Source organism: Bos indicus x Bos taurus, chromosome 8 (genome assembly GCF_003369695.1).
Source record: "Bos indicus x Bos taurus breed Angus x Brahman F1 hybrid chromosome 8, Bos_hybrid_MaternalHap_v2.0, whole genome shotgun sequence".
In the NCBI taxonomy this organism is placed as follows: Eukaryota; Metazoa; Chordata; class Mammalia; order Artiodactyla; family Bovidae; genus Bos; species Bos indicus x Bos taurus.
In genome coordinates this window covers 86458244-86746601 of record NC_040083.1, presented here as the reverse complement: position 1 = coordinate 86746601, position 288358 = coordinate 86458244, and the positions used below count along the sequence as shown (strand labels likewise).

Below are 288358 nucleotides of genomic sequence, written 5' to 3'. Positions count from 1 at the left end.
TCATATCTTTGCTGCTCCAAGTGTGGTCCATGGACCAGTAGCAGCAGTATCACCTGGAAGCCCACTAAAAATGCTGAATATCAGGCCCATTCCCCAGACCCACCGTCAGCTTTGGCATTTGTACAAGATCCAGAAGAGATGCACAAATACATTAAAATCTAAGATGCTCTGATGTCAAAGAATTCCACAATCAGATTGCATTTATTGTCTTAACATTTCTTCTTCTGTATTTTAAAAAATTGAAACTGGAAATTGTTGACACAGAAGTGCAAGTGTGGTTTATGTAAGAAAGAGAATGTCTATTTTCACTCAGCGATTTGTTTTCAAAGAAAAGACCATGACCCTACATTAAAAGACTGGTAAGTGAATATATGTTTTTATGTTTTCAGTTACAGTAAAATATTTGCAGTTTGACATTTTTTAATGATTTCTCCCTTCAGCACACTTTTTTACTTAATCAACTGACTACAGGTCTGGACTGTGATGGATGGTTCAGTTCAGTTCAGTCTCTCAGTCGTGTCTGACTCTTTGCGACCCCATGAATCGCAGCACGCCAGCCCTCCCTGTCCATCACCAACTCCCGGAGTTTACCCAAACTCATGTCCATCGAGTCAGTGATGCCATCCAGCCATCTCATCCTCTGTTGTCCCCTTCTCCTCCTGCCCCAATCCCTCCCAGCATGAGTCTTTTCCAATGATGGATAAGAGGGATTCTAATATAATTCATGCTTTCCTAGATTATCATGGCTTTCCTCTAGAGTCCCAAAAGTGTTGGCATAGAGTTTTATTCAATTATAATCTTTTTCATCAGCGCAGTTGTGGAAACTTCTCTACTTCTATTTGTGTGTGTCCAGTTTTTGCCGTTTTGGGTTTTTTTGTTTGTTCTGTTTTGGTTTTTACTTGTTCAGAATGGCCAGAAATCTATTTAAATTATCTTTTATTTTTGAAGGCCTGTCTTTTATTATTTTTGTTTGACTTTATTATTCTCTTTCTGTCTCTTCTATTTTCTAATGCCAGGACTGAAGACTATAAATTTTCCTCTGACAATCGCTTTGTCTGTATCACTTCTAAACCCATAGCTTATAAATTTAGCTTTTATTTTCTCTTTATTTGAAGGGTGTTTTTAAATCTGAAAAAAAAAAGAACTATTTTGCAAGTTTTTTATATCAAAGCCTAATTTTTTTTTTATTTTTTGTAGCTTCTTCAGAAAATGTGGCCTATATAATTTCCACATTCTGGAATTTATTGAGATTTTCTGTTTATTCTACTTTAGAAACAATTTTTGTGAATATTCCATTCATATTTGAAAAGAAGGTATGGTCTCTGTTGGTATAAATGAAATGTGTCTGAGTGCATAGATTTGTATACACTGCTAATCAAGCTTGTTAATTAGGCTATTTTGATCTTCTATTTTTGTCTACATGTCAAACACAATTAGCTGCTCATGTAGCCATTCCACTCCACTTCTATTTGCCACACACTCTGATTTTGAAGTGAGGGGTAATAATATGCCCAGAATAGGAGATGAGTCAAAATTAAGTCTAAGTTAGAATTTCTCAACAGATGCTTTGCTGACATCTTTGTTCCTGCTTTGGATGCTAGTGTAAGAACATAAGATCTAGAGCAATGGCCATCGTTTCGTGTATTTTGTGACCAGTAAGCTTTTTTACTCAATAAACAAATCCCTTTTCTCACTACTCCTTGTATATTCTTCATGTTTCTCTTGTGTTTATTTTTATTTGTGCTGGTATGAGATTAAATTGCCAACTTCATGGATCATAGAGAAAGCAAGGAAATTTTTTTTTAAAAATGTATTTCTGCTTCATTGACTACAAAAGCCTTTAACTGTGTGAATCACAACAAACTATGGAAAATTCTTAAAGAGATGGAAATATCAGACCACCTTATTTGTCTCCTGAGAAACATGTATGTGGGTCAAGAAGCAATAGTTAAAAGAGACATGGAACAACCGACTGGTTCAAAATAGGGAAAGGAGTACGATAAGACTGTATATTGTCACCTTGCTTATTTAACTTATACACAGAGTACATCATGCGAAATAAGCAGCTGGGTGAAGCACAAGCTGGAATCAAGATTGCCAGAAGAAACATCAACAACTTCAGAATACACAGATGATAGCACTCTAATGGCAGAAAGTGAAGGGGAACTAATAAACAACTTGATAAGGGTCAAAGAGGAGAGTGCAAAAGCTGGCTTAAAACTCAACATTCAAAAAACGAAGATCATGATGTCTGATCCCATCTCTTCATGGAAAACATAAAAAGTGGACACAGTGACAGATATTCTTTTCTTGGGCTCCAGAATCACTGCGGATGGTGACTGCAGCCACGAAATTCAAAGACGTTTCCTCCTTGGAGAGAAAACTACGACAAACCTGCTGCTGCTGCTGCTGCTGCTAAGTTGCTTCAGTCGTGTCCGACTCTGTGCGACCCCAGAGACGGCAGCCCACCAGGCTCCCCCGTCCCTGGGATTCTCCAGGCAAGAACACTGGAGTGGGTTGCCATTTCCTTCTCCGTGACAAACCTAGGCAGTGCATTAAAAAGCAAAGACATCACTTCGCCAACAAAGATCCATATAATCAAAGCTATAGTTCTTCCAGTAGTCATGTATGGATGTGAAAGTTAGACCATAAAGAAGGCTGAGCACCAAAGAACTGATGCTTTCAAATTGTGTTTCTGGAGAAGACTTTTGTGAGTCCCTTGGACTGCAAGGAGATCAAACCAGTCAATCTTAAAGGAAATCAGTCCTGAATATTCATTGGAAGGACTGATGCTGAAGTTGAACCTCCAATACTTTGGCCACCTGATGCGAAGTGCTGGATCATTGGAAAAGACCCTGATTCTGGGAAAGATTGAAGGCAAAAGGAGAAGAGGGCAATAGAGGATGAGATGATTAGATAGAGCTACCAACTCAGTGGACACTAATCTGAACAAACTCTGGAAGATAATGAAGGACAGAGAAGCCTGGTGTGCTGCAGTCCATGGGGTCACAAAGAGTCAGACACAAGACTGAACAACAAAAATGTTCCTTTTTCGAAGAATCCCTCATATATTGTTTATGGGTGGTTTATTTCCTGAGTCCTTGGTGCCTAATGGTGTCTATTGTTTGCCTTCTGTTTCACATTATGTTGACTTTGGGCATGAGTTACCTAAACCCTCCTGCTCTCATAGTATCTTATGTATTTGTTTTGCTTCAATTTTGTTTTTTTCCTAGGATCTGATACTGTCTGCCTGTATCTGTCTTTCAGAATTATTCCAAAACTCTTACATGCATGGCATTCTTTTGTTTCCTTGCATTATTAAGGATCAGATTTGGGGGGAAGGGTTGGCCATTTTGTGGGAATTGAAGCTGAAATGAGGGTAGATGTGTGAGCTCAGTCAGTCATATTTCAGTATCAAAATTTTGTTACAGAAAAATCAATAATTCATTCTTTAGAAATGTGTATGGGGATAATGGTCTCCAAATGATACCATCTGGGCTCAGGGGTATACTGATGGCAATTCTGAATTTTTTTTCCTCCCTTTCAGCTATGCTTTACATTCCTTGTTCTGTGGGCTCTCTTTTGGTACCGCTGAAAGTATATGCTTTCTTCTAAGCAGATTCTCAGCCTAAACAAAGGGTTAAAACACAAATACATATCACACCTGAGGATGGGCCAGGTGTGGTGCCCAGAAACACATCATACAGATTTGCACAGCTGTTCACTGGACAACTTGTCCCAATTCCCAGGCAATATTTTCTTCAATGTAAAATTTGATCTCACAGGTACATTCTAGGCAGCTCTTGTTCAGAGAGCTGGATATTTTGAAAGTAAATTATAGAGTCACCGTGTAGCTCTCAGATCTGTTCCCGGCTCTAAGCAGAAAGCCCCAGACTCTAAGGTTAGGGTTTGGAAGCAGCTGAAATAAGCAGGTTAGGGGCTCAGAGCCCACATCCCTGCTCCCTGTGTGACTCAGAATACACTGCGGAGCCTCACTAGACCTCATGGCCATAACAGTGAGATGATGATGTAGCAGTCTACTTCATGGAGCCACTGTGATGACTAAATTGTACACACAGCACTCAGAGCTGTGACTGCAATCACACCCTGTCCTGTGACCAGCCTCAAACTCCAAGCTAAAGCCTAGAAGCTTCCACCTTCAGTATGTGCCAGGATGAACATAGTCCTTAGGTAAATTTAAATCTTAAATACAGCTGTCTATAGGTACACAAAACAAGCACACACACTCCTCAAACTACACAATGGTATGTGTGTATTCGTGTCTTACATGTGCATATGTTTATATACATGCATTTGTGTTTATATGTGTGCATGCTCATGTAATATGTGTATATGTGCTTATGTATGTGCATTTGTTTGTGTACATGAGTGTATGTGGATAAATGTGTAATGTGCGTGTATGTTTGTATCTCATTTGTATATGTGCTTATGTATGGGTACTTGTGTGTGCCCATAGATGTGTGTGTACATGCATATGTAAGTATGTAAATGTGTATGTGGGCATATATGTCTGTCCATATAATCATGTGTGTGTTTATATATGTCTGGAGGGATAATCCATGGCATAGAGCATCTCTTTCCTACAGCCCAACCTGGGTCTCATGAATTTTTATGCTTTACAAGCATCACTAAAACTTTGTCAAGTGCAACTATGCTGATGCTCACTCTCAGTGTCCAAAGTGATGTTCCTGCTATCATTACAGGGTTTGCATTAGAATAAATATTACATTAGTGGGACTGTTTAGACTGTGCTTATGTCTCAAGAGACTCCCCAGCACGATCTTGAAACACTTAAATCTGACATATGTGTTTCCCTTTTAAATAAAATACCAAGATAACTCCATTATGTGATTGACAGCAGGGAAACAAGAGGCACAAATTATCATTTCACCTAAAAGGAAAAATTTATTCCTGAAATATGTATGGATCAGTTTCCTAAATTGCTTTATAATTTATAGAAAAAAATTGTCCTTTAAGCATCTTCCACAATATTAATGCCCTTCTAAATCCATAATCAACTTTCTTTCCATCTATTTCATCAATTTTCCAAGTTGGCATGACTTAGACTCTCGCCAAAGCTCTTCTCTCTCCCCAGTTTATTATAAAATTCAATTATGATCTAGTATTAACCATGTGTAATTGAAGAAGCTGCCCATAGAAAGTGAGACAGAAGTTTGAGTATTAGGTTTATCATCTATTTAGTGACACAAGCTTCCTCAGCAAAATAGGCATATTTTAATACTAAGTACAACCCAGATCATCATACAAAGCAGGCAAGTGTATGTGAGATGCCATAGTCTTGTCAGTATTTTGATGAAGCTGTCCACCTCCTGTGCAGATATGTAACTTCAAGCCTGGAGAAGGTACTGTCTTCATTTGTTTGGGCTGCTGTAACAAATCCTCGAAGACTGGGTGCTTATCAACAGCAGAAATTTACTTCTCACAGTTCTGGAGGCTGGAAGTCTGAGATCAGGCAGAAAGGAGAAGCACACTCTCTCGTGACTCTTATAAAGGCAGTAATCCCACAGGGGTGCGGGTAGAGGTCCACCTCTGTGACCTCAGCTAACCCAAATTACCTCCCAATATCATTACATTGTGGAGAAGGAAATGGAAACCCACTCTAGTATTCTTGCCTGGAGAATTCCATGGACAGAGGAACCTGGTGGGCCGCAATCCATGGGGTCACAAGGAGTTGGACATGACTGAGTGACTATCACACACATACACATCATTACATCAGGGAGTAGGGTTTCAATATGTGAATTTCAGTGATATTCAGCCCGTAACAGGTGTCTCTCTGCCTTGCAAAGTTCTCTCAAACCACCTGAGGTTGACATGGATGTATAACAGAGTTGGTGGGATGGCGTCCAGAAGCATGCTGCCTAACCTAGCCTGGCAAGGGAGCTGATGGCCCCTCGACAGTAAGAGCCAAAGCACACTGCCTCACCTGGAAGCCTCAACAAAGGCTGCCAGGGCCCAGACACACTGCACGTACCATTGTCTGCACTCACAAGATGGGCAGCACCCTGCCTGTGACCCCAGGGAGCCAGTGCCAGACAAGATGACCTTCACCATGATTGCCACAGAAAACCAACTCCTTCCTGTTGGCCAGCAAAAATGACGGCCCATTTCATTTCTGCCTCTAATGCTGCAAGAGCTCCTCTGGAAGCCTGGGTGCATGAGCACCTAAGCAATGCAGATGTTAACCTCTCAGCCCCTGCCTTCTGGGGAGGAGCGTGGAGGCTCATGTGGATCCATCCTATTCGCCTTCTCTGAATTCTAGAAGCCATGCAGAGGTGCTGCCCAACTGGAGAGCGCACCCTCCTATGTGGATCCCAGTGTCATTTCCAAGAGGGAGTGCTCAGTCGAGAGCATCTAGAACAAGAGTGCCTGTGCAGTAGTCACTGGCCACATGTGACTCTGTGTACCCGAATGAGGATGTGCTCCAGATGTACAATACACGTCGGACCCCAAAGACTTTTGTACAAAACAATGTGAAAAATCTCACCAATAATATTTACATTGATTATGTGAACGATTTTGTTGCTGTTGTTCAGTCCCTGAGTCATGTCCGATTCTTTGCGATCCCATGGATTGCACCACACAGACTGGAAGGCTGCAGTCCATGGGGTCGAGAAGAGTCGGACACGACTGAGCGACTTCACTTTCATTTTTCCCTTTCATGCATTGGAGAAGGAAATGGCAACCAACTCCAGTGTTCTTGCCTCGAGAATCCCAGGGACGGAGGCACCTGGTGGGCTGCCGTCTATGGGGTCACACAGAGTCGGACATGACTGAAGTGACTTAGCAGCAGCAGCAGCAACAACAGGCTTCCCTGTCCTTCAGGATCTCCCAGAGTTTGCTCAAACTCATGTCCATTGAGTTAGTAATGCCATCCAACCATCTCATGCTCTGTCATCCCCTTCTCTTCCTGTCCTCAATCTTTCCCAACATCAGGGTCTTTTCCAGTGAGTCAGCTGTTCACATCAGGTGGCCAAAATTTTGGAGCTTCAGCTTCAGTATTAGTCCTTCCCATGAATATTCAGGGTTGATTTCCTTTAAGATTGGCTGATTTGATCTCCTTGCTGTCCAAATGACTCTCAAGAGTCTTCTCCAGCACCACAGTTTGAAAGCATGAATTCTTTGGTGCTCCAGCCTTCTTTATGGTCCAACTCTCACATCAGTACATGATTACTGGAAAAAGCATAACTTCAGCTATACAGTCTTTTGTTGGCAGAGTGATGTCTCTGCTTTTTAATACATTGTCTAGATTGTCATAGCTTTTCTTCCAAAAAGCAAGAACCTTTTAATTTCGTGGCTGTAGTCACCATCCACAGTGATTTTGGAGCCCAAGAAAATATCTGTCACTGTTTCTATTTTTCTCCACCTATTTGCTGTGAAGTGATGGGACCAGATGCCATGATCTTTGTTTCATGAATGTAGAGTTTTAAGCCAGGTTTTTTCTCTCCTCTTTCACCTTCATCAAGAGGCTTTTTAGTTCCTCTTCACTTTCTGCCATTAGGGTGGTATCATCTGTATATCTGAGGTTATTGGTATTTCTCCTGGCAATCTTGATCTGGCTTGTGATTCATCTAGCCTGGCATTTTGCATGATGTACTCTGCATATAAGTTAAATAAGCAGGGTGACAACATACAGCCTTGACATATTCCTTTCCCAATTTTGAACCAGTCAGTTGTTCCATGTCCAATTCTGTTTCTTCTTGACCTGCATTCAGGTTTCTCAGGATACATGGGGTTTAATAAAATGTATTATTAAAATCAATTTCACATCAAAGGATGAATGGATGAAGAAAATGTAGAATATCCAGACAATGGAATATTAATCCGTCTTAAAAAAGATGGACATTTTGGCACGTGTTCCCCACCTGGATGTACCTTGAGGACAATATGTTAATGAAAGAAGCCAGAAGCAGAAGGATAAATACTATATTATTCTGCTTAGATGAAGCAACTAAAGTAGTCAAATTCATAGAGACAGACAATAGAATAGAGGTTAGTAGTTAAAGAGGACATGAGTGAGGTACAGCGTTTCAGTTGGGGAAGATGAAAGAAGTTCTACAGAAGGATGGTGTTGTTGGTTGCAACAGTATGAATGTATTTAATGCCACAGAGCCATACACTTTAAAAAAGGACTAAAATGGCACATTTTATGTTATGCTTATTTTATTGCAACAAAAGAATCCATTTCACTGGCTTCTTTTTTTACTTGTATATTTTTCTATTAAAATGTTCACATATTTAAATTGAATTTTAGATATTATTTGCATATATATGAACATTTTTATAAACTTTCCAGTAGAACATTTAAAATTACCTAGGTAGTTTACTTCTTTCCATTGGACAGCCTAGGCCATCCAGGCTGAGACACTTCCTTAACCAAATGACCAAGGTTAACACCACAAATAATACGACACGGCAACATTATGTACCCCTGACATGCTGCCCAGACAAAGACAAGATATCATCTCTCTATCAAATCATAGGAAATGACCAACAAATCCAAACTGAGGGACATCCTACAAAATAACTGGCTGGCGCTCTTCAAAAGCGTCAGGAAGTGAAAGACAAGGAAACAATGAGGAATGTCACAGACTGGAGGGAATGGAGGAGAAAGAGCTAAGCACCATATGGGTAAATGGGGAGGGCTGAATAAAGTCTGTGGTTTAGTTCATAGCGTGGTGCCCGTTGATCTTAGGAGAAATTGGGTGAAGAATATACAGTTACTCTGATCTATTTTTGCTACATTTCTATAAATCTAAAATTATATCAGATTTTAAAAGTTAATACAAATGAAGTCAATTGTGTCATACAGTGGTAATGTAATGTATGTAAAATATATATTATATTATTTACAAATCTGTCTTTCTCACATTTTTTTGTATCCGTTCATTCACTGATGGACACTTAAATTGTTTTCACAACTTGGCTATTGTAATTGCCACAGTGAATATGGGTGAATATATCTTTTCAGATTAGTATTTTCATACTTTTTGGATAAATACTCAGAAAAGAGACACAGAATCATAGGTAGTTTTATTTTTAATTTTCTGAGGAAACTTCATATGTTCCCACAGTCGTTAACACCAATTTATATTCCCTCCAACAGTATACGAGGGGACCCTTCCACATCCTCATCAGAACTTTGTATTTCTTGGCTTTTTGATAATAGCCATTCTAACAGGTGTGAGGTGATATCTCAGCCAAGTTTTCATTTTTTCTAACAATTAGTGTTGCTGGACATCTTTCTCATGGCCTTTTTTATCTGTAAATCTTCTTTGGAAAAATGTCTATTCAGCTATTCTGTCCATTTTTTAATCAAGTTGTTTATATGTTGTTGAGTTGTACAAGTTTTTATATATTTTAGCTGCTGCTGCTGCTGCTACTGCTAAGTCATTTCAGTAGTGTCCAACTCTGTGCGACCCCATGGACTACAGCCTACCAGGCTTCTCCGTTCGTGGGATTCTCCAGGCAAGAACACTGGAGTGGGTTGCCATTTCCTTCTCCAATGCATGAAAGTGGAAAGTGAAAGTGAAGTTGCTCAGTCGTGTCTGACTCTTAGCGACCCCATATTTTAGCTACTAACCCCTTATTATCAATAACCTCAGATATGCAGATGACACCACCCTTATGGCAGAAAGTGAAGACAAACTAAAGAGCCTCTTGATGAAAGTGAAAGAGGAGAGTGAAAAAGTTGGCTTAAAGCTCAACATTCAGAGACCTAAGATCATGGCATTCGGTCCCATCACTTCATGGCAAATAGATAGGGAAACAGTGGCTGACTTTATTTTCTGGTTTCCAAAATCACTGCAGATGGTGACTGCAGCCATAAAATTAAAAGATGCTTACTCCTTGGAAGGAAAGTTACGACCAACCTAGATAGCATATTGAAAAGCAGAGACATTACTTTGCCAACAAAGATCCGTCTAGTCAAGGCTATGGTTTTTCCTGTGGTCATGTATGGATGTGAGAGTTGGACTGTGAAGAAGGCTAAGCACGAAGAATTGATATTTTTGAACTGTGGTGTTGGAGAAGACTCTTGAGAGTCCCTTGGACTGCAAGGAGATCCAACCAGTCCATTCTGAAGGACATCAGCCATGGGATTTCTTTGGAGGGAATGATGCTAAAGCTGAAACTCCAGTACTTTGGCCACCTCATGCGAAGAGTTGACTCACTGGAAGACTCTGATGCTGGGAGGGATTGGGGGCAGGAGGAGAAGGGGACGACAGAGGATGAGATGGCTGGATGGCATCACTGACTCGATGGACGTGAGTTTGAGTGAACTCTGGGAGTTGGTGATGGACAGGGAGGCCTGGTGTGCTGCGATCCATGGGGTCACAAAGAGTCGGACACAACTGAGCAACTGAACTGAACTGAACCCCTTATTGGATATATCATTTGCAAATATACTCTTCCATTTGATAGGCTGACTTTTCATTTTGTTTATGATTTCCTTTGCTGTGCAGAAGCTTTTTAGTTTGATATAGTCCCATTTGTTGTTGTTGTTGTTGTTGTTTTTGCTTTTATTTCCCTTGACTGAGGACACATATCTTGAAAAATATTGTTGAGATCAAAGTCAAAGAATGTACTGCTTATGCTTTCTTCTAGAAGTTTTATGGTTTCAGGTCTTCCTTTCAAGCTTTTAATGTAAAATTTTAGTTGATTTTTGTGTATAGTGTGAGTTAGCAGTCTATTTTGATTTTTTTAAACATGGCTGTCTAGTTTTCCAAAAAATTAACTGAGACTATCCTTTCACAATTTTATATTGTTTGGTCCTTTGTCCATGTATGCATGGTTTATTTCTAGGTTCATAGTCTGTTCCATTGATTTATAAATCTGTATTTCTGCCAATTCCATGCTGTTTTGATTACTATAGCTTTGTAATATAGTTTGAAATCAGGGAGAATGATACCTCCAGGTTTGTTACTTTTTCTCAGGATTGATTTCACTCACTATTATGGGCCTTTTGTGGGTCTGTTAACTTTCCGAAATTTTCGTTCTATTTTTCTGAAAAATGATCTTGATGTTTTCATAGGGATTGTATCTTGTCTTTATCTGGTTTCCCTCACTGCTTTGTTCATAATATGGCCAAAGGGCTCTGGAGCTACAAGTGGTGCTTTTGCTGCAGTTTTCACTTCTAATTATAGGATTCTTACAGAAACCTTGTTAAAAACACCCAGAAAATTAGCTAAAACCAACTCTGGAAATGAGGATCAGAAGGGCATCTCCTCCAATTGAAAAGCAAAGTACACAATGAATAGATAAAAAAGATGTGGTGTCTACACACACACACACACACACACACACACACACACACACACACACACACATACACAATGGACTATTACTCAGCCATAAAAAAGAACAAAACAATGATTTTGCCAGAACATGGACAGACCTAGAGATTATCATATTATGTGAAGTCAGACAGACACAGAAAGACAAATATCATATGATATCACTTATAAGTGGAATCTAAAAAAGATACAAATGAATATTTACAAAACAGAAATAAACTCACAGACATAGGAAAAACAATTATGGTTTCCAAAGTGAATGGGGGGAAGAGGCATAAATTAGGAATTTGGGATTAACATATACACATTACTATAAATAAGATAGGTAAAGAAGAAGGAACTATAGCACACTGAACTATACTCAATATCATATAATAACCTATAATGGAAAATTATTTAAAAAGAATATACACACACATATATGAATCACTTTGTACACTTGAAACTAACACAACATTATAAATTAACTGTATTTCAATTTTAAAATATTGATATAAAAATAAAAAAGAAAGCAAAACAAAATGCACAGACTTCAGAATGTGCATTTTAGTGACACTGATTTGGTGGCTCAGAAGTTCTTTTTGAATTTTAATTTCCTTTTAGATAATTAATTTTATTCCTAAGTGAATCTGGATGAGTAAATCATTTACTATTTGCTTAAAGAGTCCTGGTTCATTGCCATATCTTTGAAGTTCTAAAATTACTCATAAAATTTATATTTAAAGTTTATATTATTTTTTCCAAAGACCATTTCTCGGCCCCTCTAACACTTTTCCAGTTGGATCTCTTTGTTGCTTTCCATTAACTGTCAGCAGATCCCAGCTATTTTTCCCAAGGGGCTGTTTTGTTTCTATATGTTTGCTTATTTTTTTATTTAAAAATAACCAAGTGCTGAAAAATCACCTCAGGATAGGAGGGAAGCATCATTATATTAAGCGTGGTTTTAATTTTCATTTCTGTTTTTATATATTTTCGTTTTTTAAATGTATTGATTATTTACATGACAGAAGAGCAGTAGATACAATGCCATAGTCACGGCTCTTAGGGTCAGCTTTCATTTTGATTCCTGTGTAGTGTAAGTATGCAGTGCTTGCTCTTTTACCACTCCTCTACGATTTTCAGATCTCCATTTATTCCAGACACTGGGGAGCTTGAAGAAATGAAGCAGAGCTCAGCTGACAACAGGACAAGTCCCTCAGCAGAGTTGTTACTCAGATAGATCATGAAGCCAGCAAGCACTGAATTGAGGCCCTGCTCTGCAACGTGTCCACAGAGCCACACACAGAACTGTGGGCCAACAGTTTTGAGAAGATATATACATGCTGACATGCGTGAAGGGCAGAGGAGAGGATACATGCAAAGTGCTTATGAAGCAATTCAGCGCTCTTGTTCAGGTAACACACTGAGCTTCTTATCAGGGGCACCTGGAAGTCATCTTGCTGAGAAAATGCTCTCACACTGGAAATGGGCTTTCTTCTGATACCTTAGGCATGGAGCTAAGCTAAAGACACTTTAGCTTAGACACATGGTCTCTATTCCTGGCATCACACAGGCCAAGAACTTACCTGTTGACTTGCAGTCCTTTCCATCCTCCTGTGCTCCTTTCTTATTCCTAATGGGAATAAGTCTGCAGATGACCTGTTCTGACACCCTGCCCGCTGGCTTCCTGATGAACCATTTGTGGGAGATCACAAGGAAAGGGGAAGCAAAAGGCCCTTTTGTTCTGCTCCTGAAAAAAACCTTTATTTGGGTTGAAGAGTGTCCCCTTCAAAATTAATGTCCAGCCAGAACCTGTGTATATGCCCTTACTTGGCAATAGGGTCTTTAGATATATTCAAGTTAAGACAAGGTCATGCTCAACTAGGGTTGGCCCTAAATCCACTAGGATCAGTGTCCTTATGTGAAGAGGCAAATTTGGACCCAGAACTACAAGGAGACACCGTGTGACTGTGAAGACAGGGATTGGAGTGATGCCAAGGAGTGCCAAGGATTTTCAGCAGCAATCACAAACTGGAAGAGGCAAGAAAGGTCCCTTACCTTCCCTGAGCCTTCAGAGAGTGCATGGCCTTGCCGACACCTTGATTTCTGACTTCTGGTCTCCAGAACTGCAGGAGAAGAAATGTCTGTGGTTTTAAGTTGCCCCATTTATGGTACTTTGTTCTGGCCACCTCGGAAAACTCATACAGCATCTCACAGCAGCATCTGCAGAAGCACAACTCCAGCTGTAACTTCAGGCAGGTGCAGTCCACAGCACTGGGGAGCTCTTGATGGCAGTTGCAGGCGCGTGGATCACTGGGCCCCTGAGCAGTAGTAATGGCTTCAGGACAGCTTCCAGCCCATCAGTGACCAGCCCAGAAGTGTCACATTGGGAACACCCTTCCTTATGGTTGATGACTGAAGTTCAAGCAGCTAAGCAGTGAGCAACAGCTCCCAGGTAGAAAGAGTAGAAGTGTGATGGAAAGCTCCAACTCTCTCCACTTCACCATGCTCTGAAAACACCGATGCAAATTAGGCTCACTCGCAGTATAGACCCTCAACAGTCACTTACGTCTCAGAAACCCATGATGTAGCCAAGAGGTTCGTTAAGTCCTTTTTACCATTTAGTTAGTTAACAATTGATGGAGGGCTTATGAAGTGACATTTTGCTAGATGTTCTGGGCTACACAGATGAGTCATTTCAGTTTCTGCTTTTGAGATGGTCATGGATGAATTTAGTTAAGAATTGCAGGTACTACACTAGTCCCTAGAATCAAACCAAGTAGGAAGGGATGAATGCTGGTCATCAAATATCCTCAGCTCTCCCCTGAGCACATACCAGGATGGCACTTCCTGATCCTTCCTCACCTCTCCCTGGTGACAGCATCACTGAAACAGTAGCTGTCCCATCAGCCTAAGTGACTGAGTGACTATCACAATGAACAAAGTACCCTGTTAACCCATGGTGGATATGCGGCATGAGCCATCTGAAGCAGCTAAGAACCTTGGGGCTACTTGTCACTATAGCATAAAAAGCATATTTGACTGGCTCAACAAGTGAGATCAATTTCTACTTTTTAAATGTGTATTGTCTGTGAAGGAAAATGTACTCCTTTATTCAAAGGGTGTCAGTAGATATTGCAGTCTCTGGCATAGAAGTGTGCTAGAGAGAATGGGAAGGCGTTGTGGAATCAGTCAGGAAACTTCTAGAGGAAGTTCTAAACTTCTAAACTCAGTGGAGCTGAGGATGAGGGAGACACATGAACCACCAGCTGTAATACATGGTAATGGGTGCCAGAACAGGACAGGCAGGGGGCTGGGCTGCCACAGATGGAGCGTGGCAGTCAAGGGATGAGGAAAAGTCTCCTGGGGACCAGCACTGGAACTGGGCCTCAATAAGCAAGCTAAGAGGTCCGGGCAAGGGGAAAGGACACTACACTGTGCCTTTTAACTGAAATCTCTCCACTCTGGAGCATGGCATCGTAATGCAGAAAGAGCTCACTGGCTGATCACAAGGTGCAGGAGGCAAATTGCAAAGAGAAGGCATGTGTGAAGGGTTGGGGCCAAGAAAGGGTATGTCTGTTCAGGGAAAGAGACTGTTTTCTCTGCTGCTGCTGCTGCTGCTAAGTCACTTCAGTCGTGTCCGACTCTGTGCAACCCCATAGACGGCAGCCCACCAGGCTCCCCCGTTCCTGGGATTCTCCAGGCAAGAACACTGGAGTGGGTTGCCATTTCCTTCTCCAATGCAGGAAAGTGAAAAGTGAAAATGAAGTCGCTCAGTCGTGTCCGACTCTTAGCGACCCCATGGACTATAGCTTACCGGGCCCCTCCACCCATGAGATTTTCCAGGCAAGAGTACTGGACCTCTCAAATTCAGACCATTCTTTAGTGTGTTCTGGGTACCACTTCCTCTTTGATCCTCACTCTCTCTCCAATCAGTGTGGGTGCTTCACAGAAACAAAGTAAATAGGAGATCTATACATGCATTTACGTCTGGATCTACTTCTAAATCGTTTATATCTACAGATATATATGGGGCTTTCCAGGTGCCACTAGTGGTAAAGAACCCGTCTGCCAATGCAGACTTGAGACGCAGGTACAATTCCTCGGTCAGGAAAATCCCCTGGAGAAGCAAATGGCAACTCACTCCAGTATTCTTGCCTGAGAAATCCCATGAACAGAAGAGTCTGGTGGGCCATAGTCCATGGAATCACAAGAGGAGTCAGATACTTGGCAACTAAACCACCACCACCACCATAGATATATAGAGCCATACACACACACACACACACACACACACACACACACACACACACACACACACAGAGATTTTTTATATATGAGCATGTGAAGAGATTTATTTCAAGGAATTAGTTCACAGGCTTGTGGGGGCTGGCAAGTCTTCAATCTGTTAGGCAGGCGAGAGGCTGGAAACTCAATCAGGAGATGAGACTGCAATCATGAAACAGAATTTCTTCTTCTTTGGGAAATCTCAATTTTTAAGGCCCATTTCAATGGATTGGATGAGGCCCATCCACACTATCAAGGACAATCTTCTTAAAGTCGACTGACAATTGACATTAATTTCGTCTACCCAATATCTCCACAGCAGCACCTAGGTTAATTGAGTAGCTGGTACTTTAGCCAACTGACATAGAAAACTAACTATACACCCTCCAGACCATTTCTCCTGCTTCCTGCCTAAAACCCTGGCTCCCTGGACATCCACATCATCCTTTCCTTCTGAACCATCCTCTTTTCCTCTTCCAGTCCACGGCCTCCTGTTTCCAGGCTCCATCCCACGCCACGTAGGAGACCATGGAATCAGACTCACTTCTTTATTCCTGGGCCTATAGCTGGATATTTCCCATCAGTTATTTGTCAGTGTACCTGTATAAGCCACAGGTGGTGAGCAAAGATATCCTAGGATCCCTAACTTTCAGCCCCACAAACCTAACCACTCACATTTCAGAAACCAAGCCAACGGTAAACACAGTCTCAATACAATGACTACATCCTTGACCTGCCTAAACACCAAAAGGGGAACTCTTGCAATATGCCTGCACTTATTCCATCATGAAATGGAATCGTAACAAAATAATTACCTTTGGAAAACTAAGCTTGGGCACTTGCCTCCAGGGTGACACTCAGCAGGCTGAACCCTGAATGTGTCACAGGGTGAATATTTCTGGCAAAAAAATTAGAGTTGATTTTCAGGCCCTTGGACATTTGAAGGACTGGAATACAAGTCAGTAGGTAAGATATCCTCTCTCATTTTATAGGAACCAAAATATCTAGATACAGCTAGATCTACGTATATCCACCCACCCATCCATCCATCTTCCATCCATCCATCTATGTACAAACATGTCCTTCGGCTCCAGTACAGTCCTACCTACTTGCCAATAAAAACAAAGTCTTCAAGTTTCCCCTTGTTGACACACCACAAAAAAATTGTCTTTTACTCAGCAATACAAATAAAGCCCCATAGTCATATCAAGCCTTAAGGCGGTCCCCACCCCTCAAACTCAGAATGGTGAGAGGTATCTGAAAGCTTTTCTGTTACTCTTCCCAGTCCAGACTTGTTTTACCCAACTCAGGGGAAAACTGGGGCCCTAAATCACTTCCAGAAGATTCTGGATGCTTATCTCTCCCAGCTCCAGAGGCCTTGGCAGCACCTCACTGCTATCCCAGAGCCAGCCCGGCTTTTCAGAATACCCAGGAAAGCAGATTCTTGAGTCTAGTCATGTATTTCCCTAGACCACAGCCAAGTGCAAAGTAGTGTTTCATTCCTGCCGCAAGCACGTTGAGCACCTGCTCTAGACCACACATGTGCTGGGCACTGGAGACATAATACAGGCCTCCCAAAAGTTTCCAGTCTATGGAACCAAATGTCTAACCTTTTCTGAGAAGTAAATCCTTTGGGGGTCAATGTGAGGGCACCTCACCCGAGTATGATTGAAGATGGGCACTCAAGGCCGAGAAAACGGTGCAGACAAAGGCCTGGCAGAAATAGCAGCCTTGTGATTTCAGGCCCAAGGGAGGGGCAGGGCGCAGCAGACCCGAGGGGCAGAAAGGTGAGGCCATCTGCAGGGCCGGCCGGGCCAGCTCAGGCTAAGGCGTTAGAACCTTAAGGTCTCTCTCTGGAGGTCTTCAGTTCTAGGATCAGTAGATTTAGTTTGCATTTTATTTTTCCTTCAATATTGTATTATTTTACAATTTCAGAGAGAAAAGTGGAAAAATCATACCCAAAGACTATGTGAGCCTAGATTCAACAACAGCTTGCATTTGCCTGTATTTATTTTTATGGGCGTGATATGAGGACTGTGTTTGTTTACCAAGTCATTTGCAAGTAAGCAGCAGATATCATGACCATTTACTTCTGTTTTTTTTAACTCTTCTCTTGAAATATAGTTGCCTTGAGGCATTCTGCAGTGCTGCTGGGGGATGAAACTGGAGGAAAGGAGGCCAGTGTGGCAGCCCGCATCCTGCATCAGAGAAATGATCTTGGTCTAAGCCAAGGCCGGGCTGGAGCAGAGTGACGAGGATGTACTCCATGAGGGACCCGAAGAAGTGAAAGAATATTTGGTGAGGATTCAGTGGAGATGGAGAAGTCTAGGTTTAGGTGTGGGCAACTTGATGGATATTGTGGACCACTCACCAAGCAAGAGAAGGCAAGGTGGGCAAGCAGGGTGACCATAAAGAAGTGATGCTCAGGTGCAGACCCCTGCGGCGTATCCAAGGGGCAGGCGTGAGGCAGATGGACACACGGGGCTGGCCTCCCAGTAAGGGTGGGACTGGGGGATCTGCAGGTGAAGAGCAGAAGTAGAATGGGGAAGACAGCTCTGGAAGGAGCCCTGAGCACAGCATGGAAGGAGAGAGTCAGAGGTCCAAGTTTGCCCATTCTAGGAACTAGAGGGGAGGGAACCCGAGAGAGAAGAGATATCAGACAAAGTGAGAGAAGCAAGCGTCTCGAGGTACACAGTCTAAGACTACCTCCTTTCCAGACAGATATTCTGATATCATACAATAGGGATAATGATGGAGAAAGTGTTAAGACAAAATGTTAAGACAAAAAGCTTACCATTAGGCAGTCTATTTTTCGAATTTGCTTCATTTGTCCCCCATTTCATTGAGATATAATTGACATACATCACTGTAGAAGTTTAAGAGATACAATGTAATGTTTTGACTTGCCTATGTTGTGAAATGGTTACTATAATACCTTTATCTAGCCTCCGTCACCTCATAAAGATACAAGAAAAAGGAAAAAACAAATGTTTTGCCCTTGTGATGAGAACTCTCAGGACGGACTCCTTAACTTTCCTGTATATCATACAGCAGCGTTAACTATATCCACTATGTTGTACATTACATCCCTAATACTTACTTATCTTGTAAATAGAAATCTCTACCTTCTACCACCTTGCTTCAATTCCCCCTCCCCCAACTACCTGCCTCTGGAAACCACAAATCTGATCTCTTTTCCTGAGTTTGGGTTTTTGGGTTTTTTTTTTTACTTTTAGATTCCATATATAAGTGAGATCATACAATATCTGTCTTTCTCTGTCTGACTTATTTCACTTAGCATAATGCCATCAAGGTCTAGCCATGTCGTAGCATAGGGCAGGACTTCCTTTTTTATGACTAATACTCCTCTGTGTGTTTTAGGTATGTATACATATATATATAAATACCATGATGTCTTTATCCACTCATCCACCAGTGGGTATTTAGGATGTTTCAATGTCTTGACTTTTGTACATAATGATCCTATGAACATAGGAGTGCAGATATCTTAAGTTAGTGTTTTTGTTTCCTTTGGATATATTCTCAGAAGTGCAACTGCTAGATCATGTAGTAGTTCTATTTTTAATTTTTCAGTGACTCTCTGGTTTCCATAGTGGCTGCACCAATTTACAAACCCACCAACAGTGCACGAGGGTTTCCTTTTCCCCACATCCTTACCAATATTTGTTCTGGCTTGTCTTGCTAATGATGGTTGTTCTAATAAGCATGAGGTGTTATCTCATTGTGGTTTTGATTTGCATTTCCCTAATGACTTGTGATGTTGCGTATTTTATCATGTACTTCTTGGCCATTTGTATATATTCTTTGGGAAAAATATCTATTCGGTTCACTTGCCCAATTTTTAAAAAATCAAACACACTCCACAAATCAATTTCATGGCCCATTCACGGATTCCAATTCACGTTTTGAAAAAAACCACTATGATAGGTCCTCAGAGCATCAGTAAAGTTTGTCCCCAACCTGAAGCTCTCCTGTGAACGCCATCCTTCCACTTGGGTAAATCTGAAGAAGCATGCGAGTCCTCTGGCTGAGTCAGGTGGGCACAGGGAGGGGAGATGCAGAGAATGCAGGGCATACCAGCGGGGTGGGAGGGTGATCTGGAGAAGGATGTGGGTCCAGGCTGATCCCTTGGTCTCAGGACCCCGTTGTGCTGTTGTTTTACCTGAGATCACCAGGCCATCCTATATCATGTTTACCAGTGTCCCACGAGTGTGGGAAGTCCCTCCCCCCCGTCACCCTGAGAGCTTGTCCTCACTCCAAACACTAGGCAGCAGGGACTCTGCCTTCCACTAGAGCCTGACTCCCGTCTCTGCCTCCACCTGACTCACAGCAGGAGGGGCAGCCATCTGCCCAAACCTCTGTATACAGAAAGCAAAAACAGGAGCTTATGTACTCCCTAACCCCAGGCCAAGAGGCCTTCTTAACCGTATTTTATAGCTACAAGGAAAGCAAAATGGCTCCTTTGCTAGACAAAAGAGATCCATCTGCCTTTCTGGTTTGTTTGTTTGTTTGTTTTAAAAAAGCTTAATGTTGATCAATAAGAAAGTTTGGGGAAATTAAAGAGCAGCATGGAATTTAGATGCTTGATCGTCAGTGACAATCAGCAACTTGGGAACCCACTTCAGAAACTCTTCTGCTAGACACAAAATTGCTCACCAGGCAAGAGATGAATCATTAAGCTTCAGAAATTATTACTTTAGGATTTTGGGGTATGCTTTCTTGCACTCCTTGAAGGTAAATGAGTTCAAGTAAGTTTTTGTGTGAACGTACTCATGGAGCGTCCAGGATATGTTTCAGTAAAATATCTAGGATCTGCTTTTCCTTTTTCTTTCTCTCTTTCTTTCTTCTTTGTGCTAGGGTTCTTTCAGAAAGGAGCATTTGATCCAACTAGGGAGGACTTCCTGGAAGAAGGGGCATTTAGGTTGGGATTTGGAGACTCATCTTCAGATGATGAAGTGACTCAGACTTGAGGTAAATGTGGAAAGGCAGGAGGGTCCAGGGCTTCTTGGGAAGTGCTGAAGAGTCCAGGGCAGCGACAATGTGCACTGGAAGGATGGAAAGGTGGGTGAAGTGGGGATGCGAGGGCCTGGACCACCAGCCTCAGACAGAGGCTGTGTTCAGGGAGTGAGGAGCAGTTAGACATTGATGCTGCTATATGATCCATATATTATAAAGCCAAGTGTTTTGACAGCTCTGCAGTGGAGGGACAGCTGGAAGCAGACTAGGTGACACTTAAGAAACAGTCTGGGCAAGAGTCAGGGGCTTCCCTCCCCAATCTCCAGCAACTGGCATACCCCATGAGCCTAGAGACCCTCAGCACTCTAAGAGCTATGCTGCAGACACCCTGTAATCCACACGCTAGCTCGTGGCACCTGAGTAACAGAGGCAAAACAGGAGGAGGCAGAACACAGGTGAGGTCCATCTGGACCCCAACAAAATGCGATTGTCAGGGTGGCCTGGATGGCTGCAACCTCTGCACATAACTGTCACCTGGTGTTTATATTTCCTGTATCCAAGTACAAAAGTAATCAGCTAGAGGAAGGGGCAGAGATGACAGCATTCTCACCACAAACCAGGTGACCTAAGGTTCTTTGCTTTATCTTGGTGGGGTAGCGTTTACCAGAGAATCATCAGCCCTGGAGTTTTCATTCTAGTAGCTCACAGTAAGCAACACACACCACAGGCCCAGGAAATGTTCATTCAAAAGGTGAATTCTGTTCCTTGGCTTAAATATGAGGACTGCACATACCACTGTTTCTTTATAATCAGTCACCAAAGTGGACCCTTGCATCTCCCTGCCCCTGTGAGAGTATGCCTCCGAGTGATGCCTGGGAACCCTACCCCCCTCACCTCTGCAGTACCCCCACGTCTAGGCAAGCTGTTTCAGAGCTGGGGCCAAGCCTAATCAGGCCCATTGGCGTCTTCTTTTGTGTTCTCAGGAGTCCCGGGTGACCATGTAACAAAGCAGGCAGCGAACTATGGCCCCCACTAAACCCGCACTCCCCATCTGTTTTTGTAAATGAAGTTTTATTGTAACAAACCACGCCTATTCATTTATGCATTGTCTGTAGCTGCTTCTGCTACAGAGTACTGGTGATAGAGGCCATATGGCCACAAGGCCTAAAATATTTACTACCTGACCCTCAAAAGAAAATTTGCCAAAGCTCGATTTAAGAAATCCACCTACCCCAGTACTCTTGCCTGGAAAATCTCATGGAAGGAGGAGCCTGGTGGGCTGCAGTCCATGGGGCCGCTAAGAGTCGGACACGACTGAGTGACTTCACTTTCACTTCACTTTCCTACCCACTGGAGAGACCCCAAAGAGGGGCCCTGAAGCCACAGGAGAAAGAAAGGACTATATGTCCTAGTCATGTGATTGGCCGAGTGATTTGACCATGAACTTCTAGCATGGGGGTCCCAAGGGAAGCAGCAGGAAGACCCCACTCCCCACTCCTCCCCCGGCTGGGCCTGGGGAACTCTCAGAATTGGTTTAAAATGATGGTGGTTTTAAGTCACCAAGTTGGAAGTGGGGGCATTGTCACACAACAATGGATAACTGGGATCTGCTCCCCTCATACCTCCAGAAATTGTTGGACTGTGACCATGAGGGTGGAACAGAAAGACAGAGCACCACCAAAATCAGACATGAAACCACGGCTGAATTAGTTCCTGAAGCTGCCCAATAGCAAACTGTAACTGATCGCACAGCTTTTCTGGAGAAATACATAACTCATCATGAAACCAACTACCAAACCACAGACTTCTGTTTCCTTCACCTTGGACGTCACCTCTACTTTCGGCAACAGTTTGACCGCATTTGAGTTTGTGGGTTTCTGCCTTTTAAATGAATTTTATCATTATGAAATCAACGCGAACCAGAATGGTCCCCTAGGACAGGAATTTTTCATCCCTCTAATGCACACTGTCCACGTGTGTGTTCTTTTAGATGCAGAGCCACCTTGCACTGAATTCTAGTCTCTTTTTAAAGAAGCAAGCCTGACGTTTCACAATAGCTCAGGCTCTAAACAGATAAGACATACTATGAACCCAGCCATGGTTTTCATAATTTGCTCATTGAAAATCCATCCGTTATATTTGTATTTTAGGGAAAGTGAAAATCAAAACACATTTTGCTTGTTACAGTCCCTCAACTGCATCTTCAGAGAAAGCTCAGAGCCCTTCCTCCTTCTAATAGAAGCTGCAATTTACAAGGCTAATGGCAGGTTCGTGGTGGGTGGTGCAGGAAATTCCTTTGTAAAGGCCATAGCCTGTGGGGCTGCCTCCCAGACCAGCAGATGGAGGAGGGGGATGGGGCGCAGATGGATGTCTGGATGTCTTGGATGTCTGGCAATATGTTGCAATGCATGGTGAAAGGGACCCTGTAGAGGTGACTATGGTTATAGATTTTAAAAGACATCAGATCAGATAAGAGATTGTCCTAGGTTATCCAGGCAGGCCCAATCTAATCACATGTACCCTGAAAAGCAGAGAGCTCTCTGGAGGCAAGAAGAGATGTGGCTGAAGATGGCTTAAGAGAGATGGGAAGTGTGGAAGGACTTGGTTTGAAGATGCAGAAGCAACATGAAGAAGCAGGTGACAAGCCTTCAGGCACCAAGATAGGCTCCAGCCAGCAGTGGACAAGGAAGAACTGGACTGGGCTGGGCCGGGGGCTCCCAGGGGCAGTGTGCCCCAAGCAAGTTTCGATCAGCTCTGCTTCAGGGAAGTGATGTCTCACCACCCTTTCGTCAGGCTGGAGCAAAAGCTTCAGCATTTGGAACATTCTCCTTTCCTTCCAAGGAAATATAACCTATCCTTGTGACTGCAAGCACTATTGCTTCCAGTTCTCAAGAATCTGTCTTGAAGGAACGAGTTAGTTCTTCTAAGGGAAAAAAAAAAAAGAATGCCAGCCCTGTCTCTTGCTGCTGCACACCCACCCACTGAAGCTTCTGCTACCCACATTCATGTGCTATCCAAGGTGTTTCCTCTTCTAGAAGTTTCCATCTTACATTGAATATAAAAGTCTCTGCTTTCACTCAGCAGGTGGTGCCGGAACCATAGCTTGAGGGAATCAGTCCTTTTCCAGGGTCCAGGAGTGCTGTTGCCATGGCAACCAAGAGGGACTCTAGAATGACTCAGGTCCTACCTGTGCTTCTCCAACCACACAGAGGGCATCCAGCTCTATTTACTCTTCTCAACCTGTTGTCTTTGTCTTTTTCCACTCCAGTCTGCCCCACACACCCAGCTGTCCCCTCCCTGTCATTCCAACCCTTTGCTGGGGCCTCTGTCCTCATGATGCCTCTTCCTCCCTCCCTCCTCCCCACTGTAAGCCCCAGAACCAGGCAGAGCAGACAGGAGTTGGAGTGAAAGTAGCAAAGGGCTCAGGGAAGCAGCCTGGATGAGCCTGCCCTAACAGCTGCTCCCCAGTCTTATGTCTGCACACATTTACCCAGGCTTTGCCCAGGTCTGCATTAAGCTCCAAGTTGTAGGTACATTGTCTAATCCTTACAGTGGCCCAGCAAGAGGTTCCTGAGTCCCCTAGGAGGCAACTGAGGCAGCAGGGGGTGATGAGAGAGATGCAAGGGACTGCATAAGCTAGTTCTTGGAGCCACACAGCTGATGGATCCAGTTAACTGGGTTTTACTGTTGTAAAAAATGCTATTATTTTACTTAAAAGTACTTGCTTATAAAAAAAAAAATCAATTCATGCAGTAAAGTACTGATGAGAAAGAACAATTAACTACCTAAAGCTGTAGTATCTCAAAATGCATCCAATCAAAGAAAGTCTGGCAGACACCCTGCAGAGCTGCATAGCAGCCAGCGAACCTTGGCTCTGCACCACCCACAGCATCAGGGCACCTAGAAGACCTGGCTCTGATTCTCCAGGCTACCCTGTTCTTCCCACTGTGGGAGGAGCTGGGCAAGAACCACCTGATGCTGTAGCAGCCCAAGGGCCTGGCAGGGAGGGGCAGCCAGTAGGAACCCACTCCAGTACTCTTGCCTGGAAAATCCCACGGACAGAGGAGCCTGGTAGGCTGCAGTCCATGGGGTCGCTAAAAGTTGGACACAACTGAGCAACTTCACTTTCACTTTTCATTTTCATGCATTGGAGAAGGAAATGGCAACCCATTCCAGTGTTCTTGCCTGGAGAATCCCAGGGACGGAGGAGCCTGGTGGGCTGCCGTCTATGGGATCGCACAGAGTCGGACACAACTGAAGCCGACTTAGCAGCAGCAGAGGATATAAGCCTGGGCACCTGAAGGGTCTCCCACCTCCCTGAGTGACACAGGATTGTCTGCAGGAGAGCTAGGAGAGGACAGAGTCTGGGATCTCCCCAGACCTGAGAGCTTCAGCCAGACAGGTTTGAAGGACGCCAGTCATGTGGGGCACCCATGCCCAGCTGTACCATCACTGCACACTCAGCAAGGCCAGTCTTCGGGCTGGAGTTATCAGGTCTGCGAAAGTACAAGCATCTCCAGCCCCAGAGGCTGGCCCACCACAGTCCCCCCACAGACACAAGGGGACAAGAGGCTCCTCTGGCATGAGCCTCCACCATCTGCAGCAGAGAGAAGAGAGACGGGGGTATCACAACTGGCCCTGACAGCTGGAGCGGGAGATGTTGCTTCCCCACATTGGGTGGGTCAGTCACATTCCACATCACACCTTTCAGAAGCTTCACCAGAGGTGCAGAGAACCCAAAGAGGGCGGGTCTCCCACACTTGGTGGGAGGGGAACCTTGTTGGTTGGGCAACGAAACCAACAGTGGGCTCCAAGCCATATGAATCAAGCGCAAATTCCTTGATGACTCCAGCCAGGCCATATAGAGCACAAGTTGGGGTAGTGAAATTCAGGGAAAAAAGAACCACTGTAGACTGCTGTCCTCACCTTCCACTGCACACTCACCCCACACGGGGGCCCTAAAAGTCTCCCTGCCCAGCCCTGGCCCCAGACCATGACATCAGAAGCTCTATAGCAGGGACCCAGCTTCAGAATTTTAACACCTCCCCTGGTGATTTCAAGATGTCCCAAAGTTGAAGAACAACCAAAGAGTGATAAGTTTCAAATGCTCTGTACCTATCCCTCCCTCAAGATCTTGTTTAATGTAGTTTTTGAACTGGGGGTCTAGGGACCATTAAGTTTCTGCATTTCTTTCTAACCCTCAGCCTGCTGCTGGTCTGTGGACCACACTGTAAGTAGCAGGAAAATAGAACCATAATTCTCAGTCTTATCTTTTCCTTTTTGTCTAACTCCTTCCACTTATTAACATAAAAATCTCATATCTTCCTTTAATATGATTTAAAACTGGCACAGGAAATCAGTGCTAAACCCAAACCAAGTCTCAGTACTTGAGGATAAGGCCCTGCTATGTCTTCGCATCACACGTCTGTGGCCAGCCTGGGGTGGAGCCCCCACGCCCAGGATCTGGGGAAACAGCCTGGTGCAAAAACAACACAGAGGCCCCAGCAGCTGGGTGGCCCACAGCTCACGCCCCATCGTGAGGCCTTGTTCCCCCATCACCAGATGCGAGAGTGGGCAGGTGACCTTGAAGGGCCTTTCCAATATGACTGGAAATTTTTATTTTAAATCATCTTTTAATCTTTTCCGTTACATCGCCAAAGGATCTTTGGCTTGCTCTATGACTTCCAGGAAAGAGGCAGGCTTCCAGGGGTACTTTGCACCAGGGAACCCCTGCCAAGGGACTTTCCTGACAAGAGCGGGAACAGGCACACTGGGTTGGAGACCATGCCACAGATACTGGAAGGATTAAAGGCCCAGACCAGGGGTCAGAAACTCTATTGTTCGCTTCCCTGGTGGCTCAGAGAGTAATGTGTTTGCCTGCAATGCGGGAGACCTGAGTTTGATCCCTGGGTTGGGAAGATCCCTGGAGAAGGAAATGGCAACCCACTGCAGTACTCTTGCCTGGAAAATCCCATAGACAGAGGAGCCTGGTAGGCTACAGTCCATGGGGTCGCAAAGAGTCAGACACAACTGAGCGACTTCACTTTCAAGCCTAAAGTGCTTCATGAAAGAGCCATGGGAAGAGCCATAGATAATATGTAACAAATGGGTTTGGTCATGATTCAATAAAACTTTATTCAAAAACCCAGCAGTAGGCAGGATTTGGCTCACAAGCTGTAGTTTGTTGACCCCTTGCCTAGAGCAGTGCTCCTCAAACTTTCATGGCTGAAGATCACCTGGGGAACTTGCTAAAATTAAGATTCTAAATCAGCAGGTATGCATACAGTGCTGTCCAGTAGAAGTACCATGTGAGTCACATGTGTAATTTAAAATTTCCTGATGACAACATATTTTTAAGTTAAAAGAAGCAGGGGAAATTCATCTTAACAGGATATTTTATTTAACCTAGAATGTTTCAAATATTATTTTTCCCTTCTGTGGCACGAGACACATTTCAAGTGCCCATGAGCCATGTGTGACTGGTGACTGGGTTCATAAATGGCAGAGTTCAGTTCAAGGCCTAAAAATCTGCATTTATGACAAGCTCCCAGGTAATGTTGACATTGGTGCCTAAGAGCACCATCCTCTTCCTGGGCAGCCCTGCCACAATTTTCTGCAGAAGATTTGGCAAATTTTGTACCTATTCTGAGGGCTTCCCAGGTGGCTCAGTGGTAAAGAATCTGCCTGCCAAGCAGGAGATGCGAGTTTGATCCCTGGGTTAGGAAAATCCCGTGCAGGAGGAGATATTTATATTAATAGGAACCCACTCCAGTATTCTTGTCAGGTGAACCCTTGAGGGATTCACAGCCTATAGACAGCCTATAGGAAGGTTACAGTCCATAGGGTCACCAAGGGTGGGACATGACTGAGCCACTGAACATGTACCTATTCTAAATGCTTGAAGTCATATCTTAAGGACTATCCAGCTCCAAGTTTATTAATACTATTATTGTGTGTTATTCCAAGCAGCATTTTCAAATGCTGTCCTCTGTTGGTTTTATGCAAAGGCCAATTAAACAGAGACCTGGACTCTTCCACATCCTACAGAGGAGAAAATGTGTGTTGATAGAGACTGCAGAACACAAAGATTATAGTCATCCATGTGGAAAGCCCTATATCAGGCCCTTTACATCATATATTTGTCAGGATTCTGTAGAGAAACAGAACCCACAAGAGAAAGATGGTAGATAGATAGATAGATATAGATAGATAGCCATATGATTTATTATGAGGAATTGGCCCATATGATTATAGAGGCTCAGAAGTCCCCAGTTCTGCTGTCTGCATGCTGGAGACCCAGGAAAGCTGGTGGTGTGCTTCTAAAAATGGAAGGGCTGAGGGTTCAGGTTCCAGTGGGAAGGCAGGAAACTGATGTCAAAGCTCAAGCAGCCAGGCAGAGAAAGGGGCACATTCTCCCTTCCTCCACATTTTGTTCTATTCGAGCCTTCAACTGATTAGATGAGGCCCACCACACTGAGGGGGCTTCCCCAGTAGCTCAAATGATAAAGAATCTGCCTGCAATGCAGGAGACCTGGGTTCAATCCCTGGGTCAGGAAGATTCCCCTAGAGAAGGGCATGGCAACTCACTCCAATATTCTTGCCTGGAGAATTCCATTGACAGAGGAGCCTGGAACTCTTCAGTCCATGGGGGTTGCAAAGAGTCAGACACGACTAAGCGACTACTACTACCACACTGGGGATGAAAATCTGCTTTACTCCATCCACCAATTCAAATGCTAATCTCATCTGGAAATCACCCCCACAGACACACCCAGAATCAAGTTTACCAAATATCTGGACACTTGGCGACCCAGGTAAGTTGACAAAATTAGCCATCACTCATGGTTATCTCTATGAAGTTCCCAGCTCTGTGAAGGAGTGCTATGATTCCCATTTCACTGAGTAGAAACCCAACATTCAAGATTAAGAAGCTGCAGCTGACAACCGGCAAAGCTGTGCCTGGGATCCATTTCCGTTTTGAGGTCATACTCAAAGGGTGGGGTTCAAAACAACTTTTAGGTATCAACACACAGAGGTTGATATTTCAATAATTTTAACAATACATCTCCAGCTTGGCTATCTCCATCATTTCAGACTTGAGATATTTCACAGATAGCATGCATAGGAAAAGCTGAGGGTTATTTCAAGGGTTTTTTTTTTTTTTTTTTTAAGTTATTTTTCAAGAAAACAAACTGTGATCTAATCCTGTGGCAAAATGTGTAAAAATGATACTCAGAAGAAAGAAAGAGCCAGGAAACAGCCAGTGGATGTTCCTTGGTCATTTCAGCCTTTTGGAGCCTTGCTATAAAGATCATAGTACCCCCAGATTCACATTCACATGCCACTGTCCACTGAGAGTCCTCCCTGATTTTCACTCAGGCATTTCAAATTTGCCCATCCCAAAGTAAACTCTAGGAGCCTCTTCTGGTCTCAACAATCCACCTACATCCTAGCCTTAACCCAGTTTCTCAAACCAGAAGCAGTGGCCTTCCCAGCCTTCACCTTCTTCCTTGCACCCTCACATCCAAGTCTGCTCTTGCTGCCTCGGACAGGAAGCCCCCTTTGCCTACCCTTCTCACCCCAGACACCCCGCTGCTCCTGTCTCCCGTCCAGGTTCTCAGAGACTTCCTTATAGATAGATGGGACCTACGTTATATACTGCCTGCCCCTCACATAGCTCCCCTGTAACTCAAATGATAAAGAATCTGCCCGCCATGTAGGAGACCAGGGTTCGATCCTTGGGTTGGGAAGTTCTTCTAGAGAAGGGAATGGCAATCCACTCCAGTATTCTTGCCTGGAGAATTCCGTGGACAGGGAAGCCTGGCGGGTTACAGTCTATGGGGTCGCAGAGTCGGACACGACTGAGTGACTAACACACAGTCCTCACATCCAAAATAAGGGTATGTCCTGTGTCCTGCTTCCCTCTCTGACATCATCTAGCCCCACCCCCACCAGGGTCACCTTATTTCCAGCTGGCTCCCTGGCACTGTCTTTGCACATCTGTCATCTGTCCACCAGGGAACCGCTACTCGGTCTGCTGTCTGCCTTCCCTTCTTTGGGGAGGAGCCCAAGCAGACCCCACTGAGCTCTGCACCACGCCTCCCCCATCACTGCTTTGCTCCTGCCCTCTAACCCTTCTTGCAGTCCATAATCACCTACTTACTAATGCATATCCTCCCTATGACTTCTCTCACCAGAGGGGATGTGGACCACGCTGTGGTCTCAGTGTTCACCCAGCCCAGCCTGGAGAGGGCTGAGTGCTCAGTGAACATTTGGAGACAAATCCAGGTATCAGGATAGGAGTAAACAAACAAAGATCCAAACCCTAGAAGCAACAGTGAAGGGCAGATGCATCCCATCCCAACCAACTCATAAAGGCCATTATCCTACTTTGAGAAGCTAGCAATCCATTTGGCAAGGTTTTATGCATAGGGATTCTGACATAAAGAAAAATACCTGAGAGTCTTTTTCCAGCCAGAGTTCTGCTCGAAGCAAGAGGCCTGAGAAATGATCCACGTCTCTATCCTGCCCACCTAGTAAATAACCCGTGAATCCCAGGTTCCCTGAGCCTCAGACCTAGAGCACCCCTCACCGCAGCACACACCTTCCTGAGGAAGGCCCGTCCCCCAGGGCCTGGTCAGGCTTGGCCTGTTTTCCTCCCACTAAATTCCTCTCACACTCAGCCCAGGCCCCACTCTGTGTCTGCAGGACCCCAGTGTTCATTCTCACACTTGAGCCTTTTGCATCCTGCCTTCCATGGACACGCTCGCTCAAAGCTCACTGTTCAAGGCTCTGCTTGGTTTCCCTAAAGGTGAGGAGCAGGACAGCCTGAGGTTCCCTAGAGGCAGGTCCTGAGATGAGGGTTTATGTAAGAGAGCGATGAGGCAGGACTCCCAGGAGAAACTGGGATGGGAGGGCACAGTAGGGCATAGACAGAGAAGAACCAAGCCAGGGGAAATCTGGGCCAGTCCCCAGGGAGTGGAGAAGCTTTCATCCTGACCTTTGGGAGACCCACAGCAGAAGTGGCACCCCACAAACTTCACTGGTCGAGGCCATGGGTCGGGGCGGGGAGGGGGGGCATGTAGGGGTTGAGACCTCAACTCCTGGGCCCTTTCAACAAAACAGCTCCAGCAGCCCAAGGGCAATTCAAGAACAGCCCAAGGGCAACCCCCTAAGGTAAGTGCTGGCCAGGAATACCAAAGCACACAGAAGCCCAGAGCGAGGTGTAGAAGCAGTAACCCAGCCAAAGGGGCCCTGGCTAGAGCCTCCACAGTCAAGAACCTCCCAAGACCCAGCTGATGGGGGAACCAGAAGAAGCTCTCCTGTGCTTTAATTTGCCCTTGGTCCCTGCAATTTGCCACCACCACATCTCCTCTGACCCACACTCAGATCCTAGGAGCTGGCAGCTCATCCACCTCTGTGAATATCTCTCTGTGAGGCCTGACATCCAAGCCTGCACCATGCCCCCCAGTCCATCAGCCCTCTGATGTCAATGTCACAATCCAGAGAATTCGGCTTCTTGTCATCAAACATCTTTATTTCAGCAGAGGGATCAAAACCTTTCCTCCTGGCAAAATGATTCATTGAAAATATCAGAGTCTTGTGACGTCACCTTGGGGGATGACCACCTGTGAGGCAATCAGTGCTCACGGCTGGGCTGCCCTTGCCTGGCTGTCCTCCCAGACAAGGCCAGAGCAGAAAGCCACCCTGTTCCAAGGTTTGGGGTCCCAGGTGTCCCCTGAAGCTTCTGGGTGCTGTACTGGGTTGAACCTCCAGGTACTCTCTGCTCTGCTAGGCAGCCTCTCTGTCCCTCCCATTATTGTTGAAGTTTGTTCATTTCTTTTTCTGCACTTTGGGTCTCTTCCTTCTCTATCTGCAGCCAGACTATGGGCCTCAGTTTGCCAGTGGGAACCCAGGGCAGGATGACAGTAGGAGTAGCCGGCAGGGGGGACAGGCATGGGCCTCCCAGTCACCTCCCAACATCAGCACACCAATGACTCTGCAGCCTGTGGACCCCAGTGCTTCAGGCCCAGGCATCTGGGGGCCTTGAGGCACTGCAAGACGGAGGTGGATGTCACACTATGGTTTCAGGGGAAGAGGCAATGGTGGGCACATGCAGCCAGTTCCCACTCAGAGGAGGTGCCCAGTGGGCTAGCTGCAGCCTAAGGAGCCTGACAAGGGCTGTGTGCTGCAGGCGCTACAGCACCTGAGGGCTGACTGAGGGAGTGAACTCAGTGTCTCTGAGAAACGTGGAGGAAAGGTGACAGATGAATGGCTCCCTCTGAATGTAACTCAGTGATCTAGAGACTTTTACCCGTCCCCCACTGACCTAGAAAAAGCAAAGATATCATTTTGCTGACAAAAGTCCAGATAGTCAAAACTATGGTCTTTCCAGTAGTCATGCATAGATGTGAGAGGTTGTACCATAAAGAAAGCTGAACACAGAAAATTTGATGCTTTTGAATTGTGGTGGTGGGGAAGACACTTAAGAGTCCCTTGGACAGCACGGAGATCAAATCAGTCAATCCTAAAGGAAATCAACCCTGAATATTCATTGGAGGACTGATGGTGAAGCTGAAGCTGAAGCTCCAATACTTTGGCCACCTGATGCAAAGAGCCAACTCTTTAGAAAAGACCCTGATGCTGGGAAAGATTGAGAGCAGGAGAAGGGGGCAACAGAAGATGAGATGGTTGGATGGTGTCATCTACTCAATGGACATGAGTTTGAGCAAAGACCAGGAGATAATGAAGGACAGGGAAGCCTAGTGTGCTGCAGTCCATGGGGTCACAGTCAGACGTGACTTAGCGACAGAACAACAAGGAGAATGTCACTAGGCACTGGGCTCTCATCGGGGGCTGCAGGGTCCAGCTTGGGCAGACTCCTTAAGCTCAGATGGCTGCTTGAGAACAAGACCTGCCCTACATGCCTGCCCCCTCAGCAAGAATTGGGAAGACACACCCATACCTAAAACCTTTGTTGAAAAATTGCGTTTCTTGCCATCCTTAACTGTGCCGGTAAACAGCTCTCTGAGAAAGGAAGAGGGTGGGGAACAATTTGATTCCTGGTGTTGGCTGATTTGCTTGGGGTAAATTTTGGCACCCTGACTGATCTCAAGCTTCCCCCTCAGAAAATTTTGAATATTCCTTCAGCTCCTGGCTCTCCTGAGCCTGAGGACAATGGCTCTGTGGTTTAGGGAAGGCATGCATCGTAGGTGTTACTGACTCATTTGCACCTCTTCTTAGGACAACCTGTGTTTCACAGACATTTACTGGATGTTAAAGAATTCTTTGTGGTCGATTTCCTCAAATACAGGAAGCTGACTTTTCTCAGCAGTGAACTTCACTTACCAACCTGCCAGAGAAAATCATCTTGGCAAATGAGAAGTTAACGTTACCCATCACCCTGAACGGCCAGCGACTCATTCTCTACTCTTAGGCAAAGAGAAGTTTCCTTTATTCTCTTTCCCAGTTACTAATTCTCAGTAAACAGTCATTTGGCATCCTAGCAGTGAAGGATGCAGATCCAAGATAACTCTATGTCTTAGAAACATTATGCGTCTGGAAAGGACGCTGGCATCGTGCTCACTGACTCTCAGCCGACAGCAGAAGTGGCCCCAGGTCTCTGTCCCCTCTGAAGGGGAGCCCCACCTCCACTTGCCAGAGTCCCTGTGAGACTTAGACTAACCTGAGAGAAAGCTAACATGTTAGCCACAAGGCTCTACACCACATACTATTGATTTTCTATTCTCAGGTAGAAATAGAGGGAAGTGCAGAACTATTTGCTGGTGCTGTTAGTTGCAAAAATCAAAGAGTAAAAAATACCAACTGCTATTGATCAAGCAGTTACTCTATGTTGGCACCATGCTACAGGCTTTATATATAACGTTACACATTTAACCCTCATAAAACCCCTGCAAGAGAGGTGTTAGAAGCCCATTTACAGATGTGACCACAGAGGCTGTGGGAGGTGACATATATGAGCTGAGGTGGCTCAGATCAGAGCAGCCTGCAGCCCCCAGCGTGGTTCTTACCTGTAAGGTGACCACACTCCTCTCTGACAGAAGAGAGGGACCAGGATAATGTTCTTCTTATTTCTGTCCAATATTTCATCTGCTCTAGCGTCTATCCTTGGCTTCCCTGGTAGCTCAGACGGTAAAGAAAATGCCTGCAATGCAGGAGACCTGGGTTCGATTACTGGGTTGGGAAGATCCTCTCGAGAAGGGAATGACAGGAGTATTCTTGCCTGGAGAACTCCATGGACAGAGGAGCCTGGTATGCTACAGTCCGTGGAGTCGCAAAGATTCGAACCCAACTGAGCGGCTAACACAAACATGCATATGGTGTTTATCCCACCATCTTCCCTCCCTGTCCCCAAATCCCCTTTCCTTCAGGATTCTTAGAGGTTAGCTGGGGTTGCCCAAGCTGACCCAGATCCTAGAGCTGACTCTTGTTTATTCAGTCCTTCTTCCCTTCCCGCCTTCCTACTGCTTCAGAAGAAACAAATGTATGATGGGATCCTCTCTCTTCTCACTTGCCCATCTTACTCTTCTGCCTAGCCCTTCCTAGCACCTCCTCTATAAGGATGATGATAGGGGCTTCACTGGCCACCTTCTGGAATCCAGGCTTGCTGTCCAGAGCAGCTTGTGGCCTTCTATCTCTGCTTCTGGAGGCTGTGGTCTTGCCAGGGTGGGATTTTCCCTTCTGATTAGAGTGCCTTCCCTTCTGATTCACCTCCGAGTCCTTCCTTCCATCACAGAGACCTGGCAGTGCAAATATATCTTGGGTGACCCCGTAAACCCTCTCAACCTATAAAAAGGGGAAAAGACTCAGTCAATGGGCCGTGGCTGGCAGTGGGCACAGACTTCCTGCAAATCCTCCCCGCAGCCAGGTGCCCCGGGAGAGATCCGTCAGACAAAGGCCTGTCTCCGGCAGTCCTCACATTGTGACTGGCCTGAGCTGGAGGACAGTGCAGGCTGAATTCCCACTTGCCTCCCATCGTGTGCAGGGACCCCCAAAGAGAGACCAAGACACAACCTGCCAGCATTCAGAAGGAAAGGCACAACCCAGACTCTGAAACCACAGCCCTGTTCTAGGAGCAGGGTAGTATATTTAGCAAAGCAGGATGTTTGTGGGTAAATCAACACTTCGCTGTAAATAAAATTCTGCAAACTATGGAGTTTAAGCTGAGGATGGCAGAAACTTACTTTACCACATTTTCCTAAAACAAGCTGAGTGAGACCCTTGTTTCAAAGACACCCTTCACACCGAGAGCTTGGGTGACTTAGGGATACTGTCAGGGGCTTGAACCAGAGCATGAAGAGCTGGGAGAAGCTTCTCCCTGGGTAGACCAGCCAAGCTGACCCTGTCCCTCTTCGAGCTCTTGTGGCATGTCCCCACTGACCCACCTGGACCCCAGCACCCTGGATGAAGTCTTTTTCTGCCAGGCTGTCACTCCAAACAGTTCCATTAAATGAGGCTCACAAGTTCTTGAAATCAAGAGCTCCCACAGATGGCTGACCTCATACTTTGAGGCTGACCAGTGAATGATTTATTTCAAGCCTTGTTACATACACAATACATACACATCACACGTAAGGTGCTTCTGTGTGTCTCCTAATCTACCTTTCCCCTGCTTTTGCTGAACTGTATTGACTCATTCCTTCAGTCAACGAACGTGTGTGAGCAGGTGCCGGGCACTGAGTTTGGAGGCAGCCCTGCAGAAGACGGCCCACCAGCCAGAGAGAATCCTTGGTGGAAAGACGGCTGTGCTGTGGTCACATGTGTGAGAGGAAATATGGCCGCACGTCCTCTGCTGCTTCCAGCACTGAAAGGTGGAGTCCAAGTCCCTTCCCCCTTGGATCTGGACTCCAAGCTCTTATTCCTCTGGTTCAAGCCCCTGTCTCTTTGAGTAACAGGGGTAAGGGTAGGTTTAGGGTTAGGACTAATAGAAATGAGATATACGTGATGTGTGGAAGTTCTAGACCAGGTAAGAAATAGCTTTGAGGCTTCTGCGTATGTCTCTCTGAACACTTGTTCTCAGACACCCTTCCTAGAATCCAGGTACCATGTGGGAGGAAGCCCCAACCATGGAGCAAGGCCAGCTGTGGGTTCTCCAATCAAAGCCTGGCATGAGTTTCCAGACTCCAGCCAGCAATGTGAGGGCACCCTTGTGGACAGACACCAAATGAATGCACCCAGCCCAGCCCTTCCCAAAGTCCTGACCTGAGGAATTGGGAGCAAAATAAAACGGTTGTTTTAAGACACCCAATTACTCACAAAACCAGTCTGAACGATAATCTGACTGGTTTTGTGCTGCAATAAATGACCAAAGTACTATAAAGCAAATATCAGGGACATCTCACTGGGAGGCTAGAAGGGGAAATTCCAGGAAGGCTTCCTGGAAGAAGCAGTATCTCAGGTGGTGAGATGGGAGAGTCTTCTTGGGAAGACATAACAGTGCCAGTGAACTGTCAGAGGCGAGAGGGGCTCCATTTCCCTAGGGATGTGCAGTCTATGGAAGGAGAGAGGAAAGACCGTGAAGATTTAGCAGAGATGAGCTTATACCAGAGATACTCTGACATACAGCCCTCAGAGTCCCAGCCTGTGGGTTCAAGTTCCGATCTAATGTACATGGTTTCAAAAGGTCTGTTATTCAAGAATCCAAGAATTCAGACCCTGTGACTGGAGAAGCACCACCATGGGTGGAGGGCACAGGGAAGTCTAGTTCCCAGACTTGGCCAACAAAGGTGCTAATTTGGTGTTTAGAATCTGTAAGAGCCACGCTGTGCAACTTCAGGACAGCTGCTTCTCAAACTTTAATAAGCGCCAACTCACCCAGGGATCAAACTGAAGTGTACATTCTGCAGTCGGAGGCCTGAGATGCAGCCTGAGATTCTGAGTTCCTAACAAGTTCCTAGGTGATGTCCACCCTGCTGCTGGTTTCTAGGAGCCACACTTTGAGCAGCAAGAATTTAGAGGCATTCTCCCAAGAAGATGGGTTCCCCGGTGGTTCATACTGTAAAGAATCTGCCTGCAATGCAGGAGACCAGGTTCAGTCCCTGTGTTTGGAAGATCCCCTGGAGAAGGGAATGGCCCCCCACTACAATATTCTTGCCTGAAGAATCCTATGGATAGAGGAGCCTGGCAGATTATAGTCCATGCAGTTGCAAAGAGTCAGATGTGAGACAAGACTGAGCAACTAACACTTTCTCTCAAGAAGATAGGCCATAATTTATTTGCATGCTAGCAATAGCTCAGAAAATGTAGACCTTGTCCACAATCAAAAAAAAAAAAAAAGAATCGCATTCATTATTCCATAAAATAGCAATAAAACTGGGAACACAATTATCAAATGGTTTATTACTATGACTGGGTTATCATCGATGTGTATTTGGGTTCTATTATTGCACAACAACTAACCATGAGCTTAGCAACTTCAGAATACACCCATTTATGATCTCTCAGCTCTACGGGTCAGAAGTCCAGGCAGGCTGTTGAGCATCTCAGCTTAGCATCTCTCAAGGGCAAGGGCGTGGTCAAGGATCTTGCCTGGAGGCTCTAAGAGGAATCATTGCCAGGCTTGTCCATTCCTTACAGCTGCAGGAGAGAACATCCTGTTTTCTCTAGAAACCATGCACAGGTCCTTTTCCCCTGCTGTGCCATCTCAAAGCCCTCAATAGGGAACCTCCTTCCTGTCAAATTCTTTAACTCACCTTCTTCCACCACATACCCACCCTCCCATTTCCGGGTGACCAAAGAAAATTTTCTGCTCTTCCAGGCTCTCGGATGAGTTGAGTCCCACCTTGATCATCTATTTTCAGGCCAACTGATGAGCACCTTTTACTATATCTGCTAGTTCCTTTTTGCTATGTAAAGAAACAACCCCAGGAATGCCACCAGGGGGCTCAGGTCCTGGGACCATCCTAGAATTCTGTAGCACAAACAGGAAATGGTGCCTCCAGCAAAATCTGTCCAACAGCAATGCAAAAGCAAAGGAAAGTGGCCAATCTTTCATTACGTGATCAGAAAAGACCCAGAGACAAATTTTCCACTCAACAAAAGGGAGCCAACAAAAGGTAGGATCTCATACTTCAGCAATCCAAACTAAAAAATCCAAGGTCAATTTGCAGGAACCCTAGAATATACTTACTTCCCTGGTGGCTCAGATGGTAAAGAATATGCCTGCAATGCAGGATACCTGGGTTTGATCCCTGGAACAGGAAGATCCCCTGGAGAAGGGAATGGCAACCTGATTCAGTATTCTTGCCTGGGAAATCCCATGGACAGAGGAGCTTGGCAGGCTACAGTCCATGGGATCACAAAGAGCTGGACACAACTGAGCGACCAACATTTCATTTTAGAATATACTAGCAACTATCCTGAGATACCAATTGAACCCTAAAGAGATGCAGATTTCATTGCTGTTGTTATTCATTGCTCAGTTGTGTCTCACTCTTTGTGACCCCATAGACTACAGCACCCCAGGCTTGCCTGTCCTTCACTATCTCCTGGAGTTTGCTCAAACTCATGTCCGTTGTATTGGTGATGCCATCCAACTATCTCATCCTCTGTCATCCCCTTCGCCTCATTCCTTCAATCTTTCCCAGCATCAGGGTCTTTTCCAATGAGTCTCAACTCTTTCACATCAGGTGGCCAAAGTATTGGAGCTTCAGCTTCAGCATCAGTCCTTCCAGACTTCATACCCTTTTATTGGGTTGTGCCATTACGAGCAAATCCAATGGATGAAAACTAATGCAAAAGAATACAAGTTTTCTTTACAGAAAAAAAAAAACTCTGTTGAAAACTTGTAGGAATTAACCTTGGCCTAAACAGTGTTCTTGCCCGGAGAATCCCAGGGACGGGGGAGCCTGGTGGGCTGCTGTCTATGGGGTCGTACAGAGTCGGACATGACTGAAGTGACTTAGCAGCAGCAGCAGCAGCAGCAAAACACTACTCAGTGTAGTTCATTTCTGTTGGTTAACAAGGACTTTTCCTTTTTTTAATTGAGGTATGAAATTTACATATTACAGTGAGTGAAATGCACTGACCGCAGGTTACACTCCAGTGAATCCATGTGTGCATGCGTACGTTTGTGTAGGTGACCATGCTGCCACCACCCAGCTTTTCCAGGGTTCTCGTTCTCCGTTCAAGTCCTTGGTCATCCCCCACCTCAGGTGGAGTACCTTTTTCAAAACTTGATTGAGGGTATGATTTATATCCAATAAAATGCACCCTTTTAAAATTTACAGTCTAAGGACTTCTGAGATGCACCCTCTCAGAATCAAGGCCACAGGCAGGATATAGGACATTCTCAGCATCTCCAGGAGAGTCCTAGAGCTTCTCTGAAGCCCCTCTGTTCACCCTCGGCTTTAGGCCACCACTGATCTGAGTTTTGTCACTGTAGATTAGTTTGCATTTTAAAATTTGTATATCAAAGAATCATAAAGTATATACAACCTGGCTTTGCTCACTCTGCATAATGAGTTTGAGATTCATTCATGTTGTGTCAAGAGTTCATTGCATTCTATTGCTGAATGGTTTCCCACTAAATGCATGTACCTTGTTTGTTTTACTATTCTTCAATTCATGGCACCTCTCCGATGTTGTGCTTCTTACAAATTGAAGGTTTGTGGCAACCTGGCATGCAGCAAGTCGATTGACACCATTTTTTCAACAGCTTTGGTTCTCTTCATGTGTCTCTGTGTTGGGGCTTCCTAGGTGGTTTAGTGGTAAAGAATCCGCCCGCCACCTCAGGAGAGAGACACAAACCACACAAGTTCAATAACTGGGTTGGGAAGATCTCCTGAGTGGAAACCCACTCCAGTATTCTTGCCTGGAAAATTCCATAGACAGAGGATCCTGGAGGGCTATAGGCTATGGGGTCCCAGAGAGGTGGACACAATTGATCAAAAATGTTGGTGATTCCTGTAACATTTCAAATTTTTTCATTATTACTCTATTTGTTATGGTAACTGTGATCCGTGATCTTTGATGTTACTATTATAAATGTTTTGTTTTGGTTTTTAAATTCAGGTATGCATATTGTGTACTTCCCTGATGGCTCGGACGGTAAAGCATCTGCCTATACTGCGGGAGACCTGGGTTCAATCCCTGGGTGGGGAAGATCTCCTGGAGAAGGAAATGGCAACCCATTCCAGTATTCTTGCCTGGAAAATCCCATGGATGGAGGAGCCAGGTGGGCTACAGCCCATGGGGTTGCAAAGAGTCGGACATGACTGAGCAACTTCACCTTCACTTTCACATGCATATTGTGCTTTGTAGAAATGACACTACTGTATGCTTAATAGACTTCAGCATAGGATAAACATAACTTTTATAGCAATACATGAACCATGAACTTCCAGATGTTCAAGCTGGTTTTAGAAAAGGCAGAAGAACCAGAGATCAAATTCCCACCATCCATGGATCATCGAAAAAGCAAGAGAGTTCCAGAAAGACATCTACTTCTGCTTTATTGACTATGCTAAAGCCTTTGACTGTGTGGATCACAATAAACTGTGGAAAATTCTGAAGGAGATGGGAATACCAGACCACCTGACCTGCCTCTTGAGAAACCTGTATGCAGATCAGGAAGCAATAGTTAGAACTGGACATGGAACAACAGACTGGTTCCAAATAGGAAAAGGAGTACATCAAGGCTGTATATTGTCACCCTGCTTATTTAACTTATATGCAGAGTACATCATGAGAAATGCTGGGGTGGAGGAAGCACAAGCTGGATCAAGATTGCCGGGAGAAATATCAATAACCTCAGATATGCAGATAACACCACCCTTATGGCAGAAAGTGAAGAAGAACTAAAGAGTCTCTTGATGAAAGTGAAAGAGGAGAGTGAAAAAGTTGGCTTAAAGCTCAAAATTCAGAGACCTAAGATCATAGCATCTGGTCCCATCACTTCACGGCTGGGGAAATAGATGGGGAAACAGTGGCTGACTTTATTCTTGGGTGCTCAAAAATCACTGCAGATGGTGACCGCATGCATGAAATTAAAAGACACTTACTCCTTGGAAGGAAAGTTATGACCAACCTAGACAGTATATTGAAAAGCAGAGACATTACTTTGTCGACAAAGGTCCGTCTAGTCAAGGCTATGGTTTTTCCAGTAGTCATGGATGTGAGAGTTGAACTATAAAGAAAGCTGAGCGCAAAAGAATTGATGCTTTTGAATTGTGGTGTTGGAGAAGACTTTTGAGAGTACCTTGGACTGCAAGGAGATCCAACCAGTCCATCCTAAAGCAGATCAGTCCTGGGTGTTCATTAGAAGGACTGATGCTGAAGCTGAAACTCCAATACTTTGGCCACCTGATGTGAAGAGCTGATTCATTTGAAAAGACCTTGATGCTGGGAAAGATTGAGGGCAGGAGGAGAAGGGGATGACAGAGGATGAGATGGTTGGATGGCATCACTGCCTCAATGGACATGGGTTTGGGTAGACTCCGGGAGTTGGTGATGGACAGGGAGGCCTGGCGTGCTGCAGTTCATGGGGTCGCAAAGAGTGGGACACAACTGAGTGACTGAACTGAACTTTTATATGCACTGGGAAACCAAAAAATTCATATGACTTGCTTTATGATTTTAATTGCTTTATCAACCTGGAACCAAGCCTGCAATATCTCCAAGGGGCCCTGTACTACAAAGTGATGATTCAAGCTGCTGTGGACAAGCTATTGTGAATGAAGCCACATTCACATACAGTTCTTTGTGTGGACATTCGTCTTCATTTATGTTGGATAAATATCTAGAAGTGGAAAAATTGGGCCATACGAGAGATATATTAAGAAACTGTCAGCAATGTTGGCACCATTTTGCATTCTGACCAAGACTGTCTTAATTTTATCCATCCTAGTGGGTGTGTCGGAGAAGGTGATGGCACCCCACCCCAGTACTCTTGCCTGGAAAACCCCATGGACGGAGGAGCCTGGTAGGCTGCAGTCCATGGGGTCGCTAAGAGTCAGACATGACTGAGCGACTTCACATTCACTTTTCACTTTCATGCATTGGAGAAGGAAATGGCAACCCATTCCAGCGTTCTTGCCTGGAGAATCCCAGGGACGGGGGAGCCTGGTGGGCTGCTGTCTATGGGGTCACACAGAGTTGGACACGACTGAAGCGATTTAGCAGCAGCAGCAGCAGCAGTGGGTGTGTAGTGGTATTGCCTTGTAGTTTTGTTTGCATTTCCCAGACTCTTAATGTTGAACATCTTTCTGTGTGTTTATCAGTCATTTATACGTCATTTTTGAAAAAGTGTTCAAATTATTTTCCCATTTATGATTGTACTGTTTGCCCCTTTACTATTGAAATTTATATTCTGTTTGCAAAATATGTTTACAAGTCATGTATTAGATATAGGCCTTGCTAATATTTTCTCCTTTTCTGGACTGGTATCTTCATTTTCTTAATGGTATATTTCAAAGAACAAAAGTTTTAAAATTTGACAAATCTGGCATATCATTTTTAATGGTATATGCTTTTTGTGTTCTATGAAAAATATTTGCTTTTATTGAATTGAGTGGGCATCATTGTTAAAAATTAACTGACCATCTTTGTTTGAGTCTCTGTTACATCCAGTTGGTGGGTATCTTCATTCTGGCTTTAATGCCATACCACTTGCTTACTGCAGCTTTGTAGGAATTCATAACTCAAATACTACCTTTCTTCCAACTTTGAAAAAAATTGCTTTGACCATTCTAGGTCCTCTGTATTTTCAAGGAAATTTTAGAATTAGCTTTGCTATATCTACACAAAACCCTGCAGCAATTTTGACTGGAGTCACATTGAGGTTGTAGATAACTTGAGGAGAATTGATGCCTCAGCATTACTGAGAATTCCAATCCATGAACATGGTACATCTCTCCATGAATTCAGATCATTTTAAATGTTCCTCTCAGCAATGTTCTGCTGCTTTCTATGAACAGGATCTGTATATCTTTTGTTAAATGCATTTTAAGTATTCTATTTGATATTACAAATGAAACTTTTAAATAAACATAATTTCCAGTTGCTTGCTGTTAATATATACATAGGCAATTAATTTTTTACATTAACATGTATCCTGCAACTAATACAAGTGGTTTTGTAGATTTATTGATATTTCTACATAAACAATCATGCCACATTCAAATACAGTTTTATTTCTTCCCTACCAATTTATGTCTTTCACATCTTCTTCTTGTTTTACTGCCATAGCTAGATTCTCAGTGCAATGTTGACCACAAATGATGAGAGAAAACATACTTCCTTATCTTGCTCCTGATCTTAGAGAGAAAGTATTCAGTATTTCAACAGTATAGACAGTACTGTGTTAACCCTAGGTTTCTCACAGATGTCCTTTATCAGATGAAAAGTCCCTTTCTCTGCTTAGTTTTCTGAAGAAAGAAGCAATCATAGTAAGAGATTTACCATTCATTTCTCAGCAATTTATTTTACTTATTTATGGCTGTGCTGGGTCTTCATTGCTTTGCATGGACTTCCTCTGGTTGCAGAGAGCAGGGGTTATTCTTTCTTGGAGTGTGCAGGCTTCTCACTGCGATGGCTTCTCTTATGGAGCACAGGCTTCAGTGGTTGCAGCATATGGACTCAGTGGTTGCAGTGTATGGGCTTACTTGCTCCATGGCATGTGGGATCTTCCCAGATCAGGGATTGAACTCATGTCTCCTGCATTGGCAGGCAGATCCTTTCCCACTGCACCACCAGGGAAGTCCTCTTGGCGACTTATTGATCAATTAGAAAAAACATCAGTAGATACAGAGAGGAGCTGAACATCATTATTTATTTTAACCTAATTTCTATTTATACATCATTAGATAGTCTTTTCAAATACACATAGAAAATTACACATAATGTAAATTTCAGAAAAAAAAATTAAAGGATCTGAAAATATACGAAGCAAATTCTCTTACTACAAAGTAATTAAATTAGAAATCAGAACCAATAAGATAAATAAGGAAACCTCTAATATTTAGAAATTAAACTACCCACTTCTAAATCATTCATGTTTCAAAAAAAGAAATCAGAAATAATTCAGAAAATATTTCAAACTGAATGATAGTGAAAAAACAGCATATTAAAAATGTACAGCATACAGCTCAAGCAGTGGCTAAAGGGAAGTTTCAGCTTTAAAATACATATGTTAGGAAAGAAGAAATGTCCACCCCAAGAAACTTAAAAAAAAAAAAAAAAAGGAAGAGCAAAGTAAACCCAAAGTAAGTGGAAGGAAAGAAGTAATAAAGAGCAGAAATCAACAAAATAGAAAATAAACACTGCCAAGAAATTGCAAAGCTAAATCCTAGTCTTTAAAAACAACAAAATAGATAAACTCAATTAAAAATTCATAACAGAACATCTCATCAATATCAAGAATGAAAGATTGGTAATCATTTTAGATATTCTAGATATTAGAAGGATAAGAAGCCAATTGTTTTTTTAACGTTTATGTATTTGGCTGCATCGGGTCTCAGTTGCAGTACACGGGATGTTTCGTTGCAGCGTGCGGCCTTCTCTAGCTGTGATACGTCCTAGTTTCTCTGCGGCATGCGGGATCTTTGTTTCCTGCCCAGGGAAACAATCCGCATCTCCTGCATTGGAAGACAGATTCTTAACCACTGACTATCAAGATGTCTCTAAGCCAATTTTGTAAACAACTGTATGCTATCACTTCAGCAACTGAATAAAATGGGCAAATTCCTTGAAAACTACAGCTTACCAAAATTTACACAAGGTGAAGGAGAAAATGGGAATCGCCCTATATTTACAAAAGAAGTTGAGTTTGTCATCACAAACCTCCCCACCAAGGAAACTCCAGACCCAGACTCCAAACAAAACCCACCAGGTTTCATAAGAGAACCCTGTCAAATATTCAAGAAAGTAACAACATCAATAGTGCACAAACTCTTTCAGGAAATAGGAGGCGGAAGGAACACTTCCCGACATGTTTTCTGAGTAAAGCATGACATCAGCACTGTAGCATAACAAAATATGACCTCTAAAAAAGGGCATTTTTTAAAGCATCAAGTTAACAAATTAACACTTGCGTGAGAATCTCAGAATTGAAGTCAGCTCCACTGTAACAGAAATGACTAATTCAAGCCACTAAGAACCAACTTCAATTCCCATTGTAATATTAAACTTCATTTCATGATGTCTTTTAAGATCTTGCAGTGTTTGGTAATAAATGATTGCTTCAAAAGAAAGCAAAATGAACTCTGGTCAAAGAAACCCAGAAAACCAAATTACTGGTTTAGCAGAAACCCAAATATAGTACTAGAACCCTGGAAAAACTGTGTGTTTTGAAGGGAATGATATAGAAAAATCCAGGAGGCAAATGGGCCTATGCTCCTTATAACTGGCATGTTCAGCAGAACTTATAAACGTGTAAATGTGAATTCTTTGAAGAAAGCATTGCAGTTTCTATTTTGACAGATGTTCTTGTGGTTTTTCACTGTGTATCTAAGTGACCTTCCTGCTCAGAAGATCTGTGATAATGAGAAGTGAGAACTTCTTTAGCTAGTTATTAAGAACCAGCATGCTACCTAGAGGATAAAACTGAGTTCAAACAGTGACTCTGACCAAGTGAACATGCCCTCGTGTCATTCAACATGGCCAAGCATCCCTCCACAGAATAATTTCATTAGGATTTCCCAGAGAGGGAAATACACACACCTATAGAAAACCAATAGTGACCATATTTCCCAGTTGAAAATTCGGGGTCTATGGTCTGACAAAAGATTTGTGGCTGGCAGCCTGACAGTCCTGGTGGTTTATAAGAACAATATAAAGCTTGTTCGTGATTGAAATAGGAACACAGAGAATCTGGGGCGTTGGGCTGCCAGCATGATTCCGGTGTGGTCTGCAGCCTTGGCCCATTAGCAAGCTGCTCATCTTGCTCCGTGACAGGGACGTTGAAAGCAAAGAGTGAGTGTTTAGAACTTTTACAGCAATCTGAACTCTGACCACATCCAATGTGTGCCCATTTTTCAGTAATTCATGCTTATTGCCTCTTACAAAAATGCTAGTCCAAAAGAGATTAAGAGATATATGGCAAAACCAATACAATATTGTAAAGTTAAATAAAATTTTAAAAAAAGAGAGATTGAGAACAACTAAAATGATGCAGTCCTTCACCAAAGATTGTGTGTGATGCACTGTCCTAGAAGAGTCTCTAGGAAGTGTGATTTTACAGCTGTCAGTTCTGGTGGGAATTGCAGGTAATTAGCTACTGATAAGTGGCTTTCCCAGTGGCGCATTGGTAAAGAATCCAGCTGCCAATGTAGAGGACACAAGAGATACTAGTTCAATCCCTGGGTCAGGAAGATCTCCTGGAGAAGGAAATGCCAACCCACTCCAGTATTCTTGCCTGGGAAATCCCATTTCAGAGGAGCCACAGCCCATGGGGTTGCAAAGAGTTGGACATGATTAAGCACAAGCATTAGCTACTGATGAAGGTAGTTCTGATGACACTCAGGGTGTCAAACTTCCTAGTTGATGTTTAAAATAGACATGAATGAGGAATTCCCTGGCAATCCATTTGTTAGACTCCCTTGCATTCACTGCCAAAGACTCAGGTTCAATCCCTGGTCAGGAAACTAAGATCCCGCAATCTGTGCTGCACAGCCTAAATAAATAAATGAATGGATAAGTAAGTAGACATGAATGAAGGCAAGATTATCTCTGCTGATCTAGTCACATCCCTCATCTTCCCCTGTGCTTCTGGAGAGAAAAGTGGGGATGGTGTCTCGGTCTTTGTGTCTAGAAATGCCAGGTCTGAGACGTGCCTGGCAGCCTGATCCGCATGTGAGATCATTCCTGGAGTGATGACAAAGTGGGAGAAGGATTCTGGCCCCAAACAAGGAGCAGGGACATTCCCACAACTCCCGGGCTGAGAAATTTCTTGCTTCAGAGCAGAAGTCCTGCCCCATAACCACTCCTGAATGTTTTCACAGGGCAGACAGCAGTGTCCTCAGCTGGATGCTGACAGCACAGAGGCTTGGGTCGCCTCACGTCTTACAAGAGTGCTTGAAGCTCCTCCGTTTTTCTGAGTCAGCCCCAAGCTTCACCTCAGTGTGGTTACTTCCAGATGCAAACTGGAAATGATGTGGCCATTTCTTCTTCTGCAACCTCCACAGTGAATGTGTATGAGTCACGTGTCCTGGGATCCCATCATCACTAGTGATCCCTTTATTTTCTTTTAAAAATTTTTATTGGAGTATAATCGCTTTACAGTGTTGTTATAGTTTTTACTGCACAACAAAGTGAATCAGCTATATGCATACATACATCCCCTCCCTCTGGAGCCTCCCTCCCACCCTCCATCCCACCCCTCCAGGTCACCACAGAACGCTGAACAGAGCTTCCTGTGCTGTACAGCGGCTTTCAACTAGCTATTCATTCTACGTATGGTGGTGTATATACGTCAATGCTACCATCCCAGTTCGTCCAACCCTCCTCCCTCTCCCACTGTGTCCACATGTCCGTTCTTTGTGTGCAGCTCCATTCCTGTCTTGCAAATAGGTTCATCTGCATCATTTTTGTAGATTCCATTCTATGAGTGCATGCTCAGTCGTGTCTGATTCTGTGCAGCCCCATGGACTGTAGCCCGCCAGGCTCTTCTATCCATGGAATTCTCGAAGCAAGAATACTGAAGTGGATTGCTATCTCCTACTCCAGGGGATCTTCCCGACCCAGAGGTCGAACTCCTGCATCTCCTGCAGTGGCAGGTGGATTCTTTACCACTGTGGCACCTGGGAAGCCCTAGATTCTGAATATATGCATTAATATTCAACATCTGTTTTTCACTTTCTCACTTCACTCTGTATGACAGATTCCTTTAATTTTCCATGTACCAGAGGTTTTATTTTACAAAGTTAACAGTCTGCAACCTGCTTACACTGCTCTGAAGGAGGCTGACCCCATTTACCCTCACATTTTAAGGACAATCAAAAAATTCCAGTGTGATATTTGATCTCATGATAAACCCATCTTGTGGCTCATCAAGTTTGCCTACAGAAGGTGTGTTTGCCAGGGAACAAGCCGAGTATTGTTTCTGTGGTTTGGCAGGGAAAATTTCTGAGGTGGATGGATTTGGGGATGCAGGGAACAGAGCTCAGGCCATGAGAGGGTCCAGTTGAATGTGAACGGGCACTGGGGAGGCGTCTGGAGCTCAGAGAGGCAAAGCAGCAGCCAGCAGAGGTTTGGACAGCAGCTGGGGCCTGGCCGGAGACTCTGAACATTACACACATGCTTCTCAGCAAGGCCCTGGCTACATGGCTCTGCCCCGCATTCCCATCAGCCTTGGGCTAAACATCCCCCCAGAAGAAGGGAGAGCTGAGCTATTCAGGGTGTGAAGTGGGTAGAGGAATGGAGGCAGCCACCTAACATTGGCCTGTGTCCCTGGGGGCCCACACCTGCTTCGTGCCCCACCTGACACCTGGGATTGACTTTTTACTGCTTCTTCACCTGGATGGGCCTCTCGGACCTGCCAGCATTCTCAGGGTGATGCATGGCCACACCGCAGGCCCATTTCAGGAGATGCAGGCAAGTTCCTGCCACTCTCCTTGGCAGAGGGCCAGATGTCAGGTCAGCCCATAGGGGACCTTGTTTATGACAACCAGTGAGGTACTGGGCAACAGCCCAAGGCTTACAGTTATCTAAGAGCAGTCAGGGATCACATGAGAGTTGCTTGAAATCAACATTATTTGTGTAATGCTATGCAGATAAAATGGGCTTTCCAGCTGGCACTAGTGGTAAAGAACCCACTTGCCAATGCAGGGAGTGCAAGAGACATGAGTTTGATCCCTGGGTCAGGAAGATCCCCTGGAGGAGGCCATGGCAATCCACTCCAGTATTCTTGCCTGGAGAATCCCATGGACAGAGGAGCCTAGCAGGCTACAGTCCAGGAGGGTGCAGAGAGTGAGACATGACTGAGCATGCCTGCACACATGCACATAAAGTGAGCCGCCAACTGGAGGACGAGGGTCGCTGGAAGTCTCCAGGGGGTCTCAGACCCTTCCCTGCCAACCATGCCATCTGAGGACAACTGTGAATTCTCCCACACAGGGGTGACTCTGTCCCTCACCCTGATCCCCAGCCAGCCGCTGGCCCATTCGCCACACAGGGTGGAACAAGCTTTCAGCAGTGGGTGTGCTGGGCTGGGTGGGAACTTTGAAGGTGACAGAGACATGGATTTGTTTAGATGTGGCCCTCAAGGAGCTCAGGGAAATCAATCACTACAGATGGTCACAAAACAAGGGGAGAGTAAGAAGGTCCAAACTAGCAGTCAGGCAGCCCGGGCTGGGCCTCCACGGCTTGTGAAGATCCACATGGGCAGTTTTCTATGGGTCCAGGGTCGGGTTGGTGAGTTTTATTCTCCCAGCATCTGTCCACTTGGCCCCTCTTTCCAATCATCCCAGCGCCCCCAAGTTCACTGTCCCCCATTAGGCATTTCTCCTCCAATCTCTCTGGCCCTGGACTCCTCACAGCTCCACCTAATCTCCCCAACTCTGCAGGATTTGGGGGAAAGGTCGAGGTAGACATGGCCCACTGCTCTGCACTCTTGCTGGCCCTGCATCCCTCACTCCAGCCTCCCTGGCTGGTATATGGTTCCCCATAAGGACCCACACTCTCTTCAGGGTGGCTGACACTTGTATGACTACTAACCAGTGCAGATCTGGCCTGGTCAGCAGTGGCTCTGCTTGGCTCACTCCTTGACTCACCGGGACTGGGCCATGGTGGTGTGCGCTGCCCTCGTTGTCTGGACGCCCCCTCCTACCACCCTAGCCCAGAGAATCAGTACATGTCCATTCAAGGGGTTCCTGCCTGTGGTCAGCTGAACAAGCCCCCAGAACCATCCACTTCTAATCCTGGAACCTGTGAAGTTCATCTCATATGACAAAAGGGACTTTGCTGGTGTGATTAAGGATTTGGGGGTGGGCCCAGTGTAATCATATAGGTCCTTACACAGGGGGAGACTGACAGCAGAAAGGAAGAGGGTGTGATGGTGGGAGAAAACCCTGGAGTGATGCATCCTGAAGATGGAGGAAGGAGCCAAGCGCCAAGGAACACAGGTGGCTTCTAGAAGCTGAAACAACCAAGGAAATGCATTCTTCCCCAGATACCGTGGCTTCAGCCTGGTGAAACTCTTCTGACCTCTAGAAGAGAAAGGGGATAGAACTGTGCTGTTTTAAGCCATACATTGGTGACAATTAGTTACAGCAGCCCAGGAAACTAACACACTGCCCAATCACTACCTTGAAAGGCCTTCCAGCACAGGCTCCGTCAAAGAAGGATGGGGCCTCTCACAACCCCCGTGTCAGTGGCTCCACAGCTCCCCGAAGGCCACAGTGACCACGGCAGTGCTGGGTTTTGCAGACATCTGTGAATTGTTCCCTGAGGATGTGGGGAATTGAATCCCAGCCACATGGTTCAGCAGCAACGCCATCTATAAACATGGCCCCACTTGTGACTGGCTGGCTTGGTGACAACTACCACCTCCTTGGTTGGACATAAGGACTGGCTGAGGAAAAGCCCCTGAAGTTCTTCTGGGGTGTTTCAACCTGGAGCTGAGGGTGCAGGGCCAGCCCTCACTGACTAGTGTGAGAGGCAGGCCGGAGAGCCAGGTGCAGGCTCAGGGCTGGTCCCTACAGGCCTCTGGGCAACCCAGACGCCTGGCTTGCCCTTGCCAGACCCAGTGAGTCCAGAGATGCTGGCTGTGTGTGTACACATTCAAAGCAGTGAGAGTGTGATTAGCCATACTTCCTCTTTGGAGCGTCCCTTGGAGAAAGGCAGGAAGGGTGGGCCAGCACCCAGGGGCTGGGCTTCATTCTCTCACCTGAATAGAAAAGAGTTCCAGTGCTTCAGAGGTGCCATCGGCCCATCCTGCCTTGTAGCCTCCAGGTCATCAGGAGGGAAGGACCATCTGTCCTCCTGCATACATGTTCTCCATCACAGCCTGGGGGTGGGGGTGGGGGTGTGGGCCATGAAGCAAGCTGGGGACCCCAACCCAAGACTCCACCCAGAGCAGCCACCTCCCGTCTTGGTGCCCACATCTCAGTTCCCACTTTATCTGGGATAGATCATAAATTCCACACAGCAGGCTCTTAAAAAAATTTGTTTACTGATGTAACCTAAATGCCTAAAAACATTATGACACACACACGGATAGGGACTTGGTGATCACTTTTTGGAGGAATGACACGCATGATGGATTTGGTTTGTAAGGATGAGCACTTCAAAAATATTACAATTGGAAACAATGTCAAAGTTCCAAATTTAGAACTCTTCTTTACCTAAATGTGCTAATTTGGCAAATTACAGGCTTGAGTAAATTGTGGATTGTCTGTACATGGGTTTTTGTTGTTGTTTGTAGAAAAAAGGATCAGCTATAAAACAGTGAAGGCCAAAGAATATATTGACACGGTTCAGAATAGTATTTGCACGTTGCACAAGACAAGTGAGAGGCCATCACACAAATAATGATTACAGAAATGCAAATTAAAATAAGGACAGTGCATTTCTCAGTGATTGGGTTGGCAGAGCCCAGGGCTCTGTCCACTCCCATGATGAAGTGGAGAGAGAGGCCTCCACCGTCAGCGGGAATCCAAACCGGCACAAATCTTGGTGAGTGATTAAAATTGTGTATCCCCAACCCAGGCCAAGCCTTGCATGTGTGACAGAGAAACCTCAGAACAACCACATGCCCACCAGGAGAGGAGTGGCAGCCCTGGAGGAAGGCAGACCTCCTGGGAAAAAATTCATGATTATTGTGAGGTGAAAATAAGAGCAAGCTGCAACCCCACATGGAGAGTGTGATGCTATCGCTTGTGGGAAAAAGTGTGTGTGTCCACAGGTCTGTGTGTGTGTCTGCGCATGTATGTGTGAGTGTTCGTGTGCATGTAATTGTGCATATGTATTTGTCACGTGTGTGTGCATGTGTCTACTTTTTTAACCATAGGGTGCAGTCAGGAATAATGGTAATCATCATAGTTAATTGATTTTCACCCGGTGCCAGGCAACTCTTCTAAGCACTTCACACATATTCATGCATTGAATCCTCCTAACAATCCTACAAGGGGTCTACAATTGTTACCTCCACTTTACAGGCTAGGAAACTGAGGTAGGGACTAGCCACATGACCTGCCTAAGGTCCCATGACCTTGTAGGTGGCAAATCTGAACCCAAGTGACCTGGTTCGAAAACCCAGACCAGAATCACTTTGTTCTGCTGCAAGCCCAAAATATGAAAGGCAGGGCAGGTTACTGAACATTTTAAGGACAATGGATGTTTTTCAGTTTCCTACTGTATTTTAAAATTATTTTTAGATCTAAAGTTATTCCTTTAAAAAAGGAAGAGAGTGACACCTTTTCCCTCGCAGTGCAAGAGTGCTGTGAGATTTCTCCTCCTCCTCCTGAGATGATGTAAGTGTGCTTGATGGAGAAACACGGGTAATATCATGCAGTTATGCAATCAGGTGTACATTTCACATGAATTACAGCGCACCTGGAGACACTGATGAAATGCTGGATGCCTAGAGCTGTCAAATGCGGTTTTTCAAAAAAAGGAATACACCAGCCCACACCCTGACTTCACAACCTATAATTAATTAGGGAAAGAAAGAGAGATCTGTCTGGTTTTGTGACTTCAACTTTCCACCTGAAATATAAAGTTCTAAGAATATCATTTGGCTCTGCTCCTTGCTGCCTTTGCTTCTTGCTCTAACTTCCAGACTTTTTTTACTTCTATTTTCAGTGCTGCTACCAAAATGAGAATGCAAATATATTCTGCATAATTCATAAGCTATACTATGAATGTTCAAGTGCTACTACTCGTGTCACAGCCACAACCGTAAGCACAAGTACGTCCAGACAGCTGCTCTGTCTCTCACTCTCGAGCCAGCCAATAGAGCCTGGAGTTAAACCCAAGACTTTTGTCCGCAATTCCGGTCTCAAGTTCTGTGTTTACTTAATTAACTAGAAAAGGCTAAGCTGTTCATCTCACGTGCTAAATAAGTGTGAACAACTTTGCTGGTGGAAAGCACAGGAATGTTTGTGCCAGGCTGGTACCCCACATACTGTACCCTTTCCCATTTCTGGTACCAAGTATCTTTCTTGTCTGTAGTTAGGTTTTAAACAAGTACACATTGATTGAAATTCTAGGCACATGTCCATTCATGAAATCAATGACTGCTCTTTGTGGCTTGACCAGGACAATAACTTGTATCCCACCTCCAGAGATCCTGGTCTAGTAGCCTAGGTGGGCTCAGGCATGTGGAGTTTAAAAACTTCCCAGGAGACCACAGTAGGGAGTCAAGTTTCGAGCTTCCACACAAAGGAGCTCCTTGAATAAATCCCATCCCCAGAAAGAGAAGCGCCAAGGATGTGTGGTTGTGTCCATCAAACACATGCGGCATACACCCCACATGCAAGCTCCCTAGGACAGAACGGACACAAGGGAACTACCATGAACACCAGCTGAGGACCAAAGCGGGTCACAGCAATGTAAACACCGCTGTGTAGGGAGTACTGATCAACATTGGCACGTGCTGCTCTTTGTCCAAATATAATCGCATTGAATTCCTGGTCTAGCTCACAGGCTTAGAGTCACTTCCTCTTCCCTTGAAACTGGACTGGCCAGTCTATTGCTCTGACCACAGACTGCAGCAGAAATGACTTGCCGAGATTTTTGCATCCAGTCCTTAAGAAGGTTTGGGCATCTACTTCCTCCCAAGTAGTGTCAGGTCACTGTGCTGCCAGGAGGTCCTGGCTGGAGAAATGAGTGACCAGAGGTCCCAGGAGAGGCTCTGGAGATGGGACACCATTTGGGACATTCCAGTTGGTAGAGCTCTCAGTTGAACACACCCACAGGAGACCACCCAGCTGATGCCAAGTGGAGAAGAGCTGGCCCTGCAGAGCCCTGTCCGAACACTGATCCACAGAATTCTGAGCAATAAAATATAGTGTAGTGCTGAGCACCAAATATGGAGAAGGTTTGTTACTTGGCAATAACTGAACCACACTAAATCTCCTCTGTATTACTGAGGCTCTGCTAACCTATAGTGCCCGGGACACAGACACACATGTCCCTTGAGGAGGCTTGCAAGGTGGAGGTGTTTGGTCGAGCCAGATGCTGGGACTTTATTCACTGAATGATCTTTTCATGAAATGTCTGCAGTGGTCTGAGGTGACCTGTTCTTACCCAGCCAAGGTGAGGGGCCCGTAGGGACCTAGGGGAAGAAGCTGATACTCCACACTGGATGTGAAGCTCTTTACTGATTACCTGGATCCCAGACCCATTTTCTGTCTTCAGAGGTTGCCCCTTGGAACTCTCATGCCTTGTGAGAGTCAGGTGTAGGTCGGTAAGTGCAGGAGACTGGAGGGCGCATCCTCAGGGCGTGCATGGCTTTCTCTGGTGCCACAATCGGGAGAGGCTAGGGCATCTGAGATGCAGTGATGCAGCTTCCTGCTTCTTTTCCAATCTGTGATATACCACCCAGATCCCCTTCAAGACAGCAAGGTCTATTCCCCTGTGTAGGGAGGTTTGCACAATTTCACTCACCTCACATGCTAGCAAAGTAATGCTCAAAATTCTCCAAGCGAGGCTTCAATAGAACGTGAACCAAGAACTTCCAGATGTTCAAGCTGGATTTAGAAAAGGCAGAGGAACCAGAGATCAGATTACCAACATCCGTTGGATCATAGAAAGAACAAGAGAATTCCAGAAAAATATCTACTTCTGCTTCATTGACTGCACTAAAGCCTTTGACTGTGTGGATGACAACAAAATGTGTAAAATTCTTAAAGAGATGGGAATACCAGACCACCTTACCTGCCTCCTGAGAAACCTGTATGCAGGTCAAGAATCAACAATTAGAACTAAACATGGAACAATGGGCTGGTTAAAAATTGGGAAAGGAGTACATTAAGGCTGTATATTGTCACCATGCTTATTTAGCTTCTATGAAGAGTACATTATATGAAATGAGAGCTGGATGCATCCCAAGCTCGAATCAAAATTGCCAGGAGCAATATCAATAACCTCAGATATGCAGATGACACCAGCCTAATGGCAGAAAGTGAAGAGAAACTGAAGAGCCTCTTTATGAAGGTGAAAGAGGAAAGTTTACAAGCTGGCTTTAAAACTCAGCATTCAGAAAATGAAGATCATGGCATCTGGTCCCATTCCTTCATAGCAAATAGATGGGGAAACAATGGAAACAGTGACAGACTTTATTTTCTTGGGCTCCAAAATCACTGCAGATGGTGACTGCAGCCATTAAGTTAATAGACATTTGCTTCTTGGAAGAAAAGCTATGACCAAACCTAGACAGCTTATTAAAAAGCAGAGACATTATTTTGCCAATAAAAGTCCATATAGTCAAACTTATGGTTTTTCCAGTAGTGAGAGTTGAACCATATAAAAAAGGTTGAGTGCCGAAGAACTGATGCTTTTGAACTGTGGTGCTGGAGAAGACTCTTGAGAGTCCCTTGGTCTGCAAGGAGATCAAACCAGTCAATCCTAAAGGAAATCAGTCCTGAATACTCATTGGCGGGACTGATGCTGAGGCTAAAGTTCCAAAACTTTGGCCACCTAATGCAAAGAATTGACTCACTGGAAAAAATCCTGATGCTGGGAGATATTGAAGGCAGGAAGAGTAGGGCCCAACAGAGGATGAGATGGTTGGATGGCATCACCTACTCAATGGACATGAGTTTGAGCAAGCTCCAGGAGATGGTGAAGGACAGGGAAGCCTGGCGTGCTGCAGTCCATGGGGTCACAAAGAGTCAGAGAAGACTGAGTGACTGAACAACAGGGAGGTCCCTGTCCCAAAACCACATCCCTCCAGGCAGCTTTCACCCAAAGACTGGTCAGCATAGAGTGGAAAGACTTGAGCCTCTGCCCAAAGTCAGGGACGCTTTGAAGGACCCTCCAACTGGGGGTCGGCTGAGGCCACTGTTGGCATCAGCTCTGTTCCGGCCTACCTCTGTCCCACACTGCTCCCTTCCACCAGCTGTCCCCTCCAAGCCCCCCTAATTCAGCTCTCCCCCCAACTCCTCCCTCCAGGCCCATCCCCTCCCTCACCACCTCCGTTCCTCTCTCAGGTGCGGATCCCCTGGATCCATCTGGGTGAGAGCCAGCTCCCGTACATTACAGTGTGTTGCCCCTGCAGTGTGAGGTCATGTTATTATCACCCCCTTTTTACAAGGACAGAAAGAAGGAAGGAAGGGGTGGAGGAGGAAGGAAAAAGAAAAGGAACTGGAGAATCAGAGAGACATGAAACTGACCAAGCCATCCACTGGTAGAAGAGGCAGGTTTAACTTCCATCCCTCTGGTTCCAAAATCCATGTGACCAAGGTGTTTATTTGATTGTAAAGAGAGTGGCTCTTCTTAGCCTGTCAACTGAGGAACAGAGTTGTAACTCTCTGAGGTGAATTTCATTTCTAAAAGTAGAGGAATAAGAAACTAATTTTTAAGTCTTCCTTTTAATGTGTGAGAAGTATGCCTTCTCTCACATGAGTGGAGGAAGCTGTAAGAACCAAGTGAACAGAGGCCCACCATGACGATGGAGTTATTGGGAAATGCAGAGAGAGAGAAATGAAACCTTGGGGACAAGCCTGTCACCCCACTCCTGACATCACTCCACAAAGGCTTCTGGATCAAAACCCTCCTCTGCCCCCGAATGATGGATCAGCTCTCTTCCAAAGTAGAAAGATGTATGCTGACAAAACCTTCTTCCCCTGAACCTCACAAAGTCAATTTCCACAGAAGAGCAACAGCAGAAAATAAAATACCACCTACACTCAAAGTAAGAAAGGGGAAACCACACATTAACTTAGAGATAGCCAGTCAGGGCATCTGGGCACAGTGCCCAGCTCTGACTCCTTTGCTTGTACACACAACACACACGCACACCCAATGCATACAACACACGCACAACACAAAACAGAAACAACACATAAAACATACAACAGACAATATACACAACCCATACAGCACACAACACACATACACCCCATCACACATACATAACACAACACATATACCCCACCGTACACAATCCACACAACACATGCAACAAACACACAACACACATAACCCACAAAACAGAGAAACACACCACACAAAGCATACACAACACAACACAAAATATACACAACACACACAAAATAACAGAGAACACACATACAATACACATACACACACTTTTGAGCAATCCAGTGGGAACAAGCAAAGCAGACATGCCCTGACCACCAGAAACGAGGAGATCCCAGGTGGACTGATGGGGCCTCCCAAGGGGCCAACTCAGTGGCCAGGTTGCCCCCCTGGGGTCCCTTTGGTGGGAGGGATGCTGGCAGGTAAAGGTCAACCACTTAGGGACTTATCCAAGGAGAAGATGAAGGAAAGGAAACACAACCAGAGCCCTGGATGGCCAAGGAGCTAATTCAAGTCAAACACCACATTCGAAGGGTCCCTTTGACCATGGAAGAGTCACAGCTGTAATCAACCTTCAGTGTCCTCTGCCCTTTCCTCCTCCGGCTGGGAAGGGAGTGAGAGTAGTGGGTGCAGCCCAGAAACCCACAGTGGACCAGCAAGCTCTCAAGAGGGAAGGCCTAGTCTCTCCCTAAAATGGTGTGCTTCTTTTTTTTTTAACTTTAGTCCGTGCTCTCCAGTATGTGGGATCTTAGTTCTCTGACTAGTGATCGAACCCATACTCCCTGAATCGGCAGCTCAGAGTCTTAATCACTAGACCACCACGGAAGTCCCGAGTGCATACTTTGGGTTTTTTAACTCAGCTCAGGTTTGAATGGGTGAAGACAGAGGAGATCCCAACAACAGACTATTGTGTTTTCTAGCGCAACACTGAGGAGCTTGTGATGACATCTACAGAACATTAGTCAGGGGGAATCTTAATAGCAGCATTTACTGCCACTAGCAAAAGGAAGTCTCCTGGGATACAAGAGGGAAATTGGTGAGCCCAGGGCTTCCCCAGTAGCTCAATGGTAAAGAATTTGCAAGCAATGCAGAAGCTGCAGGAGCTGCGGGTTCAATTCTTTGGTCTGGAAGATCTCCTGGAGGAAGGCATGGCAAATTCAGTTCAGTTCAGTTCAGTCACTCAGTTGTGTCCGAATCTTGGTGACCCCATGGACTGCAGTACACCAGGCTTCCCTGTCCATCACCAACTCCTGAAGCTTGCTCAAACTCATGTCCTTCAAGTCGGAGATGCCATCCAACCATCTCATTCTTTGTCATCCCTTTCTCCTCCCACCTTCAATCTTTCCCAGCATCAAGGTCTTTGCCAGTGAATCAGTTCTTCACATCAGGTGGTCAAAGTATTGCAGTTTCAGCTTCAGCATCAGTCCTTCCAATGAATATTCAGGACTGATTTCCTTTAGGATTCACTGGTTGGATCTCCTTGCAGTCCAAGGGACTCTCAAGAGTCTTCTCCAACACCACAGTTCAAAAATATCAATTCTTTAGTGCTCAGCTTTCTTTATAGTCCAACTCTCATATCCATACATGACTACTGGAAAAACCATTGCTTTGACTAGATGGACGTTTGTTGGCAAAGTAATGTCTCTGCTTTTTAATAAGCTGTCTAGGTTTGTCATAGCTTTTCTTCCAAGGAGCAAACATCTTTTCATTTCATGGCTGCAGTCACCATTTGCAGTGATTTTGGAGCCCCCCAAAATAAAGTCTGTCACTGTTTCCATTGTTTCCCCATCTATTTGCCATGAAGTGATGGGATCAGATGCCATGATCTTAGTTTTCTGAATGAAGAGTTTTAAGCCAATTTTTTCACTCTCCTCTTTCACTTTCATCAAGAGGTTCTTTAGTTCCTCTTGACTTTTTGCCATTAGGGTGGTGTCATCTGCATATCTGAGGTTATTAATATTTCTCCTGGCAATCTTGATTCCAGCTTGTGCTTCATCCAGCCCAGCATTTTGCATGAGGTACTCTGCATAGAAGTTAAATAAGCAGGGTGACAGCCTTGACGTACACCTTTCCTGATCTGGAACTAGTCTGTTGTTCCGTGTCCAGTTCTAACTGTTTCTTGACCTGCATACACATTTCTCAGGAGGCAGGCAAGGTGATCTGGTATTCCCATCTATTTCAGAATTTTCCACAGTTTGTTGTGATCCACATAGTCAAAGGCTTTGGCATAGTCAATAAAGCAGAAGTAGATGTTTTTCTGGAACTCTCTTGCTTTTTCTATGATCCAGTGGATGTTGGCAATTTGATCTCTGGTTCCTCTGCCTTTTCTAAATCCAGCTTGAACATCAGGAAGTTCGTGGTTCACATACTGTTGAAGCCTGGCTTAGAGAATTTTGAGCATTACTTTACTAGCATGTAAGATGAGTGCAATTGTGCAGTAGTTTGAGCATTCTTTGGCATTGCCTTTCTTTGGGATTGGAATGAAAACTGACCTTTTGCAGTCCTGTGGCCACTGCTGAGTTTTCCAAATCTGCTGGCATATTGAGTGCAGCACTTTCACAGCATCATCTTCTATGATTTGAAATAGCTCAACTGGAATTCCATCACCTCCACTAGCTTTGTTCATAGTGATGCTTCCTAAGGCCCGCTTGACTTCACATTCCAAGATGTCTGGCTCTAGGTGAGTCATCACACTATTGTGATTATCTGGGTCATGAAGATCTTTTTTGTGTAATTCTTTTGTTTATTCTTGCTACCTCTTCTAAATATCTTCTTCTTCTCTTAGGTCCATATTGTTTCTGTCCTTTATTGTGCCCATCTTTGCATGAACTATTCCCTTGGTATCTCTAATTTTCTTGAAGAGGTCTCTAGTCTTTCCCATTCTATTGTCTTCCTCTATTCCTTTGCACTGATCACTGAGAAAGGCTTTCTTATCTGGGCATGGCAACCCACTCCAGTATTCTCGCCTGGAGAATCCCATGGACAGAGGATCCTGGTGGGCTACAGTCCATGGGGTTGCAAAGAATAGGAAACAAGTGGAGTGACTTTTCACAGCACAGCATTGTGTTGTGGTGAGCAGAATACTGTCCCCCTCAAAGATGTCTGTGTCCTAAGCTCTGGAACCTATAAATACATTAGGCTACATGACAAAGGACGATTAGGGTAGAAGGTGAAATGCAGGAAATTAAAATGAAGGATGCTAAGCAGCTGACCTTAAAATAGGGAGATTTTCCTGGAGTGCATCCAACATGGTCTCAGGTCCCAGCTGTGGGTGAGGACACGAGAGACCAGAAGTGTGGGAAAAGAACTTGACAGCAACTTGCTGTTGCTACTCTGAGGGAGTGAGGACATGATCACAGGGATGCAAATGACCAGCAGCTGGAAAGGCTCCCCTGCAGCCTCTAGACAGAACCACCACACTGACTCCTTGCTCTGAGCCCCAAGAGACCCATGTCAACCTTCTGAACTACTGAAGTGTGAGATAACAGAAGAATGTTGTCTGAAGTCACCAGGTTTGTGATGATTTTCTACAGCCACAGTAGGAAACTAACGTGTGTATGTTAGTCGCTCAGGTGTGTCCGACTCTTTGCAATCCCATGGGCTGTAATCTGCCAGGCTCCCCTGTCTATGGCATTCTCCAGGCAAGAATACTGGAGTAGGTTGCCATTCCCTTCTCCAGGGGATCTTCCCAACCCAGGGATTGAACCTGGGTGTCGAGCACTGCAGGCAAATTCTTTACCATCTAAGCCACCAGGGAAGCCCTAGAAAACTAATACAATTGCAGAAAAATTAGGAAAGGTATTATATTGCATGAAAATTGAACCATATTACATGGACTGAATTGTAACCTTTTTTTTTTTCATATAACAGCACACAGAAAATGTTCTTCTTTGACAATCATATACACACTTCTACAAACAACACAGTCTCAGTACATGGAGTACATGTGTTAAAATGTATTTGTTCCACCCCTATTGTTATGGTTGTTTGTTTCAGAGGTTAACCGTCTGTGTGCACACCCTTGATTAGTATCTCAAGACAAATCCCTAGAACTTCAACTGCTTTGACAAAGAATGAGAACTTTCTTTTTAAATGTGTGGCTTTGGATTTCCAGCATCATTGCTATGACACACCACCCCTCCTTTGGCCCCAGATCCTTGCTGACACAGGGCATTGACCATATATCTTCTTGATCGTTTCTTCTGAGAGGTACTCCCTCCACCTCCTTCCTTTACTGCCAGACACTTTCTCTCGGGAATCACATCGCCAGAGGCTGTGACTGGGTGAGCTGGATGCATGGCTTTCTGGACTACAGGTAGCAGCCCAAGGGTAGGACGGACGTTCTTCCAAGGTTTAAAGACCATAAAGTTCCATTGATCTGCTCCACTTAATTTTTGAGGTACTTTGTCCTTTCTATTCCTCTTAAAACTTTATTTTTCTTTCAAGAAAATTTGGGACCTAGACCAGTCACTGGCAACCTTTCAAACTACTTTGAAATTGTCAAAATCCTTTGATTCTTCCATGTGCTTTTAGCTGGAAGAAAGACTGTTAAGAATTGTCATGCAGTGTCCAAAACACACATATATTCACCATGGTCTTTCTTAGTGTCACTCGCTAGAAGCCAGGCGTGCACAGAGCACCCTTTAGTGTCCATAGGAACCTGGAGCCTCTGGTTGGCAAATGGACTGATGCTCCCTCCGAAAAAGTCTGTGCATAGAGGGGAGGTGTGTGGGCTTCCAACCCAGCTCAGCCTGGGAAAATGGCTAGTGGTGAGTCTAGCTTCTCCAACTCAGCACACACAGGCTAAATTAACTCATGGTTAATGAGATCGTTCCATCAAAACAGTTCATCAAACAGAAACTGGCTGGGCAGATTCCCAGAGCCTCCAACACTGTCCAAGACTGACCATCACCTGAGCGCTCTTGGGTGGCCTAAGGGAGCCAGCCTGGAGGTTCTTAGAGCCCAGCAGCCCTCTGGCATTCGCCCAGCCCAGCCTCTTTTTCTCCATCCCTTTCACCACCAAGTATCTCCCTAGTCTAACTTTTTCTCCTCTGATATCCCACCTTCTCCATCCCAGGAAAAACTGCTCATCATCTCAGCAGTGTAGGTGTGTGTCTGTGGTTTGTGTGGGAGAGGGAGAGGTGTGGATTGTGTGCCCACGCAACCACGGTGAAGGCTCAGAAGGGTGTGCGGTCCCGAGAGCCTCAGGCCTAGACTGAGTGTGGGTATCACCAGCACAATTCTCCACAAGAAGAAGTGCTGTTTCCAGCTTCATTTTATTTCTCAAATTCAAGCCAGTCCTTTCCAGGATGAACAAGGGCTCCACCTGCCCTCGACTTCTCTAGGTTTTACCCACCCTGTTTAGTATGGGGGGAGCCTCATTTCACAGACAATAATACTGTACCAAATCCCCACAAGTCCAGCGCACATTGCCCACCAGGCAAGACAGCACCAGGTGCTTTGTGAAGAAGGTGAGTGCTTGGCCATCTCCTCAAAGTCCAGTGCTGGGGCCATCACTACCCAAGTCACGACAGGCATCGGACCGCCACCCCGGACCTCATGGCTACCCCATCTCCAAGCCGAGTGCCTTCACCGCACCAAGGGGACAACTGCTCCCAGCGTCAGGCTTCAGGGGGTCTGGCTGACCTTGAAATCCTGCAATAAGCCCCTCCAGGGGCACAGAGCTGGTCCCTCAGGCCCCGTTTTCCAGATGGGCAACCTGTCTCCAGCTTCAAGTGGGGAGGAGGACTCATCAGCTTGAGAGTCTCTAGAACAACAGATGGTAATTTGTTGACACTGAGAGATTTAAGGGGACTCAATTGCAGTCCTACTGAAAAAGCTTTCTCTAAAATAAGAAAGCACACAGATTCCTCAACGCACAGAAATTGCTGACAGCTTTGTTTTCAACCCAGAAGGAGTAAAAAGAAGCTGACAACTTATTTTTGCAGGTTAGGCTCATTCAAGTCTATTTTTAGATCTTTTTCCTAAGTGCGTGCACCAGAATAGCATTCAGTTTGAAAAATCACCATCTGTTCCCGAGCAGTAAGCCCTGTCTGGAGGGTTCTGGGGTAGGCATGCCCGGCTGATCAGAGCCGCTGTCCCTGCAGACTAGAACAAAGGGTATTTTGTGTCCCCAGAGTGGTGCGGAGAGAATACCCTGCAAGAGTCACTGCCGTTGTAAACGTCCATCAAACAACCCCTAATCTTTCTTATTTATAAATTGAGCACCACAAAAAATGCCCTCGTCTTTTAAAAAGAAGTTCAAATATTCCCTTGTATTTAAATAGATTTCTTATAAAAAGATCATTCAACCTTATCTTGGTTGTTAAGATAAAAATTAACCTACGGAAAAAGCCAACGCAGGATGCTATAAAAGGCCCCTTCCCCGCCTAGATTTCCGGCTTATGAGAGCCGCTCCCTCCTACCCTGGCCAAGTTCTTTCCCAAAGCCCCACTCAGGAGTGACTCACGCTTTTCTGTGAAAACGCAGTTGGTGCATGAAATAACATCACGACAGTGGGAATCTGACATATGAGTAACAGGCTCTGAGCACCTCCTGGAACTAGCGTCGGCATGTGGCACCCGGGGAGGGCCAGGGTGACGGCAGGCGGTCCCTAGGCCTGCAGACCTGACCAAGCTGGCTGGGCTCTGGCTATTTTTAGCCTCCAGTGGACTTAGTTCCCGCCACCCTTTGGAATAACCTAGCTCTACATGCCATTTTTCTCCTACAAGCCAGAAAAAGCCTGCAAGGAAGGCTGTAGATTTAGTTGGTCAGTACAGCGTGGAAGGTCTGACAACCAAGATGAGAAGCCCCTCCCAGCGAGCACAGGGAAGGGCGGGTTCGGGGACCCCATGGCCACCACACAGTGCCTGTTGCTGTTTCTCAGCACAGGGTGGGCTGGGGGGGTGTGTCTCTCTGCATAGAGACCCCCAAGACCCCAAGATCCGCTCATTATTTTTGGTCTCTCTGAACATTTTCCAAAATCATTATCAAAAGGAACTCATGCTTGCTCACATACACTCCCTTTCTCTCCGTCTCTCTCTCTCTCTCTCCTCCTCCCTGTCTCTTTCCCCTCTCTCTATATATACACAGAGTCCTTCTTGGGGAAGTCACTACTGAAAAATCCTATGTGCAGTAGTTATGACATAGGATTTTGTAACTCACAGTGAAGTTCAACGGAAACTCAAGCACAAGCCATCTCTTATCTACGCCTTGTTCCAGGAAGCAGCTCTGTCCTTGTTACCACCCTCTCCAGAGCCATCAGCACGTAGGCAGCATTGGACAGCCCAGAACTGCTTCCTGTACCTTTGCACCAGCTCTGGGATGACTCCAGAGTCAATGTTTACCCACCCTAGTGGCTTTCAATGAAGCCAGAGTGTGGGAAGTCACGGGGACAGGGACCTCTCCCAAGCTTGATGGTGGGCAAATGCGACCCTTTAGCAATGAACCTAGAACTACAGGCTCCCCTGCTGAAGTGGGAAGAAAGGGCCATCAGGGTAGGACTGTAGCCTGAATTCACACAGCTCAAGTCCCATCTCCATTAAAACACTTGCCTTCCACTGCTGTCCCCCAAAGCCAAGTGCACCAAGTTATTGTACAATCTGCTCTTCGAAGAGGAGGGGCTTGGGGCTTTGGAGAAGAGTATATAGGCAGAGGGGTGATGGCTGGATTCCTGCTTCACCACCTTTTCCCCTCTCTTATTTTTCTCATGAGCACATGTGGCTGCCCTGTAGGCTAACTAATCTTATATCCTTTCAAAGTGTCTCATCACACATGCAGGCATTGTGTAAGATGTTCAGGCAATAGAAAACCAAGCATTCTCTTCTTTAGAAGTTTTATTTAGGGAATAGGACATGCTATTTACTTATTTCTCTCTTTTTCTTTTTCTCTCTCTTTTTTAAAGTATAGTTGATTTAGAACTTCCCTGGTGGCTCAGTGGTAAAGAACCCGCCTGCCAATGCAGGAGACATAAGAGCTGCAGGTTCAGTCTCTGGATCAGGAGGATCCCCTGGAGAAGGAAATGGCAACACACTCCAGTATTCTTGCCTGGAGAATCCCAGGGACGGGGAGCCTGCTGGGCTGCCGTCTATGGGGTCGCACAGAGTCGGACACGACTGAAGTGACTTAGCAGCAGCAGCCAGTATTCTTGCCTGAGAAATCCCATGGACAGAGGAGCCTGGAGGGCTATGGTCCACGGAGCCGCAAAGAGTTGGACACAATTTAGTGACTGAGCACACACGTAGTTGATTTACAGCATGTTAGCTCCAGATGTAAAGTGATTCAGTTACATACATATTTCTATTCTTTTTCAAATTCCTTTCCCTTATAGGTTATTACAAAACATTGAGCACAGTTCCCAGTGCTGTACAGAATATATAGTAGTGTGTATTTGCCAGGATGTGTTATTTAGGAAAAGTCCACTGGTGTTGCCTAGTCATCTTGCAGAAGAAAACTGTAGAATTGCTCCAGACGCAATAAAAAACCAGGGCACCTGTGTTTCTGAGTGTGGACATCATCGTATTTTGAGGAGCCCTATCTGAAAGTGACTGGACATTTATCAATCTTAGAAAATGAATAAAATGACAGATAACAAACATAGACTGAGTGATGACTTAATATGAACCAACCTAAGATGAACCAGCACTTTAGTAAACACAGCAGCTCTTACAACACTGGGGAAGCATGGGCATACCTGTGCCAAGCTTGCTTACCCGGTTAGTGGCAACATGGATTTGTAGACCGTTACAATAACCACGTGGTTTCCTGAGTGTTCAACCATAGTGCAAGTGCAGAGGTGAACAAGAAAATGCATTAATAACTGAAGATATAGGCACATGGGCCTGCCCAGTGATATTCCACGTGTATATCTGCTGTCAAAACCAAGTGTGGTGGGGGTCTCCTGCATTGTACCCCCAACTCCAAGAATGGAGTCCTAATGAAGGCTCTCGATTACAGCACCTCGCCCTTGTCCCAGTCCTTCCCAAAATATAGAGGTAAGATCACTCTCCACTTTGGTTGAAAGACTGGGAAGACATGACCTGGGACCACCAGGGACATGTCCTGTTCTGTGCGCAGGGGAGAAGGAGAGCCAAGAAAAGATGCAGACAACACGCCGAGCTGTCCCGGAAGCTGGCTGGTCAGAGAATTCTTTCCCTGCCTAGTTTAGTTCAAGTTAGGTTTGTGTTTCTTGCTACCAAAAGAATTCCTGCATGGCCCTTGGTGACTTATCCTGACCATGCCCCCTCCATCACGTGACCCCTTTCCCTGACAGTGGATAGTGTCTCTTACATAGCTGGCTAATTTAGTTCCTCACTGATAGGGCCACACACTGGAGCACACTAGTAACCCCATCACCCTCTCCCAAGCCCTCAATATGCTATTCGTCTAAAGCAAATGCCTTTAAGCTGAGGTCTAGCACAAGCTGGAATCAAGACTGCTGGGAGAAATATCAATAACATCAGATATGCAGATGATGCTACCCTTATGGCAGAAAGTGAAGAGGAACTAAAAAGCCTCTTGATGAAAGTGAAAGAGGAGAGTGAAAAAGTTGGCTTAAAGCTCAACATTCAGAAAACTAAGATCATATATCTGGTCCCATCACTTCCTGGGAAATAGATGGGGAAACAGTGGAAACAGTGTGTAAGACTTTATTTTTGGGGGCTCCAAAATCACTGCAGATGGTAACTGCAGCCATGAAATTAAAAGACACTTATTCCTTGGAAGAAAAGTTATGACCAACCTAGATAGCATATTGAAAAGCAGAGACATTATTTTGCCAACAAAGGTCCATCTAGTCAAGGCTATGGTTTTTCCAGTGGTCATGTATGGATGTGAGAGTTGGACTGTGAAGAAAGCTGAGCGCTGAAGAATTGATGCTTTTGGACTGTGGTGTTGGAGAAGACTCTTGAGAGTCCCTTGGACTGCAAGGAGATCCAACCAGTCCATTCTGAAGGAGATCAGCCCTGGGTGTTCTTTGGAAGGAATGATGCTGAAGCTGAAACTCCAGTACTTTGGCCACCTCATGAGAAGAGTAGACTCACTGGAAAAGACTCTGATGCTGGGAGGGATTGAGGGCAGGAGGAGAAGGGGAGGACAGAGGATGAGACGGCTGGATGGCATCACCGACTCGATGGACGTGAGTTTGAGTAAACTCCGGGAGTTGGTGATGGACAGGGAGGCCTGGTGTGCTGCGATTCGTGGGGTTGCGAAAAGTCGGACGCGACTGAGCCACTGAACTGAACTGAACTGAACTGAGAGAGAGCAGAATTCCCCAAGCACAGGGCTTAGGAGGCAAAGCCCACAGATTCCAGCCAATCCAGGTCCCAGACTACTTATTTGACCAGAATCACTTTATCGGTTATTAGATAATGGACCGCCTCCCCTATATTAAATTTATGAAAAGCCAAATACAGTTTTTAGGGATTTATTACCCAGCTCATGAAAACCTCCAGAACCTTCTAACACTCACAAAAGTCAATCAATGAGGGATAAAGACCCCCATGAAGAGCTTCTCTCCAATCATCCTTCTGGGGAAAGCGTATTAGCAAGAACCTGGTGAGGAGATTACTAAGGGGCTTAATCTACTGTCAGGGAATGAGGTCAAACATGGACTTCTGAGACCTACTGGCCCTGTCATGCCCTCCTCCCGATGTGGATTTTGTGGGGACAGTGTGCTTTGTCCCCATTTATAAATGAGTTCCCTTCCTCGCTGCATACAGTGTGCTAAGGTGACTGACTAGCAAGGAGGCCACAGGCCCCTGGGTCTTGGGTGTGACCTAGAGGTATGGGGTTAGAGCTGGGTACAGTTGCTGGCAGGACCTGAGGTGGCCCTTAGCAAACACCTGCGTTTGTGGACGTAGAGAGAGGAATGCTTTAACATACGTCGTAGACACAAAAAGAGAAAATGCCTTTAGGGCAAGTTGTAGATGGACAAGGAGGGAATGCTTTAAGGTGATTTGGGGGCATCATGGGGAATGGATGACCAGTTGGGTCAAGGTTGGCCCTCAGGGGCTGCTGTGATTTTTCTGGCCAGAATAGCAGCCCTCCCTTCAGTTGGAGAGGCCTCCATCCCCAACTTGGGCCTTCCCTGGAGGCTTAGGCAGTAAAGAATCTCCCTGCAATGGAGGAGATCCAGGTTTGATCCCTGGGTTAAGAAGATCCTCTGGAGAAGGAAATGGCAACCCACTCCAGTATTCTCCAGTATTCTTGCCTGGAGAATTCCATGGACAGAGGAGCCTGGCGGGCTACAGCCGATGGGGTCGCAAAGAGTCGGACGCGGCTGAGCAACTAACACTTTCGCTTTCACTTTCTTTCACATCCCCCACTTATAATGTCCACTGCTGTGGCCACAAAGGGGACATGTGATCTACAAGGCCCACCAGAGGCCACTCCTGGGAGATTCTGAGTTAGACCTGAGTGAAGAGAGTCCCCCTTCTTCCCTGGTGGCGAGGCAGGCAGCGTGGAGCTGAGGCCAGCCAGAGGATGAAGCCACATGCCAGGGGACACGTGACAAGAAATGAAGAGCGTCCCTGAAGCCCTGAGAGCCTGGTTCCCCTGTCCTGTCAGAGTTCCATGCTGAGAATCACGAAACTCCTTTGCACCTAAGCCACTTTAGTTGATTTCCTGACATTCATATCAAAGAGTCCTTATACCCAAGCATGTCACACTGTACTCAATGAGGATTTAAAAATCTTTAACAAGATGCAAAATTTTAATTTACTATTTAATCATATGAAATCAATAACAAGCATCATATTAACTATCTGTCATGTTGGGGGATATGAGAGGCATAGCTTTGTGGCCGCAAAATGTTGAATAATAGCAACTGTATATTCACACTACTATACATAAAATGATCAACAGAACCTACTGTATAGGACAGGGAATGGTGCTAAATACTTTGTAATAACCTAAATGGGAAAAGAACTTAAGAAATAATAGATACAAAAATATGTGTTACTGAATCACTTTGCTGTAGACATGAAACTAACACAACATTGTAAATCAACTATACTCTAATACAAATAATAAAGAAAAAAAAGTAACCATATATTCAGTATTGAGCTCATAAGATGGAGCATTGCAAAACAGATCTGATGTTTTTCATAGCAAATTAGAATACAAAAGGCACAATTAAAATAAAATAGAGGCGTGTTCATGCAGGAACCAAGCTCATGAAACCCCCACTCTGGACAAAATTCCCAAATAGGTTTCTCTGTTTCTCTCAGTAGCTTTAAAGCAGTTGTTAATCACAGACCCATTAAGAAGCCAAAACACATCGGGTTACTTCTGAAGCACGTGATTTTGGAACTCTGTTTGAATCTTCCATAGTGGTGTGATGAGAGTTATGTCACAAAGTTAATCATTCCCAGTATGCTTGTATTCAGGGTAATGAAAACCTTGTGCAAGCAGCCATGAATCAGTGAGCGTCACATTGCATAATGGGTTCTGAAGCACGTGTCGGGGATCCAAGCCCACGTCTGCACAATGCAGGCCAGAGTTTGTGCTTCCTATTGACCTTTCCTGAAGCAGAACTGGAACCATGTGATGCATCCTTTCTGCCAACAGTCACTTATTGCCAATAATTAAGTTGGATGATATGGTGAAATAGATATTTTGGTTCCTTTGGAGTTCTAAAAAGAAGACTCTTTGAAGTGCCTGGTTTCTGGCAGAGAGCTGTGGCTGGCTGGGATGTGTTACACTTGGTCATTACAAAAACTATCCATTAAAATGAAAATCAAATATTTTGCTCAAATAGTTCCTGGCATTTGTGTTGGAAACAATAGACATAGCCCCACTGTAAGATTATTTTATACATAAGAAAAGTAAAAGCTCAAAGATGCCAGGAGCCAAAGACGTACGTGTAATACATCAAATCTCAATCCATCATGTTTGATATTCTTGAGCAATACTGTTAGCGAGAAACTATTACTTAATCTTGCCAGTATTATCCAAAGAGAACACTTGCGAAATAGGACAAACATGCTGTAATTACTACATGAATAGAGAGTCTGTGTAGCATAAACTGTTTCTGTAACATCAACACAGACTCTAGTGTAGCACACCAGCAATTAGCCATGTTAACAATGGCCAATATGTTTGAGGAGCTGTGAGAATTAACAGTGCCAGTGGAGGAGTGAGGACTCTGAAAAACTACCTGTTGTTCTCAATGACACTGTAACTAAAAAATTCTTCTGAAACTTAACCCAGGGACAATTATACATTCTAGGTACCAATTGGAATATAGCTGGTTTCCCAGCAGATATTAGAAATAATCAAATCAGTACGTGTTATTTTCATTATACTTTTTCTTGTAAGAAAAGAACTCTTGGATTCCATCATTAACAAACTCTTACTGTATTTGAAATCTTGCCCAAGATCTAACAAGTTCCAATTAATAAGCTGCTTTGTCATTATATTCTTCATGTTCAACAATGGAACGTGAATTTAACCACATAGAAGAAAAGCTTGTATTTCTCCTAAAACATAAAACACTTATAAATGCTGGAATTGCAATAATTAACTCTTGACTTTGATTATTTGAACTCTGCATTTATGGATTGACTTGCTTTAATCTGCAGCTATCAGTTTAGCCACTGGTGGTTGAATGAATACAAATTCTCAGCAGACCAAGCCAACTCATGACAAGGAGGGAGCAGTCTTAGCTGAAGCAGAAAATATCTGTTTCCTGAGTCCATCTTCAGAGCATACAATTAAAAGACAACACAGCAGTAAACCCTATCCTTTACTGACTGCAAATAAACTTTACATTTTGGCTGCAAATATTTGGGGCTGAAATGATAACAATAGTAAATATTATATTGGTGATAATTATTAATATATCATTAATACCAATATTAATAATGATTAATATATTGTTAGTGTTTTTCAACAAACATCAATTTATTCAATAGACATAAATTCTGATGTACCAGAGGTCAGACAGCTACTCTGAATATCTTGTTTATCAATAATATTGCTTGATACACACAGTTGCATTAGAATCAGCTAGATGAGTGACATCAGTGGGAATGGTATAATGAGAATCTCCAAAAATCTCCTCCTCTATGGGAGCAATAATTGTTAAAATCAAAGTTTACAGAACTTTGGAATTCAACCACAGGCTTGCAACAATCCAAAGAACATTTAATCATGAAAGATGACTGAATCTCAATGGGAACATTAAGCTCTGTGACTTTTTAAAGATTTATTTATCTTATTTTTTGGCTGTGGTGGGTCTTCACTGATGCACACGGGCTTTCTCTAGTTGTGGTGACTGTCGTATATCCAGCCTCCTTTCTAAATCCCTTGTATATCTTGAAAGCCAACAACCTCAAAATCAGCACAGCCGTGACCTGACTACCGCCATGTCTATAGCCTTCCCACAGCCCTCCTCCTAGAAATCTGTATTATCTGACCTGTCTGGCAGCTCCTTGGAAAATCAGTTAGTGGGAAAACCCCACTCATATCAAAAGGCTTGCTTTTATCTGACCTGACTCAGAGCTCCCTCACTGTGAACAGATTTTTCAGCAGAGTACTTGTGGAAAACAACCAGTGACAACTGTTTAGCATCCAAATTGTCTGAGGCAGTGATTACAGTTGACACAAACAAGAAACTGACCAAAACACTGAAAATGAGAAAAGGGAGAATGAGATGTAACAGGGGACTAGGTAAAGCTCTGACATATTCCTAGTAATGTAGAAAGCAATGGGCACATGCAGGGCTGTATGCACAATCAGGAGTGACTTGAGGAGGCCCTCTTACCTCTGGTTGACCTTGAGGCTCTGCACAAATAGGAAGTGAAGACCAAACCAAAGTTGCCAATTGCCTGACCAAGCATTCTTGACATGCACCAACATGCTAGTATTCTTGCCTGGGAAATCCCTGGACAGAGGAGCCTGGTAGGGTACAGTCCATGGGGTCGCAAAAGAGTCAGATATGACTTAGCAACTAAACAAGAAGAGGATAATTCAAATCCATGCAAAAAATTAGGTGTACTGACAAAACTATTATACACATATTAAAAACAGTAGAAATTATTTTTCAGTTTGTAACTTTATCCCTCCCACCAGAATTCAGACAACTGCATAAATTAATCTTTATAAAGCTATTCTTACAGATTTATAATGCATAAAGATTTAATTTATATGGTTATAGTAGTACAGAGGAAGGGAAGGGTACAAAGCTACATTAGAGCAGATGTTTTATGTACTATTGGAATTAAGTTGGTATTAATCCAAGATAGATTTGTAAGTTAAGGTTGTAATTTCCCAAAAAACTATTATGAAAACAAGTCCAAAGTTACAAACAGTAAATGAAATTACCAGGGAATTAAAATGGTACATTCGTAAGTATCTGCTGAACACAAAGAAAGCAGTAAAGCAATAAGAGAGGAACAAAAAGATGTGACATGTAGTAAACAAATGGCAAAATGGCAGATGTGAATATCACCTTATCAATAATCACATTAATTGTAAATGGTTAACCACTCCATCAAAAGGAAGAAGGAGCAGAGTGAATTAAAACAACATAATCCAACTTTGCGCTGTCTACACGAGACAGGCTTTAGATTCAAAGACATTAGTAGGTTGAAAGCAAAAGGATTGGAAAACTATACCATGTAAAGAGCAATCAAAAGAAAGCTGGAGTATCTATACTAATATTAGATAAAACAAACTTTAAGATAAAAACTCTGGGAGATAGTGAAGGACAGGGAAGCCTCGCATGCTGCATCCATGGGGTTGCAGAGAGTTGGACATGACTGAGCAACTGAACAAAGATAAAAACAGTTGGTATAGATAAAATAAAGGAGAACATTTTATAATAATAAAATTGTTAATCCACCAAGAAGACATAGTAATTATAAATATATATGCATAACAGCAAAGTTGAAAATTAATGAAGAAAAACTGACATAACTGAAGGGAGAAATACACAATTCAACAATAGTAATTGCAGACATCAATACCTCCCTTTCTATAATGGACAGACCAACTGGACAGATGATCAAGTAGGAAATAAAAGAACAAAGCAAAACTACAAACTAATGAGATTTAATAAAACACTTCATCCACCAACGGCAGAATACACATTCTTCTCATATACACGTGAAATCTTGTCCAGGATAGATTATATGTTAGGCCATAAGACAAGTCTCATTAAAATGCCAAGAACTGAAGTTATACAATGATGTGACTGAAGTGGATTCACCAAACAATATGGAATTAAATTTAAAATCAATATTATAAGGAATCTGAGATATTCACAAGGCTGTTAAAATTTAGGAACACAATCCTAAAACCCCCAAAGGGTCAAAAGACAAATAACACAAGGCAAATCATAAAATACACTGAGATGAATGAAAACAAAATTGCATGTCAGTGTCCCAGTACCGTCTTCAGATTCAGTAATTCACTGGAAGGAGTCACAGGATTCAGCAAATATTAACAGCTCTGGCATAGTACATAATCAAAAGGATACAAGCAACAGCAGCAAATGAAACAAGGCAGGGGCGAAGATCAGGGAAGACGGCCACATGCTTCTGAGGGTGTTCTCCAAGTGGAGTCACACAGGATACGTTCAACTCCTCTAGTAATAAATTATAACAATATGTGAAGTGTGTCCAACACCTCATTAGAGACTCAGAGACCAGGGTTTTTGCTGGGGAGTAATCATGTAGGCATACCCCAACTGGCAAATATCCAAACTCTGTAATCAAAAAAGGAAATCAGGTGTTTAGCATAAACCATATTGTTTGTACAAACAGTTTAGATATAACTTATCAGTTCTGCAAATGGTGGGAATTGTACATCATCTAAGTTCCCAAATGCAGACCAAGGGTCAACCTTGAATCAGTACTTCCCAAGAATAGCAGTTCAGACCTGTTATACTAACTTTTCCACAGACATATCACAATTTATGGGATATAACCAAAGCATTCTTAGAGATACCTGCATAGTTGTAAATGCCTACATTAAAAAGATCTCAATCAAATAACCTAACATTCTATCATAAAGAATTAGAAAAATATGAGCAAACTAGACCCAAACCAAGTAGAAGAAAGGATATAATAAATATTAGGGTCAAAACAAATGAAATAGAGAACAAGAAAACAATGAAGAAAAATCAACAAAATAAAAATCTGCCTCTTTAAAAGGCAACACAATTGACAAACCTAGACAGACTGACCATGAAAAAAAAAAGAGGACTAAGTACTAAAATCAGTAATGAAAAAGGGGGATGTAAAGGAATACTATAAACAACTGTGTGTGAACAAATTAGATAACCTAAGTGAAACAGAAAAAATCCAAAAAGACACAAACTATTGAAAGGACAACATATTTCCCAACAAATACTTGTACACCCGTGCTCACAGCAGCATTATTTATAACAACCAAAAAGTGGAAACAACTATAAAAAATTCGTCATCAGCTGATGAATGGATAAACAAAATGTGGTATATACATACAGTAGAATATTTCCAGCCATAAAAAGAAGTTAAGTACTGATACATGTTACACCATGGATATATCTTGAAAACATTATGTTGAGTGGAAAAAAAATCAGACAAAAAAGACTATATATTGTATAATTCTATTTATATGAAGTATTTAAAGTAGGCAAATCCAGAGACAGAAAGTAGATTAGTGATTACTAGGGGCTGCGGGGAAGGGCAATCAGGACTGACTGATAACGGGTACAGGGCTTCTTTTCAGGGTGATGAAAATATCTAGAATTAGACAGTGGTCATGGTTATACAACTGTGAACATACTAAAATCACAGACTTGTACACTTGAATGGGTGACCTTTATGGTGTGTGAATTACAGTTCAAAGGGAAGTTTACCAAGGTGACTTTTATCTCAATATCAATTTTAGGGCTCCAAACACAGAATCAACTCAGAAGATATGGAGTAGAGTCTCAAAAACACATCTTGGTGATGCCTTTTTCAGGTTCCAGCAGCTTTGGAAATCCCTGTCCTCAGGTCGAATGAATAGACAAGATAAAGTCTTTCGTTTTCCTCATAGATGTGGCCTCCATTCTGAATCTGCTGAAGACCTCAGTCAGGTAGGCCTGGTCCAGGCCAGGCCTTGGCTGGCTCCTTTCCCTGGTCCCTTTAACCACAATACTCCTCACATTCACTTTCCAAGACAAGCTTATGCTTGGGGGGAACTTAAAAATGCCAGGTCTGTCTAGGTTTTCAGGAAATTTGACATATATTTTCAGATCTACACAAGCAAACATTTTTTAATACCCATAGCAAATGAGAGATGACATACTCTACCTGAACTCAGGAGTACCAGCATCGTGGATGGGCTGGGATACACACCGTTAGTCTTTTTAGAAGAGTGGTTGGACAGTCACAAGTCACATACACATTCCCACAAAGACCATAGCAAAAACAGTACCTTTCATATTAGATGTTATATTAGATGAACACCTTTCTTTGTGTCCTGTAAGCATCTGAGTCACTGATAGGTAATATGCATAATTATACCAATCAAACCATTCCAATAATTACATTTCTTTCCACCAAGTCAGATGTGGGATGTCATTTCCTGTCTTTTATGGCACAAAACACATTTCTTGTATTTTTGAAATGCTCAAAATAAGCAAGTTCTTGAGCAAGTTCTAGGCTTCATAAAAAGTTTGTTTCAGAACTGTTAATAGACAACTCAAAAGAAATGTTACTCAATGTAGGAGAGGCGGTGAGGAGTTTGAACTTTTCTCAGTTGCCAAACTGCTCTTCACTTTCTGTAAACTGCACAAAGGATTCATTCAGAAAGGTTTAGAGGCTGAAAGTGAAAGTGACTCAGACTACTTTCAAAAAGGTCAAGAAGTGCATTTGCCCATCCCAGCGCCTCTGAAACCTCGGCCTGCGAACAGCACGACTAAAAGAACACAGTTCCTTCATGAGCCGTCACTCGATGCCACGGTAATTTTCACTCTTTCTCTTAGAATTCAGGCCCTGCTCTGTGAAATGGGTTCATAAGAGACTGCGTTTGCAGAACATGTGACAGTCTTTGAAAAGCCAATAGGACTGAACCTTGGCCGTGGGATGTGGGGAGTAGGCAGGGCAGGCACCCACCGTGCTCCCACGGCTCAGTGGCCACAGGGACCGAATCTCCTGGAGCCTCCTCCGGGCAGGGCGCCCACCAGGCAGCCACGTGAGAGCCAACAGGGTGATGAGAAAATGGATAATCCTCCCTCCCCGGCCCTCGAAACTGGTACTATCAGCATGGCATTCAGGCCCAAGGATGAAAGCAAAACTGGTAGGGGCTCAGTCGTGACTGACATTTTGCAACCCCGTAGACTGTGGCCCGCCAGGCTCCTCTGTCCATGGAATTCTCAAGGCAAGAGTACTGGAATGGGTTGCCATTTCCTTCTCCAGGGGATCTTCCCAACCCAGGCATCGAACTCAGCTCTCCTGCATTGCAGGTAGATTCTTTATTGTCCGAGCCACCAGGGAAGCCTAAGGATACTTTTCCTCAAAATATTAAAAGAACTACTGCTAAGTTATGGATTATCCCAAGGGCCAAAGTAGTTATTAAATACAGACCCACTTAGGCAGGTCACTGCTCTCGGTGCTTCTTTATGACCCAACTCGCTAGTGAGCTGTCCTTGCAGCCGCATATTTCCCTCTCTTCAGCCTGTGTTGGGATTGAAGGGGAGCCGTTGGATGACTTCCGGGACAGAGCTGAGTTGGAGCAGCTGTCCTCTGCCCCAACCCCTTGCCCACTTTCTTCTTCAACCTCAGTGGCAGGGAGCTGCTTCTGGGCCTGGGAGTAAGGAAGCAGCTTCCCCTATTGACCATAGCTTGTGTGTGGATAAACACAGAACAGAGCAGAAGAGGAGTGTTGGGGATGAGGACCTGTGTGGCTTCCTCTGGCCCCTTGCAGCCTCGAAGTTTCCAGTTTCACACTGTAGTTAAAAAAACAAGAACAGCCACCAGGTTTCCCCAACCTCGTTTCCTGGGTGAACATTCAGGTTCCTGAACATGACCCTGAACTGGGTGTGGTTGTGAGACCCGCCTACCTGTTCCAACAGGTCTCTTGAAACGTGGAAAAAATCAAACATCACCACCACTTCTGTAGAAGATGACCTTACTGATTCCACAGCCCTTCTGCACGGACACACCCAATCTGTCTTTGCAGGGATCACAAACGACTATGGGATTCCTTTATAGGTGAAGAAACAGGCTCAGAGGGAGGAGATGCTTTTACCAAATGGCCTCATCACTGGTTTCAGAAGAGTTGAAAGCTTGGGTGAAGAATGCCTGTGTGCTTTCCAGAAAAGCACAAAGTGAATCTACAAGCAACTGGAACTGTGACATTAAGAAGTGAATACAAGACTTCAGGTGGGCCTGACCAGTGCAGAATAGAGCAAGAGGCTCATCATTCTTCCCCAGAAGCAGCATGGGGGGCTCTTGACCCACATGCGCTTCTAATGGGTATTCTTATCAAACACGAGTCCTCAGACTTACTGTTCACAGCTGCCAAGACTGGCTCCATATCCTCCAGGTGTCATGATGAGCATTGGGGGCTCTGAATTCAGAATGCCCGCCACAGACATAGCTCTGGCTTCAGTTTCTTAAACGATAAAATGACAAACCCATTTCCTAAGGTTTTTAAGTATTGGATGTGACCAGGTAGCCAAAGGGCTTAGTTTAGAGACGCTGAGCAGGCATCGCTGTAACCGTCACACTGTCTCGTCTTCTGACCCCTCAATACGCACATCTAGTGTCTCGAGTCTCAAGAAAACTAGAACCACTTTGGGCAAAGGTTGACACACATCTATTGGCAGTCTTTGGTTGTGCTGTTCAGCTGTTTTCAGGCTTAACAGTATGACAAGTCAACAGTCTCAGGTTCAGTCTTGGACTCCACCACCCGTCATCAAACTGTGTTCGTTTCCTGCTCTGGATCCCAGGAATAACCAGCACCTCTCCTTTTCCGGATGCTATGAAAAGTAAACAACTGCGGATAGACACACCTGGAGGCATTTAGGGCTTCATAAGCTGTAGTCATTATTATCGTAACAATACCCAGCTCTAATTCTCTTGTCGCCTGCACATATCCTCAATGATATTGTCAAACTGTTCCCTTGAATCCAAACATGCAATACTGTGTTTTCTATACTTCAAAATGGGATTGACACCCTGGTGGCCATGAGCTCACTTTGCTGGCCCCAGGGAATTGTCAGCTCACTGTAGAAGGGTCACCTTCCTACTTTGAAGCTGGTGCTGCATGGATGAATGTCACAAAGGCTGGCCCTGACCACTTGAGAGGCGTGTGTCTTCGAGGGTCCTTGGGGTCTTTTATTCTCACCAGGTACCCAGCTCTCTTGTATTACCCTGGGGTTTGGTTTGAAAAACAAACACTGTGAACCAAACTGTTTGATGATTAGGAGCCAGCCCTCTGAGGGGTAGCTGAGTTTTGGGATGTTCCCCAAAAGACATCTCAAACAGTGAGTTTTCAGGGCTTGAGATCCACAAATATTTTGAGCAGTTTTTCATCCTCCTACCTGCCAAACATCCCCAACCACATCTCACAATCTGTAGCCTGTTTCGTCAACACAGAAGAATGGCTCTTCATTTTATCAAAATATTATCAAGTAACTTTGAAATGCTGTTATTTTTTCTTTTGTGATGCATGTACACGTCTTGTTTAAATGAGAAAATTTCTATTGTCTTCTGATAAAATCCAATAAATGTCGACATACACATTAGTTAATATTTAACTAGGTGAGTAGGCAAACAACAGAAGGATTAAACATTTAAAATGTTTGCCTACCTGTCAGGATTTTTGGACCCCAAATCAAAACAAATGTAGGGCCTCCCCTAACTAGAAGATGGAGTGGAGATCAAGTGAGGAATTGGACCAGCGGGTAGCCAGCTATGAGTCCATTTGAAAAACAAGCATTTTCTGTAATTACACTATCCACAAAATGACACCCAATTACTCTAGTCCGTATCCAGAGTGCTATTCTATGTACTGTCAGAAAAAGTATGACAAGCCAAGTTTTTTGACAGCCAGAAACGGAGGGAAAAAGCACAGGAAAGCCAGGTGTTTTTTACTGAAAACAACACAAACTTGAAATGACCCTTTAAATCACAGAAAACAAGTCACAGGAAACCCAAGTCTTCTCTCGGCCGTGATTACAAGTCCTCTCTTGACTCAGAACCTCTGTTAACTTGGATACCTCTTTTCCTTCCAGAGATAAGTTATACATTAACCAGCACTACATTACCTCAATACTAGTAGGTCTCCTGTTCTGAGATAACACGAAATGTTCTTGCCCTGAATTGTAAATGTGCCTGGTTAATCACCCTCCCTCCCTCTCAACCGCCTTTAGCTTCATCTGAATGTGTGGCTACATCCACTGTGTTTCCGGCTTGCTGCGTCGATTTGACGTGGTTTCAGTTTAAGGACTTGAAAACACTCAAGTTCTGGAGGAAAACAAAAGTTGGGGCTCACCTGTCAGAGCAGGCGCTCCCTCTAGAAAAAGCAGCTCTCCCACCTCCCGCAACTACCAGCCATTGGACCTCAACCTGGGTGGAGTGTTAGGACCACGCCCCAACAAGACTGCTTTGCTAAAGGGAAAACCAAGAGAAATGCAAATATCTGTAGAGACAGCTGAGCAGACACGTGGAAGTTACTACAGGAGGATGTCTTTGCTTTCAGACATACTCCAGTGACTTAATCAGAACTTGTTAGATTAAATGGTGTTCAATCAGTAGCAGACTACAAATCCAAGACAGGAGACACAAGTCACTCAGCACACTCAATTTCCCCGCGAACATAATTATTTCCTATTCAGAAAGGAAGTGGCCTTTGAAAATGTCATGGATAGAGAAAAATAGTCCTGAAACCTTTCAGTTTAGTTCAGTTGCTCAGTCGTGTCTGACTCTTTGCGACCCCATGGACTGCAGCATGCCAGGCCTCCCTGTCCATCACCAACTCCCAGAGTTTACTCAAACTCATGACCATTGAGTCGGTGATGCCTTTAAAGGACCATGAAAACAAGGACCAGCACTTTATTTGCAAATTATCCTGTAGGAAATGAATTAGGTACAACTTTGTCAGCAAAGTGTACACACCAGCAGATACAATCGCCAAAGCCGAACATGAATTTTAATAAGCTCCTTTCATACAACACTGATCAGCTGAGCAAACGTCATAGCCTGCATAGTGTCAGTGGCAAAGGTGACAGGGCACAGGGCTGGCCGTAGCACAAGGGTGTGAACAGTGTGAACAAGGGTGTGACCATCAGCCGAGGGTAAGTTCATGCTTCTCTCTCTCAAGGATTTTAGAATCGAGACTGAGAGTTCAATTTCTCAAATTAAAAACTAAGTTTCGATGATTTCAAAAATTCCAAGTCTATGCTTTCCAAGAACAAAGAAGCTGTGGAAATGCATGAAACAGGCAGTCACCCACGTGCTGAACTTGACTTCACTGCAGTGTTTGGGGACAGTGAGGCACCCCAGAGCTGGCAGATAACAGGAGCGGGTGGGTCCCAGAAAAGGGAGGCTTTGCTGGTGCTGCTGGACTCAGCCCTGGATGCAGCCCCAGAAAGCAGTGAGGTCTGATAAAATGAATACAAAATAAAGCTAGCTCAGATTCATTCAGGGAGCATACTGTTCGTCTCCCTTTTGCTGAATTACATAGCTAATTCCCACACACTTCCTATCTGCCTCCCAGGCAAGGCCAAATAAACTCACATGACCCTGGAGCCCCTCCATCTCTAGGTGCTTACCTGGACAGGGTTAGAAAGGTATGATGGTTGTTAGGTGGGGGAGAAAGGGTTACCATGTTCACCTTCCTTCCTTACTGAAATCAGGTGCAAATAGCTAGGGAGAGGAAGAGAAGAGCAAACTCCACTTCACCCTTAATCCGGGACCAAGGCACTTCAGTGGGCCAACCTTAGTACACCATTTTACTTCTGGGTTAGGGCAGGGAGCCAGGCCACTGGCTAGGAGGGCTTCAAGGTTGTACCAGACCTCCAGTTGGCTGCACGAGGCCTTTGGCCCCAGTCTCTGACTGGATTAATTCTCCACCATCCACACTGTATTCTAAGACTGACTACATAAAGAGGTCACCTGATAGAATCAGCAATAGATAGGTGGATTCTTCTAAAATCCAACATGCAATGACTTATTCAATACAAAAAGAATGGGGTAAGAGAAAAATTTCCAAGTTTTCTTTTCACTAATTTTATTCATATTTGGTAATTTTCACTCAGAATCCTATCAACTCCTTTTTCAGTATGAGATGTAAGTCTGTAGGTGCATGTATATACAATCCCTTAGAAACTTTATTTGGTATAACTTCGCATTTTTGGTGTATAGAAATAAAATTTATTTTCATACTATAGCACAGGAGACATACAATCAATATTTTTTCCTAGAGAGTATAATATATAAATTATTCACATTAAAAAAATTAAGAACAGAAAGCCTCATATGCAGGAGGTATTTAAAAATGTATACCTAATTTTGAATTGGTGTTTTTGACAGTATACACAACTAGCTTACAAATCTGAATGAGTATGATGATACATATTTGAACAAAGTACGCATATGGGCCCACTCCAGATACTTAATTCAGTACACAGATAACTCGTTCTTCACTTTGGTCACTGCAATTCCAGGTGCTGAGGCGTATGTGGATCTGAAAGGTACTTCCAGGAGTATTATTTATTACATTGGCATTTTAAAGATTTCTGTTTCTTCTATTCTCCTTTATAGCGAGGGGTCCTTTTCTCTTTAAAAGCAAGAAGACCTTCAAGTCTGTCTTTTGTTGGAATGGTCTAAGAGAAGCAAAACAGTACGTTATCTGTGCCCAAAATGAAAAACAGCTATAAAAGTTTAATGAGCTTTATCTAAGGAAACTCATTAAAAGACAATCTAAAAGTGTGAAATCATCTGAACAATTTAAATTACATGAGCAGATTTATCATTCTAACTCCAATATGCTTTTTTCTTCCATTTTACTAAACATACTTCAATACAATTAAGAGTTTATTTTTTAGACAATTTTAGGTCTATTAAAAACCTAAGCAGAAAGTTCAGAGTCCCATATACTGCCCTCAAGCCCCTCACTGTTTCCCCTATTATCAACATCCTTTATTAACGTGATATATTTGTTATGACTAATGAGCCTATACTGACACAGTATTATTAACCAGTCCATAGTAACACTAGGGATATTCTATGCGTTTTGACAAACACATAATGTCATGTATCCACCATTAATTACAGCATCATAGAAAACAAGCTGACTGGCTACACATCCCTAATGCTTTACCTAGTCATCCCTGACCACGCCCCCGCCCATGTCTTTTCCAGAATGTCACATAATCGGGAGTCATATAGTATGGACTTTTAAGATTAAAATTTGTTATTTAGCCATATGTGTTTAAGGTTCCTTCTTGTCTTTTCCTGGCAGAGTAGCTCATTTCCTTTCACTGCTGAGTAACAAACACCCCACTGAATGCACATATTAATACCACAGCTTTTATTCATTCACCTACTGAAGGTCATCTGGGTTGTTTCCAAGTTTTACAAAACTTAGGAATAGCAGCTTTGTAAAGCTGCTATAATAAACACCACTGTGTAGCTTTTGCGTGGACACAGGTTTTCAACTCATTTGGGTAAATGCAAAATTGCATGACCACTAGGTCATGTGGTAAAATTATATAAGAAATGGCTAAACTGGGAAATCCTGTTTTTATGTGCATTTCTTAATATCATATGATGCGGACCATATTTACTTATGCTTATCTGCCTTCTGTATACCTACTTTGGTGAGGTATCTCTTCAGACCTTATATCTTCTTTTTAATGAGCTATTTTCTTACTATTTCTTACTATAAAAGCTATTTGAGTTTTAAAAGTTTTTTTTGTACCTTGGATATAAGTCCTTTATCAGATATGTTTTGCAAATATATTTTTCCCAGTCTATGGCTTATCTTTCCATTCTCTTCACAGTGTCTTTTGCATAGTAGTAAGTTAATTTTAATAAACATAAATTCTTTTTCTTTCATGAATTACACTTTTGGCATTATATCTAAAAAGCCACTGCCAAACTTGAGGTCACCTAGAATTTCTACTATGCTAACTTCAAGAAGTTTTATAGTTTTTCATTTTACATTTAAAAATAAGTCTATAGGTCATTTTCAGTTAAGTTCTGTAAAAGGTATAAGGTTAATGACTAGATTCTTTCTTTTTTGGTAGTTCAATGTCCACATGCTTTTAGTACTATTGATTTTCAAGATTACTTTTCTTCATTGAATTGCCTTTGCTCTTCTGTCAAAGATCAGCTGACTACATTTATATGAATCTGAGTCCCCTATTCTGTTTCATTAGCCTATCTGTCTTTATTTTTGCCAGAACCACACTTTCTTGATTACTGCAGCTTTACTGTAAGTCTTAAAGATGAGTTGTGCCATTCCTCCAACCTTGCTCCTTACTAGTGTGGTGGCTAATCTATGTCTCTGGACTTTACATATAAACTTTAGAACTGGTTTGCCAGTATTAGGAAAATAGCTTTCTGGCATTTTTATTGGGATTGCACTACATGTATGATCAAGTTGGGAAGAAGTGATATCTTAAAATATTGAGTCTTGCTATCCATGAATATGAGCTATCTATTTATTTAAATAGTGATTTCTTTCACCAAAGTTCCTTCTTTAGCTTGGATTATATTGATTTCTGAATGCTGAACCAGCCTTGCATATCTGGGGAAAAAATATTACTTGGTTGTAGCATATAATTCCTTTTATAGATTGCTGGATTTAGTTTGCTATTATTTTGTTGAGGATTTCTATATCTATATTCATGAAAGATAGTGGTTTACAGTTTTCCTTTCTTGTAATATCTTTAGTTTTGTTATGAGGGTAATACTGTCCTTGGGCTTCCCAGAGGCACTGGTGGTAAAGAACCCACCTGCCAATGCAGGAGATGTAAGAGATGCAGGTTTGATCCCTGGGTTCAGAAGATCCCCTGGAGGAGGGTATGACAACCCACGCCAGTATTCCTGCATGGAGAAAGAGGAGCCTGGCAGGCTGCAGTCCACAGGGTTGCAAAGAATCGGACACGACTTAAGTGTCAGCACGCACACACGCACTGTCCTAATGGAATAAGTTAGGAAATATTCCCTCTGCTTCTATTTTCTGGAAAAGGCTGTAGATAATTGGCATAATTTCTTCATTAAATGTCTGGTAGAATTCACCAGTGAAAAATATCTGGGCCTGGTGCTATTTCAGAAGCTTATTAATTATTGATTTAATCTGTATTAAAAACATAGGACTATTCAGATTATCTGTTTTTCCTTGTATGAATTTTGGTGTATTTTGTCTTTCAAGGAATTGGTCTATTTCATCTAGGTTATCAGATTTGTGGTCATACATAGTTCACAGTATTCTTTTATCCTTTCAGTGTCAACAGGATCAGGAATAATAACCTTTCTTGCATTTCTGATAAATTGACTTCTTTTAGAATTAGAAAAGAACTTTCTTTTCTAATATACACATTTAATGCTATAAATTTCTCTCTAAACATTATTTTTGATGTATTTCCACAAATTTTGATAAGCTATATTTTCATTTTGATTTAGCTCAAAATATATCTTAATTCCTCTTGAAACTTTCTCTTTGACACATGTCATTTAGAAGCACACTGTTCAATCTTATTAAAAAGATTAAATCTCACCATTAATAGGTAGGGTTTCATCTGTCTTTCTTTAACTGAGTTTTAGTTTAATTCCCTTGTGGTCTGACTATTTTGTACAATTCCTATTCCTTTACATTTGATAAGGTGTGGCCAAATATGCTTTTAAAATTTTTCTTCAGACTCTGAGGTTGTCCATTTGTAAGAGGTTTGTAATTTAGTTCATTCATGGCATGTGTTCATCAATGACAGGTGGCAATTTATATATACAGACCACAGTTTACACTCTAGCTCTAGCTTCTAATTCATGATTCTACCATGCTTAAATGGGAGCTAACACAGTTTCCAATTCTCAGAAAAGGTGGAACAAAACTCTTAGGCCACTTTACATGCCCTAAAACAAAATGTTATCTTTCATTTAAAAAAGGACAGAAGAAAGGAAGGGAGGAAGGAAGATTTGTTCCTCTACAAAAAGCCCTATTAATTTGTGTATAAAAAAAGAAAACCATATGTAATTGAATTAGTGAACTTTCAGTGGGTAGGAGAAAAGGTTCAGAACATCAGGAAAAGTCAATGAGTCTCAAACTCTGATGTTCCCTAGAGGCACATGGTCACAGCTGCCTTCCTCCCATCTCTCTGCCCTGAAGTGAGGGTTCCAACCACACCCAGAAAACACAACATGAGCCAGAGAGACATCTACAGAACAAATGCTGCTAACAATTATTCCAATGGTTTTCTAAATTATGTAGACAGGAGTCATCATTAAGTGAAACAGAATCAGTCACAAGAGCTGGTGATAATTAAAGAAAAGAAACAAACAATTTCAACCCATTTGTATGATTCTGTAATAGGCATGAGTCAAATCTGCTCATGATATATAATTTAGTTGACTTATACAGAAGGTAAGGGGTGTATCTGCATTGAATTAAAGAGATTTTATCACATACCTGAGCATAACATGCTTCTTCTATGGCTAATCCTGTTACTAAATCGACCTGATAATAAAAATATAACTCATTTTAGCAAGAATTACTTTTAAAAAATATGGTATATCAATATAAATTCAAATTTAACAACCTTATTCCAAAAGAACAGAATTCTTTGATGTAATACAGCAAATCAGAAGTATGACCAGCATAAGAAACTTAGCTTGCCTGGGTTCAAATTCTGAGTCTACTATATGTGAGCTGTGTAACCTTGCTTACACAGGTTACTTAACCTCTTTTGCCTCAGAGAGGTGCATCTGAACCAGTAGCTAATTATAGTATCTACCAAATGGGGTTATTGGAAGATCAAATGAGTTAATGTAGGTGAAGTCTTTATAAAATACATAAGATATAAATATATATATTGCCTGGCAGCTCAGATAGCAAAGAATCTGCCTGCAATGAAAGAGACCCGGGTTCAATCCCTGGGTCAGAAATATCCCCTGGAGAAGGAAAGAATTTTTAAAACCCAATCAAATGCCTTTAAATTTTCTTTAAATGTGTTTACTGCTAACAAATTCAACCCTGTTTTACTGCTATGAAGCCCAGGAAAATATAGCACTTCTGGGTCTGTAAGGAAGAAGTGTCTTTCTTTAAAATTCCTATAATTTATCCAAAATACAACTGCTATAATGCAAAGCCCAAAGCAAATGGGTGCCTGCATGGATCCCTTGGCCTGCTTATCTCTCCACTGTCCTAAGGCCTCCGCTCCTTTGGACTATATCACCAGAGTAACCCCAGGGCTCCCTACAGGGTTTACTGTGTCTCACTGGAGAAAGCACATGGAGAAGTTAAAGATGGTCTCCATGCTTAGTAGGAGCTTTGCAACAGGAAGTTCTCCTTAGAACATTTTTTTTTTTTTTTTTGGTAATATGATAATGGTGCTGAGAATACACAGAATACTCTTTTGTTTTGGTTTTCTATGAACTACTAGCCAATAAGTCTATTAACTCAATGGCAAAAATAATGAACATGTCATATGCTTCAAGGCGCAAGTGAAATTACTGAATTCTGTGATTATGATACTGAATCAACTACAGCTATAAGCAGACTAAAATCACTCATGTAGCTAAAAAACACCTCAGTAGCTTTCGGTAATCACAGCAGTAAATATTTTAGAATATTAAAAAATAATGGTTCATTTAAATTAATTTCCACTACCTATTCCAACAAAAATCTTAGGACACTCACCTCCATTCCTTGATTAATTGCTAATTTTGCCACTCTCATTGCAACAGGTCCCTAAAATTCAAACAAAACATATTTTAACTATTATTAATGCAAATTATGTTGTACATCACAGTTAAATTCAGAAATTCCCTTTGCTGGATCCATAGTATAGAAGCAACAATGGCTGTAAGATAACTGACGGAAAATTCATTTTAGGAGATTTGCAAGGCCTTTGGGCTTCCCTGATGGCTCAGAGAGTAAAGAATCACCTGCAGTGCAGGAGACGCAGGAGATGCAGGCTTAATCACTGGGCTGGGAAGATCTTCCACAGGAAGAACAGCAACCTACTCCAGTATTCTTGCCTGAGAAACCTATGGCTACAGCCCAAACGGTCACAAAGAGTCAAACACAACTGAGCGACTAAGCACGCACGCAGGGCTTTTAATTATTAATAAATCGTAATTGTAGCAAACTACTGCATCACCACATGACGCCGAGCCCACAGCATGCTGCAGCACAGCACACTAGATGTTTGGAGGACGTTGGCAGGTGGCATGTGTCCAGTAGAAGGCTTTCTATTGTTCAGCAAATCTCCCTACAAGTTAAGTAGGAAAAAGAAAAGGAGGTAAGAGTGTTTGGCACAATTAACATACCCATCAGTGGTTTGACAGAAGGTTGGGCTGTATGTTGTCACCCTGCTTATTTAACTTATATGCACAGTATATCATGTGAAATGCCAGGCTGGATGAAGCACAAACTGGAATCAAGATTGCCAGGAGAAATATCAATAACCTCTGATATGCAGATGACACCACCCTTATGGCAGAAAGTGAAGAGAAACTAAAGAGATGCTTGATGAAAGTGAAAGAGTGAAAGTTTAAGCTGGTTTAAAACTCAACATTCAGAAAACTAAGATCATGGCATCTGGTCCCATTCCTTCATAGCAAATAGATGGGGAAACAATGGAAACAGTGACAGACTTTATTTTCTTGGGCTCCAAAATCACTGCAGATGGTGACTGTAGCCATGAAATTAAAAGACACTTGCATCTTGGAAGAAAAGCTATGACCAACCTAGACAGCATATTAAATAGCAGAGACATTACTTTGCCAACAAAGATCTGTCTAGTCAAAGCTATGGTTTTTCCAGTAGTCATGTATGGATGTGACAGTTGGACTATAAGAAAGCTGAGCGCAGAACTGATGCTTTTGAAATGGTGTTTGAGAAGACTTGAGAGTCCCTTGAACTGCAAGGAGATCAAATCAGTCAACCCTAAAGGAAATCAGTCCTGAATATTCATTGGAAGGACTGATGCTGGAGCTGAAGTGCCAATACTTTGGCCACATGATACAAGAACTGACTCACTGGAAAAGACCCAGATGCTGGGAAAGACTGAAGTCAGCAGGAGAAGGGGACGACAGAGGATGAGATGGTTGGATGGCATCACTGACTCGATGGACATGAGTTTGAGTTAGCTCCAGGAGTTGGTGATGGACAGGGAAGCCTGGCATGCTGCAGTCCACGGGGTTGCAATGAGTCGGACATGACTAGAGATTGAACTGAACGGAACTGGGCTGGAGATGAGGCTGACGCTCTTGATTAACATGGGAGTGCAGATATCATCTGTTTTAGGCAGTGGATCTGTATCATTCTTCCCTGGGCATCAATAATTAATCACAATGATGATATACTAGTAAAGACATGTCCTCCAGGCGGTACTCCCACATTACACAAAAGCTGCAGGTCCAGATGAGTCCTTCAAGATGTGTGAGGGTCAAAACTGAGAGTCCTCTGCGAGAAGGTTTTGTCTTAGAAAACCATAATCCTCCAGATGGAATTTATTTGATCACATTTTAAATTCCTGAAAATTGTTATGAGTGATGAATTAGAATTGAATGGTATAGTTTAAAGCACCTTTTGAATTAAAATGCAAGGGGCTCTAAATAAGAGGCACAACAAAGGAATCCAGTAAGTGCATAAATGCATGATAAATGCATGATGGCATGAAAAATGCCTTTTTTTTGGTTATCAGTTTTAACCTACCTAAATTCATTCCTAAATCATCTGCTGAAAAATTTTAAGACCCTGCAATTTTCTGAGACTTAGGCAAGTATCTTAGTTAGAATTCTTCCAAATGTAATTTGTATGTACTATTTCTTTTTAAGATCAACAATTCACTAAAAAACAGAACAAAACAGAGTACTCCTCTCAATGAGAATTTTATCCTTTCACTTTTATCACCAGCTGACCCAGACAAATGCTGGCCAGACTTCCACATGCACAAAAGTCCCCAGGTCCCTTGTTAAAACGGTGATACTGATTCAGGGGTCGGGGATGGGCCGTGCTCCCAGGGATGCCTGGACTGCTAGTCCACAGACCACACTTTGGGCAGAACTGGAGAAATAGGAAAATGAAAACACTATTACATATAACGCTTATTCAATTAGCTTCTCTTTTAAAATATGAAACCAGTGTCTCTTCTATATATACAAACCATTTTTTCCCTCAGATAGAAAAATAGAAGTAGATACACACAAATACAGAAATCACGCAGAAATCCTAATTGTTTAGGAGTTTCCTGATTACTTAGAGATTCATCATTTAGTAACAAGATCTTTAAAAATAAAGATTGTTCCATCTCAAATTCTGCTTTATAACTTTTGCATATAGTTTCACAGTTACACATTTTCCAAAGTCATCTGACATCGCCCTTCAGCTGGGGGAAAAATAATGTTAGCAATTAATGTTCTCAGAGGGTGTCCTTCAGATGAAAGGGACGAGGAGGACAGCCTGGTTTACCACATGGCAGGGTGCGGCCAGATGTCAGTGTGGAGGTGGGGAGAAGGAGGCTCTAGGGTGGGGTGAGCTGCGGGCACTGAAGAGAAAGAGAAAGAGAAAGAGAGAGCGCGCATGTGCGCGAGCGAGATAGCATACGAGACAGCCAGTTCTCAGAGTGAGATAAAGAAAGGAAGCACAGAGGCACCAAGCGGCTAATGAGCCACCCGCCACCCTGGCGGAGACCTGTAACAGGGAGCTGAACACTCACGTCCAAGGACCATGGGAGGCTGTGAATCTCAGAACTGGAATTACGCCCAAACCTTCCTTAAGTACACTGCTTTACTTCAATTGAGACATGCTCTGGTCGTCAAGTTTTAAGCTAGAGGAAGTCACTAAATCTGTATGGAGTTAAACTATCACTTCTCCTGATATGTGTACACCTTTAATCTCTCTTTAGCTAGATGTTTCCTTAATATTTTGAAGAAACATTAATACCAAAGTTACAATGAGAGCTTTTCTTAATCTTAAAGTAGTGAAAGTCTTGTATTAGCTCTCTATCGATTTAGAGTATAAGGCTCTGTGTTACCTCCAACAGGGAATGAACATATATAAGGGCCCCACCCTGAAAGAGCTTACAGCTCGTAACTTAATTGAGAAGGACTGAAATAGCACCAACACTGGGCAGTGTGGCTTTAGAAACCAACTCAAATGAGAGGCCCCAACTGACAGCTTGCAGGGGACAGGTGTGCCACAGCAGACCTGGGCTCTGTCTCACAACAAAGAACTCCAAGGATGCCTCCTGAAACTGGATACAGAACCCCGAACAAATGTGGAGGGTGCATGCATTTTTCTAGAGAGATTCATGAGAGTCCCCAAAAGAACTCATGGCCTCAAAAGAGGTTACAAATACTGCTTGAGTTAGAAATGAAGTAATTTTGACTCCAGAAATGGTTCAGTTCAGTCGTTCAGTCGTGTCTGACTCTCTGCGACCCCATGAATCGCAGCACGCCAGGCCTCCCTGTCCATCACCAACTCCCAGAGTTCACTCAAACTCATGTCCATCAAGTCGGTGATGCCATCCAACCATCTCATCTACTTTCGTCCCCTTCTCCTCCTGCCCCCAATCCCTCCCAGCATCAGAGTCTTTTCCAATGAGTCAACTCTTCGCATGAGGTGGCCAAAGTACTGGAGTCTCAGCTTTAGCATCATTCCTTCCAATGAACACCCAGGACTGATCTCCTTCAAAATGGACTGGTTGGATCTCTTTGCAGTCCAAGGGACTTGCAAGAGTCATCTCCAACACCACAGTTCAAAAGCATCAATTCTTTGGCGCTCAGCTTTCTTCACAGTCCAACTCTCACATCCATACAAGACTACTGGAAAAACCATAGCCTTGACTAGACGGACCTTGTTGGCAAAGTAATGTCTCTGTTTGGTTAGGGAACTATAATAAAAGTTTTACAATCCATTGGGAATAAAGACAAATCACTAATTGTTTACTTAGCAAAAATCCTTTAATCTATGATTTCCGAACAAAGGACTATTTGAAAAATACTTCTGAAACAGAGAATCAAGAAACCCTTCCAACAGGTCCCTTGACGCTCTGTTTATTATTAATACTACTGCTCACGAGGATTAAGATCTATGAGTAAACGTGCAGTGATTCCCAGATTTGAAGTGCACTTCTGAAGAAGTGGATTGTGCACAAAGGAGTTAAAACAAGGCCTCCATCACCATGAAACCAAACACAATAAGATACACAAACTGGTGCTATTTAAGCAGGTTATCTCAAGGTAAGTGATCTCAATGAAAGCTCGCTTGACATAATGGACTGTGGGCTCCTTATTTATTTGTGTTTCAGTTTGGGGACAATCCAGTGTGAAAGCCCATGTGTACAGTTCAGGTCAGGAGGACTAGCTGGCGAACAACTTAAGTTGCTGGGAATCTCTGTTGCATGTGATAAACATGCATGTAATATGTTATCAATGTACAGCTACAGTAAGGGCCTTGAACTACCTTCAAATCTTAATTCTGAAGGCTCTTAATGTTAATCTAGTATACGATTTCTAGTTTTACAGCTACCTGTACACTTCTCTACTTGGAAAGCAAGCAAAGGACATTATAGGTAGGTAAGATGATCACTGGTTTTGTCAATTTGTTGTAAGGTTATAACAAAGGGCAAAAAAAAAAAAGAAAAGTAGTTAAATACCTGAGGTAAAAACTCTCTTGCTAGGTCCAAGGCCTTTCTGTAGGCAGCGTCCCCCTCCTGGTTCTGTTCTAGAACATGGCTGATCAAGCCCACTGACTTGGCTTCTTGGCCATCGAGCACACGCGCAGAGAAGATGAGCTCTTTCGCCAGGGACATCCCAATGGCACGCGGCAATCGCTGCGTTCCCCCTACAGCATGGATGAGACAGAAAACGCGTGCAATGACTTGGCACCCTTTCGTTTTAACATCTCAATTTTTCATGTCTTCTACTGGAAAAACAAACCAGGGCCAGAAGTTTGTATGTTAAAATTAAGTAACTGGAAAACTACTTCAAAACTTAAATCTCATTTCTTCATTACTTTATAAAAATTATTAAAACTCTAAAAGCACTTAAGAATCTTGTATCACTATTAAGTGATTCTGACACTGTCCATCACTGGCAACAGAGCTGGCATGTTCCTGAATCCAATCCATAATCATTACTATGTCAGGAACCAAAAGACGCACAGTGGTGGAGGGGGCTGGGGCAGCCTCCTTCCCCTTAGCTCATTTGCTAAGAGGAATGACAGGTCCACCAAGCTTGGCATTTCCACTTCAGTTTAGATAAAACATCAAATTCTGAGGTATTCAACTCGTGTACTTTTAAAGACTTATTTACAGTAAATGAACTGTAAACTAATTTTAATGAAAATAAAAACAGATAATTGCTCATGAAAACAGGCTTTGTCCCATGGTTTTATTTTTTTTAAGGCAAGTGCTAATCATCCCCTGTTGCAGTATTCTATTAGATCCATGCTCACTCCAGTATCTTTAAGTGAGGAGACTGCGATTTCATTAAATAGAAAGCTAAACACAAGCAGGTCATATTCTTATTGGTAGCTTTAATTCCTACCAACAGGAAGATGAAAACAGCTGCAAATCTTAAATCTTATCCCTAAGTCTTATCCTCGAAGTGGCAGCTGGGCTGACCGGAGGCGGAGGAAAGGCTGACTGTGAGGGTTCAGGGGAGAAAAAGAAAACTGTTGGTCACACATCTGAACGAGCTCACTGTGTTTCTTTGCCCATGAAGTTCATTCTGCATTAGCTGCCAACATTTGTAAACTGAGTGGGTGATTTCATATAAAAATTAGTTTTAACCTGGAAGTTAACTGCAGCTGCACCTTTTAGATACAATGCACTCAAGCTGCCACAGCCTCCACCACTTCCTACGACTCCAATACTGTAGACTGAGATGTTTTGATTTTCTTTAAGCTATTTTAAAAGGAAGGTAAAATCATTTCTTACCCACATCTCAATCAAAAGTTGGGGGGAGACGAGAGTCAAGTTTCAAGAAAACATATATCCCTTCAATAATTAAGTATATTCCTATGTGTTTAGCAAACAAAGCACACTGGTATTGGAAGCTTATGATGCTATTATTAAACAACTATGTTGAGAACCATGACCATGTTTTGAAAATATAGGTGATTTACTAAAAAAATAAATAGAAACAAACCTCAAAAGGATTGACATTTTCTGTAGGGATTGTTTTTGAACATAAATGAGTTTAGGCTTCCCTGGTGGCTGAGTTGGTAAAGAATCTGCCTGCAATGCGGGAGACCTGGGTTTGATCATGGGTTGGGAAGATCCCCTGAAAGACAGCACAGCAACCCACTCCAGTATTCTTTCCTGGAGAATCCCCATGGTCAGAGGAGCCTGGCGGGCTACAATCTATGGGGTTGCAAAGAGTTGGACATGACTGAGCGACTAAGGCGGAGAAGGCAATGGCACCCCACTCCAGTACTCTTGCCTGGAAAATCCCATGGACGGAGGAGCCTGGTAGGCTGCAGTCCATGGGGTCGCTAGGAGTTGGACATGACTGAGCGACTTCACTTTCACTTTTCCCTTTCATGCATTGGAGGAGGAAATGGCAACCCACTCCAGTGATCTTGCCTGGAGAATCCCAGGGATGGCGGGGCCTGGTGGGCTGCCATCTATGGGGTCGCACAGAGTCGGACACGACTGAAGCGACTTAGCAGCAGCAGCAGAGCGACTAAGGACAGCATAGCACAGAGTACTGCTTCTATAAACTGCAGCTACTTATTGCTTACATTCCCCAAGCAGTTAGAGATGGTACGTTTAAAGGTATTTTATGCGACATGGCGAGAAATGTGTGTGAAAAATGAAGCGCTGACAAATTTGTTGCTCAGTGTAGTAAAGATAGGTCTGAGAACTTACAGAATAAACTTCATGGAAAAAGACAAGTTGTTTGGTATTTCTCATGGCAGCTGATCAGAACAGAGAGATACAAGTAATACAACCCAGATAGTTATATTTACTCATGGAACTGAGGAGGATTTTCAAGAGACTAAAGAACGTATAGCTATAGTATTCATAATAAGCACAACATTAGAGAATGATTCTTTGTTGTGTTCTATGAAAAGTTTAATGTAGACTGGTCAAAATTAACATGTGACCCTCAATGGTCACTGTTAGCGTGCACTTCTTATTCAATGGAAACTCAGTATTTTGCAAGTCCAAAAAGCTTAAGCCCATTCATCACATTATTTTGTAACAATTTAGCAAAGGAACAGCATGAAACTTAACCTCATGAAACAGCTGAATGGCACAGAACTCTGAACTCTAAACTCTGCTAGATGAAATGGATGCAGATCAATTGTCTGCTGGAGGAAATGATGTGAGGCTCAGACACCTGGTGCTGAAGAGACCTTTCTGTTCTGCTGAGAACAGCGCATCACAGGATCTAAGGGAAAATCATCAACTTGGCTCAACAGCTAACACTGCATCCAAGACTTGGCTTTTTTGGTTGACATCACAAGGTATCTACATCAGGAACCTCATGTAAGTGCAGTCATACAGTATTTGTCCTTTTGTGGCTGGCTTATTTCACTCAGCAAACTGTCTTCAAGGTTCATTCATACTGTAGCATGTGTTAGAATTTCATTCCTTTATAATGCTGAATATGTTTTGTTTATTCATTCTGCTGATCATGTTTTGTTTATTCATTCATTAGTTGAGGAACATATGGCTTGCTTCCACCTTTTGGCTATTAGAAATAATACTGGGATGAATATGCGTGCACAAACATCTCTTCAAGACCCTGCTTTCAATTTGTTTGAGTAGATGTCCTTAAGTGGAACTGCTGGAAAATACAGTAAGTCTGTGTTTAATTTTTGATGAACAGCCATACTTTTTCAAAACAACTTCACCATTGTCTATCCCTCAACCTGGCAAAAGTGTTCCAATTTCTCCACATTTCTGACCAACATTTTGTTATCTGTTTTTTGATGGCAGTCATCTTAATGGGTATAAACTGATATCTCATTGCACTTGTGATTTGCATTTCCCTAACAACTAGTGACTTGAGCATCTTTTTATGTGCTTATTGACCATCTGTATATCTTCTTGGAGAAAAGTCTATTTAGGCCCTTTGCCCATTTTTAACTGGGTTGTTCTGTCATTATTGAGTTCAAAGAGTTCTTTATAAACTCTGGATATTAATCCCTATCAGCCACATGACTTGCAAATATTTTCTCCCAATTCATTGGTTGCTTTTTCACTGCTGATAGCATCCTTTGAGGCAGGCAAAATTTTTAATTTTGAGGAAATTCAATTTATTTTTTTCTTTTGTTGTCTTTGCCTTTGGTGTCATGGCCAAAAAGTAATTGCCAAATCCAATGTCAAAAGTTTTTCCACTGTTTCCTTCTAAGAGTTCTGTGCTTTCAATACTTACATTAAGGTATCTGATTCATTTTGAGGTAATTATTGTATATGGTATAAATGTCCAACTCCATTCTTTTGCAGGTAGGAATCCAGTTTCCCTAACACTATTTGTCAAAACGGGCATGCTTACTAAAACTTAATCTTCAGGAAACCTGTTTAGTAAGAAATTATCTGGTTCACTTTCATATGCTGCAATCCAGTTCACAGAAATCAAAGACTGATAGCTTGAACCATATTTTTACTTTATGGAATTAAAGGTAACTGACCCTTTACTATCCTCAAGGATATACCATTTGTGATTTCAACCTTTATAAAGATGATATGATCTGTTTGTCCCTGTCAACTAATACTGATAGTGTGAGCAAAGAGCTGTACAAACAGAAGTTACTGAACTGCAGTGCAATACCACACAGAAGACTAAACATGACTGATGTGGAATTTCAGATTTCTACAAATATCTCAGGAATAGTCACTCCAAATAGAAAATCTTTTATGCCAACATTCTAGTCCAATTTGGAAGTACTTCTGTTTAGGCTATTTTCTATTATGAAATAAAGCAATTAACTCATTAGAAAAGCAAGGCTCAGTGCATCATTGCACCCTGCAACCTGGGAGGCAGAATGTGCCCCTGAGATGTAGTGTGGAAGAAAAGGCATCAGATTTAAGTTCCAAATACAGAATGGAGTATCAGAGAGAATTATTTCAACTCACGTTTTATTAATTCTGAATATTAAATTCCAATATTAGCTCAGAGGTAAAGCAAAGATAAGTGTGTTGTATTTTTCTGTCAGTTGATTTCCTTATTTTGGGCTTACTTCAGCAGATCACACAACCTGCTAAGTTCCAATAGGGATTTGAGTTCAAGATGACTAAGTGCCATCTCTAGATATTCTTAATGACTGGTGAAATTAATCAGAACTAAAAATAGGGTCATCCCCAGTAGAATTAAAATAGTTCCATTCTGACTGCTGCCCTAACATATTCAAATCAAACAGGTCTGAGATTGATTCAGACTTACCCTACTGTCCATCCCAAGAGCTTCCAGCATTGACCCCTGAGTCCTTTGGGCCCTGCTCTGAGACTCACAGGAGTTTTGGTAACTTGCCGAGTCACAGAGTTAGGTGCAGAAACAGAATTCAAACCTACCTCTGCCTGATTCTTATCTACTATGTGGTAAAAAAGTAAAAAGCAACTTATGAAATAAATTCATGGCTTGATTTTATAAAATAAAAGGTATGCATGGGATACATATAATGCTAATGCTAAGTCACTTCAGTCGTGTCCAACTCTGCGCGACCCCATAGACAGCAGCCCACTAGTCTCCCCCGTCCCTGGGATTCTCCAGGCAAGAACACTGGAGTGGGTTGCCATTTCCTTCTCCAATGCATGAAAGGGAAAAGTAAAAGTGAAGTCGCTCAGTCATGTCTGACTCTTAGCGACCCCATGGACTGCAGCCCACCAGGCTCCTCCATCTATGGGATTTTCCAGGCAAGAGTACTGGAGTGGGGTGCCATTGCCTTCTCCAGGATACATGTAAATAGCTGCATAATATTAAGTAGGCACATACATATTTAAAATGAATCCAGAAAGCTGTCTCTATGGGACCAGCTGATAGATAATGATCATTTTTTATTCATTCTGCTTGCCTGTATTTCAAAAATGTTCTGCAATATATAGGTAATAGGGATAAAAGTGCTACATCATTTTTCAAGAGCACAGTACAGGGAGACAAAGAGCTGGCCACTAAGTAAAAGCCTCCCACACCACTTTCTGCCTATGTTCCCAGGACGCTCTCCAGGCAGTGGGAAGCCTCAGGTCTCCTGGGTTGCAATGTTAGTACTATGAAATCATGGTATCAGGTTGGCCATTCATGTGACATTCTTGCAAGTACCCCACAGAACTACCAAATAGGAAGAGATACATGAACATGAGCTGAGAACCCATGCAACAGCTAGCTCACAAGAGTCCTGCTAAAATACAAGTAATTTAACCCTTTCCAAGGGTAGTAAATTTAGAGCATGTTTTACTTCCACAAAAAACAACTATTCTTAAGTCACTTCATCACCAACCAGAAAAAGTGTTTTGTTGTGTTCCACGAATCTGCATGAAGGGCCATCAGAGTAATAAGCAGAAATAGCATACCAAAGCCACATTGCTATGTCATGAAAAGAGGGAGCACTGTGGACAGTGACCCTCCCCTTTCTATTGTAGGCATGCTCAGAAAATGCCAGTTGTTTTCTAAGGCTTTTTTGTTTTGTCTCTGTCAACAAGGAGACTTTGATTCAGTGGGATCTGTTGATCCAGTGCTATAAAACAAGAGGTAGGAGATGATTCATTTTTAATAGGCAACATAATTTACATAACCAAAGGAGTATGCGCCACTTCAGAACAGGTACCTCAAATGCTGTATACTTGTTACTTGGGACCGTTTTGGAATTTCTCTTCTGGAACTCATTTTCAAAATTACCTTACACATTTGTTCACTCATTGAAGTACTTACTGCAGCTTCCTATTCTAGGCAGGCAGATACAGCTGTGAACTGAAAAATCCCTGGAGTGCACACAGTTTAGACAGAATGGCCAAGGAGGTGACACTAGGGCAAAAACAGAAGGAATCAAGGGGTGCATAGCACACAGATCCTGTAGGGACTGCATCTGACTCACAGAGCAGCATAGGGAGACCAGAATGGCTGGAGCACAGTTCAAGGGGAGCCGGCCCAGGTCCCATGGGTCCCTTGGACCTGCAAGGAACTACAGCTTACTGTTTGGGTGACACAAAGCCAAAGGGCATCTGAGAGCATCTTCTGAAAACAGTGGTGCAGGAACATTAATCACTAGTGAAGATGTGCGTCTGAGGACAAGCTATGGTTATTATGAGTCAAGAAGATGGAGGAAGTAGGTAAATGTTCATATGACTTGTTCATGGCTCCAACAGGCTCAGAGAGAAATTTCAGAACAACTTCCCAAATGCTTTCAATGTCTGTCATGTTTTGGCTGCCCAACATCCACTGTTCCCATTAAAATCCTGGTCTTGCTGTTGGAGAATACCCCCCAGTCTCCCTGCCCCCCCCCCCACCGCCCTCCCTTCACCGCCCCTGCCCCAGTTGTATACAGGCTGGGACAGTAGAGAATTCCTCCAATGGAGGCCAAGAAAACCAGACCCTTCTTCTCTCTGCTCTGGCACAGCAAAGCAGGCATCCAAGACAGGTCTGGTTCACTGGATGTTAATTCTTAGGACTAGGAGTCCTGAATGGATGATAAATAAAAATAAATTTTCCTTTTCATATACGGCAGCCAAAGCCAATTTCTATTATGTGCTTTCCAACATCACGGATGATACGATATACTAGGACTTTTGTTTTTCTCTTTCCTTCAAAAATGGTTAGAGGAAGCTGAATGGGGGTTTATTTGTTCTACTTTTCCCAAATAAAATCCATTTGTTCAATCTCTTAATTTATTGGTCAAGTGATCAAATACGTGCTAGATGCTGTCCCAGGTGCTGAACAAATGGTAGTGAATGAGACAGGCCATCCCAGATGTTACAAAGCTTACATCTTAGAGAACAAAAGGAAAGAAAAGGGCAATTAAACAAGGACAAGAGAGAACTGAGGTTGTGATGAATGTTACAAAGAGAATTTAAGGCAGGGAAAAGATTGAGATAAACATTCAGTTCAATTCATTCACTCAGTCATGTCCGACTCTGCAACCCCATAGACTGCAGCACGCCAGGCTTCCCTGTTCATCACCAACTCCCAGAGCTTGCTCAAACTCATGTCCATCGAGTCACTGACGCCATACAACCATCTCATCCTCTACTGTCCACTTTTCCTCCTGCCTTCAGTCTAAAGAACTGATGAAGAACTGATGCAATCAGGTGGCCAAAGTCATTAGTTGACTTAGTTTGGGTGGTTGGGGAGGGCCTGTTTGATAAAGGTGAGGCCCATGTCTGAATACTAACAGGGAAGCTACACGAAGATCAGACAGAACACCAGTGATGAGATCAGCCATGTAAAGAATCTATGGGGAAGCCAAGCTTAGCATGTTTGAGGAAGAGAAGGAGGCCACTGTAGCTACGGTGAGGGAAGTGGCAGAAGTGAATTTGGACAGGCAGGGTTCACATTATATAGATATAGTGGAGGTTTACATCTTATTCTATGTGTGATATAAAGACACTGGAGGGTTCTGAGTGTAAGTGACATAATTCAATTTGCATTTTAAAAGCTCCTTTGCAAGCTTGGTAGAGAAAAGATTATAGGGGTAAGATCAATGTGGGGTGTCCAGGTGGAGACCACTGCTGTCCTCTAAGTGAGACACAATGGCAGCTTGGACTGATACAGGGCAGCATAGGAAGGGATAGGGGGAGGGATTTGGGGTGAGTGTCCAAACTTGCTAGTAAAATGCTGTAGGGGAAAGGGAAATCAATCTAATGCCTAGATTTCTGGCTAGAGTGCAATTAGAACGAAGTGTGTTTCCTGACACTGGGAAAAAGGGTGTGCACTCTGGCCATGTTATGGAGCAGTCAAGCTTGAGATTAGATACGCAGTCAAATGTTTATTAATAATCACTATTATAAAGATGGCATTCAAGGTCAGGGGCCTGGATATGATCACCTAGGGAGACTGTTTAGATAGAAAGGAGCTGAGGAGGAGTGAGCAAAACCCTGAGAAGTGCCCACTAAAGTGAGTGAATAGCAGAAATGCAGGAGGAAGGTGATGCTCAGCTGGACATCCACCCCTACCAATGCCCTAGCCTTCTTCCATGGGAGTCAAGTCTGCAGGGGTATTCTAGGACAGTCTTTCCTCACTGAAATAAAGACACCCAGGAATAAACAGGCCTTCTCCCAGGATGCTTCCATGTCGACATGTGACACCTGGAGCAGTGACAGCCACCTTGCACCATGATGGAAGCCAGCAAGGGCAGAATCTTCAAACTAAAGACTGCACAGCCGAGAGATGTCACTAAGCTGCTGAACTTACCAATCCTGAGACTGCCCTATTGTGACTTCTTATGATTTTACCCGGTATTTTCTTATTGTTTAAGCTTCCTGACATGTAGGTTCTTGTTATTTGTACCGAAACTGTCTGTAACTGTAGATGAATTAAGGAAAGAAACCTGAAAATACATTTTAGGGAGCAGAAAGCAAACACACTAGGAAAGTAATGGCATGCCTTCTCGGCAAAATTACCTACATATTTGAGATTTGTGGTTGTGAGATGGTTAGCGTGGTTTCTTCTAGTAATCCCTAGCCATTTGGGGACAAAAATGGAGGAGGTAGATAAGCTAGAACTTCACTAGACAAATGTTAAGAAGAGACGAGGTGCTAGGCAATAGCAGTGACCGACATGTACTGAGCAGACCTGCAATAATACCATGTCAACTATCCTAAGCACTTCACATATATTTAATTAGCTCATTTAATTCTTACAGCTCCTCTATGAGGTTGGTGCAAAGGCAGTTAAGGGCATTTGTAATTTGTCATATCACGAAGGACCATGAAACCCAAGTTGGGTAGAGAGAGGAAGGACTTGGCTGAGAGTGAAATTGCCCATAGACTTGATGATTCAATGAGGTCCCCAAAGATCTGAAAGGTTAGGATGTCGCAGAGTGAGATGCAGGAAGCCTAGATTCAGAATGGAGTGATTACTGATGATGCTGGGCTATCGTTTATCACTGCACCACCTGGGAAGCCCTTTTGCATAGTCACATATATTTAAATAATTTAAAGCAAGCTTCTTATTTGATATTTCATAATTACAATGTAATATATAGCCAGGAGTTGGTGATGGACAGGGAAGTCTGGCATGTTGCAGTCCACGGGGTTGCAAAGAGTCAGACACAACTGAGCAACTAAACTGAACTGAACTGAACTGATGTAAATAATGGAATATAATTTATGGTTTTATATTATAAATTATGTCTTAGCAGTATGTATAAGGTAGAACACTTCAAGTTTGTTTTCTGAGTTTCCTTTTAGTGTTTATATTTCCCTGTCTTACGATTTCATGAAGAAAGAAGCCATGTTAATAAAGGGCATTGTTGAAATACGTTAAGTTAAAAGTTATCTAGATGCTGCATTAAGGGCATTTGTTGATATAATTAGAAGTGACTACTGACTATTAAGAAGTAAGTATCACCTTTTGATTATTTCTAAATCCCCTCTCCTAAATAGAAAGCTCCACTTAAGGTTGTATTTTCCTTGAATTGTAAAGGTAACACTGCAATAAAATGTTAACATTGGGGGTTTCCTGGTGGCACAGTGGTAAAGAATACACCTGTCAATATGCAGAAGACACAGATTTGATCCTTGATCCAGGAGGATCTCACATGCTGTGGAGCAACTTAGCCTATGTGCCACAACTACTGAGCTTGTGGTCTAGAACCAGGGAGCTGCAATTCCTGAGCCCACGTGCTGGAACTACAGAAGCCCACACATCCCAGAGCCTGTGCTTTGCAACAAGAGAAGCCACAGCAATGGGAAGCCCATGCACTGAAACTAGAGAGTAGCCTCCACTTGCCACAACCAGAGAAAAGTCTACACAGAAACGAAGATCCAGCACAGCAAAAAAATAAGTAAAATTATTATTTTTTTAAATGTTAACTTTGGATTAAAAAGTCTGTTGCAACTGATTACTGTGAAACTCTGTCAGAGGGCTTTAGGCAAGTTTTCTTGACAAATCTTGGCTAGATGTTCACAAAACAGACTTCCTCTCACTTCTACAATGGAAGAGAAGTGTGTTATGTGAACAAACATGACATGCTTACTGGTCTCATAATAGATCATATCACAACCACACAAAAAAGCATAAAAACAACTATTTTTCAATTTGTGACCATGTTTAAAGTTTTGTAATACTTCATATTTCCTGGGATTTTTTACTTTTTTTAGCATGTTTTAAAACAATGAGAAAACATAAGACAAACCAACAGACACACACACACACACACACATGCTTACATATAGGAACAAACAAGACAGGAATACATGCGAAGGAAAACCTGACGGTCTGGCTAAACCCCAGCAGAAACTATCTAAAATCTATCAGTTTGAGCTCTGCTTGGCTTACACTAAAGGAGTACTTAGGAAAAACTTTAAAACTTTCTAAGAGCTGGGGCACAGAAAGAAAAACTGGACATCAAACATTTTTCTTCAAGAGCAAATTAAGCTTCCTGGCAACAAATTAAAACCTTTGTGATAAGGCCTTCATCAATATTATAGAAAATTTTCTTGACTAATATCCAATTTTCTTTAGAGAGACAGGTTAAGAACAAAACTATACTCTTAAATGTTTGTAAACATTTTCCCCAACAAATATCTAAAGCATAACTGTTATCTTTTTTTAACTTCTGAAGAATATAATTGCTATATACTGCATGAAACAAAGCTGGTGTTCAGCGGCTCAGTTGGGTCCGACTCTTTGCGACACCATGGGCTGCAGCACGCCAGGTTTCCCTGTCCTTCACCATCTCCCAGAGCTTAACTCAAACTCATGTCCATGGAGTCGGTGATGTCGTCCAACCATCTCATCCTCTGTCATCCCTTTCTTCTCCTGCCTTCAATGAAACAAAGTATCTTACTTTTTAAAATGGTTTGTCCATTTTGAGCCACTATGTCCACCACCAGCACAACATGCTCCTCTACCACTCTCTAGGCTGTGCGGGCTCTGAACTGAGGTTCCCCGGCAGCACTAAGTGGTTCCTGGAGTCCTCCTTCGTGGATACCTCTCTCCCACCCCAGCACAGCTAATGGGTAGGCAAATGACCTAAATCAGACCAAACTATCTCTTGCAGTCTCATACATGGGGTCACAAAGTGCTGGACGCAACTTAGCAACTGAACAACAGCATATACACACATGTATACATGACAGCCTTAGAGAAAATTATGGATTAGCTTTCTTTAATACAGTGATATTTACTAAAAATACAATGTTTCACGTCTACCTCACTGGATAAATCATGTAATATGAAATAAATCATATTTAGCAGCTTGATAGTTTTTAAAACACTGAAAACAAATCAATTGTGCAGTTAACATTCCCTAACCCACATGGATGGTGAATACAGTAAAGCATAAACCAGGTAATCCGCATTTAAGAAAAAACAAGTTTCATCATTTCTAATGATTAAATAAGGACTGTATCAGTTATTCAATGTTCACTGCAAATCATCTCAAAACTGAGTGGCTTAAAACAACAGATATATATTCTATGGGCCAAGACTGGCTCTGGGTACCTCTGAGGCCGCAGTCCTCTGCTTCCAGGCTCACTCACATAGTTGTTGGCAGATTCCCTCGGTCCCCTCTACGTGAGCCACTCCACAGGGCTGTTTCTTCACAAGGCAGGTGACTCTTGGGTAATTCAAGAGAGAGAGTGCACAAGATGGAATCCACAGATGTCTAATAACCTATCCAAGAGGTGATTTCCCATCTTTTCTGCCATATTCTATTAGACAGAACAGAGTTTATAGCCCCAGGCTTCACAAACAGAGAAGCTGCACACAGCATGAGCATTTAGAGGCTGCTTACCACACGGTCTAAGACTGATTAAGCAACACATGCTGTAAAGGTCATCTTTTCTTCTCCCCATCTTTCCTTTAACCAAAAACAAGTTTCTCCAGAGCACATTCAGACTGTTTCCCAAAACTTTAAAACCACCTTTCATTTATTTCAAAATCAAGGAGGACATGAACAGAACCATTTAATGGTTCTGAACAACCAGATAATGTTAACCATTATCTTGAAAAAAATAATAGAGGGGGGAAAAGTAGGAAAAGTACAAAATAGAAGATGTTCCTTTGGAAAGCTCATCCCATTACAAATACAGTCTTACCAACTACAAGCAGCAGAGAAAGTGACACGCACATATCTGGCCTTTCTATAGAAGGCACCGATTTAACTGGTCAGCAAAAAGCTTGGACACTCTGATTGTATATCATAAAAACTGGACCCTAATATTTTCCAAAATGGGAGAGGGGATCTAAGAAATGGTTTAAGATTCTCAATATCCAAATGATTTCTCTCTGGATTATATAAAATTTCCAAACAAGTACAGCACAGTTGTTGTATACTTGTTGATTAAAGAAACAATATGTATAAATATTTGACTAAATGACTAAACAATGGAGTGAACATGAAGATCTGAATACTTTTAATTTTTTCTTCTCAAAAGCAGGTCACATGATAAATATTTGAAAATTCTGGCAAAGCTGCATCATCATTAATAATTTACTACATATTATGCCATTTAACAAATTACTTTTTGAGGCCACTACTATCACTATCCTTATTTGGCAAATGAGAAAATCAGAGGCTCAGAGAAGTACAGTGACCAGCTCATGCCCACTAGGTACACCAGTGGGTGTGAATGAATTAGGTATATCTGATTCTGCAGACCACCTGATTTCCTAATGGCAAGCTACTTCCCCCTAGAAAAGACCAGATGCACAGCTCCTTACATAGTTATTCTTCATTAGGGCAAGGCCCTGGTAGGAGTTACTATGGTAAGGCAAACATAATTGCAGTTTCAGACCATGAATTTTAAATCATGATAACTAGGCTCAAATACATCCTTATTAATCAAAATAGGAACCATTACAATCAACACATTTTTGCCAACAAGAAATAAGTTTGTTTATTCCCATAGCAAAAAATTCATGCTTCAGGATTTGACGAACTCTTGGAAAGCATTTTCTGCCTCTTGCTGGTTGTAGGAGCAGTTTGCCTGCAAAAAGTTATTGAGATGCTTGAAGAAGTGGTAGTCAAGTTGGCGAGAGGTCAAGTGAATGTGGCAGATGAGCAAGATTTCCCAAACTTCAAAACTTCGTAGCCCAATTTGTTCAACTTTTGAAGCATTGGTTGTGTGACATATGGTTGGACTCTGTCATGGAGAAGAACTGAGCCCTTTCTGTTGACCAGTGCTGGTTGCAGGAGTTGCAGTTTTTGGTGCATTTTACCGATTTGCTGAGTAGACTTCTCAGATGTAACGATTTCACCAGGATTCAGAAAGCTGTAGAGAAGCAGATGGATAGCAGACCACCAAACTGTGACCATGACCTTTATCTGGTACAAGTTTGGCTTTGGAGAGTGTTTTGGAGCTTTTTCTTGGTCCAACCACTGAGCTGTTCTTCACTGTTTGTTGTTAAAAATTCACTTTTCATCGCATGTCACAATCCGATCGAGAAATGGTTCGTTGCTGTGCATAGAATAAGGGATGACGACACTTCAAAATGACAGCTTTTTTTTTATTTGCGGTCAGTTCACAAGGCATCCACCTATTGAGGTTTTTCATGTTTCCAATTTGATTCAAATGTAGAATGGCCGACATTGAGTTCTTAGTTAACTTCTTAAGTAGTTATAAGAGGATCAGCTTCGATGATGGTCTCGGTTGTTGTCAACTTCTGACGGCTGGCGACTATGCTCCTCATCTTCAAGGGTCTTGCCTTCTCTGCAAAACTTCTTGAACTAACACTGCACTGTATGTTCATTAGCAGTTCCTGGGCCAAATGTGTTGTTGATGTTGTGAGTTGTCTCTGCTGCTTTACGACTGATTTTGAACTCCAATAAGAAAACTGCTTGAATTTGCTTTTTGTTTAACATCATTTTCATATGTGTGTGTGCGTACACGCACAAATGCACACTAAATCACTTCAGTCGCGTCTGACTCTTTGCAATGCTATGGACTGTAGTCCGCCAGGTTCCTCTGTCCATGGGATTCTCCAGGCAAGAATACTGGAGTGGGCTGCCATGTCCTCCTCTAGGGGATCTTCCTGACCCAGGGATCAAAACCACGTCTATGTCTCCTGCATAGGCAACTTTCTTTACCACTTGCGCCAGATGGCTAGGGGCAACATCACTTCCATAGTCTAAAAGAACTACAAAATACACAGCAAGTAATGTCATTAACAAAAAAAATAAAGTGAGAATTGTGCATTAAAATGGTATATAACATAACCACATTTAAGAATATATTCCAATATCAAACAGCAAAATTCAACAATGCAAAACCACAATTACTTTCGCACCAACCTACTAGTTAGTATAACAACATAACTGGATATCTGGAACAGAAGGAAAAATTAACCCACTGGGTCTGGTATCAAAGACAGTGAACAACGGCAGAAAGTTTCAAATCAAAAGCACCACAGAGTGGTCAATTCCCACTGGGAAAGGGTGCTGGAGAGAAAGAATTACAATGCGAGGCCCACAAAACGGAAGGCACGCGCAACGTCTGCCATCCTTCCATCCTGGTGGCAGCTCTTCCTCCTCACTCTCTGCTCAAGATCTTGATACTGGACCGCCTCTACTTTACCCTGGTTTTTTTTTTTTTTTTTAAACGTTAACCCTGTGGTTAACGTTAAAGGAAAAGGTCAGAAGCATAAAAGATGTGGAAATGACCTCAAGGCACAAACCCTGAGATGAAGGTCCCTGGGCCAGTGGGGCCATGCCTCCTCACCCAGACCTCCTGTATCGAATAGCCTACTTTTTAAACTGTGAACAGAAAAACACCATAATAAGCAAAATAAATGAAAAAAAAATGATATTTCAAGTAGGCAAAACTATAAAGATGAGCTAATTAGTATTATTTCTCATAGGGAGAACCGCAAAACATTTTGTGTAATGAGAGTAGAAGATTTTATTATTTAGAGAACTAGTCAGCAACTGTTTCATATTAAGAAAGCAGGATAAACCATTCATTATTCAGAGCATATCCAAGGAAGATGAAGCAACTCTAACTTACTGGAAACAAATTACTTTTATAAAATACATCCAACATCTAGTCAGTTTTTCATAACTCTCAAATCATGTCACAAGGAAAACAGAAAGAACGCCTGCACAAAACTAATCTTGTCTACACCCTAAACAAAATAGAACAGTCATAGGCTATAAAACAACTAAAATCTCTCTCTGAAATGGGGAGATAAACCACCCCCAACATACAGTGATCACCTGTAGACTTCTTGGTTACTCCTTTTGCTCGTAGTCACTCAGCGTTTTCATAAATGAACAGAAACCTCAGCTACAGTTTTAATAAACATGTTTTTTATATATTAAGTTTCATATTTCAAACTACATTAAGGCGCTACTGGATGTAAAATATGTATGAATTTTACTTTTCTAAAGGCTGACTCTCCTTCCCTCTTACCCACATTTTACAACCAACATGCACAGTTGAGTATATGAGCAAATGACCAGGATAAGACAGGTTGGTCACTGCCCTTTACTCCTTCTGGCACGTCCTGATTATACACACACACACAACGAGAGGTTCCAGAGGCAACCCCTGCCCTCTCCCTGTTCCAGGAGAACATTTGAAGGAACTTTCACACAAAATAGGGATTAACTGCTGCCATCTCAGCAAGAACAATGAAAGTTCTGTCACGACCACCAGATAATATGTCTTATTTAACAATGGACTGACGATGGCGCTCCTGTGAAAAACTAAGTTTGAGATACAAGTATTAAAATTAAGCCATACTGTCAGTATTTTAAATGAAAAACCTCTATACACATTGGAACCATAATATGCACTGAGGATGAATTATGTACACTGCAGATTTTCCTAGGGAAGATATTTGGCTAGCGTAGAGCTAACTCCTCTACTCTCTTTAAAAAGCAACAAAAATTAGTTGAAAACTCAATGAGGGAGGGAATGAGAAGTGGGGAAGGAAAGAGCAACGAGAGAGAAGTGGCACAATCATGGAAAAGCAGAGGCCAGGTAATGCACACAACAGATTTCAAGTATGGCCACAGCACAGTGGGATTTTGAACAGGTAACACAGAAGCCATGTGGAGTAAAGATGGTAAATGGACAAAACCTTGTGTCAATACTACACAAACCCTTTCCTGTTTGGAAAAAAAGCGCTGTGAAGGCACCCCCAAGAAAAAATGTTAAAACCCTGAGAGACAGGGCCCTCTTTTTTCATTAGGTTGTCCTACAAAATGGAGAGGTTGCCATTCTGGTTTTTATCTGATAAAAAATTGGAGAAGGAAGGCAGAAATTATCATGTTCATCTCACCACTACCTTCAACAATAAGGATTTAATAAAAAGAAAGGCAAAAGTAAAAATAAAGAAAAGAAGCCCGTAGAGATCAGCATAACCGAGCAGGGAAAAGCACACAAGTGAGCAAACTATGAGGTATCCAGCGCAGGCTTACCGACTATCTGGAAGCAGGGTGTTCCTTCGAGACCTTCTGCAGCCGAAATGGCTGCATAGAGCAAAGAAGCAGCTACCTTAGGACACATCTTGCTAACAGACACATAAAATCAATCGAGATCAAGCACAGATAGATACTCACAGACACAGTTCAAAGCTCTAGCAGCTCGATGTTGAGGTGCTGAGTGTGACTGCTGGGGAGGGAGCTTGGCGGTGCCACTGCCGCCGCACAGGAAGGCACTGCCTCTGTAACGGCTACTGCAAAACAAACCCTGAACACTATTCCTATTTTTTGTCTCTTTTTCATAAAAGTGAAAACTCTCTTCAGATTCCTTTTGGTTAGTAAAAACAGGTACTAATGTAGGTCTTTCATAAAACTGAAGTGACATAAATGGAACTTTCAAAAAGAGGGATAGACCTGTACTTGTATACCAGTGCAGGAGGTTTAAGAGATATGGATTCGATCCCTGATTGGGAAGATATCTCCTGAAGTAGGAAATAACAACCCACTCCAGTACTCTTGCCTGGAAAATTCTATGAACAGAAGAGCCTGGCAGGCTACAGTCCATGGGGTCAGAAAGAGTCAGACACGACTGGACAACTGAGCACGTATCTGTATCTGCTGAGAGTAGCAAACTCTGGTGTTAAGGGACTTACAAGTATTACCTCATTTAAACCTTCCAGCCTCCTTATGAAGTAGGACTATCATTATCCTCTATATAGAAAGGATACCAGAGGCCCAAAGTCAGGGCTAGTAAGGCAGGAGTCAGTATGCAAACCTGGCAGTTGCTCCACCTAGAGCCCTCTCACTCCATGTGATCTCAGGAGTCACCCTGGACCCCCAGCCATGTTCCCTAATCATACACATGTGCCCATGCGTGGTCTTCCCATCCTTTCTATCTCAACCTGGAAACAGAATACACACAGGGTCTGGTGGGAGGGGGTGGGGACAAGAGCAGAGTCCATGCACACCAGGGACCTGCTGTCCCAAGATTCCAAGGCCCCCGTCCCTAGGGGACAGAGGGTGTGTCTCATGGGAAACGGCCCTGGCTAGGTGGAGAGAGCCTGGGAAAAGACTCTTAACAGACTTCCTCCAGCCCTGGTGGGTGACGCCTGCCTCCCCGCATCCTCTCCTCTCATTCTCTGAGAAGACAGGTTCACTCACTGTGTAACAGAACAACAATCCTGATAGAGACGATAAAAAAAAACAAAAACGTGATAAAGAAAAGGTATGTGGATGTATTTGTATTTTTATCTGTATATTTTTGGGTAAATTCAAAATTCTTTCTAAATAAAATTTAGAAAACTAAAAACAAAACAAAAAAAACGTGGTGATGAGAAAGACATGACATTCTAACAACAGAAAAATACACCAGCATCCTCACTGCTTAAAGCAGAGCAAACAAGGCACCTTCAGAAGACAGCAAAAGCACACAACAGGCTAATAACACAGTCTTTAAGAAAGCTTAGTGCAAGAACTGAAGGCAAGTTTAGATGATTTAGAGAAGACATGAAGTCAATGCATAAGACAAAAACAGTGATGATAAATTAAGAGACTGGAAATGAAAAGTGAGGTTGCAGAGTTTAGAAAAATACTGGGGAACAAAATTAACATTAATACAGAACTAACAAACGAATTGGAAGTAGCACCATAAAAGACTAAAGACATAGAGCTAAAGGCAAAATACTTGCAAAAACGGTAGTATATGCACAAGAAGTTAGAAGCTAAGTAAATAAACATAGGATGGACACTATTTAACAAAGAAAAACACTGTTCCTAACAGAATACAAGACAACGAGGCTATGGATCAAAAGCCATATGATCAGAATGTCAAAACAGAAAGCTGGAAAAAGTGTGGGAACCTTAAAGTCATTCATAAGTAGCTGAACCATGCCACCAACCGCCTTCCTCAGACTTTTTACATAAAGACACTCAAGTCCTCACTTAAACCAGGATCTCAGTCTCCTAAATCCTCCTCTGCCCTCCCCAATTCTTCAGCCTCCTCACACTGCTCTTCCCTTCTCTGCAGCCTACCAGAAGACTTCAGACACATTCTTGTCAGGATCCTTAATTTTACTTCTTCTCCTTAATCTTGCCATTCCCTTAATCTTTCATTGCACCAAACTGGCAACTCTCAACCATGGGCTAAGCCACCCTTTTACCTTCTTGGGATTCTGCTGCTTGACAGTACAACAGTCTGCAAGAAATCATGAGGATGTATGGAGTGGTACTCCAAAGGATCTCCTCTCCCTCTTGGTCACACACACACGCATGCATGCAATACCTCACCCCCCAACTTCTCCATCTCCTGTCCCTTTTCTCATCCACTGACATCACTGGTCTTAGAAGGAAGAAGTATTCCTTCTCCAGTCTAAAAGAATCCCTCTATTTCCTTCAGATCAGAGACAGGGGGTCACGATACTATTATTCTCTCTGTATTATCGACCCCCTCCTGCCTACCGTGTCTTCTTTGACCGTAAGCACACTCCCTTTGTTTCCACAGATAAAACATTCATAAAAACACAGTCTTTCAGTTACAAGAAACCTGACAAACACTTAAAACAATGGCACAAACCATTATTTCAAGGATGATTCTTGCTAGTAATGATTTTTTCAAGAATGATTATGATAGTAATCATAGATTTTCCTTTAAGTAAGCTAACTTACTAAAAACTAAATTCATGTATTTTATTTTTTTTATTTTTAATACACTATTGTCATGATAACAAGACATATGAGATACCTCAGGTTTAAAAAAAGCACCTGTTTCAGGGAAAGGAAAATGATGGCTAAAAAAAAGCTGCTTTTTTTAAAAAATTAAGTTTTTCTGAAAGGCTCTCCTTCAAAACAAAGAAGTACAACAATTAATTTTGGATTAAAACCAAGAATGGTAAAACAAACAGACAAGAAACCAAGAATGATGTAAAAGAAATGTTTGATAAGGGGTGTCCAAGAAAAAGAAGTAAAGTAAAATAACTTTGGCTGCTGTCTTGAGGTTCTGAATTCAAGTGCCACACCTTCCCCACCTACCCCGTTGGCCACCCACCCCAGCCAGGGGCAGTCCCGTGACCTACACTGGCCAGTGGTGCAGAAAGCAAGGGCTTCATTCACCAGCACCTGCAGGTCTCCACCTACACTCAGAACATGCTGGAACCAGTCAGCCTGTGGAGGACAGAAGATGAAGGATGGAGGGGAAAGACTTAGTCACCCTAGGTAACCCAGGGGGTCTCTCCTGGACCAAGTGGGCCAGCTACCAGGCATGTGGGAGGCCCCTGCAGGAGCAGACCTGCCCAAGGCACCTAGCCTAAATCACTCACACATGGGCACAGGACCTAAATAAATGGTTATTGTTTCGAGCCACTTACTTTCCGATTGTTACACGGCATTATTGTGGCAAAAGACAGCTGGCACACAGACAAAATCTCTTGGGGGAACAATCACTAGACATAAAGAGAGGCACAACTGTATTTAATTTCTCTGAAACATGGACTGAGAATAGAGTAAATCCACAGTAAGCAAGGGAAGTTTTGATCCGTCCTATCAGAACACAATAGATGAAGAAGACAAAACACTGGTTAGACACAGACAGAGGCCTGATCTGCACTGCTGTCTGCTCTGAACACTGAGTCTTACTGGGACCCAGCCACCATGAGCAGCCAGGACAGAGACCGAAAGGCCTTAAGGCCTGATGACTTTACTGTCTGGTCCTTTATAGAAAGTCTCCCCAGCTCCCCAATATACATGATTGGATAAAATACAAGTAACAAGTTTCACCTAAAGAACTCTGCACCCTGTTTATTACTTTTCAACATACAAGCAACATGTACGAAAACAAGCTATATGCTAGGTCACAGAGTAAATCTTAACTGTGTTTTTTGCATACAAAGTAACAAAGATCAGATACCAAACAAAAATAATCTCCAAAGTATCTACATTTCAACATTAAAAACATAAAGATATATACATACTAAATGACAGGTAAGCATAATAAACAAGATAGTTACAAAAACCATATAAAACTTCTGAACAACTGACATGCATAAGAAAGCATGGTAACATGCTAATAAATTTATAAATTTAATTTAAAAAATTTAAAAATATATAACAGGTTGACTACAGCTCTAAGAACTAGGCTATTTGGATCAGACTATTGTTCCCTCTGTAAACAAACATGCAGAAAGTTAGGTTTCAAGTTAAAAAAAAAAAGATAGATAGCACTAGACATCCAAAAGAACAGCAATGACCTTCCAGGCCATTTCAGAGATGAACAACGGGAATCAAAATCACAGAAGTGAGTAGAACACAGGCACCCCTGTAGTTCAGGCTCTTGTTCCAAGGTTCTAGGGCCACAGGGGTACAGAAGAGAAGTCAGGGCTCAGAGCATGAACAAGGAGGCCAGAGGAGACCCACCCACTACACAGGTGGGACTTCAGAGGGGTCTCTTAAGGGGAAGGTAAACCAGATCTCCATCCTCATAAGCATAAAAGGCTGCTTTCGTGCTGAATAGAACGAGAGAGGGAGGGGGAAAAGAGAGAGAAGCTCCCTGCCACCGTGGAGTTCTGTATCACAGAACCTGGATACTTGTGGCCCCTGAATGTGATCTAAGGGATCCAACTGTCACTGCTCTGGGACAAATGGCAGAACAGATGCAAATCTCTGGGGTGGGGGGAGGGGGTGAGAGACACACAGTCAACCCCCACTAGAGAGTCTATGAGTAATTTTTCATGGGGAATGGCCAGCAAGCAGCCAAAAATATTCAGACACACACACACACACACAAAGATAAGAACAAGAGTCAACAGAGACCAAGGGAGTAAAAAGACCCATGCACACTTCAGAAACGGAATGACCAGATACATATTTTAAAGCAACTACATTTACCATATGTAAACAAATGACAAACTTGAATATATTCTCAGGGAACAGAAAACTAGAAAAAGTGACATCGCAGATTTAAAAATGAACCAAACAGCATTTCTAGAAAGGGAAAACTTAGTAACCAAAATGAAAAACTTGACATACATTTGGCAGCAGACTGACTGAACATAGCAAAACCAAAGTATAAATAAACTGGAAAATGGATCTGAAGAATTATCCAAAATACTACACAAAGAGAAGGAAAAAACAGTGATTAGGTCTAACATAAATTTGATCAGAGGATAAGAAGAAAGGAAAGAAGGAACAGGCAGAGACAATATTTCAAGAGATATGGCTGGGTATTTCCAAAACACTGAAGGATATGGATTCATATATTCAGAGTGCCAGTGAATTAGGAGCAAGACAAATAAAAGAAAAATCTACCTAAATGAATAAAATGGAGTTCCAGGAAGCCAGACAAGAAAAAAAAACTGTTACAACAACTAGGCAAAAAAAAAAAAAAAGAGAGAGACAGATTATGTTCAAAGGAACAAAAGCTAGACTAGAGCCAAGTTCTTTGGTATGACAAAAGCCAAAAGAGAGTGGGATATCTTCACAGGGCTGAAGGAAAACAAATGCCAACCTAGAAGCCTACACCCCATGAACTTACTCTTCAAAAACGAAGGCAAAAACATGAGAAAAAACAGAAAGTTGTATTTATTTCTCTCAATATGTGTCAGATTAAATTCCAAACAGATTGAGATCTAAAAGTAAAAAATGCAGGGCTTCTCTAAGGGTTTAAAAAAAAAAAAAAAAAACACTAGAGTGAATTATTAATAATTTGGGGGCTATATCTTAAAATCTATAGGTAATAAAAAACATTAAGGCATTAAGAAAAGAACTACATAAAAAAAGAGAGAAAAATTCTAAGGAAAATTAAAAGATATATAAAATAGGAAAAAATTTTGCAGTTGGAAAAATATCACAGCTAAAGAATTAATTCTTAATAAGTAACAATACTAAAAATTGAGACTGATAATTTAATAAGAGAAAAAGGCAAGAGTTAGACAATTAAAAATTCAATTGACCTGAAGGAGGCTAGAATATGCTCCAATAAAATATCTCTTTAAAATAAGGATTACTTTGAGCTGAAGGTAACTGAGGAACAGCAGACATAAGAAAAGACCTAAAAGGAAACATATATTTATAAAGGAAATTTCCATTTGTAAAGATGTCTCCCACTCCAGTACCAGGAAAAGGAAGACAACTTTTAACAACTCTTATAAGGTGGCAACCCACTCCAGTACTCTTGCCTGGAAAATTCCATGGACAGAGGAGCCTAGTAGGCTACAGTCCATGGGGTCGCAAAGAGTCAGATACGGCTGAGCAACTTCACTTTCTTTCTTTTCTTTTCTATAGGTGGAGAACGCACAGACTTCTTGCATTATGGGACTTCCTTGGGGCCTAGTGGTTAAGAATCCGCCTGCCAATGCAGGGGACGTGGGTTTCATCTGTGGTCTGGGCAAGTGCCAGGGGGCAACTAAGCCCATGCACCACAACTACTGAGCGTGTGCTCTGTAGCCCATGCTACGCAACTACTAAAGCCCAGGAGCTCCAGAGCCTGTGCTGCATGAGAGAAGCCACTGCAACGAGAAGCTTGCATACCGCAACTACAGAGTAGCCCCCATCACGGCAACTAAAGAAAGTCCAGGTGCATCAGTGAAAACCCAGTATAGCCAAAAATTAATTACTTAAAAAAATGTTATAAATCTTACTAAACATCCTCTGTTTACCATGTATTTCCTAGTCATGTTCCATAACCCACCCTACTCCCCACCAGGAACCCCCAGCCCCTTTTCCTTTTTTTAGCCTAAGACAGTACACGTTCTCAAATGCAAGCTGCCTCTCTGAGTTACTCACAGCTGAGTTTCTCCTACATGTATGTGTGCTGCGCATGTTAACAAACTGTTTCTCTCTGACTAATCTGTCTTTTGTTAATTCCTAGCACCCTAACCAGAGAACCTAGAGGGTAGAGGAAAAGTGTTCTTCCTCCTCACAGGCCCTTAAAACATGTGAAAACTACGAACTCTGCTTATAAAGAGAAATGCAAGTTGTATAGCTTCAAAATACCCTTCCTCATCTGCTTGCTTGGCAAATACCCCAAAGATCGACAGTTCTGTTAGGGAGGCTGCTGGCCTGCAAACTGTTACACCCCCGTGACAGGAAAGTTTGCCACCTATGAGTAGCTTCCCCTAGCCCCAGCTACTACCTCATTTCCAGGATTTTACTCAAAGACAGTCTAGTAAAAATGTGAAATGGCATGTATGACATACACATGCGGTTTTTCACTGTGACATTATAGGTAATTACAAAAGAACAAAAACAGCCAAATGTTTATCATAACACACAGTCTGAATGGATTACAGTAGCACACAATGGGGGTGGACAGGAAGACATCTGTTTTTAATAATAACTGCTTTATATATATATGTGTGTGTATGTGTGTGCAAACTTCGTTTTTTAAGAAAATGCCCATTTTCTAAATCAGTTGTACCATTTTACATTCCTATGTGTGGTGTATCAAAGTCCCAGATATTCTACAACCTTGTCAACACTTGGTATAGTCAGATTTTTTTAATTTTAGCTGTTCTACTAGGCATTAACGGTGTCCCATTGTGGTTTAATTTGCACTTTCCTTATGACTTTGAACACCCTTTTATGTGTTTATTTGTCATTCACATATCTGTGGTGAAGAGCTTTCTCAAATAACTTGACTGTTTTACTTAGAGTGTTTTGTTTTCCCACTCTTGAGTTTTCAGAGTTCTTTACATATTTGAGATACAGGTCCTTTATGAGACATAAGATCTACACGTATTTTCTCCCAGTATGGGACTTAAACTATCAACAGTGTCTTTTGACAACTGATACTCTTCATTTTGATCAAGTCTAGTATTTCCTTTTTTTTCTCAGGTGGATTGTGCCTTTGGTATCTTACTTAAGAAATCTTAAATTTCTAGCCTAAGAGTACAAAGCTTGTTTTCCTAACTTTGCTGCTTAAGTTTTATATTTTCAGTTTTCATATTTTGGCCAATGATCCATTTTGAGTTCATTTTTATATATGTCAAGAAGTATGGATTGACACTGATTGTTTGCATGAAAGTTGCTCAGTCGTGTCCGACTCTTTGCGACCCCTCGGAATATACGGTCCATGGAATTCTTCAGGCCTGAATACTGGAGTGGGTAGCCTTTCCCTTCTCCAGGGGATCTTCCCAACTCAGAGACTGAACCCAGGTCTCCCACATTGCAGGAGGGTTCTTTACCAGCTGAGCCACCAGGGAAGCCCAAGAATACTGGAGTGGGTTCAGTTCAGTTCAGCTCAGTTGCTCAGTCATGTCCGACTCTTTGCAACCCCATGAATCGCAGCACACCAGGCATCCCTGTCCATCACCAACTCTCAGAGTTTACCCAAACTCATATCCATCGAGTCGGTGATGCCACCCAGCCATCTTATCCTCTGTCGTCCCCTTCTCCTCCTGCCCCCAACCCCTCCCAGCATCAGAGTCTTTTCCAGTGAGTCAACTCTTTGCATGAGGTGGCCAAAGTATTGGAGTTTCAGCTTCAGCATCAGTCCTTCCAATGAACACCCAGGACTCATCTCCTTTAGGATGGACTGGTTGGATCTCCTTGCAGTCCAAGGGACTCTTCAAGAGTCTTCTCCAACACCACAGTTCAAAAGCATCAATTCTTCGGCACTCAGCTTTCTTCACAGTCCACCACTCACATCCATAACTATGCCAAAGTCTTTGACTGTGTGGATCACAATAAACTGTGGAAAATTCTGAAAGAGATGGGAATACCAGACCACCTGACCTGCCTCTTGAGAAACCTATATGCAGGTCAGGAATCAACAGTTAGAACTGGACATGGAACAACAGACTGCTTCCAAATAGGAAAAGGAGTATGTCAAGACTGTATATTGTTACCCTGCTTATTTAACTTATATGCAGAGTACATCATGAGAAATGCTGGGCTGGAAGAAGCACAAGCTGGAATCAAGACTGCTGGGAGAAATATCAATAACTTCAGATATGCAGATGACACCACCCTTATGGCAGGAAGTGAAGAGGAACTAAAAAGCCTCCTGATGAAAGTGAAAGAGGAAAGTGCAAAAGTTGGCCTAAAGCTCAACATTCCGATCATGGCATCCGGTCCCATCACTTCATGGGAATAGATGGGGAAACAGTGGAAACAATGTCAGACCTTATTTTTCTGGGCTCCAAAATCACTGCAGATGGTGATTGCAGCCATGATATTAAAAGACGCTTACTCCTTGGAAGATCTTTTTTTTTTTTTTGTACAGTTCTTCTGTGTATTCTTGACATCTCTTCTTAGTATCTTCTGCTTCTGTTAGGTCCATACCATTTCTGTCCTTATTGAGCCCATCTTTGCATGAAATGTTCCTTTGGTATCTCTGATTTTCTTGAAGAGATCCCTAGTCTTTCCCATTCTGTTGTTTTCCTCTATTTCTTTGCAGTGATCGCTGAAGAAGGCTTTCTTATCTCTTCTTGCTATTCTTTGGAACTCTGCATTCAGATATTTGTATCTTTCCTTTTCTCCTTTGCTTTTCACTTCTCTTCTTTGCACAGCTATTTGTAAGGCCTCCCCAGACAGCCATTTTGCTTTTTTGCATTTCTTTTCCATGGGGATGGTCTTGATCCCTGTCTCCTGTACAATGTCACGAACCTCATTCCATAGTTCATCAGGCACTCTATCAGATCTAGGCCCTTAAATCTATTTCTCACTTCCACGGTATAATCATAAGGGGATTTGATTTAGGTCATACCAGAATGGATTAGTGGTTTTCCCTACTTTCTTCAATTTAAGTCTGAATTTGGCAATAAGGAGTTCATGGTCTGAGCCACAGTTAGCTCCTGGTCTTGTTTTTGCTGACTGTATAGACCTTCTCCATCTTTGGCTGCAAAGAATATAATCAATCTGATTCCAGTGTTGAACATCTGGTGATGTCCATGTGTAGAGTCTTCTCTTGTGTTGTTGGAAGAGGGTGTTTGTTATGACCAGTGCATTTTCTTGGCAAAACTCTATTAGTCTTTGCCCGGCTTCATTCCGTATTCCAAGGCCAAATTTACCTGTTACTCCAGGTGTTTCTTGACTTCCTACTTTTGCATTCCAGTCCCCTATAATGAAAAGGACATCTTTTTTAGTGTTAGTTCTAAAAGGTCTTGTAGGTCTTCACAGAACCGTTCAACTTCAGCTTCTTCAGCGTTACTGGTTGGGGCATAGACTTGGATTACTGTGATGTTGAATGGTTTGCCTTGGAAACGAGCAGAGATCATTCTGTCGTTTTTGAGACTGCATCCAAGTACTGCATTTTGGACTCTTTTGTTGATCATGATGGCCACACCATTTCTTCTGAGGGTTTCCTGCCTGCAGTAGTAGATATAATGGTCATCTGAGTTAAATTCACCCATTCCAGTCCATTTCAGGTCGCTGATTCCTAGAATGTCGACATTCACTCTTGCCATCTCTTGTTTGACCACTTCCAATTTGCCTTGATTCATGGACCTGACATTCCAGGTTCCTATGTAATATTGCTCTTTACAGCATCGGACCTTGCTTCTATCACCAGTCACATCCACAGCTGGGTATTCTTTTTGCTTTGGCTCCATCCCTTCATTCTTTCTGGAGTTATTTCTCCACTGATCTCCAGTAGCATATTGGGCACCTACTGACCTGGGGAGTTCCTCTTTCAGTATCCTATCATTTTGCCTTGTCATACTGTTCATGGGGTTCTCAAGGCAAGAATACTGAAGTGGTTTGCCATTCCCTTCTCCAGTGGACCACATTCTGTACAAAAAGATCTTCACAACCCAGATAATCACGATGGTGTGATCACTCACCTAGAGCCAGACTTCCTGGAATGTGCAGTCAAGTGGGCCTTAGACAGCATCACTACGAACAAAGATAGTGGAGGTGATGGAATTCCAGTTGAGCTATTTCAAATCCTGGAAGATGATGCTGTGAAAGTGCTGCACTCAATATGCCAGCAAATTTGGAAAACTCAGCAGTGGCCACAGGACTGGAAAAGGTCCGTTTTCATTCCAATCCCAAAGAAAGGCAATGCCAAAGAATGCTCAAACTACCGCACAATTGCACTCATCTCACACACTGGTAAAGTAATGCTCAAAATTCTCCAAGCCAGGCTTCAGCAATAGGTGAACCGTGAGCTTCCTGATGTTCAAGCTGGTTTTAGAAAAGGCAGAGGAACCAGAGATCAAACTGCCAACATCCGCTGGATCATTGAAAAAGCAAGAGAGTTCCAGAAAAACATCTATTTCTGCTTTATTGACTATGCCAAAGCCTTTGACTGTGTGGATCACAATAAACTGTGGAAAATTCTAAAAGAGATGGGAATACCAGACCACCTGATCTGCCTCTTGAGAAATCTGCATGCAGGTCAGGAAGCAACAGTTAGAACTGGACATGGACAACAGACTGGTTCCAAATAGGAAAAGGAGTTCGTCAAGGCTGTATACTGTCACCCTGCTTATTTAACTTATATGCAGAGTACATCATGAGAAACGCTGGGCTGGAAGAAACACAAACTGGAATCAAGATTGCTGGGAGAAATATCAATAACCTCAGATATGCAGATGACACCACCCTTATGGCAGAAAGTGAAGAGGAACTCAAAAGCCTCTTGATGAAAGTGAAAGAGGAGAGTGAAAAAGTTGGCTTAAAGCTCAACATTCAGAAAATGAAGATCAGGGCATCCAGTCCCATCACTTCATGGGAAATAGATGGGGAAACAGTGGAAACAGTGGCTGACTTTTATTTTTCTGGGCTCCAAAATCACTACAAATGGTGACTGCAGCCATGAAATTAAGAGACTCTTACTCCTTGGAAGGAAAGTTATGACCAACCTAGATAGCATATAAAAAGCAGAGATATTACTTTGCCAACAAAGGTTCGTCTAGTCAAGGCTATGGTTTTTCCAGTGGTCATGTATGGATGTGAGAGTTGGACTGTGAAGAAGGCTGAGCGCCAAAGAATTGATGCTTTTGAACTGTGGTGTTGGAGAAGACTCTTGAGAGTCCCTTGGACTGCAAGGAGATCCAACCAGTCCATTCTGAAGGAGATCAGCCCTGGGATTTCTTTAGAAGGAATGATGCTGAAGCTGAAACTCCAGTACTTTGGCCACCTCATGCGAAGAGTTGACTCATTGAAAAAGACTCTGATGCTGGGATGGATTGAGGGCAGGAGGAGGAGGGGACGACAGAGGATGAGATGGCTGGATGGCATCACTGACTCGATGGACGTGAGTCTCAGTGAACTCCAGGAATTGGTGATGGACAGGGAGGCCTGGCGTGCTGCGATTCATGGGGTCACAAAGAGTCAGACACGACTGAGTGACTTATCTGACCTTGGAAGGAAAGTTATGACCAACCTAGACAGCATATTAAAAAGCAGAGACTGGAGTGGGTAGCCTATCCCTTTTCCAGTGGATCTTCCCAACCCAGGAATTGAACCGGGGTCTCCTGCATTGCAGGCAGATTCTTTACCAACTGAGCTCCCAGGGAAGCCCCAATACGAACAACCAATAGTTGAAAAACCATTATTTCCCCCATGAACTACTTTTATACCAAGCTTTATTTTTAAAGGTTTAAGTTGATATTGTTTATTATTTTTGTCTCTAAGGGATCTACTGAGAATGCCTTAAAATAAAATATATACCTCTTCTCTAAAAATGTGAAGTATAGTGATATACTTCTATAGTAATAGAAGAAAGAAAAACTAGAAGCGTAAATTCTTAACAATGTTGGAGTTTTGACAAAGGACACCCTAGTGAAAAGCTGTAATACAAAGGACACCTGTGGGACCTGGGAATGGCTGCAGAGGTAGTGGACACACAGCCCAACACACTGTCATGACTACGGGTTAAGACACAGAATTTTAAGAGTTGCCTACTAAGCCTTACATTCTTACTGCTTCACACTTACACAATACTAGCTATTGTTTTCACTGCTTCACATTAAGTGTATATCACATTAGCTATACACTTGTACACACATGCCATAATTAGTAGGCTAGCATGGCAGGTTTTGTTTTGCTCACGGTCAATAATGTAACAAAGCTCTTTGTCTGTAGTGGAGAGCTCCATGTAAATGACGAAAGAGAGAAAAACAGAAACAAGTAAAGAATGCAATGCTTCTGAACACAGTCCTAGAGTTCTGCAAGAGCTCTAGGGGCTCTGGGAAAACTAAAGCCACAGTGGCTCTGTGACACAACTAAGGAAACGACATCTCACAAACCATCATGCCAATCCCCCTTTTCCTGTTGCCTCACCCCTGCGGCTGTTCTTTCAGTGCATTACACAAAAGTTGTTTGCTCAGTAGATTTTTTTTTCCCATAGCAGTAACATAAAATCAGCAATGTAATATATACTTAATGCTCAAATATCATATATCTTTGCTCATGATTATGAATGTGACAGATAAAATATACTTAATGACCATGTTTAAAATATGCTTATCAACCACTGCTTTTCTTAATTTTAAGTAAGAAAGTTATTTAAATTTAAGAAAATCCAGGGTTCCTTGGAAGTTGTAGTCTCCACTAACATCTTCTTTTAAAAAATGAGGGAATAAAACCACTGTGTCCCTGAGCAGGTTGGCAGTGCATGGCCACCCCACCACGTAGTGGTACAGGGCAGCCTTCAGAAGCCAGCCTCCTCATTGCGCCCCCACCCTCCTCAGGACGGGTCTGTCCCAGGCTGTCTTGGTGTGCTGGTTTCCTCACTTCTCTGTAAAACTATTTCAATATCACAATCATATTAACCCATTCCACAAAGAAACATAAAGACTACTGTATCCCCTAGCAAACGTAAGTTTTAAAGTTTATCTTTAAACTTTAAAGATCTGCTGTAAGGATCAAAAACAACAGGAGAACTTTCCACACACAGATGGCAGTTGTGTCCCCAGACAAACCCTGCCCCCCATCTCCCGTCGCCTCTTTCCCCCCGGAGTTGCCGGATGCCTGACTCATGCTTACAGAGTATGTGATTCTAAATCACTAACTAAAAATCTACAAAAAAAAAGCTGCATATTATACTTTTTTCTCTCTAGAAAACAGTTTCTGTAACTTAAATCTCATTAAATAGGATAAAGTTTCAAGTTTCCAATATCAAATGAATCACCGATTTTCTTCTCAAAAGTGCAGTAACAGTTGCTCCTAAGACAAGCCTATCAGAATGTGGACTGACTGTGGACTGAGATGTGCTGACGTGCAACCCAAGAGCTCTTGGCTTCTGACAACTCAAAAAGGGATACAGATTTCAGTCCTGGAGGACTCCTAACAGTATACATCAATGTGTCCCTCTGGGTAAAAAGCATGCTGTGTCTAACAGAAAGAAGAAATCACTAGAAAACAAACTGATTTTTTTTCAGTAGCTGGAGAAGTGAGTGAGTCCATCAACATGTCTGCTCTGACCTAAGAGAAAGGGCACTGTCCCGGGGTTTGGGTACCGGGGGTTTCAGAATCCCCAGAGGGATGACATTTTACTTTAGTGAATTCTAGTTTCCTCATCTATTAGGGGAGGAAGACGAATGAGCTTGCTGCTGTAAGTATTTGCAGAATCAAACATCAGCTCCTGGCTCGTACCACTACGTGTAGTAGCGGGGGTGTTCCGAGGCCCCACAGCAACAGAAAGGGTCTCAGAATGTTTGCAGTGCACCAACATATGTCTAAGTGCTGGACTCAGCTGAGACACGAAAACGAGCTCTTCTCTCCTAATTCCATCTCCAGTACAGAACGTTCTCCTCTCATAGGTTCTTCTATAATGCAGATGCTGCCAAGGTGTCATGCTCTTTGGAGTGTAATTAAATACTCATAGGTTTACTCATGTTGGATCTTTACTACTTACAAAGAAGCTGGGTTCTGAGAGGAGTCACTGGAGAATGGAAAATACAAGTCTGTCACTGGCTGATCGTGTATTCACTATAAAAGTCAGAAGCTGTGGTTTCCATTGATATAAATCAGCCTGTAAAAGAAAAATGAAAAGGGAGCCAAATGTCGGCTGCAGGCCAGGGAGAGAGTCAGCTTTCCCTGTGCTCCTGCTCGTCCTCAACCACCTACTTTAGTCCCCGATATTCCTACAGCCCATGTACATTCCATTTAGCAAATCTTTTGATAAATTCTTATACTGCTCGAGCAAAGAATTAATCCATACTGCCCCACTAAGTGCCAAGATTATGTGACTGTGATTGGTAAGGGGTTATACACATTGTCACTATTCCAGTTCTTTCAAAGTCCTCTCCACTCTTACACAGTTCTCTGAGTCTAGCTGAGCCACAAACACTGCTGATGAGATCAGTCAGTCTACTAATCTTTTTTTTTTTCTTCTTTCTCTACTTGGTGGGGGCGGGAGGGGGGGGTCATTTAAAAAAACTTTTACATATGATCAAGGAACAGCTACATACATGGCAATAATAATGCCTTGGGGGGAAAAAGCACAAAACAGCAAGCATTTATCTAGTGCTTATTATGTGCCAGGTCCTTTCTAAGTACTTTATAAACTGATTCAACTCCCACGCCAACTCTTTGAGAGCAGTGCTTTAACCCTGGCTTGAGCAGAGCAGTGTGTCTCTGGGACAGGGGCGTGTGTCACTACTTTCCTATCTCTTCTGTCTCTGTGAGGCTCACAAAGACTGGGCAGCAGTCCTCATTGAATTCCAGCTCTGACTGTAGGAGAGTACAAAAGATAGGGGACACCTGGGTTACTGAGGAGGTCACATACTGGAAATAAAAAGCAAAAGAACACCTGAAGCCAACACTACTAAGAGTAAGATACCAGTGGCTGTGGATGTAATACATGTTTTGACTAAACTGGAACAAAGGTATCATAGAACCTTAAAGGCAAAGAAATGCACCTTAAGCCAGTAAAATGCACCTTAATATGGAGGTAGCAAAACAATTTTTACATTCGTACTACAGGACGAAACTCTAATCACATACGGTGTAGATGAATATTTAATAAGAACAAACTTTGTTTCTATACAATTTGTTATTACTAGTGGCTTTAAAAAAAATCTTTCCCTTTAAATCTACTGTATGATTTATAACTTTTAAAAGTACACTAGGGAATATTACTCTTTAGAAAATAATTCAGCATATAAACTCCTTTTCATTGTTTGAAATTATGAAGTTTACAAAGATTACAACAGACCTTCAAAAATACAGAATGAAAAGCAAGCCTGTACTGAAAGAACATTTCAACCTCAGACTATATGCAAGTGATTTCTTCTCCAAGACAAATCTGGAAAAATGAATTGGCAGGCACCATTCTCATGTTCCATAGAATGCACATGTCAGGCCTCTCCACAAGGCATAATGTGAAGTAAAAAAAACTGCAACTCTCTGGATTTATCAGATAATCTGATGTCAGATATTTATACTTATACATAAATCATGACTTACATCTCCTAAAACCTAAGTCTGTAAATAATACCTTCCTCCGTATTGTTAAGTTTATAAAGACATTCCACAGAACACCTGTCAAAGCAGAAAATAAATTATGGGGGTATGATCCAAAATGCAAGAGAAATCTGAGAGATTATTAATGGGATGGAGGTGGCCCTGTATGACTCCTCACCCAGAACAGGCCTTTCTCTGCTTCAGTTGAACCAGATTCTTGTCAAGCTTTGTAACTTCTGTGATCCTAAATCTTGGTGCTGGAGAGCCAAGGAAGACTGAGGCAACAGGCAGCTTTGGAAGCTGCTTACTAAAGTGATTTCCTTATCCCCATGCAGGCTGCATGTGATTTAACATTCAGAACCTCCTTCTGACCAGCCAATCAGAATAAAACTTTGGGGATAAAACTATTAGGTTTTAAAACTAAGAGGTATAAACCAAGTGCTAGGTCAGGCAACAGGGAAAATCTTTCAAGAGGAAGGGCAGTGCTGAGATGGCAAGCAAAGAGGGAGGTCATCCACCTGTAGCTCAACTCAAAGTCCATTCAACAACAGGTGAGGTTTACATGGGTCACAGAGATGAAATGGGAAGGGCAAAACTGAGAAGCAAAATTCAAGTTCCACGCCAGGATGAGTTCATGCTTCCTTTGATTAAGCAATATGAGGTAGGTACTGAAAGTTTTGGAATCAAATTAACCTGTTAAACATTGTATGGACATAAACATACCAAAAGAGACTAATTACAAAATACTGCATTAGCTCAGGTGGCAGGTCATGGAAATCTGAATCAACAGAGTGGCAGCAGAAACAAAAATGAATTAAAAGATGGCTAATCTAAAATAGCAAGTTGTTCAATAATCTCTTCAGTTAATACAAAAGTAAAGACCTGTCTATATCAGTAAACAATGCAGTATGTTTACACTGCAAAGATTATTTCCTGAACATGGAGCACTTCTCTTTTTTTTTAATTTACACCAACGCTTTTTATTATTCAGTTCCAGAAACCTTTCACAAGATGGTAAAAAAAAAAAAAAAAAACCAAAAAAAAACAGGTGGGGGCGGGGGAGAAAGAAAGAAAGAAAAAGAAACACCCGGACCCCACCCAAAACTTTACAAACACAGCTCAGCTAATGATATTTTTTCCATTGTTCCCAGTCAGCTCCAAACCCATTGTGTGCAAAGCCCATTTTCCCATGCATCTAAATGATAGACACAGGCTATGAGATTCTTTATTCTATTTGTAGCAGCTTATGCAGGTGCAGCCAAACACAAAGCTTCAGGACAAACTGTACACAAACTTTACAATGTGGGAATTGAATTTAAAATATGAAACATAAAATCTACACAAAACTGATAAAAATCAAGCACAAATATCAGGACTGAAACTTATAACCCATGTGTGAAAGGGAGTCTTGTTTCCTTTCAAGTGCTTTATTCTGCTATAAAACAGTCGAAATGAAGATGTAAAGCTTTGTGGTTAGTTTAAATTATACACTCTGTAGATACTATATCAATTTTAAAAGTTACACATAGACCAACAGATGTCCATCAGTTCATCTGGGTTGACCAGACCCTCCAGCTGGATTGCGGAAAACAAACCAGGCCAATGTGGAGAGAAAATCCCCCTGTGCAAGTTGTCTGCAGAGTTTACTGATGGGCGCATTGCACTCCTGGTCCATGATGGCTACTGCTTTCTTCATCAGAGCTATCATTATAGGCTTCACGCCTCTGGCCGCCTCCTGAGCCCCGTGTGCTATCAAATTCTTGAAGCTCTACCTCCTCAGTGTCTCCAATAATATTTGGAACTTCTGGTCTAGATGGCAGAAGATCTTCTAATTCAGAAAGTTTATCTGGGTTGATCCAGTTGTTTTCAGGAAACTGCACATCAAACTTTATGTAAAGATCACCTTTTTCAAAGGGATTACGATATTGTGGCATTCCTTCACCTCGAACTACACGAACACATCCTGGTTCAATTACTTTGCCAGGGGGGGTATTTCACCACAATCTGACGTCCATCAAGGTGCTTAAATGTGAACTGAAACCCACAAAGAGCTTCAACAAGTCCTATCTTATATGTCATGTGCAAATCATTCCCATCTCTCTGGAACACCTCATGCTCTTTTTCTTGTAGCAAAAGAACAATGTCTCCTGGTTCCACTCCTGGGGCCTGGTCTGCTTCCCCAGTAAACGTAATTCTCTGCCCATGTTTCATGCCTTTGTCTACCTGGACTTCAAGAATCTTGACTTCTTTAATCACTTTCTTCCCTTCACATTTTTTACAGCGGTCCTTTTCATTAATTACCTCTCCTTCTCCATTACAGTCAGAACACACAGACTGCATCTGCTGCACCATCCCTGGAGCCAGCTGTCTGATCATGATGCGGACACCTCGACCCCGACAAGCACTACACTTCTGAACAGCTCCAGACTTCCCACCTTGGCCACTGCATGCACTACAGAGTACATTCTTGCTAAGCTGTAGTTTGGTTGTCTTGCCATTATACAGGTCTTCTAAAGATACTTTGAGTGGATGCATCATGTCTTCTCCTCTTCTTCTGCCATTTCGACTTCTGCTCTGATTACCCATAAAGCTAAATAATCCTCCACCAAAGATGTGAGAGAAAATATCATCCATGCCACCACCTCCACCGCTACCCTCCCGAAGACCTTGTTCTCCACATCTGTCATATAGTTCGCGCTTCTCAGGATTTGATAGTACTTCATATGCAAAGCTTATTTCTTTGAATTTGTCACCAGCATTTGGATTCTTATCAGGATGGTATTCTTTGGCTAACTTTCTGTATGCCTTCTTCAGCTCGTTCTCGCTGGCTCCAGGCGGGACGCCCAGGATGTCGTACAGTTTCGTGTCGGCCACGTTCGCCATGGCGGCCGGCCGGGCAGCGCTCAGGAAAGAAGGCGGAGGAGGAGGAGGAGCGGAACCGGGCCCTAAGCAGCGGCAGAGGTGGCGGCAGCGCAGGCGGAGACAGTGAGGAAGCAGAGGTGGGGCTAAACTTTGACCTGATGCACGGCGCTCCGTGACGTCGCTGCGCCCACTTCTCTTAACTAACAACAATCCTAAACGGTGGAGTGAGGTCATCAATACATCTACTAGATGTAATATCCTTAATTAGTTATGTAACCCTGAAGAAGGTCCTAAGATTCAGTTTTCTTATCTATGATACAGGAATAATTTACCTGTTAAGCTTGATGGTGCAATATGAGACAACGGGATAATGCCTATCCCACTTGTGGATGCCACAAACGAACCTGGAATCTAGTATAAACTCAAAGGTCAACTAAATCTGATGTTCATAGTCTGCAAACTGAAATGTTTCAAACTGTCACACAAAAGTTGCAGTGAGATTTTATATTCCAAAAGTCCCTATTTGGATCACAGGTTTGGAATTTAGACTTCTGACAGTCTTTTAAATTCACTAAATGTATACACTAATATGTATACACTTCTCAGTATCAGAGCAAACTAATTAAATGTTGGCATGCTATTAACTCTCAGAATAGTAAATACAGTTAAAGCAGTGTAAGCTTCATGGTTGAAAACACCTAAGAGTGATAAAATCATGAGTATATCTTTTGTATGACTTCTGAAAATCTTAGTATCTTCAATTTAATTGTCCCAAAAGAGCAGCTTTTCCACAAAGGTATGAATTATATTGACATTACGTATTTCATCTAGTTCTGCAGTTTACTTGCCTTTAATTTGCTGCCCAAATGTGTAATGTGTGAATGATGGCAGCTCTACAAAAGAATGTAATTCTTAAAAGAAAAAGCTTTGCACAGCTGCTTGTAATAAAATAACAAAACCTAACAGCAAGGGCTGATTAGATAAAGATAAATATAGTAACACATGCATAAGTCTGAAATAGATCTGAGGAAAACTGTTACAGAGGACATTTCCTTGACTATCCTGACAAGCAATTTTAATGATTAAATGTGCCTAAGCATGTATATGTACACGTTTAAACACTAAAAGCTATTTAAAATACTCCCTTAAAAGAGTCAAAGTTTAATTTCTTATTTTAAACTATCAAATGCTAACTTGGTACACAGTGAAGCTATCATTTAGAAATAACCTTTATTATTTAAAATTAAAAGCATAATGTGAATTAGCTTAGAAAATGGCTTTTTAAAAATTTCCAAAAACAATCTAACTGCTCATGAATTAAAGCACTGTAACTTACGCAGCTCTATTTAAAAAATAAATGAGGACAAGTTCTGGCATTTAATCTGCTATTTTATAGAAACTAAATATAATTACATTTAAGTAATGTCATACAAACATTTTGCTTCACTTTCATCTTATTTTAGAAACAATAAGGACTGATCATTGGTAATATATGGAAGTATTTGAAATTGCTTTTGGCTAGTCTATTAAATTAGTTAGTGAGGCTTAAACTGTAAAACAAATACACATCTACCCAGATTGCAAAATTAAGCTTATGGTTTATTTAGCGGCATAAAATAACACTTCATAAAATCTGTCCTAAAATAACATTTGCTAATAAAACTGACCAAGATTATTCTGAAATTCTATACTTCTTATAATGAGATGACAAATGGGACTCTTACTGCTGCCCCTCCCCACTTCTGTTCCCTAACCATGTATGTTGAAGTCTATTTATGGAATTTTCTATTCTGCATGTCTGTTCTCCCACAAGTATCATGCTGTCTTGATTTTTTTATAGTATGTCTTGAAATCAGGAAGTATGATTCAGTCAACTTTGCTCTTTGCCTCTCCATAAATATTTTTAAATCACCCTGCCATTATATATATAAAAAAATAAAGCTACTAGGATTATAGCTAAGATCTATAATCTATATATCAATTTGGGGAGAAGTGATACAATAACAATATTACATTTTCTGACACATGAATGTCTTACGTCTTTTCATTTACTTCAGTCTTCTTTCATTTCTCTCTTACCATGTTTCATAGTTTCTAATGTACAGATTTTACACGTATTTTGTTAAATGTATTCCTAAATATTTCATGTTCTTTGATGCTACTATAAATGGGAGCGTTTTTTAAATTTCACTTTTCAATTGTTCATTGTAGCATTATAGTACAATTGATGTTTATACATTGACCTTGTATTCAGAGACTCTGATGAATTCAATCACTAATTCTAATAATGTTTTTGGTAAACTTCTTAGGATTCTCTCTGACCATGATCATATGGCACTTGTGAATACAGAGTTCTTCAAAATCATTTCTTCTTCTTGCCTTACTGTACTGGCTAGAACCTACAAGTAGAATGTTGAAGAGAAGTGGCCAGAGTGGACATTCTTGCCTTGTTTCCATTATTTGTGGGAAGGGGTTCAAGTTTTCATCACTGAAAACCTATAAGCATTTTACAAAGGCCTTTTGCCAGACTGAGGAAGCACCCGATTATTCTAATTTGCTAAGACTTTCTAAATCATTAATCAATACTGAAATCTATCAAATACTTTTTCTGCAAACATTGAGATGACCAGAGAATTTCTTTTATTCTGTTAATATGAATTATATTCTTCTATAAAACAGATTAAATCCTTAGTTACATTATCTTTTTAAATGAAAAAACTTTAATGTTTGTTGACTACTGACTAACTCATGTAGAACAGTCTGTCTCTTAATTCAGTAAAATGTTATGCAATTTAATTGGGGTGCATAAGTGATGGCAGTATTCAAGCTCCTTTAGGAATTATTACATCAGTTCAGTTCAGTTCAGTCGCTCAGTCGTGTCCCACTCTTTGCAACCCCATGAACCTCAGCACGCCAGGCCTCCCTGTCCATCACCAAATCCCGGAGTCCACCCAAACCCATGTCCATCGAGTTGGTGATGCCATCCGACTATCTCATCCTCTGTCGTCCCCTTCTCCACCTGCCCTCAATCTTTCCCAGCATTAGGGTCTTTCCAATGAGTCAGCTCTTTGCATCAGGTGGCCAAAGTATTGGAGTTCCAGCTTCAACAGCAGTCCTTCCAATGAACACCCAGGACTGATCGCTTTTAGGATGAACTGGTTGGATCTCCTTGCAGTCCAAGGGACTCTCCAGAGTCTTCTCCAACACCACAGTTCAAAAGCATCAATTCTTTGGCACCCTGCTTTCTTCACAGTCCAATTCTCACATCCATACATGACCACTGGAAAAACCATAGCCTTGACTAGATGGACCTTTGTTGGCAAAGTAATATCTCTGCTTTTTAATATGCTATCTAGGTTGGTCATAACTTTCCTTCCAAGGAGTAAGAGTCTCTTAATTTCATGGCTGCAGTCACCATCTGCAGTGATTTTGGAGCCCAAAAAAATAAAGTCAGCCACTGTTTCCCCACCTATTTGGCATGAAGTGATGGGACCAAATGCCATGATCTTCGTTTTCTGAATGTTGAGCTTTAAGCCAACTTTTTCACTCTCCTCTTTCACTTTCATCAAGAGGCTCTTTAGTTCGTCTTTACTTTCTGCCATAAGGGTGGTGTCATCTGCATATCTGAGGTTATTGATATTTCTCCCGGCAATCTTGATTCCAGCTTGTGCTTCTTCCAGTCCAGCGTTTCTCATGATGTACTCTGCATATAAGTTAAATAAGCAGGGTGACAATATACAGACTTGACGTACTCCTTTTCCTATTTGGAACCAGTCTGTTGTTCCATGTCCAGTTCTAACTGTCGCTTCCTGACCTACATACAAGTTTCTCAAGAGGCAGGTCAGGTGGTCTGGTAAGCCCATCTCTTTCAGAATTTTCCACAGTTTATTGTGATCCTCACAGTCAAAGGCTTTGGCATAGTCAATAAAGCAGAAATAGATGTTTTTTCTGAAACTCTCTTACTTTTTCGATGATCCAGCGGATGTTGGCAATTTGATCTCTGGTTCCTCTGCCTTTTCTAAAGCCAGCTTGAACATCTGGAAGTTCACGGTTCACGTATTGTTGAAGCCTGGCTTGGAGAATTTTGAGCATCACTTTACTAGCGTGTGAGATGAGTGTAATTGTGCGGTAGTTTGAGCATTCTTTGGCGTTGCCTTTCTTTGGAATTGGAATGAAAACTGACCTTTTCCAGTCCTGTGGCCACTGCTGAGTTTTCCAAATTTGCTGGCATATTGAGTGCAGCACTTTCACAGCATCATCTTTCAGGACTTGAAATAGCTCAACTGGAATTCCATCACCTCCACTATCTTTGTTCGTAGTGATGCTGTCTAAGGCCCACTTGACTTTACATTCCAGGATGCCTGGCTCTAGGTGAGTGATCACACCATCGTGATTATCTGGGTCATGATGATCTTTTTTGTACAGTTCTTCTGTGTATTTTTCTACCTCTTCTTAATTTATTACATTTATTACATCAGAGTTGCTCAAGTCAGAGTCAGGAACCCCTCCTCCCCCACTAGTTCCCCAGCCTCTTGGCATTTCAGACCAGAAAAGCAAAGAACAGAAGAAATACAACCATAGACTCCTGACTCAGAGAAGCAGAAGTCCCTCTTCCCAGCACTCAGAGTAAGATTCCTGAATGAAACATCCATCAGGAGCTTGTGTAACAGGTAGTTTACCTCCTATATCCAACTTACCTTTTTATATATATATTGTTTTTCTAAATTTGCTAAAATTTTGTTAAGAATTTTTGTACCTGTGATACTACACATAGAAAATCTTAGAGATGCCAAAAGAACTACGAGAGCTAATCAATGAATTTGGTAAGGCTTCAGGATATAAAATTAAGTTACAGAAAACTCTTGCATCCTATACACTAACAATGACAAATCAGAAACAGAAACTAAGGAAATAATCCGATTCACCATTACAACAAAAATAATAAAATATGTACCTAGGAACAAACCTACCTAAGGAGGCAAAAGACTTGTACTTAGAAAACTGTAAGACACTGATGAAAGAAATCAAAAACAACACAAACAGGTAGAGAGATATACCATGTTCTTGGACTAGAAGAATCAGTATTGTGAAAATGACGATACTACTCAAAGCAGTCTACAGACTCAATGCAATTCCCTATCAAATTACCAATGGAATTTGTAACAAAATTAGAACAATTTTTTTTTTTTACAATTTGTATGAAAACACAAAAGACCCCAAACAGCCAGAGCGATCTTGAGAAAGAAAAACAGCTGAAGCAATCAGGTTCCCTGACTTGAGACTATACTACAAACCTACAGTAATAAAGACAGTATGGTACTGGCATGAAAACAGAAATATAGATCAATGGAACAGAATAGAAAGCCCAGAGGTAAACCCACGCATCTGTGATCACCTACCCTATGACAGAGGAGGAAAGAAAATACAACAGAGAGAAAAAAAGGCAGCCTCTTCAATAAGTGGTGCTCAGAAAACTGAACAGTAACATGTAAATCAATGAGATAAGAACACTTCCTAATACCATACACAAAAATAAGCTCAAAATGGATTAAAGATATAAACATACATAACAAGATAACATAACAAGATCTTTTGTGACTCACCTCCTAGAGTAATGAAAATAAAAACAAAAATAAACAATTGGGACTTAATGAAACTTAAAAGCTTTTGTACAGCAAAGGAAGTCATAAACAAAACAAAAAGACGACTCATGGAACAGGAGAAAATATTTGCAAATGAAGTAACTGACAATGTATTAATCTCCAAAATATACAAACAGCTTATGCGGCTCAATAAAAACAAACAAAAAAATAAACCACACAACACAATAAAAAATATGGACAGAAGATTTAAATAGACTTTTCTCCAAAGAAGACATACAGATGGCCAACAAACACATGAAAAGATGCTCAGCATCACTAATTATTAGAGAAATGCAAATCAAAACTACAATGAGGTATCACCTCACACTGGTCAGAGTGACCATCATCAAAAAATCTACAACCAGTAACTGCTGGAGCAGGTGGGCAGAAAAGGGAACTCTCCTACACTGTTGGTGGGAATGTAAATTGGTAAAGCCACTATGGAGAACAGTATGGAGATTCTTAAAACCACTAAAAATAGAATTACCATATGACCCAGCAATTCTACTCCTGGGCATATACCTGGAGAAATCTTAATTCAGAAAGATACATTCACCCCAATGTTCACTGCAGTTTACAGTAGCCAGGACATGGAAGGAACCTAAATGCCCATCTACAGAAGAATAAAGGAGATGTAGTACATATATACAATGGAATATCACTCACCCATAAAAAGGGATAAAACTGTGCTGTTTACAGAGATGTGGATGGACCTAGAGACTGTCATACAGAGTGAAGTAAGTCAGAAAGAGAAAAACAAATATTGTATAATGCTTATATGTGCAATCTAGACAAATGATACAGATAAAATTATTTGCAAAGCAGAAGCAGTGATACAAACATAGAGAACAACGAGCAGGGAAAGTGGTGTGGGATGCACTGGCAGACTGGGATTGACACATATACACTATGTATGAAATAGGTAACTAATGAGAACCTACTGTATAGCACAGGGAACTCGACTCAATGCTCTGTGGCAACCTAAATGAGAAGGAAATCCAAAACAGGGGAATATATGTATACGTACAACTGATTCACTACTGTACAGCAGAAATTAACACAACAATGTAAAGCAACTATATTCCAATTAAAATTAATTTAAAAAAGAATTTTTATGTCTATTTTCATGAGAGATACAAATGGCAACCTACTCCAGTACTCTTGCCTGGAAAATCCCATGGACAGAGGAGCGTAGTAGGCTACAGTCCATGGGGTCGCAAAGAGTCGGACACGACTGAGTGACTTCACTTCACTGGTCTGTAAATTTCTTTCTTTTCCTTTGTGTGGTTCGGTAGGAAAGTAATGAGGGAGGGCCTCATAAAATGAGTTGGGACCTGTTCTCTCCTTCTCTGTTTTCTGAAAGAACTTAGACAGGACTGGTCATAATTCTTCCATAAATGGCCAATAAATTTTACCATCATGAAGCCATCATGCCCAGAGTTTTCCATCTGGAAAAAAATTTTAATTACAAACTCAATTTCTTTTTTTAAAAAAAAGTCAAGGTATTCAGATTCTACTTCTTATAGCCTTAATTTTGGTGATATCCTGGTATAAAGTTGTTTATGATATTCTCTTATAATTTTTTAATAGCTATAGGATTTGTAATGATGACTGATCTTTTAATCCTGATATTGGTAATTTGTGTCTTTGTTTTTTTGTTCTTTGTTTCTTGATTATCAGATTGGCTGACAGTGTTAATGGCTTTTGGTTTTACTGATTTTTTCCTCTAATTTTCTGTTTGTACAAAGTCTTTTTCACTAACTTTATCTTTATTACAAGAAGTGGTTCAGTTCACTGATTCTAGATCTTTCCTTTTGCTTTCTAATATCAACTTTTGAAACTCTGATTTCTCTCTAAAGAGCACTGCTTTAGCTACATCTCACAAAATTTAATGTTGTTTTCATTTTAAGTTCAGAATATTTTCTAATTTTCTCTTGTGATTTCTTGAGGTTTCTCAAGAGGCAGGTCAGGTGGTCTGGTATTCCCATCTCTTTCAGAATTGTCCACAGTTTATTGTGATCCACACAGTCAAAGGCTTTGGCATAGTCAATAAAACAGAAATAGATTTTTTTCTGGAACTCTCCTGCTTTTTCCATGGTCCAGCAGAGGTTGGCAATTTGATCTCTGGTTCCTCTGCCTTTTCTAAAACCAGCTTGAACATCTGAAAGTTCACGGTTCACGTATTGCTGAAGCCTGGCTTGGAGAATTTTGAGCATCACTTTACTAGCGTGTGAGATGAGTGCAACTGTGCGGTAGTTTGAGCATTCTTTGGCATTGCCTTTCTTTGGGATTGGAATGAAAACTGACCTTTTCTAGTCCTGTGGCCACTGCTGAGTTTTCCAAATTTGCTGGCATATTGAGTGCAGTACTTTCACAGCATCATCTTTCAGGATGTGAAATAGCTCAACTGGAATTCCATCACTTCCACTAGCTTTGTTCGTAGTGATGCTTTCTAAGGCTAGTTTAATATAAATACTTTATAGGCTAAATTGCAAACTTTACATAAAACTGTAAAATAAACTGAGATTTTAGAGAAACTATGAGCACATCACAAATTTCTTGGGAGCCCTGAGTACATGTGTTCCCTTCAGGTCTGCTTTAGTGGGAAATTTTAGAAGCACAAAGCTAGTTAGGAGTAAAACCAGCTCTCCAGCACCATGATGCATATCTCTTTAGTATCAGTTCAGAGAACAGAAAAAGAAGTGTCCCCCTAACCTGCTGCTATATCTCTAAGACCCAGAGCTAGCAATGCATGTGCTAGAAAGGTACCCCAGCATCCCAATGTAAAACTCCATGGAACAACTAGCATTTACATGGCACTTTGGAGCATTCAAAGCAGTTTTTAAGAAGGTAACAAATATAATAAATTTTACAACAGCTTTGTAATAGAGATTTATCATTACTCTCATTTCACAAGGAAAGGAAAGCTCAGAGACCTAACCTGCCAAAATTAGTAACCTGCAGCACAATTAGTAAATGACTTAAACTCAGTCTCTTTAACTCCAAACCTTCACAATGTAGAACAAAACCTGTGTGTCCCTTAACTGTTCACCTGCTCCCTTCTTGTGCCTTCTGGTTCTTGTTTAATGGTTGTAATAACCAAAAAGAAAAACCCAAGGTTTTCAGATGTATGTTTTCAGTTGCCTGCATTTTGCATTCCTTTGGTTCTCATCTACTTGCCCTACAAGCAGGTGTGAAGCTACTGCTAGGAGCATGCACCCTCCTTCCTGGGCTGTGTCTTCAACTGAATTGATTACTGGCTTCAACTGCCTTGTCCCTTTCCTGCTCTCCGTGGTTCAGGGGAGCCTGAGTCTCACATGGGTAATATTTGGTTGCCTCATCTCTGCTGTAGTAGGTACTCCAGGCAGGCAGGTTAGGTAAGTGATGAAAGAAATCACCTCCCCCTTTCTAGTCCCTTTTCCCCTATTCTGTGAAGGCTTTCCTTCCCTAAGGCTACTACCACCTTTTCCATTCTAGTTCTTAGAAGACAGACAACAGTGCAGTTTGGCTGGTTCTAGTACTTCCATCCATAAATACCACATTCGTACCCAGAACTCCTATCCGTGGACTGACTAGTCTGTCCCACGAACTCTAAGCTTTACCCATGAAAGCTCTGGTCACTAAACATCAACTCCAGGGCACTCTGAGGATGCCCTTCAGGAAGGTAAAATGAAGACTGTAAATCCACGGAGTCAAATCTCCTCCGGACAACATAACCATCAAAAGTTTAGTCACAGGATACTGTTTTCTTTTACACTCAAATGTACAAAGTATTTCATCCAAACTCTGTATTAAATTAGGCTTCAGTACTATCCCATGGGCCTCCTCATCTTATGTAACATTTCTGTGACAAGAACATCCTCTGGGTTAAACTCATTTTAACATAACTCACTCCTGTGTCCGGAAGGGCAGAACATTTAAAGTGCTTGCAAAACCTATGAATATGAAAAGAACACACATGTACACTTACACTGAGAAAAATATGACACTCCATGTACATATTTTTTAAAACCCCAAGCTTCTATTTTGTATGCTGATATATCAGTTGCAACTATTTCACAGTCTTCTTTTGAAAGCTGGATACCTTTCCAGCATATGCACTGCTACGTCTGGGTCTTCTGGGGTAAATCCATATATCCTCAGTTGTGATGAGTCTATATTCAAAGCCATTGTACATAATACCTCTAAGCACAGAGAAGAACAGCATATACTTATTAAACAGCAATATAAGATGGTGGTCTGACTACCCTTTCACCAGGTTTATCCTACACCAAGGTGACATGATTCAGATAATTAACCCTTTCCAAATGCTGAAAAAGTTTCCTCCTTAGAGATGGATTAGCTATAGAAATGCTTAACTGCCCAGATGGCCAAATGCAAAAGGATGTGACAGTCAGAGAGTGATCTAATACAAAAACCATGTAATGACAGATCTAAATATAAATGCTCAGTTTTTTATTTCACTAGTTCTGAAATGAAAAATTTCAGAAAAATGAATGAAAAAATTTTCAGAAAAATTTCTGAAATTTCATTTCAAAAATGAAAAATGACTGAAAAAATTTAATTTCTTTTCAGTATATAATTCTAGCAATATTTTAATTTTTATAAAAAGAAATGTCTTCAATAATAAAAGTACATTTTATTCTACATGAATTTTAAAATGCTTCAAGTTTAGTCATCTTCTAACTCTAAAACTGTCACTTTGAAATTAGGAGAGAGAAAATGAAGTACTTACTTACTTATCTTTTTAGAAAACCTACATTATATAAAAATTCAGTGAGGAAATATTTTATTTCAGCTGCCTGTCACACAACATCCAGTAACTAATTAATTGGCTTTAAACACTAGGGTACCTGGGTAGCATTTTTAAATACAATTCAGCAAAAAGAAAAACACTGCCAAATACCTTATAAAGCCTGTTATCCAGATGGGTACAAACTCTGTCTACAAACACTAACTAAAAAGAGACAAAAAGTCAAGGTCTACAGCCCAAGTGTGCGGACTGCCTCTGAGCCACGGAGTTGGAAACTGCCACCAACTGTATGAGCTGGCATGACATGTTTACTAAAATTAAAATGCCATTTTAGACTTGGTATCTCTGTGACTCTATGGACTGTAGGCTCCTCTGTCCATGGAATTTTCCAGACAAGAATACTGGAGTGGGTTGCCATTTCCTCTTCCACGGGATCTTCCTCTCTCAGGGATCGAACCCATGTTTCAGGTCTCCTGCATTGGCAGGCTGGAGAAGGCAATGGCACCCCACTCCGGTACTCTTGCCTGGAAAGTCCCATGGACGGAGGAGCCTGGTGGGCTGCATTCCATGGGGTCGCTTAGAGTCGGGCACGACTGGGCGACTTCCCTTTCACTTTTCACTTTAATGCATTGGAGAAGGAAATGGCAACCCACTCCAGTATTCTTGCCTGGAGAATCCCAGGGACAGAGGAGTCTAGTGGGCTGCTGTCTATGGGGTCGCACAGAGTCGGACACGACTGAAGCAACTTAGCAGCAGCAGCAGCAGCAGCATTGGCAGGCGGGTTCTTTACTGCTGGCGCCACCTGGGAAGCCCTTAGACTTGAAAAGGATATGCTTTTTTTAGCCAATTAAAATTCTGGTGAAGGTGATAAACAACTAAAATTGATTCTGCTTAGTGTAAGAAAAATGGGATTTTTGGAAGGATCTCAAGGGAGGCTCTGAAAGATAACAGGCACACTCCTCAAGTCCAACTGGTAATGCCACAGTCAGGGTCATGCTGTGGGAGCTCCACCACCCCCTGTAGGGTCCCCTGGGAGAGCACCCACCCTGGGGGAGCTCAAGGTTGCATGCCCAAGGGAGAGGAGGGGGGACTCTGGCTCCCTCCTTAGTGGGAACAGGCTTGGTGATCTCCTCATGGAAATGAATGTTTTCAGAAAGGAGAATGGACACTAGGAAACCAAAAATCAACAAATGCCTACTGCAGACCATCAACAGCCTGCCAATACTAATATTTCTCAGTGTAATTTGATGAATTCAAGTCATATTTACATGGTTATGGCTCTCAGAAGAGTCAAACTATTTAAACGTCCCTATATAGGGCAATAAAAGAATAAACACCTTCTCTTTGGGTTCCACATAGAATTTTTGTTCAATTCACATTGTGATCAATATAAACAAAGAATCAATATGTGACAGGCTCTGGTGCCACCATATGTGGTACCTGTCAAATCAAACACTAGTTATTCACCCAGGAAAATATGCTTTAATTTCCAAATAAATTTGCAAACTAATATTCTTTACTTTAATACAGATAATAGGTTTGCCTCAACACTTTTCAAAAGATCTAAACTTTATGAAGATTAAATATTAGTATTTATAGAAAATTTCACTGAAGGTTGCTAACTTTCAACTAAAAAGGATAAAATAGTAAAAGTAAACACCATAATAAGATCAAACTAGCTTAACAAAAAATATTAAGGTGTTAGATTCCATATATCTAGAAAAAAATTAAATATTAATAGTTCAAAAAGGGTAGATACACAAACCTTTATTAGAAAAATGTTTCAAAACACTTTAAAAATAATATTTATAAAACAATAACAACAATAAATAATATTTATAAGTTCCCCTTCTCAAAATACTGAGTAATATGAAATTTGGAAATATCACTTACATAGAGTACTTAGAATTTAACTGAAAGGACTGTTTGTTTGATGGAAATGATGCAAAAAATAAATCGCAAGTTATAGCAGCATTCATTCAAACCCAATCATAAAATACTTTACAACAAATTAAATACAAAAAAGCATGCTTCCAAATGGTGGCTGTGGTATGTGCATTTGCTCAGAGACAATTAATGCATGCAGCTGGTGCTAACCTTCAGTAAGTTTCAATCAAAGCTTGACAGCTACCAGTTATATTTCACACACAGGGTAATTATAGCAAATGGCATTTAGGCTTAATGTTCTGCCATTTCTTTTTCTTTCTGGAATGTAATCAACAAGATATTAAGATTGCTTCTGCTTAGCTTTTCTTTAATCTTCACACTGACAAAAATAAATATTCAATCATAAGGCATTTAGTGTAAAGTATAGGTGGGGGGAAAAAGACCTGACGTTCAGTAGAATTTTTCCTATGACAATCCTTTCAACAAATGATATATTTATGGACTTTCTACATAATAATTTAGCCTTTTCATAAAGAAATACAATATCTTCACTATGCTTCTCATTTTCTACAAAGCCCATACTTCTATACATATATTGTACTCACATACAAGCATCAGTGTGCAATGCTTTTGCATGCTCACTAAGGAAAAACTATACAGCTCCCCAGGAGGTCATGCTCTGCCGAAATCCTGTGCTTCTACGTACTCTTTGTGTGTGGTAGGACAACTAAAAAGGATGACGAACATATGGTCTAGATTTAATAAAGCAGGTGCTTTCATTTTTATGTAAAGTATTTCAAATGCTAACTCATATGTAAATGTACTTTTTAAACTATATTCTACAAAAATTGCACATATACATATATACACACACACACAAACATATATAACACCTCATTACATGTATACTTGCTGAAATGAATTTGCTAAGTCACTTCAGTCGTGTCTGACTCTGTGTGACCCCATAGATGGCAGCCCACCAGGCTCCCCCGTCCCTGGGATTCTCCAGGCAAGAACACTGGAGTGGGTTGCCATTTCCTTCTCCAATGAGTGAAAGTGAAAAGTGAAAGTGAAATCGCTCAGTCCTGTCTGACTCTTCGCAACCCCATGGACTGCAGCCCACCAGGCTCCTCTGAACATGGGATTTTCCAAGTAAGAGTACTGGAGTAGGTTGCCATTGTCTTCTCCAGACTTCTTAGCTGTTGGCAATGTAAATTAACTTTGGCTGATATGCACACAACAGAATTTACTGAAAGTTTTCTGGACCACTCCAAGAATTGCCATGAATGCTAAAGAGCTTTGTTTAATAGACAGAACCAAGAGTCACCACGAGCCAGGACGGCAGCTCCAGTCCACTGCAGAGAGGTTAGAACAGTAAGGACACTATCTCCCAGGATTTGGAAAAAGCCCTCACCACTGCCAAAAGGACCTTTCACTGTGTCTACCTGTAAAGGTCAAGCTTCAGATTCAAAAACCTAGGCAGAAACTTTTGCTAGCAGGTACCCACAGACTTAGAAAGAGGGGTTCATAGGCTGGGAAGGCCAGAAAAAAATTTTTTTTTAAAACAGATAAAAAGGTACATTACAATAGTGGTGTAAAACAAAGTTCACTTGGTATTAATATAAATAACAAAGGAGAATGTTCTTCCCTGGAATGCATGTAACTCCTAATATCTGCTTTACAAAGAATTCTACTATACTTGACTAGAGTGATCTAATTATTGAGGTGGCTGTTCATTAACACCGTGAGAATACTTTAAAATGAATATGCTAAAACTTCACATATTTGAAAAATTCAGATTTCTGCAATGTCACCTAGTATTAGAAATGTTATACTTATTTAAAGTTGCACAAAATAAAGGCATCAAAATGAAGTATTTTAAATCCTCTACTTCTTTGAAATGTTTTTAAGGCATCTAAAATAACAAGCATGTGTGTACATTCATGAAGCAAATCAGCAAAAATAATTGCAGAGTGACCCAAATAACAGGGTTTGGGAGGGGCTGACTGCTCCAGTTACAGAGCAACCACTGACTCATGAAAATTCAGTTGTTTGCATTTTTAAAAGGGCCTGAGCTCTTTGAGGAACAGTAGGGGTTTTTTTTTTTTTTTTGCAGCTTTATTTTGTGTAGCCACACAAACACACAAACACACAAAAAAAACCCTGAATTTTAATCTACTTTCTTTTCTCTCTTCTCAGAGGTGTGAAAGGGCTGGTTAGGTAAGCTTGAGTTTTAGAAAGACAATCTATCCCTTTCTTCTTCAGCTTCCTCTAGCTCAAATGATGGGCCTTAGAAGCCTCTGTCAAGATCTGCTATTTACAGCAGGGAAACAGTTTTTACAAGCTCCCTGGAATCCAAAGAATTTGTCCCCAAAGGGCACTGAAACATGCCTAGTTAACAACAAACTACAACGAAGAAAGTAACAGAAGCAGAAAACAAATGTACTGAACACACCGTTAACCAAAAGCACTCATCAAAAAAACTTACAAACATAGTTTCTAGGTATACTGCCTAAAAATCCTAGAAATAAAAATTAAAAAAAAAATCCAACTTCTTTCATTCAAGGAATATTTACTATGCACCTATCATTTCAAAACACTGCACTAGAGATGTTGCTGACCCAAGTCAACAAAACCGACCAGTTCCTTCCCTTGTAGCACTCAGTGCTGAGGATGCATGCTGAGGCAGGAATAGATGGCCCCAGGCTAGGCATTTACAACTGGCCTCCTGTTTACATTTCATGGGGGAGCAAAAGATGGGCTCCAGGCTGAAAACTTACAACTAGCCTCTTGTTTCCATTTCCTGAAACAGGGGATAGGTGGGCTCTAGATTAGATATTTATAAACAGCCTCCTGTTTGCTGGTTATAAAATACTAAATTCAGGGGATAAATCTGCCCTGTATAAATAATTTAACCACCTCTTTACTGAGCTCCTCCTCCCTAAGGGGAACGCCCACACCCTTTCTCCCCAGGTGTGCATCTCTGCCTCGCTTCAGTCTTAACCAACTGTTTCTCTTAGTGCTCTACAGCAAATTATTTATCTCTAATAAACTTTGTATCTGCATTTACGGTTTCTTTGCCTCAGTGAGAAATGCATTTTTCACTGGGGGCAAAGATCCAAGGAAAAACAGCTTTGAGTCTCTAGCCCTTGCTGGTCTGGTGGCTTGGATTCCTGGTTTTCATCCAGGGTACCCAGGTTCAATTCCTGGGCAGGGAATGAAGATCTCGCTTCAGGCCATGGCTCACTGCTGCCTCACTGAGATCACATGGAGAACATAATGAAATGAGCAGAGAGATATAAATTATTAATTAAAACAAGGAGGCCATTAGACTAAGGGACTTTAAATGCCTTGGCAGCCTATGTAAGCAAACCAAAATCTGTCTGTAAATGCCTCAAAGTTACAAAATCAAAACACTAAGAATAACTAATCACAAACATCAAGATCTGCTATAGCCAATCAATCATTTCCTTCCTTTGCTTCCACTTTTTCTCCATAAGTCTCTCCCAAACCACCTGCTGGTGGAGTGCTCCTAACCACTTCCACTTTCAGTTCAGTTGCTCAGTCGTGTATAGTCTCTTTCCGACTATACAGTCCATGGAACTTTCCAGGCCAGAATACTGGAGTGGGTAGCCGTTCCCTTCTCCAGGGGATCTTCCCAAACCAGGGATCGAACCCAAGTCTCCCACACTGCAGGCGGATTCTTTACCAGCTGAGCCACCAGGGAAGCCCAAGAATACTGGAGTGGGTAGCCTAACCATTCTCCAGCAGATCTTCCTGACTCGGGAATCGAACTGGGGTCTCCTGCATTGCAGGCGGATTCTTTACCAGCTGAGCTACCAGGGAAGCCGTAGACCAACTAATCACAAACATCTAGACTTTCTACTAAGGCCAATCAATAATTTCTTTCCTTTGCTTCCCCTTTTTCTCCATAAAAGTCTCTCCCAAACCACCTGTTGGTGGAGTGCTCCTAACCACTTCCAGTTTCAGTTCAGTTGCTCAGTCGTGTCTGACTCTTTGCAACCCATGGACTGCAGCACATGCCAGGCTTCCCTGTCCATCATCAACTATCGGAGCTTGCTCAAACACATGCCCATCAAGTCAGTGATGCCCGTTTGGTGCTGCCCAATTCAATGCAAATTGATTTTTGCTCAAATAAACTCTTAACATTTTAATATGTCTCAGTTTATCTTTTAAAAATTACAAACTAGAAGAGGACAAGATATTATAAAGTTCTTATTTCAATACCTAATGATGTGATCATAATATAGGTTATATAAAAACATTCAAATCCTTTCAGACTTTGTAACTTATTTCTCACTGAATTCTCAAAGTTGTCAAATTAATGCATGAAAAATTAACAAAGCCTTTATAAGTGCAAAGTCACGTGCATGAAAACAAAGAGAATTAAGTAAATATCAAAATGACAACTCTTTATGTTTCTGAAAAGAATTTAAATTCTATTAAATAAATCTATGTAAATTAACAATAAGATGAAAGTAGACCTTAAATAATGCTAAGAAGAAAAACATTTACTAAACAAATAATGAAACTGACACACAGAAAATATCCTAAGTCCACAAACTTCCTTATAAGCTTTGTCCTTTAATTCTACAGTTTGGAAAAGCTCCAATTCTACTGAAATACATTTCCTGAGCAGGTGAAATGTTTCTATTTCCAAGACCTGCTCTCTTGGCAGAATTAAGTGAAGCATATACCCCTCCCTAACCAGATGGAATGACAATATATTAGGCAAGGAAGGGGCAGGAGTAGCAAGAGAAAAAAGGACACTTAAAAATACAAACACATTAGAAGGATATGATGATGATGAACACACTGCATGCTCATTATCTACCAGAAAACTTTTAATGCGTGTCTGTTTATTCCTTTCATCCCCACAATGCCATTATAAATTACTCATAGTGATTATAACTCTTTATGTATTAGGAAAGCACGGAGAGGCAAGCCATAAACCCACTCCAGAGTCCACACTCAATGAGGTTTCCTCAATCTCTTTTTGAGACACTGCACTGATACACAAATGCTTTCAAAGTAGCTCATTTTAAATATCAGGCATTTCAGGACCTACGGATAATTATTTTTAAAGCAGTCCTATAGTTACTCCTTATTTTCCAAGTACTTGCTTCTGGTTAGTGAATGGAATAGGGAACCTCCTTGACTGTGTTTAAAGTTGGCCAAAGTAAAACAGAATTCAAAATACATATATTAGTACTGAACCAGCACATCCTACTGTGCACCAGGCTAAAGTTTACTTAACAAATAGCTCCTTGTTTTTCATAAGGTATCAACTACTCCAACAAGCCAACTCTTCAAGCTGAACAGAAATCCCATAATGTATCATCTAACAGGGTGACTATGACCATTCTCAGACACTTCCTCTGCCTCTGAAATGCTCATGACCAAGTGTAACTATTAACAGGTCAAGAAATGAATTAATTCCAGGGCACTGGAAATTATGTTCATGAAATGAAAAGTGGCCTTGCTGACATTGCATCACTATTTCTAGACAGCGCACTTGAACATCAAATAAATCTGACATCACGGAGACCTGCCAAAAGCCAGTGACCTAGTTTCATTAGGGTGGGAAAGGAATAGCAATCTGTCCTTTGAGACTAGTACCAAAATAACTTCTTTAAAGAACAACTTCACACTTTTTAGAAGCTTTAAATAATCTTTTCATACAAGGGCAAATAGAGCAGCCAGAGCCAACAGCAAATAGGAATTTTGTTTATGTACCCCCATAAGTTAAGACGAGCTCATTATGTGATCAATATTTCCAAACCTTGAAAAAAATTATGGATCTGTAAAATTAAGTAAGAAACTGTTTTCAACTTCTATTAATCCTCTTATATTAGGTGATTATTACACTAGGCAATCATGAGGCAATCGTGGGCTTCCCAGGTGATGCCAGCAGTAAAGAATCCGCCTGCCAAAGCAGGAGAAGCAAGAGATTCAGGTTTGATACCTGGGTCGGGAAAATCCCCTGGAGGAGGAATTGGCAACCCACTTCAGTATTCTTGCCTGGAAAACTCCATGGACAGAGGAGCCTAGCGGGGTACAGTCCACAGGGTCACAAAGAATAGGACATGACTCAGCACAAACACACACACACAGCCTAATACAGGCAATCATACCACACCAGCAGACTAAGATTATTTTTAAGAAACTCTATAAAAATAATTGGATGACTTTGCCAATGCCACAGTCAAAGAAAAATACAAGTAATAAAACACAAGACTTTAAAAGAAGTATCTTTATATTACATGTGTATAGAAATATAAAGAAATACTGAACCTATGCAGAGTACCACAGAAACATTATCTGACACAATAAACACTAGCAAATATTAAAAACCATTACTTTAAAAACAGCTGAGCCAGAAACAAGTCTAAAAGATGCTGGGTCTATAAAACCTATTTACTATGGGATTTTCTTCCTGAAATAAAGAATGTGAGAAACAGGATAAAATTAACTCTTTGAAGAATTACTTGTATAGTGTCTACAAACTGTGTAACATAAACAAGAGCCACACTTTAACAAAAGGAACTCAAAGGTAGAAAATAAAAGGCTGGGTAAGACACATAAGGCAAATTATGCTCAAACGAATTAGGGGTTCACAGCATTACAACCAGGTAAAACAGAATTCAACATAAAAACATTTAATGGGAAAACAAGGATATGTTGTACTGATAAAGTGGTATAAACCATAGTGGAGATACATAAGACTTCTTTAGACACCAAAAAACATGGAATTGAAATATATGTATACAACTGATCCCAAAACAACACAGGTTTAAACTGGGTGGGTCCACTTAAATGAAAATTGTTTTTTCAGGAATACTATAGCATTACACAATCTGTGGTTGCTTGAATCTGTGAATACAAAACTGGATATGGAGGGCCAACTATAAAATTATATGCAGATTTCTGACTGCATGAGGGGCTGGTACACCAAAACCTCTGAGTAGTTCAAGGGTCAAGTGTGTAAGAAAATGTTTGACACATGAAATACAGAAAAGCTAGAAAAGAATGTAATTAATAAAATATATTCTATAAAACTATGTCTAAACCCTACAAACAAAAAGGATGCTTACTTTTCAGAGGCCAAGGAATATTTACATTCTCATAAAAGAAAGGCAATGCAAAGAATGCTCAAACTACCGCACAACTGCACTCATCTCACATGCTAGCAGAGTAATGCTCAAAATTCTTCAAGCCAGGCTTCAGCAATACGTGAATTGTGAACTTCCAGATATTCAAGCTGGTTTTAGAAAAGGCACAGGAACCAGAGATCAAATTCCCAACATCCGCTGGATCATGGAAAAAGCAAGAGAGTTCCAGAAAAACATCTATTTCTGCTTTATTGACTATGCCAAAGCCTTTGATTGTGTGGATCACAATAAATTGTGGAAAATTCTGAAAGAGATGGGAATACCAAACCACCTGATTTGCCTCCTGAGAAATCTGTATGCAGGTCAAGAAGAAACAGTTAGAACTGGACATGGAACAATAGACTGGTTCCAAATAGGAAAAGGAGTATGTCAAGACTATACACTGTCACCCTGCTTATTTAACTTATATGCAGAGTACATCATAAGAAACACTGGGCAGGAGGAAGCACAAGCTGGAATCAAGATTGCCGGGAGAGATATCAATAACCTCAGATAGGCAGATGACACCACACTTATGTCAGAAAGGGAAGAACTAAAGAGTCTCTGGATGAAAGTGAAAAAGGAGAGTGAAAAAGTTGGCTTAAAGCTCAACATTCAGAAAACGAAGATCATGGCATTTGGTCCCATCACTTCATGGCAAATAGATGGGGAAACAGTGGAAACAGTGTCAGACTTTACTTTTCTGGGCTCCAAAATCACTGCACATGGTGACTGCAGCCATGAAATTAAAAGACACTTATTCCTTGGAAGGAAAGTTATGACCAACCTAGACAGCATATTAAAAAGCAGAGACACTACTTTGCCAACAAAGATCTGTCTAGTCAAGACTATGGTTTTTTCAGTGGTCATGTATGGATATGAGAGTTGGACTATAAAGAAAGCTAAGCGCCAAAGAATTGATGCTTTTGAACTGTGGTGTTGGAGAAGACTCTTGAGACTGCCTTGGACTGCAAGGAGATCCAACCAGTCCATTCTAAAGCAGATCAGTCCTGGGTGTTCATTGGAAGGACTGATGCTGAAGCTGAAACTCCAATACTTTGGCCACCTGATGCGAAGAGCTGACTCATTTGAAAAGACCCTAATGCTGGGAAAGATTGAGGGCAGGAAGAGAAGGGGACGACAGAGGATGAGAAGATGAGGATGGCATCACCGACTCAATGGATATGGGTTTGGGTAGACTCCGGGAGTTGGTGATGGACAGGGAGGCCTGACGTGCTGTGGTTCATGGGATCGCAAAGAGTTGGACATGACTGAGTGACTGAACTGAAACTCAACTGAATGGTCAATGTAACTGTTATACAAAATGAAACCTCAATCACTTTCTAAAAGTAGTGCTACAGAAAATATTATATGAATATGTTAAAATGAAACTAGAAATTATTAATAATACCAAAAGTAACTTGGAAACTAAAAATGACAAAAATAAGCTTAAAAAAAAAAAACCCCCCAAAACTCGTCTTTTGGATTACTATTAGATAAGAGTAAAACTCAAATCTGGAAAATAATGTTTGCTATATGAAAAATAAATGCTAAACAGCTAATATTAGCTTTAAAATACAAACTTTTTCATCACAAAGAATAGAGATTAAACCAACTAAATATTTAAACGTTTAAGTTAAATAAACAATGAAAGCAGAAAAACAGAGAAAAGGTATAATTATCACAAAAGCAGGAAGTTATAAATTAGAAAAGAAAAAATAGCAAAAAAGCGGTAAAAAAACAATAAACCTAAGAGCTGATTCTGTGGGAAATTAAATACGGAGCAACAGAAGAGAATAAAAATACAAAGTAAGGAATTAATAAGGGCAAACACCCAAATATGAAAGGATATTAAAAGAACTGTAAGAATACATGATATATATGTCCATGTGAGTATATTTGAAAATCTGGGTAACGGTATTTACCAAGAACTATCAAGTCTTAAAAGAAAAGTTTAAAATGTCAAAATATATAAGAATTTAAAACTAAAATTAATACAAAAATTTCAGGGGTGGTATTTCATTCCAGGATTACTTCCAGTATACAAGAAAGCAGATAATCAGAAAGAATTCCAAATAATTTTTAAGATGTTAATATTTAACTCTACCAAAAGCTCACAAGATAACATATAAAACAAAAGAACAAAACTTCAAAATAATCTTTCTATAAAAATGAATGGAAAAAGTACCATTTCAATACGTGTGTGCTCAGTCTCATCCGACTCCTTGCAATCCCATGAACTATATAGCCCACCATGCTCCTCTGTCCATGGAATTTTCCTGCCAAGAATTTTGGAGTGGGTCGCCATTTCCTCCTCCAGGGGACCCTCCGGACGAGGGATGGAACCTGCCCCCACCTCTTGCGTCTGCTGCACTACAAGGTAGATTCTTTCCAATGTGCAATCTGGGAAGCACCATTTCAATATAGGCATAAAAATTATTAAGCATGAAAGAGTAATACACCATTACCAGAGCAGTTCATTTCAAGAAAGCTAATCTCTCAATAATAGAAAATCTATCTAAGTAATTTCAGTATCAAAAAATCCAACACTATCAGTATGTCAAAATATTTCCTTCATAGGATAATGAATACATATCTCAGAGTTAAAGCCAGGAGAATGCATTATGGTGAAACACCAGAAATTTTTCTATACTAGAGCTATAAATAAGAAGGAAAGACAGTTATCTAAAACATGTCATTAAATCTAAAACAGCAAGTCACAGAACAAAATGTATATATATGATAATATTTACAGGGGAAAAAACCCTACATAGACCTGTATTAATACACTGGTAGATACACTTTAAATCTGAAATGACATGCACAAACCATTAACAATAATCACTTAATGGGACTAACATTTCCCTTATTATTTTTATCAAAATTATGAGACATGAGACAATGTGAAAATGTTAGACACTCAGTTATGTCCAACTCTTTGCAACCCCATGGACTGTAGCCCATCAGGCTCCCCTGTCCATGTAAATTTCTAGGCAAGAATACTGGAGTGGGTAGCCATTCTTTCCCCAGGGGATCTTCCTGACCCAGGGACTGAACCCAGGTCTCCTGCATTGCGGGGCGGTTGTTTACCTTCTGAGCCACCATAAGCAACTAGTGTTAAGGAATTTGAGTATAGTTCAGTCACTCAGTCCTGTCTAACTCTTTGCGACCCCATGGACTGCAGCACAGCAGGATTCCCTGTCCATCACCAACTACCAGAGCTTGCTCAAACGCATGTCCATAGAATCGGTAATGCTATCCAACCACCTCATCCTCTGTCGTCCCCTTCTCCTCCTGCCCTCAATCTTTCCCAGCATAGGGGTCTTTTCAAATGAGTCAGTTCTTTCAGGTTGTTAAAATATTGAAGCTTCAGCTTCAGCATCAGTCCTTCCAATGAATATTCAGGACTGATTTCCTTTAGGATAGACTGGGTGGATCTCCTTGCAGTTCAAGGGACTCTCAATAGTCTTCTCCAACAAAACAGTTCAAAAGCATCAATTCTTCAGCACTCAGCTCTCTTCATAGTCCAACTCTCACATCTACACATGACTAATGGAAAACCACAGCTTTGACTAGATGGACCTTTGGTGGCAAAGTAATGTCTCTGCTTTTTAATAGGCTGTCTAGGTTGGTCACAGCTTTTCTGCCAAGGAGCAAGCATCTTTTAATGGCTACAGTCACCATCTGCAGTGATTTTGGAGCCCCCAAAAATAAAGTCAGCCACTGTTTCCCCATCTATTTGTCATGAAGTTATAGGACTGGATGCCATGATCTTAGTTTTCTGAATGCTGAATTTTAAGCCAACTTTTTCACATTCCTCTTTCACTTTCGTCAAGAGGCTCTTTTGTTCTTTGCTTTCTGCTGTAAGGGTGGTGTCATCTACATATCTGAGGTTATTCATATTTCTTCCAGCAATCTTGATTCCAGCTTGTGCTTCTTCCAGCCCAGCATTTCTCATGATGTACTCTGCATATAAGTTAAATAAGCAGGGTGACAATACACAGCTTTGATGTACTCCTTTCCCAATTTGGAACCAGTCTGTTGTTCCATGTCTGGTTCTAATGGTTGCTTCTTGACTTCCGTACAGATTTCTCAGGAGGCAGGTAAGGTGGTCTGCTATTTTCAAGTCTTTAAGAATTTCCCATAGTTTGTTGTGATGCACACAGTCACAGGCTTTGGCATTGTCAATAAAGCAGAAACAGATGTTTTTCTGGAATTCTCTTGCTTTCTTGATGATCCAACAGATGCTGGCAATTAGATCCCTGGTTCCTCTGCCTTTTCTAAATCCAGCTTGAACATCTGGAAGTTCACAGTTCATGTATTGCTGAAGCCTGGCTTGAAGAATTTTGAGCATTACTTTGCTAGCATGTGAGATGAGTGCAACTGTGTGGTAGTTTGAACATTCTTTGGCATTGTCTTCCTTTGAGATTGGAATGAAAAATGACCTTTTCCAGTCCTGTGGCTCTACTGAGTTTTCCAAATTTGCTGGCATACTGAGTGCAGCACTTTCACAGTGTCATCTTTCAAGATTTGAAATAGCTCAGCTGGAATTCCATCACCTCCACTAGCTTTGTTTGTAGTGATGCTTCCTAAGGCCCACTTGACTTCACATTCCAGGATGTCTGTCTCCAGGTGAGTGATCACATCATCATGGTTTTCTGGGTCTTGAACATCTTTTTTGTATAGTTTTTCTGTGTATTCTTGCCACCTCCTCTTAATATCTTCTGCTGCTGTTAGGCCCATACCATTTCTGTCCTTTATTGTGCCCATCTTTGCATAAAATGTTCCCTTGGTATCTCTCATTTTCTTAGATTTCTAGTCTTTCCATTCTATTGTTTTTCTCTATTTCTTTGCATTGATCACTGAGGAAGCCTTTTCTTATCTCTCCTTGCTATTCTCTGGAACTCAGCATTCAAATGGGTATATCTTTCCTTTTCTCCTTTGCCTTTTGCTTCTCTTCTTTTCTCAGCTATTTGTAAGGCCTCCTCAAACAACCATTTTGCTTTTTTGCCTTTCTTTTTCTTGGGGATGGTCTTGATCACTGCCTCCTGTACAGTGTCATGAACCTCTGTCCATAGTTCTTCAGGCACTCTGTCTTATCAGATCTAATCCCCTGAATCTATTTCTCACTTCCACTGTATAATCATAAGGGATTTGATTTAGGTCATACCTGGATGGTCTAGTGGTTTTCCCTACTTTCTTCAATGTGAGTCCAAATTTTGCAATAAGGAGTTCATAATCTGAGCCACAGACAGCTCTGGCATTGTTCTGGCTGACTGTATAGAATTTCTCTATCTTTGGCTGCAAAGAATATAATCAATCTGATTTCAGTATTGACCATCTGGTAATGTCCATGTGTAGAGTCATCGTTGGAAGAGGGTGTTTGCTATGACCAGTGCATTCTCTTGGCAGAAGTCTGTTAGCCTTTGCCCTGCTTCATTCTGTACTCCAAGGCCAAATTTGCCTGTTATTCCAGGTATCTCTTGACTTCCTACTTTCGCATTCCAGTCCCTATAATGAAAAGGACATCTTTTTGGGGTGTTAGTTCTAGAACGTCTTGTAGATCTTAATAGAACGAACCATTCAATTTCAGGTTCTTCAGTATTACTGGCTGGAACATAGACTTGGATTACTGTGATGTTAAATGGTTTGCCATGGAAAAGAAAAGAGATCATTGTGTCATTTTTAAGGAATCTGTCAACTGCTAAAAGACTAATTCAATTCTGAAAGTGTAGGTGATTTTCTAATGGTGAGGTATCAGGAAAGAGACATCAGATGCCAGAAGATAAGGGGTGAAAGTATAGGAAAAGAACAAAACTGACTTCTGGAAACTGGTTAACATGCAACAGAATCAACAATGGGGCTTCCACTAAAGGTTGTCATAACTAGCGATCACAAGTGTGAAAAAAGTATATTCATAAGATGCCACTATAAAACGGAAAAAATAAAAGCAAAAAGTGAGACATTACTATAAAAACACATGCTAGTTTAGCAGTGTAATTCTATACACAAAAAGCTTATTTCATAACAGCCAATTTTGCATACAAAGATAAGAAATATGAATGTTAACTGGACGTTTTCAGCTCAACCACAATCATAACAGATGGTGCAGATCTATGCATAACAAGGAAACATTGGCGAATCTGTTTCAAAGTATAAGTGGACCTTTCAAATACCCATGCCAAACATCTTTTAAGACTGGTACTCTTAAGTTTTACTTCACTTCTGAGGGTAAAGGATCCTGGAAGTAGTTTGGGGAGATTTCAGTGAATGGTAATCTAGCAACCATCAGCCTGGGTGCATATATCTTTTCTCACAATGCTTTCAGTCATTTGACAAAAATAATGCAACTGAGTTCTAGACAACCAGGAGGCTCCTGAATTCACCTCTTTCCATAAGACACACCAAATCTACAGCTAGGGAAGGAACAATGTCCTCTAGAAGAAACCCCAGAACTACCAGAGAAATCCCTCACATTGGGCAAATTAGGGGAAAAAAAAAAAACACACACAGAAACACAGGAGAGGCTGAGGCACAATCTCATCATTAACTCCACACCCAACACAGTGACACACAATCTGGAGGCAAGTCAAAAATCCAAACTTCTTCCAGAGTATCAAAGCATTTGAATCCAACATCAAGAGCTCCAACTTTTAAGCCCTGGACCTGAGAAATGAAGCCCCAAAATACCGAGGTGTGAAAGTCAACAGGTTTGTCTCAATGAGAATGACAGCTCTGATAAACTAAGTAGTTCTCGGTTTGACAGACTCACCTGGCTACCTCACAAACCCAGAACAGAAGCAGCTGTTTGAAAAGTGCCATCCTTCTGAGAAAGAGGCCAATTTGCTTTTAAAGCTTCAGTCCAAGGAATAGGCACTTAATTCAATACCTACCTAGAGGCCTATTGAAATACTATCTAAAGACAGCAGAGACAAGTGGATACCATATTTTCACTCTCCTGCCTCACTCCAGTCACCAGAATCTACTAAAAATGAGCTTTTATACACACATCTGGCACTCTGATTTTTCCCACCTAGGAGATACCCCCTTGATCACTAGGCTCTGGAGGCCAACAGAGCTTATATTCACAGTCATACACCTGATGGCACAGTAGAGAAGTAGCTGAATAAAAGCTCTAGTATTTTTGTGAAAGAGGCCAATTAGCTTACTTCATAACTAGGCTAGAGGGGCAGTTTCTAATTAAACACACATCAAAGGGCCTACTACAATCTTCTCTAGAGACAAAGAGCTGGGAGGTGCCATCTTCCTAACCTCCATCTGCCCTGCTCAAGTTGTTGCCTCTGAGAAAAATCCTTGTACACACATATGTTATCCTAGTTTTTACAGCTGCCACCTAGTGAATTATCCCTTGATAGCCAGAATCTGTTGACCAGCTGGCCCTGTGTGATGGTACAAAAGGACAACAACAAACTAAGAAACAGTTCTTACTGGCTATCACCGAAGGGTCAGTGTAGAGCGAGCAAACAGACATGACCCTCTCCTAGCCTTTCCCTGAAAGAATTATGGTTGCATGCCTTAGAAGTTGTTCCTGAAGGTCTGGCTTCTAATTGACTTGAACCCAGATGCTGAGATCCTCCCCTCTGAGACACTGACAGGTCCTAGCACACCCTCAATTACCGAGAGCCACTAAAAATAAAGCAAGATGCTTGGACAAAACTAAAATTTTAACAGACAATAAAGAGCTAGGGCAGGGCTGAACAGTAAGTATCATCTCCAAGACTGGGAGAGGTGGTTGTTTTATCTAATGTATAAAAAATAACACGGAAAGTCAAGGAAAATAAAGAAACATAGGAATATATATATTTCCAAATAAATGAATAAGATAAATATCTCAGAAAAATACATTAACAAAACAAAGGCAAGTGATTTACCTGAAAAAGAGCTCAAAATACCAGTCATAAAAATGTTCACTAAGGACAGGAAAAAAAATGCATGAACAAAAAGGAATTCCATAGAGACAAAGAATTTAAGATGCAAACAGAAGTGACAAAATTAAAGAATACAATACCTGAACTGAGAAAGAGAAGAATTAACAACAGGCTAGATGAAGTAGAAAAAAGGATAAGGGAACTCAAAGACAAAATAGTGGAACTCATCCAATCAAAGCAACAAAAAAGAAAAAAGAATGGAAAGGAATGAAGCTTAAGAAACTTATGGGACAACATTAAGCATACCAAAATTCCGATTATAAGGGTCCCAGAAAGAGAAGAGAATGAACAAAGGGCAGGAAACTTGGAGAAGGAAATGGCACCCCACTCCAGTGCTCTTGCCTGGAAAATCCATGGACGGAGGAGCCTGGTAGGCTGCAGTCCATGGTGTCGCTGGGAGTCAGACACGACTAAGCGACTTCACTTTCACTTTTCTCTTTCACGCATTGGAGAAGGAAATGGCAACCCACTCCAGTGTTCTTGCCTGGAGAATCCCAGGGACGGAGGAGCCTGGTGGGCTTCCGTTTATGGGGTCGCACAGAGTCGGACACGACTGAAGCGACTTAGCAGCAGCAGCAGAAGTATCCCTAACCTGGTGGCTCAGTGTTAAGAATCTGCTTGTCAATGCAGGAGACACAAGAGACCTGGGTTCAATTCCTGGGTCGGGAAGAACCCCAAGAAAGAAATGGCAACCCACTCCAGTATTTTTGCCTGGGAAATCCCATGGACAGAGTGAGAGAGTCAATTCCTAGGTAGGTTGATAAGAAGTCCAGGGTCCCTGAGCAGGAGAGAGGAGTCTGGGGCTCTCGAGGAGGAGATAGGGGTCTGGAATTCTCAAAGTGAAATGAAGTTGTTCAGTTGTATCCGACTCTTTGTGACCCCATAGACTGTAGCCTACCAGGTTCCTCTGTCCATGGGATTTTCCAGGCAAGAACACTGGAGTGGGTTGCCATTTCCTTCTCCAGGAAATCTTCCCAACCCAGGGATTGAACCCTGGTCTCCTGCATTGTAGGCAGACACTTTGCCATCTGAGCCACCAGAGAAGTCCAAGGAGGAGAAAAGGACAAGCTTTTTTTTTCTACATTCCTTAGTCTTCCTCACATAAAACTTTTTTTCTTTAAGCCTGGAGCTAATGATTACACAACAAAACAACTCAGCTTAAACTCTAAGGATTATATAACAACAATGCACCCTGCTTGAGGACATGTTTCTCCTTCTTGAGAACCTTCCGACTAATCCTGCTATATTAAAATATATACTATGGAAGTGGATCTGGTAAGATATTTCTATTGTTAGTTCTAATCCCATTATCTTAAAATGTATATTGTGGGAGTGGGTCTGGTAAGCCCTTTACAATCTTGAGACATTCTTTTGATTTATTGTAATAACCAATTAAAAAAGTATATAGCTCCCTCTCTAAGACTAGAGAGGGGGCCCGCTCTTCAGATGTCTATGTCAGAAGCTTTCTCTGTCCCTTTTTCACTTTAATAAAACTCTGCTACACAAAAGCTCGTGAGTGATCAAGCCTGGTCCCTGGCTAAATCTGCTCCTTCTGAGATCACAAAAACAAAATGGCACTACTTAGTAGCAAGAAAACATATGAAAGTATAAATCTTAAGAGTAAATGACTCATTAAGCTGATATGAAAGCTAAAAGATAAACATAATTATAACTACAATAAATTGATAATCATACACAAGCTAAAAATGTGACATGAAAAATACAAATTGTGTGGTATAAGAATAAAAAGTAGAGATTTAGAATGTATTTAAGATGTTAATACAGGCTTGTTAAGTTAAAAAAATTCATGGCAACAAAGCAAAAATCAAGAGTAGTTACATAAAAGAGAAAGAGATAAGCATATAAGTGAAGTGAAGTGAAGTCGCTCAGTCGTGTCCAACTCTTTGCTACCCCATGGACTGTAGCCTATCAGGCTCCTTCCTCCATCCATGGGATTTTCCAGGCAAGAGTGCTGGAGTGGATTGCCATTTCCTTCTCCAGGGCATCTTCCCGACCCAGGAATTGAAGCCGGGTCTCCTGCATTGCAGGCAGACGCTTTACCGTCTGAGCCACCAGGGTACAGTCATCCCTATTCCTCTTTCCCTTGCTCATGTCACTCCAGCCATACTTCATCTCCTTGTCCTTCAAACATCAGTCATGCTCCATCTTAGAACTTTTATATTTGGTCCCTTCTACCTAAACTACTATTATCCCAGGTATCTAAAAGATGTATTTCCTATCATTACTCAATTGTTACCTTCTCAGGAAGTCAGTTGTCCAACACCACTTACCCTTCTTTTCTTATTGAATTCTCTCCATCAAACTTACCTTCTAAAACAGTATATGTGTTTCATCCACTTGTTTTATTTATTACCCATATTCCAGCAAAATGAAAGCTCCACAAGAGCAAGGACTCAGATCTGGAGAACTCTGACAATCTACTTGCTTTCTCCTCTTGGATCTTTTAATTAAATTTATTGTGTCATAGCTCTCTCCATCTTCCAGGACTGCAATGTCAATATGGCAGCCACCAGCCACATGTGCCATTTCAGCAGCTTGACTACTCAGGTCCATAATACAGGGCATCTCTTTCCCATGAATAAAATATCTGCTCCAGAAGCAGGCGGAGGGCGTCAAGGCCCGGGCCGCGTCGTCGAGTGTGCCACATGGCGCCGCGGGTCCGCAGCCCTTTCCCGCCACCACCACAGTGCTCTCTGGTGCGGCGCAGGGCTGGCGAGCGTGATGGCCGCCGGGAGGAGACCAGTCTTAAAAGATGTTTGGCATGGGTATTTGAAAGGTCCACCTATACTTTGAAACAGATTCGCCAACGTTTCCTTTTTACTCATAGATGTGCACCATCTGTTATAATTGTGGTTGAGCTGAAAACGTCCAGTTAACATTCATATTTCTTATCTTTGTATGCAAAATTGGCTGTTATGAAATAAGCTTTTTGTGTATAGAATTACACTGCTAAACTAGCATGTGTTTGTATAGTCATGTCTCACTTTTTGCTTTTATTTTTTCCGTTTTATAGTGGCATCTTATGAATATACTTTTTTCATACTTGTGATCACTAGTTACAACAACATTTAGTGGCAGCCCCCTTGTTGATTTAAGGGGCTGATTAAGCTTATCAGTTAACAACAACAACAACAAAATCTCCAAATCACAAGGAGACCAAGAAAGGAAGAAAAGAACAAAGGAAATCTCCAATGAAAAGACAGTAAATGGCTGAGTGGGTTTAAAAAAAAAAAAAAACAAAGATTTATCTATAGGCTAACTTTAGATAAAATACTTTAGACAAAAGTATATAAAGACAGAAAGTCAGTTCAGTTCAGCCACTTGGTTGTGTCCAACTCGTTCCAACCCCATGGACGCCAGGCTTCCCTGTACATCAGCAACTCCTGGGGCTTACTCAAACTCATGTCCAGAGAGTCGGTGATGCCATCCAACCATCTCATCCTCTGTCATCCCCTTCTCCTCATGCCTTCAGCATTAGGGTCTTTTCCAATCAGTCCATTCTTCGCATCAGGTGGCCAAAATATTGGAGTTTCAGCTTCAGCATCAGTCCTTCCACTGAATATTCGGGACTGATTTCCTTTAGGATGGACCGGTTGGATTTCCTTGCAGTCCAAGGGACTCTCAAGAGTCTTCTCCAATACCACAGAGTTCAAAAGCATCAATTCTTCAGCACTCAGCTTTCTTTATAGTCCAACTCTCACATCTATACATGACTACTAGAAAAACCACAGCTTTGACCAGATGGACCTTTGTTGGCAAAGTAGTCTCTGCTTTTTAATATGCTATGTAGGTTGGTCATAGCTTTTCTTTCAAAGAATCTTGCTTTTTCAATGATCTAACAGATGTTGGCAATTTGATTTCTGGTTCCTCTGTCACCCTGCTTATTTAACTTATATGCAGAGTACATCATGAGAAATGCTGGCTAGATAAAGCACAAGCTGGAATCAAGACTGCCAGGAGAAATATTAATAACCTCAGATATGCAGATGACACCCTTATGGCAGAAAGCAAAGAGGAACTGAAGATGGCATCCAGTCCTATCAGTTCACTCCAGGTTTGATCCCTGTGTCAGGAAGTTCCCCTGGAGAAGGAAATGTCAACCCACTCCAGTATTCTTGCCTGGGAAATCCCATGGACACAAAGAGTTGGACACAACTGAGCAAGTAAGCACTGTACTTAAGGGAGAAATAGATAGAAATAGTAGTAAGAGATTTTAATACCCTATTTTCATCAATGGATAGATCATTGAGACATAAAATCAATCAGGAAACACTGGTCTTAAATGACACGTTAGATCAGATGGAACTAACAGATCTTCCATTTAAAAGCAGTAGAATACACTTTCTTCTCAAGCACATAAAAAACATTCTCCTAAATCATATGTTAGACTACAAAACAAATCAAAACTAAGACCAAAATCATACCAAGCGTCTATTTCAAACAGTGAAATCAATAAGAATAAAACTAAAAACATATGATTAAACAACATGCTCCCAGAACAACCAATGGGTCAAAGAAGAAATAAAAATATGTCCTGAGACAAAGGAAAATGGAAATACACATATCAAAACTTATAAGGATACAATAAAATTAGTTACAACAGGAAAGTTTTTAGCAATAAATGTGTACCTTAAGAAACAATGCAGATCTCAAATGAACAATTATCAAAGAACTACAAAGAAACTTCTAACCCAAAGTTAACAGAAGAAAAGAAAACCCAAAGGTCAGAGCAGAAATAAATGAAATAACGAAGAAGAAAGTAATAGAAAAGATTGCTGAAACTAAGAACTAGTTTTTTTAAAAGATAAACCTTTCTTGAGACTCTTCAAAGAAAAGAGAAAAGATTCAAACAAATAAAAAACAAAAGAGAAGCTGTCACAAAAGATACCACAAAATACAATGGATCATAAGAAACTGAGAAAAATTATATACCAACAAACTGAGAAAGAAAAGACAAGAATTCCTAGAAACATACAACCTACCAAGACTAAATCATGAAGAAACAGAAAATCTGAACAGACACAATACAAATAAGGAGACTGAATCTGTAATCAAAAGCCTACCAATGAAAAGGACCACCAATGACATTTTTCATAGAAAGAATACAAATAATCCTAAAATTTGTATAGAACCACAGACTCCAAGGGGCTTCCCTGGTGGCTCAGACAGTAAAGCGTCTTCCTGCAATGCAGGAGACCCGGGTTCGATCCCTGGGTCGGGAAGATCTCCTGAAGAAGGAAATAGCAACCCATTCCAGTACTCGTGCCTGGAAAATTCCATGGATGGAGGAGCCTGGTGAGCTACAGTTCATGGGGTCGCAAAGAGTCGGACACAACTAAGTGACTTGACTTCACTTCACAGACTCCAAATAGTCAAAGAAATTTTGAGAAAGAACAAAGCTGGAGAATGATGCTTCCTGACTTCAAATTATAATACAAAGATACAGTAATCAAAACAATATAATACTGGCATAATGATATACATGTAGACGAATGGAACAGAACAGAGACCCAGAAATAAACCTGTGCCTATATGGTCAATTCACTTATGATAAAGGATATACAAGACTATGGGCTTCTCCAATAGCTCACTGGTAAAAGTACCCAACTTGCAATGAAGGAGATGCAGGAGACACTGGTTCAAACCCTGAGGGGGGCAGATCCCCTGGAGGAAGAAATGGCAGCCCACTAAAGTATTCTTGCTGGGAAAATTCCATAGACAGAGTAGCCTGATGGGCTATAGTTCACAGAGTTGCAAAGAGTCAGCCATGCCTGAGCAAATGCACATCACACACATACAAGACTACACAACAGAGAAAGGACAGTCTCTTCAATAAGTAGCATTGAGAAAAATGGAGAGCCATATGCAAAAGAATGAAATTGAACCATTATGTTACCCCACATACCAAAATCAATTCAAAATGATTAGGGCATTCCCTGGTGGTCCAGTGGTTAAAACGCTGTGCTCCTAATGCAGTGAGCACAGGTTTGATCTCTGGTCAGGAAATTAGGATCCAGCATGGTGTACAGCATGGCCCAAAAAAAAAAAAAAAAAAAACGGATTAAAGACTTTCATGTAAGACCTGAAAACATAAAATTTCTAGAAAAAAGCAGTAAGGTTCCTAACATCAGTCTTGATGATTTTTTGGATCTGACACCAAAAGTAAAAGAAACAAAAGCAAAATTAAGTAAGTGGGAGCTGTTGTTTAGTTGCTAAGTAAGTGGGAGTTGTTGTTTACTTGCTAAGTTGCATCTGATCCTTCTGCGACTCCATGGACTGCAACCAGCCAGGCTCCTCTGTTCATAGGGTTTCCCATACAGGAATACTGGAGTGGGTTACCATTTCCATCTCCAGAAGCTCTTCCTGACCCAGGGGTGGAATCTGCATTTTCTGCTTGGCAGGCAGATTCTTTACCACTGAGCCACTTGGGAAGCCCAAGTGGGAGTATATCACACTAAAAAATTGCTGCACAGAAAAGGAAGCTATCAACAAAATAGGTATTTCAGAATGGAAAAAGAAAGTCAAAAATAAATCATACATCTGATAAAGGATTGCTATCCAAAATATATAAATAACTCATACAACACAACAACAAAAAACCTAAAAAATCCAAATGCTTAAAAAAAAATGGGCAGAGGATCTGAATAGTCATTTTTCCAACAAAAACACACAGATGGTCAACAGGTACATGAAAAAATTCTCACATCACTAATCATCAGGGAAATGCAAAATAAACCTACAGTAAGATATAACCTCACACCCATTAGAATGGCTATTACTAAAAAATAAATAGCAGCTGGTGAGGATATAGAGAAAAGGGAACCTCTGTGCAGTTGGTGGGAATGTAAATTCGTGCAGCCGCTACAGAAAACAGTATGGAGGGCCTTCAAAATATCAGAGAAATAACATATGATACAGCAATTCCACTTCCGGATATTTATCTATGGGAAATGAAAACACTAACTCAATAAGATACATGCACCTTCATATAATCTCTAGTTCACTGCACTATTATTCACAATAACCAAGACAATGGAAGCCAACATGTCCATCAATGGATGAATGGATAAAGAAAATGTGGTGTGTATACCAACAACGGAAGATTATTCAGTCATAAGAAGAAGAAAATCCCACCATGCTATAGCATGGATGGACTTTGACAGCATTATGCTAAGTGAAATCAGACAAAGACAAATACTAGATGATCTCATTTATCTGTGGAATCTTTCAAACAACAACAACAAACTCACAGATACAGAGCCTGATGACTGTGAGAGTCGCAGGGTGGGGGTTGGGTGAAATGGCTGAAGTTGGTCAAAAGTTACAAACTGCAAACTATAAAATAAGTAATTACATCTTGGGGATGTAATGTACAATATGTTGATATAGTTAATAATACTGTACTGTATACTTGAAAGTTGCTATGGGAATAAATCATAGAAGTTCCTATTGGAAGAAAAAATAGTAGTCCGTGTGGTGACAGACGTTAGCTAGACTTGTGATCATTTCACAACATATACACATATAAAATCATTATGTTGCATACCTGAAACTTTGTATCTAAATAAATAAAGCAAACAACTGAAAGATGGATGCACAAGTATTCATTTAAGAAATCACAGTACTTCCTTTACAACCAAGATAAAGTTGCAAAGAGTAGATTTACTTTCTGCCTAAAACAGCCAAAAACTTTTCATACTAGATGTGAGATAACAAAGAACAGTGAAGAGGGAAGATGGGAAACAAGCAAGGTGAGCTCTGTGTCTGCCCAAACTTTTCATCCAAAAACAGTTTCCAGAACACAGCACAGAGAGGCAGAAGCAAGTCAATCCAATGCAACTTTTCACTTGAAGACAGGCTGTAATCCCAAGAGACTCAAGTAACTAGAGTGTGTAGCACAGAGATAAGACTCTAGAAATCTGAAGAAAGGAGCTCTTCACTTAGCAAAGTACTGACCACTATGCATGTGAGAAAACTCTGAGTCCAGGGAAAGAACTACCTGAAAGGATAAGAGATTCAAGAAGTTCACTAACTGCTAAGCAAAAGCACTATAAAGAAAACTACACCAAAGCACATCATAATTTAAACTGCTCTCAATCAGTGATAAAGTGATAAATAAAACTGTAAAGCAGCTCTAGAAAAAGAAAGAAATGTCATATACAAAAACGAAGAGAATGACAGCAGAGTCCTAGCCAGAAAAGAAATGCAACAATGAAAACTGTGAAGCACATCCTGAAGGTACTGAAAGATAGTAAAGGCCAACCTAGAATTCTATACCCAGAAAAAATATTTCCAAATAGAGTTAAAATAAAGACCTTCCCAAATATTCAAAAACTGAAAGAATTGAGCAGCAGCAGACAGCACTACAGCAAAGTTAAAGGAAGTCCTCCTGGAGAAGAGAATGATAATAGATGGAAGAAGAGAATGACAACACAAAGAAAGAAAAGAATTAGCAAGAACCTTAGATGTGAACACAGAAGATGTTTTCCTAATTACTTAAATCTCTTTAAGGAATAATTGATTATTTAATAAAAATAATTAACCATGCAGTGTGGGTTTATAGGCTATGCTAAAAGTAAAGCATGTAACATCATCAGGACAAGGGTCAGGGGAAAACAACAAATGCACTTTAATAGTAAGTCAATAAAGGTGATAAAACAGAATCATAAAAAATATTCAATTAATCCAGACAAAAATGAAAAGAAAAAGGGAAACAAAAACAGAACATTTAGCAAACAAATAATGATTTATATGTATCAATATCCATCACATTAAACATAAATATCCTCAGTTGTGAGATAGGGTAAAAAAGCAAGATCCAACAATATGCTGCCTACTACAAACACAGTTTAAATAAAAAGACACAAATAGGTTCAGAATAAAAGAAATGGAAAGACTATACCAAGCTAACACTAGTTAAAAAAAAAACCTGAAGAGCTACATAAATAGCAGGCAAGAGAATTACATAGCAAAGACATTACAAGGATTGAAAAAGGTCATTTTAAGATGATAGGGGCTCATTTCATCATAAGACATGACAAAAGTTAAGTATCAAAGCACTTTAATAACAAAGCCTTGAAATACATGAAGCAAATACCAGTAGAACTGAAAAGAAAAATAGAAAAATTCACAATCACATCTGGAGGTTTAAATTCTCTCAACAGTTGATAGAATAAGCAGAGAAAAAAATCAATAAAGACACAGAAGAATAACATTAGCCAACTTAATTTACATATACAGAATATTAAAAAATTGTAGAGACAAAAGACCTAACAAAATAAAGATATGCTGTGTTCATGGGTCTACAGAGTCAATAATGCCAAATTATCAAATTTCCCAAATTGATTTACAGATTGAAAGTAAGCTAAATCAAAATCACAGCAGCATATATTTATAGAAATTGACATGATTCATATGGAAATGCAAAGCATCTACATTAGACAAAACAACTTTGGCAAGAGGCCTACCACACTACTTGATTTCAAGATTTACTTTAATGCTCCAGTAATGAAAATGGTATGGTATTAGTAACAAGATAGACAATTAATGGGATAGAAATGAGTCCAGATATAAAGCTACACATATATGGACATCTCATTTTTGAGAATGATACAAAGGCAAATAAAAGGGCAATCTTTTCAACAAATGGCACTGTAACAATAAATGTCTATATGGAAAAGCAGCATCAACCTATACCTCACACCATATACAAAAACTGATTCAAAATGGACCACAGACCTAAATGTTTACCAAAAACTATAGAAGTTCTAGAAGCATAGCAACCCAGTCCAGTACTCTTGCCTGGAAAACCCCATGGATGGAGGAGCCTTGTAGGCTGCAGTCCATGAGGTTGCACAGAGCCGGACACAACTGAGCAACTTCACTTTCACTTTTCACTTTCATGTATTGGAGAAGGAAATGGCAACCCACTCCAGTGTTCTTGCCTGGAGAATCCCAGGGACAGTGGAGCCTGGTGCGCTGCCGTCTATGGGGTTGCACAGAGTTGGACACGACTGAAGCGACTTAGCAGCAGCAGCAGAAGCATAGCAGATAAACATTTATGACTTCGGTTTAGGCAAAGATTTCTTAGCTGCAACATCAAAATCATGAAAGAACAAAATGATAAATCAAATTTCATCAAAATTAAAACCTTCTGCTCTTTGAAAGAACTGCTAAGACAGTCACGTCAGATCAAAGCATAGCATAATTCTTGCAAAGCATAATTCTAAAAAAGGGATTTACATCCATAATACTCAATACTAGTAAGAACACTCTGGAGAAGACAACGGCACCCCACTCCAGTACTCTTGCCTGGAAAATCCCATGGACAGAGGAGCCTGGTAGGCTGCAGTCCAAGGGGTCACGAAGAGTCAGACACGACTGAGCGACTTCCCTTTCACTTTTCACTTTCATACACTGAAGAAGGAAATGGCAACCCACTCCAGTGTTCTTGCCTGGAGAATCCCAGGGACGGGGGAGCCTGGTGGGCTGCTATCTATGGGGTCGCACAGAGTTGGACATGACTGAAGCGACTTAGCAGCAGTAGTAAGAACACTTTATGAACAACTCAAAATTCAGTAATAAAACAACACAGTTAAACACGGGTGAAAAGTCTGAACAGATATATCATCAAAGAAGAAATGCAAATGTTAAGTAGATGAAAAGACGTTCAATATCATTAGACATTAGAGTAAGGGAAATTACAACCACAACAAGATACCATATGTCCTTGAGAAGATCTGAACTCATACTAAGCACTGGTGAGCTTACCAGACATCACTAAGGATGCAAAAGAAACTGGAATTCTCATTACTGCTGGTGGGAAATCTAACAGACATCTAGTCCAACCAACTTGCAAGCCACTTTGGCAGATTAAAATGTAAACATACATTTTATCATATAAAGTCATCCAGTCCTAGGCATTTACCCAAATTAACTGAAAGCATATATCCATACAAAGGCTTATATACAAATGTTCACAGCAGTTTAACTAGAAATAAACCAAGTGTCTACCCACATGTGACTAGATAATCAAACTGTGGTATATCCATACAATGTAATACCAAACAGCAATAAAAAAAAAAAAAAAACAATTAGGTACTGAAACTCATAATGAATGAATACCACAAGAAATACACTGAGTAAAAGCCAGGCAAAAAGATTACATAATATATGGTATGATTAATGTAAAATTCTAGAAAATGAAACATATATGTGTGTGTGTGTGTATGTGTCAAAACTTAAACATGCTAAAAATGCATGCAGCTTATTGTGCATCAACTGTAACTTAACACAGCTGCTAAAGATACTTTAAAAAGAAGAAAAATTACAGCAAACCACCACTCAATAACAAAACAAATATCTGTCCTGACAATGTGCCAGGTAATATTATAAGCACACATACTATCCTTGCCAATTCTCACAATAGCCCTGTGGGTACAGACATTATTTTCATTTTACAAAAGAAGAGAGTGAAATATAAAGTGCAGAAATAACTTGCCTAATAAAGACTGTTTAGTGAGGGAGGTAGAATTCAAGCCCTGAGATGCTCAGCCCAGAACTCCTCCCATGAACCAAGACTTCACCTACAGGTAGAGATGGCTGCTCATCAGCCATGCAATCACAAATGCCACGGTTGAGTGGGTAAGAATGTTCAATTTGTATAAATACAAAGAATGCAATTTTACCAGCTCTCCAAACAAGATTTCTTGTTATCATTAGACTGGGACAAGTACTTTTATAACATAAAATGCTTGGGGTCACATACCGAGGATAAGTCTGAATGGTTCACATCCTATTTTGCATGCTATAGGCCTGAGAGAGTCAAAAACCAGTAACCAAACTTAGTGATTTACGAAAAAAAAATTCAACTTTATTGTCAAAAGATGGGAGAAATGAACTGCCATTCTTCCTAATTTACACATATAGTATTAATCTGCCTTATTTATGAACTTTTTACATAATTCATTTAATTGCCCAGCCATCTGCTTTCTACACTGCTTCAAGTGACTCTTAAAACTTAGTTATTTAACTTGATACATAAATAAACACTATAGAATATACAAATGCAAATAAGGCTATCTTGAGTATAGCTGGAAAAAGGAAAGTGAGATGATGCTCAGTAAATGAATAATCTGATTTTATAAAATACCAAGTTACTAGTTATTTAAAAAAAAGAAAATGAGAGCAACAGACATAAATCTGAGATCAGCCAAAACGGCTGATTAATTCAACCCCATTATTATATAATTTGAATATATAAAGCAATAAGGTGAATTTTAATAAAGAAAAGCATGCAGTAAAAGTAAACAAAATATTTCTGATTAGTAAATTTCCAATTTGCTTCGTGCAATCAGTCTTTGAAGTTAATTTCCTTGTATCTCCTCCAGGAGCAGTAAAATCGGCCCTCCCAATCCATGGATTCATCCAACCTTCTCCAACCAAGAATATTCAGAAAAAAAAAAAAAAAATTCCAGAAAGTTCCCAAAAGCAAACTGGCAACTACAGTTGGCAACTATATGGCACCCCACTCCAGTACTTCTGCCTAGAAAATCCCATGGACAGAGGAGCCTGGTAGGCTGCAGTCCATGGGGTCGCTAGAGTCGGACACGACCGAGCAATTTCACTTTCACTTTTCACTTTCCTGCATTAGAGAAGGAAATGGCAACCCACTCCAGTGTTCTTGCCTGGAAAATCCCAGGGACGGGGAAGCCTGGTGGGCCCCCTCTATCGGGTCGCACAGAGTCAGACACGACTGAAGCGACTTAGCAGCAGCAGCAGCATAGTCATCCCTTGGTATGCGAGGGGTATTGGTTCCAGGACCCCTCACATATACAAAATCTGCTGATGATCTAGACCCTTATATAAAATGGAGTAGTACAATGAATACAATTGCCCCTCCATATCCATGGATTTCACATCCCTAGATTCAACCAACTTCAGGTGGAAATTTCGATACACAGTTGGCTGAATCCATGGATACAAAACCCATGAATACACAGGCCAATTGTATATTCACTGAAAAATATCTGCATATATAAGTGGATCCATGCAGTTCAGATCCATGTTATTCAAAGGCCAACTGTCTTTACCTAGCATTATATACAAATTGTATACACTGAATACAATTACACTGGATTTATAACTACTTACATAGCATTTATATTATACAGGTACTATAAGTAAGTTAGTGTTAGTGCTAGTCTAACACTAATGGAATCCTCAGATGATTACCAGACCTGTAGTCTCAAACCGCAGGAATGAAAGAGACAGTCTCTGGCTTCATGTAGCTTCAAAGAATTGTATGGTTTTATATTTTACATTTAAATGTATGATTCTGAGTTCATTTTGTACACATTGTGGGATTTAGGTGGAAGTGTTTTTTTCTTTTCTTTTGCATATGGATGTCCAATTTTTCTATCACCATACTTTCTCCCCTGACTTGCCTGTGTGAATTATCAATTATCATCCAGCCATATTTGCACAGGTCTATTTCTAGATTCTGTTGTGTTCCACAGATCAACGTGTCTATCTTTCCCCCAAATCCACACTGGGTCTGCAGGCCGTAAATTCTCTTAGTTTTCCTTAATCTGAGACTATTCTCATTTGATCTTCATTTCTAAAGGACATTTTTTCTAGATTTCCAGGTTGACAGTTTTCTCTTTTTAGCACTATGGAAATCCACTTATTTCTGGACTCCACTGCTTCTGATGAAGAACCCAGTCACTCAAATCATTGTTTCCCTATCAATAATGTATAATCTTCCTTCAATTTTAAAGATGATGATGATCTGGTCTTTGGCTTTAAGGATTTGATTATGATGTGTCTGGTCCTGGACTCCTCTGGGCTTATCTGGCTTGAGTTCACTCACCTTTTTAAATCCTTAGTTTACACCTTTCACCAAATTTGTGAAGTCTTCAGCTATTTTTTCTTCAAAAATATTTTTCTGGACCACAATCTTTCTCCTTTCCTTCTAAGACTCCTGTGACACAGATATTAAAGATTTCAGTACCATTCTCTAGGTCCCTGAGGTCCAGTTTATTTACTCAGGTTTTTTGTTTTCTCTGATAATGAGTAACTCCCACTGATTAATCATGAAGTTTACTCACTTTCTTCTGTCATCTCTATTCTGAAACTTTCTATATTCCCATTTGTTCATGTGGGTAAAGTCCAAAACTAAGGTCCAATATCATGTGCTACCTAACACCGAGGGAAACCAAGTGAACCACAAATGGCCTGACCACATGGTCTCTTACCAATTCTGTTCCAAAGGATTATTAAGTCCCCTAGACAAACAATCCTCCTCATCACGAAGACTAGGCAGCATTCCTACTTCTCCCTGGAGAGAGGGTTCCAGGTTCCTACCAGACCGTGAGACAACTCAAACAAAACAAATCACATCCTCCCTAAGGAACCAGGGGGCACACCACCTTCTCATCACTAAGCCTGCCTCCCACACTGTTTTCTTCGATGTTCCCAAGCACAACCTCCATATGATCCTGTGTGCCATGTGGTGGCTTCCCTTGGGCTGTGAGTACATCCAACTAAGACACTGCTATCAATCACACCTGTCTAGTGTGTTTGGCCATCTTCAGAAACCTAGGAAAGGAATCCCTCCCTCACCAACAAGGTGAAGAGAAGACAACTGAAACAGTTGACCCTTACTTCTTAAAGCAGTAACTGCTTTAAAATCTTAGATAATCCCAACACCTGTCATTCTGGATGACATCTGTCTGATCATCGCTCATGTAAACTGAGACGTTCAGGTGTTCACATGCTGAGTAAGTCTGGCCTGGACACTTTTGTTTCAGCATTCAATCAACTTGGCTGTACTCAGGCTGCACATTCCAGCCAGCCTTCTGTGAACTGTGGTTTCAATGTTAGTTGTTTTCAAGGCCTTTGGCCAGTCTCAGATCTGGGCAGTGGTTCATCACTTGGTTCAAATTCTCAATTTGAACCAAGTGTCTAGTTTGCTGCTTAGCGTAAGAGACACATGCACAGCTGAGGAATGAGTCCAGGAGTCCATTAACACATCTGTGGGGTCCCATTCCTGAGTTCCTCACTCTTTACTATTTCCCTGGTACTTTCTGGGTCCTAGAGGGCGCCCCTTTTTTGGTCCTCCAGCCAGAACATTTGAACTACAGCAACAGCTCCTAGTAGAAATGGGTTTCTGCCTCTAACGTGGCCCTATTCATTTCTATCCTTGGCACAGCAACCAGGCAAATCTTTAAAGGCCTAAGATCACATTATGTGCTGTGTGCTCAGTCACTCAGTTGTGTCCCACTCTTTGTGACCCCATCAACTGTAGCCCACCAGGCTCCTCTTCCCATGGGATTCTCCAGGCAAGAACACTGGAGAGGGTTGACATTTCTTTCTCCAGGGAATCTTCCCAATCCAGGGACTGAACCTGAGTCCCCTGTTTGGCAGGCAGACTCTTTACCATTGAGCCACCTGGAAAGCCCTAAGATCACAATGTACCTCTGCTAATAACCTGTGTGGGTCTCTCTCACTCAGGGTAACAGCTACCTCTATGCTCTGACTTCTCTGTTACTTGTCCGACAGCATCTCCTACCACTCTCCCCCTCCCAACTGTTATGGTTGCAGTGATGGGGTCAATGTTCCAGGCATGCTCCCATCTTAGCCCTTCATCCTATATGTCCCTCTGTCTGAAATGTTCTTTTTTCCTATCTGTATGACAATTTCCTCAATTCCCATCAGTCTTAACCCCAATGTTACCTTCTCAATGAGGCTTCCTCTGAACCCTATTTTAAAGTGCAAGCTCTCATCCCTCCTCAGATCCCTTCCCCTATTTCTTTTTCTATAGCATTTTATACTTCTGCCATAATTCACAACTTACTATTTGCCATGTCTACTGCCTGTGTCCTGGAATGTCAGCTGCAAGGAACAAGTGATCTTTCCATGTTTGTTCACAGCTATATACCCAGTGTCTACACCAGATGGCTCAACAAATATTTGCGAATTGAGTGAATAAACATACCTGGAACCTAGTGTGTGACCAAAGGCAGCAGCAGTAGGAGAGAGGGTTTAGAGAAGGGCTGGGGACCCACAATACAGGTCTTATAAACTGAGGTTTATGGCTAACAGAATCCACACTATTTTCTCAAACTCACAATTCCAACTTTCAACTGCCTTATTCCTGTTTGAGTCCAACAACTTTGTAAGAGAGCAGTTATGATGCTTGTACACATTTAATCTCTCCTACCAGATTTCAGATGGGCACTTCAAGGGAACACTGCTGAGTCATCTATATTTATACTTGTATCTGTATCTATATCTGTTTCCTCTACAACAACTAACCATATGACTTACCAACCAATAGCTTCCAAAACACCGTAAATAGACAGAAAAGAGTAAAGTGGTCACTGAACAGATTTTAAAGTACAAAGAAATGAGACTGCACAGTGTATGAAGTGTGTTCATGAATGCACTAGACTTCAGAGAGCCGAACAAGCACTGGCCTTTAGAGGTCACTAGCAATCAGCCCAGTGAATCCAGCAGCGCTGTCCATTGCATGTAACACTGGTAAATGTTTGTGATATCATATAAGCCTCTTAAGAAAAGCAGTCTTATTTTTGTTGTTATACTTTTCTTCTTCCTGAAATAGTATGACCTTATTAATCAGATTTGGCACAGAAAGGTCCTATGCTATTTTTGAAAATCAAATTCACCCTCACAGGATCTAGATGAGTCACTGTTGAAGATGTTCAAAAGAATAAGGTCAGATACTGATGTAAATTCTAAGAAGATTTCAACAAAGGTTATAAACAAAACTTTCCAAAATGACTACTGTGCTCAGAACAACACACATACTGGATTTAAAAATCTGTCATTACTTCATAGACACACCTTAAAATAGAGTTCCTGGACACCATGCCAAGAGACGCCTTATTGCTAAACACAGCCTACAGTGGGACAGGCAGTGATATCCCAAACCCCTCATCCTGGGGAGGAGAAAGAGACAGAACTGGGGCCTCTTGCTCTGGTCCTGTGAAATCTCAATGCTCTCATTTCCTTCCTTCTTTTTGATTTTTTAATGGAAAATAAAATAAAAAGTCATTTTTCTTTCTTCCTTTCTTTTTTTAATTTGGGAAGCAGTCAATACCAATAATAATTAAAGATTCTTTTCCTGTAAACCTTCCAAGAGGAGGATACTGAAAGTGTACGCACAGTTAAGTCACCTTAACCAAGTGATCAAAGTTACTGTCACCCAAAGTGGAACAATCTAACTCTTAAGTGCCAACACATTAGAAGAAAAGGAAATATAGAACATGGCCTACTTACTATTCTCTGCAAAAATTTTTTATCATAAATCTAAATATGAGGAAATAACTCAGTCAAATCCAGAATGTGCAAACTTCAAGAAGATAATTTGTCTGGCTTTTTTTTTAGAAAGATTACTGTTCTAAAAAACAAAAAGAGATGGGAAATTTTTAAAAAACAAACAAAAATGTAACCTGTGACATTTAAATAAATCCTGAATTAGAAAAGCAAAACAAAAAAACACTACAAACAACATTTTGAACCTGGTATAATCTGAATATTAATACTAATTTTAATACTGTTAGGTGTTACAATAGGGTTGTGGTTAAAGAGTCCTTTCTTATTCCTATGAAAAGCACACTGAAATATTTAAAGGTTCACCTCTTATTTTTAAATGGTTCAGGAAAAAAAAGGGGGGGATATGCATATGAGAGAGACAGAGTGGAAGGGTCTCTCATGAGAAGAGATCTTGGTGAAAGGTATCAAGAGGTTCATTTCACTGCCTTTCATATTTCCTAAAGTTTGAATATTTCAAAAACAAAAAAGGCTAGAGAGAATGAAAGATAACCACAGAGCAATGGAAATACTAGACATCTTGTCCACGGTGTTATATATCCAAGCAAAAAGCAAATACAGTTTTCTTAGTTATAATAAAGTTTCCTAACATATACCCCAAATCCTCTAGTAGAAGCTGTTAAACAGAGGCAGGGAATAAAAGATACTGCCACCATTTTCTGTGCACATTTAACAGAAATTTTCTAAACTGTCAAATAATAGAATCCTAAGCCCCTGAACTTGTTTTATTGCAGTCTTATAAACATGTTTAAGGGCAGTACTGTTTGGGGAGCTATTTCCAAAAGAGAATTTTATTTTATAGTACTGAAGGATTCTCCCAGTTACGAAGACAGGAAGTTTAGCTGCTTTCTTAAAGGTGAAAATACTGGAGAACAGATAGGGCTATTTAGTAAATAAACATTCCCAAATATAATTTAAAATATCATAGGAAGATCCTAGGGTAACAATATTAATGATTTTTAAACTTTACATCATTAAATTTTATTTTGTATTTTTTGTATTTTGTAATATCTGTCTATATAAACATATAAAACAAATAAAGGTACTGGTTTAAGTATCTGACAGTCACTTACACTCCATTTTTAATTTTATCTGACAAACTACAACTTAAAGAAGTTCAATTTGGCTTTGGTATGTTTCTACCTTTCTTTATATCTTACTTTTTTTTAAACTATGTAATTTTAATAGTCAAGTAAAAACTGAAATTTAGAACATTAAACCTAAAACTTAGAGTGATGGTCCACTCATTAGAAATAGTACTATCACTTTAAAATAATTGTTTTATAATTCAACTTGTTGCATTATAAGAAAAATTACAAAATATACCATAAAAATAATCATGTTGTTATTGGGACTCAGGTTCAAGTAGAAACAAAAACCCAAAAGTAAATATCAGGTTTTGATCATTTCTCAGTAAACTGTTATCATAAAAGGTTAGAAGTGATAATAATATGCCAACTAAGAGCATCAGGTTAACTCTTGCAGCTGATCAACCATACAGTAAATACGAATGCAGAGGTACAATTTCACTTGGATTAACTTTCAAATGCTGGCCAGTATGAAACCATGAACTTGTAATAACTTAGAAGAGCATTATTTCTCAGACTTACAGGCATATATCTTCTACACTGAATGGAATCCATACATTTTACCCAAAAATATTTATTCCATCCATAGTATTAAAAAGGAAAGGAAAGTCTTATTTTTTTTCCCCACAATACTCTTGCTGTATTTGAATTCTTCCTAGTTATTTTCTATCCATCTTCTATCCACAGCCACTGCTGTCTGAAACAGATGGAAGGCTGGGACCACCGACACTGAAGACAGGCTCACTGATAAGGGTCATGAGCACCTGGCTGCTCAATGAGCATCTATACCACGAAGCAAGTTCGGTACCATGAGGAAGGGAGAAAAAAATTCAGTGTAGTCTGCTATGTCTACTGTAGTAATAAGCTCTTCATAACAGCAGCAATGTCCACAGTCCAAAAAAGAGAAAGGGGAACATCCCGGAGATCATTTTAGGCATAGAAAACCCACCAATTCTAAAACAGTTTTAAGAAAAAATAACACAGGGGACTTCCCTCCAATGCAAGGGGTGCAGGTTCAATCCCTGGTCGTGGAGCTAAGATCCCAGGTGACCTGCAGCCAAAAAAGCCAAAACATAAAACAGAAGCAACACTGTGACAAATTCAGCAGAGGTTTTTTAAAAAAATGGCCCACATTAAAAAAAAAATCTTTAAAAACAGAAGAAAAAATAAGCACTATTTTCATAGGAGGATCATCTAAGAGAAAGGGAAGGAGAAAAATGAAAATGGAGAAAATATTTGTGGATTAAAAAAACTTTATATGCATAAGACAGAAGAGGATTTTCTCCATAGAATTTTCAGAAATAACCTCTTTAGATATACTTTAAAAAATGCTTACTTAAGCTATTCTGCTGTTATTAAAACAAACAGAAAAACAGACTTTACTTTGGAATACTTTAATAACCATAATACTAATACAAGAGTGAAAAAAAATTTCTGCATGCACTTCTTATTATCTAAATGTGAATATGTGGCTTTATACAAAATTAGATTAATTTTCAGTAAGTTCAATATTACACAATTACATGCACTATGAACTTGAAAGCTTTATTATATTAAAGGAACAACTGACAAATATTACTTCAGATTCACTTAGAAATAAAGGGAAGAAAAAAATGACAGAAAACTATCCTTTATAAATTTATGGAAAATGTCAAAACATTCCAAATTTTATAACAAATAAATTCTATAAAAATTTTTAAAATAACAGTATTTATGAGAATCCAAACTCAATCATATATACAAAACATAGGTTCTGATTAATGGATCCACTATTGCAGAAGACCCCAAAAACTGAAGTACACTGGAAAGAAAAGGCTAGTTTCTGGACCTAATACAACACAGGCAGCTCCCAACAGAAATGACAAAAGGAGCTACAGCTTTATAAATCCTTTCAGCTTTTTCACGAGTCACAGTAAAAAAGACTAGCATGGTAAAACAGGTAGACAGTAAATGCTTTTACTTACAAGAATGTCACTTTTTGCACATTACCAAAGTAGAAAACTTAGTGAATCACACACATTGATCTGCATAGTCTTCAATTTCACTGAATTATGTTTTAATTTCTATCTACACACCCTAATCAAGATACATAGTCTTATAATAAGGTTAAACTGATAATTTTAACTCAGGTACAAAAGAAGTGTTCAAACACTGCTCTAAATTTTTAATTATTATTATTTCATTCATAAACTAATAAGTTATCAAGGAGTACAGCCTCAGATAAACCCTACTTTTTGAAAGAAAGACTTCAACAGAATGGCAATGTCTCCAAATTCTCTGCAGCAGACAAAAGAACAAAATTTTCAGATTTACCTTGTGATGAAAGATTTCATTATCAATGCTGGAAAAGTGCTTTATTAATCTTCCAAAAGCAGCAGCTCAACAATCTTTTTTGTAGTAACAGACAAGAAATAACACCTCTTCAGATCCAAATTCAGCCTACCAAACAACCCCAACCTTTGTCCAGCTGCACAAAAACACAAGCAAGCTGGCAAGAAGCCTGGGAACCTCTGCCCCTCCTCCACTCGGGTCTGTGTGTTTAAGGCGCTGAGGGCACACACATTTACATACTCACATTAAAGTTTCAAAATACAAGTGTAATCTTTCAAGAATCATGTGAAGAGTGTAATAATTTTAAAGTTAAGACATCATACAGAAAAGCACAGGACAAGCACAAAAAGAGAGCAAGACAGCAACAGGCAACGCGTCTGCAATCTCCACACCTACAGAAACCAAAAAATCCCTTTTCAATAAGGACTCTGTTACAAGCACACAAGACAGCATTAGTCTCTTTACCCAAAATGTTTGTTGCCTTTTCAACTAACACCTTTCTGCCTTATGCTCTGTTTCCAAGGACAGATCAAGATGGGCATGAACAATTCATACCTCCACCAGGAATAATTGCCAACTTTGTTTCAACCAGGCCCATTTTTGCAGAGGAAGCTAAAAAGGAAAGAAGAAAATTAAGTAACATCCACATCATCAAATTCAAATATGATGACTTGAAAAAGTAGTAAAATAAGCTAGAAATATTCTGTTTGCTAAATAAATTTGTGTTACAAATCTTAAATCACTCCAGAAGGCATTCAGTTATGGAAATAAGTAAACATTCTAAATGATACATACTAAGAGATTCACACAACATTTTCTGTTAAAAATTGCTTGGCAGCAAATTAATTTTTGATGTAGAAAGACCAGGGGTGTTAACTACATAATTTGACCTGATACTGCCAAGTCATGTTTGAAGGCATTGATCTCATTCATTATTCAGGATCAGGAGGGAGACTGTGTCTGACAAGTAAGAATTCTTTAGCTGCCTGAACAGTCCTACAGATCAAATAGCTTAATATATCATATCAGATATGGCAACTCTTCAAGACCAAATCTCTAGTTACTTTTGACAAATGGTTTTACTGTCCTGACAGCTGGATAGGGTTCCTCTTTCCATGTTTGTTTTCACAGCTACTTTAAAACATCTTAATTATTTCTTTATTTGCATATCCAAATGTTCTTAGACTACTTCCTATCTCCTAATCCCCAGAACTTGCATGCTTTCAGAAATGGATTGCATATAACTTGACTTTTCAGTTTAAAACCCAAAGATCTGTCAAGAAAACACAAATCTAAAATAAACTGAAAAGGGAAAGTACACAGAAATTAGTAACTGCAAATTCCAAGAGCCAGTTACCATAAAACTATTAAAAACATAATTATCGTGATTCTACATTTAACAGGCAGCTCCATCAGAAGAGAGAGTGGGAACCAGGGAAAGAACAGTGACAAATATTTGCTGCCTGTTGCACTCAGTCCTCGGTCTAACAGTCCCTCTGGGTCGCCCTGATGAGGGACAATGATACAGACGGCACTGTGATCATACAGAACATAGTGCCGAGGATAGCTGGGGCAGCATGCAGTACTCTGGAAGAATCACAGACGTGAGAGCTGTGACTTGAGACTGTCTGGGTTCAAATCCCAGCTTGGTCACTGATTTGTGGTTTGTTTCTTCACCTGTCTCAGCCCTAGCTTCCTGAAGCACCAAAAGCGTATCTATCTCACAGGGCTATTAGGCAGATTAAGCAAGCCTAAGTATATGCCGAGCATTAGGTAAGCACTGGGTCAGTACTCAGCACATGGTTAGCACTAATTGTTTCCTTTATTATTTTCATAATCACCTTATCCAATACTCAGAAAACCTTGCAGGAACAAAGTGAACCTCAAAGACATTAAGTCATCATTACCATAGCCCTAATAATAACTACATGCTTGGACTAGGCACATGCCAGAGATGAATTCATTTAATCTTCACAACAGAAACCTTCATTTCCCCCACTGTAGAGGAGGAACCTGATCTAAAAATGACAGGACCTAAGATCCAAATTCAGTTCCATATGACCCAATTCCTGTTCTCCTTTACTCCTGCTAGGACTGAAAAAGATACTATAAAAGACTGTTTCCTTAACTGGGAATTTTAAATACTTCATCAAGCTCAACAGGTGACTTTTTTTACATGTTTTATTCAACAATATGGGGGAAAAATATTTAGAATTATCTGAATGTAAAGAATCCACCTGCCAATGCAGGACATGCAGGAGACACAGGTTCTATTCCTGATTCAGGGATAGATCCAAGGCATCTTGGAAGGGGAAATGGCAGCCCACTCCAGTATTCTTGCCTGGAAAATCCCATGGACAGAGGAGCTTGGCAGGCCACAGTCTAGTGGGTCACAAAGGGTTGGACACAACTGAGCACACACAGTAAATACAAATCTCATTTTTTAAAAGTTGTGTTTTTTATTTTTTAAATTATGAAAGTATAAAAACATCTACAGGAGACTTGGAAAATACAGAACAAAGTTACATATAGTTCCACTATATATGACAATTATTTTAAGTAGATAAACTAAGATTTTTAGTTGGAGTTTCAATACCAAATTCTCAAAAATTAATAGAAAAAAGTTAAGTTTTAGGACTAATTCTCACCTGCTACTCTTATATCACACGCTAAAGCCAGTTCAAGTCCACCACCTAAAGCAAGTCCATCGATTGCTGCAATGGTTGGCACTGGAAGATTAGCTGAAACAGAAAGACAGACTTCATGCTTCTTCAGTAAAGGTACTCTATGCAATTATTTTACATTTTTTAATGTAAATATAATTTTAAATGGAATATTATCTATAGAATTTTATATTGCTTTTACTTTTAACTAAACACATTTTAGAAAATGTAATGATCATATAGTGTTCTACCACATAAAATATGCAGTAATATCTTCAAATCTTACCATACTATTGAAATACTTTCATACATACTTTCTGTTGAATTAACAGAATCACAGTTCTGACTTTGTAATCTTTGAATCTAAAGTCTTTTATGAGCTGTTTGGTTCATATAAATTTCAAGTTGAAATGACTTAGGTATAATGGATAATTCATGACCCTTTTACAGCTTATCTTGGTTCTTAGAATGATAGAACCTCATTCAGAGAAGTAATATAATTACTCAAACAAGAAGAAGCAGTCTCAGTGGTTGCCAAGTCATTAACCCAATAGTTCTACCATTTGGTAAGAATACAATGAGCACACATACACACACACACGATGAATAATTGCTAGAAAATACCACATACTTCAGACGGAAGAGATACTCAAATCTGCCTGTAAGTACGACTGGGAAGGGGTTAGCCAATCACAAACTTAAAACCAGACTTTCTTTAGTTCAGAAACAGATGACTATTTTACTGAAACTTTTATAAATATATAAATTTTTTATAAATGGTTCAAAAACTGACTGGTTAATTATTATGTAAAGCATAATCCTTTCTATTCTATTTTTGACTATGGGAATGTGAAGTTTAGGCTGAACAACCTTAACATATGAATAGAATGGGGATATTAAAAAGGTACCACCTCTCAATGTATTCTCACCACAAAAAGAAATAATATTGTGTGACATGATGGAGGTGTTACCTAATGGCACAGTGGAAATCATATCACAATATGTAAATATAGCAAATCAACACATTCACCTTAAACTTACACAAGTTACATGTCAATTGTGTATCAATTTAAAGCAAATAAAAATGAATAAAAATATTAAAAAGATACCACCACTAGAAGCCTATCTTCCATAGGTATTCTGATATGTGAAATTCCTCAGACAGAGATGCTTATTCAAATGTGTTGAAGTGTACTGAGTTTTATTCATACATGAAGAAATTTATCAAATTTATTCTAAGAGAAAAAGTCTGAAGAGGCTAGGATAGAGCACATATACATGCTGCCATCTGAGGCAAAAGCACCACTGGCCGAGCAGGAATGAGCGAGTCTTTGCAGCAGGGCATATTTCACTATTTGCGCCTGTCTGAGCGTTTCGGGGGAGGTGGGAGCTTGAAAACACAGGGCAAATTCAAAGCTGCTCCACACAACGTGCTTTACAGCACACCTGATGGAAAAATGAACAGACAGTGATGTCAGTGTTTACAGTCAGGAAATGCGTGCAATGAACAAATAAAATTTTATTTTATCTGACAAAAAAGTACAATTGATGATGTAATATAATGGCAAATTAATCTGAGTGGTTCCCACAATCACCTCAAGCCACCACAAGTAAAATGGAATTAGTGTTACACAGGTTCCAAACCCTCTTCCTTTGTAGAAAAGCTAGCTATAGAAATTACCCTATTTCTAGACTCCTTCAATCTGCTACCTCCCCAATGTCCCCAATCACAAGTCTCTCTCATCAAAGTCTTTCCCAAAGTAGGCCTCACTGTGGCCTTGGCTCACCTTCCTCTAAGATAAGCTTCTGGAGGGAAAAGAATACACTTCCACTCACCTCCACCTCACAGTTCTAGTCCCACTCGTCTCACAGAGACTGTTTTTCCTTCACTTCCCAGTGACACTGTAATACTGTCCCATAGCCAATGGGCACTATCCAGTCCCTATTAAACTTGTTGCCTCTGAAGATCAGAGACTTTAATCCTGGACACTCCTCCTTTTTGAATTCCTCTCTTCCTTTGCCTGCTGGGTCCCTGCCCTCATCTTTCCTGCCTTTCTTTCCACCTCTGGTTATATAATTCAGTCTTCTTCCCCTATCAATAGAAGCTCTTCCTAGGAGGTCTGTTTCCTTTCACCATCTATAATACCAATGATATCCAAATCACCACATGAAATCCAAACTTCTCTCTAAACTGTATCTCTATAGTTACCTGCCTGTTGGACATCTCTACTTAAACACTTTATCATGTTCAAATCAACTTCCTGTCAATCCTTCAAGATTCTACTTCACATTTGGTTAGCATCTCCACTCACCAAGTTACTCAAAACAGACACCCAAAAGTCATCTCAAATGTCCTCTTTTCCAGGGATCTTACATCTAATTGTTTTCTAAGTCCCATCTAACGGCTCACAAATTGGCAAATCCCCCTCCCTCTGCTACAGTCAGAGTTATGGGCCCCCTCATTTCTCGCAAGCAGGAGGCCTCCAACTGACTTCTTTCACCTTCACAGTGAAGGATCGAACCAGTCAGTCTTAAAGAAAATCAATCCTGAATATTCATTGGAAGGACTGATGCTGAAGCTGAAGCTCCAATACTTTGGCCACCTAACTCCAAGAGCTGACTCACTGGAAAAGACCCTGATGCTGGGAAAGACTGAGCGCTGGAAGAGAAGGGGACAGAGGATGAGATGGTTGGATGGCATCACTGACTCAACAGACATGAGTCTGAGCAAACTCCAGGAGATGGTGAATGACAGGGAGGCCTAGCGCACTGCAGTCCACGGGGTCACAGAGTCAGACATGATTGGGTAACTGAACAACGATCCTCAGTGTGTCCCTACCATTATACCTTCTATATTTTCTTGCAGGATAATTTTCTAAAATGCAAACACATTCATGATACTCCTCTATTTAAAACAGTACAATGATTTATTTCACATTCAAGATAAAAACAGTGAAAAATTCAGCATGGCACAGGAAACGGCTGCCCACCTACCCAACCTCTTCTCCAACTTTACACACATACTCCATGTTCCAGGCCCAAACTACTTAAGACACCTTCAGAAATCATTTACATCCAAACCTGTGTACAAGCCCCCCCTGCCTAGAATGCCTAGCTAGCCCCCAATTATCTTTAGAGGTAATTATCTTTATGCTTCCTTGGCACTTTATACATACTTTTCCAACAGAGCATTCACACCACCTTATCACCCATTCAGAAACAAAGATTAACATCACATAAAGCTGGTCAATAATATCCTTCTTACCACTCTGCAACAAACCTCAAGATTTCTCATTGCCTCTTCTATCTCCATTAATCCTGATATTGTCTCTATTTTTCTCTATTGTCCTATATTGTCTCTACTTTTATTAACTTCTTTCATTTTATACTTAAATGGAACAATATGAATATATGCAGCCCTATGAAAGTGTGAGTGAAAGTGAAGTCACTCAGTCGTGTCCAACTCTTTGCAACCCCATGGACCGTGGCCTACCAGGCTCCTCCGTCCATGGGATTCTCCAGGCAAGAATACTGGAGTGGGTTGCCATTTCCTTCTCCAGGGGATCTTCCCAACCCAGGGATCAAACCCGGGATCCAGTGCGGGAGCACTGGAAGCAGATGCTTTAACCTCTGAGCCACCAGGGAAGCCTGTACTTAAATGGAACAATATGAATATATGCAGCCCTATAGAGCTACAGAGAGAAAAAAAAAAAAAAAAACTGCAAAGCCTACGCTGGAGAGAGCAATAGGAACAAGGGGAGTGTTTTCTCCTCACTGTGGAAAACGCTAGTCAACAGTAACTGCCTTCAGGACTCAGTACATCTGCTAGAAACTGACTCATCAGAAAATGAATTAACAGAAGTGAGTTTAAAGGGCTTTCAAAAAATCAAATCTGGCTTCCCCTGTGACTTAGTGGTAAAGAATCTGCCTGCCAATGCTGAAGATGCGGGTTCAATCCCTGGGTGGGAAGATCCCCTGGAGAAGAAATGGCAACCCACTCCAGTATTCTTGCCTGGGAAATCCTATGGACAGAGGGGCCTGGTGGGCTACGTCCACGGGGTTGCAAGGAGTCAGAGAGGACCTAAGAGACTAAAACACACAAAAACATACAAAATCAAACCCAGGCTTGAAATATGTATACTACCAAGTTTCAGTTTCTGAAAATTTCAACTCATGGTAAATAGGGATTATTTCAATTTACTTAGATTTTTTAAAATAGGAACAAACTGATGTGATGCATATGGAAAGAGGAATTTTTCTTCACATCAAACTGGGCATTGAAAATGTAGACTAAATAGAAGTGTAAAAGGAATAAATTGACTGTAAATTACAAAAGAAATACTTGATAACCTCATAATCCCTAAAGCATAATGGAGAGAATACAAGAAAAGGACAATTCTTGGTCATCTATCATGTTCTTAACACTGAAACACAAAGGCAATGATTGTCTCAAAAAGAGTTGACAAGACTTTGTTCTACATTTTTATTAGTTAATATTCTCAAACAAATATTATACTTAAAAATCACACTTAGCTAATAGAAAGTTAAAAAGTATCATTTTTTGGTAAGTATAAAATGTCATTAAAAGAAGAAAAATAAAAATGAAAATGCAATTAATGAATATGCCCTTTCCCTTCACTGTGAGAAGTCGATAAACAAATAGTTTGCTGTTGTTCAATTGCTAAGTCTTGTCTGACTTTTTGCAACCCCATGAACTGCAGTACACCAGACTCCTCTGTCTTCCACTCTCTGCCAGAGTTTGCTCAAATTCATGTCCACTGAGTCGACGATGCTATCTAACAATCTCATCCTTTGCCACCCCCTTCTCCTTTTGCCTTCAATCTTTCCCAGCATCAGCATCCTTTCTAATGAACCTGCCCTTCGCATCAGATGGCCAAAGTATTGGAGCTTTAGCTTTGGCATGAATCCTTCCAAAGAATTTTTAGGGTTGATTTCCTTTAGGATTGACTGGTTTGATCTCTTTACAGTTTCTTGAATGTTGCATTTTAAGTCAGCTTGTTTACCCTCCTCTTTCACCTTTATCATGAGGCTCTTTAGTTCCCCTTCACTTTGTCATTAGACTGGTATCCTCTGTATATGTGAGGTTGTTGATATTTGTCCCAGCAATCTTGATTCCAGCTTGTGATTCATCCAGCCCTGCACTTTGCATGATTTATTCTGCAAAGAAATTAGATAAACAGGGTAACAATATACAGTCTTCTTGTACTCCTTTCACAATTTTGAACCAGTCCGTTGTTCCATGTAGGATTCTAACTGTTGCTTCTTGACCCACATATAGGTTTTTCAGGAGACAGGTAAGGTGGTCTGGTACTCCCATCTCTTTAATAAGAGTTTTCCACAGTTTGTTGTGATCCATATAGTCAAAGATTTTTGTGTAGTCCATGAAGCAGAAGTAGATATTTTTCTGAAACTCCATTGCTTTCTCTGTGATGCAATGAGTATTGGCAATCTGACCTCTGGTTCTGTTGTCTCTTCAAAACCCAGCTTGTACATCTGGAAGTTCTTGGTTCCCGAACTACTGAAGCCTAGCTTGAAGGATTTTGAGAATCACCTCGTTAGCATGTGAAATGAGCACAGTTGTAAGGTAGTTTGAACATTCGTTGGCACTGCCCTTTTCAGGGATTGGAATGAAAACTGACAAATACTGCTTTGTTAAAATAAGATGATGGGGAAAGGGATATGTTCAACAGACAGGTTTCAAGTTCCACAGGAGGTAAAGTATGAGGGTGCAGTTTATATAATGCAGTGGCAGGAAAAGAAAAAGAAATTAACAAATGGAAACTTGGTGATCTGAGAGATGAGAGCACTCACTGGAAGGAAGGGTTTAAAATGAATCAGCTCATGCTAAAGGTTTTCTTAATTCTGAAGGTAGAGAATGTAACAATTTTCTGTTATACATTTTAACTTTTTAGAAGTAATGAAAATTATTATTTTTTTTGTAGGTAACTTACTTATTCCTTGAGATTGAAAATTATTTTAAATGTGAGAAGAATTTAAGATACTTACTCAGTTAAAAGTTTTTAACATTACGTGTTTAACATTACAACTTCTATAAAAAAATAAAATAAAAATGACAAGAAATGTGAAGTCCTTAACATAAAAAAAGAACAGAGAAAACAAGAGTAGTAATAAATACTATCACATCATTAAATAGGCAAACTACTTGGTACTTTTGAGTATTAATATAAATTAGCATTCTGTACAGACTTTCCTGGCAGCCCAGTGGTTAAGAATCCATCTTCCAATGTACAGGACACAGGTTCAAGCCTTGGTTGGGGAACTAGGATCCCCAGCTGCTGTGGAGCAATCCAACACGCCCACCACAACAAAAGATGCCACGATGAAGATGCCATGAGCCACAACTAAGACCCAACATAGCCAAAAATAAATATTTTTTTAAAAATTAGCATTCTATAATGCGGACTATAAAATTTTTCCTACCAAAGAATTAAGCAGAAAAAATTAGTATTCAATGACTAATTAAATTTCAATCATCTTATAGTCCTGAATTTTACATAACCCTAAATTTTCCCTGAAAGATGTTTTTCCTGTAAACTTTTTTCAGGAAAACATGAGTCATCTCAAAGTACATGCTAGTTTCATAGTTACCTAATACGCTTGTTTTTACACACAGTATTTATTCTATTTGGGAGCACTTAATAATCTTAGAGAAAACTCAATAAAACGCACATCTGAAAAGCAGATTATCAGTTTCAAAGCATTGAGAAATATCAAATCGGCAGTTGCAGAGTGCGACTGAGTGAAACGGGAACTGCCATGAGCAGTGTCTATTCCCAATAGCAATAGGAAGAAATGATGACTCAATGTGTTATGCAACCAACAGGATCAGGTTCTATTTTAAGTTTAGTAACAGGAAATGAGCCAGGTATGACAAAGAAGATAATAATCGTTTGAATGTTCCTAAAAATATAATTAAAGCAAACGATCAGAGTTTTGCTATTTTAAGAGAAAATAAATGAGCTGCAAGTGGAGGCCCTGTCTATTTGAGTCTACAGGACATCTTCTGTGAGTATAACTAGAATCAGAGGCCATGAATACAGGGGGAAAGGCAAGTCAGGGTCTCCTTTCAGCTCTGAGATAAATATAATACATAATGTAGGTTTTCAGATGTTTCTAGAAAAAAATCAACAATGTGATTATTAAGGGAATATGCTAATGTAAGTTATGAGTCTTAAATTTGGTTTTGCTTGAAGAACAGTGTTCTCACAGAAAATTAACTATTTCCAAAAAAATGCCCATATAATAATATCAGAAATCTGACTTTATTGAAATCATTCAAGGAGAAGAGAGATAAATATTTGACCCAAAGAGACAGGTTTTTCTAACAGAAAAATGTATAAGAACAGGAGATTTTTCAATCACATGAAGAAATGCTAATCAGAATTTGAAAACTTTCAAAATTAAATTATTTCCTTACAAAATTTTAAGGAAAAAGAAGATGTTTGTTAAATAGATGAATTTTGTGATCTATCCTTTTAACATAATTACCTGTATTTCAATGTAAATTCAGCCCTGTATTTACAAAGCTAAATCAAAGCTTTTGCAATTTTACTTCATCAGGAAAAAAAAAAGGCAAAGGAAACTAGAAATGACTGGCATTTTAAAGTATTAGTCTGGAAGAGCATTTACAAAAATATTATCCACATCACACAAGATTTTACTATTTAAAATTCTGGTGAAAACCTATTTTAAATATTTCTTTATCATTAGATAGAAATTCCTTCAGGTCTCAACGTTAAGACAACTGGGCCTGCACCCTCGGTTTTTACTTCAAAGAGAACTGTAAAAATGTTTTCTAGCTCTTCATGAAGTACCATCTAATTAGACAAAGACTGGTCATAAGTAGCTAAACACCTCTGCCTTCCAACTGCACATTCTACTGATATATGGCTAATCTGCACAATGGAGGGCCCAGCAGTGAGGCAGCCACATCATGGAGCTGGAGGGTGGGTGGTAAGTTCAGGAATAAAAGCAGTTATTAGATTGAGATCATCATATGTTTGTGCATCCATGCTGACCTGCTGATGCCTAATAATAGTTAACTGCTTTCAACCTACATATCCCACACCCAAAGTGAGCAGTGGGGACTTGTAATAATGACAACCTTTTAGAAATCTGAAAAATTCTTTAGAATAAAACATCTCAAAGACAGCAGTAAAGTTGTATTTTTTCCCTCTTTGAAAAGAGAAAAAGACCTAAATTTTGTTCACAATTTTGGAGTTTTTAAAAAGAGGCTTTCTAAGAAGTTAGGAACAGTAACGTAAGGAATTTAGTGACTCAAAATATAAATCTTCTTTCTGATCTCTACTTTAATAGAACAGCTTTCAAATGAATCTAGTACATTTTGGTTTCTTATAGATTCTTTCATTAAAAACAAGCAGAGCACAGTAGTCATCGTTTAGACCACAAAGATACTCTAGTTGTGGAAAATGAAAGTACAATGGGGGAAAGCAGTATCAAACAAGTAGGGTATATTCTAATCTGTACTATTACTGATACTGCTATAATGACCAATTTCAAGATATACACGGTTGTTAAAAACCAGCTCACAAAATTCCTGAAACTTTAACAATCCCTGAGTCCACACTGTAACAGAGCGCAGTGAGTGGTAACCTTTAACCATTGGTGTGCATAATAACTCCACATCCTGTTACCAGGGAAGGGGTCCTGCTCAGCCATTGGTCAGCACATCAGTGGGCCCCACCCACAAGTAACCAATTATCAATGAGCAACTATTAGTACTGCTCAGCTACTGGCTGGCATCACAGTGGGCCCCACCCACGGGCAACGAACTGTCAGTGAGTGACTGTGGTCCTGTTCAGCCATTGGACAGCGAGTAGTGAGCCCTGCCCACAAGCAACCAACTGTTAAGGAGCGACAGTGAGTGGAATTCAGCCAAGGGTCGGTTGCATGGTAGTCATAAGGTAAAGAGTGAGGAAATGTTGCAAGTCTGTGTGGCCGACGCACAGTGAAGCCCATCAACACTACAACGTTTGAGTTTGGAATAGAGAAAGGTTTACTACAGAGTCACACAAAGAAATGGGTGGCCCATGGAAGGCCCTGGGCCCTCCAGCTTACCCGCAGGCCCAAGGCTGTCGGTGAGCTGGAGGGCCTCCAGGAGAAGGCCTGAGTCTGCCTCTTACCTCACTCTCCACCTGATGACCACTACACCACCAACCAACCCTTGGCTCAATCTCTTCCCTAACAGTCGCTCACTGAAAGTTGGTTGCTTGTGGGCAGGGTCCACTGAGGCTCCGACCAATGGCCGAGCAAGACCTGTTGCCTAGGAACAGGATGTGGACTAATGAGGCACAGCAATGGCTACCTGCTAAGGCCTGTGCTTATCCTGCCCTGTTACAGAAAGAGGGGGATCCCACCCTTCTCCCAGAGGCCCTCCAGCTCACCTGGCTTGGGCGAGCAGGTAATCTGGTGGGCCCAGACAACAAGCTGGGGTATGTGTCCTGCAAGGACATCAGATTCCTCACCAAGACCACCCAATAGCCTTGGCCCAGGCCTTGAGAGAACAGTGAACCTCTCCCCGATTCCTGTCTCTGTAATCTAATAGGAGTGGCAGTCTGTCTGGGTTGCAGTCTGTAGGACCTGGCCCCCACCTAGTATGGACAGTCTAAGGGCCAGTTGGGTTGGACACATGGCTCCTTCAGTGATGGCAGCTGGGCAGAGTTGGGGACCTTCCCCTTTCTTGTCAGAACACAGAATAACACTCATTTTACAGGAATATAGTTACCTGGCCATGACCTGACTTCAAGAACAAAAAGCTTTGACTCCAAGTAGTATGCAACAACTAACCATGCCCCTCCCCCACCTTTCCTATTAAAAATGGCTTTGCAGAAAGCTTTCAGTAACTTTGGGGTTCTTAGGGCATAAGCTATGCATGGCCCTGTAATAAACCTTTCCCTGTTCCAAACTCCAATGTTTTAGTATTGTTTGACCTCACTGTGCATCAGGCATATGAACTTGCATTTTGGGTAACAATACGAACAGGTGCCAGAACACGTGTATATGAAACAGTCCCAAGAGTACAGGTGGTCCAGTGGTTCAGAATCTACCTTGCAATGCAGGGGATGCAAGTTCAAATCCTGGTTGGGGAAACTAAGATCCCACATGCTGCAACTACTGAGCCCATGTGCTCCAAAGCCCATGCACCACAACCAGAGAGCTTGGGTGCTACAACTAGAGAAGCCTGCCAGCTCTGGGCTGGAGCCAGCGTGCCACAACTAAGGAGCCTGTGAGCCGCAACTGGAGAAGATCCCATGTGATACAATGAAGATCCTGCATGCCAAAACAAAGACCCAATGCAGCCAAATAAATAAATGATTTTTAGAAATCAATTGTATTAAAAAAAAAAAGATATTACCATGCTGAATCCTCCTCCACCATCATCCATTAACATCACCAGACAAGCCATTTCTTCCCATGGGAAAAATAGCCCCAGGAAATCCTTCTCCACAGAAAATGAATTATGTGAGGAGAACGTTAGGATGAGGACCAAGAAGAACACTGGTGGCTTATGTGCAAATCTGGTCCATAAACCAATTTTGTTTGACGTCCAACGGGTATCTTCTCAATAAAAACCTTCAAACTGGAGTGGGTGCATGTTAAGTTGCTTGTGTCCAATTCTTTGCAACCCTAAGGAGCAAAGCCTGTCAGGCTCCTCTGCCCATGCGGATTCTCCAGGTAGGAATACTAGAGTGGATTGCTATGCCCTCCCTCTACAGGATCTTTCTGACACAGGGATCGAACCTGCACCTCTTATTTCTCCTGCATTGGCAAGGGGGTTCTTTACCACTAGCGCCACTGGGGAAGCCCTCAAACTGGAGATACTTTCTAAAAATCTGGAATTCTGCCTCCTCTTGAAAATAAGAAAAAGGAATATCAGCAAAAATGCAGAAAATTGTTCAAGAAATCACATAAGAGATGTTTGCAGAACTCAAGCTCTTTGAAGCTATTAAAAACATTGATCTAATTTGGCAAATATAGAGAATTTATGTAGCATGTATATATAATGAAGCATAATAATAACAAACTACCTTAAAATCACCAAACCAAGAAACAGGTCAGTACTAATAACCTATCTGCCCCCATTCTTTCACCTGCCTTCTCAAACCCAAAGGTTTACCATTTTAGTATTTTTCCCTGTATACATATGTGTATGTGATTTCATTACATTTATACACATCTCTAAACCATATGCTCTTTTGCATCTTTTAGTTTTATAAAAAATTATGTTGTTTTAATTCAATATTTTAAAGATTTCTGTTTCTTATTTAAGTTTATTCAAGTTATTTGTTTGCAATGCTGTCCACATGCAACTGTACAAATATACCAAAACATCTATCCATTCCCCTGTTATTGAAATTTGGTTGTTTTCAGCTTGTTATTATGAACTATATCGCTACTATAGTCTTTTTCTTACAAGTCTCCCCAGAACACACATGTGTAAAATGCCTACGGATAAGCGTAGTTTCGAACTCCAAGTAGCAACTCATTCATTTAAAAAGCCAAAATCAGAAGTCTTAAAAATGAAATAGCATAGTATCAAATGCAATGTACAAAGAAAGATAATTATTTCATGAACCTTTGATACTCATCCACCTCTATGTGTTTAATGGACCAAATTGTAAATATATTTGTTACTACAAGTCTAGTAAAAATAGTCTTAAAGACACCCTTCTAGGTAAATACCCTATAAAAATGTGAACTATTCAGTCTTTTGAGATGTGGATGCCCAACTCTAAGACAACAACAAACTTTTCCTAACTATTACACCAATTTATACTCTCATTGGAAGTGTATAAACCTTTGTGGTGATCAAGTTCCCTGCTATCTTTGGTAATGTCAGGATAAGAATTTTGGCCAACCTAAAACATATAACAACATGCTACTGTGGTATTAATTTGCATTTCTGTGACTACATATGAGATTGATCATCTTTCCATATGCTTACTCCCCGTTTCTCTTTCCTCTTGTATAGAAAAATTTCTTACTGATTTCCCAGCTGCATATATGTATGCATGCATTGACCCATGTATGCATGTATATATATACACACAAATCCTTTGGCAGTGTTTCAAGTCCTCTCTCCCAGTTTGTGTTTTATCTTTCTACTTTCTTTACAACATCTTTTAATGAACAGATGTTCTTAAGTTTAAGTTTAATTTCATAGGACTTATCAACCTTTCCTTTTGCTTTGTATTCTATGTTTAAGAAATTTTTAACTCTGTCAAGATCATGCAATTTTCTTTTACTTCATAAACACAGTGAAGTCTGACATCTTCCAGTGATCTCAATGACCTCTCTGTTTTGGGTCCTATATTCCACTCCACTGGTCAACTGTCTATCCCAAAGCCAATAATATTATATTACTAATTATTAATTTCCATATCTTTAAAATAGGTCTTCAGTACTAGTAACAGAAGGACCCTCATTTTCTCCTTCTTTAAAAATGTTGGCTCTTTTGAGGCCTTTCTATGCTCATCAAGTTCCTCATAATATTAATGTGTTTTTAAGTTAAATCTGTACATCAGATCATTTGTGAGAACCATCTTTTAGATACTGAATCTTCCTATTCAAGAAGATGGTATGTCGGTATTTAATTTTTTTAATGCCTTCCCAAAAAGTTTCATAATTTTTCCATATATCTTGAATATATTTTTAGATTCATTTTTTTCCCTACTGTCAATAGTATCTTTTTTTGACAGATACGTTTTGTCTGACTTTTATCGTTTGGACTCTAAAGAAGGCCGAGCACAGAAGAATTGATGCTTTCGAAAAGTGGTGCTGGAGAAGACTCTTCAGAGTCCGTTGGACTGCAAGGATATCAAACCAGTCAATCCCAAAAGAAATCAACCCTGAATATTCATTAGAAGGACTGCTGCTGAAGCTGAAACTCCCAATACTTTGAGCACCTGATGCAAAGAGCTGACTCACTGAAAAAGACCCTGAGGCTGTGAAAGACTGAAGGTAAAAAGTGAAGGGGGTGGCAGAGGATGAGATGGTTAGATAGCATCACCAACTCAATGGACATGAATTTGAGCAAACTCCAGGAGACAGAGGAGGACAGAGGAGCCTGCCATATTGCAGTTCTTTGGGGTCACAAAGAGTTGGACATGACTTATGACTGAAGAACAACATCTTTTGTCTGTTCATGGTAGGAAGAAAGACAATTGATTGTTTTTTGATACGAATCCTATATTCAGCTATCTTGCAAAGTCTATTATTTCTAATAATTTGTTGATCCTTTTAGTTCAATGGAGACAATAACCAGTTGAGAAAGACAGTATTACATTTCTTTTTTTCAGTCATTAATTTATTTCTATTTCCTGTTTTTCCATATCAGGAAAAGAAAATGTCAAGATTTTCAGAACAACATTGAAGAGAGGTGACTGCAGGCCTCTTGTCTTTTTCCTGATTTTAGGAGACCACTTTTACATTTTACTGACAATTGTCAAGCTAAGAAAGCTTCCTTCTAATTCCAGTTTGCCTTGAGCTTTTCCTAAGATAGATTTGACATCTAATTCTTTTTATCAACCTGTTGAGAAAAACATGATTTTAACGTGCTGTGTCTGCTGATTTTGGTATCAGGGTGATACTGGCTTCACAGAAGGAGTGTGGAAGCATTTCTTCCTTTGCAAATATTTTCAAATAGTTCACAAAGGACAGGTGTTAGCTCTTTTCTAAATGTTTGGTAGAATTCACCTGTGAAGTCATCTAGCCCTGGACTATAGTCTGTTGGGAGTAATTTTATTATGGACTCAATTTCATTACTGGTATTAATCTGCTGATAGTTTCTACTTCTTCCTGGTTCAATGTTGGGAGACTGGACATTTCTAGGAATTTTCCCATCTCTTTTAGGTTGTCCATTTTATTGGTGAGTAATGATCTTTTGTGTTTTCTGTGGTGTCAGGTATAACTTCTCATTTCTGATTTTACTGATTTGGCCCCTCTCTGTTTTTCTTGAAGAGTTTGGCTAAAGGTTTATCAATCTTTTTTTAATCTTTTCAAAGGACCAGCTTTTTAGTTTCATTAATCTTTTCTTTTTCAGGTATTGAGAGGGTAACAGGCAGGAAGGCTGGGGCCTCCAAACAGAGGAAACAGGCTGCAAGCATCAGACATTTCTTACCTCTCTCTCAAGCGGCAGGAGGAAACCAACTACAAGTGTTTCTTCCCCTTTGTGTTGCCATGATGACACCTGGTTCCACCAGAACTTTTCTTTTCTCAAACCTTGAGCTGACCAATGTGTTTTTCTTATGCAAATGTTTGTCTTAAGCTATGTTAATGACCTATGTATTTACCCTAGACTCTGTCTTCAAGTCAGTTTCACCTAAGACTCAAAACCTTGACAAACCAGTATGTTTTATTCATACAATAGTTCTCCTAATCTATGTTAATAAATCTATATATTTACTTGGAAACCTGCCTTTCTTCAAGATTCATGTCAATCACTTTATGGCTCGGGACAGCTCACCTTGTGCCAATGTCATCTCAAAATGCATGTTGTGGGTGAGGGGCCTGGTGCCAGTCTCTGAGTTTTGGGACTTTCCCTTTCTCTAATTAGCAGACTGCTAGTAACTATATAACATCTGGATAAAGACTAGCAGGGGGGCACTCTTTCTGCCAGCTTCTGAAGTATATGTCAGAAGTTTTCTCTATCTCTTTTATACTTTAATAGAACTTTATTAAAGTACAAAAGCTCTGAGCAATCAAGCCTCTTCACCGGCCCCGGCTTGAATTCTCCTCCTCCAGAGGCCAAGAATCCTGGCATCTTTCACAGCTCGGCAACAACCTTTCAGTATCTCCTTTATTTCTGCTCTGATCTTTATAATTTCTTTCCTTTTACTAACTTTGGGTGGGTTTTAGCCTCCATGTGTTTGGGATTTTGTTTTTTGGGGTTTTTTTTGAGGGATTAATAATACAAATAAATAGTAATTTTATTGTTTGTGGCTGATGGCTATCTCACAGTGTTGTGGTTGCAGAAGATGCTTGATAAGATCTCAAATTTTTGTAACTTTACTGGGGCTAGTTTTGTGGCTCAGCATGTGACCTATCCTGAAGAATGTTCCACATGTACCTAAAAAGAATGTGTACTCTGCTCTTCAGAGCACAGCTCTAATGTGTCGACTGAGGCCAGTATTTCCTTATTCGTCTTCTGTCTGGATGATCTGTTCACTGATGTAAGTGGGGTGTTAAAACCCCCTCCTATTATTGTGTCACTACCAGCTCCTCCCTTTAAGTCTGTTACTGTTTGTTTTATGTGTTTAGGTGTGCCTATGTGGCTGCATACTGGTTGATCCCATGGTCATTATGTAATGCCCTTCTTTGTCTCCTGTGACAGTCTTTGTTGTAAAACTCTACTTTGTCTGATATAACTATCCTGACATTCTTTTCATTTCCACTTGCATGGAATAACTTTTTCCACCTTCTCACTTTCAGTCTGTGTGTGTATCCATGCTGTGTTTGTATCCATTCAGCAACTATATCTTTTGATTAGAGCTTACAGTCAATTTACATATAAAGTGATTAGTCACTTTAGTGAAAGTCACTCAGTCCTGACTCTTTGCTACCCCATAGACTATACAGTCCTTGGAATTCTCCAGGCCAGAATACTAGAGTAGGTAGACTTTCCCTTCTCTGGGGATCTTCCCAACCCAAGGATCAAACCCAGGTCTGCCGTATTGCAGGCAGATTTTTTACCACCTGAGCCACAAGGGAAGCCCAAGAATACCGGAGTGAGTAGCCTATCCCTCTCCAGCAGATTTTCCCGACTCAGGAATCAAACCAGCATCTCCTGCATTGCAGACAGATTCTTTACAACCTGAGCTATCAGAGAAGTCCAATTACTGATAATAATTACTGAATTATTGCTATTTTGAAAACTGTGTTTGGGCTTTTTGTGAAGTTGTTTTTTGTTCCTTTCTTCTTTTGCTCTATTCCCTTGTGATTTGATTATCATCTTAAGTGTTACATTTGGATTCCTTTCTTGTTTTGCTGCTACTGCTACTGCTAAGCCGCTTCAGTCCTGTCCGATTCTGTGCGATCCCATAGACGGCAGCCCACCAGGCTCCCCTGTCCCTGGGATTCTCCAGGCAAGAACACTGGAATGGGTTGCCATTTCCTTCTCCAATGCAGGAAAGTGAAAAGTGAAAGTGAAGTCGCTCAGTCGTGTCCGACTCTTCACGACCCCATGGACTGCAGCCTACCAGGCTCCTCTGCCCATGGGATTTTCCAGGCAAGAGTATTGGAGTGGGGTACTCTTGTTTTGTGTGTGCATCTATTATGTTACTACATTTTTGGTTTGCAGTTACCATGCAGTTTAAATATATCAATATGTATGTTTTAAGTAATTATTTTAAGCTGATGATCTCTTAAGTTCAACTGTATTTTAACAACTCTGCATTTCTACCTGCCCCAATATATCATTGTTTTTGACATCATATTTTACATTTTTTATGTATCCCTTTACTACTTATTGGGGATATAGGTGATTTTACTACTTTCATTTCTTAACTTTCATACTACTTTTATATGTGGTTGATTTACTACCTTTATTATATATTTGCTTTTACCAATAGTATTTTTTCTTTAATAATTTTCATATTTCTAGTTGCGGCCTTTTTATTTACTTTTTTGAGGTGTGTTTATTACACTTGGGATAAGTAAGTGGACTATCCAACTGACTAAGATTCAAGGAGGGATGATCAGAGCTGACTTAAGAGGAGGACAGGGAGTCATATATGGAAATTTAAAAAGGATCTAAGGAGCTCCCTGGAGTAACAATGTTCATGGATCAATGAATATACAGGCCTCCTGAGTTGGTCTATTTTTAAAAAGAAAATTTGCTATCCTATTAGGTAAATTCCAAAATCAACTAATACTGTCTCCAGGATGGAGGGGATATTAGAATCCCAGAGAATGCTAAATCAGCAACCCCTTTCCCTCACTAATCTACCTGAAAAAAAAAAAAAAGTACTGAACAAAACCCTCTTTCATTTTTCCCAGTTTTTTTCTAGGATGAACCCTGACAGATAACTGAACAACTGCCCTTTGGATGGTGGCTGCAGAGAATTGAGCAAAGGGCCTGGGAATTCTGAAATACAGATCAGATGACATTCTTAAAACTTAATTATCTTGAGTTCTCTAACATTCTTTTACCTGTCAATATTACTAAAATTGTATCATCCCTGAAATGTTTATTACTGCAGTGAAAATCATTCTAGATTGCAATTTTTCCCCTTCTCAAATATATCACTATTTCTCCAGATTTATTTTTTCTTAATCTCATCATCCATCATGATAAAAACTTGGCCTTTTCTTTTTCTCTTTGAAAAACCCCTCCACTACTCTGTGTAAAGTTGGTAAGAATACTGGAGTAGGTTGCCATACCTTCCTCTAGGGGATCTTCCTGACCCAGGGATCGAACTCCCATCTCTTACATTTCATTGGCAAGCAGGTTCTTTACCATGAGCACCACCTGGGAAGCCCTCACAGTGCACCATCAAAGACAAAGCCAGGAGAATAAGACAATCCACGGACTGGGACAGAGTATTTGCAAACGACACATCTGATAAAGGAATGTTATCTAAAATATACGAAAAATTCACAGCTCAACAATAAGCAAAGCAATTCAATTAAAAATTGAGCCAAAAACCTTAACAAACACCTCACCAAAGAAGGGAGAAGGCAATGGCACCCCACTCCAGTACTCCTGCCTGGAAAATCCCATGAAAGGAGGAGCCTGGTAGGCTGAAGTCCATGGGGTCGCTAAGAGTCGGACACAACTGAGCAACTTCACTTTCACTTTTCACTTTCATGCACTGGAGAAGGAAATGGCAACCCACTCCAGTGTTCTTGCCTGGAGAATCCCAGGGACGGGGGAGCCTGGTGGGCTGCCATCTATGGATTGCACAGAGCCGGACACAACTAAATCGACTTAGTAGCAGCAGCAGCCCCAAAGAAGACATAAAGATAGTAAACAAGCCTATGAAAAGACACATCATACATCATCATGGAAATGTAAATTAAAACAATAAAGAGATACCACTACACACCTATCAGAATAGCCACAACCTGGAGTACTGACAACACCAAATGCTGGCATAGATACAAAGCAACAGAAATTCATTCACTGCCAGTGGGAAGACAAAATGGTACAGCCACTTTGGAAGGCAGTTTGGTAAATTCTTAACTAAACAGACTCTTAACCACACAATCTAGCAATCATGTTCCTTGGTAGTTACACAAAGCAACTGAAAACACATTTACTCAAAAATCTGCACACAGATGTGTACAGCATCTTTATTCATAACTGCCAACACTTGGAAGCAACCAGGATGTCCTTCAGTAGGTATATGGATAAACAAACTGTGATACATCTTTACACTGGAATATTGTTCAGCAATAAAAAGAAAAGAGCTGGCAAGGCATGAAAAAACCTGGAGAAAATGTCAATGCGTGTTACTTAGTGAAAAGAAGCCAATCTGAAAAAGCGACATATTATATGATTCCAAATATGTGATATTCTGGAAATGAAGAACTATGAAGACAGTAAAACATGGTTGCCAGAGACGGCAGAAGGCATGGACAAGACAAGCACAGAAGATTTTTAGGGCAGTGAAAACACTCTGCATAACACTATAATAATGGATACATGTCATTTTACATTTGTTCAAACCCATGGAATGTAAAACACTAATAATGAACCCTAATGTAAACATCGGAGAAGGCAATGGCACCCCACTGCAGTACTCTTGCCTGGAAAATCCCAGGGACGGAGGAGCCTGGTAGGCTGCAGTCCACGGGGTCGCTAGGAGTCGGACACAACTAGGCGACTTCACCTTCACTTTTCACTTTCATGCATTGGAGAAGGAAATGGCAACCCACTCCAGTGTTCTTGCCTGGAGAATCCCAGGGACGGGATTCTGGTGGGCTGCTGTCTCTGGGGTCACACAGAGTCAGACACAATTGAAGCGACTTAGCAGCAGCAGCAATGTAAACATATGGACTTTGGTAATTATGATATATCAATATAGGTTCATCAGTTATAACCAATGTGCTACTCTGGTGTGAAATATTAATAATGGGGAAAAGGTTATGCATATTGAGGGCTGAGGATATATGAGAAATCTCTTTACCCACCCCTCCATTTTGATGTGAACCTAAAACTGCTCCTAAAAAATAGTCTTTAAAAGAAAAAAAAATTGAGTTGCTGCAACATGGACCATAACAGCCCCACAAAGCCTAAAATATCTGTCAGTCCTTTTAAGAAAAAGTTTGCTAGCCCATGGTTTAGACAAAGAGATTTGATCAAGACAGTTTTTACTTGCCCCTCAAAATCTCAGTAAGTCACCAAAAATAGACATCTTATAAGATTTATGCCCATTGAAAAGTATCACTCCCAAGTTAAGGAACCCGTGGAAGGGAAACAAGTATACTGGATCAGGATCCAGAGCAGAAATGCTACCGCTACAACCACTGAAAAGAAAACAGCACTACTAAAAAGGAATAGTTCTTCATTTAAGAAGTCCCAGAAAGTTCCAATTTCAGATTCAATAAAAGAGAAAGAGGCTGAGAAGAAACATCAAGGTAATGTTTACAACTGAACCAGTCTTAACAATCCATCCTAGCATATATATAAAGTTACAGACAGCATAAACTTTTACTTCCAAGATCAAGTTCTCTGACCATACTACTACTACGAAGTCGCTTCAGTCGTGTCTGACTCTGTGCAACCCCAGAGACAGCAGCCCACCAGGCTCCCCCGTCCCTGGGATTCCCCAGGCAAGAACACTGGAGTGGGTTGCAGTTTCCTTCTCCAGTGCATGAAAGTGAAATGTGAAAGTCAAGTTGCTCAGTCGTATCTCTGACCATAATGGAAAACAAATCCATGCTCTGCCTCAGAAGACATCTATCTGACCAGGTAGTTGTATGGAAGGATAAGCAGAGGAGAGCATCTAATAAAACTGCCAAGGGATAAACAAAAGGTAGGAAGGCAACAAGAACTATTTTAGAAATCAAAACATGTATATTTTAAAACTTAGCTCTAAAAACAAAAGGTAAACAACAATAACAAAACCCAAAGATGTCACATGGTCAAATTCTACTACTCTTTCAGTAACAGATGATTTCCCTAGATAGCACGGAAGAAGATGAAAAACTTTTCACTTTTTTCTATGAAGGTTGTAAAACCATGAGAGCGAATCAGAAAGAAAAACACAAAACACATAATTAGAAGATTCCATCTCATTTATGCTTTTATCAAAACATAAAATTAAATCCAGTGATATATATTAAAAACCACCATAACCACTAACCACAATGACCAGGTAGTATTTATTCTGGTAACATAAGGCCAGTGTAGCATCAGTAATGCTAGTAATACAATTTAGTACAATAAAAGCTGAGACAAATTCTAATAGATACCATCTTGACACATACCAAAAAGGCATCTGACAGATTTTAACCCTTATTCTTGACTAGAAGGGTAATATACTCCAAAATGAGATGAAATATAAGAAAACTCTCTGAACTTGATAACTACTGGCAAAATATTAAATGCATTCATCATACTCAAATAACGGGATGAAGATGATCACTTCAACAACTGAATATTGCATCAAAAGCCTTAGCCAATGTGAAAATATATGAAAAGTGTTAAGATTAAAATGTTGGAAAAGGAAAAGATAAAAACAGCATTATTTATATACAAGGAACTGTTTTGCTTTCTGGAAAACACAAGAAAATTGAGAAATAACAATAATACAAGTAATAAGCTAGCATGATCCAAGCAAGCACATAAAATTTAACAAATTTCCTACAGACCTACAACAATAACCAGACTTCAACAGAAATATCAGGAAAAGATTCCATTCAAAGGAGTAAGTGCTATAAAATAAGGATAAATCTGAGAGGAGAAAAAAGATACAAGACTGAAGCCAATGTGAAGAAAACTTTCTTAAAGAACATTAAAACATGAATGATGAGACACGCACATGACGAATGGAAAGATTCTGTATCATAAAAATGTTAATTCTTTTAAACAATATTTACAGAAATTCCAATCACAGGCTCATGAGACTATTTTTCCTCTTCCCTTTAAAATTAATCCTAAAAACGAATCCTAAATTCATTTGGAAGAACTGAGGTGTGAGGATTAGCAAAGAAATCTTCAGAAAAAAAAAAATAATAATAATGAAGAGAACTTACTACCCTCTAGGTATATAAAGCTCCTGGAATTGAATTAGGGTGGGATATTAAGAGACAATACCTGTAATACATTTAACAACAAAAGATCAATACAAAACTGGCTTTTAAGTAAATAGTTATTAAATGATGCTATAGAAAAGGAGATGAAGAATGTGAAAAGGCAATCTACAGAAGCGGAAAGGCAACTTTAATTTGAAAAGATATAACATTACACTAGCATCTGGGAAAGTGCAAATTAAAATGTTAAGATCTATTTTTTTTTAACTTTGGCAAACTAAAAAAGTAGCAACATTAAATGCTGCAAGAACATGAAGAAACAGGTCCTGTCATATAATTGATGGAATATAAATTATTATAATCTTTTTGCAATTAATCTGGTAGTATTTATTAAAATGTAAAATGAACACATGATACTTAGAACTGCAATACCATATTTAGAAATCTATCTTATATATACTAACGTTCTAAAAGAATCTGTACAAAGGAATTACTATTTTATTATAAAAACAACAAAAGCAGTTTAAAAAAACATGAAAACAAAAAAGCCAAAACAACAAAAACATCCAATGTTCAAAAAAGGTATTAATAATAATAATAAAAGCAAATTTATATGTACTAAAATATAAACCTTACAAAGAAGACTGTAATTCTAAAGAAACAGTATAATCCCACTTACACAAAAAATAAATCCAAATCTGTATGTCTGTGAATCCAATTATTTAAGAAATATACTTATCTCAAACGCTTATGCCAAATTATTCTGTTTTCTAATAATTACCTCCATAAGTAACATCATCATAAATATGAGGCAGGTTTAATAACAAAATATTTTTCACAATTTTTCAAATTAAACATAAACATACATTCTGTTTTACAACCAGCTATACACCGTGATTATCTAATTACGTAAATATTTTAGCCAAAGCTTATACATAAGATGGGAAGATCCCCTGGAGAAGGGAAAGGCTACCCACTCCAGTATTCTGGCCTAGAGAATTCCATGAACTATACAGTCCATGGGGTCGCAAAGAGTCGGACAAGACTGAGCAACTTTCACTTCACAATACTTAAAAACAGTGTGCAACTTTTAAAATCCAATATTTAAGGTCACTTTAACCATGCTAAAAGAACAATTTAATTGTACTTACCAATTTCATTAATCATTGCTCTTATTTTGGAGACAAAAGGACCAACTTCACTGGAACTCATTTTGGCTCTTTCCTTAAGATCAGCACCTGCAAAGTATTTTATTTACGAATATAACCTAGTTAAAACTTTAAGGCAATGAATTGAACATTTACATAAGATACACATCAAACTTGAAGATAGACTGGATTTATCTATCAAAGGAATCATATTCTCTAAGCTTTTCTTCCCAAAAATCAGCATCAGATTGAACAAAATACTTGCTTGTCTATACATCTACCAAGCACTGAAAGGAATGCGTCCCAAACTCTCATATCAGGACCCCTTTATACTCTTAGAGGAAGAGGTACTGTTAAGATTATACATGTATCTATCCATAGTATTGTATTAGAAAATGAACCCAATTAAAATTTTAAATTATTTTTCCACTGAATACAAATAAATCCATTCATGTCAACATAAATGACTACAGATTGATGCCACTTTCTTGGTTCCTGACAAGATGCTGGCAGTTCTATCCACCACTGCTTCTGCCCCACCAGTGCAAATGCCAACCCAATGAAACGTGCAAATCACACCTTACTGCTATGAAAACCACTGTTATTTTATGGATGCCTGACTTGGTGACTGCAGATCACATCTGAGAATCACTGACTTGAAAATATATACAAACTGACAATTTCATAATTATGAGTTTACCACAGAATCGTAACTTTGGAACAGTTAATAAACATAATTACTTCCTTAAGGGATCATTTGGGGCTTCTCTCATAGTTCAGTTGGCAAAGAATCCACCTGCAATCCAGGAGACCCTGGTTCAATTCCTGGGTTGGGAAGATCCCCTGGGAAGGGAAAAGCTACCACTCCAGTATTCTGGCCTGGAGAATTCCATGGACTATAGAGTCCATGGGGTCACAAAGAGTGAGACATGACTGAGCAACTTTCACTTCATTTTCAAGGGATCGTTTCCTTTGTGGCTCAACAAAGACATTCTTTTTAGTAAAATTAAACCCTCTGAGAAAAGGTAGGTCCTCATTTAAATAAATAGACAAATAAAAAACAAAGTAAAATTACAGCATAGAAGGTACCTAACTCAGCTACCTACTCTCGTAGGAGCCAATTATGAGTTGATCAGGACTAGATGCAACAAGCAAGTAGCAGCTGAAGCTGACACATTCTGAGCCCATAGACTTCCTGTGGAACTGAAAACTGCAGGTGATAAAACCCATATCCTAGAACCCACATCCCCTCCTTCTGGGGCCTCCCTCCCACCCCCCCATCCCTCACACCTCTCCCATCCTACCCCTCTCAGTCATCACAGAGCCCCAGGCTAAGCTCCCTGTGTTACATGGCGGCTTCTCACCAGCCAGTTATTTTACACACGGTAGTGCATATATGTCTATGCTACTTCCTCAATTCATCCCACCTTCTCCTTCCCCCGCTGTGTCCACAAGTCCCTTCTCTACGTCTATGCCTCCATTCCTTCCTTGCAAATAGGGTCATCAGTACTGGTTTTCTAGATTCCATATATATGCTTTAATATACAATATTTGTTTCTCTTTCTGCCTTTACTCTGTATAACATGCTCTTGGTTCACTCACCTCACTGCAACTGACTCAAATTCATTAAAGTGAGACATATTTATACAACAAAATGTTATGTGTGCAGCATGAAAATGAAGGAATCAGAGTATAAATATGGATAAATCTAACAATGGTGAAGAATTTATCATTATGTAAGTACAATATATATCTATCATTATATATAATTACTGAAAGATCCACAAGATGATAATCATTTAAATAAGTTTTTAAAAGAAGAATGTTATGTAGGGACATAAAATATGCATGAAAATGATAAATTCCAAATTCAACTGATGGTGAAGTCTGGGGAGAAGGGAGAGAGATATGACTGGCAATAGACAAAGAGAACTTCAATCTCATTTGTAATATTGTCCTGCTTAAGTTAAGTGGTAGGAACTCAATATGGTGGGGCTTCCCCTCATAGCTCAGTCGGTAAAGAATCCGCCTGCAATACAAGAGACCTGGGTTCAATTCCTGGGTCTGGAAGATACCCTGGAGAAGGAAATGGCAACCCACTCCAGTATTCTTGCCTGGAAAATCCCATGGACAGAGGAGCCTAACAGGCTATAGTCCATGAGGTCACAAGAGTCGGATATGACTTAGTGACTAAATAAAGACTAACATGGTAGTCTTGTTTTGTGGATGTCTGATATATGTCTTCATAGTTAATTTTTTCCATGAAGAATTAAAATTTAGCATCAAAGAAAAATGTTAGTAGTGCCAAAGGAATTCTAAACTAGTAGGATATATTTGTTAAAGAAATAATGGTTCAATTTACTATCATGTAACATGAAAAATACAATTTTAAATTGAGAATATAAAATGTTGCCCAGTGCATGTTAGGTAACACATATTGGCTAATAAGTAGCTAAATGTAGTATGATATGAGGGAAGGGAATAGACAGAAGAGGAGCCAAAGCCATGAAGTAAAAGTTGATGGGACAGATAGGGACTCTGAGGAAGCAGTCTTGAAGGAGCCCTCGTAACTGAATCATGGGATCCGTCATGTCCTCGGACCCCAGGGCACCACTAGGGTACCCTCTAACACACTAACTAGAGCTCCAGTTGGGGGGTCTTACCAACATCCTGATCCTGTGACCATGCAGCATGCTTGAAAACCACACTCAGGTTAAAAAGACAAAGCTGCTAGAAACCATGCCAGGAGCTAAAGGGAATCAAGGTTTTCTCTTGACATATGTAGCCCATTTAACTGCACACCAGTCCCAGCAGAGAAGTATAGAAGATGTGTCTGATTATGGAATGCAGCTTTATCCACACAACTGTGTGAGACAGAAAATGAAATGGGGAAAGAAACTAACTGCCAATCTAGAATTCCAATCTAATCAAACCTATCCTTCAAAATGATGATGAATAAAAACATTTTACACGCCAACTCACAGACACCTCCTCAAACACACCAGCAGGCCCACGCTAAAAGAAGCACTACAGGGAATTCACTTCAGGCAGACTATGAGAGTAGCGTTTTAAAACTTACTTTATATTGCTTATAAGAGATATTCTTAAAATATAAGGGTACTGACTGGCTAAAGTAAAAGTGTAAAAAACATGCAAACACTAACCAAAAGAAAACTTGTAAAGTTATTTTCATCTCTGACAAAAGAGAAGTAAGGCAAGAAATATCGTTCAACAAGAGGGTTTTTTTTATAATAATAAACATGATGATCCATCACAAAAGAGGTAAAAATTCTAAAATGGCATACATAAAAAACCCAAAATAAAGCAAAAATTCACAGAACTAAAATGAAAAAACTGTCACACCTACAACTACAGTGGACTTTAATAGCTCTTTGACAATAACTGATAAAGCAGTCAAATATTCCTATCAAAAAATAAAAAATAGGAAAAAAATCCCAAAGTAGGAGAAAAGAAATAGCAAAAACTGGAGCAAAAAACTTTTAATAGAAAACAAATGTATGAGAGAAAAATCAAAACAGTCAGCTTTCGAAAAAAACTAAAATAAATAACAGACCTTTTAGCAAGATGGATCACAGATAATCAGAGAAGGCACAAGTCTCAATTGAGAATGAAAAGGACAGTAATACTAAGGATTTCACAGACAATAAAACTATTAACAATTCTGACTCCATGAATTTGAAAAATGACATGAAATGAACAAATTCCTAGGAAAACACAACTTATTAAAATTGACAAAGAAACAAAATCTGAAAACACAAATATTTTAAAAATTGAATATGTAAAAACTTTCCTACAGAGAAAACTGCATGCCCATATGGCTGCAAAAGTAAACTATTCCAAAAATATAATGAAAAACATTTATCATCAGTCTTAAATGATGATATGAAGAAGAGTGAAACAAAAACTTGACAAGAACATCATAAGAAAAACAATGACAGACCAACTTTTCTCATAATGTCTCAAAAAATCCTAAACAAAATATCAGCATATCATACCTACTAGTAACATACATGTATTAAGACCAATTTATACTCAGGCCAAGATTTAAGACTGGTTTAACATTAGATTTTTTAATTTAAGAAATTAAGAAAGATGAAAATCATATAAATTTTCAGTAGAAAATTAGCTGACAGAATTCAACACTCATTCCTTAACACCTTCATTGATGTTATAATTTACTTAAAATTCAGTCATTTAAAATACACAATTCAGTATTTTTTTTAGTAAATTTAGAGAATTGTACAACTATCACCACAACCTAGTTTTAGAACATTTTCATTATCACAAAAACGATTCCTCATATTCATATACAGAGAAGGCAATGGTACCCCACTCCAGTACTCTTGCCTGGAAAATCCCATGGACGGAGGCACCTGGAAGGCTGCAGTCCACGGGGTCGCTGAGGGTCGGACACGACTGAGCAACTTCACTTTCACTTTTCACTTTCATGCATTGGAGAAGGAAATGGCAACCCACTCCAGTGTTCTTGTCTGGAGAATCCCAGGGACAGGGGAGCCTGGTGGGCTGCTGTCTATGGGGTCGCACAGAGTCAGACACGACTGAAGTGACTTAGCAGCAGCATACTCATATACAGTCACTCCCTGTTCTCACCTCTAGTCCCAAACTAATATATTTATTTTCCTATGACTCTGCATTCTCTGGACATTTCATATAAATAAAACTCATACAATATATAGTCTTCCACTTCTTTCTTTCATACCACATAGTGTTTTTCAGGTTCATCCATAATATAAAGATGAATCAGTATCTTTTGTCTTTTTATTACCAAAGAGTATTCATTGTAGAGACAGATATTTTGATTATCCATTCATTCATTGATGGACATCTGCACTATTTCTACTCTTTGGCTATTATGAAAAATACTACGGTGAACACATCTGCATTCAAGTCTTTGTGTAGAGAAATTTTTTCACTTTCACCCAAAGATTCACTTGGGTAGCGTGGAACTGCTAAGCTATATTGTAAATTTCTATTTAATTTGAAACAGGGAAGGGAAAAAAAAAAAAACAATCTGCCACTGCTTTCCATGGTGGCTGCACCACTTTGCATTCTTACCAATGCATAAGGGTCTCTGTTGTCCTACAAGGACACTAGTCTGCCTTTTTATCATAGCCATTTTAGTGATATGATGTGTTTATTGTGGTTTTAAATTTGCATTTCCCAAATGACTAATGTGGCTTCCCTGGTAGCTCAGATGGTAAAGAATCTGCCTGCAATGTGGGAGACCAGGGTTCAATCCCTGGGTCAGGAAGATCCCCTGGAGAAGGGAAAGGCTATCCACTCCAGTATTCTTATCTGGAGAATTCCATGGACAGAGAAGCCTGGCAAGCTACAGTCCATGGGGTTCCAAAGAGTCGGACAGAAATGGGTGACTAATTTTTTTTTAATGACAAATATGACAAACCTCAGTTCAGTTCAGTCGCTCAGTCGTGTCCGACTCTGCGACCCCGTGAATTGCAGCACGCCAGGCCTCCTTGTCCATCACTAACTCCCGGAGTTTACCCAAACTCACGTCCATCAAGTCAGTGATGCCATCCAGCCATCTCATCCTCTGTCGTCCCCTTCTCCTCCTGCCTCCAATCCCTCCCAGCATCAGGGTCATTTCCTAGACAGCATATTAAATAAATGACCCAATCAAAAAATGGGCCAAAGAACTAAATAGACATTTCTCCAAAGAAGACATACAGATGGCTAACAAACACATGAAAAGATGCTCAACATCACTCATTATCAGAGAAATGCAAATCAAAACCACTATGAGGTACCATTTCACACCAGTCAGAATGGCTGCGATCCAAAAGTCTACAAGCAATAAATGCTGGAGAGGGTGTGGAGAAAAGGGAACCCTCTTACACTGTTGGTGGGAATGCAAACTAGTACAGCCACTATGGAGAACAGTGTGGAGATTCCTTAAGAAACTGGAAATAGAACTGCCTTATGATCCAGCAATCCCACTGCTGGGCATACACACTGAGGAAACCAGAAGGGAAAGAGACACGTGTACCCCAATGTTCATCGCAGCACTGTTTATAATAGCCAGGACATGGAAGCAACCTAGATGTCCAACAGCAGATGAATGGATAAGAAAGCTATGGTACATATACATGATGGGAGTATTACTCAGCCATTAAAAAGAATACATTTGAATCAGTTCTAATGAGGTGGATAAAACTGGAGCCTATTATACAGAGTGAAATAAGCCAGAAAGAAAAACACCAATACAGTATACTAACGCATATATATGGAATTTAGAAAGATGGTAACAATAACCCTGTGTACGAGACAGCAAAAGAGACACTGATGTATAGAACAGTCTTATGGACTCTGTGGGAGAGGGAGAAGGTGGGAAGATTTGGGAGAATGGCATTGAAACATGTAAAATATCATGTATGAAACGAGCTGCCAGTCCAGGTTCGATGCACGATACTGGATGCTTGGGGCTAGTGCACTGGGACAACCCAGAGGGATGGTATTGGGAGGGAGGAGGGAGGAGGGTTCAGGATGGGGAACACATGTATACCTGTGGTGGATTCATTTTGATATTTGGCAAAACTAATATAATTATGTAAAGTTTCAAAATAAAATAAAATTTAAAAATAAATAAATAAATAAAAAGCAGAGACATTACTTTGCTATAAAGGTTCATATAGTTAAAGCTATTGGTTTTTCTAGTAGTCATGTACGGATGTGAGAGCTGGACCATAAAAGGCTGAGCACTGAAGAATTTATGCTTTTGAACTGTGGCGCTGGGGAAGATTCTTGAGAATCCTCTGAACAGCAAGGAGATCAAACCAGTTAATCCTAAAAGGAAATCAATTCTGAATATTCACTGGAAGGACTGATGCTGAAGATGAAGTTCCAATACTGATATGAAGAGCTGACTCACTGGAAAAGACTCCTTATTTTTTGGAAAAGACTCATGCTGGGAAAGACTGAGGGCAGAAGGAAAAGGGGAAGACAGAGGATGAGATGGTTGGATGGCATCGCCATCTCAATGGACATGAGCTTGAGCAAACTCTGGGCAATAGTGAATGACCGGGAAGCCTGGTATGCTGCACTCCACGGGGTCACAAGATGAACAGTACTTAGCAACTTAACAACAACAATGAGGTTATTAGCACCTTTTCAAGATGCTTAATAGCCATTCACACAGTTGACTGAAATGTCTATTCAAATCTTTTGCTGTGTAATTTATTCGATTCTTAATCGGTTGTAAGAGTTATATCTTAAATAAAAGTCCTTTTTCAGAAAAATTATTTGGAAATATTTTCCCCTATCTGTGGCTTATTTCTTGATAATTGATGAGTTTTCAATTTTAATGAAATCCAGTTTATCAATATTTCTCTTTTATTATGCTTTTTTTGTCCTCTGTAATCAACACACTCATTATTAAGAATTCATAGCAAACTAAGAACAAAAGAATCTTTCTTCATTTGTTAAAGAGTAAATACAAAATACCTATAAGCCTTTAATGGTCAAAAACTTCCTCCCAATTATCAAGAATGAGGCAGTGTATTCTTTATCATTTCTACAAATGTAAATAGGTGTATTAGTCTGTGTAATAAGAAAAATTTTAATTACAAAGATCATAAGAAAAAAATAAAACTGTCATTATTAGCAGATGAGTTAATTATACATGCTGCTGCTGCTAAGTCACTTCAGTCGTGTCAGACTCTGTGCTACCCCACAGACGGCAGCCCACCAGGTTCCCCCGTCCCTGGGATTCTCCAGGCAAGAACACTGGAGTGGGTTGCCATTTCCTTCTCCAATGCATGAAAGTGAAAAGTGAAAGTGAAGTCGCTCAGTTGTGTCCAACTCTTAGCGACCCCGTGGACTGCAGCCTACCAGGCTCCTCCATCCATGGGACTGATTTTCCAGGCAAGAGTACTGGAGTGGGGGGCTATTACCTTCTCCGAATTATACATGAGGAATACTCAAAAGAATTTACAAATCATAAAAATAAGCTGGATACAGGTTCAATATACAGAAGTCAACTGTCTTTCTATACACTAGAAAAAGAATTTTTTAAAAAGATATCATTTACATTAACATTCAAAAATAAAAGAGCCAAGGATCTTGACACAAAAACATACAAAAAGACGTCCCTGATGGTCCCCTGGTTAAGAATCCACCTTCCGATGCTGGAAACGTGGGTTAAATCCCAGGTTGGGGACCTAGGATCCCACATGCTGTGGGACAGCTAAGGGCTAGGCGCCTCAACTAGAGAGCCGTGCGCTGTAAACCACAGAGCACATACACCTCGGAGCCCACACGCCACAACTAGAGAGAAGTGCATGTCACAAGAAGACCTCACATGACCAAAAATGAATAACTGGTTAAAAAAAACTTACAAAGTCTAAATTAAACAAGTCCTAAATAAGTGGAGGGGCTTCTCTGGTGACTCATTGGTAAAGAATCCACCTGCCAAGCAAGAGACCCAGGTTTGATCCCTGGGTCAGGAAGATTCCCTGGAGAAGGAAATGTCAACCCACTCCAGTCTCCTGCCTGGGAAATCCATGGACAGAGGGACCTGGGGGGCTACAGTCCATGGGGTCGCAAAGAGTCGGACATGACCTAGTGGCACAACGACAATAAAATGAACGGAGGAATATATTGTGTTCATCGTGTGTTGGAAGACTCCGTACTAAAAGATGTAAATTCTCTCCAAATTAATAGATTCAATGTGGTACCAATCAAAATCCTAATGCTTCTTAGGAGTTGACAAAGTAGATATGCAAAAGCCCAATAAATAAGCTTGAAGAAGAAAAAGGTGAAGAATTTATATTAAAATAAAATTATTATAAAGCTATAGTAAATAACAAAATGTGATGTTTACTCAAAGATAGAGAAACAGAGCAAAGGAACAGAACAGCAAGTCCAGAAAAGACCTGCTTGACTTATGACAAAGATGGCACTGTCGGCACATTCCAATAAATGAGGCTGGGACCACTGCAAAAGAGTCGAGCACGACTTGGGGACTCAGTTCCGTTCAGTCGCTCAGTCATGTCCGACCCTCTGCGATCCCACGGACTGCAACACGCCAGGCTTCGCTTTCCATTACCAACACTTGGAGCTTGCTCAAACTCATGTCCATTGAGTCGATGATGCTATCCAACCATCTCATTCTCTGTCATCCCCGTCTCCTCCTGACTTCAAACTTTCCCAGCATTAGGGTCTTTTCCAGTGAGTCAGTTCTTCACATCAGGTGGCCTAAGTATTGGAGTTTCAGCTTCAGCATCAGTCCTTCCAACGAATATTCAGGACTGATCTCCTTTACAATGGACTGGTTGGATCTCCATGAAGTCCAAGAGACTTTCAAGAGTCTTCTCCAACACCACAGTTCAAAAGCATCAACTCAGCTTTCTTTATAGTCCAACTCTCATATCCATACATAACTACTGGATAAACCATAGCTTTGACTAGATGGACCTTTGTTAGCAAAATAATGTCTCTGCTTTTTAATATGCTGTCTTGGTTGGTCATAGCTTTTCTTCCAAGGAGCAAGCATCTTTTAATTTCATGGCTGCAGTTACCATCTGCAGTGATTTTGGAGCCCCCAAAAATAAAGTCCCTGTTTGCATTGTTTCCTCATCTATTTGCCATGAAGTGATGGAACCGGATGCCATGATCTTAGCTTTCTGAATGTTAGGTTTTAAGTCAACTTTTTCAGGGCCAAAGGCACTGTTGATGTTGTGATTTGTCTCTGCTGCTGTATGATCCATCTTGAACTCAAATTTATTTATTTATTTATTTTGAACTCAAATTTAAAAACTACTCGGATTTGCTTTTTTGTCTTATCATTATATCTATAGTCTAAAATCATAAACAGCAAGTAATAAGTCATTAGCAAAACAAAAAAATAAAGCTAGAAATGAATATTAAAATGATGTATAACATAACCACATTTATTTAAGAATGTATTTCAATATAAAATGGCAAAGTTCAACAATGCAAAATCGCAATTACTTTTGCACCAACCTAATACATTTCTAATTGTGGCCCACAGAACAAATGGCGGAACCTGCACTCATGAAAGCCTGTATTTTTCCCTCCTTACTCATGACTACCAATAAGTCCTAATTTCCTGCCCCAAAAGACAAATAAAAAAAATAAATTAAAAAAATCCTGATCCCCATACACAATTACCTGATCCAGCTACCACCAATTTTCTCTTTTTTTTAATAAGCCAGACGCCTCAAAAGGGCTGCTCTTTCTGTCTTCCAATCTCTCCTCTTACAGTATGTCTCTAAGTAAAAGGGACAAAAAGACAGTAAAAAATAAGTATAATAAATAACCTACGTAACAAGTAAAAAATGTTCAGGAGTAAAACAATCAGGAAACGTGAATCCGGAGTAGAAGATGTGAACCACGTTACAATATTAAATAGTATGATCACACTGTTCTTACTGACAAAGTATAATAAAATTCAGTGAGATCTCTGTAGTTTTAAGTTCCTGATAATTTAATATTTGGTCCTAAGTTACATATTTTTATTATTTATATTGCTCCTGTACTGCAAACTCTTTTCAACTAAACATGCAGTAATTAAAAATGTAATACCCCAAGAAGACAATGCACAGAGATAATACATTGTTAAACACTTCTGAAAGAGTATCTATTTCATTTAAATATTGCCTACTAAAATGGTCCTCTCTTAAAATTCTTGGGCTTTTTTTTAAAAAATAAATTCCTTCTTTTGAATATGCTTTAGGAGTATTATGTAGTAAATTTCTACTTATTTACATTTGCTGTGGACTAGTCCAGTAAGACTTTCGAAAACTTATGGGAAGCAACTATAATATTGTTTGTTGTACACTGCAGGATATCTAGCTTCCTTGGCTCCCAATAATCAAATGACAGTAAAGCCCCTCAATCATCATGACAAGGAAAAATGCCTGCTCAAACTCCAGCATGTTCCCCACTGAGTGTTAAAATCCCCCTTGAGATCTATTATCTAATATGGTAATATTGAGTGGTCTTCAACTTGTTTTGTTTCTATTACTGCTGCACAGAATTTCAAAAGACAATATCCTCCCTTGAATACTTTTATACTGACATCTAAAATTTTTCATAAGTTTAAATAGATGCTATGTAAAGGCCCTAAGCCTGCGTACCACAACTGGAGCCTGCACACCGCAACTACGGAAGCCCACGCGCTACAGCCCCCACCCCACGACAGGAGAAGCCGCCACCGCAGTGCAAAGCCCGCACACTCCAACTGGAGAGCAGTCCGTGCTCCCCACAACTAGAGAAAACTTGTGCACAGCAACAAAGACCTGGTGCAGCCAAAAATAAATAAATATACATAGTTTTTAAAAATAAAAGTTGCAAAGACTGCAGGACACTATAAACACTGGCACCTTAAAATACAATTGATATATATCATTATCAATGTACCCAGCAGATCCTACATACCACAGTGACTGATTCTCAACATCATTCATGTCTAAAACACCACACAAATCCTTGCTTAACAACAGAAATACCACATCATTTACTTTATCAATAATTTTATGAAGTGTTATATTCCTATAACACTTCTCTGTGATTTTTTCCTGGTACCATCAGCTTTTATGCTCAAAAATCTTCTTTTGATCACTCTGTCACACTTCTATGCAACAAAACATATATACAAATAGAATTGATTTTTATTAAATTCCTTGTAACCATGAAACACTAAGTTTAAAAGTTTTCCTCTGGATTGACTTTTAATTTCAAGTATAATTAGCATACAGTTGGTTGAAGCAAAAATACATATCTGACAACTAGTTACTAAAAGTAAATTTTTTTGGAAAATGTTATCTCAATGAGACAGATGAGACTACCTGCCCTTTTTTTATTTCATATACGTATAAGTGAAATCACTTATTGCTAGAATATTTCAGCAATGTCTCCCAATTCTTTCAACTCCTTTAGAATCAGCTCTTGAAAAATCACATAGTAATCAAGAAGCATTTAACAATTCCATAAAAACTACACTGTCTTTAAATCATGCTGAAAACAAAGAACTGGACACTGCCAAAATAAGGATCCTAGTTGAAACTCTCAACGTGGGTAGTGTAAACAGTTATTTTATGGCAATTCATAGCTTTGTGCCTCCCTGAAGTAAGGAAGCAAAAAAAAAGGGGGGGGGGCGGGGGGCAACTGTGAAAGAGAAGACGGTAAAGTTAAAAGCGCTAAGAAAAAATGCATATAAGTTGTATTATCAGCTAGAATCCTTTAAAACAATCTGTATCTCTGGAATGGCTAGATGAGGTCCCAACCGCAGTCTGGGGGGATCACTGCTTTAAGTCATTTCCCTCAGAAATGTAGTTGCTGGGTCATGTGAAGTGTAGGATCTTTAAAAGTTAATACTAAACTGTTTTTCCAAAGTATTTCTACCTCCATACACTAGTGCATTGCTCTACATTATCACCAGGGCCTGGCACAGTCACACTTAGTTCCGCTCATCTAATGGGTGAGAAAAGGTGGCTTTAAGCTGCACTTTTCTCAGTACAGTGAAAGATGAGATATCTCAATTTTGTAGAACATTACTGTACAGTGAACAAAGTCATCATTTCAGAACTGTTTCAGTTTATGGACATGTGCTATCAATCCAAAGCACCATGGTCTTCTGTGCTCCCACTCCAAATAGGCTTTAATCTCTTCCATCGAACCAAAACATCAGGTCAAGATAAGCAAGGATTTCCAGGTGCCTCAATCTGCATCTTAACCTCCAAAAAGCACCAGATGGAGTAGACGCTGTCCTGGGGAGCTGCCCATCTCAGACCAGAAGATGTATCTGTTCTCCTTTCCTGTACTGCTCTTGCACAGTGGTAGTAGTGTTATCCTAGTCTCGCAAACGGAGAAGGCAATGGCACCCCACTCCAGTACTCTTGCCTGGAAAATCCCATGGACGGAGGAGCCTGGTAGGCTAGAGTCCATAGGTTCGCTGAAAGTTGGACACAACTGAGCAACTTCCCTTTCACTTTTCACTTTCATGCATTGGAGAAGGAAATGGCAACCCACTCCAGTGTTCTTGCCTGGAGAATCCCAGGGACAGGGGAGCCTGGTGACCTGCCGTCTATGGGGTCGCACAGGGTCGGACTCGACTGAAGTGACTTAGCAGCAGCAGTCTCACAAAAAAAGCTGAGAAAAGGTCTTTCTTTATTACTTATCAAATAATATATGTAAGATTGGAATTATCTGTTCCATGAAACGTGTGAATAGAATATTCCTCTGCAGTCATGGAGACCAAGAGTTTTCATTGTTATAAGACTAGTAAAGTTTTCAAGTTTTTAAGTTGGTTTTGGTTAAGTTTTATTTTCCAATAGTTTACCTAGTCCACTTAAAATATCAAATTCACTGACATCAGTTATTCTTAATGTTATTTTACCAAATTAATCTCTGTGAAATTTATACCTATGGCAGCTTTTTCAATCTGAATAGTGTTTAGTTATTCCCTCACCATTGATAAATCTTGATAAATCAGAAATTTGACTTTCTGACTTTCAAAGAACCAGCTTTGGACTTTATTATTCTTAGTACTTACTGAGTGTTTTCCATGTCATAAGTTTATATTCATCTTCAGTTTCTTCCTTCTACTCTGAGTTTATTCTGTAATCACTTTTGTCTTTCTTTTAAATTGGATTCTTATTCATCTTGAGCATTCATTCTTAAAGTACAATCTTAACTACACTACACAACTTTTAAAGTATTTTGTTAGAATTTAATTCTGAATATGTTCTAATTTACATTAAGATTCCTTTGTTGAGCTGTAAGTTATTTAGAAGTTATTTTAAATTCCCCCCTGTAGGGGACTTTTTCTAATTACCTTTTGTAAATGACTTGTATCTTAACTGCCTGTAGTCGCAGAACTCAGTCTTTGAAATGTGTGGAGGCTTTATAGCCAAGCAGATGGCTAATTTTCATGAATATTTCATGTGTACTTGAAAGAGATGCACAGTCATTGACTGCTGAGGGCAATGATCCACACAGGTACAATATATTAACCCTCAGCAGGCCAGGAAGAATAATCAAGACCCTTAATCAGCTGGGCTGATAGAATCTTTGTACTTTATTTAATATTTAGGTCATTTTATAAATAATTCACAGGGGTTTCCCAGGTGGCACAGTGGTAAAGAATCTGCCTGCCAATGCGAGAGATGCAGGTTTGATCTCTGGGTTGAGAAGATCCCCTGGAGAAGGAACCCACTTCTGGAAATGGCAACTCACTCCAGTATTCTTGCCTGGGAAATCCTATGGACAGAGAAGCACGGTGGGCTGTACTCCATGGGTCCCAAAGAGTCGGACATGACTGAGCAACTAAGCACCCAGCACATAATTTACAGAAAACTAAAAGGATATAGTAAAAAAAGCAAATTAACTGAAAAGTTTAATCAAAATTTAAATACAGAAAATCCGTATTGTTATTTTATACTTCCTAGTATGTACAGATATGTGTATGATATATACACATATCTACAAATGCATAACGTGTGTATATATACACTCACACACATCACACACACATACACACACAAACACACATAAAAAAAGAATGAAACTGGTCACCAACTGACATGCATGAATCTGGGACATATAGTTTTATAAAATCTGATTCCAGACTTCAATTATATCTCTACTAGATAATCATCACTTCTGCTGCTTCTTGAATCTGCAGTGCTTTTTTAAAATTTTGATGTCCCATAAACTTGCTGAGAAGGACAGCCATATTATTTGTTCCTTGGTTGTAAATATTCATTTTGAGATTTATAAATATACATCAAAGTGATCCCAGCCAATGTTTTGCTTTCTTTCCTAAATCATATATTCACTTCCTATCACCTTTGTATATACACTTTAAGTCAACACTCTTCAATTACAAGCTGTATCAAGTCAATGTTCATGTACAACATTATATGTAATGCAAAAATAAGTCACATATTCTCTTAGCAAAACTGAAGAGTCCAACTTCTTATCACAAAATACTGCAGAAACACACTGGTCACTCATCAATTCTTGAGTTCAAAGAAAATTCATCTAGGATATTGCTATTTAGTGACTCACAGTCTAAGACTTCACTCATATGATCAAGTTCACCATAATTATTAGGGCCTAGAGTCTGCTGCCTCTGTTGACCATTATTTCACCCATTTAATAGCTGAAATGCTTTCCTCTGTCAACTTTTCTACTTTTGTACCATTACATGTAGAAAATGAAAACTATTAAATTCTCAGTTGTGTTCAATGAAAACTAAAATGACTACAAAGATGGTACCTCCAGACTTCATATTTTCTTAAAATATGTGCAACTCTTGAAGTAATGTAATAAAATCAAAGATAATGCAGTAGTAATGACTTGACTACTATAACATCTTTCCAGATGATTCCATCATCCTTTCATTTTATTTTAGTCTTAATATAGTTGGGAATAATTAAATAGTGATGATAAAAATTATTCTAGGATGATAAAACTACTTATACACAGATAAAGTGATTTAAGAACCCACAGCATCTTAGATTCATAAAAAGGTCCAAAGGACCCATACGGTATACACTATAAGAGAAAAGGAGTTTTAATTTTCTATTTTAAAGTAAATTTTCTGTTCTTCAGAAGACCTCTATGACAGAAAGAAAGCCATAAAGCATCAATCCAACAAATCCAAGTATAATTGTTCAAAAAAGAAACTAGTAAACTAAATCTGGGTCCAGGGGACTCTGATGATAATGAGGGTTAAGTTTATTAACCTATTCAAATATTCTTTCTTTCTATTTAAATAGACTTTCTTTTTTCTTCTTTAATCTATTAATAACTAAGAAAGGTACTAAAAAAATCCAATTGTGGTGGTGGATATGTCCTTTTTTCCTTACAGTGACGTGAATTTTTACACTGTATATTTCGAGGCTATTTCTAAAAGCAGAGAAGTTCAGAATCATCATTCTACCAGGGAAATTTAAACTTTTGTCATTATCTAGTGACCTTCTTTCTCTCTAATAATTACTATTCTGAAAAAAATTTGTTTGAAAATCTATTTCATCTGATATCAGTACAGTTATACCAGCTTTACCAGCTTTCTTTTAGTCAGTATTAGATTGGTATGTCTTTTTCTACTCAACTTTCAAAATCCTTATGTTTTAGGTGTTTCTTATGAGAAGCTTAGTGATAATTTCTTAAGTCAGCTACTGCTTGTCTTCTAATTAAAGAATTTAGTACACTTGCATTCACCATGACAGGTAATAAATTTGAATGTATTTCTACAAATGCATTTGGGGATATTTAGCCCTGTAGTTCTATTCCTTCTCCCACCATCTCCCTCTCTATTTTAACCCTGAGGGTTAAAAACTCTAGGGGTACCCAAAAATTTTGTGAGATTTACCTCCAAGAGCCTAACCAGTTTCTCAAAGTAAATACTGGAGAAAAATCCCCTCTCCCTTCTGACAGAGGAAGAGGAAAAGGAACCATTTTGAAATACCAGAGCACTCTGTCCTTAACAAAGTCTGCCTTCAGGGGAAACTAATTCTGAACTGACTAGGAGGAAAGGAAATACCCAATTCCAGTCCATTCAGTCATCCAGTCCTCCAGTCCCACCTAAGGGGTTAAAAAAAAAACACTGAGAAACACTTGTGAAGTTCACGTTTCAGACGCACAGGCTCACTAAAAGCCTAACACTTAATCACAGCACTCCCCATCCCTGCAACGCTAAGCCCTGTTGAAAAGCCTTTTAACCTTCCTGATGGCCCAACATAATGTACTGGGTAAAGGACCTACTGTAAATAGGCCAAGGTTGTTGTGTTTTCATTGTCATTTGTTTCTAGGAATCTTTTGATTTCCCGTCTTATTTCTTCAGTAATCTCATTATTTAGTAATGTATTATTTAATCTCCATGAGTGTGTTTTTTTGCAGTTTCTTTCCTGAGTTGTTTGTTCAGTTCAGTTCAGTCCAGTCACTCAGTCGTGTCCAACTCTTTGCGACCCCATGGACTACAGCACATCAGGCCTCCTTGTGCATCACCAAACTCATGTTCATTGAGTCAGTGATGCCATCCAGCCATCCCTTCCTCTGTCGTCCCCTTCTCCTCCTGCCCCCAATCCTTCCCAGCATTAGGGTCTTTTCCAATGAGTCAGCTCTTCGCATCAGATGACCAAAGTATTGGAGTTTCCACTTCAACATCAATCCTTCCAACGAACACCCAGGACTGATCTCCTTTAGGATGGGCTAGTTGGATCTCCTTGCAGTCCAAGGGACTCTCAAGAGTCTTCTCCAACACCACAGTTCAAAAGCATCAATTTTTCAGGTGCTCAGCTTTCTTCACCGTCCAACTCTCACATCCATACATAACTACTGGAAAAACCATTGCCTTGATTAGACGGACCTTTATGGACAAAGTAATGTCTATGCTTTTAAATATGCTATTTATGTTGGTCATAACTTTGCTTCCAAGGAGTAAGCGTCTTTTAATTTCATGGCTGCACTCACCATCTGCAGTGATTTTCGAGCCCAAAAAAATAAAGTCTGACACTGTTTCCACTGTTTCCCCATCTATTTGCCATAAAGTGATGGGACCAGATGTCATGATCTTAGTTTTCTGAATGTTGAGCTTTAAGCCAACTTTTTCACTCTCTTCCTTCACTTTTATCAGGAGGCTTTTTAGTTCCTCTTCACTTTCTGCCATAAGGGTGGTGTCGTCTGCATATCTGAGGTTAGTGATATTTCTCCCAGGAATCTTGATTCCAGCTTGTGCTTCTTCCAGCCCAGTGTTTCTCATGATGTACTCTGCATAGAAGTTAAATAAGCAGGGTGACAATAAACAGCCTTGATGTACTCCTTTTCCTATTTGGAACCAGCTGTTGTTCCATGTTCAGTTCTAACTGTTGCTTCCTGACCTGCATACAGGTTTCTCAAGAGACAGGTCAGATGATCTGGTATTCTCATCTCTTTCAGAATTTTCCACAGTTTATTGTGATCCACACAGTCAAAGGCTTTGGCATAGTCAATACAGCAGAAATAGATGTTTTTCTGGAACTCTCCTGCTTTTTCCATGATCCAGCAGATGTTGGCAATTTGATCTTTGGTTCCTCTGCCTTTTCTAAAACCAGCTTGAACAACTGGAAGTTCACGGTTCACGTAGTGCTGAAGCCTGGCTCGGAGAATTTTGAGCATTACTTTACTAGCGTGTGAGATGAGTGCAATTGTGTGGTAGTTTGAGCATTCTTTTTTTTTGTTTTGTTTTTTTTAATTAATTTTATTTTATTTTTAAACTTTACATAATTGTATTAGTTTTGCCAAATATCAAAATGAATCCACCACGGGTATACATGTGTTCCCCATCCTGAACCCCCTTCCCTCCTCCCTCCCCACACCATCCCTCTGGGTCGTCCCAGTGCACCAGTCCCAAGCATCCAGTATTGTGCATTGAACCTGGACTGGCATCTCGTTTCATACATGATATTTTACATGTTTCAATGCCATTCTCCCAAATCTTCCCACCCTCTCCCTCTCCCACAGAGTCCATAAGACTGTTCTATACGTCAGTGTCTCTTTTGCTGTCTCATATACAGGGTTATCGTTACCATCTTTCTAAATTCCATATATATGCGTTAGTATACTGTATTGGTGTTTTTCCTTCTGGCTTACTTCACTCTGTATAATAGGCTCCAGTTTCATCCACCTCATTAGAACTGATTCAAATGTATTCTTTTTAATGGTTGAGTAATACTCCATTGTGTATATGTACCACAGCTTTCTTATCCATTCATCTGCTGATGGACATCTAGGTTGCTTCCATGTCCTGGCTATTATAAACAGTGCTGCAATGAACATTGGGGTACACGTGTCTCTTTCCCTTCTGGTTTCCTCAGTGTGTATGCCCAGCAGTGGGATTGCTGGATCATAAGGCAGTTCTTTGGCATTGCCTTTCTTTGGGATTGGAATGAAAACTGACCTTTTCCAGTCCTGTGGCCACTGCTGAGTTTTCCAAATTTGCTGGCATATTGAGTGCAGCACTTTCATTGCATCATCTTTCAGGATTTGAAATAGCTCATCTGGAATTCCATCACCTCCAGTAGCTTTGTTCGTAGTGATGCTTTCTAAGGCCCACTTGACTTCACATTCCAGGATGTCTGGCTCTAGGTGAGTGATCACACCACCGTGATTATCTGGGTCATGAAGATCTTTTTTGTACAGTTCTTCTGTGTATTCTTGCCACTTATCTTCTGCTTCTGTTAGATCTCTACAATTTCTGTCCTTTTCGAGCCTATCTTTTCATGAAATGTTCCCTTGGTATCTAATTTTCTTGAAGAGATATCTAGTTTTTCCCATTCTGTTGTTTTCCTCTACTTCTTTGCATTGATCTCTGAGGAAGGCTTTTTTATTTCTCCTTGCTATTCTTTGGAACTCTGCATTCAGATGGGAATATCTTTCCTTTTCTCCTTTGCTTTTCACTTTTATTTTTACAGCTATTTGTAAGGCCTCCTCAGACAGCCATTTTGCATTTTTGCATTTCTTTGCCATGGGGATGGTCTTGATCCCTGTCTCCTGTGCTATGTCATGAACCTCCATCCATAGTTCATCAGGCACTCTATCATATCTAGTCCCTTAAATCTACTTCTCACTTTCACTGTATAATCATAAGGGATTTGATTTAGGTCATACCTGAATGGTCTAGTGGTTTTCCCTACTTTCTTCTATTTAAGTATGAATTTGGCAATAAGGAGTTCATGATCTGAGCCACAGTCAGCTCCCAGTGTTGTTTTTGCTGACTATATAGAGCTTTTCCATCTTTGGCTGCAAAGAATATAATCAATTTGATTTCGGTGTTGACTATCTGGTGATGTCCATGTGTAGAGTCTTGTACATGTAGACAAACCTGGAGTAACAGGCAAATTTGGCCTTGGAGTATAGAATGAAGCAGGGCAAAGGCTAATAGAGTTTTGCCAAGAGAACATACTAGTCATAGCAAACACCTTCTTCCAACAACACAAGAGAAGACTCTACACGTGGTATCACCAGATGGTCAATATCAAAATCAGACTCATTATATTCTTTGCAGCCAAAGATGGAGAAGCTCTATACAGTTGGGAAAAACAACACTGGGAGCTGACTGTGGCTCTGATCATGAACTTCTTATCGGCCAGATTCAGAGGTAAATTGAAGAAAGTAGGGAAAACCACTAGACCATTCAGGAATGAGGTAAATCAAATCCCTTATTATACAGTGGAAGTGACAAACAGATTCAAGGGATTAGATCTGATAAGACAGAGTGCCTGAAGAACTATGTACAGAGGTTTATGACTTTGTACAGGAGGCAGGGATCAAGACCATCCCGAAGAAAAAGAAATGCAAAAAAACAAAATGGTTGTCTGAGGAAGCCTTACAAATAGCTGTGAAAAGAAGAGAAGCAAAAGGCAAAGGAGAAAAAGAGAAAAGGCAAAGGAGAAAAGGAAAGATATACTTATCTGAATGCAGAGTTCCAAAGAATAGTAAGGAAATTTAAGAAAGCCTTCCTCAGTAATCAATGCAAAGAAATAGAAAAAAACAACAGAATGGGAAAGACTAGAGATCTCTTCAAGAAAATTAGAGATACCAAGGGAATATTTCATGCTAAGATAGGCACAATAAAGGACAGAAATGGTATGGACAAGAGACGTAGGAAATGGCAACCCACTCCAGTATTCTTGCCTGGAAAACTCCATGGACTGATGAGCCTGGTAGGCTACAGTTCATGCAGTTGCAAAGAGTCGGACATGACTGAGTGGCTTCACTTCACTTCACTAACAGAACAGAAGATATTGGTGGCAGGAATACACAGAAGAACTATACAAAAAAGATCTTAATGACCCAGATAACCACGATGTTGTGATCACTCACCTAGAGCCAGACATCCTGGAATGCGAAGTCAAGTGGGCCTTAGGAATCGTCACTACTAACAAAGCTAGTAGAGGTGATGGAATTCCAGTTGAGCTACTTCAAATCCTAAAAGATGATGCTGTGAAAGTGCTACACTCAATATGTCAACAAATATGGAAAATAGCAGAGGCCACAGGACTGGAAAAGGTCAGTTTTCATTCCAATCCCAAAGAAAGGCAATGCTAAAGAATGGTCAAACTACTGCACAATTGCACTCATCTCACAGGCTAGCAAAGTAATGCTCAAAATTCTCCAAGCCAGGCTTTAACAGTATGTGAACTATGAATTTCCAGAAGTTCAAGCTGTATTTAGAAAAGGCAGGGGAACCAGAGATCAAATTGCCAACGTCCGCTGGCAAAAAGCAAGAGAGTTCCAGGAAAATATCTACTTCTGCTTTATAAACTAAGTCAAAGCCTTTGACTGTGTAGATCACAAGAAACTATGGAAAATTCTTCAAGAGATGGGAATACTGGTCCACCTGACCTGCCTTCTGAGAAACCTGTATGCAGGTCAGGAAGCCACAGTTAGAACTGAACATGGAACAACAGACTGGTTCCAAATCTGGAAAGGAGTACATCAAGGCTGTATATTGTCACCCTGCTTATTTAACTTATATGCAGAGTACATCATGCGAATTGTGAATAACAACTACTGAAATTAAAAATACTCTAGAAGGAACGAGTAGTAGAATAACTGAGGCAGAGGAACGGGTAAGTGAGCTGGAGGATAGAATGGTTGAAATAACTTCTGAAGAGCAGAATAAAGGAAAAAGAATGAAAAGAATTGAGGATATCCTCAGAGAGTTTTGAGACAATATGAAATCCACCAACATTCAAGTTATAGGGGTCCCAGAGGAAAAAGAAAAACAGAAAGCCACTAAGAAAAGTTTTGAAGAGATTGTTCGCAGGTGTATTCTTTACCACTGAGCCTTTACCAGGGAAGTTCCACATTAAGAAGCTATAAAATGAGAAGTAAATTTAACCCAAAGCAGAGAAAATAAAATAATAAAAAAAAATTAATGACACAGAAAACAGAAAAGGAAAAAGAAACAATGAAACCAAGCCAGTTATTTCAAAGGATCAAGAAAAATAATAGATGTTTTGCCAGAAGTTTTGAAAAAAGATACAAATAATCAATATCAAAAATGAAGGAGGAACCATCACTATAGATTCAAAAGACATTAAAAGAATAATAACGGAATATCCCCTTCACAGATTACTGCCTTGTTGTGGCAAAGGGGCTTGCATAATTCGATGAAGCTATGAGCCGGGCCATGTAGGGCCACCCAAGACAGATGGGCCATAGTGGAGAGTTCTGACAAAACATGATCCACTGGAGGAGGATGGCAAACCACCCCAGTACATCTGCTGTGAGAACCTCATGAATGTGTAAAAGGACATGACATGACACCGAAAGATGAGTCCCCGAGATCTGAAGGTGTCTAATACGCTACTTGGGAAGAGCGGAGGACAACTACTAATAGCCCCAGAAAGGATGAAGCAGCTGGACCAACGCAGAAACGGTGCTCGGCTGTGGATGTGTCTGCTGATGAAAGTAAAATCCAATACTGCAAGGAACAGTATCGCATAGGAACCTGGAATGTCCGGTTCCTGTAATCAAGGTAAACTGGAATGTGGTCAAGCACAAGACAGTAAGAATAAATATCTACATCTTAGGAATCAGTGAACTAAAATGGATGGGAATGGGAAAATTAAATTCAGATGACCATTATATCTACTACTGTGGGCTAGAGTCCCATAAAGGAAATGGAGTAGCCCTTATAATCAACAAGAGAGTCCAAAATGCAGTACTTGGGTGCAACCTCAAAAATGACATAATGATGTCAATTCGTTTTCAAGGCAAGCAATCAATATCAGAGTAATTCAAGTCTATGCCCCTACCACCGATGCCAAAGAAGCTGAGGTTGATTAGTTCTATGAAGACCTAGAAGACCTCCTAGAACTAATACCAAAAAGAAAAAAGACACTCTGTTCATCACTGGAGATTAGAATGCAAAAGTAGGAAGTCAAGAGACACCTGGAGTAACAGGCAAGCTTGACCTTGGAGAACAAAACTAAGCAGGACAAAAGCTAACTGAATTCTGCCAAGAGAATGCATTGGTCATAGCAAATACCCTTTTCAACAACACAAAAGATGAATTTACACATGGACATTACCAAATAGCCAATACCAAAATCAAACTGATTATACATTCACTGTAGCCAAAGATGGAGAAGCTGTATACAGTCAGCAAAAACAAGACCTAGAGTGGACTGTGGCTCAGATCATCAGCTTCTCATAGCAAAATTCAGGCTTAAACTACAGAAAGTGGGGAAAAACACTAGGCCAGCCAGGTATGACTTAAATCATATGAATGAATCTGCAGTGGAGGTAACAAATAGATTCAAGCGACTAGATCTGGTAGACAAAGTACCTGAAGAACTACAGACGGGTAATACTGTACAATAATATTGTACAGGAGGCAGCAAACAAAACCATCCTAAAGAAAAAGAAAAGCAAGAGGGTAAAGTGGTTATCTGAGAGGACCCTGAAAATAGCTGAAGAAAGAAGAGAAGTGAAGAGAAAGGGAGAAAGGGCAAGTATACCCAATCAAATGCAGAATTCCAAAAACAGCACCAAGGGACAGAAGGCCGTCCTCAATGAACAGTGTATAAAAATGGAAGACAACAGAAGGTGAAGAACTAGAGGAAAACTGGAGATATCAAGGGAACATTTTAACCAAAGATGAACACAATAAAGGACATAAATGGTAGAGACCTAGTAGATGCTGGACATCAAGAAGAGTTGGAAAGAATACAAGGAAGAATGGTATAAAAAAGATCCAAATGAACCAGATTTCTACAGTGGTGTAGTGAGCCACCCAGAGCCACACATTCTGGAGAGCAAAGTCGAGTGGGCCTTAGGAAGCACTGCTGTTAATAAAGCTAGTGGATATTAAAGAATTACAGTATAACTATTCAAAACCTTAAAGGATGATCCCATCAAGGTGGTGCATTCATTATGTCAGCAAATCTGGAAGACCCAGCAGTGGCCACAGGATTGTAAAAGGTCAATCCTTATGCCAATTCCCAAGAATGGTAGTACTAAAGAATGTGCTAACCATCAGACAATTGCACTCATCTCCCATGCTAGTAAGGTCATACTTAAAATCTTTCATGCTGGGCTTTAGCATTATGCAAACCAAGAAGTTGTAGATATCCGCTGGGTTTAGAAAAGGAAGAGGAACCAGAGAGTAAATTGCCAACATTCGCTGGATCACAGAGAAAGTTTGAGAATTCCAGAGAGACATCTACCTCTGTTTCATCAATTAGGCCAAAGCCTTTGACTGTATGGATCATAATCAACTGTGGAAAGCTTTTAAAGAGATGGGAATAACAAAGCATCTTACCTGCCTCCTGAGAAACATGTATGTGGGTCAAGAAGCAACAGTGAGAACCCTGTATGAAACAATTAATTGGTTCAGGATTAAGAAAGGAGTACGACAGGGCTGTCAACCTCTTTGTTTAATCTATACGCTGAGCACATCATGAGAAATGCCAGGCTGAATGAGTTACAAGCTGGAATCAAGATAGGCGGCAGAAACATCAACAACTTCAGATGAGCAGATGATACCACTCTAATGGCAGAAAGTGAGGAGGAACTATAAGAGCCTCTTGATGAAGGTAAAGGAGGAGAGTGAAAGAGCCGACTTAAAACTAAACATTAAAAAAACTACAATCATGGTATCCAGCCCCATTCAGTTCAGTTCAGTTCAGTTCAGTCCAGTCTCTCAGTCGTGTCTAACTCTTTGCGACCCCATGAATCACAGCACGCCAAGCCTCCCTGTCCATCACCATCTCCCGGAGTTCACTCAAACTCACATCCATCGAGTCGGTGATGCCATCCAGCCATCTCATCCTCTGTCGTTCCCTTTTCCTCCTGCCCCCAATCCCTCCCAGCATCAGAGTCTTTTCCAATGAGTCAACTCTTCGCATGAGGTGGCCAAAGTACTGGAGTTTCAGCTTTAGCATCATTCCTTCCAAAGAACACCCAGGGCTGATCTCCTTTAGAATGGAATGGTTGGATCTCCTTGCAATCCAAGGGACTCTCAAGACTCTTCTCCAACACCACAGTTCAAAAGCATCAGTTCTTCGGCACTCAGCTTTCTTCACAGTCCAACTCTCACATCCATACATGACCACTGGAAAAACCATAGCCTTGACTAAAAAGACCTTTGTTGGCAAAGTAATGTCTCTGCTTTTCAATATGCTACCTAGGCCCCATTACTTCATGGCAAATAGAGGGAGAAAAGGTGGAAGTAGTGTCAGATTTCCTCTTTGGGGGCTCTAAAATTGCTGCAGATGGTGACTGCAGCCATGAAATCAGAAGATGTTTGTTTCTTGGCAGGAAAGTTATGACAAACCTAGACAGTGTGTTGAAAAACAGAGACAACAGTCTTCCAACAAAGGTCCATATAGTCAAGGCAATGATCTTGCCAGTGGTCACATAGGGTTCTGAGAGCTGGACCATAAAGAAGGCACAGCACCAAACAATTGATGCCTTTGAACTGTGGTGCTGGAGACGATTCCTGAGAGTCGCTTGGATGGTAAGGAGATCAAATCAATCTTAAGGGAAATCAACCCTGAATACTCATAGGAAGGACTGATGCTGAAGCTGAACTCCAGTATTCTGGTCATCTGATGTGAACAACTGACTCACTGGAAAAGTTCCTGATGCTGGGAAAGACTGAGGGCAGAAGGAGAAGAGGGTGTCAGAGAATCAGATGGCTGGATGGCATCACTGATGCAATGGACATGAACTTGGGGAAACTTCGGAAGATGGTTAAGGACAGAGGCCTGGTGTGCAGTCCATGGGGCTGCAAAGAGTCCGACACAACTGGGAGACTGAATAACAACAAAAGGAATATTACAAGCAACTTCATGCCAAAAAAATGGAAACTTAGATAAAACAGATAATTTCCTTAAAAGACACAATGTATCAAAACTTAAAAAGAAATGGATGACTTGAATAGTCTTATATCTACTAAAGAAACTAAATTAATAGTTAAAAATCTTCCCACAAAGAAAACTCTTAGACCAGATGGATTTGCTGGTGCATTTTACTGAACAACAAAGAAATAATCCTGATAATACACAAGTTCTTCCTATAAAACAGAAGAAACAGATTGGAATATCCCCCAATTCATTTTATGAGACCAGCAACACGTTCCCATCAAAACAGACTGGAAAAAAAAAAAGAAGAAAAAAAAAAAAAAACAGACTGGAATATTACAAGAAAAGAAAGCTACAAAGTAGTTTCCCTTATGAACAAAGCTGCAAAATTCATCAACAAAATTCTGGCAAATCAAATCCAGCAATATGGAAAAACATTAATACATCATGATCAAGAAGGATGTGTTCCAGGAATACACGGCTGTTTCGTATTTGAAAATCAATGAATTCACCATATTAAAAGAAAGAAAAACCATATAATCATCAAAATAGATGTAAAAACAAAAAAAGATTTGATAAAATTCAACAATTCGTGACTTGAAAAACAATAAAACAAAAGAAAAAAAACAGCAATAAAACCTTCCCCCTAACATTCTCACCACTTGTACTCAACACTGTAAAGAAGGTCCTAACCGATGTAATAAGAATCAAACAAAAGGTCAACATAATGGAAAGGAAGAAGTAAAACTTTCTTTTTATTTACAGATGATTTGAATATCTAGAGATAATCCCAAAGAATCTACAAAAAGAGATTCCTAGAACCAAAAAGTGAGTTTAATATGGCTACAAGATACAAAGTCAATATATAAAAATCAATGTATTTCCATACACTAGCAATAAAAATTAAGAGTCTAAATTATGAAAGGTCACTTCACAGTATCATCAAAAATATGCAATATTTAGGAATAAATTTAACCAAGCAATTTCAAGACACAGAAATTGAGACAGTGAAAAGCACAGAGAGTCTGGGTATAGCTCACACTCATATGATCAACTGATTTTTTTTAGAAAGGTACTAAGATAATTCAGTGGACAAAGAGTTAGTCTTCAATAAATGGTGCTGAACTGGACTTACATAAAAACCCTAGCGTATAATAAAGACATATTCAGTCTTTGTCATGGGATCCTAGTACAGAGCTCTTAAAACCCTTGGAATTTCCTGAATGATAGAAGTATTTTCTATCTATTTTTATTCATACTGAGCCCCTCTCAACCATACCAGAGCTCATGTTAATGAGATAACTATTGGAGAGCCCCTTAAAAGTTTTAGGATGGAGGTTGGTCATGATTACAGGTTAGAACTTTTTATCCCTACCCATCAACCTCTGGAGAGGGTAGAGGAACCAGACATTGAGTTCAATCACTAATGGCCAATTATTTAATCAACTGTGGCTGTGTAGTGAAATCTCCATAAAACCCATTAACAGTTGGGTTTAAAAGCCTCCAGGTTGTTGAACACATGTTTGGGAGGGCATCATGCCCAAGAGGGCATGGAAGCCCCTTAACACCCTCCAGTCCAATCTTGCCCTATGCATTCTACTATTTTGGCTGTTCCTGAGTGGCAGCCTTTATAATAAGCCAGTGAAGTTGCTCAGTTATGTCCGACTCTTTGCAACCCCATGGACTGTAGCCTACCAGGCTCCTCCATCCATGGGATTTTCCAGGCAAGAATACTGGAGTGGGTTGTCATTTCCTTCTCCAGGAGATCAACCCAGGATTAAACCCAGGTCTCCCACATTGTAGGCAGACGCTTTACCATCTGAGCCACCACCAGCAGTAATAAGTAAAGCAATTTCTTGAGTTTTTTGAGTCAGTCTAGCAAATCCTATTCCTGACATGATATGGGGGTGGGGAGGGGAGGACTTGTACACCAATTCACTACATCTCTGACACCAACTGGATGTCAAACAATTCAACTCAATTCTAATGCTAACTCCGTAAATCAGCACAGACCATACTGTTAAAGGTTCAGTCCCATAAAACTGCTTTCACTTGACACGCCAGTCATAAGTACTGGAGATGAACCATACTTCCGACCAATCACCTATAAATTCAAGAGTTCCCCACAAATTCCTCATCAGATTCAAAAATTCATCAGAAAAACTCACAGAACTTAAGAAGTCACTTTGCTTACATTTGCTGTTGTTTAGATGCTAAATCATACCCAACTCTTTTGCAACCCCATGATCTATAATCCTCCAGGCTCCTCTGTCCACGGGATTTCCCAGGCAAGAATACTAGAGTGAGCTGCCATTTCTTTCTCCAACGGATCTTCCCATCTCCTGCATTGGCAGGCAGATTCTTACCAGTTTATTATTAAAATACAACCCAGGAACAGCCAAATGGAAGAGATATACAGACAAGGTACAGGGGAGCAGGGACACAAAGGTTTTGCCCTCCAACATTTCCATGAGTTCACCAACCTGGAAATTCTCCCAAACCTCACTGTTTATAGGTTTTTATGGAGTTTTCACTACATGAACAATTGATTAAATCTCTGGCCAGTGGTGACAGAACTCAATTTCTGGCCCCTCTACCTTCTTGAAGTTGGAGAACTGAGGCTGAGAGTTCTAATCCTCTAATCACATAGAGAAGATACTCTTAATATAATGCGAAGGAAATCTCCAGGATTTTAGGAGCTTTGTGCCAGGAACTCAGGGCAGAAATCAAGGACATATTTTATTTTGATCACATTACCTAAATTCACACCTTGCAACAAAAATAAAGAATGTGTCATAGACTTAAACACAAAACATAGTAACTAAAAACTTTCTGGAAGAAAACACAGCATGAGAAACTCTCTGTGACTCTGAAGTAGGACAAAATTTCTTAGTTCACAAAACTGAAAAAGAGAAAACAAATTGAGTAACTGGACATCAAATGAAAAATTTGTGTTCTTCCAAAAAACTGTTAAAAAAAAGAGAAGCCAAAGAGTAGGAAAAAATACTTTAAAAACATGTATCAGCAAAAGGTCTTATATCAACAATATATTAAAAACTCTATAATCAATACAGTTTTTGTTAAAACATGGCCAAAAGACCTAAATACACTTCTCCAAAAAGACACATAAAGGTGACAAAAAAGCAAGAGAAGAGGTACTCAAAATCATTATTCACTAGAGGAATGATATCAAAAACCACAATTACACACAAGTGCACACCAATTAGTAGGTCTAAAATTCAAGACTGACAATATCAAGTGTTGGCAAGGATGCAGAAGACCTGGAAGGCTCATACATTGCTGTCAGGAATGCAAAATGGCTAGAGAACAGTAGCAATTTCTTATAAAACAAAATATATAGTTATTATAAACCCAATAATTCCACTCCTTAGTACTTATAAAAGAGAAATGAAAACATGTTCACAAAATGATTCATATGTGACTGTTCATGGAAGTGGTATTTATAAAAGCCAAAATACTGGAAAAACCCAAACGACCATTAACTGCTAAACAGATAAACAATTCGCAGTATATCTGTGCAATGGACTACTCAACATATAAAATGAATACTCAGCAATATAATGAAATCATACTCAAAAGTACAATGAAACTGCTGAAACATACATCATGGGTGAGCCTCAAGCATTGTGCTAAGTAAAGGAAGCCACACACAAAAAAGGCCACCTACAGAAAGATTCCATCTGTAAGACATTCTAGAAGAGGAAAAACTATAGTAAGCGTAACAAGTTCAGTGTTCTAAGGGGGTGAGAGTAGGAGAAAGGACTGACTACAAATGTACATAAGAATGATTTTTAACAGTACCACCCACCAGGAAGCTGGCAGCAGCCCGAGGACAATCTGACCCTGAAGCCAGCTGCAGAGAACCCAGCCCTAACCACGAGTGACCTGCAGCCTCTACATGAGGCAAAGCCTGGCTGTCAACCTGGCCAGAGGCCAGCACCACTTACCAGCATGGCAGTTAGCCCTACCACAACCGAAGGGTTCACTCAGCCCACTTAGGGAGCATCCCTAGAGCATATAGCTTTGGTAACCAGAGAAATGTGTGCTGATGGACCCCACAGGACACTGCCTACATGAGATCCCACAGGACACTGCCTACATGAGGCTATTTATCCAAAATTGGGAAATGTAACCAATCTACCTAAGTGCTTAGTCACTCAGTCGTGTCCGACTCTGCAGCCCTATGGACTGTAGCCTGACACCTGCCATCAACCTAATACATAGAAATAGAAATAGAGAACTGGAAAAAATGAGGCAACAAGGGAATATGTTTCAAAGAAACAAAACGCCAAAAAAATTAAGTGAAGAGGTAAGCAAACTCTCTAATAAAGAGTTCAAGATAAAGATGACAGTTCAGGACTTCTTTCAAGGTTCAGTGAATAAGAATCTGCCTGGCAATGCAAGGGGCATGGGTTTGATCTCTGGTCCAGGAAGATTCCACACACCACAGAGCAACGAAGCCCATGTAACATGACTATTGAGCCTGCACTCTAGAGCCCACAAGCTATTAACTACTGAGCCTGCACACCACAACTACTGAGTCCATGCTCTAGAGCCTGTGAACTTCAACTATTAAACCTGCATGGCCAGAGCCCGTGCCCTGCAACAGGAGAAGCCACTGTGATAAGAAGCCCAAGCACCACAAGAAAGCGTAGCCTCTGCTCGCCATAACTAGAGAAAAACCTGCATGGACCAATAAAGACCCAGTGTAGCTAAAAATAAAAAATGAAAAAAATGTTTTTAAAAAGATGTTCGATGAACTGAGGAGAGTACATGTAAAGCACTTTATTGTCATTGTTTGCAGATGACATGATACTCTATATAGAAAGTCCTAAAGACACCATCAACAAACTATTAGAACTCATCACTCAACTTAGTAAAGTTGCAAGGTACAAAATTAGTATACTAAAATCTGTTTCCTTTCTATAAACCAGCAACAAACTAACAGAAACAGAAGTTAAGGAAATAATCCCATGTATAACTGCAGCAAAAATATCTATAAATAAATTTACCAAGGAGGTAAAAGATCTATACTCAGAAAATTACAAGAAACTGAAGACACCACCAACAAATGGAAAGATACACTGCACTCATGGGTTTGAAGAATATTGTTAAAATGATCATACTACTCAAGGCAATCTCTAGACTCAGTGCAATCCCTATTAAAATACCCACAGCATTTGAACCAGAACAAGTAATTCTAAAACTCGTATGGAAACACAAAAGACCCCAAATAGCCAAAACAACCTTGAGAAAGAATAGAGTTGGAGGTATTACACACTCTGATTTCAAACTATATTACAAAGTTACAGTAATCAAAACAATGTTACCTGCCCAAAAAACAAAAATATTAATAGATTAATGGAACAAAACAGAGAGTACAGAAATAAACCCATACTTTTATCAGCAATTAATCTACAACAAAGAAGAAAAGAATATACAACAGGGCGATACATGGTGTTAAGAAAACTAGACAGCAAATGCCAAGGAATCAAACTGGGTTATATTCTCACACCATATACAAAAATAAACTCAAAATGAATTAAAGACTAAATATAAGACCTGAAACCAAATAACTAGAAGAAAACTTAAACTTCAGGCAGTATGATCTTCGATACTGGTCTTAGCAATATTTTTTTGGATATGTTTCCTCAAGTAACAGAAACAAAAGTGAATATAAACAAATGATACTATATCAAACTAACAAGCTTTTGCACATTGAAGGAAACTACCAACAAAACAAATGGGAAAACACATTTGCAAATTATATTATCTGATAAGGTATTAATATCCAAAATAAAATACTCATACAACTCAGCATCAAAAACAAATATTCTGATTAAAAAATGGGCAGAGGACCTGAATAGACATTTTTCCAAAGAAGATATACAGATGGCACACAGGTGAAATCACTAATCATTATGAAATATAAATAAAAATCACAATGAAATATTACCTTCTATCTGTCAGAATGGCTATTAAAAAAAAAAAAAAACAAATAACAAGTGTTGATGAGAATGTGGAGAAAAGAGAACCCTGTGCACTGTTGGTGGGAATACAAATTCATACAACCACTATGAAAAACAGTATGGGCGTTCCTCAAAAACAAAAAACAGAATGATCAAATGACCCAGAAATTTCCCTCCTTGGGATCTTTCCAAAGAAAAGAGTGTAGAAATCGTCATTCATATTTTTAAATACATAGACTTGTATATTTTTTCTTTCCAAAAAAAAAGAAAACTAAAACACTAATTCAAAAAGGTATATGCATCTATATGTTCAATGCAGCATTATTTACAATCGCAACATAAGGAAGCAACCTAAGTGTCCATGATAAAGAAAACGTGGTACAGATACATATGTGGTCAGCAGAATATTACTCAGCCATAAAGAAGAAAAAACTCTTGCCATTTGCAAGAATGTGGATGGACACAGAGGGCATTATGCCAAGTGAAATAAGTTAGACGAAGAAAGACAAATATTCTAAGATTTTACTTACATGTAGAATTTATAAAACAAAACAAATAAACAAACATAACCAAACAAAAATAAGAGTCACAGACAGAGAACAAACCAGTGGTTGCCAAAAGGGACAGGGCAGGAAGATGAATGAAATAGATGAGGGAGATTAAGAGGTATAAACTTCCAGTTACAAAAGATATGAGTCATAGGGATGAAATGTATAGCATGGAGAATTCAGTCAATAATATTTAATAACTGCATGGTGACAGATGGTAACCAGACTTATCATAGTGATCATTTTGTAATGTATGGAAAGAATGAATCGTAATGTTGTACACCTGGACTTAACACAGTAATACAAGTCAGTCACACTTCAATTAAAAATGAAAAAAGAAAGCTTTACGTTGTATATCACAACTGTCCTCATGGTTTCAACACCTGTCAAAACTGACATATGTCCTTAAAACAGGTGCATTTTATTGCAAATAATTCTATAACACAAGTTTTTTATTTCCAAAAAAGAACCCTACACAGAATTAATACAAATTTGTATCTTTTAACTTTACTTACCAAACTCTCTAAAGAACTAACATTTAAACTAACGAATATAACAACTTGAGATTCTAAACAATACTGAATATTTAACTTCATTAGTCAGAGGACTCCACATACCTAACTGTCATGACATCTACATCCACTTGAACAATATATCACTCAATAAAGCACGCTGACAGTTTTAGTGACAAGTTTTTAGTCAGAACATAATTTACTAGAACTCAAAAGCAGAAGCAAAAGTACCTTTACTTTAAAAAAAAACAAAACCATACTAGTATAATTCAGTGAATCACTCAATTTAGAGTTCTACATACAGGAATCAATTACCAAGAACTGTTTATAATCTATTTCAGGAATTTAAAGACAAAAAATTTCCTCAGATTCAGTAATTTCTCATAAAATTGTTATGATAAAAACAATACATATGTACTTTGCTACCTAGTGTTAGAACACCAAAAGAACAAGAAAATGAACAGATGAGTATGACTAAACATTTACATCCAATACAATAGCCTAATTAAAAGGTCTTTCTCATAATTTGATTAATGATAATGTTGAAACTTTGACTCAAACATTTTGAAACAGTAAAATTATTTCCGTTTTTTTGGTATGTGTATTTCTGGGCATGTAAGAAACAAGATAAAATTAGTCAGTACTTCACAATGAATTCTAACTATCAAAATGGTTATTTCTCAGTATTCTAAGAAAAATATATGCAAGTCATAAACCCAGAAGTAATGTTCAAATCCATAAGAAAGAAAACCTAAATCTGATTCCCAACCTAGAGCCATGCCATGGATATGGCATAGTATCTGAAAGCATGTGTAAAAAACACTTACAGTCATAATGGCTATGATATACATTTTTGTGCATCTAGATTTCATTGTGATTAATCAGAGAAAATTTATTTAACTATATTACTGTAACCAGAATGCCATTATGACATTACACATATTCTCCGTCACCATACGTGACTGTGTAAGTGCATGAAATTTTAAGAACTGAGAGACCTCATACACCAAAAGATTAAAATCAGTGATTTAGTAAAAACCCTGCCGTAGGAGTCAGAAGTAATTCCAGCAAAGCCACCACCTTTAAACAGGCACTTAGGCTCACAGGGGTTCCATTAAATGAAAGCATCTGAACTGTGACACACAGTTTTTACACTCTGATATTTTTCCTCTCAAATGTTGCAACAATCATTCAGAAACTCAATTAACATTACAATTTTAGTTACCAAATACGGAAAATACACTAAATACATTTGCTAAGTTTTTCAAAATTATTTTCTTTGTGTATATTCACTTAATACAACTTCTTAAAATACTTATTACAGAAAGCTAAACTACATCTGTAGACACAGTTTACATACGTGCAGTCATAATGGGAACATCATTTTATAGGTAGCTATCTCTTATAACATCCTTCTAACTATACAGTGGAAGTGAGAAATAGATTTAAGGGACTAGATCTGATAGACAGAGTGCCTGATGAACTATGGACGGAGGTTTGTGACCTTGTACAGGAGACAGGGATCAAGACCATCCCCAAGGCAAAGAAATGCAAAAAAGCAAAATGGCTGCCTGAGGAGGCCTTACAAATAGCTATGAAAAGAAAGGAAACAAAAAGCATATTTTTGAGATTAGTTGTTTGTCCGTTGCTTCATTTGCTATTATTTTCTCCCATTCTGAAGGCTGCCTTTTCATCTTGCTAATAGTTTCCTTTGTTGTGCAGAAGCTTTTAAGTTTAATTAGGTCCCATTTGTTTATTTTTGCTTTTATTTCCAATATTCTGGGAGGTGGGTCATAGAGGATCCTGCTGTGATGTATGTCGGAGAGTGTTTTGCCTATGTTCTCCTCTAGGAGTTTTATAGTTTCTGGTCTTACGTTTAGATCTTTAATCTATTTTGAGTTTATTTTTGTGTATGGTGTTAGAAAGTGGTCTAGTTTCATTCTTTTACAAGTGGTTGACCGGTATTCCCAGCACCACTTGTTAAAGAGATTGTCTTTAATCCATTGTATATTCTTGCCTCCTTTGTCAAAGATAAGGTGTCCATATGTGCGTGGATTTATCTCTGGGCTTTCTATTTTGTTCCATTGATCAATATTTCTGTCTTTGTGCCAGTACCATACTGTCTTGATAACTGTGGCTTTGTAATAGAGCCTGAAGTCAGGTAGGTCGATTCCTCCAGTTCCATTCTTCTTTCTCAAGATAGCTTTGGCTATTCGAGGTTTTTTGTATTTCCATACAAATTGTGAAATTATTTGTTCTAGCTCTGTGAAGAATACCGTTGGTAGCTTGATAGGGATTGCATTGAATCTATAAATTGCTTTGGGTAGTATACTCATTTTCACTAAATTGATTCTTCCAATCCATGAACATGGTATATTTCTCCATCTATTAGTGTCCTCTTTGATTTCTTTCACCAGTGTTTTATAGTTTTCTATATATAGGTCTTTAGTTTCTTTAGGTAGATATATTCCTAAGTAATCTCAAAAATATACAAGCAACTCCTACAGCTCAACTCCAGAAAAATAAATGACCCAATCAAAAAATGGGCCAAAGCACTAAATAGACATTTCTCCAAAGAAGACATACAGATGGCTAACAAACACATGAAAAGATGCTCAACATCACTCATTATCAGAGAAATGCAAATCAAAACCACTATAAGGTACCATTTCATGCCAGTCAGAATGGCTGTGATCCAAAAGTCTACAAGCAATAAATTCTGGAGAGGGTGTGGAGAAAAGGGAACCCTCTTACACTGTTGGTGGGAATGCAAACTAGTACAGCCACTATGGAGAACAGTGTGGAGATTCCTTAAGAAACTGGAAATAGAACTGCCTTATGATCCAGCAATCCCACTGCTGGGCATACACACTGAGGAAACCAGAAGGGAAAGAGACACGTGTACCCCAATGTTCATCACAGCACTGTTTATAATAGCCAGGACATGGAAGCAACCTAGATGCCCATCAGCAGATGAATGGATAAGAAAGCTGTGGTACATATACTCAATGGAGTACTACTCAGGCATTAAAAAGAATACATTTGAATCAGTTCTAATGAGATGGATGAAACTGGAGCCTATTATACAGAGTGAAGTAAGCCAGAAAGAAAAACACCAATACAGTATACTAACGCATATATATGGAATTGAGAAAGATGGTAACAATAACCCTGTGTATGAGACAGCAAAAGAGACACCGATGTATAGATCAGTCTTATAGACTCTGTGGGGGGGGGGGGGGGGGGGGAGATTTGGGAGAATAGCATTGAAACATGTATGATATCATGTATGAAACGAGTCGCCAGTCCAGGTTCGATGCACGGTACTGGATGCTTGGGGCTGGTGCACTGGGACGACCCAGAGGGAGGGTAGGGGAGGGAGGAGGGAGGAGGGTTCAGGATGGGGAACGCGGTATACCTGTGGTGGATTCATTTTGATATTTGGCAAAACTAATACAATACTGTAAAGTTTAAAAATAAAATAAAATTAAAATAAAATAAAATAAATTTAAACCAGGAAAAAAAAAAAAAGCACAGGAGAAAAGGAAAGATATACCCATTTGAATGCAGAGTTCCAAAGAATAGCAAGGAGAGATAAAAAAGCCTTCCTCAGCGATCAATGCAAAGAAATAGAGGAAAACAACAGAATGGGAAAGACCAAAGATCTCTTCAAGAAAATTAGAGATACCAAGGGAACATTTCATGAAAAGATGGGCTCGATAAAGGACAGAAATGGTAGGGACCTAACAGAAGCAGAAGATATTAAGAAGAGATGGCAAGAATACACAGAAGAACTGTACAAAAAAGATCTTCACAACCCATATAATCACGATGGTGTGATCATTCACCTAGAGCCAGACATCCTGGAATGTGAAGTCAAGTGGGCCTTAGGAAGCATCACTAGGAACAAAGCTAGTGAAGGTGATGGAATTCCAGTTGAGCTATTTCAAATTCTGAAAGATGATACTGCGAAAGTGCTGCACTCAATATGCTACAAATTTGGAAAACTCAGCAGTGGCCACAGGACTGGAAAAGGTGAGTTTTCATTCCAATCCCAAAGAAAGGCAATGCCAAAGAATGCTCAAACTACCACACAATTGCACTCATCTCACACGCTTGTAAAGTAATGCTCAAAATTCTCCAAGCCAGGCTTCAGCACTACCTGAACCATGGACTTCCAGATGTTCAAGCTGGTTTTAGAAAAGGCAGAGGAACCAGAGATCAAATTGCCAATATCCAATGGATCATAGAAAAAGCAAGAGAGTTCCAGAAAAATATCTATTTCTGCTTTATTGACTGTGCCAAAGCCTTTGACTGTGTGGATCACAATAAACTGTGGAAAATTCTGAAAGAGATGGGAATACGAGACGACCTGACCTGCCTCTTGAGAAACCTGTATGCAGGTCAGGAAGCCATAGTCAGAACTGGACATGGAACAACAGACTGGTTCCAAATAGTAAAAGAAGTATGTCGAAACTGTATATTGTCACCCTGCTTATTTAACTTATATGCAGAGTACATCATGAGAAACGCTGGGCTGGAAGAAGCACAAGCTGGAATCAAGATTGCCAGGAGAAATATCAATAGCCTCAGATATGCAGATGACACCACCGTTATGGCAGAAAGTGAAGAGGTACTAAGGAGCCTCTTGATGAAAGTGAAAGAGGAGAGTGAAAAAGTTGATTTAAAGCTCAACATTCAGAAAACGAAGATCATGGCATCTGGTTCCATCACTTCATGGCAAATAGATGGGGAAACAGTGGAAACAGTGGCTGACTTTAACTTTGGGGCTCCAAAATCACTGCAGATTATGACAGCAGCCATGAAATTAAAAGACGCTTACTCCTTGGAAGGAAAGTTATGACCAACCTAGACAGTATATTAGAAAGCAGAGATATTACTTTGTCAACAAAGGTCCGTCTAGTCAAGGCAATGGTTTTTCCAGTGTTCATGTATGGATGTGAGAGTTGGACTATAAAGAAAGCTGAGCACTGAAGAACTGATGCTTTTGAACTGTGGTGTTGGTGAAGACTCTTGAGAATCCCTTGGACTGCAAGGAGATCCAACCAGTCCATCCTACAGGAGATCAGTCCTGGGTGTTCATTGGAAGGACTAATGTTGAAGCTGAAACTCTAATACTTTGGCCACCTGATGTAAAGAGCTGACTCACTGGAAAAGACCCTGATGCTGGCAAAGATTCAGGGCAGGAAGAGAAGGGGATGACAGACAATGAGATGGTTGGATGTCATCACCGACTCAATGGACATGGGTTTGGGTGAACTCCAGGAGTTGGTGATGGACAGGGAGGCCTGGCGTTTTGCGGTTCATGGGGTCACAAAGAATCGGACACAACTGAGCGACTGAATTGACTGAACTGATCTCTTATAACATGTATTTTTCACACTATAACATAGTCTTCATACTATCATTCTAAATAGTTCCTTAACATTCTACTGAGTGCATGTGTATGTCTGTATATTTGTATAGATCTGTATAATGAAAAACTAGAAGGATAAAAAAGAAAATTAAAATTGCTATTTTTATTAGGAAAACAATGGAATAAGGACATGGGTAAGAATGGGACTTCTCTTTGTATACTTTTTCATATATTTTGTACACACTTCATATGTTTGACATGCTACTTATTATTACCTTTAAAAATGTTAAGGTAAGTAGAATACAATTTTTGCTTCTAAATAACAGATTTAAATGAAAAGTCAGAAATCAATCACTGCAACCTCCAGTGCATGTAGGGATCATTTTTTTTTTTATATCTAAATTTTTTTATTTTATATTGGGGTATAGCCAATTAGCAAAGTTGTGGTACTTTCAGGTGAACAATGAAGGGACTCAGTCATACATATATATGTGTCCATTCTCCCCCAAACCACCGGAATCACTTTAATAATGCTTAATTACCTGTTCCTCTAGTATGTTAGAAAAAGGACACAGAAAAAAGAACCTAAGGCAGGAGCCAGAGATACTGTCAGTGAATAGGAGACTAGTCTGAGACAATTTCAGAGAAACTACTCACAACCCAATAACCCTTGAAAACAAAATCAGTGAATCACAGCACACTTTAAAGGCTAATTGGTGGTGGTGGTGGTCTAGTCACTAAGTCGTGTCTGACCCTTGTGACCCCATGGACTGTGGCCTGCCCCGATCCTCTGTCCATGGGATTCTCCAAGCAAGAATCCTGGAGTGGGTTGCCATTTACTTCTCCAAAAGGCTGATTAAATTAAGCAAGTACATGGTGAGTCTCTATTATATGCTGTGATGTGAGAATACATAAGAAGATTTTCAAGGAAGAAAAAGAGAAGTTACTATTCTCAAGAAATTTGAAGCAAGATCACTCCATAAGCTTTAAGTTTCTGGAAATGAACAAGATGCCACTAGAACACAGATGTACAGAGAAGAGAAACCTTTGTGGGGGCAGAAAGGGAAGAGGAAAAATGAGCAACTTTAGGGAATGGGAGCTAAGAGAATAACCAATAAATGAGTACACTATTTGTGAGGATTTTTCTTTTGAATATAACTGCTACTGCTAAGTCGCTTCAGTCGTGTCCGACTCTGTGTGACCCCACAGACGGCAGCCCACCAGGCTCCCCCGTCCCTGAGATTCTCTAGGCAAGAACATTGGAGTGGGTTGCCATTTTCTTCTCCAATGCATGAAAGTGAAAAGTGAAAGTGAAGTCGCTCAGTCGTGTCCGACTCTTCACAATCCCATGGACTGCAGCCTACCAGGCAACTCCATCTATGGGATTTTGCAGGCAAGAGTACTGGAGTGGGGTGCCATTGCTTTCTCCTACTTCAGAATAAAAGTTAACACTCTAATTATATGAAAAACTGTATTCTTCAACAAGAATAAATAAATGCTGCTGCTGCTGCTAAGTCGCTTCAGTCGTGTCCAACTCTGCGTGACCCCATAGACGGCAGCCCACCAGGCTCCCCCGTCCCTGGGATTCTCCAGGCAAGAACACTGGAGTGGGTTGCCATTTCCTTCTCCAATGCATGAAAGTGAAAAGTGAAAGTGAAGTCACTCAGTTGTGTCCGACTCCTAGTGACCCCATGGACCGCAGGCCACCAGGCTCCTCTGTCCATTGGATTTTCCAGGCAAGAGTACTGGAGTGGGGTGCCATTGCCTTCTCCAATGCATGAAAGTGAAAAGTGAAAGTGAAGGTGCTCAGTCATGTCCTACTCTTAGCGTTTTCATATTATGAAAACCATTTTAATAAATTTTAGTCCTTATAAAAACTATTAACAGCTACAATATATTGACTTCTGCTCTGTGTGTTATGTACACTGTCACATCAAGCCTCTGACAACACCAGGAGGATCACATTACTCAAGCTGGACATATGTATAAGCAGCAGAAACTTTACTGCAAATCGTCCTCACCTAGGCAGTTGAGCATGATAAACCTACTCTCTTTGATTACCAAACTGAAGCTAAAACTAATCCTTTTATAAATGGTACATTATAACAAAAACTATAATATAATTCATTTACACTGAATGTTCTTAAATACCATAAAATTTTATAGTATTTTAAGGTGGAAGCTACAGAGTCAGAAGTTTGAAAAATCTAAAAATGACAAACTAAAGAATATCGGCCTAAACCAAGACACTTCTTAAAACATTCTGTTTAAAAATACTCCCTCATGTTCCCAGCACTGCTCTGGGAGTACTCCAAATGCTCAAAAGTACTTGAATGAATAAAATACTATATTTTGTTCCCTCAAATCTTTGATAATCTCAAGTAGATTGTCCCATTTATATGTTTACTGGAAGAAATTTTTTTCACCCCTCAACTTCTATCTTCATTTACTTATTAATAAAATACATTAATACTGTATACTATCAGCATTTATCTTAATCATCTATATTTTTGACTAGTTGAAACAGATTCATTCAATCGCATGACTTAGACATACTTACAAATATGGAAAATGCAAGGCAACTTAATCTTTGGCTTTTGGTAATACAGCACAAATGGAAAAAAATAAAAAAACACTTCACTGCTGTAGACACCAATTTAAAAAAACAATTTGTGGACACATATTTGAGTGGGCACTACTACAGACACAAACCTCCGAAGCACATGTCTACATTTAACGTTTTGCAATGGCACCCCACTCCAGTACTCTTGCCTGGAAAATCCCACGGATGGAGGGGCCTGGTGGGCTGCAGTCCATGGGGTCGCTAGAAGTCGGACATGACTGAGTGACTTCACTGTATTTTTTAACTTTCATGCATTGGAGATGGAAATGGCAACCCACTCCAGTGTTCTTGCCTGGAGAATCCCAGGGACGAGGGAGCCTGGTGGGCTGCCATCTACGGGGTCGCACAGAGTCGGACACGACTGAAGCGACTTAGCAGCAGTAGCAGCAGCAATTACTACTAGTCAGTTGAAGTATTTTTTAAGTAACTTATAAACACAGAGCACACTGTTTTTGAGTAGGAGACACAATTTTTCCTTCCCAGCTCATCTTTCATAAAGATCATTCAAGTACCACAAACAAATATTTTAATTGCTCAAACTATTTTTTCAACTTCCAAAACAACTTCTCCCCATGTTGCAAAGATTTCTTTCTGAGAAAACATTTTTTTTTCTTGTAACAACAGTAGAAAAACAAAGAGGAATTGTTGGTAATGAAATTCAAACCACAGAACACTTTATAATGGAAAATACGCTACTGCTAGGGAAACATTAGACTAGTTTTAAAAATTTAATCTTTTTACATACCAGCACAGAATATCCCAGGGACTTCACTTCTGACTATTATGGTCCGTACTTTCTTATCAGATTTTAAAGCATCCACAGCTTTTGAAAGCTAAACAGAAACAGGAAAGATAAGAAGGAAAAGAGGAAAAATCATTTTCAGGTTGGTGTCAACACTGTACCATAATCTTAGAAGCAAATAGTTTATTCTTTACACTCACCATTTTTATAAGATTTTTACTTAATGAATTTTTGGCATAGGCTCTGTTTATTCCAAGCACCACAATTCCTAGTTAAGGGGGAAACAAAAAAGCATTTGAGTTAGTGAGGTATTCAGGGAACAGTTCAGTTCAGTTCAGTTGCTCAGTACTGTCTGACTCTTTGCAACCCCATGAACCACAGCACACCAGGCCTCCCTGTCCATCACCAACTCCAGGAGTTCACGCAAACTCATGTTCATTGAATCAGTGATACCATCCAACCATCTCATCATCTGTCATCCCCTTCTCCTCCTGCCCTCAATCTTTCCCAGCACCAGGGTCTTTTCAAATGAGTCAGCTCTTTACATCAGGTGGCCAAAATACTGGAGTTTCAGCTTCAGCATCAGTCTTTCCAATTCAGGGTACAGATTCCCATATATGCAAAGCTAGTTAACTTGGGACTTGGGAATCTACCACCTCTCTGAGGTTCACTTCAAGAGCTTTATCCTAATTTTCATGTTTACCGTCCTTTTCAAGCGTATTTTTGAAAAATTTGGTATACATATTTATAAAATCAATCTCATACTTAACATTCACCACTTTTGTCCAGCCTTTTAGAGAACTTTGTAACAGCATGTCCCCTTCAATTCCTCTCTCTTTACGCACCACCAAGGTAATATGCCACATTTTACAATTCTACACATTTTAAATTTTACATAGCTTAATCAGACTACAGAGTAGGAAGGCCACATTTAAAATATAGCTTTATTATCTTCAGTATACATAGAAGTACACAATAGCTAACAATTTCTTGTCACAGGCAAGCATTATGGGATCAGCTTTTTTTTGCTTGTGTGTGTGTGTGTGTGTATGTGTTTATTAGTCACTCAGTCATGTCCGACTCTGTGCAACTCTGTGAACAGTAGCCTACCAGGCTCCACTTTCCATGGAATTCTCCAGGCAAGAATGGGTTGCCATTCCTTTCTCCAGGGTATCTTGCTGACCCAGGGATCAAACCCCGGGGTCTCCTGCATTGCAGGCGGGCTCTTTACCATCTGAGCCACCAGGGATTAATACTTCAACTATTCTATTTGCCACACTACATAGTTTTCAATATTTCCATCCCAAGTTTCTCTCCTGACTCTGTCCCATGTACTTAACAAAGTCACTTACATTTAGAATTTTCGAGTACATGCTTTTTGTCCTAAAATTACAGGAATTTCAATAAATTGTTTTACATGGTATCCATCAAACAAGAAAACGAAATGTATGTTAAGTCTAATTACATTCACTGCATTTTCAAGTATTATTACTGGTAAAAGAACTTCTGCTTGACTTGGTGTCAATGAGAACTGAATCTTAGAATTTACTCTGTTACCACCCTGTTCCACATCCCAATAGAGGATTATTTTAAGTCAAAAACAAATAAGTAAAGTGCAGCTCATTTGTAAGACTACCACTTTTGCTCAGTATAAAATTTATCTTAGTATATTACCCCTTTTTCAATTCAGGCTATTTCCTCAGTCTCTTATCATAGACAATAAGTTTGGTCTATTTATCCCCTTATACCATCTGTTTTTTATTTGTCTCTATTTACTTTGTAGAATGGTTTCTAGTTTTCTTACTTCTCTTAAATTCTAACTTATTTATATTTTAATGATCACAGCAGAAAAATTATATACTGAAATGTTATTCTGCCATAAACTACTTCTTTTGCTTTCATTACTATATTTAAGAATAAGTTATGTTTGTCAGCTGCTTACATTATCTATATACTTCATTTCAGGTCAGTAAGGGGACCTCAATAAATACATTATTGACAATCACTGGTCACATTATTCTGAATATTATAAATCTTTGACAATATATGGGGAAATATCATTATATATCAGATTTCACCCAATCATAGGAACCAAAGTTAAACTGGTTTAATGATCATTTGTCATTTGTTTTCTGAACTGACTGTTCTTACTGTTTGCCTATCTTATTACAGTTGTCGTTTGCATTTCAAATGATAAATTTTTAGATTACAGATATTAATTCATTATTTATAGAACAGATCTCTTCCCTATCATTCACTTTTAAAAGTCAACTTGTTTATGGCATTTTTTTGCACCAAAGTTTTAACTTTTTATATATTATTGCCTTTGCAACTTTTGACTTAGTATCTTCCTTAGAAAGAGTTTTCAATGAAAACACATGTTCACACAAACACTTACACCAGAATGATCAGAACAGCATTGTTCAAAATATTCAAAACCTGGAAACAACCCAAATATCCATCAGTTGATGAGTGGATAAACAAAATATAACAAATCCATGTAGTGTAATATTTAGCAAGAAAAAAAAAGAAGCATCAATACATGTGCAACATGGATGAACCCTGAAAACATGCTGAGTGAAAGAAGCCAGGGACAAGTGAGCACGTACTGTATAATGCCGTTTACATGAAATGCTGAGAGCAGGCACATCAGAAGGGACAAAAAAGGTAGATCAGTGAATGCCTAGGGCCGCTGGAGATGGAGAGACTAAGCAGTGACAGCTAAACAGTGTTAAGTTTCTTTTTAGGGCAATGAAATGTTCAGTACTTGTAGTGGTGATAGATGCACATCTCTATAAATGCACTAGAAGCCATTACATTGTATATTTTAAACAGGAGAATTTTAAGGTATATGAATTGTATCGCAATAAAGCTATTCTAAAAAAAATGGCAATATTCACTTAGACCTAGAAATAAAGCCAAATTAGAGGAAGAACAAGGGCAAAAAAGAAGGTACACATGTGTGGTGGAGTGTGAAAGGGGACCAAACCCTTATCCTCCATGGCAAAAAGTCAGTAGACACATAACACCTAAACGTGAAAATTCCAGAAGTAGAAATATATGTATGTTATTTTAAATGAGATGACATGTGCCCAAAACAATCAGCCAAAGGGTTTTAAATAACTGTTTCTGGAATATGGGAAATGGGGTGGAGGAAAGGACTGTTAGTTCTCAAAACAAACCATATTAAATACTGTTCATATACACTAACTGTATAGGTAATTAAGAAAAAGTAAAACTGAACAAATTCAAACAAAATAAAGGATCCTCTACCTCAATGAATAAAACAATCCTCTGATACTGTCTCCTTACATTGACTACTTTCATTTCTGCTGCTCTCAACTCCACAGGAGTCTTATTCCTCTAATATGCACAAACATTTTTGGCTGGAACCATTTACAAAACAGTCCATTATTTTCCTTCTGATTTTAAAAATCAAATAACTGTATTCTAAATAACTGTAAAAATCACTCTATATCAGTTACATTTTCTAATTATATATTGAGAGTATGTGGAAACTGCAATTTTTTTTAGTGCTATTTTACATAAACTTTTTCTGGCAAATTTATGAAATATTAATAGACTTACGTGGTTCTCTTCAATATTCTAAGTCAATACTCAATCTTGTTCAAAAATACTAACAGTTATGTTTTCTGCTCCAATGTTAATTTCTCATTTCCTTCTCCTGCTGTTTCACTTTAGCTAGGCCTTCAAGTCCAATGTAATATTAGCAAAAATAGTAAGTTCCTTTATTTTGTCAATACCTTTAATGAAAATGTTTCTAAGCATTTCACTGTTTAGTACAATGTTTGCTATGCATTTCTAATAGCTTTTTTTCAAACTGGGGAAATTTATTTCTATGTTCAAACTTACATTTTAAAAAGGTCACTCAGGCCACAGTGTAGAAAACAGATTAGAAGGAAACAAGAATATACTAGACCAATATCCCTTATGAATACAGATGTAAAAAAAATCCTCAACAAAATACTAGCAAGTCAAATTTAGCAGTCATGACCAAGAGGGACTTACCCAGGAATGCAAGGGTAGTTCAGCACAAAAATTGAGCAAAGTAATACACCACACTAACAGAATAAAAGAAAATATTTTAAAATTATATGATCACCTCAACTGATGCAAAAGAAACACTGGACAAAATCCAACATGCTTTAAATGATTTTTAAGAAATAATAACTTAAAAACCTCAACAAGCTAGTAACAGAAGGAAACTTCCTCAACCTAATAAAGGACATTTATAAAAAAAAAAAAAAAAAAACAACTTATAATTAACATCATATTTAATGTTAAAAGGCTTAAGGTCTTCTCCCTGAGATAAAAAAATTAGATAAGGATGTCCATTTTCACCACTTTATTTATTTAACAATGTAATAGAAATTCTAGCAGGGTAAGTAGGCAAAAAAAAGAAATAAAAGGAATTTAGATAGGAAAAAAAAAAAAGAAAGTGAAAGTTGCTCAGCCGTGTCCGACTCTTTGTGACCCCATATACTAAACAGTCCACGGAATACTATAGGCCAGAATACTGGAGTACGTAACCTTTCCCTTCTCTGGGGGATCTTCCCAATTGAACCCAGGTCTCCCGCATTGCAGGCGGATTCTTTATCAGCTGAGCCACAAGGGAAGTCCAAGAATACTGGAGGGGGTAGCCTATCCCTTCTCAGCAGATCTTCCCAACCCAGGAATCAAACCAGGATCTCCTGCACTGCAGGCAGATTCTTTATCAACTGAGCTATGAGGAAAAGAAAGAAGTAAGTCTATTTCCATCCACAAATAATATGGTCTTACACACAGAAAATCCCAATGAATCCATCAAAAACTATTAGAGCTAATAAGTGAACTCAGAAAAGCTGCATAATATAATATCAATATACAAAAATCAGTTATATTTCTATACACTATCAATGAACACTCCAAAAATGAAATTAAGAAAACAATTCAATTTGTAACAGCATCAAAATATATATATATACACAATTACTTAGGAATAAACTTAACCAAGAAATTTCACTGAAAACTACAAAACACACTGAAAGACATCTAAGTAATAAAGAAAGACCTCAGTAATAAAAATCAATCATCAATTTGTTTTCAACAAGGATACCAAGACCATCCAATGGTGCAGGACTTCTCAACAAACAGGGGTGGACAACCAGATATTCACCCACAGAAGAATGGAGCTGGGCCCTTTACTCACAGCATATACAAAATCATCTCAAAATGGATCAACAAACAGGGGTGGACAACCAGATATTCACTCACAGAAGAATGGAGCTGGGCCCTTTACTCATAGCATATACAAAATCATCTCAAAATGGATCTGAGACCTAAAACTGTAACACTCTTAGAAGGAAACAAATGATAAATCTTCACAATCCTGGTTTAGGCAACACTGACTTAAATATGACAATAAAAGCACAAGCAATGAAAGAAAAAAACAGATAAACTAGACTTCATCAAAATTACCAAGAAAGTGAAAAAACCCACGAATAGAAAATATTTGCAAATGATACATCTGATATGGGGTAAATATTGAGATTATATAAAGAACTGGTACCACTCACAACAAAAAGACAACTCAACTGAAAAACAGGCAAAGGATATGAATAAATATTTCTATAAAGAAGACATAATAAATGAGATGCATTTCTATCATTTCCTTTTAGATTCCACATATAAGGGATATCATATGATACTTTCCTCTCTCTGACTTACTTCACTCGGGGATCAACAACAAGTGGTCAACACCGAAATCAGATTGATTATATTCTTTGCAGTCAAAGATGGAGAAGCTCTAAACAGTCAGCAAAAAGAAGACCGGGAGGTGACTGTGGCTCAGATCATGAACTCCTTATTACCAAATTCAGACTTAAATTGAACAAAGTAGGGAAAACCACCAGACCATTAAGGTTTGACCTAAATCAATCCCATATGATTATACAGTGGAAGTGAGAAATAGATTTAAGGGCCTAGATCTGATAGACAAGTGCCTGATGAACTATGGATGGAGGTTTGTGACATTGTACAGGAGACAGGGATCAAGACCATCCCCACGGAAAAGAAATGCAAAAAAGCAAAATGGCTGTCTGAGGAGGCCTTACAAATAGCTGTGAAAGAAGGGAAACGAAAAGCAAAGGAGAAAAAGAAAGACATAAGCATCTGAAAGCAGAGTTAGAAAGAATAGCAAGGAGAGATAAGAAAGCCTTCTTCAGCGATCAATGCAAAGAAATAGAGGAAAACAACAGAATGGGAAAGACTAGAGATCTCTTCAAGAAAATTTAGAGATACCAAGGGAACATTTCAAGCAAAGATGCGCTCGATAAAGGACAGAAATGGTATGGACTTAACAGGAGCAGAAGATATTAAGACTAGGTGGCAAGAATGCACAGAAGTGTACAAAAAAGATCTTCATGACCCAGATAAGCACGATGGTGTGATCTCACCTAGAGCAAGACATCCTGGAATGTGAAGTCAAGTGGGCCTTAGAAAGCATCACTATGAACAAAGCTAGTGGAGGTGATGGAATTCCAGTTGAGCTATTTCAAATCCTGAAAGATGATGCTGTGAAAGTGCTGTATTCAATATGCCAGCAAATTTGGAAAACTCAGCAGTGGCCACAGGACTGGAAAAGGTCAGTTTTCATTCCAATCCCAAAGAAAGGCAATGCCAAAGAATGCTCAAACTACCACACAATTGCACTCATCTCACACGCTAGTAAAGTGATGCTCAAAATTCTCCAAGCCAGGCTTCAGCAATACGTGAACCATGAACTTCCAGTTGTTCAAGCTGGTTTTAGAAAAGGCAGAGGAATCAGAGATCAAATTGCCAGCATCCACTAGATCATCGAAAAAGCAAGAGAGTTCCAGGAAAACATCTATTTCTGTTTTATTGACTATGCCAAAGCCTTTGACTATGTGGATTTTGTGAACTGGACATGGAACAGCAGACTGGTTCCAAATAGGAAAAGGAGTACGTCAAGGCTGTATATTGTCACCCTGCTTATTTAACTTATATGCAGAGTACATCATGAAAAACGCTGGGCTGGAAGAAGAACAACCTTAATCAAGATTGCCAGGAGAAATATCAATAACCTCAGATATGAAGATGACACCACCCTTATGGCAGAAAGTGAAGAGGAACTCAAAAGCCTCTTGATGAAGGTGAAAGAGGAGAGAAAAAGTTGGCTTAAAGCTCAACATTCAGAAAACAAAGATCATGGCATCTGGTCCCATCACTTCATGGAAATAGATGGGAGAACAGTGGAAACAGTGTCAGACTTTATTTTGGGAGCCTCCAAAATCACTGCAGATGGTGACTGCAGCCACGAAATTAAAAGACGCTTACTCCTTGGAAGGAAAGTTATGACCAACCTAGATAGCATACTCAAAAGCAGAGACATTACTTTGCCAACAAAGGTCGGTCTAGTCAAGGCTATGGTTTTTCCTGTGGTCATGTATGGATGTGAGAGTTGGACTATGAAGAAAGCTGAGTTTTGAAGAACTGATGCTTTTGAACTGTGGTGTCAGAGAAGACTCTTAAGCATCCCTTGGACTGCAAGGAGATCCAACCTGTCCATTCTAAAGAAGATCAGTCCTGGGTGTTCACTGGAATGAATGATGCTAAAGCTGAAACTCCAATACTTTGCCCATCTCATGAGAAGAGCTGACTCATTGGAAAAGACCCTGATGCTGGGAGGGATTGGCGGCAGGAGAAGTTGACGACAGAGGATGAGATGGCTGGATGGCATCATTGACTCGATGGACATGGGTCTGGGTGAACTCCGGGAGCTGGTGATAGACAGGAAGGCCTGGTGTGCTGCAGTTCATGGGGTCGCAAAGAGTCAGACACGACTGAGCAACTGAACTGAACTGAACTGATAAGATACTTCTCTCTCTCTGACTTACTTCACTCAGTATGACACTCTCCACTCTCTAGGTCCACCTTTGTTGCTGCAAATGGCATTACTCCATTCTTTTTAACAGCTGAGTAATATTCCATTGTACACATATACCACCTCTTCTTTATCCATTCCTCTGTTGATGGACAATGGGTTGCTTCCATGTCTTGGCTACTGTAAGCAGTGCTACAGTGAACACTGAGGTGCATGTTTCTTTTCAGGCCATGTTTTTCTCTGGATATATGCCCAGGAAAGGCATTGCAGGGTCATATGATAGCTCTGTTTTTAGTTTTTTCAGGAACTTCACTACTGTTCTCCATAGTGGCTGTTCCAATTTACATTCTTACCAATAGTACAAGAAGGCTCCCTTCTCTCCACACCCTCTTCAGCATCTGTTGTTTGTGGGTTTTTTGAGGATAGCCATTCTGACCAGTCTGAGGTACTATCTCACTGTAGTTTTGACTTGCATTTCTCTAATAATTAGCGATGTTGAACATCTTTTCATGTGCCTACTGGTCATCTGTATGTCCTCTTTGGGGAAATGTTAGTTCAGGTCTTCTGCCCATTTTTTATTCACAGACTTAGAAAACAAACTTACAGTTACTGGGGGGAAGGGAATAGTTAAGGACTTTGGGAAAAGTCATGTACACACTGCTATATTCAAAACAGAAAACCAACCAGGACCTGTTGTATAACACATGGAATTCTGCTCAATGTTATGTGCCAGCTTGGATGGGAGTGGGAGTTTGGGAGAGAATGGATACATGTATACCTAAGGCTGAGTCCCTTTGCTGTTCACTTATTGTGAAACTACCACAATATTGTTAATTGGCTACACACCAGTACAAAATGTTTCTGATGTTAAAAAATTAAATTTTTTTTTTTCAAAATTAAATGAAACAATGAATTTGTTACTAAAGAAATGCAAATCAAAAACCACAAAAATTACTTTATGCCCAGTAAGATGGCTTTAATTTTTTTAAAAAAGAAACAAGCATTGACAGGGATGTGGAGAAATAAGAACTCTCATAGAACTCTCACACAGTCTGGTGGTTTCTCCAAACACCAAACATAAAGTTACCACATGATTCTACTCCTAGGTATCTACCCAAGAGAATGAAAACATACATTCAAACAAATAACTATTCACAAAAAAGTTATATCCATTCAATGAAATAGTATTCAGCCATAAAAACAAATGAAATGCTGATACATGCTGTAAAACAGACGAACTCTGAAAACATTAGGCTAAAGAACTCAGACATAAATCACACATGGTATGATTCTACTTCCATGAAGTACCTAGTATAGACAAACTCCATAAAGACAGAAGAGAAATTAGTGGGTTTTAGAAACCTTGGGGAGAAAGGGATGAGGAGGAAGTGAGTAAGAACCATGGCTTTGTTTTGAAAGCAATTTGAAAGGAATTAAGACAGTGGTGATGGTTGTAAACATGGAATAACCTAAAAACTACTGGATGTACACCTTGAAAAGTTAAAATGGTTAATTTTGTACTATGTGAATTTCATCCACATAGACCAAAAAATAATAATAATAATAATTATAGTAGGGGATACTAAACAAGATGCTACTGCAGAGATCCAGGTGAGAGATCACATAGGCTGCGGAGCAGAGATGGAAAGTACATGCTTCTAAAGATAAACTGAAGGTAGTACCAACATAAATATTATCAATAACATTACAAACTCTGTTTATATTCAATCTCTAGATAAAGCACCAGGTCAATCTCTAGATACAGCACTGGATAAGAGAACAAGATGCAACTATCAAAAGTTCTGATGATATAAACTAAGGTTACAAATAACAGAAATTGTATAGGTAGAAGATTATAATCCTAGCCCTAACCCTAATTAGGGTTCTAAAAATATAAAGAACTAACCCAGAAATCTTTCACTTGAATACAAAGAGAATATGCAGCAATTTTTATAATATCCAAATTTTAGAAACATTAGAAAATCATTAACAAATGATGATTATAAACCTAGAAAATCCAAATCAAATAAAAAACCACTGCAAACAAAAGCATATTTATTTGCAACACATGAAATTAATACATCCAGAAACAATAGCCTTCCTATAAAGAGAAATAGAGAAACAGAGGGAGAAAGGAAACCACTTAGAAGATACACTGAAACAAATTATTTCATTTTTATGAACCAGACAGGAAGCAGGATGACCTGGGATACAGGTAACATAAATGAGCAAGCCCTAAGGGTAGGTACTTTTTAAACTGTCCTTTTAAAAAAAAAAAAGGTAGAATTAAACAAATAGAAACATGTTTTTATGTTTAAAAAAAACATTGTATAAATATTCTAATTTTAAACCCAACACAATGTCAATAAAAATATTAATAAGCCTTTTTCTGAAATTATACATGAACATTCCAAAACTCTTGCAGAAAAATAACCATGCAGGAAAAGGAATGAAAACAAATTAAAAAAAAAGAGTAAAGATGAAGGAGTGAGTACCTGGCCCTACTGAAACACAACACAGCTTTAATCATAAAATAATGGAGAACAACAACATCTACAGAGATCATAAAACAGAACAGAAAGACAGTATGGAAATTCAGCTTGTCATAAAAATGCCCTTCAAAACAGTGAAGTAACGATGATTAAGCAGTGTTGGGACAACTGTATACAGACTTGGAAAAAGATAAAGCATCTGTATCTCACTGCAATGATAATTCCTTTATTTTTATCTTGGTGGTTTCAAAAAATGGCGATTTTCTATCATTCCTACCATTCTTCTATAAAAATATGTTCTTCCCTACCACACTGTTTCACATAATCTCTATGGCTTCATGGATTCTTTATTCAAGGTGTTATATAATCCTTTAACACTGTTCCATTAATCCATAAATGTTCAAATTACCCTAGATATGCTCAGTGAGAGCCCTGTAAGGCTGTGCCCTGCCACGATCCTTTTATTATTTGAACACTTCCTTGCTTCCTGGCCCACAAAGATATTCCAGGCTCACCTTTCACTTTCCCTGCTCCAGACCTGAAATCAGACACTTCTCCAAAAAGTCCTGGCTTCTTTCAATGAGGGAATAGTCTTTAGAAACCAAAATCTGGATATCAGATATGTTTACTGCTACCATGCTACTTCATTTCATTTAGACAATTTTAGTGGTCAGAAAAGGAAATAAATGTAAATATGTATACATACAATATACTTATGATTTTTATAAGTTTGTCCTGGTAACTCTAATTCGAATCCAATGCAACAAGTTTCTTCCTCACTTCCCCCCATCCCATACTTATACCATCTCTCTCCTTCTCTTTTTTCATCATAATGAAGTCTAATTCCCAAGACCAACAGGTTTTCATTTGCTCTATTCTACAATAAAAGGAAAACAAATTCAGAACTATTAAGCCCAACTACTACTAACAACACACTATTAAATAAATGTCAATGTTCTTTCTGACTTATAACTAAATGATAACTTATTCCAAACAATAATGCAATAACGTATGTGGTGACTGTAGCTTACAGAAAAGTGTAAAGAATGACAGCAATGGTATGGGAGGAAAGAAATGGGAATATGCATTTATACCTTTACCACTATGAAGTCATATAGTGTTATTAAAAGTAGATGTAGATTAGTTGTAAACATGAACTGCAAATAACATGGCAACCAATAAAATCTCTAAAAAAGGGTAATTGATAAGCTAAAAGGGAAGACAATTTGCAGAAAAAGAGTTAAAGTCAAAAAATGAAAGAAAAAAATAAGGGCAATGAATAGAAAACAGTTACAAATACATAATAATCCAACTATTTCAATAATCAATTTAAATATGAATGGTCTAAAATACACTAATTAAAAGACAGATACTGTCAGAGTGGATTAAAACAATACCCAACCATATGACATATACAAGAAATCCACTTCAAAGACACACACTGATTTAAAAAATCAAAAGATGAAGAAAGATAATGCTAACACTAAAAAAGGGCCTCTCAGTTGGCTCAGTGGTAAAGAAATCACCTGCCGATGCAGGAGTCTTGAGTTCAATCCCTGGGTCGGGAAAATCAGTAGAAGGAAACGGCAATGCAATTATGTATTCTTACCTGGAAAAATCCCGCAGACAGAGGAGCCTGGCGGGCTCAGTCCAGGGGATCACAAAAGTCAGACACAACTTAGCGACTAAACACAACAACACTAATAAAACCTGGAGTGGTAACATTAATTTCAGAGAAAGCAGATCTCAGAACAAAGAACAGTCTGAGTGAGAAAAGGGGATAATGTTGGCGGGGTCATTTCTCCAACATAATAACCCATGTGTATTCACCAAACAATAGAGCTTAAATTTGCATGATTTAAAAACTGACAGAATTACAAGGAGAAATAAACAAATCCATCATTACAGTTGCAAATTTCAACTTGCCTCTATCACTAATAAATCCAGCAGGCAGAAAATCAATTAACGATATCAGTTCAGTTCAGTCGCTCAGTCGTGTCCGACTCTTTGCAACCCCATGAATCGCAGCACGCCAGGCCTCCCTGTCCATCACCAACTCCTGGAGTTCACTCAGACTCACGTCCATCGAGTCAGTGATGCCATCCAGCCATCTCATCCTCTGTCGTCCCCTTCTCCTCCTGCCCCCAATCCCTCCCAGCATCAGAGTCTTTTCCAATGAGGAATACCAACCAAAAAATCAACTAAATCTAATTGAATACTATATCTAACTGAATATAGAATACCGCATCCAACAACAGCAAACTACTCATTCTTCCCAAGATCATATGGATATTCACCATGACAGACCATATTTTGGGCAAAAAGCACACCGTAACAAATTTAAAATAGAAATCATACTGAAGTATGCTCCTAAATAACAATGGAAATAAACCACAGGAATCAGTAACAGAAAGACAGCTGGAAAACTTCAAAATACTTGGAGATTAAATAAGGTACTTCTAAGTAAAATGTAAGTAAAAGAAGAAATCTAGAGAGAAATTTAAAATATTTCTAACTAAATGAAACTGAAAATACAACTTACCAAAACATATGTGTGTGTGTGTCCCCGCCCCCGCCCCCCTCCGCCCCTCCCCCCTTGCCGCTTAGGAAGCACCACTATGAACAAAGCTAGTGGAGGTGATAAAATTCCAGTTGAGCTATTTCAAATCCTAAAACATGATGCTGTGAAACTGCTATACTCAATATGTCAGCAAATTTGTGGCCACAGGACTGGAAAAGGTCAGTTTTCATTCCAATCCCAAAGAAAGACAATGCCAAAGAACGCTCAAACTACCACACAATTGCACTCATCTCACACGCTAGCAAAGTAATGTTCAAAATTCTCCAAGCCAGGCTTCAGCAATATGTGAACCGTGAACTTCCAGATGTTCAAGCTGGTTTTAGAAAAGGCAGAGGAACCAGAGATCAAATTCCCAACATCCGCTGGATCATCAAAAAAGCAAGAGAGTTCCAGAAAAACACCTATTTCTGCTTTACTGACTATGCCAAAGCCTTTGTGTAGATCACAATAAATTGTGGAAAATTCTCAAAGAGATCAGAATACCAGACCACTTGACCTGCCTCTTGAGAAACCTGCATGCAGGTCAGGAAGCAACAGTTAAACCTGGACATGGTTCCAAATCGGGAAAGGAGTACATCAAGGCTATACGTTGTCACCCTGCTTATTTAACTTATATGCAGAGTACATCATGAGAAACGCTGGGCTGGAAGAAGCACAAGCTGGAATCAAGACTGCCAGGAGAAATGTCAATAACCTCAGATATGCAGATGACACCACACTTACGGCAGAAAGTGAAGAACTAAAGAGCCTCTTGATGAAAGTGAAAGAGGAGAGTGAAAAAGTTGGCTTAAAGCTCAACATTCAGAAAACTAAAATCATGGCATCCAGTAGTGGAAACAATGGCTGACTTTATTTTTGGGGGCTCCAAAATCAATATAGATTGTGACTGCAGCCATGAAATTAAAAGACGCTTACTCCTTGGAAGGAAAGTTATCACCAACCTAGACAGCATATCAAAAAGCAGAGATATTACTTTGCCAACAAAGGTCCATCTAGTCAAGGGTATGGTTTTTCCAGTAGTCACGTATGGATGTGAGAATTGGACTATAAAGAGAAAGCTGAGCACAGAAGAATTGATGCTTTTGAACTGTGTTGTTGGAGAAGACTCTTGAGAGTCCCTTGGACTGCAAGGAGATCCAACCAGTCCATCCTAAAGGAGACCAGTCCTGGGTGTTCATTGGAAGGACTGATGTTGAAGTTCAAACTCCAGTACTTTGGCCACCCGATGCGAAGAGCTGACTCATTGGAAAAGACCCTGCTGCTGGGAAAGACTGAGGGCAGGAGAAGGGGACGACAGACGATGAGATGGTTGGATGGCATCACTGACTCAATGGACTTCAGTTTGGGTGAACTCTGGGAGTTGGTGATAGACAGGGAGGCCTGGCGCGCTGTGGTTCAAGGGGTCACAAAGAGTTGCATATGACTGAGCGAACAGAGTCAGACACGACTGAGTGACTGAACTCAAAATATGTGTGACCCAGCAAAAGCAGTGCTTAAAGAAGAACTGATAACACTGATGCACTTATTAGGAAGTGGAAATCTATATTTCCACCTTAAGAAACTAGAAAACAAACAACAAATTAAATCTAACATAAGTGTGAAAAAATTAAAAATCAGAAGAAATCAATGACATAAAAACAGAAAATCAGTAGACAAGAAATCAGTTAAATCAAAACTTAGTTCTTTAAAAAGATCAATAAATTGATAAATCTCTAGCCAGGCTCGCCATGGGAGAGAGAGAAAGAAAGAAAACAAATTACTAATATCAGAAATCTTTTGAAAGAAAATATAAAGTACTAACATGAGAAATTCATCACTACTGAATCTCATTGATACAAGCATAATAAAGAAGCATTACAAACAACTATATGCCAACGAATTTGCTAAGTTATATGAAATAAACCTACTTTCTGAAAGGCACAATCTACTAGGACAAGAAAGAGATAAGTCAAATAGACCTACATCTATTAAAGAAATGTAATTAACAATTAAAAGCTTCTAAAACAGAAAACATCAGGTACAGACAGTTTCACTTGTAATTCTACCAAAACATTCAAAGAAAAAAATGATATAATTTCTCTTCCAGCTACAATGATATACAATCTCTTCTAGAAAATAGAAGCAGAAGGGGCACTTCCTTGCTCATTCTATGAAGCAAGCATTTCCCTTATACCAAAACCAGACAAAGATATACCAAGAATGGAAAACTAAAGACCACTATCTTTCATGAACATAACTGCAAAAATCCTCAATAGACTGTTACCAAATTAAATGCAGCAATGTATAAAAATAATTACACACCAAAATCAAGTGGGATTTATTCCAGGTGTGTAAGACTGGTTCAATATTTGAAAATCAATTAACATAATCAATCATATAAAAGGCTTAACAAGAAAAGTCATACAATCATGTCAATAGATGCAGAAAAAGAACTGGACAAAATTCAACCAGATAAGGGCTTCCCTCATATTTCAGCTAGTAAAGAATCTGCCTGCAATGCAGGAGACCCTGATTCGATCCCTGGGTCAGGAAGATCCGCTGGGGAAGGGATAGGCTACCCACTTGAGTATGCTTGGGCTTCCCTTGTGACTCAGCTGGTAAAGAATCCGCCTGCAATGCGGAAGACCTGGGTTTGATCCCTGGGTTGGGAAGATCCCCTGGAGAAGGGAAAGGCTACCCACTCCAGTATTCTGGCCTGGAAAATTTTTGGGGTCTCAAAGAGTCAGACATAACTGAGCGACTTTCACTTACTTTCACCCAGATAAAAACACTTATAAGTATGTAGCTCTTCCAGCTACAATGATATACAATCTCTTCCAGAAAATAGAAACAGAAGGGGCCCTTCCTTGCTCATTCTATGAAGCAAGCATTTCCCTTATACCAAAACCAGACAAAGATATACCAAGAATGGAAAATTAAAGACCACTATCTTTCATGAACATAATTGCAAATTATGAACATAATTGCAATAGACAGAGGTTCCTTCAACCTGATAAAGGACATCTACCAAAAACCCACAGCTAATATCATACTTAATGGTGAAAGAATGAATGCTTTCACCACATATCAGGAAAAAGACTTGGATGTCTGTTCTTTTATTCTACACTGTAATGGAGGCTCAAGGAAAGAGATGACACAAGAGAAAGAATAACAGGCATCCAGACTGGAAAAGAATAAGTAAAATTTCTTCTATGTGCAGATGACATGGATCTTGTATATATATAAATATTAAGAAACCCAGTAAAAAAATTATGAGAATAATTAAGCAGGTTCAGCAGGGTTGCATGATACAAGATCAACATACAAAAACAACTGTATTACTGTAGGACGGCAATGAGCAATCTGAAAACTAAGAAAAACAATTCCATTTACAGTAGCATCCAAAAAGAATGAAATAGTTAGAAATAAATTTAACAAAAATCGTGCAAGACTTATACACTGAAAAAATACAAAACACTGCTGAGTGAAAAGATATTCCATGTTCATGCAATGCTTAATTTGCTAATGCTAAGTCACTTCAGTCGTGTCTGACTCTGTTCGACCCCATAGACAGCAGCCCACCAGGCTCCCCCATCCCTGGGATTCTCCAGGCAAGAACATTGGAGTGGGTTGCCATTTCCTTCTCCAAAGCATGAAAGTGAAAAGAGAAAGTGAAGTCGCTCAGTCGTGTCCGACTCTTAGCGACCCCAAGGGCTGCAGCCTATCAGGCTCCTCCGTCCATGGGATTTTCCAGGCAAGAGTACTGGAGTAGGGTGCCACTGCCTTCTCCATGCTTAATTTAACACTGTTAAAAATGCAATATTCCCCAAATCGATCTACCTATTCAATGCAATACCTATCAAAATACCAGTTGACTTGACTTTCTTGAAAAAACTGAGAATTCTCTAGAGATTCTTTGATATTCAACAACAAAAATAAGTAAATAAATAAATTGTTGGTCAGTTGTTGCTTTAGTGGCTAAGTCATGTCCAGCAAGTCCATGCACTGTAGCCTGCCAGACTCCTCTGTCCATGAAAACTGTACTACGCCATAATTAAAACCTAGGTTCTTCAAAATTAACAAGGATGAAAAGACAACCCATAGAACACGAGAAAATATATTCAAGTTATATATCTGAATAGGGACTTGTATCCAGAATATATAAAGAACACTTACAATTCAACAACAAAAGAACAACCCCATTAACAAGGATTTGAGAAGACATTTCTCTAAAGAAGACATACACATGGACAATAAGCACGTGAAAAGATACTCATCAGTTCAGTTCAGTCGCTCAGTCGTGTCCGACTCTTTGCGACCCCATGAATCGAAGCACGCCAGGCCTCCCTGTCCATCACCAACTCCCGGAGTTCACTCAGACTCACGTCCATCAAGTCAATGATGCCATCCAGCCATCTCATCCTCTGTCGTCCCCTTCTCTTCCTGCCCCCAATCCCTCCCAGCATCAGAGTCTTTTCCAAGGAGTCACATGAGGTGGCCAAAGTACTGGAGCTTCAGCTTTAGCATCATTCCTTCCAAAGAAATCCCAGGGCTGATCTCCTTCAGAATGGACTGGTTGGATCTCCTTGCAGTCCAAGGGACTCTCAAGAGTCTTCTCCAACACCACAGTTAAAATGCATCAATTCTTCGGTGCTCAGCCTTCTTCACAGTCCAACTCTCACATCCATACATGACCACAGGAAAAACCATAGCCTTGACTAGATGAACCTTTGTTGGCAAAGTAATGTCTCTGCTTTTCAATATGCTATCTAGGTTGGTCATAACTTTCCTTCCAAGGAGTAAGCGTCTTTTAATTTCATGGCTGCAGTCACCATCTGCAGTGATTTTAGAGCCCAGAAAAATAAAGTCTGACACTGTTTCCACTGTTTCCCCATTTATTTCCTATGAAGTGATGGGACCGGATGACATGATCTTCGTTTTCTGAATGTTGAGCTTTAAGCCAACTTTTTCATTCTCCACTTTCACTTTCATCAAGAGGCTTTTGAGTTCCTCTTCACTTTCTGCCGCAAGGGTGGTGTCATCTGCATATCTGAGGTTATTGATATTTCTCCTGGCAATCTTGATTCCAGCTTGTGTTTCTTCCAGTTCAGCGTTTCTCATGATGTACTCTGCATATAAGTTAAATAAACAGGGTGACAATATACAGCCTTGACGTACTCCTTTTCCTATTTGGAACCAGTCTGTTGTCCCATGTCCAGTTCTAACTGTTGCTTGGACAAGAACAGTGCTGGTAAAGAACATGGAGAAAAGTGGAAGGACTACAAAGACACTCCAGAAGATGTGAATGCATGAGGAAGGAGCAGGTATTAAGAGTAACTTGCATTATGCATTTGCTTATTTGTTCTCTTTCTGCCAGAAGCTGGTACAAAGCTCAGAAAAACTATTTTTAAAATGGGTCACAATTACAAGTAGAAGTCTGTTGGACTGGGAGAAGGTTGGTAGGGACAGGAGACAGGTCATTCCAGAAGGTGTGTGCAGAAGCACTGACACATAAGAGGAGGAAAGGGTAAGGCTTAGGTGCAGCAGAAAGGAGATGCATGATCTGTAAATATCTGCAGTTGTGAGAGCTTGCAGACATTAGAGACCACTGCTACTGCTGCTAAGTCACTTCAGTCGTGTCCGACTCTGTGCGACCCCATAGACGGCAGCCCACCAGGCTCCCCCGTCCCTGGGATTCTCCATGCAAGAACACTGGAGTGGGTTGCCATTTCCTTCTCCAATGCATGAAAATAAAAAGTGAAAGTGAAGTCGCTCAGTCCTGTCCGACTCTTCTCGACCCCATGGACTGCAGCCTACCAGACTCCTCTGTCCATGGGATTTTCCAGGCAAGAGTACTGTAGTGGGTTGCCCCTGCCTTCTCCATAGAGACCACCAGAGGTTTCTAACTGAACAGAGATGCAATTCTTGCTTGGGCTTGAAAAAATAACTCCAGCAGCAAGGCAAAGAATAAACTGGGAAGGAGAATGACTGGAGACCTATAAAAGAGGCCACTGCAGAAAACCAGGAGAGACCTTTGTAAACCATAACCAGTACCACTGCTCTAAATACTAAGTAGGCTGGACAACAATGCAAGAAATAACAACTAAACAAAGTTGGTGTCTAACTGAGCTTCCACAACAAATTACAAATATGGAACTCCGAAAACCTATGAGAGCTGATATATTCTGCACTTACCTACCTCCAGCAGCCTAACAAGGCCTACAGGGCAGAGAGCAGTTTGGGGCTCCTCTGACCCAGCAGAGTCATCATACTGCCTGCAGACTCCTGAGAGGACAGAATTTTGGACTCGCCTCTAATGAGAAGCAAAGACACCACGGAGACACCTTCACTTCCATCAGCCTTGCCATGCTGTTTTTCTTTACACTGCTTATTGCTGGTTTGACAGTAAAGCAAAGCCTATATAATGTTAGACAAAACTAAGTTGTCACCTGGCCAATCCTGAAAGGAAGCGGGTCAATTTTCTTAAAAAAACTGTATTTACTAGTAGCTGATTTTTACATTTCAAGTGACTGAAAACATTCTGAATTTATACTCTGATTTCTTTCCCTTGATCCAGTTGAAATCTAACTGAAGGACTTTTCAGAAATTTTATGAAAATTTATTTTCAGTGTGCATTATTTGCTGCTGCTGTTGCTGCTGCTAAGTCGCTTCAGTCGCATCCGACTCTTAGTGACCCCATGGACTGCAGCCTACCAGGCTCCTCTGTCCATGGGATTTTCCAGGCAAGAGTACTAGAGGGGGTTGCCATTGCCTTCTCCGGTGCATTATTTAGATTAAAAAAAAATACAGAATATGGTGCATATTACTAGCTGTACCTGCAATGCTTTTGTGTCTAATGTACTGTTGGTACACCTAATGTAACTGAAATCCTCCCAAGAGATGGGACAGCTCTAGTCACTCCAGTGCTAATCTACTTTCCAGTTGAATTTCTCAGTATTCTGCAGTTATGCCATACTACAACCACATTCGCCCTATGTCATTTCCCCAGAACATCATACATGTTCATATGCCGTGCCTTTAACCATGCTCTTCTGCCAGGAATAATAAATAAATGAAATTACTCATCATATACTTCAGAGCACCCACTAAGAGCTAGATTGATACTTAGTGGGCAATTAATATCACACTCCCATCTAGTCTCCACAGCAGCCATACAAAGTCGGTATTACTTTTTCTATATTACACATTAAGAAAATAGAAGCACAGAGAAGTTTGCCTCAGTAATGTCAAATTCCATTGCAAGGAACGCCTTGGACGGCATATGCATCTGGCAAAATCCTAACTTGACCTTCAGAACCTCCCCTCTGGAATCTTCCAATCTCACTGAATACAGTTGATCATATGCCTCTTGAGGGTATTACAACCTTTTGCTCTCATCAAGCCTTTAAAGTTAGCATAATCTTTTAATCAGCAGTATCTCTCTTGATATATTAGCAACTTACAGATATCAAACATGACTTAACTGGTTTTGCACTTCTGTTTAACAGATTATAGGTGCTCAACAACTGCATGTCAAAATTCGAAGACTACTCTTCTGGCACGCTGCTGTTTCCACCTTTCATGATCCATTTAGCTTCTCCCAACAAGGCAAGAGAAAGGAGCTGGGCTTTAACAGCATTCCTACCGACTGGCGCACACCCCGGATCATTACCCTTCCTCCCACTGTATTATTTTGCTAAAGCATCTGTCTCCTCCCACTAAAGGAGCTCAAGGGCAACATCAATATCATCCCCAATTGTGTCTCATCCCCAAGCTTAGCAAAGGAACTGGAAAACCAAGAAAATACTCAAAATTGTCTAATTGAAGTGAAAATAGTCCACAAAACTATCTTTCTAAGATAAAATGAACAAAAGGAAAAAATTTTTTTCAAATGAACAGCTTTAAATTGACGAATATTCAGAATAATAAAGTGCACTTTCACTGCAGCTTCTAAAACTCTCCCCTTCACAGCTGAGTTAACCGAAAGCAATTACAGAGCAAGAATGAAATCTGGAAGCAAATATCATTCACCCGATGTATTAATCTTGGCTCATCGAAAGATGAAAGCGTAAGCTGCATTTCTGTCTTTGGCGCCAAGGGCTACTTTTGCAGGTAAGCTGCTCCGTAGTACATCTTTAGGCATGTGCTTAGTTGTCCACCCCTGGGACTGTAGCCCGCCAGGCTCCTCTGTCCATGGAATTCCCCAGGCAAGAATACTGGAGTGGGTTGCCATGCCCTCCTCCAAGGGATCTTCCCAACCCAGGGATCGAACCCAGAGACAAAACCAGGTCTCCCGCATTGCAGGCAGATTCTTTACCTTCTGAGCCACCAGGGAAGCCCTCTTTAGGCATGGAAAGCACTAAATAGCTGTAAAGCATGAGTGGGGGAAGGGAGAACACCCCTCGTCGAGCTTCTCCGTAGACACTGACGTCAGCCCAAACACGCGACCTTGAGACCCTTTCCTAGGACCCACGGTCACCCGGGTCACACCCCTCACCTCGGTTCTCCTCCTCCAGGTACCGCACCCGCAGCTCGTCCTCAGTCTTCACCTCTGCGCTGTAGCCCCTCTGCCAGGCCGCTCCCCCGGCCGCAGGCGTCCAGCCCCGGGCCCATATCGTCGAGTCGACCCGTGGGCACGTCCAGGAGCCGGGAAGCCTCCACCTGGGGCCTAGCCGCGCACAGCAAGCAGCCACCAAGCGGGCACGGCTGGCCTGCAAAGTGCCCAAGGCCCCGGGTGCCGCGGAAGCCGCCACCGCCATGTTGTCTGTTTACGGCGTGGGCCCGCAGCTGCTGCCCCGCCTCCGTCGCGCGCTAGCCAGCCCCGCGCACGCCGCAGGGCACGCCCAGGCCCCGCCCCCGGCTCGCCCCGCCCAGCCACGCCTCCGGGGTCTCCTCCTGACAGGCTCCGACAGGGAATCCTCGCCCCGCCCAGCACCGATGACGGAAGTTTCCACACGCTCAGGCCTCCCTTGTCTGACACGAGGTGTCCTAGCTTGTGCACTCAAGGCAGCGGGAAAGTAATTCTCCAAGGCTGTGGAATATTTTTAGGGAAACAAGAATTCCTGGGAGAGAGCCCCCTCCCTGCACTCTCTGGGGTCCTGAGTTAGCTGCAAAGGTAAACCGAAACGTTTGGTCTCAGGTTTGGCTGACAAGGTAGCGGCACTGCCTGAGACCCCAGTTTTCTCATGTGTTAAGAGTCTTGTCATTGTTTAATCGCTAAGTCATGTCCGACTCTTTGCGACCCCACGGACTGTAGCCCACAGGATCCTCTGTCTATGGGATTTCCCAGGCAAGAGTACTGGAGTGGGTTGCCATTCTCTTCTCCAGGAAATCTTCCCCATCCAAGGGTCAAACCTGCGTCTCCTGCATTTGTAGGCAAGTTCTTTACCACTGAGCCTCCAGGAAAGCCCCGTAAGAGTCGTGGGTTATCAGTTAAACGTGCCTGTAAACATAGGTGATTTGTACCATAGGGAGTTCAGGAAGGGCATGAAGCTCAGTTCAGTTCAGTTCAGTCGCTCAGTCGTGTCCAACTCTTTGCGACCCCATGAACCGCAGTACGCCAGGCCTCCTTGTCCATCACCAACTCCCGGAATTCACTCAAACTCACGTCCAGTGAGTCGGTGATGCCATCCAGCCATCTCATCCTCCATCGTCCCCTTTTCCTCCTGTCCTCAATCTTTCCCAGCATCAGGGTCTTTTCAGATGAGTCAGCTCTCCGCATCAGGTGGCCAAAGTATTGCAGTTTCAGCTTCAACATCAGTCCTTCCAATGAACACTCAGGACTGATCTCCTTTAGGATGGACTGGTTGGATCTCCTTACAGTCCAAGGGACTCTCAAGAGTCTTCTCCAACACCACAGTTCAAAAGCATCAATTCTTCTGTGCTCAGCTTTCTTTATAGTCCAACTCTCACATCCAGACATGAACACTGGAAAAACCATAGCCTTGACTAGATGGACCTTTGTTGGCAAAGTAATATCTCTGCTTTTTAATATGCTGTCTAGGTTGGTGATAACTTTCCTTCCAAGGAGTAAGCGTCTTTTAATTTCATGGCTGCTGTCACCATCCGCAGTGATTTTGGAGCCCAGAAAAATAAAATCTGACACTGTTTCCACTGTTTCCCCATCTATTTCCCATGAAGTGATGGGACTGGATGCCATGATCTTAGTTTTCTGAATGTTGAGCTTTAAGCCAACTTTTTCACTCTCTTCTTTTAATCTCATCAAGAGGCTCTTTAGTTTAACAGCCAATGAAAACAAGAGTTCTCAGCCCACTAACTCAGGCAAGTGGCACGACCCTTCCCAGAGTCCAGTAATCTGGTGCCACCATTTTAACAAAGAGGCTCAACCCAACCTTGTGCAGAGGTGGGATTTAGAGCACAGAGGCCTTTCCCTCAACCAGACGGGCAGAATATCAACTTAAAATGTAGGTGCCCATCAAAGTGGTCTTGCCAGGTGGCACAGCGGTAAAGAATCCACCTGCCAATGCAAGAGACACAAGAGACTTAAGTTCAATCCCTGGGTCAGGAAGATATCCTGGAGCAGAAAATGGCAACCCTCTCCAGTATTCTTGTCTGAAAAATTCCATGGACAGAGGAGCCTGGTGAGATACAGTCCATGGGGTGACAGAGTCAGACATGACTGAAGTGACTTAGCACGCACGCCTCCAATGTTAGACCTTCAGCTTTATACAAAGTAAAAAGATAAAGCCAACTGGGTTCCATTTTTGTGTCTGCTGTGAGAATGTCACTGAGGACATCTTTTATTCTATCTTCTGTAAAGTAACACTTTGCAATCTCGTGAAGTTGAAGGAAGGAACTTCCAAGGAAAAACTGCTTCCTCTGGTATCTTTTCCCTTTTCTTATAATCATGTTCACTTCTGCTGAGAAACTCAGAATTTAATTTACAGCTCAACTACCACAATACTTTTAATTATTTACTGTTTAAATTATTTACTGTATAATATTTATTAAATATTAATTTCAATATTTATAAAATTATATATTTATAAAATAATTCTAAATTTTTGATATTTAATATTAATTTTAATATTATTTAATCAATAGGTAATTAAATATCTCTTTACTATTCTTTTACATTAATTGCTAATTGTTTTGATATCTTTATGTTGGTTCATCAATAGATTGTAAACTCAAGTAAAGGAGTTACAGAACACCTGACACAGTACTATTTGAAATAATACAATTTCAGAAAATACTTGTGATTGATTAGGACAACTGCAGAAGGCTAGTCATAGATTGTTTGTGTTACATTAGAAATCGGAGTATGGACCTCCCTGGTGGCACAGTGGATAAGAATCTGCCTGCTAATGCAGGGGACACAGGTTCAATCCCTAGTCTGGGAAGAATCCATATGCACTGGAGCAACTAAACCTGGGTGCCACAACCACTGAGCCTGTGCTTTAGGGTCCATGAGCCACAACTACTGAAGCCTGCCCACCCTAGTACATCCGCCTCAACTACTGAGCCCGTGAGCTGCAACTACTGAAGCCTGCCCACCCTAGAGCACATCCGCCTCAACTACTGAGCCCACGAGCCACAACTACTGAGCTTGCCCACCCTAGAGCACATCCGCCTCAACTACTGAGCCCACGAGCCTCAACTACTGAGCTTGCCCACCCTAGAGCACATCCGCCTCAACTACTGAGCCCATGAGCCACAACTACTGAGCTTGCATGCTGCAACTACTGAAGCCCATGCACCTAGAGACAGTGCTCCACAAAAAGAGAAGCCACTGCAATGAGAAGCCCAAGCACATCAAAGAGGAATAGCCTCCACTCGCTGCAACTAGCAAAAACCCATGCAAAGTAATGAAGACCCAGCACAGCCTAAATAAATAAAATTTTAAAAGAAATCCGAGTAAAATGGATGGCCTATGGCTTTGATGAGCACAGAACCAGTTGAGAAAATACCATTTGGGAACACTTGCTTCTTCCCTAAATGTTGTGACTCTGGTCCTTATTGAAAGGAGTCATGGGGATATCCCCATTGTAAAGAAAATTGATTCTTAAAAATTAATGCAAATAACAAATATCACCATGATTGTAACAACCTGTTGGGGTGACAACTAATACATCGTTGTTGCTACTTAGTCACTAAGTTGTGTACCACTCTTTTGTGACCCCATGGACTGTAGCCCTCCAGGCTCCTCTGCCCAAAGGATTTCCCAGGCAAGAATACTGGAGTGGGTTGACATTTCTTTCCCAGGAGATCTTCCTGACCCAGGGATCAAACCTGTGTCTCCCACATCAGCAGGCGAGTTCTTTACCACTGAACCACCAGGGAATCCCCAGACAATTAATATAGTATTGCCAAATATCAGGTCAGACAGACATGACTTTGGATCCTATCTCCACATTGCTTTGCTTTGAGACACTCAGGCATTATTTAAATAATCCATGCTTCTATTTCTTTGTTTGCAATATAGCTAGCATGATACCTATTTCCCCTCACAAATTCTTTTACTTCAATTTCTCCATCTATAGAATGGGAAGGATTATGTCCATTTTATAGGATTAATAACATAAGTATGTGTGGAAGTTAATAAAAGGAAATCTCAACTAAAATCAGTCTGAAAGGCCTATGGAGGGAGCTCTCACACCCTACCATTCATTCATTGTCAATCACCCCAAAAAGGTAGAGGACAACTACCCCAACAGGAAGCTAATCAATTACTTACCCCAGGAAGTAATTTGCACTCACAAACAGGAAGTACAACTACTTTACTGCTCCAGGGGAGGAAGAATAAATTCCTTCTTGCCCAACAAATCAAGCCAATGGAAAACACCACAGCTCAGCCAGTGAGGAGCCAGCATCACCTCAACTTTTACTGTCTTGCAATAAAATTTTATTTTTTTCTTTGCTGATAATGTCTTTTCCTTGTCCTGCCATCTTAACTATAAAAACCTTCTTTGCTGTGCAACCTCTCCGAGTAGTTCTTTGTTTGCCAGATGAGATGCTGTCCAATTCATGAATCATTTTATAAACCAATTAGATCTTCAAATTTACTCAGTTAAATTTTGTGTGTTTTTTTTTTTTAATAGATCATGTCCATTTAATAGGATTGATGGGATAAGTATGTAAAGCTCTTGACAGGGAAATGGAATCATAATAGATAAAGTTAACCACCATTTATCAGCCTCTTTTTTTAAGTCCATTCCAAATTTTAGATATGTTATTTAATGGCCAGAAAACTTCCAAGTTGGTATTATTATTCCATTTTGCAGATGAGGACACTGAGATTAAGTTACTTACCAAACTTTATGGCTAATGAGTCATGAAGCTGGAATTGGAACCATGATATATATAACCTCAGTTCCCATGTTCTTAATCACTGTTTTGTACAGCCTCTTAATAATGTTAAGGTGTCCAGTAAAATTTAATTTCTTTTGGTTCCTTCTACTTTTCAGAAGAAGATGTGCTCTGGGAACAATGAATATCAGTTGGAAGAGAAAGGTAAGGCTAGTGTTGCTATATTCTGTTAATACTACAACTACTGTCATTGTGTGCTTAGTCACCTAGTTGTGTCTGACTGTTTGTGACCCTATGGATTCCAGGTTCCTCTGGACAAGGTATTTTCCAGGCAAGAATACTGGAGTGGGTTGCCATTTCCTCCTCCAGGAATTACTATCATTGGTTTACAGCATTTGTGAACTTGCCACTAGGTAGCTCTCATCTAATAGTCTTTTATTCCTCGACATTTTTCTAACGCTTACTTCTTTGTTCAGTTGCTAAGTCATGTCCAACTCCTTGCAACCTTATGGACTGCAGCACACCAGGCTTCTCTGTCATTCAGTATTTCCTGGAGTTTGCTCAAACTCATGTCCACTGAGTCGGTGATGCCATCCAAATATCTCAAACTCTGTCACCCCTTTCTCCTCCTGCCCTCAACCTTTCCCAGAATCAAGGTCTAAGCATCAGTTTTTCAGCACTCAGCCTTCTTTATGGTCCACCTCTCACATCCATACATGACTCCCGGAAAAAACATAGCTTTGACTGTATGGACTTTTGTTAACAAAGTGATTCTTTGCTTTTTAATATTCAGTCTAGGATTGTCAGATTTTCTTCAAAGAAGCAAGTGTCTTTTAATTTCATGCCTGCAGTCACCATCCACAGTAATTTTGGAACCCAAGAAAATAAAACCTGTCACCATTTCCACTTTTTCCCCATCTATTTGCCATGAATGTGAGAGAGTCATTTCCTAGGCAGGTTGATAAGAAGTCTAGGGGTCCCCAAGGAGAGAGGGGTCTGAAATTCTTGAGGAGGGAGAAAGGACAAACTTTTTTTCCCTCTACATTCCTTAGGATTATGTATCCTGCCTGAGGACAATCTCTGGATTAAACCTTCTGGTTAATCCTGTTATCTTAAAATGTAAATTATGGGATTAGGTCTGGTGAGGGCTTTACAACCTCCAGACATTCTTTGGGTTAATTGGAGAGTATATAACTCCATTGCTAACACTAGCAAAGCGGGTCCTCTTTCTACCCCCTTCTGATGTCTATGTTAGAAGCTTTCTCTATCTCCTTTATATTCTAACAAAACTTTATTACACAAAAGCTCCGAGCGATCAAGCCTCATCTCTGGCCCCAGATTGAATTCTTTTCCTCCCGAGGCCAAGAATCCCGGCATCTTTGCGTGATTCAGCAACAACCTTTCATCTTGGGGGCTCATCCAGGATTCTTCAGGACATGGTAAGGATGCTTAGAGCTCTAGTTCTTTGTTCTCCTAGTGAACACGTTTTCTGCTGTACCTCACTAACTCTACAGTGTGCTTGCATGAATGAATGAAACGCCCTGTGTGAAGCAAGTGAGGAGCCCTGCTCTGCACTTCCGTGGTGACCTCATATGGCTTATGGCAGAAACCTGTCAGGGACTTATACCAACCTTCCAGTGCCAAGGGGCACCCAATGTCTCCTTTGGTGATCGACCAGAAATGGGCAAAGCATGTGGACCAAACTCTCCTTTCTTGGTCAAACCTTTCAGTCTCTTTGACCATTTCATAACTCCTTGGAAATTAGAAGTATGAACCTAATCTGTCAGATCATAGACTTTCAAGGGACTTGTGATCTATGCTGTTGCTGTGTACTATGACTTAGGTCCCAAATTTGGATTGGTAGTCAGGAAGCGCCTAGCCTCGCTAGGAATTGACAGTTCAGAAGCTAGATGGAGCTCTAGCTACAATAGCATCTCTGAGGTTAAAGGTTACTTGGATTGGAACTGCAATGGGATTTTTTCCTTTGGTAGCGCTGGACCAGAGTAGACTCTTATACTGGTGTGGTGACCTTTGGAAGGAACATCTCAGTTTTATGAACATCTCAATTTTATGTTCGTATCGGTCTTATTGTGGTCAGGAATATACTCAGGGTCGTGCACAGGCACTCAGGTGACGAACGGTGCCCCCAGCGGTCTTAGCCTGGGAGGCATTCCCGAAGGTTACTCTGATTGCACCCCGGGTGGCATCAGAGGTAATGGTGAAGAGCTGGACGTCAGTTAGGGATGCCATCAAGTCTACCCCTGGTGCATCCCCACCCCATCTCGGTGGTAGAACTGGGAGGGATGAGTACGGCGCCTGCGTTGGTAAGGGACAGATTAAGTCCGACCAGGAAAGAAAAGCTTTGGTGTAAAATCTGTCTGCACCCCCATCTAGAGCAAGGAGGGACGCCTCTGGTAGAAAGAAGGCGCTGGTCGCTTTTTTCTCTCTTACAGATGGGAGCTAACAATTCTAGCCTCACTCCTTTGAACTGTATCCTGAAAAACTGGGATAGATTTGATCCCCAGGGCTTAAAGAAGACACACTTGGTCTTCCTATGTGATACTGTATGGGCACGGTATCCATTGGAGGATGGCGAACGGTGGCTGGTTGGAGGGTCTCTTAAGTATAATACTGTTTTACAATTAGACCGGCTCTGTAGAAAACAAGGGAAATGGGTAGAAGAAGCATATGTATTGCCCTTTTTCTCTCTGTGAAATATGCCAGACTTATGTCCTAAGGGTATAGATTTTGGTGTGACTCCTTCAGCTCCTTCCTGTCCTCCTACTTTGCTAGATAAGATGGAGGACAGGAGACAAAGAGACAAAGAAAAGCAGCTTTCTCCAATCTATCCCTGGGATCATATGTGCAGAGCAGCCAGAGACTGAAGAACAGCTACACAAGCTGTTGCCTCTTCATGAAGCACCCACCGGGAGAAATAATCAGTCTATGAGAGTTAATAAGCCTTTTTCTTATCAAGAAATACAAAGAATCAAGGAGGATCTGGGAGACTATTTAGAGGACCTAGAAAAATAGAGCTTTTAAAGGTGTTATTTTGCTTTATGACCTTATTTGGTAAGATGTGATGTATATCTTGGGACAAACACTGACTCCCAACGCAAAGAGTCAAGTTTTGGGAAAAGCGGTTGCCTATGGAGATGAATGGCTTGGTAATGAATCAGTAGGGAAGAGAGAGAACGAGATAGCTACCTCCCTATAGCTACCTCCCTACTGGGAATTAGGTGGTCCCAATTACAGAACCAGACTGGGACTACAACACAGCTAAAGGAAGATGGGATCAGAGTCATTTTGTCAGATGTATCCTTGAAGGACTCAGGCAGGCGAGTGTTAAGCGTTTGAAGTGAATTGGCTCAGTCATGTCCGACTCTTTGCAACCCATGGATTGTAGCCTACCATGATTCTCCGTCCGTGGGATTTTCCAGGCAAGACTATTGGAGTGGGTTGCCATGCTAAGCCTTTAAACTATGGCAAATTGGCAAATATAGAACGGGAGGAGAAGGAAGCTCCTGGTAAATTCCTAGATAGACTGAGAGAAGCCCTTCACAGATTTACTGAGATTGATTCCAAAAGTGAAGAGGGAAAAGTGATCTTAAAAGAGAGATTTCTCACTCAGTTGGCGCCAGATATCTGCTGTAAGCTATTAAAACAGGCGTATGGACCAAATCAGTTTTTAGATAATCTGTTACAGCTGTTACATCAGACAGTCTATTATGATAGGAAATATGAGGAAAAGAAAGAAAGGCAGAAAAAGACAAAGGAACAGGCAGAAGCCTTAGCAATGGCTATGAAAACCGTTCTTAAGCAGCCTGAGAAAAACTGCCCAGAGGGATCCAGGTGAAAAGGGATGGGCTTGCTATTACTGTGGAAGGGAGGGGCACTTCAAGCAAGATTGCCCTCAGGCATCTAAGCCGCCCCTGGCTCCATGTCGTCTGCAAAGGACCACACTGGAAGAGAGACTGCCCCCAGAGGCATAGGTCTCAGGGGTCAGACTCTCAAGACAATCAGGACTGAAGGTGCCCTGGGTCCCCACACAAGCTCCCGTCCTAAAATTACACCTGAGGAACCCCGGGTATTAATAACTGTGGGGGGCCAATCTGTCGATTTCTTTTTAGATACTGGGGCAACTTACTCCGTGCTTACTGAAGCCCCTGGCCACTTTCTTCCTGATCCACTTCCGTAATGGGACTGTCTGGACGAGCCAAAAGATGGGCCTGATAATCTATGTGAGCCTACTTCTGCTGACTCCAAAAATCCTGAGTCTGCCGTTTGATCCTCAAGACAATTCCTTCCTATCCTGGGTTCACTCCTACGCAGCATTTCACAATCAGTCTAACTGCTGGGTCTGTGGAGTGCTCCCCTCTTCATCAGTGGAAGGCTTCCTGTGGTGGATATCTCCACTTCAAGGAAAAGACTTTCTCCAAGTCTGCAAATACCTTCAACAACAATAGAATGTGATGCCTCTTCTTAAACTGATGACATCTAACAACCTTAAGATGAACTGATGTAACTATGGACATAATGTGACTTTTCATTTTGATTTTAACTTGGTTTAATGACTACTTTGCCTTATGTCTGTAACTGTATAATGGGGTTTTCTAACCGTCTAAAAGCTTTTAATTTACAAATGGTTGTCCAAGCTCCTATGAGTGCCATAGTCTCCTCCAACTATTACTTGGGGCCCCTGCATCAGAGACCCTCAATATGAGGGTTAGGAGAATATGTTGCCTCAACAATTTAGGGACCACACCCCTAAACAGCAGGAAGTAGTTATGGAATGAAAATGACACCCCTTTCCCTTGGCAACATAATTCTCCTAAAAGAAAAGGGGGGAATGAAAGAGTCATTTCCTAGGCAGGTTGATAAGAAGTCTAGGGGTCCCCAAGGAGAGAGGGGTCTGAAATTCTTGAGGAGGGAGAAAGGACAAACTTTTTTTCCCTCTACATTCCTTAGGATTATGTATCCTGCCTGAGGACAATCTCTGGATTAAACCTTCTGGTTAATCCTGTTATCTTAAAATGTAAATTATGGGATTAGATCTGGTGAAGTCTTTACAACCTCCAGACATTCTTTGAATTCACTGGAGAGTATATAACTCCATTGCTAACACTAGCAAGTGGGTGCTCTTTCTACTCCCTTCTGATGTCTACGTCAGAAGCTTTCTCTATCTCCTTTATACTTTAATAAAACTTTATTACACAAAAGCTCTGAGCGATCAAGCCTCGTCTCTGGCCCCAGATTGAATTCTTTTCCTCTGGAGGCCAAGAATCCCGGCATCTTTGCGTGATTCAGCAACAACCTTTCAAAGGGATGGAATCAGATTCTATGATCTTAGTTTTTTGAATGTTGAGTTTTAAGCACGCTTTTTCACTCTCCTCTTTCACTTTCATCAAAAGGCTCTTTAGTTCTTCTTCACTTTCTGTCATTAGAATAGTATCATCACCATATCTGACATTATTGATACTCCTCCCAGCAATCTTGATTCTAGCTTGTGATTCATCCAGCCCAGAATTTCACATGCTGTACTCTGCATAGAAGTTAAATAAGCAGGGTGACAATATACACCCTTGATCTACTCCTTTCCCAATTTTGAACTGGTCCGTTGTTTCATGTCTGGTTCTAACTGTTGCTTCTTGATCTGCATACAGGTTTCTCAGAAGATAAGTAAAGCGTCTGGTATTCCCGTCTCTTTAAGAATTTTCCACAGTTTGTTTTGATCCACACAGTCAAAGGCTTTAGCATAGTCAATGAAGCAGAAGATGTTTTTCTGGAATTCCCTTGCTTTTTCTATGATCCAACAAATGCTGGCAATTTGGTGTTTGGTTCCTCTGCCTTTTCTAAATTTAGCTTGTACATCTGGAAGTTTTCAGTTCACATACTGTTGAAGCCTAGCTTGAAGGATTTTGAGCATTACTTTGCTAGCATGTGAAATGAGTGTAATTGTGCAGTAGTTTCAACATCCTTTGGCATTGCCCTTCTTTGGGACTGGAATGAAAACTGACGTTTTCCAGTCCTGTGGCCACTGCTAAATTAACTCAAGAAAGAAAGAAAGAAAGAAAGAAAGAAAGAAAGAAAGTGAAGCTGCTCAGTCGTGTCCGACTCTTTGCAACCCCATAGACTGTAGCCTGCCAGGCTCCTCCGTCCATGGGATTTTCTGGGCAAAAGTACTGGAGTGGGTTGCCATTTCCTTTTCCAGGGAATTTTCCCGACACAGGGATCAAACCCAGGTCTCCCACATTGCAGACAGTCGCTTTACTAATAAATATCCATGAATATTGGATATTTATTGGTATAAATTAATGATTAAATAAATGGGAGAGAAGAAGCATATTTCCCAAGTAAAAGAATTTCATATAATCTGTGTAGACACTGCCCTCAAGAAGGGAGTGCGTTACTCTCCATTACTTCATGTTGGCTGCATGCAGTAACTTCTTCCAAAGAGTACGGTGTGGAAAGGGGAATAGAAAGACTAATTTTGCAGTGGAAAAACCTGACAGACCCCACCACAGCCAAGCAATCAAGGTTAAAATCAATAGCAGTAAGCCATATTGACAGAATTAATATGTACCCTTGATATGGTGTAATGAGAATGGCATCTTCCCTCCACAGTCTTCCTCCCAAAACCCATAACCACATACTAATTGTGATTAAGAATGTCAGACAAATCCCAATTGAGGGACTTTCTCCGAAATACCTAACCAATACTTAAAACTGTCAAAACAATAAAAAATAAGTCTGAGAAACTGTTGCAGCCAAGAGGAACCTAAGGAGACATGATGACTAAATGGAATATGGAATCCTGGCTGGATCCTGCAACAGAAAATGAACATTAGGTAAAAATGAAGGGAATCCAGATAAAATATAGCATTTACTTGACAATAACATGTCAATATAGGTTCATTGGTTGTAACAAATGTACCATACTAAAGTAGGATATTAATAACAGGAGAAACTTGGAGTAGGGTATATAGGAACCATCTGTTCTGTTATCGATTTTTCCATAAGTCTAAAACTGTTGTAACATTTTTTAAATTACTAAGACAAAATAAAAGATAGATGCCACAGTCCACCTGGATCCTAATTCAAAACCAATAAGTCTGTGCTGCTCTGACCTGAGCTGGAAGTCTACCCTGGTCACTTGGTCTTGGACACTCCATGCCTCTCACCCAGCCTTCTCCTCTAAGCCACCTGTTTGTCTGTCCCTGCCCCTTGGATCCTTTGAAGTTCCCTTCCTACATCATGTTCTCCCAGATAGACCCAGGGAAAGCTTAAATGATGCCATCCCCACTAGACAATAAATCTCTGCTTGGCTGTTAGCATGTCTAGGATGAGAATTGGCCAATCTCAAATTGAGATTTGAAGGCCAATCCCATTACTCTTTACCTCTCTTAGCCCTCAAAGTTATAGTGTCTCTCTTACCTCTCAATCAGGTAAAAAGAGCTTCTGCTCTGTCAGAGTGTAACTGGAAAGCTGTGGTTTAGCCCATTCTCTTCAGGTCTTGGGGTTCTTGTGCTTTGTTTCTTAGACTCTTTCCCAGTAGGTAAGAATTTGATTCTGTCTTCTACATCTGTAAAGGAGTCTGCATGTGTGTGCTCAGTCACTTTGGTTGTGTCCGACTCTCTGCTCCCCTGTCCATGGAATTCTCCAGACAAGAATACTGGAGTGGGTAGCCATTCCCTTCTCCGGGAGATCTTCCAGACCCAGGAATGGAATCAGGGTCACCAGGGTCTCCCACTTGCGGGCAGATTCTTCCCCACCAGGGAAGCCCAAAGGAGTCTGAAGAGGGTTTATTAGTCAACTTGGATTGCTATAGCAAATACCACAAACTGGACTAGAAGTCCAATATCAAAGTGTCCAGATATCTGGTCTCTTGTGAGTCCTCTCTCCTTGGTTTGCAGATGATCACCTTATAGCTATGTCCACCTCTCCTCTGTATGTGTGCTTCCTTGATGTCTCTGCCTCTTCTCTTAAGTCCTATAGAATTAGTGCCCCACCTTTTTGATGTTACTCATCTTTATTACCTCTCTAAGGGCCATATATCCAAATACAGTTTCATTAGAGGTTAGGTCTTCAACATATGAGTTTGAGGAGACACGACTGAGTCTATAGCAGAGACTCCTCTTCTTCAGTTCCCTGTAACCAGTTCTGCTGATCTACATCCACCTACCCCAGCTCCACAGCAGCATCCGTATTTTAAGCTGAATATATTTGAGATTTGACAGATGTAGAAAGGAGCTTTCTCAGAGCTTCTTTTATCTGACTCAGCAGGAGCTTCTCAGAAATGAGGCTGTCATAAATCCCATCTTGGAAGCAGGTCTGCTCTCAGGAGAGAAATCAAAATAAACTAAACTTGCTGTAAATCCCTTCTTTGGGACCTTTCACAGCCATGAAGAAGAAGGAAAGACCACTCCACTCACACCTGCTGAAACAAACATTACCACAGATGTTCTTATCTTCAGTTTGGTTTTCTTAAAACCCATTTGTCTTGCCTCATGAAACCTTTTTGTTCATCTCATACAAGTCTGCTCCCATTCCCCTCTAAATTAGGTCTAAAGCCTCTAACTTTAACCATTTAGGAAGTTAACTACTTCTTTGGTTAGTTCCAGTATACATACACAGAAAAAAATATCCTTTTTTCTCCTATTGATCTCCTTTGCCAGTTTAATTTGTGGGCCCCAGACACTGAAGTAAGACTATAAAGGGAAGTTTCTCATCTTAAATGTCTGGGTGACCTTTTTACATTTATTTATGGCTCTGCTGTCTTCATTGCTGTACATGGACATCTCACTATGGTGGCTTCTCTTGTTGTGGAGCATGGCTCCACGGCGAGCAGGCTACAATAGCTGCAGCATGGGGGATCAGTTGTTGTGGTGCATGGGCTGAGTTGCTCCAAGCATGTGAAATCTTCCGTGACCAGGGATTGAACCCATATCCCTTGTGTTGGCAGGCAGATTCATAACCACAGGGAAGTCCCAATCTGGGTGATCTTGAGGTCAGTCTTCATTGTTTATATTTTCTCATGTGCAACATTTCTCAGAGCATGGTTTGCAGGCTCCTGAGGTTCCCAAGATGCTTTCTGAGGAGTTGAAAAGTTAAAACTATTTTACTAATAATACTAATGTGTTATTTGCCTGTTTCAATATGCCAACATTTGCAATGACTATACAAAAGCAGTTGTCAGTAAAACTCCTGACATTTTAGAATGAATCAAGCTGTACTAGTGGCTAGTTATTTAAGAATTTCCTGGATGAAGCCAAATTAAACTATTACTTTCTTCAAATCTCAACTTTTAAATACAGATCTTTTAAATATTCTCTGACAAGATGTGAATCATGCATAAACCACTTTTGCTGCATAAAAAAAGCAGATCTAAAAAGTACTTGGTGATTTATTGAGCTGTAAGCAGAACTAGCTGATTCTTTCATGAAATACCATTTTTAACTTAAAGAACAATAAGTAGCCACACTGGTAACTCAGAATTCAGTATTTGGTAGACATTTTTTAAAAAGTGAATGAGAGTTTGTCACTTCAAGGAAATTGACAATATTTATTATCTGCAATATAATTTGAAATTTCAGTGAAAATTGGAATTTTAAAAAATTTATAACTATCATCATGAGCATAAGAGTTTCTTAGTATTTAAAGACTTACCTAATGAGATCAGTAATGATATTAATGACTGTGATTTTTAATATTGAACAATGAAATTAATCAACATTTAAAAGTTCTGCATGACTTAATGAACCAGTATTTTATAAATGACCAAAGCTAGTGTTGTAAACTCATGCATGGATTAAAGGTACAATATAAAACAATGGATTTTAATATAATAGCATATGAAATTTACCAGTTTCAGATTCCACATGGCAATACATCTTTAAGAAACTACTATTTCTCAAATTTTGGTACAGTATTGAAGAAGAATATCCACAATTATCTGTAAAGGCTATTAAAATATTTCTACCTCTCCAACTATATGAGGCCAGATTATCTTCTTAATGTAAACCAACCCAAAACATTGCAATAGGTTGCATGGATAAGCAAACATGAGAATCTTGCTATTTTTCTATCATCAGACATTGAAGATTTGAAAAAATGTAAATAATGCCACTCATTAATTGCTTTTATTTTGCCAAATATAGTTATTTTTTTATGAAAACATATTATCTATGTTGGCATGTACTATATTTACTTTTGCTATTTTAAAATAGCTGGGCTTCCCAGGTGGCTCAGTGGTAAAGAATCCACCTGCCAATGCAGGAGATGCAGGGAATGCGGGTTCAATTGCTAGGTCAAGAAGATTTCCTGAAGGAGGAAATGGCAACCCACTCCAGTATTTTTGCCTGAAAAATTCCTATGGACAGGGGAGCCTGGTGGGCTACAGTCCATGGGGTGACAAAGCATTGGAATCAACTTAGTACACACACACACATTTTAAGAGATTAATAAATTTTGTAAAATGTCAACTTTAATTTTTAATAAGATAATATTAATAGATATAATATGCATGATAAAGCCCTGCTGGTGTCCTCAATAGTTTTTAAAAGTACAAAGAGTTCCTCAGATCAAAAAGTTTTAGAAGCACTGCTTTTAGTATGAGTCATGTTTCTCTGTTTCTTCATATATCTAATAATTCTGGGTTATATTCTGCACATTGTGGTGATATAGAGATTCTGGAGTCTGTTGTTGGTTTGAATAGCATTGATTGGTTTGTTTTGGCAGGCAATTAACTTGTCTGAACACAGACTCTGTCTCTCTTGCAGTGGCAGTAGCTGAGCTCTTCTATTACTTCTTTTAGCCTTAGCTGTGTTGCTTGCAGTCTGCCAAGCTCATGCATCATTCAAAGGCCAGAGATGGGCAGTCTTTACACAGATAATTTGGTGCATCCGGTCGGTAATTCTCTTTTTCTGAGATTTCTCCCCTTAACTTTTAGTTTGTGTGGTTGCCCTTACATTTCTCCTCTGATTCCTCAGCCAGTACATTGGGGCACACTGTACTGGGGCAATGAGTACAAATGTGCAGGTTTCTGAGTTTTAGCCACCACACAGACTGAAGCTTGCCCTCAGGCAAAAATCCATAAAAGAGGGAGAATAACTAAGTAATGTACCATTTTTCCAAGAGTCAACTCCACTCCAGTTCCTGTTCTCACTTCTTCCTTCAGTTAGTTGTCTGTGGGGTTTTGTTGTTGTTTGTTTTTGTTTAGAGCTTCAATTGTTATCTGCAAGAGATGTGGTCCAATATGAACTACTGTGCCGTCATCAGAAGCAGAATTCCAAACAAGAGGGAAAAGTTAACTCAATTGTACTTCTGAGAGGGGAAAAAAAAAATGCTTCCTCATATCACAGCACCAAAGATCTTTTAGCAAGTCTCTTAGAAAATAGAGTTAAGAGGGAAGGGAGACTTTTCCTGTTCCTTCTGTATACACTCACCCTTAGGGGGAGAGTATGGAAACCCCTGTGACTGATGTCAGTTCCCTGAGAGTCAATCTACCAGAGCCAAACAAATGCCTTGGAATCTTCTGGTCTTTGAAGTCAGAAGGCACCTTCAGCTCCAAAAAGAAAGCTGACTTTGTTTCATAGTAAATATGAGAGTAAGAACATGTATGTTTAGCAAGCACACCACTTAGGTGATGTTACTGTTGCATAGGTTTAATTAGGGAAAATGTAATCCTCAGCCATATATCAAATTTTGATAGTTGGGGCTTTTCTTTTTCAAGTCTGTAGCCCAGGATTGAATTCTCAATTTTTTTGAATACTGTCTGTGGCCTTTCTGTATACTCCCAGGATCAGCACCCAAATTACTGCCACACTGTAAAATCCAGGAAAATAGCTCCTCATACACTTTATTGCCTATGGTATCCCAAGATCCACTACAATCTCTAATATGAATTAGATTCTTAATAATTGTTCTTACTGAACAAATAAAAATAAGTCTAGGCTTTCCATGAAGTTACTTATCCCCCAAAATTGCTAATTAATTTTAGAAGTATCTCAAGATTCAGCATTTGATTTTTTTCAATTAGAATTGTAGAGCAGATAGTTCAGTTCAGTTGTGTCCAACTCTTTGTGACCCCATGGACTGTAGCACGCCAGGTTATGAAGGACCCAGGTACCCAGTGGGTCCTCCCCTCTCTGTGAGCTCTGAGAAACCAGCAAGCCCCCTTTCAAGGAGGATGTAGCATCACACAAGAATGATGTGCCCTTGGTTGCTGTTTGGCCTGCTGTATGGTGTACCTCTTCCTTTTGCATGCAGAGAGAAGCTGGCTTGCCCCAGGTTCCTGTTAGATGTACCCCAGTACATCTAGCCCACTGTACTAGCAGCTGTCAGTGTTTCTGGATAGTTTTGAGTTATTGTCCCAGTTTGTTCTAATGCCCAATATGTTGTCAGAGCAAGTGTGTGCATGTGCACACATGCAAGAAATTTGTATCATTTTAGATTTGGAATGGGACAGATTTTTATCCCCAAAGCCTAGTTGCTAATGTGAAACAGAGACAATAAAGCATAGTTGTCAAACGTAGTGACTTCCAGCTCACAGGAGGAAACTGCTAGGGGCAAGACTGAAGGGCTTGCTTAGGTTATTCAAAGGCTGTCTTGCTGTTGTGAGGTTTTTTTCAAGTTTCCTGGATCTTCCCATAACCTCACAGAAGGGTTACCAGATGTTAGATATATATCCCCAACATTTGAATGTACTGTTGGTTTTGTGTGGTCTTCTTAGAGAGGAAGAGCCATTATTTTTATTTTCTACCATATGGTACCAAATTCCTTCTGATGATGATATCTGAAATTTCTATAGCTGTTCTGGTTGTTTGGATTTTTTTTTCCCTCAGTCCCTTTCCATTCTTTTTCTTCCAGGTATGTGGTCAATGAAAGAGCTTCTTTTTTTTTTTCTTAAATAATAACAATAAAGTTTCCTATTTTTACAGACCTTATGGCTTGGCAGGCATTATTTGCGTTTATTACTTTATTTATCCTAGCAACCTCCTTATGAGATAACTATATTATTATTATCAGTCTTATTTTACAGAAGAGTAAACTGAGGTACAGAGAAGTACCATGACAGAGATCACAAAGACAGTAAGTGGAGAAGCAAAGACAGGATTTGCATTGCCACTTAGATGATGACTATGCCAAAGCCTTTGACTGTGTGGATCACAATAAACTGTGGAAAATTCTGAAAGAGATGGGAATACCAGACCACCTGACCTGCCTCTTAAGAAATCTGTATGCAGGTCAGGAAGCAACAGTTAGAACTGGACATGGAAAAACAGACTGGTTCCAAATAGGAAAAGGAGTATATCAAAGCTGTATATTGTCACCCTGCTTATTTAACTTATATGCAGAATACATCATGAGAAATGCTGGGCTGGATGAAGCACAAGCTGGAATCAAGATTGCCGGGAGAAATATCAATAACCTCAGATATGCAGATTACACCACCCTAATGCAGAAAGCGGAGAAGAACTAAAGAGCCTCTTGATGAAAGTGAAAGAGGAGAGTGAAAAAGTTGGCTTAAAGCTCAACATTCAGAAAACTAAGATCGTGGCATCTGGTCCCATCACTTCATGGCAAATAGATGAGGAAACAGTGGAAACAGTGAGAGACTTTATTTTGAGGGGCTGCAAAATCACTGCAGATGGTGACTGCAGCCATGAAATTAAAAGACGTTTACTCCTTGGAAGGAAAATTATGACCAACCTAGACAGCATATTGAAAAGCAGAGACATTACTTTGGCAACAAAGGTCCGACTAGTCAAGGCTATGGTTTTTCCAGTGTTCATATATGGATGTGAGAGTTGGACTATAAAGAAAGCTGAGCACTGAAGAATTGATGCCTTGGAACCGTGGTGTTGGAGGAGACTCTTGAGAGTCGCTTGGACTGCAAGGAGATCCAACCAGTCCATCCTAAAGATCAGTCCTGAGTGTTCGTTGGAAGGACTGATGTTGAAGCTGAAACTCTAATACTTTGGCCATCTGATGTGAAGAGCTGACTCATTTAAAAAGACCCTGATGCTGGGAAAGATTGAAGGTGAGAGGAGAAGGGGATGACAGAGGATGAGATGATTGGATGACATCACCAACTTAATGGACATGAGTTTGGCTGAACTCCGAGAGTTGGTGATGAACAGGGAGGCCTGGCATGCTGTGGTCCATGGGGTCGCAAAGAGTCAGACACAACTGAGTGACTGAACTGAACTTAAATGATGATGATACTATCAAAACTTTCATGGCATAAGTTTTAGGAATGAAATAACTTTTTTTTTTTTGGATGTTCAATGGATCGGCAAAGTTTCCTAAGAAAGAAAAGAGAATTTAAGAAGGAACCACTACATACTAGGGGCTTCCCAAGTGGCTCAGAGGTAAAGAATCTACCTGCCAACACAAGAGATGCAGGAGACTTGAGTTTGATTCCTGGGTCGGGAAGATCCCCTGGAGGAGGAAATGGCAACCCATTTCAGTATTTTTGCCTGGAAAATCCTATGGACAGAGGAGTCTGGATGGCTAAAGTCCATGGGTTGCCAAGAGTAAGACATGACTGAGCACACATGCACATCCTATATATCTATCAGAATGATTGAAATAAAAAGTACTAACACCACCAAGTGCTGGTGAGGATATAAAGCAACTGGAACTCTCAGACACTGCTGAGAATGGAAAATAGTACAGCTGCTGTGGAAATGGGTTTGACAGTTTGTAGTTAAACATAAACTCATATAGTTAAACATATACTTCCCACTTTTGGTTGCAACCTCATTTCTAGCTTTTTACCCCAGAAAAATAAATAGTCCTTTTTACACCAAAATTTGCACAAGTTTTACATGTAGTAACCAAAACCTGGAAACAATTCAAATGTTTCTAAATAAGTGAATAGATAAGCAGACTGCGGTACAACCATACCACAAAATTCTGTCCAGCAGTGAAAAGAACACACAACTGATACACACAGAACTGGGATCAATCACAAAGGCATTATGCTGAATGAAACTTCTGAGCCTGGCTCAAGAGATTAAACATGGTATGATTCCATTTGCAAGACATCCTTGAAAAGACAAAAACTATAGTGATGGATTGACTTAGAGTAGAATGTCTTTCATTCTGCCAATTCATTGTGTTTCTTAATTAAGATTTGATTAAACTTTTATTCATTTAATTCTGACCTGGTTTAAGTTCCTCATTTTTGTGATGAGCGACAGACCATGAGCAGTATTGGGGGTTTTGCAAAAGCTATTTTGCTTGATCATCATGTTCCTCTTTATATGCTCTGGGCAGAGTTGGGATGTTGGGTGTCAGAGTCCTCCACAGTCAGCTCCCAGGAGTGGGCAGTTGCAGCCTCACTTGATTTGTGCCAAATATATCTGCTTATTCACATTAGACATAGCTCTCACTAACACTAAAGCCATCTCCTTTGATTTGGGATTTTGATTTTTTTTCTCTATAGATTTGATCAGGCCTCTGTTGAGTTTTGACCTGAATTTATTTCTGATTTCTTATTTAATGTGTTTTCTACAATAGACCATGAGTCAGTTTTCATAGTCCCCTTAGGTTGAAGATTTCCCTCTTAAATATTGCTTTAATTTCAGAGAACATTTCTCTAGTCTGACCTATTACCTTCGTTGAGAGCCATCCCCATATTCATTGCCAACTGGACACTCATCAGCCAAGAGGTCCCAGAGGTCACAGCACAGAAGGTGCCAAATGTAACTGCTCCGAGCACTTAGTTTATTGAGTCACTTTAAAACACAGAGATAAGCTAGGCAGAATGTATAGGATTAGTTAATGAACTCAGGGTAAGGTGCAAGCAGGGTGGGCAGGCCATGCTCTGAGTCTTGCCAACACAGTATTCCTGTTTGGTGTCTATCTCTGCATCATCAGTGTCTCTGTTGTAATGCTCTAAGGACTGGAATTGAGATTTGAACAAGGAAGTGAAATCAGAGAAGGTGCCTGTGGCCAGCGAGACAAGGATGTCTGGTCCAGCCATGTTTGCCAGTTAGCTTGCTAAGAAGCTAGAAGTTCTAGTTGCACTTGGATGAAGACCACATAGAACTTGAAAGGGTGGTTGAATTAAAACCTCATGAATATTTAGTGCCTCAGTGCCTAATGGATATTTATAGTTGTGAATTTTAGATTTCTCTGAGTCTTTGCATTCCTTCTCTCTCTGTGTTTAGTATACACAGACTCTGCTTGGGAATGTCTTCTCTTTATCTGCACATCCTAGGAATTTTGCCAATACCTTCCACTCCAAATACTTATTATCTACTTATCTACACTTATGTCTTACATCTATTCTTATTTATTTTACATCTTTTCTCCTTTCCGCTTATTATCTTTTTTGCCCATTCATTTTTTTCTTCTATAGCATCTTCTATAGCATCATCGAATATTAAGAAACAACACAAAAATGCACACTATACAACATTACCCCCACCCCAACGCTATTGAGAGATGGAACAGGAGGTAGGGAGTCCATGTCCATGTGTGTGTTATCTTAGGTTTTCCTCTATTACTTTGATCTGTTTAGGGCTATTAGCTAATGTGGCTTTCCACCTGCAATCCAATAAGCTTCCCAGTGCTGGGCTCCAGAACAAGACTTGTTCACTCAGTCACTGTCATTACTGGACAACCAATTGGCTGTTAGAACTATTGGGCTGGCCAAAAAGTTTGTTCAGATTTTTTTCTCTAAGGACATGATTAGAAAAACTTGAACAAACTTTTTAGCCAACCCAGTACTTGCCTCCCAATCTTCAGGCCAGGACTTGGTCACCTAACACTCAAGGCACAGAGAGGCAAAGAAAGCATACTTTTCAGATAGATCTAGATCCTAAAGAGAGACAGAAAAGGAAGGGGCTAAGCCACAAACCCTTAGTTTTTTCCTTCCAAACAACCAATGAGATGAATCCCTTCTCTTCCCTGGGGTGAAGAAAAGAGTGGGGAGGAAAGAGAGCAAGTGTTGCCCCAGTGAGCTCCTTCCAAGTAGAAACCAGAGGAGTGACGATGGGAAGTCTTTGCTTTCAACCTCAGTCACCACAGTCTTATTAAAGTATATTATTCCAGTGAGGTATTTTATCAATTGCTATTTCTGTTCAGGCATTCCATTTATTGCCTCAAAATAGCATTCAAGTCCTGATTTTTGCATTTAAAGTAGGTCCAGCTTTCTATTTAAGAATAAGAACTTTAAATAGCCTTATGTGTATAAGTGCACCGTGTACTAAATTTTCTCCTCTGGCTCTGTGCCTCTTCAAGGTGCTTCATAGGCACTGATGCCTCATATGACCTATTATTTCCAGTCAGTGTCTTGAGATAGTAAAACAGAATTTACTTGCTCTCCATCCCCAAAGTTTCTTAAAAATTTGTTCCTTAAGCAGTGTATCTACTAAGGAACAAGTTAATACAATCAAGAATGAAATTTAAGTTCAAGGAAAAGGAAATAGATTTAAAATCACTGTGAAATATATATATATAGATATATGTATATGTATATATGTTTATATTCACTTAAAAATGAGTGGTATTAAGTCCCTAAATTGCCTAGTCATTACATTTTGTAAATGGAAACCACCTTAGGAACTGTCTTGTCCAAATTTTTCATTTTATAAGGAGGGAAACTGAATTCAAAAAATATGACTCAAGTCAATCAGAAAAATTTTTTAGAAACAGTATGTGGTCCTGACTCTTTTCAGTATACCAAAATATTTACTCTGACAATATGGAGTTGGCTCCAGCATCACAAAAGAAGTTGTGAATAAGCAAGAATCTCAGTGAATTAATGCCAGTGATATAGACACTCATTTTTAAAAGAAGATCATGATTTAGACTTTTTATTGTAAAACATTTCAGAAAAGTAAAGTAATAAAATACACCCATCACTTAGTCAATTACAGGAAAGTCTGCCTTATACTTCAGTAACAAACAACCCCAGTGGCTTCACAGTGGGGAGCAATAAAATATTCTGATATATGTTCAACATAAGTTGGTGGGAAGATCAGGGCCATAATTTGTATATCATTTGAGCATCATTTGGGGTTCCAGGCTGACAAAGACTCCATAATGTTATGATACCTAAATCAAAACAAGAGGCTTCTGGGCTTCTTGTGGGACAGGCTAAAAGCAATCCGGAGAGACGATACAGATGATTAAATGTTTGCCCCTGAACTACCTTATTATTTCTGCCCACTTTCCTTTGGCAAGGTCTAATTTTCTTTCCCAACCACTCTTAGGTTAACTTCAAGAACATGGGGGAGTGTAATTCTCCACGCATTAGAAAGTAGGGGCAACCAGATACTGGTGAACATTAGTAATGTCTGATTCTGCTGTATTTGCCTTATTATGTTGGGAGCAGGTTAAAATATTTCAGTGTAAGGTATCAGTTCAGTTCAGTTGTTCAGTTGTGTCCAATTCTTTGTGACCCCATGGACTGCAACATGCCAGGCTTCCCTATCCATCACCAACTCCCGGAGCTTGCTCAAACTCATGTCCATAGAGTCAGTGATGCCATCCAACCATCTTGTCCTCTGTCATCCCCTTCTCCTGCCATCAGTCTTTCCTACCATCAGGGCCTTTTCTAATGAGTTGGCTCTTTGCATCAGGTGGCCAAAATATTGGAGTTTGAGCTTCAGCATCAGTCCTTCCAATGAATATTCAAGACTGATTTCCTTTAGGATTGACTAGTTGGATCTCCTTGTAGTTCAGGGGATTCTCAAGAGCCTTCTCCAACACCACAGTTAAAAAGCATCAATTCTTCAGCCCTCAGCCTTCTTTATGGTCCAACTTTCACATCCATACATGACTGCTGGAAAAAACATAGCTTTGACTATACAAACCTTTGTTGGCAAAGTAATGCAATTACAGTATTGCAATGTGACTTACAGACAGTTCAACTCTACATATTTCAGTATGCATTTTTAACAATTAAGCTTTTGCTTTGTAATCATGTGAATATTATCATACCTAACAAAATTAATAACTTCCCATATCTCCAATATCAATTCAGAGTTGTTTTACAATTATCTCAAAACTTGCCTTTCTGTGTACACACCAGGATCTGATTCAGGACTGTATATTGCATAATTATGTCCAGTATAGTATCTCTTAATAAAACACAGTCCCCTCTTGTACCCCCTCCCCCACCCCTCTTCATACGTCAACCTTTTAAAGGGACAGTTGTACTGTGTTCTGTGTACTGATTGCTATTGTACTGCAGAAAGTCCCACCTCCTGATTTCATCTGTTTGTGTCCTTGTGAAGCCACTTCCACTAGTTTCCCATCTGTTTGCCATGAAGTGATGGGACCGGATGCCATGGTCTTAGTTTTCTGAATGTTGACCTTTAAGCCAACTTTTTCACTCTCCTCTTTCACTTTCATCAAGAGGCTCTTTAGTTCCTCTTCACTTTCTGCCACAAGGGTGGTGTCATCTGCATATCTGAGGTTTTTGATATTTCTCCCGGCAATCTTGATTCCAGCCTGTGCTTCATCCAGCCCAGCATTTCTCATGATGTACTCTGCATATAAGTTAAATAAACAGGGTGACAATATACAGCCATGACGTACTCCTTTTCCTATTTGGAACCAGTCTGTTTTTCCATGTCCCGTTCTAACTGTGGCTTCCTGACCTGCATACATGTTTTTCAAGAGGCAGGTCAGGTGGTCTGGTATTCCCATATCTTGAAGAACTTCCCACAGTTTATTGTGATCCACACAGTCAAAGGCTTTGGCATAGTCAAAGCAGAAATAGATGTTTTTCTGGAACTCTCTTGCTTTTTCCATGATCCAGCGGATG

The 288358-nt window shown here is 40.5% G+C and overlaps 1 protein-coding gene, 1 long non-coding RNA gene and 1 pseudogene across 5 annotated transcripts; all 3 read right to left on the bottom strand.

Annotated features, from left to right (window-relative positions):
- Positions 1 to 48471: 48471 nt before the first annotated feature.
- LOC113897570 lies at positions 48472 to 54185 on the bottom strand. Its single transcript, XR_003512360.1, has 3 exons — positions 54144 to 54185; positions 50422 to 50541; positions 48472 to 49741 (listed from the first exon to the last, which is right to left on the bottom strand). It is a non-coding gene; the product is annotated as an uncharacterized LOC113897570 (long non-coding RNA).
- Positions 54186 to 79516: 25331 nt separating this feature from the next.
- Positions 79517 to 264128, bottom strand: AUH (AU RNA binding methylglutaconyl-CoA hydratase). Of its 3 annotated transcripts, XM_027550355.1 has the most exons (10): positions 263801 to 264128; positions 242549 to 242616; positions 242352 to 242439; positions 200680 to 200766; positions 178256 to 178348; positions 176163 to 176219; positions 91327 to 91514; positions 86361 to 86411; positions 85131 to 85178; positions 79517 to 81324 (listed from the first exon to the last, which is right to left on the bottom strand). In XM_027550355.1, exons 1-10 carry the CDS (start codon positions 264060 to 264062, stop codon positions 81247 to 81249), a joined length of 1020 nt encoding a protein of 339 aa, XP_027406156.1. In that variant the 5' UTR covers positions 264063 to 264128; the 3' UTR covers positions 79517 to 81246. The 3 variants fall into 3 exon arrangements, with proteins under 3 accessions (XP_027406156.1, XP_027406157.1, XP_027406158.1); XM_027550356.1 differs by lacking the exon at positions 200680 to 200766 and having other exon boundaries at positions 263801 to 264109; XM_027550357.1 differs by lacking the exons at positions 242352 to 242439; positions 242549 to 242616 and having other exon boundaries at positions 263801 to 264108.
- Positions 125755 to 127658, bottom strand: LOC113897568 (annotated as a pseudogene). The gene has a single exon (XR_003512359.1). The product of XR_003512359.1 is annotated as a dnaJ homolog subfamily A member 2 pseudogene (transcript).
- Positions 264129 to 288358: the final 24230 nt, after the last annotated feature.

Coding starts and splice junctions, on each gene's coding strand:
- AUH (XM_027550355.1), bottom strand. CDS start 264,062: ATGGCGGTGGCGGCTTCCGCGGCACCCGGGGCCTTGGGCACTTTGCAG. Junction 178,349..200,679: donor AGCAATGATTAATGAAATTG/GTAAGTACAATT, acceptor TTTCTGTTTCAG/CTAATCTTCCAGTGCCAACC. Junction 86,412..91,326: donor CAAGAGAGTTTTTACCTCAG/GTATTTAACTAC, acceptor TTTGAATTTTAG/GGACCTGTTGCAATGAGAGT.